Source organism: Ruditapes philippinarum, unplaced genomic scaffold (assembly GCF_026571515.1).
Source record: "Ruditapes philippinarum isolate M1 unplaced genomic scaffold, ASM2657151v2 ctg741_1_1_1_1, whole genome shotgun sequence".
Classification (NCBI taxonomy): Eukaryota; Metazoa; Mollusca; class Bivalvia; order Venerida; family Veneridae; genus Ruditapes; species Ruditapes philippinarum.
Window position 1 is genome coordinate 109,559 of NW_026867313.1, and position 236,739 is coordinate 346,297.

Consider the following 236,739-nt stretch of genomic DNA (forward strand, 5'->3'; position numbering starts at 1 on the left):
CGTAAGTGAAAAGAAAAGATACCCTTTGTGACATGTCAGTTACACCATAGTTTGTAAAGCAAATGTCCATTCCGTAAGCGAAAACTCCATTTCGTGGCCGAAACTCCATTTCGCAGAGGCCAGACTATTTTCAGAAATATGACTATTAAATAGGAAAATAATAATATAAATTGGTTCAATCTGTAGTTTTATGTCATATGTTAAACATAAATTAGTAAAAATAATATTACTTATCACGGTTAAACAAACAAATATCCATTTCGTAGGCGGTAAGTTCATTTCGCGAAATGGAGTCCATTTCGTATTCTATTACAACCCGGTTAATTAGGACTAATCTCTCAATTGTAGCTAAGAAATTATATTTGGAATCAACCTGTTATTTTACTAGTCTAACTAATTACAGTAACTACTTCAAGTTGAGATATTACACAATTTGATGTATCAGCAATATCTCATTTTTACAAAGAACAAAATTATCTAAAAATCTAGCTAGCTTTGGGCACCAAAATAGTTTGACTATCTATTTCGATCATGCTATAAAAAAATGGCGTCATAATTGTTGATAAAAGAATGGTATATAAGGTGCCAAATAGTTTATAACTTGAAAAAAACATGTGGAATAATATCTGTAAATTATATATCATATAATTTTTTGGGGGGTGTGCACACTATTGTCACACTCAGTGAGTCAAAGAACTTCCCATAAATGTTTAAATTTGAATTCAAGAAGATACCTGCAGGTGAATTCTAAGAAAAAAATATATAGCAAGACATTAAGTGTGCATTTGTGATAAGAACAAATTGATGCCCAGTATATATGATTTATGAATGAAAGCCTATTCAAAACACTGTACAGAAAGCTTTGTAGCTTGTAATATAAGCCACTGTCATTTTAATATTAAATTGTGTATGATCATGTACATACCATACCTGTTGGCAGAGATGATACAATTAATACAGCAGCTGTTGCAAAAAATAATGGCATGATATGAATCTAGATATTAATTTCTGCTATTTATATTGGGACTAAGTTTCCTATTATTTGGTTTGACCTTTTTCTTGAAATTTGATACAACAAAGTGCAATCAGCATTGAATGTTAATAAATATAATAAGATAATAAATAACAGACAAATTATATGAACAATGCTTTGTTTGGTTAAAAGGTGTGTTTTCACTCTTAAATTGTAGTTTCTGAATCTAAATTACTGAAGACATTGTTTGCAATACATGTAGTTGTGATGGGAGATATTTGCCACATTCAGTGAACATTTTCTTAAGGGGGGGGGGGGGGGGGAGTAAATCTTTAGGAAAACAACATAATGGTCTGATGATGTATGGTTTGAGAAATTATTCTTAAAATATTTTCATTTACTTTTTTACCATACGGTGTCTCCCTTTACAAATTACCATTTTCCTAAATAATTTTTTTCTCTGTTTAAATTCTGGAAAGCCCCCATCCCCTTACTCTGCTTATTATTAATCAACTGCAGCAAAGGGGGCTTAACATATTTTCGATGTGATACGGGACTCCTTCTTTTTCTGGCTTTGGAGTTCCTGGACTCCAATTTTGAAAGTCCTAGTGAGAACCCTGAACATATATTTGATGTTTTTTTGTCTAATCTCAACCAATTGTTTGTTAGCAAGGTGCTATTGTCTTCTTTAAAGAATTTCAGTTTGCACCATTAACAGTATTTCATTGGCCAATGAAAAGAGGATTTGATAGGCAGGTGAACTTAAACATGCTTTAAAATTGCCTCTGTTTTTATAAGTCTAAGGCTATTAAAATAATATGGGGCTAAATAATTGCTGCTGAAGCATGAATTATAATTTTTATACAACAATATTTGAAAGTGTTGATAGCTAAAGGGTACATAGATATTGTAGATACAGCATTATCTTTAAATCAAGACATCTATCATTTAAACTACCCCAGTGGTTTACTGGTTATCATGGAATATCACCCCATAATTACCCTGCTAGCCAGTGTATGGCGAGAGGATGTAAACCAGACATTGGTTAATAGGTGAGTTTTAGAAATGGGTTATATACAATATTGTTTTCTCAAAACGCTCATTAACACCTATATGTTGCCAAAACATATTTCTCTGGTATTTCTAGTATTGATGCTAATTCAGTGTCTGCATCTGTTTTTCGAATATGAAGCACAAAACATGAAAGACATGAATATTTATGGGTATGGAGCACCCTGCTGCGTGGATAGTATATAAACTCTGCTGAGATTGATTCAAGTTACTGTTTCTAAATCATCCTTATTTTTTATGCTACTTGTTCACAGTACTTTAATATTGTGTGCCAAATTCATGCAAGGTATAATTATTAGAGGGAAAGTGATTGTATATTCCTAAGTGCAATACAGTCAGATCTGTGCTAAAATATCACATTTTTTATAAGTGAGTTGTTGGTTTATACAGAATTTATTTTAGTTTTGTGTAGGAAGCTATAATCTTAAAGTCACTCTTTTATATCTGTTCCTGGAACCAACCAGTACTGAGCATAGTGTAAAGTTTCTTGCTCAAGGAAACAACAACTTGCTTCTGATGGGGTTTGAACCAATGCAGCTAGCTATTATTAATTTACTTGTCTGACATGTTAACCTTTTGGCCATTCCACCACTTTAATGAATTGTTACTCTGTACATACTTGCAGTCTGACATTAAGTTATCAGAAATAAATGCTTTTAAATTATTTTTATAACTTCACCATGACAAGTGTTTTATTAACTTACAGAAATTTAAATCACTTTATTTCCTAATTTTTAATTTTTCAGTGTAATTTGCAAGATAACTTTAGTATTATATTTATAAATTATAGACTGAAAAAATATCAAACAATTAAAACTTATCAAATAATCTCAAACTCTTATGTATATATGAAAGAAAAAGAATAAAAACAAAATCTTTTTTTCGAAGAGAAAAACATGTAACATAATAACATGAAGTGAAATATTTGTAACAGAATAAGAAAAAAAAGGAAACAGAGAATGTAAATAGCTTTGCATTTGATACATAATGATATGAAAAATATTTTTGTCAAGTTACATGGAGTGCACCTATTATTTCTTCCAGAAATGCTGTATATACAATAAGAAATTATAATATTATATATCCTAAAAAGATAAAGGTCTATATTTATACATACTGTACAGATTTGGTTTATACATAATACAGAATTTATTTTAGTTTGATTGTGTAGGAAGCTATAAGCTTATAGACACACTTTCGAATCCGTTCCTGGAACTAACCAGTACTGAGCAATGAGTGTAAAGTTTCTTCCTCAAGGAAACAATGACTTGCCCCTGACAGGGTTTGAACTCATGCGGATAGCTATCATGAGATTACAAGTATGACGTGTTAACCACTCTGCCATGCTGCCAATCACCAGTACAGATTTAATATATAACACACACACCAGTACAGATTTAATAATTATTTAATAATAAAGTGTTTTCTTGAAAAAAAAGAATGGTGAAAGCTTTCATTTACATGTATATAAATAATCCATTTTAATTAGGATGTAATTTAAAAATCTTAAAAAGGGGAGATCCAGAGCATTCTAAATAAATAGAAAAAAATAGACAGTTGCAAAGTATGTTTTATTGAGCCTGTCCTTAGGACACAAGAAACATCTCTCAGGCCGTCTTGCCACTTGGCTTTAGGCAGAATTCAATGCTCAACACTTAGATTATTTAAATCAACAGGTGAAAAAAAAACCTGAGATGAAGTACAGGGCAACTCTATAGTTTGTGCATAGAATTATGAAATGTATCTTCATATAAAAGTAAGCATATTATATTTGATATTTGAGATTGATTTTACACATGTTTTTAGGAGGCAGATGATGGCATATCCCAGTTCTTTTTATTTATGATGAATACACCTGGTGTAAATAACAAAAAAAGTATTGTAGTTTTTAACATGACAGTTTTAAAATGTTACTGTTATTTAAAAAGTGTTTTATCAATTTAAAATAGAGAGCACCCATAGTGACCTTGTGGTTAAGGTAATACCTCTCATCCTGGGAATTGTGGGTTTAAGTCTTAACTAAAGTCATGACTACCTACACATGGTTATATTAATGGCAGGGTTTAACTAGCCTGGGATTCAGGCGTTGATAATTTTTTTCTTATTCATAACATACGCCCTATTTCGTACTCCTTCGTATTTTTGATAATGTCAATGTGTTGAACAGAAGCACATAAAAAAAATCAGCAGACCGGAACTTAGGCTAGCGTTTTACCACAGAAATTTTCTTTTTACCCAGTATCTTGTCCAACATTGTTACAATCACCCCAGATTCATTGGTATTACTTAAATGTCAGCTTGTTCATAAGATAAAATTGCTCACAGAGGCAATTGAGTTAATTTCTACCTCAGTAAAGTAAAGCTAAAACAGTCATAAATTGGTATGAACCCCAGTATAATTGTACATAACATGATCAACTTGAATAATTTTGCATCATTCTTTTCATGTGCTATAATCCATGATGTTTTTTTTTAATTTTGAATAAAAATGGATGAATATGTCACAGATCAGTGATTTTTCTACTTATATAACAGACTCCGAAAAAAGGCCTCTTCCCAATTGAAATTTTCTTTAAAATCATGCAGTTTTCCCAAAAATATGAACTTAAACCAGCTTTTTTACTTCCCAAATCAGCAATTTTAGAGATATTTTTTCCCAAAATCAAGAGGCTAAGGCCTCTTCCCAATTAAGTGAGAAAAATCACTGCAGATATTGAATTCGTATATTATTAAAGATAATGAAAATAGATGACACCCAAAAGCCTCATGGATATATATTGATCGTAACTGGCAAACTTGTAACTTGAAGATATAAATTTATATGGTTTATATATGCTGTCACTCGGAGGGGCTTTATTTATGCTGGGACATCAGAAATAGTTCATATTATGTCCCAGATTTATGTTAATTAAGCATATTACATTTTGTTAGGGTAAATTTTATGTGTCATTGTGTAAAGTCTACATCAATACTTTCTCACTTATGTTAACCCACAATAAATTTAAATTAACTTCCTTATTAAAGTATTTAAACATTCAGTACTTCAAACAATAAACTTGAAGAAGGTCATTTTGTCAAGTATGTGTAATTATATTTTTAAGTTTTGTTACATTGCTAAATGAATGTCCTACAGTAATGCTTCTAGAACAAATATGCATGGATATATTCCCTGCTATTTGATATGAAATTTTTGATGATATGAAATTTTCTTTAACTTTGGGTACAACAAAATACAATATTACATTTCATAGTTCATTATTACAATGTATAATCCTTAAGATACTAAGTTAAATTGTGTATAATATACAATAAAATATCATTAAACTAATATTTTCTATTAAGTCTCTAGATAGGCATTAATTAGCTCCCAATAAATAAAGCTGAACTAAAAAAAACAACAACAAATGTTATTACTGAGAATGAGTGTTAGCACTAAGAACAAATTTCAGCATGAAGTATGAATTTCAGCACTAATAATGAATCTCAGCACTAATAATGAATCTCAGCACTAAAAACAAATATCAGCACTAAGAGATAATGTTAACACTAAAAACAAATATTAGCATTAAGTTAGCTTTCAGAAGGAATTTTAGCACTAATTTTAAGCACTGGGAAAGAATTTCAACACTAAATATGAATGTCAGCTCTAAGTACTTGTACAAATGTCAGCACTAACAATGAACGTTAGCCGAAAGAACAAATAAAAGCACTAAGAATGAATGTATGTATTAAGAAGGAATGTTAGCACTAAGAAAGAATTTCTGCACTAAGATGGAATGGAATGTTAGCACTAGCAAGAAATGTCTGCATTAGGAAGGAATGTTATTACAAAGAAGAAATGTTGGCACTAAAATGAATGTAAGCACTATTAGAGGGAATGTGAGCACTAAGATCAATATGTTAGCTCCAAATACAAATGTCAGCAATAAAAACAAAATGTCAGCACTAAGAATAAATCTCTTATGAACCATTCAGATATGGCATGGCTCTCTTGATTTTTTTCGAACTATGTTTATTCCAGTTTCAAACATGTACGATACATTAGCTGCTAAATAAGTTAAGTTATAGTAATATTGCACCTGTGTACTTAAAATTGGCATTTTAAGTGTTGTAAATTTTGTGTTATGTGATTAAGAACTTCCTTGTATGAAATATTCTACCATATTTGGCAATGGAATTTTTCTTCCTAGTGGTCGTAATCCATTGCCTGTGTCTAAATGCTTATAGTGTGTCAAGGAAGTTTACTTATAACATAGTTATGTATAAAAATGTTTTCCTATATCTGTTCATCTACAGCTTGGTGTTAAAGGGTCTTAACTCCTACTTTATTTCATATGAGTTACGACGCTTTCGCACCAAGCCCTCAATATAGTTGTACAAAGTGACAGGTGCTCCAATTCATTTCAGGCAGTAAGGCAAGAAAACAAATAGTTTTGAGTCTTTTAAAGTGTCTAGGTGAAAAACATTTTTATACTGATAATGTATTATGTATTGATTTAGCTAGTCCATTAAGATAATGTAGATATGAGTGTAAAACAAATCTAAAGATGTTGTCCGATCAAATGAAAATTTGCTATTTAAGAACATAGATATTTCTTAAATTCTAGCTACAATTCATATTGATGGTGACCATTTACAGTACAATTGAACTTCTTTCAGTGAGGATCTGAAATGGACAACAATCACTGTCTCAATTTGTTTTGATCCCTTTGTTACAAAAATAAAATCATAATTTGATTTGTAGCATCAAGTAACTCTGATCTATATGATAAATATAAAATGGCTTGTGTGGTAAATAGCAGTGTAATGCTGGAATTTCCAGGTTTTGAGGATACAATGAGTTGTAAATTTTTCTCTGACATATAAGGGAGACAATCTTTGAAAAGAGATTTTTAAGTGGTATTTTGAGTGATGTCCCTTTATTTAATATCAAATGTCAATAAAGTCTGTAACCAAATGAATGAACTGGAAGATTTAATGTCATAAAATCATAAACCAAATACTAGTAATTATTGAAAAGTAATTAGATTTGTATCTTTCACATTTCATTATGAAATAGTTAAATGGATTTGCTGATTTTTTTTTAAAGTGGCAGGGTGTCAAGAGATAAAACTAAGGGGAGTAACTTGTGTCTGACTGTTTAGGCTTTTCCAAGAGAAACAACTGGGTTTTAAGACTTATATGCCTCCTTGGCCTGATTAGTTTTGGACATTACCTATAAATTGGTTTTGGACTTTACCTATATTTAACCTATAACTTACTTTTAATATTTAAGTAGTTCCTGCAGTTTTCGTATGTGTTAAAAAATTTAATTGCTTTCAGTGATAAATGGTTGTAAATGATAGTACAATATTAGATCAGTTTTATCCCTATTGTTTTTTTTACTAAATATTAACCCTTACCATGCTTTACATATTAATTGGACCTGTACATCTTTCAATTTGGACAAAACCATACATCATAATTCATTTTTAGGGGAAATTTCAAAATATATACTGACTGAATCGCACTAACAATTCAGACTGAACTGGTCCCATGGGTATAATCTGTTGCTGAGGCTCAGGGTTAATCAGTACAGAAACTGTCCCTTATGCATAATAATAGTAGATGCAAACAAAATATCAATGAAGCATGAATGGAATTAATACAACACACCATGACTGTTCTCATGGGGTAAAAAGTAAACTATTACAAATTTTTTCAAGAATTTTTTCACACGCAAAATCTCTTCCTAAGGCACTAGGAGAGATGTTGTTCTTTGATAAGACATGGTATATAAAAGTTGTTTGTTCAAAGAATTGTCTGCATAATCTGAAGTCATGAATTTAACAAATTTTAATCAGTTACAAACAATTATTTCTTTCAGTTAATTTCAATTGCATGGTAAAAGATGTTTTAGTAAACAATTTGTATTAATTACAATTACTTTGAGGCGATCAGAAGACAAATTTTGTTATAGCTTTCTCTTGATTAGGATTTAAAAGACCCATTGCTAGCATTTTTATATTTCAAAAACTTCTTTATTTTTGTTGTCCTGTTACAGTTTCCAATATTTTACTCATTGGCCATATAACTTGTCCAATCTTCTGCCTCTTTTGCAATTTGTCAACTAGTACACTAGTAGTGATTTAGTATTTTGTATGGAAGAGTCAAAATACTTCTTTTTTTACATTAATATGCTACCTTTATAACAAATTATATTATTATTATATTCATAGCTATTTTCTTTACGTTACAAGAATCATGCACATTAATATTACAACCTTATAAAACAGAACTGATGACTGTCCTTTCTACAGCAGGAAATATTTGTTCATTTTTAAACCTTAATGGGCCTTTAAATCACAGAATGTTTTACTCGTTTTATGAAAAAGAACTAAATTAGCAAGCTAAGGAATAAAGTCAGCAGCTGAATTAACTCTTAGTTTCCTGCTGAAACTCTTCAGTGTCCCTGTTTTGAACGATCATCCAATATCAATTTTAGGGAGGTCAAGATGAAATAGAGTTGATCAGTCAACAGTATAAAGCCTTGTCGGTCTGCACAGTAATGCAGGCTGGCCTGATTGTATACTGGACTCAGGTACTGCTTATCACTTGGTTCAACACTGCACTGTTAGTAAGTGGTTACTATATAGAGTATATAATGTATATCTACATCTGCAATCCAAAGAAGTTGCAGATATATTTTCTGGCTTTCTTTATTTTTCTGTATTTAAAGACAAAAAATCACTTTCAGAAGTGTTCTTAATTGATACTTTGACATTTACCTAAGAAATAAATTTCATCAAGTCCCCAACAAAAGGAGGTAATTTTGCAGTTAACTAATTAAGGTAGGCCCAGACGAAAAATGATACTGAGCAGTAATTGCCTTCTTGCGCCATATGAGGTGACAAAATAATGGTAGAATAAATTCTGGAAGCCTAGAACTAACATTGCCTTCATTTCCGTTATGTTTTTTTGCGGACAGTATTTCAGGAATCAATTTCTTCAAGCTTTCTCAAGTTCTGCTGTCGCTTTCAAGAACAAGCAAGAGCTCTTTGGTCGTGAAAGATATTATGAAAGTTTTAATGCGCTCTAAAGTTTCATATTCATAACAGTGCAGGAGTCTCAAATTGATTTAAAAATCATACTTTACAGTGTTGTATATAAATGCATAAAATACCGGTAGTTATTTAGGAGTAGTTTTTTATCAGGATTGGCCGAGAGCTGCATGTATTATTTATCAAGACAGAAAGGAAAAAGGGATTGTGCGGAGATGACTTCAAGATATACATGTACATGAAGATTCTTGTAGTACTAGAGGCAATGCAATATAGCTCTATTCAACAAAACATGATTTACATACGATATTCAGTCTTGACCCAGATAGAGGGAAAAAAGTAACTTTGCCTGGCAGTGACATCCAGTGGTCATTTATTAGTGAAGAAGTGAGATATTTGTATAGCTTTAGTTGACAAGTCTGACAAAAGCTGGAGTTATTTGATATAATTGTGTTGTATTACATATACCATACATGTGTGCATGTGGTGAAAATATTGTTTTTATATCATATTTAGAGTGTTTATACAGTGGGATTGATTTATATCATTATTCTTTGTCAATAATCCTTTCTGAAGAGGTGCTATTTCACTACTGTTTTCATAATTCTCGGACTGGTTTAAATATAGTGTGTTTAAGGAATTTAAGTACATTGTCAATTAACTTAGCCACACAATATTTGCATATAATAAGAAATTTCAATGTGTGTTAGAAAATAAGTGAACAAAGGAATTATAATCAATTTCCAATGTGTCAAGAGAGAATTAACTGTTCCAGTGCATACAAAAGTGGGTTAATTGACAAAACAAGACAAAAATGGGAGCACATGTGTTGAAAAGTTTGCTTTTCACAGTCCACTGGTTTTCCTATACTTGTGTTATCATCTATTAATATTCATGGACACATCCTAGGCTCAATTTACAGGTGTTAACTTTCATTATTTTAAGACTAGTGATTGTGTTGCTACTTTAGTGGTGGAAAGGAATTGTTCTTTCAGTGGATTTTAAATTAACCTTTGCTCACAGTTGGCACTAAAACATAATCTGATATTACACTGTTTTTTTAACAGTTTGAGTCTAGACTTTAAAAGTTAAACGTTATTGTACCACAGTGTTTGAATTTTATCAGTTTTAACTCTTCCTTTACAAATTGCGATGAATTTTTGCTTGGTTGGAGATATATTTCATTTTCTCTCTTTTCTCGGATAATGACAACAAATTATTGTGTAAACATAGGATTTTTTAGTGGGTGAAAATTGGATAACAATGGCATCCCCACTGGGTGACAGGGTGACATTTGCTCGCTCATCTTTACGAAGATCAAAGAGGCGTCAACACACAGGCTTTGGACAAAGTAAGCTTTTTTTTCATCCGATTAAATATTACTTTATCTTGTGTGTAAAGGAAACCCTTGTGTCATATTTGTAGTGATTGATAATGTACCGATATTTTAAGTTTAAAAAGATTGCGTAAATGTTTATGGTGAAGATAAAATACATTGACAAGACAGAAAACCAGTTTATTACCTGTTTAAGATTGAAATGTCATTGGTTTTTTTTTTACATACTTGGAATTCGTAATTGCCTTATGATTTTATCAAATATCATACAGCCCTTCAAATATCAAGGCAAGTTCATTGTTTTCGAATGAACAGACTAAAGTCACTTGCTCGTGAAGCGAAAAATTGTAGTATTATGAAATATATATTAAAAACTGGTTTTCATATGGGTTATAAAATTGATATTAAGTTTTGATAATGACATAATTATACTTGTTTACATTATGTATCATATTAGTTTCGGGTTTAAACATAACATATGTAACTTAAGGTTTAAATATGAGTTATGACAAAGCGATTTTTATTATTATGTAAATGAAGAAACTTAAAATATATTGGCAGGGATTGCATAGTCATTTTGCATCTACTGTTGGACTTATGTTTGACGTAATTAGGCTAGTATTTAGCATTTGTTTAGCACAATAACACCCAGACCAACAAATTGTGGGCCAGGGCTTTATATTATATAGATGATGGCCGCCCTTCCTAAAGACCGACATCTATTTTTTGTTAATTGGTCTTGCAGTCGAAATATTTTGACTAAATAACAACTGTCTAAGTTGGCTACATTTACCCTTATTTTCTTTCAGGGGGAGAATGTATTTTGTTCACAATTCACAATCAATTGTAAAGTCAGATAGAAATTATTTAAGGATTCATTGGAAGACTGTTTTAGATGGACTAGGTTTAATAACAAGGTTCAAGATCAAGATAGAAATAGTTTATGAGAACTTACCATGATTTAAAAGTACAGTCGACTCCAGTTATAACGAACTCAATGGGACATTAAAATATCGTTAGTTATATCCGAAGTTGGCTAAAAGCGAAGTAGCAGCCACTTGCTGACTTGTTTGGATGGGGAAATTTGCCTTGAAAAAGCCATACCCTTCACTGGTTACCGGTGTAACCGGTATTTTACTGCGCAGCGGTTATTTAATGCGGGGCATTTTATTGAGCTATATATCATGTACATGGTACATATATTTATTCATGTATTAATTGTCTTTAAAGTTCTTACCATTTGTTTTCTTTGTTTATATCGTTTGGCTAATATTGCAAACACAAAAAACGATTATTTGGCAATTATCGGATATTTACAGCAATCAACTGAGGGTGTGAAATACAAATTTTCCGTAACAAGTAGGAAATTATGTTGTGAGAACATTTTATCAAAATCTTTATTCCCTGAAGCCATAACTAACCTGTGCAATCATTTGATTGTTTAATTATTGGATAGCGTTATTCATGTACTGATCCTAATCAAGCGCATCCCGATATTTCAAGTATAACAGTGTGTTATAACCGAGGAAATTTAAATGTTTTCTGTCATTTGGGGCTTGAAAAAAATGGTTCGTTATAGCCAAAAATTCGTTATGAGCGAGTATGTATTAAGCCATGTGATCTAATATAAAATAAAGAAGGAATCGGCTGGGGATGTCAGATTTAGTTCGCTATTAACGATAATTCGTTACAAGCGAGTTGGTTATAAGTGGAGTCGATTGTAGTAATAATCACTGTCGGGGACCAGTCACGGCCTCAGTATATAAAGGGGCTGCCTCTCAACATAGGGATTATTGGTTTAAGCTCTGCCGGGGTCACAATCTTATTTCTTCATATTTAAAGACATGTGCCACTACTGGTTATCTTTCAGGACATCAACTTTATTCAGGAATGGTTTTCAAATAAGCCGCAGCTTTTATTTACAGTACAATATACAAGCTTAAATTAACTGATGCTTAATCTTACAAAAGCCATAGAACAACAAAGTCAATTAATGTTGTTTAAAGTTTTAAGTTTGCCTTGTTATAATGGTCAAGTGAGAAGTTGACCACTCTTACATAACGAGACAAAGAATGGAAATTGGAGAGAATTTATGATATTTATGATAGCTTCCTTGTGTAATGTCTCTGAGATATTCTGCTTGCAGATCTCCAGAATATTCAATTATCTTTCTATCATTCTATCTGGATTATGAGAGGTTAATAATGGTAGTACATATGTACAAGATAAACAAACAACCTGTTTGTTTTTATCATTTCATCTTAGTTCTGTCTCTATGATGTCTTGGCATGGTCAACAATAAATTACCCGGCAGCTTATATTCACCACGGCAGCTTATATTCACCACGTAATCCTTTTTCCCTGCTTTAATGGTCTTTGCCTGCTTTCAGTTAGGGACTGTGCATTGTTTAATTAATTACATGTACCTTACCTTGTTAAAGTACATGTCATAGATTACATGTAGCAGCATTTTGAATATGAAATAGTCCTTTTAAAATTTTACGGGAATTTAATATCAAAATACATAAACTAAGATACCAACAGTATAGTCTTAGTCAAACTGCTCGGATGTACTGGCTTATGACCTTGCAGGCATTGAAAAATATTTTCAGCAGAACGAGTAGCTTCTATATCATTTTTTTCTACTTGTTCTGCATTGAGTTCTCTTAAATTCTACTAGTACTTGTGGAATTTTCGATCTCTGATGTCCGACCAATATTTATATTGATGGCAAGGGCTTTTCAAGCAGGACTAATGTTAACGTAAGGGTTATTTAGTCAAAAAATGTAATGTATTAATTTGACCAGATGGTTCTGTTCTTTTTAGTTGACATAAGATATGAATGTAGCATTACTTGTCATAAAGGTGTCACATAAATAATATAAGATGGTTTGCCTGTATCTAATTTTAGGACCAAGAATTTACTTTAGTCAAGATTGTAAAAGGATGAAATTTATTTGCGCAGAAAATGTCACATGTTGTTGAATAGACTGGTTATTTTTGGTGCATATGTCATTATTGACCTTTGACTTCTGACTACATTGTACATGTATTGTATTCAGACCATTTATTGTCATTTTGTCCCTTTTGTCATGAAGAGGTCATTTAAAGTTTAATAACATGATTCTGATTGATTCATTTAGCATGGTTATTAAAATGCATGTACTGCATGATCATGAAGTCTCTCATTGTAAACAATAATGATGTCCTTAAGCTACCAGAATAGTAACAGCCCATGAGTCAAGTGGCCCAGCCCGGGCAACCTCGTCCCTTTCAATTTGACCAGATGATTTTTGAAATTAACCCTTTACCTACTTAATTTATGTAATGGAATTGCCCTGCATTGAATTTTGAACAGTCCATTTGAAAATTAAGGTAATTCAATATCAAAACATAAAAATTCAGCTACCAACAGTACAGATCGAGCCTTGTCAGAATGCACAGTCTCATTATGTACAGGCTCACCTGGCTCTATACTGGTGGTAAAGGCTTTCTGCTGTCAAGCAGGCTTAAAGGGTTAAATTTGAAATAGTTAATTATAATAACTTTATTAATAACTAAAATTATCTTAAGAAGGACAACACAGACATGAGTATTGAAAAAAAATTAGTAGTCTGACCAGATGGTTGGTTGCAATTTTAGAATAAACAAAGTCATATCACGAAAAGTTGTGTATACAAATGAGGCAAGATTTAACTTAGGGGGTGGTGGAATCAATGAAATAGGGAAAAAGGCAATGCAGTCAGTCTATAGCAAAAGAAAAAGAAAGAGAACCTTAAAAAAAAGAAAGGAAAGTTGAAACCTTGGGGACTAATGAAATTAATTTTAAAGATGTAGGGGAAGTTAAAACAGACTGAATTTGAAATTACAGGAAAACTTAATATCTTTGTTACATAAAAATCAGCGGATATCAGTGACATAACTGTCTGGAAAAGAGGAGATTATATGGTGATATAGAACTTATATATATTGAGAAAGATGCCCATTAAGTATTGTTTTAATATTGATTTCTCAATACTTTGTGATAATTAATTTTATCTCTGAGATTTATTGTCACATCATACATAGAAATCACACACGCAAAGAAAATCACATAGTTTAGTTTCTGTGTAAAATCTGTAAATATTTTAAAGTGAAGTTTTAGTGTCATTGAATAATTTCATACCTTGATCAAACATGCATTTTCATTCTGACATTGTCACGCATGTTTTAATTTTGATTTTATATTGCGTAACTAGCTAAATTATCATTTTGTGGTCTGCTTTGAGCATTTATATAGTTTTACCATATTATTTCTAAAAAGAAAAACAGGTAGCTAAAGTAAAGTAGCTTAATTCACACAGATAGTAAAAACGTTATGTTGTCCGGCTGTCATGGTTGCAGGAAGGGCCTTGCTGTGGTGTTGCTGACATAATGGACTAATTGTTTACATATGAAATTTTATTTAAGTTCAGTAAAATCCATATATTTTGCTTAGATAGTTGATATATTATAATTGACGGTGCAATATTATTCTTTTTAAATCCACAACTGTAGAGGGCCATTTGTGATGTTTTAATCAACTTTGTTTATCCACCAAAATGGTGTTAATGATGAGAAAATTTATAAATTTTTAATATATTAACATATTCATTCTTCACATATTTTGTCAATCAAGTCCTAAATTCTATTTTATTCTAGAACATGGTACAAGTGTTAAATTGTTAATGGTACAACATGTTTTTGCAACTGTAATCTCAAAAACCATATTGCTTCAACAGGGCCCATCATTATATAGTGATGACAGATAGATAAGGAATCTTAAATTTCACTAGGAAAAAAACCTTGATAATTTTTGATACAGCTACCAAGAAAAATTCCCACAATTATTTGGGGGATTGTTTTTAGATAGCTTGGATATGATTGTGACATTTAATCAAGACCTAGCATGAGAAATATGTGTTCAGCCGATTCCCCCCCCCCCCCTCGTAAAAAAATTATGAAAAAAAAAGGCAGTGGGTTAAATAGCTTTTAACAAATGGCTTGGTATAATGTTTTTAACCATCTCAGGATTTCGCAAGGTTGAAAAGCATGTTTCTCTGAACTGTCATTTATCAGCGATGTAGGACTTTTCTTAGTTTTTGTTCTAGAATTAATTCAAATAGTTTCAATATTAAATGTCATCTGTAAATTTAGAGTAGACAGTTCCAAGCACTGGCATGTCCATCCTACAAATGTGGTTGGCAAACTCATATAACTGATTTTTATATTCCACTTTTTTCAACTGTCATATAGATTATTGTAACACGGGTATTATAATACATGTATAATATTAACATGTTCATGTATAAAATTTCTACTTTAGTTTAATTATGGTAGATGATGTTAAGTATTTACAGAATATATACCATGGGTAACCAATGATGTTCTTTTATAATCTACTAAAGTGAAATCAAGTTTGGGTTTTGTGAAATCTATTTTGGTTTTGGTAAGATTTCTACAAGTAAAAGAATTCCTTGCAGTGTTAATATATTTTGTTAGATTTCTAGATTACATACAATGCTGAAATAATGAAATTAATACAAACAGTTCAATAGATTGGTTCAGTGATAGTACACAAAATCAGTCTGTTTTAATCTGTTCTATTCATCTCTGTTGATTCCATACATTATTATCTGTACTATAATTGAACTAATCTTAATCGAATTTGACAGAAACATTATTTCATCTATCTTAAATGTTTGTATCATTGTTATTTCCCCTTTTATTGATTAATTTTACAATTTCCTAATTATGATTTTCCTATTTTTAAGTATGACTTTTTGAAGAATAGGGAAAGCTATTATCCGGATCACACTTTAGTTAAGTTTTTGCATGTGCAAGTTATGGTACCTTTCAAACAATTGAAGGGATAGATTGAAAACTTCACACCATCATACTCTGATATCTTACATGATGGGCACAGGTCCTATAACCCTGAGTTACCTTTTACCAAGTTATGCCCCTTTCCTTACTGTCAAGCACTGACAAAAGTCTAGCATGCTGTCTTATGGACAGCTCTTGGTTAAATTTGTTTTTACTTCAGAAGCCGTTATATTCCTACATTTCATGTTCAAGTTGTTATAAAAACAACTTTGTATTATCTACCAAAAATGATGGCAGAATTAGCTAACTTTGTATTGTCTACCAAAATTGATGGCAGAATTAGGGAATAACAAGGGGCTGTAACTCTGTGTTGTTGTTTTTTTTTCAATGTAGGGCAATTATTGTCAAAAGCTCTGAAGATTATGCCTGAAAATAGGGGTGATATTCTTTAAAATGAAGTGAACTGATTGTCTGACAGCTTTCATAAGAATTAATCTTTGGTAGGGGTTATTTACATGGTAAAATGAAATCTTTGTTAAGCTTGCAAAGAGATTGCCTCTTAGCAGCAGGAGTTTCTTCATTACATCCTTTTCCTTGCAGAGTTTTTTTTCCATTTCTGTTCAGTCTGATGAAAGTTATTTCCTGGAATATAATTATGTTGGTATTGTGCTACCTTATAGCTGTAGTAATCAATACAAATACATGTAAAAAAAGCCTTTGCAGGTATAATTCTCTGATAATAATGCTGTAAGTAGGATATGGTAATTGAAAGCACGTCAAGATACAACTGTAAATAAGCAGAAGAATTGATCAATAACTAATTGTATACAGATAATTAGCAATTTAATGGTATTTTTTATGCATTGTTAATACTACTTTGAAAAATGTCAATGAAAAGGGTTTGTCAGTTTATAACATGAGTTTTGTTAGTAATAGCCAATAATTTAACCAACGAATGCTGGCTGTGACAATGATTTACCAATGCCAACATTATACCGCCCAACCCTTAATCTGCTGATTTTATGTAATGGGGTTTACCCAGCTTTGAATTTGGACCAGTTTATTTAATGCTTAAGGGATTTCAACATCAAAATTTGAGCTCACAAAAGTGTAGATTGTGCCTGGTAAGACTGCCTAAAATGTCCACCCAGAGTTGTCCTCTCTAGAGGCAGCAAAGGTTAAGTCACTCTCAGTTAGCTAAATATAGATCTGGCTGGCACATCAGTGAGCTCAACACTTTTGCTTGCGGGAGCTGACTAACTTTTAAAGAAGCTGCTGTTGTTTTTATTTCATCTCTGTAAATGAAGATGTTAATTTACTTTCCTGTTCCATTGTCTCCTTTAGGTCATTGATTTTATGTCAAAACCGTCCCAGAACTTGGTAATTGGTACCCCAATCATGATTTGTACTGATTTCGATAAAATCCACACTGAACTTAACTCAAAACTATCATTAAATTGGAATAAACGCCAGATTTGGATGTTAAAACCATGTGATTGAGTATCAAAAATGAAGTTACGATAGAATAAATGTCCTCGATGAAAAGTATATATCACCCTAGAGAAACCATTTCTAGAAATCAGATGACTTAACAAGGCAAGAAAATTACAGGTTTTAAAGTTTTACTAGAGACAGAAGCCTATCTTATTTTAATACTGTATGTTTTCTTTCTTGCCAGGTAAGAGACTTATTTTGTTGTTAAATATGTTTCATCCCAATAGTTGAATTTAATTCAAGATTTTTGTGAAGAAGGTATAACACAGTAAGGTAAGTCATAATTAAATGCACACACTTTGGAGTGAAAATATTATATCATATATGCACATACATTTTAGTGAAAAAAAAATGTTAAATTCATACACAGTCTAGAAAGACCCACAACAAGCTGCCTGGTACTAAGTCCATCCCTTATCACCTGAGATAGAGCAGCTGAATTTTTAATGGGACACAAGAGCATTCAGGATTGATGGGGTTTTAATGTCTAATGTCAGGAAAAGGAAGCATCCAACCGGTTTGAAGAAAGTTAATGTCTATACATGTATATAAACCAGTACAAAGAATATATATTCACCTTATACTGCACAATCTCATACACCAGTACTGTTGTAAGTAACCCACCAGCTTCCTCTTCGGAATAAGGAAGACCTGTATTACTGTCAAGCCCTTATCTAAAATTATAGGACTCCCAGAGAACAATCTGAGTCAGAATATCAATTTCTCATCAATTTCCCTGCATTTTGAGTGAGACAAATATCCCAGTTAGTAATTTTGATTGAAAATAGAATAGATACAGGAGTGTGGGAGTATGTTGCAGGGATTTCAAATGTCTGGTGCATTACAAATAAAAAATTGCATGTGACCCTAAAATATCTCCTAATACAATTAAATATTTGGCATACTCACACACCACCCCTTATGTTCTTACAAATTCATACATGTGTACATTTACAAAAATTTAATGACTTAGCAATAGAAATTAAGTTTCGGAACGACAAACAAGAAAATGAAACAACAACTGATATGAATTATATAATGCAGTATAAAATTAAATTTCTTCTGTGTAAAAGTTCAGGTTACCAAAGGTATTGTCTAAAATAATTTCCTTCTGAATATGTCTTTGTCATCATTTATCCAAACAAAAGATGGATTGGTTTCTCATTGACAGCTTTATTTAAACAAAGGTCTCCGACTCTTGCAGTTTATTGTATACTCAATCAGTTTCATGCTGCTGCAATTTGGGATAATATTTAAATAAAGAGATTGGTTCCCAGCTTTTCAGCAATAATACTGTCACTCAGCAGTAGCTTAAGACTGGCAACCACACAGCTTCTCTATTATTAGATTGGAACCTTTAATTTTACTTTAAAAGAAAGTAAATTGCAAGAAAGAACTGTTAAGTTGTAACCAGTCGATAGAAACAGTCATGTTTTGGTGTCTTTAATATTAATCTCCCTTCAAATGATTTAAGAGTTAATGCCCTTGTTACATAAATACAATTTATTGAAGAAGAAAATGTTTTATCTAAGGAACTTAAATTTAGTAATTTTACTTAAGAGTAGGGGAATCAAATTTACGACACTTGGATTTGTAATTGGATAATTTATAGTGTTACCACTCGACCATTGTACCCCCACTTTTAATAGTTCAGAAATAGTTCTTGTTTCTTTTCTAATTTAGGCGTGGTAATCAAATTAAGAATGGTTTAAGAAGAATTTGTAATAAAATACAAGATCTATATTCTTTTATCAGGCCCGTCGTCACGATTTTGTGATTGGTGCGGCCAATTTGGTTGGTTTTAGCCAGAACCTAGGGGGGTACGGGGGCATGTTCCCCCGAAATTTTTTTATTCTAGGATGCTCTCAGGGCCGTTTTCCCGTATATTTGGCACAGTTTACAGCCTGTCGCTAGTATATGTTATAGTTATATGTCAACGATTTTTTTTACAGATTTAAGTGCGTCGTAAGTTTTAAGGGTGAAATTTAAGGTTCGCATAACGGACAGATAGGTGTACATAAAAGATGAATACCTGTAATTGATATTTGGCAAATGAAAAAAATAAACAATAACTGATGTTGTTTTAATTCTTTAGATGCATTTTTATCTGATAATTACAAATAAACAATTACAAGAAATATTACAGCACCACTTTTTGTTTAGGGGTAACTTGTTCACAGTAATCTTACACAACAGAGTCTTATTTTATGTAAATTTTCCAAAAACACATCACCGTCGTTACTGGTGGTAATGAGCTCATCGGCAATTACACGTAAGTTGAGTAAATCTGCAGTCCTGTACTTATGAATATGTAACACCATTACTTTGATTGTTCAAGCGTACATTAAATTGTACATCTCGGGTATGTCTTTATTCTTCTGAGCGCTGAGAATGTCCTTTCACTGGTAGCATTAGTAGCAGGCATTACTTACAAATCTTTAACAACACAACAACCTCAGAGAACAGTGCTCGTTCTAGCACCAACTGTTCTGACACAAATTTCAAAACGTCGGGTAGAGTAACAGTACTATTTTCTGATTTGTCAAAATGTGAACGTAGCAGCTGAAGCTGCACCTCTAAGATGTCTCGGTTAATATCCTTACCATAGAAATCACAAACGAAAAACAAGTTCTCTAGTGTACTCGGTCTTCAAAGGCTGTGTGGCCTTAATAAGTAAATCCTCCACGTTCTGAAGTACGCGATATCCCGGTTGGTCAAATATCTCTTTAACACTGACCAAGGCAATATCGATTGCTTCAAAGTACTTAGGCCAGATCACGTCCTGCACTGTAACGGGGTGGTAGCCAACACCGTGCCCCATCTCGAATCGTGTGGGCGCCTTTCTCTTCCGGGGAACTTTTTGATCGTTAACATCGACGCGATCACTCTCACTTTGAACTTTAATCCAAAAAGAATCAAAACTGTTGTCTGACCTGTCTATCAAGCTATCTAGAGTCCGTTTTGCTAGCCGCTGGCCCTCGGATGCTGACAATGAAACTTGTTGAAGAGATTTGCTGAGGTTGTCTGCCAATGCTAGGATGTCGTGTGCGAGCATTACACCGAAAAAGTACTTGAACGTCCTCATCTGAGCAGAAACACCAGGTATTCGTACCCTGGTCTCGGAGTCCTTAGCGTTACACTCGTCCCATAGGTCCTGTAGTACAGTGTAGTTATCAATCACACTTTTGAGACTAGCTGCACGGACTGTCCAGCGAGTAGGGCACAGAGTTCTAAAACCCGGCGTCTCAGGTGCTAGATCTTGCTTAAGTTTCTCGAAGAGACTGTCACTTATAGAAGAATACTTAAGAAACTTAGAAATTGCTTATCAGCGATGCTTTTTTTTTTTTTTTTTTACTCATTTTTGGCCAAAACATTGGTCCGGCCAAGGCCGGACCGGCCGGACCATCGACGACGGCCTTGTTTATTCAAGTATCTTCCAGTCAGATTTTGCTCTGCAATTTTTTTTAAAGTTGATACAATGTATTGATTTGCAAGGTGAGATTTGCAAAATAAAAGGGAGGTAATTAAGATATTACAATATTACCTTACTACTTTTGAAGGACATGGCAGTAATGTGCTGTTTGAAATAGTTTGAACTTATAGAATAAATGGCATTTATCAGTTGCATAGTGTGCTTGGTATTTAACAAAATTTGAATAATATTTCTGCTAAGCACTTAAAACATTTTTTTTTGTGATTGCCCTTTCAAAGTCATAAAGTCATAGGTCATCAAGAGACAGCTTTTTGTGAAGTACTTTGTACAGTCTAAAGATTTCAATAGCTTATTTCAAACATAGCATAGCAGAAAAATATTTGTACATTACAAAAATCACCTCTTGTTTCTCCTTATTTGGTGTTTGCTATCAATGTATTCCATAGTTATTTCCCTTTATAGGGTTTTAAATGTATACTTTTGTTTTTTTCAGTAATCACCTTATTTACTGAAAGGCTTTCTCTAGATTTCTTATTTTACTGTTTATGTATACAGTATTGGCCAGAAAAACTCATTTTGTTTTCCATTTTCGTTTTAATGGCTTTCGTTAAGCTATAGAGGGAATGGGAAAAAGCCTTAATGCAAAAAGCTTTTAGATTTAGCAATCTTTCTGTGGAGAAAGATAATAGTTTCCCTTTAAATGACACAGCCAGTTAATGAAGGTGCTTTAGACAGCCGCTGTTGTGAGAAATAATTCTTTGCTTTGATTATTATTCTTTGGTTTCTTTCTAAATAGCTCTTTTGTCTGGTTATTAAAAGTTTGGTTTGTTTAAATTGTACCAAAGGCTTAATGAGTGTGGATCGTTGACTAGAATTTTTTTTTTGAAAAGTTATTTGAAAAGTTGTGTTTGTGATTATTCATTATTAAAGCTGCTGAGGTTTAGCACTCATCTCTAGTACTCATCTCACAAACTCAAGTGTTGCAGCCTGTACGAAAATTCTGAGCCAATTCTGTACAGACTCTGTACCAACTCTGGTTGTTATAGAGGCAGATTTTCATTTTTCTGTACAGAGTTGACACCGACACAGAATTGGACACAGAATCTGCCTAAGAAATAGGTGATTTTCTGTGCAGAATAAAACAGAATCAAAAATTTTTCTGTACAGAAAAATTTTCACACAGATATTTCGCTCTTAGTTATTTTTACAAGACAGAATTTCAATACTTAGAAAAAAAATTGAGGCAGAATTTACATAGACACACATAATTTTAACACTTAGATAAATCTTGAGACAGAATTTACTTTTCTAGCCAGAATTTCACTCTGAGTTAATCTCAGAGTAGTAGATAGATATTCTGTAATATCAGGTGTAACCCCCATGTAACCCCTGTTGGTCAATTCAAATCTCTCAGACTGCCACACGAGGTTTTAATACACAAAGTGTCTTGAAACACACATTGGCAAAGATTAAAACATTAGCAAAGATGAATATGTTTTGTTTAGTTTATTTTTCTAATGATAAGTAAACAAGTTAGTTGTTGTGAAGAGCAATCATGTAGAGACTTGAAATTCTCAGATTTAGGGGCCAAAGAGGAATTATGATGGAATTATAATCAAAACCAGAGGTAAGATTTTTCAATGTTTTCTTTGAATTTTTCTTTGAATTATTTGATTATACCTTCCACTATAGATAAAAGAAATTATTTATACATCTTTTAATAGTCTATGAATCATCTATATTAGTTAAATTTACTCTTATTTGAGACAGACCACTATGGTCTAATGAGTATAAAATTAATGCACTGAGGTCAAAGCTGGGCCAGTGAAATTATTAGTTCATAAATTGCTTTTTGATCAGTTGATAGCTCAAGATCTTTTTTTTTTAATTTCTTGCTCTATTATGCAATAACTAGTTTAGCTTTTGGTTTTGCTATTCTATAATTCAATTCATTTAGTTTAAATTAATCAATTCAAAACTCCCGGAAATTGTGTAGAATGTATGACCAGCAACTGTTGCTATGGTCAGTGCTTATCAGCAATTCTATTTTTAGAATATTGGCCACTTGTAAATCTCTCTTATTTTAAGTTATGTTACAATTTACATAACTGTGTAGATTTGTAACACAAGCTTTGGTCAGGGATGATATATGTAAACAGTTTTATTAGTCAGTGGCTTTGATGTTACTTGGTGCAAAAAAACTTAAGGTATATAGGTATACAATTTTAACTGTTTTTATATACACATTGAAATATTTTACAAATTTTGCATATCATTTAATAATAGAATGAACATAATTCAAATTCCTTTTTTTTACTCTAGATTATGTCAGGATGTGTGTGTGGTGCAAAGACAGAGACATGCCAATTCCTGATGACAGCGCCCTCAACAAGGCTATTACTCATTGGAGAGTCTGAGCCCTACTCCAGGAAAGAAATGAATAAAAGTTGTTAATTGAAATTAATAAATAAGAAATGTTCAAAAGGAAAATAGATTTTGTTTTTAGCCAAAAAAAAAACGAAAATCTGTACAGAATATTTTCTATACAGAATTTTTTCTGTGCAGAATTCCCTTTCAGATATTTCCTATGGACAGGGTTAATTCTGTACAGAATATGAAGAAGCCCAGATTTTTTTCTGCCCACATTTTTTTTTCCTGCCCAGATTTTTTTCTGCCCAGAAAATTATCGGCTTAATTTAAATATTTCAGAAAAAATCTGTACAGATTTCGTTCTTTATCCTTATTGCTAAAATCTATTAATAGAATTCTGGTTCAACTTTGTTTCATTTGATTAGATTTTTTTCTGTACAGACTCTGTACAGAGTTTTCTAAATAAAGTCTGTACAGATTCTGTCTGCATTCTGCCCAGACTTTTTCGTACAGGTGTGTGGCCTTAGTCAGGTTAACACGTCGGACTAGTAATCTGAGGATTGCTGGCCGCGTGGGTTCAAACCTTGTCGGCGACATGCTGTTGTTTCCTTTAGCAAGAAACTTTACACTCATTGCTTCGTACTGGTTGGTTCAAGGATTCAAATTGCTGATTGCTTTTTTCCAATCCTGGTTAAACGGCCAGAAAGTTGCTGTCACAGTCTTTACATGATTGGTGTGACTTAAAGAGCTCAAAAAATAAGCAACATATAAATAGATGATAAATCTAAATCTAAGGTCTCACTGTTTTTTTCCCCACATATATGTAGGCGTGACAATTGTCTGAATAAATGATTTTCACAAAAAGTATAAAAACTTCAGTTACATTAAGTCTGCTGGCTGAAAATTTGTAAAGGTTATTCTAGAAAAAGTGCCTGAAATATCATTGAAAAGTGGCACTTAACCCCAATAGAACCTGGTAGCATCTTGCAGTTAAAAAAATGTGTAACAGTTTATATTAACTGTCAGTACAGAAAAAGAAAGTTTGTTATTTTTATAAAAGCAGACATGTTGAGTTAACAAATGTACAATTATGTCATTATGCTTCGGGGCATGAATGTTAATATGACTGCCAAAAAGTAAATTTTGTAATTCTTTTTGATGTTACATATTAAATAGAGCTGTATTTTAGTGTGAAATAGCCTCAAATAGGGCTAAATTAATATGAATTTACACGATTGATTGAAGTTAGTGATAGGCGTTTTCTTTTATCCCTAGCCTGAGCTAGTGGCAACTGATTCTTCCCATGCAACCAGCGCAGACCAAGATCTGCTGGCACAATTCTGTGCCGTCTGGTCATGGTCTGCACTGTTCGCTATTTAGTACCTATGATATTTTAAAATTTTCCCTAATTATGATGAATAGTTTTGTCCAGATTGAAAGATAGACAAGTCCATTTATGATATTTAGGGTTATCAAGGTTAAATATCATGATATTAAGTGTAATTATCTGTTCTTTGATAAAAGACAACAAATTGATAATGAGTATTTATGTATAACATAAATCAAACATTTTTGATTCTGAAAAGATTGAATATTTGCCATTTAAAAAATGATTTTGTAATGATTTATTATTGAAGTGCGAAATCAGAATTTTGTTTATTGAGACACTGTCTCTTAAATTTCTTGAGATTAAATTAAAGTATTGATTATTCCAACTTCTCATGTTTCTTAAAAGAATGAAAAGTTTTTTTTAATGGCAAAAATGAGTTAAGACATTATAGTTTACTGTATATATTTCTAACTATAACCTGCTAAATTTCAACGTAATTTCTATAATGAACTTGTTCTGTTTTGAATTTGAAGCTCAACATAATTAATGAGGAAAATTTTAATATAAAAATGCTAAAGTTGAACTGCCAGCGGTGCAGTGTGCAGACACCACTGATTATAAAATCTTGCCAGTAATCTTGCCAGTCATCTTGCCAGTCAAATTGAGTAAATTAAAAACTTATTTATTTATATACATGTGTATACATGTCAGTGACTGGAGGAAAATAATTGAATGCAGCATTATTATCAGATTTTGACCATTAGTACTGTTATATTCTCATCATTATTTACAAAAACATTAAAGTTACTACTTTATGAAACTTTGTGGACTGACAAAAGAAATATTACCAATGTATTATACTCACGCTCTCACTGCAGGTTACATGTTGAAACAATATCAGAATTTAGTTATCCATATTTTGAAATACTAATTTGTGATTTTCCGGACATTATTTACCAGTATAATAGAATTCTGAAACAATTGTTTATGTCCATTCCTTATTATTTTAGGCAAAAAAACAGCAAAAAATGTTTTGTCATGATTTTTGTCACGTAAATATAATATTTTTAGAATGAATGGGACTTTCATTAAGCTTTGAATAGACTCTCTTGAACTGGTACTAAATTTAAGGAAACAATGTGAAGTATGAGGAAATATATGTGAAACCATTATTCTATTTACAAGAAAAACTGCTCAAACCACTATGGATTTTCAATTTTTTCTGCACAGGAAATTTGTATTTCTGAAATTTGGTAAATATTTTTTGCTTTTCCTTTTTGCTTTCTTAATTTCAGGTTTAATTAAAATTACAAGTGAATATAGAAATGTAAGATGCTAGAATTTTCAATATAAATGTATTTATGCAATTTCAGTAATTCAATGATCTTTGATACAATTATTGTAAATTGACCACTTTGGTCTGCTGAAAGGATTTATAGTAGCAAAATAAGAAAGTGTGTTGAAATAATTGAGATATTTGGATGCTCACCTGTATGGAAATGGTCTTGCCTATAATGAGTTGGGTATGGTAATTAGACATGCTAATGATAAGAACAGCCAGTTTAGTTATACTTTGATCTGTCTTTATTGATTGAATGAACACACTTCTTCCATCATAGATGAAATGCTTACCACAAACAGTACTGTGAATTTTAATGCTCATTTGCTCTGAAGTCATGATAATGTGTATAGAAAGGTATTTTATAGTTTTGATATATTTATAAGATTTGATGTTAAAATGAGCTAAACTATTCCTTTCGATTTGTTTGATCAATGTGATGGATTGTTTCCCTTGTGGCTGAAGGGTTGCCTTTAATGGTTAGGGCATCAGAGTTGCAGCCACCTTTAATCCCTGAGTGATCATGAGAGGCAACTTGAAATGAATAACTGAATAATTGGAGTAAATGCATCTCTTAGCTCCAGGTGGTGAGGTGGGGTGGTTTTTACCCCTGATGTTGCTTTGAAGATTGTGACACTCCAGGTTAGCCAAAATCATCTTTCCTGTTTCTGCACCATATGATCTAAAATGTGTTGGTGCCATAAAACCAAACAAACAAGTGGTGGATTGTATTTTGGAAATCAAAGTTACTGCCAAGAGATATATTTAACAATATGGGGGCATTTAATGGAGTTTACCATTTGTTACTTTTCTCCTTTACCATAGGTTTGAGAATTAAAAGAGTTTCCACTTGCTGGGATGACATCTGGCTGGTCCAAATTATAAGCTTGGATTTCTTAGTCCATGATTTAAATTTATCATTGTTATTTAATGGGCTTAATTTTAAAAATAAGGAGAGTTATAATATATTGACAGGCTTGAAGAATCTCCTCAACTTCTTCATGCAATATTGCTCAAGTCAATAAATGGTGGAGGTTGCCTGTCTTCCACAAGCTATTGGGAATATCAGAGAGATCGCTTGTGGCACAAATGGGACTCTTACTTGTTTCAGGCTCAAGGCTCACATGATTCTTATCCTAAACTGTTGAGCAAAGGGTAGCAATACGTAGCATAGACTTAAATTTTCCATCACTTGTTTTACTTTGTTGGTAAATATCAAAAGAATGGTTCATTCCGCAGATACCTTTAATATGTTATATAGTATATATCATGATTAAATACTTTATGAAGGAAGTGCAACTGTAATGAAATATTTTGAGAGTAAATGTATATGTCACTGTGACAGTATATGTCCAAGTTGAAATAATTCAGATCATATTAAATAAAGGTATATAATCTTCATAATCTTCAATTCAGATATTTATTGTTGTATCTACAGGTAGTTTAAAAGAAGCAGTCCTATATTTTATATTCAGGTCAGCCATCTTGATATATAAACTGGTTTTATTACTTTTCAAGTGGGTTAATTCAGTTTTTTTCCCTATCTGAAATTGTGTATTGACATTGATATACTCTCAAGTGGGAAATGTTACAGGAACTCTGGGAAATATAATGCCAAATTATGGTTTCTGCTTGAGGTTTAAGTCATACTATCTCTGTAACCAAAAATACCAGCTTTATAAATGATGGAGTTAGAATAGCATTTACTTACCATACCAGCATTATGAAGGTTGATGTTTAGTCATAAGTAAGATTCATGCCAAAAATCTGTATTGAACTTAAGTATATAAATTGATTTTTTTTCACACACTGAGTCTGTTCAGATTGCTTGCATTTATTAAGAGTTTGGTGCATACTGTTACTAAATTGACTAAAATATTGATGCTATAAAATATGCATAGGACTCCATCTCAAGTTGTTCATATCAACTATAGAAAATTATTTCTGCATGCCAATGTTGAATTTGTATTGTACTCCTGTTTCAGAGAACATCCTTCCATGATGATGATTTGTATCAGCCAAATCCCCAACTGTCCCCCACCCAACACTCACATGCCCCCTCCCAAATGGACACTATGATTATTTCACCCTTACTCTGCTGAATTTGTGTTAAATGGACTTGCCCTGCTTTGAATAAAAATTTTTTTGAACAGTTCATTGTAAATTTGAGGGGTGTTTTTTTTTTTTTATCAAAATGGTAAAATTAAGAAGCCAACAGTCAGATTTGTAAAGACAGTCATGTCATTGCAGCTGCTTGGCTTGGCAATTTTATTGTAAATCTTTAACATTTAGTATCTAAGTTTCTGCCAATGCTGTTGAATTAGGTAGAAACTTTATAAACCTAATAAAAAAAAAAAAAGAGATTATTAGTAAAATTACTGTATGATTTTAACATGAATCAGGAAATGTATCAGGAAGATGAAACAAATTGCTTGATTTATATTGGGGTTGAAATGATGACGTGTTGGCTATAAATGTATATAGTTAATCTGTAAACAGTTTGTGTTGAAAGTCTGCCACTGTTTACTATGTCAGGTCATTATAGAATAATTTGGCTTAGTGTTTGGGGAACAGCTGTTTTGGTGGTCAAATATCTAATGGTTAATGAACCAAAATATTTCAGCGATTTTTCTTTGAAATTCTTTGAATGTTATTGGAATTATTACAGATCTGTAAAGCCACCTGTACATAGAGCCAGGCTAGCTGAATGTTGTCCGTACTTTCTGACCAGTCTCTCTATAGTGTTGGTTGCAATATATAAGTATTTTGATATTGATATCACTATTTTAAGATATGGACTCTTCCAAATTTAAAAGCACATTATGCCTCAGAAATGAATAAATTTTACATTCTTAAAAAAGGGCAAAACATTAATTTCATAACCTTTAAAAAATGGTTTTAGGGCATGTTGCATGCTAAGTATGATCCGAAGAGAGTAGCGCTGAACATGAAATTATTTCTCATAAAGGTAGCAAAATGTTAAAACAAAGTATTATTTTGACTTCCATCAGATATACATAATCACGATATCTATACTAATTGCAAAAATCAACAGAAGCCGAAGATCGTTCGGGTAATATATTGGCCAACATGTAATTTTTTGGAAATTTTAACAGGAAAACAAAGTAAGTTTTTTGTGAAATAAAAATTAAAGCATAATTCATGGCAGAATGGGCCTTTAAGTCAAGACAAATTTATGAGAAGAGAATGTTAAATTGAAATTTTTCCACTTGCATCCAAATTTTTTCCACTTGCATCAAACTTTGCTGGCATTTGAAGAAATACACAACCAACCTTTTCTAAAGGTTTCTTGATTTACTTTTTTTGCATATTTTCAACTGCAATGAAATATCATATTTCTATATAAGTGTTATAAATATGTTGCTTTTTCAACTTTTCTTTCTAAATATTTGACAATTCAGCATAATACAAATATGTGTGACAAGGGAAACAACTTTAAATAAGTGAACAAAATAAATTAGTCAGAGTTACTTCCCTTCAATAATAGTGTTACATTGCCATTCTTAAACAGGGGAAAGCAGTATGTGAAGAAAATGAATAGTTTTGGAAGAGTTTTTTTGCCTTACTTAAATATTCGGATTGATCACATGGAAAGATTTTATGTTTTCTTAAGTAATAGATTGATTAACTTAATTTAACTTGTGTTTTTGTTTGTTTTTTTTTCCACTTTAGTTTGAAGGAAGTCTGTTTTAGACATGCCCTTCAATATCCTTATCATCTTGAATCAGGAAAAAAGTAACTTCTACAGAACTATACATCAAAGGTTGAGCGAGATAAGTCAATGATCAGAAAAATTGGTAGCATCCTGTAGGCACCATTATCTATATTGAGTCAATAAAAAAAACCATTTAGTTTTCAGTTAAATTACCATACTTTTTCTTGTAAATGTTCAGTCAATGTAAACAGTCATAAGTTATTTTTGGAACTTCATATAAATTATATTAATTTTGACCAACTTACTTTTGCTATAGATTGTAGCATAGTTATGAAAAGCTATAGGAAAAGTTTTGTCTGTTGTGACAATTAAACTTGCTCTAATTTTTCCAGCAGGCTGACGTAACATCAGTGGTTCCATTCAGGTGCCCGTTTGTGCCTGAAATAATGCACGGAAGGGCACCTGTCAGGACTTCCTCCACCAGTAAAGGTGGACTAGCCATATGACCTATACTGTGTCAGTTCCACGTTAAATCCAAACACAAACAAACAAATTTACCCTGTTAACTAAAGGAGTTACAAACTAGCCTTGATTTAAGTTATCAAAGGAAAGTGTTATAAAGAAATCCTAATTTGCTCTGTCAACTAAAAGAGAAAGTTATTATCATGTTACAAAAATGTTATTGATATAATTATGGTATCTCAAAATGAAAATGAGGCTATAGTGTGTGTTTTTTAGCTCACCTGTCACAAAGTGACAGGGTGAGCTTTTGTGATCGCTTTTCGTCCGTCGTCCGTCCGTCCGTAAACTTTTGCTTAAAATGACATCTCCTCATAAACCACTGAGCCAATTTCATCCAAACTTCACAGGAATGTTCCTTTGGTGGTCACCTTTAAAAATTGTTAAAAGAATTTAATTCCATGCAGAACTCTGGTTGCCATGGCAACCAAAAGAAAAAACTTTAAATATCTTCTTTTAAAAAACCGTAAGAGCTAGAGCTTAGATATTTGGCATGAAACATCTTCTAGTGAGTGTCTACCAAGTTTGTTCAAATAAAAGCCCTGGGGTCAAAATTGGCCCCGCCCCAGGGGGGCATTGATTTTCCCTATATGCATATAGTAAAAACTTAAAAAATCTTCTTTTAAAGAACCCAAAGAGCTAGAGCTAAGATATTTAGCATGAAACATCTTCTAATGAGTGTCTACCAAGTTTGTTCAAATAAAAGCCCTGGGGTCAAAATTGGCCCCGCCCCTGGGGGTCATTGATTTTCCCTATATGCATATAGTAAAAACTTAAAAAATCTTCTTTTAAAGAACCGTAAGAGCTAGAGCTTAGATATTTGGCATGAAACATCTTCTAGTGAATGTCTACCAAGTTTGTTCAAATAAAAGCCCTGGGGTCAAAATTGGCCCTGCCCCAGGGGGTCATTGATTTTCCCTATATGCATATAGTAAAAACTTAAAAAATCTTCTTTTAAAGAACCCAAAGAGCTAGAGCTAAGATATTAAGCATGAAACATCTTCTAGTGAGTGTCTACCAAGTTTGTTCAAATTAAAGCCCTGGGGTCAAAATTGGCCCTGCCCCGGGGGTCATTGATTTTCCCTATATGCATATAGTAAAAACTTAAAAAAATCTTCTATTAAAGAACCATAAGAGCTAGAGCTTAGATATTTAGCATAAAACATCTTCTAGTGAATGTCTACCAAGTTTGTTCAAATAAAAGCCCTGGGGTCAAAATTGACCCCGCCCCAGGGGGGTCATAGATTTTCCCTATATGCATATAGTAAAAACTTAAAAAATCTTCTTTTAAAGAACCCAAAGAGCTAGAGCTAAGATATTTAGCATGAAACATCTTCTAATGAGTGTCTACCAAGTTTGTTCAAATAAAAGCCCTGGGGTCAAAATTGGCCCCGCCCAGGGGGTCATTGATTTTCCCTATATGCATATAGTAAAAACTTAAAAAATCTTCTTTTAAAGAACTCAAAGAGCTAGAGCTAAGATATTTAGCATGAAACATGTTCTAATGGGTGTCTACCAAGTATGTTCAAATAAAAGCCCTGGGGTCAAAACTGGCCCCGCCCGGGGGGTCATTGATTTTCCTTATATGTGTATAGCAAAAACTTAAAAATCTTCTTTGGAAAAACCCGAATAGCTAGAGTTTAGATATTAAGCATGAAACATCTTTAAGTAAATATCTACAAAGTTTGTTAAAATAAACGCCCGGGGGTCAAAACTGGCCCTGCCCCAGGGGTGTCATTGTTTTTAACTATATGTGTATAGTAAAAACTTTAAAAATCTTCTTTTAAAAAAAGCCAATGAGCTAGAACTTAGATGTTTAGCATGAAACATCTTCTTATGGGTGTCTACCAAGTCTGTTCAAATAAACAAATAAAAGCCCTTGGGTAAAAATTGGCCCGGGGGTGGGGGGGGCCTATATACAGGTGAGCGACTTCAGGGCCATCATGGCCCTCTTGTAGGTTTATTTATACTTTGCGCCTGAATTAATCATATGTCCGAGATTAAAGCATCCTTGCCGCATCACTGTAGTAGTCTCATCGAGGACGTCTTTTTCATGCCAAATCTACCTGGAGCCCGTTCTTCATTCAATGTTGGTGAAGGAGTCGACAATACTGCCAAGACATCAGCTTTACGACCAGCAATAACAAAAACGACCCTTGTTAGCGCCACCCTCCAGAGTCAGTCACAACAGGTCAACCAATCACCTCTGGTACTTGAGATGACTTGACCTTGGCTTGCCATGTGCCTTCTCCACGACATGCACGCCTCTGGAGGGATTTGGAGAAGAATTAGGCTATATGGGGTGTGATATGGATTTTATATGATCTTCTTTTACTCTGGAAATGAAAAAGAGGTTATATGGGGTGTGATAATATGGATTTGATATGAAATTTTTGCACCCTGGAACTTAAAACGAGGGCAAATTGATAAAATTGGATCCAATGATATTTCATTGATTTCATTGGAACATTATGTGGTGAAAATGCTTAAAGTGCATTGGATATATTTTATAGGGTGTGAAATAAATATATATATTATGACTTGTATAATATATATAAAATTATGTATAATATATATGTACATGAATATTTTGGAAACTTGATGTGGAAAATAAAAGAAAAACTGGCTAAAAGATGAGATGAAGTTATTAGAGATATTACTGCACATCAAGCTGTCTAAAGCTAAGATTAGAGATCTTTGATAAATTTGTTTTTACAGGGGAATGAGTCATGTAGTTTCAAAATTGTATTCCCCGATATTTCTGCTGGCAATACATTTTTGTTAGTGAACTTTATGCATTAAAGGACAAAATTGAATTGTTTTGTACCCGTAAAAACTATTCTACTTTTAAAACAGCAATAAAATCATTGAAATTAGAAAAGATATTATTTCGTTGAAATGAAAATATACTGCTTTTAAACAGCAATTAATGTCTGACAGCTAGCCAGACACAAAAAAAACATCACTAAAAGGCACTGTGTCAGTAGCAGCAAAACAAAATGGCAATAAAGGGCAATGCCAAGTAGCAAGAAAACAAATAAATTTAGCAATAATAGGGCACTCACAGTATCAGCAGCAATGAAACAAAACAACAGTAAAGGGCTTTATGTCAGTAGCCACAAAAAATAGCTGGATAGTGCTGCCTTACTTATTGACAACAATATAGAGGCACTGAAACATGCAGTGAGCTTTAAATGAAAGGCAAAAGTTCATGGTTGATTGATCACTTGTGCACTTCTTGTCCTATTCATCAACTGTCATTCCCGGTAGCATGATTTTTTTATCTTTTTTTTCTTTTCTTTTTTGAAGAAAATATTGATTTTTAGTGGTTCTGCCATCAGAAAAATAAACAGATGTGCACTGATGACCTAATGTTTTAAGCTCTACATTTTCTCGACCTGTGATGAAATTTTCTAAATTTTTGTTTTGTTTTGAAATTTGTTGGCTAAACATGTTTGTTATGTAATGAAATTTGACTGAACTAAAATGCATAATATTCCATGACTTTTGTAACCCATCTTACAGAAAACTAAATTAGTTTTTGTTGTAGATTTTTGACTTCTGGTTATTCTCACTTCACAGTGCTTGATTAGCAAGTAGCTGTGCTTGATTCACATTTCAGAGAAAAGGAGAGAGAAATCCATATTAAATGAATAGCAATTACTGTAATCAAGTTGCAAGACAATGAAAACTGCTGGTCAATTTTCGGTAGAACAATGTTCTGAACGAAACCCCATTGGTGAAAGGTCAATACCAAATATGGCACAATTGATCTGTTCTCACTTATTAATTCCTTTGCAAGACATTTTAGCTCTGGCATATTAAAGGTCTGAGGTAGATTTATGGACAGATAATTTGATATTCCTTTTCCAGTAACATGGTCTGAAAAAAGCGCGGCAGTCCTTTCAGCAATGTTGATTTAAAGAAGGAAGTGGAGATAGAATAATATTTTTGTGTTTGCTGAAATGCAAGTGGTGTGTTTACTATGTATTTAACCGACCTGATTGAATTCCTATGGTCAATATTTTTCTTTTCTTTTGGTCAATATTTTCATACAGCAAGGCCTTTAATGTCCATTGTGTTTATCACATTCTTTTGTTGATTTTCTATCATAGAAATGTTAAAAGCTAAATTATTTGGCTTAGTTAAAAGGAGAACATTTTGACCTATTACAAACATTTATATTTCTGCCTAATAGTGTACACAATTTTTTGTGAAAGGGTTTAAAAATGAAAAAGTAAATTCAAATTAAAGATATATTTAAACCATTAGGTTTATATTTTCATAGGTTATATGGCCTAAATATATTGATTAAAAAACATACATAACCCAAGCCATGAAATTATATAATATGTTAGTAGTCTAGAATCTTGTAAGGAATTGTTGTACTGCAAATATGTCTGCATGTATATATATATCTGCCATAATCTGGTATGAAAGACATCTGCATGAATATGAATCTGCCCTATTCTGGTTAGACACAAGTCTGCATAAAACATCTGCATGGATATAAGTCAGCCCTAATCTGGTTTGTAAGACACCTGCATGGATATGAGTCAGCCCTAACCTGGTATGTAAGACATCTGCATGGATATGAGTCTGCCCTAATCTGGTTTGTAAGACATCTGCATGGATATGAGTCTGCTCTTATCTGGTATGTAAGACATCTGCATGGATATAAGTCTGCTCTTATCTGGTATGTAAGACATCTGTATGGATATAAGTCTGCTCTTATCTGGTATGTAAGACATCTGCATGGATATGAGAGTCAGCTCTTATCTGGTATGTAAGACATCTGCATAGATATGAGTCTGCCCTAATCTGGTTTGTAAGACATCTGCATGGATATAAGTCAGTCCTAACCTGGTATGTAAGACATCTGCATAGATATGAGTCTGCTCTTATCTGGTATGCAAGACATCTGTATGGATATGATTCTGCCCTAATCTGGTATGTAAGACACCTGCATGGATATGAGTCAGCCCTAATCTGGTTTGTAAGACATCTGCATGGATATGAGTCTGCTCTTATTTGGGTATGTAAGACATCTGCATGGATATGAGTCGGCCCTAATCTGGTATGTAAGACATCTGCATGGATATGAGTCAGCCCTAATCTTATATGTAAGACACCTGCATGGATATGAGTCAGCCCTAATCTGGTTTGTAAGACATCTGCATGGATATGAGTCAGCCCTAATCTGGTTTGTAAGACATCTGCATGGATATGAGTCTGCTCTTATCTGGTATGTAAGACATCTGCATGGATATGAGTCAGCCCTAATCTGGTATGTAAGACATCTGCATGGATATGAGTCTGCTCTAATCTGGTATGTAAGACATCTGCAGGGATATAAGTCTGCTCTTATCTGGTATGTAAGAACATCTGCATGGATATGAGTCAGCCCTAATCTGGTATGTAAGACATCTGCATGGATATAAGTCAGTCCTAACCTTGTTTGTAAGACATCTGCATGGATATGACAGTCAGTCCTAACCTGGTTTGTAAGACATCTGCATGGATATGAGTCTGCTCTTATCTGGTATGTAAGACATCTGCATGGATATGAGTCAGCCCTAATCTGGTATGTAAGACATCTGCAGGGATATAAGACATCTGCATGGATATAAGTCTGCCCTAATCTGGTATGTAAGACATCTACATGGATATGAGTCGGCCCTAATCTGGTATGTAAGACATCTGCATGGATATAAGTCTGTCCTAACCTGGTTTGTAAGACATCTGCATGGATATGAGTCTGCTCTTATCTGGTATGTAAGACATCTGCATGGATATAAGTCTGCTCTTATCTGGTATGTAAGACATCTGCATGGATATGAGTCGGCCCTAATCTGGTATGTAAGACATCTGCATGGATATGAGTCAGCCCTAATCTGGTATGTAAGACATCTGCATGGATATGAGTCAGCCCTAATCTGGTATGTAAGACATCTGCAGGGATATAAGTCAGTCCTAACCTGGTTTGTAAGACATCTGCATGGATATGAGTCTGCTCTTATCTGGTATGTAAGACATCTGCATGGATATAAGTCGGCCCTAATCTGGTATGTAAGACATCTGCATGGATATAAGTCTGCTCTTATCTGGTATGTAAGACATCTGCATGGATATGAGTCGGCCCTAATCTGGTATGTAAGACATCTGCATGGATATGAGTCAGCCCTAATCTGGTTTGTAAGACATCTGCATGGATATGAGTCTGCTCTTATCTGGTATGTAAGACATCTGCATGGATATAAGTCTGCCCTAATCTGGTATGTAAGACATCTACATGGATATAAGTCTGCTCTTATCTGGTATGTAAGACATCTGCATGGATATAAGTCTGCCCTAATCTGGTATGTAAGACATCTGCATGGATATAAGTCTGCTCTTATCTGGTATGTAAGACATCTGCATGGATATAAGTCTGCCCTAATCTGGTATGTAAGACATCTGTATGGATATAAGTCTGCCCTAATCTGGTATGTAAGACATCTGTATGGATATAAGTCTGCCCTAATCTGGTATGTAAGACATCTGCATGGATATAAGTCTGCTCTTATCTGGTATGCTAAGACATCTGCATGGATATGAGTCTGCCCTAATCTGGTATGTAAGACATCTGTATGGATATAAGTCTGCTCTTATCTGGTATGTAAGACATCTGCATGGATATGAGTCAGCCCTAATCTGGTATGTAAGACATCTGTATGGATATAAGTCTGCCCTAATCTGGTATGTAAGACATCTGCATGGATATAAGTCTGCTCTTATCTGGTATGTAAGACATCTGCATGGATATGAGTCTGCCCTAATCTGGTATGTAAGACATCTACATGGATATAAGTCTGCTCTTATCTGGTATGTAATACATCTGCATAGATATGAGTCTGCCCTTATCTGGTATGTAAGACATCTGCATGGATATAAGTCTGCCCTAATCTGGTATGTAAGACATTCTGCATGGATATGAGTCTGCTCTTATCTGGTATGTAAGACATCTGCATGGATATGACAGTCAGCCCTAATCTGGTATGTAAGACATCTGCATGGATATGAGTCAGCCCTAATCTGGTATGTAAACATCTGCATGGATATGAGTCTGCCCTAATCTGGTTTGTAAGACATCTGCATGGATATAAGTCTGCTCTTATCTGGTATGTAAGACATCTGCATGGATATGAGTCAGCCCTAATCTGGTATGTAAGACATCTGCATGGATATGAGTCTGCTCTTATCTGGTATGTAAGACATCTGCATGGGTATGACAGTCAGCCCTAATCTGGTATGTAAGACATCTGCATGGATATGAGTCAGCCCTAATCTGGTATGTAAGACATCTGCATGGATATGAGTCTGCTCTTATCTGGTATGTAAGACATCTGCATGGATATGAGTCAGCCCTTATCTGGTATGTAAGACATCTGCATGGATATAAGTCTGCTCTTATCTGGTATGTAAGACATCTGCATGGATATGAGTCAGCCCTTATCTGGTATGTAAGACATCTGCATGGATATAAGTCAGTCCTAATCTGGTATGTAAGACATCTGCATGGATATGAGGCTTGCACTGGTTCTGCAACCCATACAGCATTATAGATTAAATATGGACTTACATCCATCTTTCAATCTGGAGAAAACCTGATTCATTATTTTTTGGTGAAAACAAGTACTGACTTAATAATGAATAGTGCTGTTCATTATAAGCTGGCATGAAATTGTGCCATCTAATCTTCGTATGCACTTAGGTTGCATGAGTATAATAATTTGCAGCCAGTAGTCTAAGGGTTAATGCTATTGTAAAAGGAACTGATTCAGCTATATTTCCTCATGGCAAACAATAACATTATAATTAAGGTTAACATGTTTCTTCAATTAGATCTGATAATTGAATTGATTAATTCTCTATAGGAGAGATACAATACATAATGCACAGAGAAGAAAATCATAATGCTTGTGTGATGTTGTCCTAGTTTCGGTTACAATACAAACAATATGTACTGTTGCGAACTGAAGTATTGATTCATTCATGAAAATGATTAACAATTCCTGGTTTATTGAATATAAATGCTGAATCAGAAATACATGATACATGAATTATTGTAGCTTGTGTTTTATTTGCTTTTAAAAATCATGATTTTTTGGAATTTTAGAAAAAAAAATGTGTGATAATGTATGTTTAAAAGTGCATAGTGTGAATTAAGGAATTATGTAATTATATGGAAATTATTTAAATAATCTTTAAAATTAATTGGTGATAACACTCTGTCAAAGTGCATAGTTTTAGGGATTTTGCAATTATTATATGGAAATGTTTTAATCATCTTTAAAGTTAATATAATTGATTTAGAATTTGAGGGATTTTTTTGTCATGAAGAAAAGTGGAAGGAGATTTTATCTTTTGTTAGTTTGACTGTCATAGTTATAGTGCCACTGATGTGAAAGAAAAATGTGTGAAAAGTTCATTTTTATGGATCTCTTTTTATTTCATTAATTCTGTTACACACAGATTAAGGTGCCTGTTAATTAAGAAACATCTGTTACAGGAAAATTCTTTCTCATCTTAAGGATTCCTTTGTTAGCCCTTGATTATTGTATTTTATTGGTATGGAACACAGCTGTTATGCAAGTATAAGAAATTTTGAACAAAGTCTTTGTGTATAATTGTATAGATAATGTTAGTTTTATTTTTTTGTCATCGCATTGCATGTTGGGATAGATGAGGATTTTAGTGGGTGTTTGTTTGTTTTTCTTTATGAGGGAATTACCAATGAAAGTATGGCATAGAAAATTTCTGCAGAATTTAATCGCTGTGTCAACATAGCGTTTTAAAAAAAAACAATTTTTTGAAAAAAAAAGTCAAAAACTTAAAATTTAACCAGAAGTGGGGACAGCTTTTAAATATATGAAATGGACAGTATTTTTACCTGTCGGAAGATTTACAGTATGTTTGCAGAAGAAAGTCTTTTATACTTGAGACTCACATATAGTTTATAATAACTTTGGTTTTAACTGGAAATGCTGAGTGGTTAAGGTTGTTGACTTCAAACTACTTGCACCACTGTAGGTTTGAGCCTCGCCAGAATCTTTGGATTTTTCATGTGAGAAAGCTAGCCAGCTAGCTTTCAGAATGTCTGTGGTTCTACTCAATTGCCGGTTTGTACCTGAAATAATGTACAGAGGGAAACCTGACGTCTTCCTTCACCATGCAGTATTGAGTTAAATTGTTCAAAGTAATTTGACAAAAATGACCATTAAAGTACATGTACATATATATAAATACCCACCAACAAACCCCATAAAAAAGAAGAAAGAAAAAAATACTATAGTTTCTTTGACTCTTGATATATTTACTGCCCTATTTTTAGTGTTGTGGAAATTAAAAATAATTTAATGTGGCATGAAAAGTGTTGCTGACTCCAAATAACATTGTTAAAAGGAAATAAAAATAAATGTAGTGGAAATGAAAATGATGTGTTTTAGCTATTGATGACAGGTTTTATTGTTTGAGAGGTTATAAATGAAATATGTATTAATTGTTTGAAACATATGAATGTACTGGGCTTCATTGTGCTCTTCTTGATCAAAAGACAAAACATTTTAAAGTTTGAATGGTTGAAGTATATGTTTATATTTCCCTCTTGACTGAAGTAATATTCTTTTTATTTCATGACTCATAAGAATTTATTTTTTTTGCTAGAATATTTCACTTAGTTTATAATTGGCTTTGGCCGACATTGGTCTCAGTGTATTATTTGGTCACACTTTCATTTGCAACTTAATTTGTGATTCTAAGTATCCTATATTGAAACTTACACTCAGTCATGTCTTTCGGATGTCATAAGATCATTAACCAAGCAGGATCCGTAACTTTAGTATTGAATTATTCCCCTTTGTGAATTCTGATAAAGGTTACAGCGATTAATTACTTGAATCTTGGAGGAATTAGAGGAAGAAGGTTGTAGGAGGTGACAATGACTACTAGATCACCCCGAGTTGGGACATGACTTTAAACTAACTCTTTCACCTGCTGAAACCTAGCCCCGTGCCAGCCAGTGCATATATGTGCAGTCTGACCTGGCTGACTATACTGGTGACTGACACACTTCAAAATTTCATCTTGATACCCCAAAATTGGTAATGGACAGTTCCAAAAATGGAGGCTTGACAAGTCTGTTTAAGACATTCGGCAGGTTAAGGGTAAAATAATGATTTAGTACTGTTGATTTTTTGGTTTCATTGGTTTTTTGGATAAACAATGCAACACCATATTATTGTTTCTTGGGGACTTGTTGTCATGGAATATATATATCATACGATGACAAAATTTCACGAAAATACTCCCTGGGGAAGTGCTCATGTATCAAAGTGTACAGGACACTGTGTTTATATATTTATATTTGCTGAATTCATGTCAGCAGTTTTGTTGCCCAGTGGTTTTATGATTTTACTATACAATAGTACTTGAGTTTGATTAAATTCTTTTACTATCAGATGGCTGATATTTAAGTTAAGTTTCACTCATTATGGGTTAATGTTTATTATCAATAACATATTTATGTCACTTTTTTGTAAGAAGAGAACCTTGAAGGACCTTTGGTGTTATAAAAATAAGACAGGTTCAGGAAACAGGAAGCTACTAAATTTTAAATGTATATTGTTTTGTGAAAATTGATGATATTGTTTGGTTGGATTTCTTTTAAGTCACTGGGACATTGTTATGGTCATACAATCACTTTAAGAATGGAAGTCAGTTTCTAGTTAGGTACTCTTATCAAGAAATCACCTTAAGTACTGTGACCTTGATTGGAACCACTAAGTTTGGTAAGCTAGCATATAAAGCCGCAAAGGAAAGATAAAAACTACTGTTTACCTGAAAAATCCTTTGCCACAGCTGCCAAGGGATTATACCCGAGGTTTCTTGTTATTTTAGGCAGACACTTAAACCACATCCCTAATGGTTTACTAAACAATTATGACTGTTGTATGTTAAATAGCTGAAAATAGAACTGTCTAGATCGTATTGTATGGTGTAGAAAATATGAGAATATAACAGCCAGACTTTGTATGTATAAGGTAACGTCAGAAATAGGAAAAGCATTGATTTCTACTACTATTTCTCATGTCTGATTGCCTGTCCAGCTATAAAACCAGATAAATGACTGGCTATTTTAAGCGGAAACATGTCCTACTGTTATTACTCAGAATCAGCTTGTTTCATAAATATCATATTATAATTTTGTTAAGTTTGTGGCTAAGTGAGTAAATTGTTTCAAAGTATTAGTTGCTAAATCAAGCCTGTCTGAGTATGATATATAACTTAATTTTTTTTTTCTTGTGGTCTTGCGTGTTTATATAATCAAAAATCATAGGTTTTCAATTATTCCAGTTTAATTATTCAAGTTTAATTAAGGTTTCCAAGTTAAATTATTCTTTCTTTACTGTCTGCTAATCTTACTGCCATTGTGGGTTTGAACTTAAAGTCTTTGAATATCAAAATCTTTGCTTTGTGTTTGAGCTACTAAAGGTATTACACTGTGTACAAGATGATGCCTCTTGTGGTGAAGTTGTATATATGTATATAGTCTTACTTAAGTGTAGAATTAAATAAATCTTTGCCAATAAAATTTTGTGACCGTATATAATTACAATATGACCAATACATGTTTAGGACAAGGCGGGTCAGCATAACCTTGAAGTCTGACCTGAAGGTCTGTTAAACTGTTCGCTACTCAATGTAAATATTTTGGTACAGAATTAAACTTCAGAATCATTTCTAATCAAACTACTTGAATGAAAATGAACAAATTAAAAGCAAAGCCAAATGATTATACAAATTCAGAAATTTAAAGTTTAAAGTATATATTTATATAAATCAAATTAGAATTTTATAAAACATTATTTCAAACTTGAACTGACTGTTCGGAATAACTGCCATATGCAAAGTACTTGATTGATAAGATTATTTCTCCATAAAGAAGATATAAAATTTATGTGACCCTCAAAGCTTGATGTAGTATGACATTTTAAATGCATAAATTTTGGATATAAATATTAGGAATTATGTCAATTGACATGTATATTTGCATAGATGCATGAACCCGTCAAGATGCTCATTAATATTCATTAATTGCCCACTACTTAAAGTCATTATTGTCCCAAGTTATGTAACTTCCCCGCATTTATATATCAAAAAAATTTCTTATAATCATTGTTTTTATGTTATTACCATGAAAACGAACATCCGTTGTTTGATTAATTGCGGATAGCAAAATCACAAACAAAAATATTTGACTTTCCGTTGAAGCTGACAGATACTGCAAGTGTTAAAGTGGAGTTTACGGCTATGGACATTGGTCATCAATATCAAAATAAATGATAAAAAGTACAGTGTTTAAAAGCTGTTGTGGACAATTGACCTTCTATCAATTTGTGTTGACAATGCAAGTTTTATAAACTCCCGAAGTGGACCGTCACATAAAACCGTGGGATTTTATTGTATGATTTTACAGGCAATTTACAACTTGTACTTTTAATCAAAAAGAGAAGAATGTGGCTTCATGCCTGACCATTTATGGTTCTAATTATCGACTAGTGCGGAGCACAGAATAAGTTAGCCGGTTGTTTTGATCTTTTTTTTTCACCGCAGGTTTCCTTCTTTCTGTACGGAGGTAAAAGTTAATGGTTAAACATGGATTTAATAGCTTTGTCATGGATTTATTATAACCATTCTGTTGTCTGGGAATGGGCTTGTCTGTGTATATTCTGAATTGGGATAAACTAGATGAAATTAGATGCATACTGTCAGACGGGCATGTGATTTCCTAAAAATGTAGAAAAATTTAAAATCATAGCAATTCCTGGTAAAGAAGGAGTATCAGTTATTTCTCCGCAGTAATGAATATAGTGAAATATTGTTTGAATTTAACTGGATTTAATGTGTTGGATTATACCTAACATTTGAAGGAGTTTTGTTGTTCTATTTGATATAAACATGTATATATTGTATGGGAAATGTAGTTGATTATCTAACTCTAAATGATTGGACAGCTTTTTGTTAATTTAGTATTTTTCAGGTTTTTATTTTTGGAGTTTTTGTTGTTGTTTTTTGAAAGTTGGTTTTCATTCTGTCATTAAATGGTAATTTGATGCTGTGATTTGTTCAGAATAGTTAAGTAAATCAGTGGAGGTTTTTTCCTGTGACACTTGACAGAGATAGCAGATGGTCATTTAATGTTCTTGTCATGTAAATTGAGGTCATTAAATACTGGACATTAAGTTAGACACTATCATTAATTTGACTTTTAAACATTTTGATTATAAAGTGGAAGAATGCCCTGTTGAAATTGCTTATTTTTGTTTAACATTTTACAGTTTTGTAGACTATTATACATCATTATCAAATTTTATATTGCAGACATTTAAGTTTTTAATTAGTATAAATAATATACCAATTGTAAAATAACAAAGATAACTTGTATTTTTATTAAGTATCTATCCAGGTATTAATTGTGTTATTTAATGTATGACCAATATCTTGATCTACCTATACAAGATTCTGACCCATTAATCAAACAGATTTCAAAATTTGTTCATATATATACCTCACAAAACTACTGACCAAGACTAGTCTCTGACTCTACAATGATGTATGGAAGTAACATTATGATGGCTCTATTGTTGTAGTTGTTTATATGGGCATTTAGAATTTATTCAGTTTAAGTGAGGTTATAGGTATTCTATCTTGTTAAATTATTCATGGAATATTGAGGGGAAAATATGAGAAATAAGTAATTATGATTGATAAGCCTCAGACCGTATAATAACAATATTATTTTAAGCTGACATCCCCCATTCAATGAGCCAGACTTGTGGCTGGGGCATTAGTATTATGTTTTACTTGAATCCGGTAATCTCTGTGACTCTGATGGCATATGGAAACTGAATTCTATGTTTCTGGTGGTACCAGGCTTTATGATGGCCCTCTGGTTGTGTTGATACATTGGTATGAACCATGGCTTTATACAAATATTTTGAATAATTGATATGGCATACAACAGATTCTGTTGTTAATGGTGTTTTTGTTCCTATCCTGGCAGTTATATTATGAGTTTGATGGTGTATTAGCAGTGGTAATATATAAGTCTGGTTAGAAATAATTGCAGATTTAATTAGAAATATATTTCATAAAGACATATGAGTTTTTAAAAGATTTGTAATTAAATAATACCAATATCTCATAAGTTTTCAGTGTGAAGTTAAGCACATGTTTTCCGTGGAATTACATCATGTTGCTTTTATGAACTTGAAAGGTTACTATGGCATCATATTAAATTGTCATGGCTGTTTGAAAATAGTTTCCTAAATGTTGAAGTGAAATTGATTAGTTTTCTGCATTGTCCCTAAGCATCAGTGTGAGGGAATTATGTAACAATTTCAGAGCAAAAAATGTGATAATGAAATACATGTATGTGACAGTATAAAGGTGAATCATATTTGTGTAGTAGAAAATATGTAAGTAGCCAGACAGATTTAGAGCTTTGCTTGAATAGTTGGAATGGAACGACAATAGAAAAGTATTCTGAGTGTATCTGCTTCTTAAATTGGTCAGGCTGCACAAATATTTTTGCAACTTGTGACATTGTATGAGCATGATATTCTGCATCAACATCTATCAGTAAAGTAATTAACTGATGAGCCTTATCTTGTTGCATAACTTTCTTTCATCAAAAATTGGTACACCAAATGCTACCATTATGGAAGAGTATGTCACATCAAGAACCTGTACATTTGAAGGCAAGTCAGACATCTGTTTCCCATGCTAACTATGCTTGATAAAAAAAAAATTCAGACAAATTCATTTTTAAAAAAAAAAGTTGTTGAAGCTTGCATAGCTCTTTTTTTTAACTGATATCTTAAAATATTAAAAGGGCTTTAATTACCCATAAGTGGATGTTTGTTCATAATGCTGGTATAAGGTCATCTGTACAATCAAATCTGTTAGGAAAATGCTGGGAACTATTTAAGCTGTACAACTGAGCTCTTTGTCCATCAGGAATAATTTCTTGCAGATATTTACTTTAATATGTATATTATCTGGTATGTTTGATAAAGATTTTGTATAACTTCTGCATGTTATGATATGGTACAGGTGTATGGTATCAGTGTAAGATAATGTAATAATGTAATAGGGTAATAGTTTATATTAAATGTAATAAATGAGGGGGCTTATCAGCTGATTGCTTTACTGATAGGTGTTGATGCAGAAAATCACTTCAGATTATGATATCCTGATTCACTGATAGTTTCAGACATGAATATTATTTTTGAGAATGTTGAGTCATAATTTAAGTGATCCATTAAATGTTTCTAAAGAGGCCATTCTTGAAGTTATTTCAAGTGCTGTCGCATATATAATCTTGTTGATGGTGTGTGAGTATTGAATGCTATTCCTTGTCGCGTCATTCTTGATGTGAGGAATGGAAACTGTCCCTATCCAACAATAAAGTCCCCTCTCAAAAATCTGGACAGGATCAGTTGTATGAAAAAATGGAAAGCAAACTCTTTTTTGAACTCAAGCAATTCTTCAAAGAATGGAAAGCAAACTTGCTTTAAACTCTCCTTTCAAAATGGAAAATCCATTTCCACTCAAATTTAGACTACTTATTTAGCAAGTCCTGTCAAAAACGGACCACTGACTTGTTGAAGAAACAGGCCTTTTCTCAAGAACTGACTTCTCAAAATTTAAGAAAAGTAAAGGTCTCTCCTCAAAAATAGTGAACACTCCCACAGAAGAGAAAGTGCAGTTTCCCCCCTCAAAAATAGAGGAGTGACTTCCTCTCATTATATATTAAAGAAGTAAGCTAGGAATTTCAAAGAATACAAAACTGGGCCTTACACACATAACAAGTAATCATGCAAGATATTCATGAAATCATGTCCAAAAATAAGAAAAATTTCCAAATGATATAATATTTATAACATAGTATTAAATGATAAATGATCAAACACATGTGAAAAGAGTGTTGTTAGTATACCCTTTCAATAGTGTAGAGATATCTGAAGAGTTGATACAGATCTTTACCAATCCTCATTTGTTACTTTTTATAGCCAGAAAGGGTATAAGAAGAGGAGCTATTAAAAGGAAATGATGTTACAAATGGTGTCTTTACTGATAGTTCTAGACATTTATGTATGATGTTATCTGGGAAACATCATAGAACCTCTAGCTGTAGAAGTTATTGATGTTGTGCTGAATAGTGTTAAACTCTATAAAGGCAAGTGGCAGGACAGCTTTAGCTATTATTTAAGTTTGTCTATTTTGGTTCTCTATAAAAGTTATGAAAGCCTTCTATAGACTTTAAGTAGGTTGATCTCTTAAGTTTTGTTTTCAAATCTATTTTTAGAAAAGTGACTTATAGAGCAGTCTGGAAATGGATTTATATCATTGGTCAATTTTAAACCTGTGTTCTTAATCAGCCAATCAAAATGCTTTGGTGTGAGACTGGTCTACCATTTGAGTATAGCGATCTGAAATTCTTGATTAAAGAAAAGTGGAGAATCTGGATATGATGTTGAAGTTGATTTTAAGACTCTGGGTCTCAAATTTAGCTATGGAAATAAAATAAAGCTGAGTACAGAGAATATTAAAACTGCAGTTTCTTTTAACATAACGGTAGTATATGTTAATAATTAATTCAGGGTGTTTTCTTTAAGATTAAACATTTTGAATTAAAAGAGAAATACTGGAAGGATTAGCATTGTGAAGAGAAATCAAAGTGAATATATTTAACACTTGGCTATTTTATTCGTCTTTGAAGTCTCAATTTCTTTACATGGTGTGTATGAATATTCTGGTTTTCAGGTATTTCAACGAAACAAAACATACATTTTTGCCCCTTCATCATTTTTCAACACAGGGTTATGATACTGTTAATTGCAGATCAGATTTTATCTTTTTATACTTTTTTTTACAGTTGATTATATTTCGCTGGTAATCTAAATTTTGTTTGCATGCATAGGGATCTTTGGAGATGATGTGGGGGAGATAATTTAGGCGTATATCTTGATATGGGAGATGAGGAAATGATAATTTCTTTCCGAGTGAGTAAGTTTACAGAATTATTCAATGAACCTAAGAGCTGTGTGGATTTTGAAGTGAGATAGTGTAAAATTGTAGTGGACTGTGGCCAGGTTCATGTGAAACACTTGATTGGAACATTATAGTAAGGCATGTGCAGTATAAAATGTGAATACTAGTAACTGGAAAGTTTATTTATTGTTTTGTTGTTGTTTTGGTGTAGTTTCATGTGTATTATTGAGAAGATTATTAATGTTTATTTACCAAACAGGGATTGTTTCTGTGTGATTGTAATTTCAAGGAAATAGGATATTTTTTTATTTCGGAAAATAATTTAATATCAGGATTTTCAGACTTGAATAGAATATTGATATAACAGGAAAGAGGTTATAAGGTATTAGTGATATAAGATAGTGATGTAATTTAGTGATGTTATTTAGTGTGAACGGAGAAAATTTATAATAACTTGGAATACCTATTGTGAAAATACTATTAAGGCTGATATTCAATTGGAATTTACTTGGAAAGTAGTGTAACATATTAACATATGAATAATAATAGCTGAAAAGTACATAAATTTGTAAATCAGCGTTCATTTATTTTTGTGTCATGTGTACTTTTAGCTTGAGATTAAAGGTTGACAGGGCAGTGTGTTAATGGTTAGTGATACTGTCAAATATTCAATAAAATTCTCAACATCACAGTGAGTAAATGGTACTCACTGTATCATTTATTGTGAGTCTATATAATTCATATGTATGGGTTATTACAAACACAAGCATCTGATCACTGATTTATTGTAACCTTGTATCTTTTCTTGCAAGCACAAGAAGTAGATGCTAAAATGATCCGATGAAACATTTCTTAATTGGCAAAAAAAGAGTCTGATAACTGACATTATTATAATATTCTTTCATTGCAATTAGTATATATCCTTGAACCTTTCATTCATGCTTTAATGCAGGCAAGATTGGAAAATTTATGCTCCTAACATGGACTCAAATGGCTTAGATTTGCAATTTCATGTCAAGTTTTTGTATTAATTTACTTATCAAAAGGGGGTTAAAAGGGTCATAGGACTACATTATCAGTGTCACTTCATACTTGAAATGTTACATGCTCCAAATAAATCCTATTGTTATAATTAACTTACAGTAATTAGATCATTTTAGTGCACTGTTTTCAAAAGCTGGGGATTAATTTCAGATTAGTGTAATAACATAGATAGAAAAGCTCCTTAAAATATGATATTTAATGTCAAAATATTTTTGTATATACATTGTATACATGTAGTTCTTGCTTTTGTTTGATTATTTACTGGCTTACTTATTGTTGAATGTGGAATTTACGCTTGGATTTTTGTTGCATTGTAGTGAACAATTTTACATGTTGGAAAGTTAACAACCTATCTTTGCTAAAAAGGAATATTTTGGATTGCTTTACAAAGTATTTTGTGGAAGTATAAACTTTAATTTTGTGCATATATTGAATGCACACAAGTCTTGAAGAAAAAGTTTATTGAACTTTAAATAGATTTATAAATTTGTTCTGGGATCTGATGGGTCTCATTATGTGCTTGTTGTAATATAATTACATATGCAAGGAGTTTTTTTACTATGTATAACAGTATTAATAGGTTTTTGTTAACTGTGTATGCAATCTGACTGTAATTAGAGGTTTGTGTTAACTGTGTATGCAATCTGACTATATTGAGGTTTTTGTTTACTGTGTATGTAATCTGATTGTATTGAGAGGTTTTTATTAACTGTGTATGCAATCTGATTGTATTGAGAGGTTTTTGATAACTGTGTATGTAATCTGATTGTATTGAGAGGTTTTTATTAACTGTGTATGCAATCTGACTGTATTGAGAGGTTTTTGATAACTGTGTATGCAATCTGACGATATTGATAGGTTTTTGTTAACTGTGTATGCATTCTGACTGTATTGAGAGGTTTTTGTTAGCTGTGTATGCAATCTGACTGCATTCAGAGGTTCTGTTAACTGTGTATGCAATCTGACGATATTGATAGGTTTTTGTTAACTGTGTATGCAATCTGACTGTATTGAGAGGTTTTTGTTAGCTGTGTATGCAATCTGACTGCATTCAGAGGTTCTGTTAACTGTGTATGCAATCTGACGATATTGATAGGTTTTTGTTAACTGTGTATGCATTCTGACTGTATTGAGAGGTTTTTGTTAGCTGTGTATGCAATCTGACTGCATTCAGAGGTTCTGTTAACTGTGTATGCAATCTGACGATATTGATAGGTTTTTGTTTACTGTGTATGCATTCTGACTATATTGAGAGGTTTTAGTTAACTGTGTATGCAATCTGACTGCATTCAGAGGTTCTGTTAACTGTGTGTGCAATTTGATGTATTGAGAGGTTTTAGTTAACAATGTATGCGTTTCGATTGCATTGAGAGGTTTGTGTTAACTGTGTATGCAATCTGACTGTGTTGGGAGGTTTTTGAATACTGTGTATGCAATCAGACTGTATTGAGAGGTTATTGTTAACTGTGTATGCAATCAGACTGTATTGAGAGGTTATTGTTAACTGTGTATGCAATCTGACTGCACTCAGAGGTGCTGATAACTGTGTGTGCAGTTTGACTGTATTGAGAGGTTTTGCATTCTGACTGCATTAAGAGGTTTTTGTTGACTGTATATGCAATCTGACTGCATTGAGAGGTTTTTGTTGAAACTGACTTTATTGAGAAGTTTTTGTTAGCTGTGTATGCAGATATTTTTGTTAGGTATGAAGGTTTTCCTGAAGCTGCTTGTATTTAGAGGTTTGTAAGGCTATGTTTGTATAATGTAAATGACTTCATATCAAAATATAATTGCAGCAACATGCAGAAGTCAAGCAAGTGGCATGGTTTTGTAATATAAAGTAACATGCTACACCATGCCACTAATTTGATGAAGAAATCCTATGTCGCATAATTCTACATTTTAAGTTTTGTCTTTCATATTGTATATGACATTGTATTATAGCATCTTTCAGATGTTGATTTCATGTGTGATTAAATATCGCTTGGAAAAAAAATAAGTGCTAGCAATATTAGAATTTCATGCTAGAAGTTAATGTTGATTGGCTTTGTAGATGGAAGCAGCTGTTGTCATCTGAGCTTGTAAACAGTCATGTAGGGGAGATAATCCTGTGTTGATCAATAATATGATAACAAGATAAGCTTGAGATAACTGAGCAATTCAGTGCCAAACTTGCCAATCTTTATCTCCAAACATGAATCTCAAATATCAGCCACTTATTGATCCCATACCAACCATTGTTTCTCTTTTGCCTAAAAGTTTGGAAAGCTTTTGTACTTTAGTATTATTTCACTAATTACACTCCATAATTTATTTTAATGGATTCTGGAATGTCATTAATTAAGGGGCTTGTAATGTCAATGACAGTGATATCAGTATTAAGTTTATATGTCTGACTGTTTCATACTGTGTGGTCTGTATGGAGCTATATTATAGAGGCAAGAGGCTTATAGTCGAGCACAATTTAATGTTGAGTTTAAGCATTGACTGAGATTCTGAGAAAAGGAAGATGTTTTAAGGGAAACTCAAGGGGATAATATCACGAATTGTGGGCATATAGTACTGATGTTGAAATTTTGGAAAAGATTCAGAGTTTCCAGCTGTAGAGGAGAGGGTTAGGAGGTATCCCTTTATATAGGTCTTAAACTATAATAATGATAGAATATGTTTTATCTGCCCTAAGAATAGATTCTAGTCCATAGGGCTTGGCAGGATTATATGATAGGTGCATTATAACCCACTAGAAAGTTGAGAACATTAAATGGTGAATATTTAACAGAGGACAGTCATAGAATAAATTCCTTCCAACACATTGTTTACCTGCCGCTAACGATTTGTAGATTAAACATCATCCCAAGGAAATTTTCTCCAAGCAAAGCAAATTAACAATAAGGTTTTGCATTATGTCAGCATGATATTATCACAATCGGCGAGTCACTGTCTCTGCTAATATTGCTTTCTGGCCGCTTCAAGAGGATATTGATCTCTAGGCTTAATAAATTTCTCAAACTCCTATAGGTTTCATTCTGTTGAAAATACGTAATCCTAGTTATATTAGATTCCATATTTGTTGTTCATTGAACAATTTGATTATATTGTTTGACATAGAGACGTGTGTCTAAGTAATTAGATGGCTGTCCATTTTTACTAGCCATTTCCGAATTTAATGTTAGTGAGTACAGTTAGGAAATAAGTGACCACAATAGGTTTATCAACCTATTAAAATATGGTAGGTTTCATAAGTGGTACTTTGAAGTCATAGGTCATATTTGCTTCTGACTTATAAATTTGGTCACTTATGAATGTTGAATATTTGCATATTCTTATACAGACGTCAGAAGAGAAAAAATTATTGTTTTTTTTTTTTGTTGCGTCTACACTTCAAGGTCTATAGTGTGCATGGTTGGTTTATTGTGTTCGCGCTAAGCCTGTGCTTTTATTTTTATTCATGATGTTTTTTGGAATTGTGAAAACATTTGATGCTAAATGTATTCATACCAGGGTTAGATGGGTATCTTGCAAATGTTCTGTCACCAGTTAAACGGGTATCTTCGCCATAATACCTTGGTAGGTATATATGTGTTTATATATTGGAGGTAACTATTTATATGTTGGATGGCACTCATGTTTACTTTTTCTTTTCCTGAAAAAAAGGAGAGTTACACCTTTCTGTTCTAAAAATGACTGACTGATGTACGATTCTTCCGAACATAAAGTAAGCTTGATTATTCACTCATTGATACGCGTTGTACTTTTTAGGTGTGAACGACTTGTACTTAAAAAAACTCTCCTAAGCAAATTACTGAAGTTATTATCCGGCATGTTTTTTCCGTATTAGCTGCATCATGTTGTCTTTTTAAACGCTACAACTTTTAATTCTTGGCTTTGGCAGTTAGGCTTGGTAAATTAATTTATCTATCCTTTAAAAAAATGCTATCAATGTATTCCATTCTTGACATGTAAAAATTAACACATCTGTATCACCATTTTCTCTGTTGTATTTCCCAAGAAGAAGATGCTGACTGTGGCTAAAGCATGATTTGCAACATCAGAAAACTGTAATATTTGTCGGTTTATATCTCATTTTTGTTTTTTTTTGTTTTCCCATTGTTTTACTATCTATGCTATAGGTTTTTCTTTCCCATATCATATTGTCTATAATTTCCTTTGAGTTATAGTGAATAATTGAATCTAATCCATTAGTAATGACAGTCGTAACTCTAGACTATTATTCGATATTTGTTGGTGCGTTAATAGAGATTGCACTCCTTGTATTTGAATTATTATGGCGTTCTCCATTATATGGATGATGTTGAAAGAGGTCATTTTTTCCTATTTTTACTGTCATGGTAACTCTTTGAAGGATGTGCGTGTTTTCTGAGAAAACAATATATGCATTTAATCATGTTGAATAATGGCTGCTTTTTAAAGGATTCGCTTTTGGTTACTGATTTGGAAAAGGTTATTTTGGGCGAATTAATATTATATATCGAAGTGTGCTATTGGATTAAGATAGATTTAGCATTATCTTTGTTTAGTTGAGATAAGAAAAATATGTGTAATTATATTGTCTTAGACTGTGAATTACTATATTTATAACTCCATGTATATTTAATGTATGTAATTTCAAGATATCAAGATTACAAGATCGGCAGTTTGTGATATTTTCTTTTTAATGCTCGATAGATTTAATTCAGGGCATTTTGCGTCTGCTTTGCGTTGATGTTCACAGATATATTTCAATAAATGATTTCTTTGGTTAGTATATCCACTTGACTATTTTTCTTAATATAGACAGTAAGTTCTGGATCGTTAATGTATAAAGGGAGATAAATAGATAACAAGAAAATCATTAAAGCAAGTTAGACAACTAGTGACAAGCTTATTTCTCATAGGGACAATTCAGATCACCAGGGTAAAGAAGTATTATGGTTGTGGATTGTGCTGATTTTGTCAGTTTCCATAAACTTTGTGTAAATATGGATATATGTCAGGTCTCCTGTATTTGTAAAAGTCGTAGAATCAATTAATAGGGAATTTTTGGACAATCACCGAGGCTCGGGTTTAAGTAAAGATTTCTTCAATGATTATAATGCAATTGCATGGGGTAACAGGTAATATATTAAGTGTATGGAATGAGTTTGTAGTATGTGTATAGTATGGGGAAGAATGACAGTGTTGATAATGTGCAGTGTTTATATTCTATTTTTATTAGTAACATCTAATTTCATTAAAATTCCGTATGGTTCATAAGTGAAGTATAGATCAGATTGAATACTGATTGATTAGGTTAATCATTGATTTATTGCAAAGTTGACACTGGATTGTTCATGGGGGCAGTCTGTAGGCATCAAAATGAGTTCTCAAGATCATTTTAAGGCATAAGTAAAAACTCTCTTTATTTCGTGATAAAACCTAGAAATGAACCACAGTCATTATTGATTATTAAAAATCATGTCATAGTAATAAATGACAATGACAAGAATTGTGATTAGTGAATATGAGGTTAATTCAGAAAGGAATTAAAGTTCCACTTTGATTGGAAATTTAATGTTACATTCTCTCAGCTTGGTTGTTGTTGTTGTTATTTGGTTAAAGTTGAGGGATAGATAAGGGTATGGACTGTTTTTTTTGGCAGTGAATCACAAGAATTGTAGCTGAATAGCAAAGTTTAGTATGAAAAATGAATACCTAAAATGATATGTTTTGAAATAGATTAAAATAACCTGTACATTTTCTTTGCCTAATATTTGCAAAAGTAGGTGGCGTTACTCTAATTAAATAGCCTTTGCTAATTTAGTAGTTCTAATTGAGTAGTGTTAACTGTCAAATATCGTTGTATTTTGTCCTCTCGGATGTCTGATACTGATATAAGATTTCAATTTAACTGCAGGGCAGGAAAATCACTTACTCTTTTTATGTTGAATATTACGCTTTTGTTGAGTTGGGGAATGGTATAGATTTGATTCACGAACTGTACTTTTGACAATTCACAATTGTTTTTCTTATTGTTGAATCTTATTGCAAATTAACTAATTTTTGAAAATCCTTGCAATGAAGGCTATTGCATAATACGCTAAATATTTCTTTAATTATCTATAGAGTTTCATGAGTAGGTATTAATGTTTGCGACTATCAACAATAAACTTATGAAAGTAATTTGCTTGTTGTGAGAAAACATTTTATTCTTTTAAGGTCTTAAACATGATATATTCGGTGAAATGATAGGTCATTTTATATAATATTAACGTTTTGTTAAGTGTATTAACTATTAATGTATCGATTGTTATTGCCAAAAGCTCAATCACTTTGGATTATATCGGTGGTCAATTTGGTGGTGGAAGGAATTCAGTATTGCTCTTTACCGTTGTCTGATTTCAAATAATGATATGTCATCATTTTCATAGCATGAGATCATGTGGTGCATCATATAGTAGATTTCTATTGTAGATAACGAGTAAACCTGTTCATCGCTATATGGAATATATATTTAATTATCTAAGCTCACTTGGAGTTTGTTTCTCTTGTTATGAATATTGTCGCTTTTTAAGTTGTAGTACTAAAAGAATATAGCCTATTCAAACAGAAAGAATTGACTATTCTTAACATTTAAATATTAATTGTAAACAATTGTGTTCCATGAGGAAATTTAGCTATACGTAAAAAAAATGAACAGACAATGATTAATGCCTATAGGAAAGGTACACAATATCAATTGAAAGTAACTAATTCTATTATTAATATTTGCTTCGCGTATTTTTTAGTTACCAAAAAACATATTACAATTAGAAACGCCTTGGCATATGTTAAAAGAACTAATAATTCTGAAACTGAGATTATTGTTAATCTCACAGACGCGAGAAGCTGTAATTCTTGCACATGTTTTGTTTTTCAAAAAGATCTTAGATTGTCTGTATACTCAATGCAATTGTTATGTCTCTCTTGTTGACATTAGAATTGAACCCATAACTATGCTATGGTCTATAGGCTGAAGCGTTGATTATAATGTTCATGGGATAAATCCTATAGTATAGGACTCATTGTTCCCTTAATATTTCGATACTCAATGCTATGAAGACAATGTGTTTCGTGCATTGTTAAAAAAAAATTCTTGTTGAGATTTATCAGATGTGCAGGCAGGAATATTATGAAAAAAATAGTCAATCGGCATTCTTTAACTTTTTTACTTGTGCTGTTGGTCAATAACTGATATATAACTGGAATTGTATATATGAACCTGATTAAATTAAAATGAAAGTTAGATAATATACGCATGCATCGTGACACCTAGGTTCCTGTGTACCTGCTCGTTACGCATAGCTGTACAGCAACACCATGCGACTGATATCGTTACAGACGGACCTTTGCCGATATTTTGGTATATGGTTGCATACGATCTTTTCTACGTGTCAAAGTACAATTCGTTCCTACGGAACTTTTATTGCATCTTATTATGAATATAATCTATAGTAATAGAATTATTTGTACATAATTATGACAACTTTATGTTGTGAATATTATGCATGCTAATCTTATTATTACAAAATAAAAAACATTATCTCGCTTAGAATTAATCTTCTGAAATATGTTAATATATAATTTATTATGAGGGTAATCTTTTACTATTACATGCCGACTGTTATTGGCTGATTCATAATTGGTTGTTCCCTGTTCATGATTAAATCCAGCGTTATTCTCTACAATTTATAATGGCGTCTGTTGGCAAATAATATATTAATTGCGAACTGTAGTCAATTTTAGCATCGTAGTTGATCAGCGTAATATTTCCTGCGCAGATCACTTGATTGTGAGAGAACACAAGCGTCTAAGCCGAAGTGAGCGCATTTCTATCATATTGTTAATTATTTTTTGTTATTCTGGAAATGAGTATGCGCGCAAAGTGTTGAATGACACACTAGTGATCTGGTTCTAAATGAGTTGACCATCCATGTAAGCGTTCACTTATTGATTGTAGCCTGCGTCAGACAAAAACGCAACAATAATGGTGTTATTGCGACATAGCATGAGTCAAAACTAGCTCGCATCCTTTGATTTTTTTTCCTTTTTATTTTTCGCGGCTCATGCTGGATCTGGATCGCAATGAATGGTTCGCTTATGACCCATTCTGTTTTGGTTTTTGTCGTGTACACTGGCTCATATTTGTTCTATTATGATATTGCATTTAGTGCCTGAGAAACATATGTATATTACTGTAGTTTTTTTTTCCTGGATCTGCCTCTCTATCTTTAATCAAGTCATAACTTTAACCCATAGTAATATTTCGTAATGTAGGTGTACTCTTGAATAATTTTGTACACAAGATTAGCAAGCATATATTATCGAATAGATCTTAGTTGGAAATCTTGACTTCCACCTTTGACATCGGAGATGCTCAGCCTCATATTGTCACCTTTTTCAACTTATCGTATATTCATTTGACTTTTAAGGTAATTTCTCCTATTAATTAGAAGGACTTAATCCATATTTTTGCTGTATAAGTTTTATGGTGGTGGTTCTCTAGATGTAAAGTTTTTGACATTTCCCTATCCTTATTATTCTTGCTTTCATATTTCTTTGGATGCCTAGATATAGTGTGTGCAATGTTGAGCATATAAGGATACCCCTTGTCATTATCTGTAACTGGCGATGACATGTGTTGATTTTCTGGAAAAATGAGTCGGAAAAAGACGTTGGATACTCTATTAGTTAGCTATTGCCTACGAAAGAATAAATCGTTTCTAGCGGGATTCAAACTTTTGTTATTTTAACCCACTATACTGGGGTATAGCTGTATTTAAAGTATAGACTTAAAAGCTGTACCTCAAAGCTCAGTCTCAACTGAGGCTTCCTCACACTCTTATTATATGAAAAATATCTAAATCTAAAATACATGTATCACTCATAAAAGTAACTAAGAAACAAAATAAATAGTTATATTAATAGACTGAATGAACCTAATGTATATTGATTCTTTGTCGTTTAACTTCCTATGAATACCATCACATTAAGAGTGACTATTTCACATTAGTGACTGCTTTAGATAATAAATTACAGATTCTTCAGTAGACCGCAAACAGTGTTGAATGTTTCTGACCATGATGATGAATTACTTATCAGCGTGGGAAGCTGGGCCGTCTGTAATTGTTTAGTAATTGGATTTATGACTTCGGGGAGTCTGGCTTTGGTCAGGCAGTACTTACTACAGAAAGTTAACAAGTAGAGATTTTGATGCTAAAGCATCAAGTCGCCGGATAGAAATATGATTGTATTATCATAAATAAAAGAAAATATCAGTTTAATGGCTCGAGTATAAAGAAAACAGGAACAATAAGTTGAGTAATGTTTATTCATAAACAAGTTTTCATGTACTTGCCACAATTATATCTTTCTTTGATATAAACTTTGTAAAAAGAGTTTATTCAATAAATTTATGTTATGTTATAATAAAACATCATATTTGAAGCAAACTTGCTTAGCAATTTTGTCAAGAAACTGTTATCATTATTAAATAAGCAAGTATTGTTTGGCAATATTTACCCGAGACTCAATAATTTCCGGGAGCTGTTTCGTTTGCTTACATAACTTATTATGATTAATGTTAACGATTTTATTGTAAGTATAATTACATGTATAATTATATCAATTAATACTGATCGATGGCCTAGTGGTAAGTATGACGAAGTTGTAACCTACATGTAGTAGGCGCAAGTTCGAATCTTGGACAAATCCTGTGTGTAGTTTTCATAAATTGATTTTTTATTATATCTTTTAACTTTATGAAACATAAGTTGATAAATCGTGTGTTTCATTTCTAGCACCTTTTTATTTTATAATTTTGATAAATGATCAAGTTTTGCAAAATACAAAAAAGTATTATAAAAGAAAACATAAAAAATTACTTTATCGAACCTACAGTCTTCAATTTGAAACTAACTTAAAATCTAACACCTTGTCATCGAAGCTTGTAAATCATGTGATATGATTATAATTCTACTTGTAATTCTACTTTATATATAATACCGTTGTACCATACATTTGAACTCCGTATGGTTTACTTCAGATTCCGATAGTTACCCGATCATCGAATATTTGCAAAGTGACTATGCAAATATATATGCTTAATTATTGCATAAAACAATGCAATTCTACTGTAAAAGTGGTGTCTGCATAAAAAAAAATCAATATTCCTGTCGTTGCATACAATCTAGTTAACGTTTAATTGCCTTTCAGTGCGATAAACTATCAACACAAAGATAGTTTATTAGTTTTCTCTGTGTATCCAATAGGATTCCGGCCCCTACTTACTTTGATTTGCACTTTTATCAGCTGCCAACCATTCATAAGTTACCTGTATTTCTGTCTTATCAGCAATTTGTTACTATTAATAGATCTTATAACACTAACATACAACGTGTAGTCACGTGATTCTGGGAGAAGCTGTTTATAATAAATAAGATAAAAAATAGAATAGGTCTCATAACATACAAACAACCAGATAATTCAAAAGTGTCATTTCAAATATCATGCATGATTTATAAATTATAAAATAGCAACGCTTGACACTTTGAAAAAAAGGAAAAACATCCCTAAATTCAATGACTGATCCATAGGGATACGTCATTATTTCATTTTATAAAAATTGTAATGTTGCTTATTACGATATCAATATTTGAATATTTCATTTCATTGAGCAACATTATTGTATGTTTGAATTTTTGAGATTACTGAAAACAATTGTAGTCTTTAATTGTTCAGTAATTGTTATGCTTTTATTTACAGAAATTAATACCTTCTCCTACCATAGGTATAATATTAAACTGTTACAAATATAGTCGCCGGTTTCTACCGGCGACTAATAAACTCACAAATGTTTATACCTGGCTATAAATGTTTACTGAAAACAAATTGGTCATAAAATATTTATGATCATTAAGAAAGTTTCCTTTATTTACATGTTGCATTATGATATTAATGTGTATACCATGTTACTAAAAATAGAACAATTAATTGATTATTGGAGTACATAGGTGATGATATGTCTTAAACAGTAATTGCACTGGGCTAGAAATACTTGTATGCTAATTAATGTGCACAACACAAAGGCTGTCTGAATTATGTCTGGATCACTTACCTTTTCTCCAGTGATTATTAATTAGATTTTATAGGTCTGCTTGATTTTATTCTGATGGAAACATATTGTTGCTCTGCTTGATTTTAATTTGGGGTGATTTTTTGTTTGTTCTTTGTAATGCACATGTTTATATTTAGCATCTAAGTTTAGAACAAACATTTATATATATATGATTAGGATTTATATTATTGTAAATTAGCTAAATTTTGATGGGTTATATTACAACATTGTGTACAATTTTCGTAAGTGCAGATGGGCGTTTTGATCATGGGACGGAAAACAATTGAATTGTCTTACAGTACAATTTGTTATAAGTGGCAAACCTACATTCAAAGAGATAAAGAATACTTAGTGATCAGAACACTAAAATTTAGAGTTTTTAACCATATATCAAATTAATGCTTGAATCTGACTGTAGCCTGGCTATAAAAGATAAAGTTAATTTCATTTTTCTGGATTTGAAACAGAAACACCATGTCATTATCATTAACCCAGATCTTTAAACAGGAAGTTATGTTATTTATCTCCACAATTATAGATCAGAGTCAGAGATTGTTTTCAGTTTATTTATTGTTGTAAAATTACACTAGCCATTAACTTGAACAATTATGAAAATGTTTATGACAGTTTATGATATGTGAACTTAAAGATGACTGCCATCTTGAAAAACTTATTAATATACATGTATGTAACTTCTGCCCCTCACTGCTGTAGGTTCAAATGCCACAAGGGACCTTGGATTCTTTCATGTGAGAAAGCTATCCAGGTAGCTTATGCACCATTGTTGGTTCTACTATAAGGTGCCAGCTCATGCTTGAGACAATGCATTGAGGGGCACCAGAGGTCTAAATCCTTCACCGGTAAAGCTGGAGAGTTGCCATTATAATGTAAATGACTCCTACATTTAGTGCAGTGTAATCCCCCACTTTTATACAGATATTTGACTAACACTTTCAATTAAAGACTAAGTCTACAAATGGGTTTGTGTTAAAATCTTCATGTTTTATTATTGCACTTAAAATTCTGGAGACAAAATGTCAAAACACTTCTACGTCAAGAAATGCTGGCTGGTTGTTTTGTGGCATTGTTTAAGGTGTGTGTATGTACTAATTACCATTTATTTAAGCAGGTTGAAATATCTTTTAAAAGTGTTGGTAGGGGGAATCACACATAAAAAACAATAGCTCGGTCAATATATTCATTTTAACTACCAGTGTAATTTTAATTGAAAATGGGAACTGTAACTTGTAATGTTAAAGAAAATAAGTAGCTGTTGGGATGACCTCCAGTAAAATTGCCATCACAACCAGCAGTGAAATAATTGGCTATAAGAAACCAACTAATGTATAATAAGGACCAAAATTACAAAAAAAACATCATTAAAAACAACAATAAGATAGGCAATTATAATAATCAACAAATCAAACAACAGAGTATCAGTACTTAATAACCAAAAATAGAATGAATCAGGATATAATGATTAATTAACAATAGAATAGCCAAAAATAGAATAAAGTACTTTAATAAAGTCACATTAAATTCTGTTGAAAATTGAATATTTCTAAGAAAAACAATTAACATAGGATCGCCAAAAATAGAATAAAGTACTTTAATATACCAGTCACATTCAATTCTGTTGAAAATTAAATACCGGTAGTACTAAGTAAGGCATAGATTAATATGAATCATTCTTTTCAAATGAATATAAATACAAATTATCAAGTCCTTCCCATGTCTAGAATTTATTTATTTTACCTACCTCATGTAGATGTTTACCAAAATAAACCACAGGGTAGTAAAGAGATCATGACTGTTGATAGAAGGCCAAATTTTCTACACTCCGTTACTCATTGATCGACCCTCACCCAATATTATGTGTATGTCTCAGTCATTGAGTGAGTGTTGTCAGAACAGAGTGTGTTTCAGTGGGGGGAAAATACAATCATGGATTAATTTTCAGTGTGTAAATGATGGATTCTTTACTTAAATCTAACCGTTCGGAGTCTAGGCGGAAAAACAGATATTTTGGTAAATCTTTTAAGTGTTCCATATATTATTTCCGCTTTTATTTAAACGTTAGTTTGTAGTGCTTTAAAGATTACAGTCTCTGTCTATTCTGAGTACATTTACTTCCCATTAGGCAGTAAAACAGTTAACATAAACAGTAAATTAAATGAATCTTTTATTTGTTTATATATTTATAACCAAAATGTTATGTTGCTGTTCTCGGACACATTACATGGGCTTAAAAGTAATAAAAGATGACCGTTTAAACATTCCTATTACAGTGGTCATAAAAATAAATATATATCGGTTGTAAAACTCCTGCTTTACATAAAATATACGCGAACATTGTACTTTGTATGATTTGTCTTATTGATAAACACCCATACAAAACAAAAACCCTTTAATGAGGCTCATGGTAAGTGGCAATCCTTTATCGTATTTTTGGCATAATAATATATGAAACAGCAGTTTTATCGCATTTTGCTCTTTTGTTATCTTAGAATGATTTGAGGTTTTGAGGCGATATCGAAGGAATGACTGCGAATTGATTACTCATCATTCAATCTTGACAGCAGCCTATGTCAAGTTTAAAACTACTCTTGTTCGATGGAGTGTGATATGCCATGAAAATAATCTCCCATAATTCCATAATCAATATTTTTCTTTTGTTGCTAAATGTATTTGTAAATCGTATGCACGTTTAAGTGAAATATGCATTTTCAGTGAAATATGCGTGTTGATTCAATGATACAGTATCTTGAATCATATAGCTGAGAAATATGTTAATTGGGTCAATGAAATTGTCACATATTGTGAGAATGAAAACAGGGGATGCTTTTTGATGGTGTTTGAAGATAGGCAGCTGTTTCCTATGTTAATATTGAACAGTTGATTTTTTTATGCCGGATTGATGCTGGGTAAAAAATGTTAATGGCATGATGATGAGCAATGGGGTATATTTGGTCCCATGTACTCGTTTGAAGTTTTTAGCTCGACTATTCGAAGAATATGAGAGCTATTGTAGTCGCCCCGGCGTCGGCGTCGGCGTCGGCGTCAGCGTCGGCGTCTGCGTTGGTTAAAGTTTTTTGTAAAGTCAAATATCTCAATTATTACTTGAGATATTCAATTGAAACTTACAATACTTATTTATAGTAACAAGGTACATCAGAATTGACAAGTTGGATAACTCTGCCTACAATATTGACAGAATTATGCCCCTTTTTAACTTAGAAATTTTGGTTAAAGTTTTTTGTAAAGTCAAATATCTCAATTATTGCTTGAGATATTCAATTGAAACTTACAATACTTATTTATAGTAACAAGGTACATCAGATTGACAAGTTGGATAACTCTGCCTACAATATTGACAGAATAATGCCCCTTTTTAACTTAGAAATTTTGGTTAAAGATTTTTGTAAAGTCAAATATCTCAATTATTGCTTGAGATATTCAATTGAAACTTACAATACTTATTTATAGTAACAATGTACATCAGATTGACAAGTTGGATAACTCTGCCTACCATATTGACAGAATAATGCCCCTTTGGAACTTAGAAATTTTGGTTAAAGTTTTTTTGTAAAGTCAAATATCTCAATTATTGCTTGAGATATTCAATTGAAATTTAAAATGTTTATTTATAGTAACAATGTACATCAGTTTGCAAAATTGCATAAGTCTGTCTACAATATTTGCAGAATTATTTGCCCCTTTGAAACTTAGAAATTTTGATTAAAGGTTAACAGTCTTCAAAGATATTTACTTGAAACTTTACACATGCACTTAAGGTCATAATTGGAGGGTCATAATTGTATGTCACTGACCAAGTTCCATAACTCTATCTTGCATTAAGGCTGATTCATATCCCCTTTTCTACTTAGTCTCTTGGTTAATGTTTACATGCAAGTTTTACATATCTCAATAACTATTAAAGATATTTATTTAAAACTTCACATATGCATTTAGGGTCATAATTGTAGGTCACTGACAAAGATCCATAATTCTATCTTGCATTTAGGCTGATTTTTCTCCCCTTTTTCAACTTAGAAATTCATGGTAAAGTTTTGCTTGTAAGCTGTTATCTCAATAACTACTGAAGGGTTTGTGCCTTTTTTGGGACAATTTTATGCATTCATAATAATAAAGCAGTGATTTACTTGATAAAACATCTTTATAACAAGCCTTTGTACCTTTTCTGTCAAATTTATGTATTCATAGGTAATTAGTATTATTATACTCAATATAAAACCCTTGTGACATTACCTTCCGAATAGTCAAGCCAATTCTGTATAATTAGACTCTCTCTAATGCCTATAACATGAATTTATAAAAAAAAATTAGCCCTTTTGTGAACTTAAAAAATTTAACAATATCAAGCTCTTTTACTATCAAGCACTTAGAATAGTCGAGCATGCTGTCCTACAGACAGCTCTTGTTATTTAATGTCATTGCCATTCACATTTAAAAGTGATCGTTCAAAGAACTTGGGTGTTATATTTATAGATGTATCAATTCATTGTATAAACATTCATTAGTTGCTTTTCAGCTTCCTACAAAATAATATATTATTTTCTAAACCAAAAAATATATTTCCAAACATGTCAGGTCAGCATGTCCAAGATATTATTTAAGCTCAAAGTGGTGTGTAATTTCCACAGAGTATTAGCCTAAGGGATACAGTTTGACTCAAAAGTAGGTCACTGTGCAGCTGTGCATAGAGTAATATGATGATGGTGCTAAGCAAAGGGCTTGCGTTTTAAGCCATACTGCATACTCCAGGGGCTCTTTGAACACTTCCTTGTTTTCTTTGGCCATTTTTCTCATTCAGCCTAGACACAGGCTTTCTAGTAACAGACAAAGAAGAAGTAATAGAGTTATGTACCAAAGTACTAACATCAGGCAGTTTTCACCTGCTCAACACTGTTAGCCTTCCAAATTCATGAAGTTCAACAGGTTACGGGTTGTAAGAAAGAATACTAAAAGATACTACATACATACATTTGTAATTGTCATGACTCATAGATTATAATTGTAAAGGTACATCATGACATTTTAATAAATTCCTTTCATAATTCTTCACAATTTTTCATGGATATTGGGGAATTCATGAGTTCTATTTTAGATACTAAAGGTAACAGACGTAAGACGTCTGCATGTTATCTGTATTATCATTCGCAGCATCCGTTGGCAAAGTAGTCTCACCATGTTTCTTTAAAGTGCCGAAAATAAGGCACGAAAAAAAACAAAGCAAGGTAAAACATTAAGTACGAATTGTAAGATTAAATAAAGCATCCTGGATTAAATTGATGTTTTTTCACAGTTGTTTAAGTGCAGTTCTTCGAGACTTAATCATCACTAGATTCTTGTAAAAACTTTTTACTGTGTCTTATGTACATGTGAAATTGCTTTTCTGAGATGGCTAGGTCTCGAAATAGATTGAAAAATTTCTGAAAAGGGAAAGAGCAAAAAAAAAATAATTTCATAAATTTAAATTGCAGAGTCTGTCTGTTAGACAGCCTATAAAATTGCTTTATCTCTAACTTTTATAAACACTTGCATATGTCATAATTTAAATTTATGCGTGGGTATGACATCTTGAGTTAGTAACTGAGAATATTCTCATTCTGAAAGGGAGGTAGGAAAAATAAATACAAAATTAAGTAGTATATAATTATGATTCACAGTCCTTAATTAGTAAATAAATAGTGATCAGGATACTACAGGGTGATTGAATTAATGGTAAATTCCTGTATGCATGTAATAGATCAAACAGTTAAGATTGTTATCTTTACTGTAAACAGTTAGTTTATTGTCAAATCAAATGGCTACTGGGTCGCCTCTACTTTTAATTGTATCTATTTTCAAAAGCCGGGCCTAATTGATATGCAGGAAATGTTACTTAAATGTAAGTTTTAGAAGGAAATGTCTATGTTTATCTATCAAATTGCCTACAAATGACAGGTTTTTACACATTAACGCTGAAATTTAAGTCTACAATATACAACAATTATCTAACAATTTAACACAGTGTATACAATTACAACTGCATTATGCTAAACACCACAAAAAAAGATAATCTTCATTTGAATTCATTCTTTATCTCAATTTTTTGACGACTGTATAAGTGCAGAATATTATAATGCTCGGGATTATGCATGTAGGAAATTAAAGTTAAAAATGAAAATGAAAGAGAAAAACACATGCAAATGAGTCATTAGCCTAAATTTATTTTGTTTTAAGTTATTTTTAAATGACTTCTCTTAAATTTACATTATTTTCTGCAGTTTGATCAAAAAGTATTTAAAGTAAACAAAATTTAGAATGCTTTATTTTGTGGGGTGCATTTTTTTCTCAGTTTCAAGACATGTAAAATTTAATCTTTGACTTTTTAAATGACAAAACACATTACTTGATTGTTAAGGACAAAGACATTTCATATTCTAAAAGCAAGGCTGGTGTAAGCTTGCCATGTCTGGGTCAGACAAGTTTCAGAATATGCCATTTTTTTGGGCATTTGATTGCCATATATCGATTACAAATTAGTGTTAGAAAAACTGAACTTGTATCAAACTGAATTTTGTACACTAAATATTTTGTCAACGTTATTTTGTCAATGTCAGTCCCTGTTCTGTAATGACATTGTTGGTGTTATTGTTACGTCTGTTTACATTTACAAACCAAACTTTTCTCTTGATGTCTCACAGTTCTCTAGTTTCTGCAGTAACATCTTGGTAAAGTAAAGTAGCAGATGTTATAACCGACTTTCAAACATCCTGCTGACACATTATTCTTTTGTGTAAAAAATTCTGTGCTGAGATTTTTATGCCGTTTTGACTGCCATTTTGACTGCCGTGTATCAGCCTCCACATCTGGGCTGATATCTGTATCAGTTATTTTGATATATTAATATGTCAGTAATAAAGAAAGCCATTCTGGAAGACATTTTTATAATATTTGTACAGAACAATTTAGATCAGGATCATTTTCATGTAGAGTTTGCTTTGAATTGTTTTATATTCACAAGGAATGTTCTTCAAAATAATTATATAAGCTGCATTTAGTAGAGATATTAGTTAATGTAAAAGCATGCAGCTTTATATAACATAGATGTCATACACTAAAAATCTATAATGGGGATAACATAATCTCACAATTTCAAATTTTCATGAGATTTTTCTGGGAATGCAAAATCTTGTAAATAACTTGTAAAAATGTTTAAAAGAAATGTATTAGGAAGATGTAATTATTATCAGTAATGGATGGAAATGTTAACACATTTGGTAGATAACTTTGCCATATATAAACGAGATGAACAAAATCGACCAAAACCAAGGGCGTATAATTTTCGCACAAGGAATTGTGGGTCTTGACGGGAAAATCTATTTTTAGAGCTGCTTTATAATCCTTCTTTAATAAAAGTCTCTGATGTTAGATCTCAGGTGTATTTGTGGGCGGTGGAGTAGGAGGGGGTACTAAAATATCATTCTGCCACCCCAATTAAGTTGTTTATTAAAATATAATCAAATGGCCTAGATCCTAAACTTAGTCTTAGTATAATCCCCAACCAATTATATTATTTGTCCTTCAATATTGACTAAATGAAGAATTGACCTGAAATTGATAAAAAAAACACTAAAAAAGTACTAACTGGAGCAGGTTACAATTGATTTGTCAGCTGAATGTGTACAAAGTTTATTTAAATCAAACACCTTCAAAACACCAAAATTATTCTGTTTTCTATTTTAAAAAGTTTAATATGTTTTTAGAAAAGTACATCTATGTTCATAACTTTTCACATTATTGAAAACACCCATTAATATTAATATTTACAATGTAGGCTTAGATAAATACATTTTGAGATGACCTCTATTTTGGATTATCCATCATTTGGGTAAATACATTTTGAGATGCCCCCATGTCATATTTATCACTTACTGTGAGTTAGATAAATTTTGAAATGACCCCTAATGGGATAAAAATTATGTCTTGTTGTCATTATTAATGTCAACAAGTTCAGTGTGACCAACAGAGGTATGTAGGGCTTCCCTCTTTGATCTACAGAGCAGTTCAAACCAATTTAATAAATAAACTATGTCATTAATAACATGATTTATAAACTCTGTGTAGTTTAGAAGCATGATTCAAACAATAAGCATCAAGAAGGTGTTTAAAAGTGGAGTGAAATTGCAATAAATTGTCACTTAAACTATTCATCTACCGTTTAAAAGTGATGAATCACGAGTTATGACATTTCAAAGTGTTACATATAAAAATATATAAATGTACTAAAATATCACGTGATTTCCTTATAGAAAAACTTCAGTAATGGCCTTTGGGCACATTAACTAGCCATTTATTTTTCTTACTGTTGACAGATGAAAACTTGAGAGAAAAAAAATGATCAAATTTTCTATAATTATCAATGAAAATTTACTTTGATTTAACCTAATAAAGTCCATGACTTGTCAGAATGAACTTTAAGGCTGGTCAGATTTTGCAAAATTGTAAGTATATAGGTCAAACATTGGTATTATATTGGTATATTTCATTGTAGTTAAATATATCTGTCTTAACATTTATAAGTCAAACAATATCATTGTTTTAGTGTAACATAAAACCTTTTTAAATGTAGTTACTCTTATCAGGCTAAATATCTTAAATGGACTTGTCCATCTTTCAATCTGGACAAAACTATTTGTTAATTTAATAAAAATATTCAACATATTTTCTGACTGAATAGCAAACAGCACAGACATAGATCGTGGTGGCACATTTTAAAGGGGATGCTTGCAGGATAGAATTAATTGCTTCCTGTGGGCAAAGGGTTAATGCTGTCGCTTATTATTTATTTACATTGTGTATAATACCATGCACATTATATTATCATAATTATCTGACCATTATTATTATTTGTCAAGGCTGTGGTGGTCATTCATACACAGTTAGCAGCTCTATCTGGCCATATAGGCCTAGGCCTGTAGTTGTAACATTATATCAAAGAAACTGTCAAAACTAACTGGAATACAATCTAAAAATTTGAATAGAATTCATATAGAATTCTTTATTCTGTGTCATTACTAAATGCATTTCCAGCTATCTGGATCAACTAAAGTTTATTTCAGAGAGGATAAAAGAGGCCCTGAAATATGGGCCTAGACAGCAGTTTAAGGCTTTCTAAAACTTGATTTGGAACACACTCTTGTTTAGAAGCTCTAGACAAAATATCTAATTCTCCCCGTTTTTATATTTTCAGATATTAGACAACAACTTTCCGAACAATTAAAATGTCTCGAGTCTCGGCTAGAATCTCAGATGGCCATGGTTCAAGAGGTGCAGGAATTTTACCGCCGGAAAGCCGACCTGGAGGCAGAATACTCCAGAAACTTGGAAAAACTCGTAAAAAGTACCTGGGCTAAACATAAACAAGAAAAACAAAAGTAAGTTGTGTACTAGTCTAACTTTTCCCTGCTATTAAGCTCTATTTTAAAAGAATTGACCTGTTGATAATTTTAGGAATTTTAAGCCCAAGATGGTTATTATTCAGGCGTCGGCAGTATTGAGACATTTAATGAATAAGCTGAGTGATCAAATATTCATATATGTATCGAAGTGAAATTAAATACTTTTATTTATTAGCATTGGATACTCACAGTATTTAAGTGCTGTAGTTTGCCAAAGTTATATAAACCTTTGATGGATGCGCACCTCCTCCAGAAGGATTTTCTATAGCAAGTACAAAAGGTTGCATAATACCAGTTTATTTAAAAATTAACTTCAAACTTAACTTACTGATGCCTGGGTTGTATAATACACACACCTCCAATCTTGGCTCACAAAAATATGTCTGTTAATCAGGTATCTTAGTGTTCAAATCACAAAAGTTGTATTATTGGTTGAAGGTCAAGTAAATAAGGGGCATATGAGTCCATGATATTGTTGTTGTATTAAATGATCAGCCTATCAGTGTAGTCTGACCAGATTTTTATGTCGTGTTGGCTTTTATCACAATTCAGAACTGTTCGGGGAGAAGGTATGTAAGCGGCTGGATAGCTCTGTAGGTAGAACTGCGGAATGGTATTCTGAGGGTCTCGGGTTCGAGTCCCAGTCAGGCTGCACATTTTTCTCACCCTGTGACATTTGGCGCCCTGTGACACTTTCATATTACTTATTATTATAACTGCGAAGTTAATCAACCCGAAAAAGACTTTAGTTCATCAGAATTGAAGACAAAGATGAAAAGCAAAACAGGAAAACTTAGATTACATTCTGAAGTATTTGCAAAGAAAGTGAATTAGAATTTTTTTTAAAAATAATACAAAGATCAAAGTCAAAAGTCTTAAGTCAAGCAGGCAAAAATATCTGTCGTAGAATGTGAAGTGGTTTTTACGCCTATTACACCAAAGTGCTCCAGTACTTATAGACAATTACACCACCAAGTTACAAAACTTAACCTATTCAGGATGGAGCAGTGTGGGAACAGGAAGAGGAAAAAAGACAGAATCATGTTGGACTAACATTTATTTATGAATGAAATCACATGGCTTATGGATGACTTGTATATTCATTATTCTATTGCATTATGACTTGTATATTTATTATTCTATTGCATTATGACTTGTATATTTATTATTCTATTGCATTTTTCCTGGTCAGTTTTACATATGCTTTAAAATACATTTATGTATTTTAGCCCATAAGTCAATTAAAATCCAAAATGCCCCACCCCCATACCCATTGGGGCAATCGTGTGGTAAATCCCCCACTTAAGTCCCTGCACTGCATGATATATCTCCCACTATTTTCATCCTGAAATGCATTGATGCTGTAGTGCTGGTGAACATTGATTTTACCCCTGATATCCCCTGGGAGAAGATGGTTCAGGAAAGGGGGTGGGAGAGGGGGCAATTGACCTAGCACTCTGTCTAGGCCTGTCTTCATATCCATACAGTATGACCATTTCATTCCCAGTTGGCAGCTCCTCCTTATAGGATTTTCAAAATTTTAGGTATTGTTCATACAAATCCAATACCTTTTTATCAAGAAAGTAATAGTGTGGTACCCTCTGTATTGATCTAAGTTATGGAAGTTTTTAGTTTTCATTATTACTGATTGTTAACTGACAACAGGTTTATGACTGTATCACTGGGAAAATCTAACAAATACAGGTATAATTATATGAATATAAAAATCCTGACCAATGCATCATATATTACTAATCAATCCTGAGATACATTATTTACCAAAGCAATTTAACCTCTAAACTGTTAACCTATAGCTCAGTTTTCAGCTTGTCTGTTAGTTCAAAGAAAAGTCTTTAGTTATTGTGATCACTCGGTTGTTGTTGTCATGCAAAAAAGTCAGCACTTAACTTTGAATACAAATGTACTTACTTATCAATACAAGGTGCAGTTGTAAAACAAGGGCCATTATTCTTTGATGTTATACACCCATTTTAAACAAAATCACTATAATTTATTGTGAGTCTCTATACATTGAATTGAATTGAATATGCACCTGTTACTCCCGCAAGCTAACTTAATTTAACTTGTATCATTTCTTGAAATCACAGGAAGTAAGATGCATTTACTCACCAGGCACAATCATTATTGGCAAAAAAATTAAATGTCAAAATGACCCCTTTGTGAAAAGAAAAGATTTGATGAAACAAGATGGATGTAAATTGTTGAAAAAGTATTTAATATTTGTCTTTCACTGCTCATTGTGTCTAAATATTTCAAGGGCTGACATCTCTAAACCTATTAATAATCTCTACAGCAACATTAACAGCTGTCAACTCTATTCAATGTTCATGTGGTATATACCACAAGCACTTGAGCATTGCTTAATCCTTTAAAGTATTGTAAACCCCAAAGAGTATTTTAGGGTATAAAAAAAGTCCTGTGAATTTGTTTTTAAATGATGTTCTAATTTTCCAATATGAACTTTTTACTAAGTTCGGTGCCTGTAGAATATTAATAATGAAGTCAGTCATTGAACCAGTCCAGCTTGCATGTCCCTGCATTCTGACTTTAATGGGGAAACTTGCTGTGAAACCAAAAGTGATTATAAGCCTATATGCCACCAGTATAGAGTCAGCCTAGCCTTCACATCTGTGCAGTCTTGTAACTGTTGGTAACTCAATTTGTGTATTCACTTAACTTCAAATGGACTGCAGGGCAAATCCATTTTGCTGCAGCTCTATATCAAAGAATTGTGTTTTGATACTGAAATTTACTTGTACCTATGAAATGTACTGTACTTATGAAATGTACCAAATCCATCAATTAAGGACAGGTTGGGTTAATTTGAAAATCCAGGACAAAATGCATTAGTTTATTTCCTTGCTGCTATAATTTAATTGGTTTGAAAGTCTCTATCTTTAAAACAGTAAACTCCAGTTAGGCGAAGCTATAATTAAATCAGTCACCTGCCACCAGATCTTGTCTTTGTTATTTATAGAAAACCAAACCTCTATTGCCAGTAATGATGTTAACAGTTGATGCAGATGAAAAACCGAATTACATCTGACTGAAGTAGATCCTTCAAATATGATGAATTATATTGTTCAAAGGAGAATCTCTGTGTGTATGAATTAAGTGAGTTGTGAATGTGTGCATAATTTGAGGGTTGGTTAATAAATTAGATAGTGAACAAAATTCATAATGCATAAGTGATATCACATAATTTATGCAGTTAATTTTCAGTTTTACCTTCATTGTTCTGATGATGTTACAACAAAGCTTTGAAGAATATAATATTAAAATCATGTATTTCATAAAAAAATTCACTTTAAATCCTTTTGATACTGTAAGATAACATAGTTGCAAAGCAGTAGCCACCATTCATTGTATGGTAGGTCTAATACATTTAAAGCAGTCTGACCATGAGCTTAACTGTTGGCTGAAGAAACCCTCAGATATCCCTAAAATTGATACTGAACTGTTTAAAATTAGAAATTAGCCCTTATCTTGTAAAAGCCTTGATGACCTTGTCAGACAAAACCATCATCATTTTTAGGGAAAATATCATGTCATTATAAAATGGTAAAACAGTGGTGGCCATAGGATGACTCCTTGTACTGTATGGATGTTGCAGTTGATTTTGGTCAGCACTGGTCGCTTGGGCTAATTTAGTCCCTGTGAGTCAGAAGTCCATTAAAGAGAGTTGTTGGCAGATTAAGGGTTATTACATCATGTTGTATCTATTCTATTTATACATACAATGTTTGTAACAGAATTAAGCCAATATATCAAATAGTGCTGGTTTATTGTACAATATAGCGGCACTAATGGGATAAAGATTAATACACCAAAACATTATGATGGGAAAAATTAGGGGGGAGAAACATCACATGGAGAGAAAAATTACTGGAAACAGATGTGAATGAGGAAACAGTATTACAGAAATAGTTCATACTTGTGTAATAATGCATGGTAGAGTAGGGCAAGGTTCCAAATCTAATTTGTCTTTGTAAATGAAAATATTATTGTCTTTATGCTATAATAGAATTCTGTAATAAAAGATAGTATGTGGGCTCAGACAAATTATATAAATAATGACTTCAAGAAGTAAGTGTTGACTCTCTTATACTAGAGCCAGGTCAGCTGCTGGCACATCTGTGTCACACAGGCGTTGGGCACATTTGCCATGCCAATAATGGTCAAATTATCATAAAATAATCACCCCTCGATTATCAAGTACAAAATGCTATCCAGCACCCGTTTACTATATAAAATATATAGAGGATATTGAATGAGAGTAGTTTAATAATAAATTTATTGAAGGAGTTGAATAAAATCATATTATCACATAAACCGCGGCGCAGGAGTATAATTAAGCCATTTAATAAAAACGATATTACACTAGTGTAATAACACTTTGACCTGACGTCATTTGCGCTATATAGAAACATAGCGTTAAAGCGCGCTAATGTTAGCGTTACACTATCGGCGCGTCATTGAAAAATTACTCATTTTAGCACTTAACTGTTCTTATTTTATATATGTGATAAATAGAATATTATATTCGTGTAGATTTAAAGGGAGACACAGGCAAAATTTTCATTTCTTGGTTTTGAATTTTTCATTCATTATTCTATAAATGCCATCAAAATGAATATATTAGACAGTCAAAGGAACAAAACTTTTCTCCATATAAAGAATAAAATGGTGGTTTCCTAACTTGACCCGCGTGGGTCAGGTTAGAGCGCTAGCATTTCACAATAGTTGTGAAAGTGAACTCTGGAAACGTTAAAAACATGTCAAATGAATGACTTAGGCTTGTTTCAATCATACAATATCCACAATATTTGTTATTGTAACTGCAAGGGTTTGTTCAAGTCACTTGACTTGTTTAAAAACTATTTGGTAATTCTATTGGCGTCTAAATTTTGTACAACATATATAGATATATTTATGCTTTGAACCCAAAATATATAGAATTTAAACAGAAAATTCATACTGAAAATTCAAGAAAAGTCATTTTAGCGTGATTTGAGTACATTAGATCATTTAAATATTTTTGTCATTATTTTGCCTGAATATCCCTTTAATACTTAATTTATTGAACTCGTCGAATAAAACAATATTATGCTCGCCAGAGGCTCGCATAATATGATTTTATTCAACTCGTTCAATAAATTTAGTATTAAACTACACTCATTCAATATCCTCTATTTATGCAAGCCTCTGGCGAGCATAGTATTGTTGTTTTCAACGAGTTCAATAAATTTTGTATTGAATCTACACGAATATAATATTCTTTTTATCACATATACAAAATAAGAACAGTAAATTGTTTAAATGAGTAATTTTTCAACGACGCGTCTATAGTGTAACGCTAACATTTAATAGCGGGCTTTAATGCTATTTTTATATATAGCGCAATTTTTAGAAATGTTAGGGTAAAAAAAGGACCTTATAAAATGCTGTATGACAAAAAGTTATCACAACAAATTGTGCGCCAGGGCTTTTTATTATATAGACAATGATCGCCCTTCATTAAGACCAACATCTATGTAATATCAGTTTGTAAAATCTGTCAAGGCCGTCAAAATATTGAGAATAGTCAAAAAGCATATTTATGGTCAATAAACATTGTGAAAAAGAACAACAACAAAACAATACCATGCTCTTTGGAAAATTTGGAACACATATCAGGTTTTGAGGACAGGCTGAAGTCTGTTAATCTTTAATGCAGAATTTTATATTTTTGCTAACATGAATGTTTCTCATTTTTCTAACCATAAATGTTACAAGACAATCTGAGGCTATGGAAGGTTGTTAACTTTACCAATAAAATTCAGGAACTTGTTTATTTCAGACGAGAACATTGGGACAAATTCAGCACTTTCAATTGTTGGTCACAATTATTGGAAATAACACGTAAACAGAGTCATGACCATGGAATACTCGCAGAAATTTGCGGCTCCCATGTGTTCAACCGATTATCAGAGATACAAGAAAACTCTCAACGAATATTTAAAAAGGTAATAATTATAGGCTCAATGGCCCTTTTTGGTCAAAATTATTTCAAGATTATTTATAAGTTTAATTATCAGCTTTAACCCTGTAGCATTTTGGTATCTTACTCTCTTATTATGAATTCAAGTCAGCTCAGGATCGATTGCGAAACAATTTAATCACTTGAGTCCTCTTTCTATAACCAACCTGTACTGGTGTCATATGAAGAAACATGGTCGTGACCCGAGTAGGTCTTGAACCCATGATCCCTGGGTTCAGAGGCAGACACCTTAACCACTAGGCGTGACAATTGTTAAAAAATGACTTGGGAGGAGTAGGGAAAATTACAGATTTGTGTAAAATCTGAAATAGTAGTTTTGTCTTGTTTCAGGCATACTTTGACACAAGTGAATTATAGAAACCAATTGACAATATATTAAAATGAGAATATATATATAACATATATTGTTACCTCAATAAATTTTCCCTAGCAACTAAATTCTCTTCAGAGATCAATGTTTAACCAAAACTGAATTAATTCGACAGACTTTCAGGGAATATAATCGCATTGGAAATGTCTGTCAGGTATTGATCAGTGCCTTGTAGGATATTTTTTTCTGTATGTTTTATATGGATATTGTGATGAATTAAATTTTCTATTGACAGAAAGGTTTTTTTTTCAAATATCTGTATAAAAATACTTTATATTTTTTCTGAATTTTATTTATTTGCATTTAAAAATTGTTTAAAACAAAATAATGTCAATTAAAATAAGATGAAGCAAAGGGTTAAATTTTTGGGTACTTACATTTTATTAAGCCTGGTATAGGGAAAACCCTATTATTTAAAATAAAACCAAAATTGTGAGAATGGTTTACTATAGGCCAGTCAGTTATGATTATATTCCATTTTATAAATTTTCTTCTGTTGGCTGAAGGCTCATGTTTGGTCATCATGATTGTTTTCTGTTTTCAGTGTAGAGAGATAGGGTCAGAAAGCCATGAAGATATGCTCAAAATTCTGTATGAACTACAAAAGGTAAATATATCCAAAGTTTGTTTATGATCTACAAAAAATAAAGGTGCTTAAAAAACCTATATAATCTACAAAAGGTTAATATAAGCAAATTTCCTAATTAAAGCAAAAGGTAAATGTGCTCAAAATTTGTAAATAACTTCAAAAGGTAAATGTGTACAAAATCTCCTAATTTACTACTTAAGGTAAATGTGTCCAAAATCTCCTTTAGAAGTCAAAAAGGTAAATGTGTCAAAATTTCCTTATGAACTACAAAAGGTAAATGTGTCAAAATTTCCTTATGAACTACAAAAGGTAAATGTGTCAAAATTTCCTTATGAACTACAAAAGGTAAATGTGGTCCAAAATCTCCTTATGAACTACAAAAGGTAAATGTGGTCCAAAATCTCCTTATGAACTACAAAAGGTAAATGTGTCCAAAATCTCCTTATTAACTACAAAAGAAATGTGGTCCAAAATCTCCTTATGAACTACAAAAGGTAAATGTGTTCAAAATCTCCTAATTAACTACTTAAGGTAAATGTGTCCAAAATCTCCATATGAACTCCAAAAGGTAAATGATTGTGTCCAAAATTTATTTATGAACTACAGAAGGTTAATCTGTCCAAAATCTCCTAATTAACTACCTAAGTTAAATGTGTCCACAATTATTTTAAATTTGTATGTATCAAATGTAGGTACACCCTAAATTTTTAATGAAATGCAAAATGATCAATAAATACAAAAGAAAATATACTTCAGTATACTGCAAACCTAAGTTTCACATGCCGAATGTTCTTAATGAAAGAAAAAATGTTTCATTTAGTTTATAAACTACAGATGGTGAATGTAAATGTTGAATGGCAAGAAAAAAAAATCTTGAAAAAGTATTTTGATTTCTATATAGAACTTTGTAATACAAGTGTTCAAGTCCTCGTGTTATATCATCAATAGAAACTGGGAAGGCTTTGTGGGGAACCTTGTTTTTAAAATGTAAGATCAAACAGTAGATTATATCCACCTCCTGTATGATTTGCTCGCTGTATAAACATCATAGTCCCTTTTGATGTGGTTTTGTCAGAAACTTTCATATATTCTTGTGTTGTTATGTAATTCTAATGTTGTTGTTTATGTGTACATGTGTATATAACAATGTCTTGTCAAAAAATCATTTCCTGATGAAGTCAGCTTTAAAACAGATGGAACTTTTCTTTAGATAAATAAAAGCTATATCATAGAATGAGTGCTATATTTAGAGTCGTATATAATTTACATGTTAAAAAGGAAGGAAAAATTAACTGTTAAAATAGCTTGTCCAGAATGATTTGCTGTTACAGATGTCAGGTTGGTTGATTTGAGTCCATGTTTTTCTTGCCACATAGCCTTCATGGCCGTTTGGTTAAAGTTGCTGACATGAAACCACCTGCCCCACTAACCATTCAAGTCCTGTCCAGGTTTTTTTATTCTTTCATGTTAGGAGGGTTATCCAACTAACTTACAGAAGGTTGGTGGTTCTACTGTAGTGCCAGCTTATGCCTGACATATTGTAGATAGGAGCACCTTAAGTGTACTTCAACCAGAAAAGCAGGACAAGTTGATACATGACCTCTACAGTGTAGACCAGCAATAATTGTCCTTGTACTTGGAACTGAGAATGATTGAATATTAAATGTTTTGTTTAAGCTCTAGTAGCCACAGTAATAAGTACAATTCAAAAGTTTTTCAAAATTCAAAGACGTTTAAGTCCTATAAGTGAAATCAAATTGAAAACAAAATGTTCTTGTAAATTTTGTTACATTTCATTTTAATGCTAAGATTTTGTGTTTTTATAGAGAAATAAATTATTTGATGAGTCATATGTTATGTTCTCTGGGAAATAAGCAACCTTCTCTTGAAATATTCTAAAGGATCTGTGAGTGACAAAAAATCTTGTCATGTTTATTCATCAAAGTATTGAAATAAAGATGTTCTGGAAAGATTTAAGAATTTTCATGCCCAGTTGTGTATGCGAAGTAGCAAAAAGTGCATCGCAACGATTTTGTTTGATTTTTGTTCCTTTCTTCATGTTCTTATCAGGTAGCTGCAATATAAACACACACAATGATTTATGTACGTAAATTCCTGAGAATATTTTAGCCTAGTCCTTGATCTAAATTTGAAAATTCCAAAGTCTGTATTTCTAAATGAAAGTTATTTCAAAGTTTATTATGATAATGATAATTTTGGTTTGCTTATAAACTGGGATATACAATAAAATGAATGTACATGTACTTGCTGCTGAGTGAATATTGGACTTTATTTATTTAATAAAGAATAAGGTGTTGTGGTCATCTACTGCAACAAAAGAAAATGAAAACAAAAGAATTGATCCCTTAAATAAGAAAAAGAAAATGAAATTCACTACGGAAACCTTTTAAAAAAAAGCAAACTGTTCCCGGTTTTATTTTTGGAAAAGTTTTTATTGACATTAATTTGGTTTTTAAAAAAATTAAGCTACTTTCACAAAATCCCCCATGGGGATATTATTTTTATTTTAAAACAATTATCATGGGTGAAATTTTGAAATTTGAAACATTCCCCCGGGAAATGTTTGTAAATGTTTAAAATTTGGCCCCCTTTATCCCCAAACCCCCTTTTTTTAAAGCCAAAAATATTTGGGGCTGACATTTCTACATGTTTTATTTTAAAAGGCCCGATGGGACAAAACATCAATATCAGATGGGGGGAGTAAGGCAAGCTAAAAAAGGCCCCTGAAAAAGGGCCCAGTCCAAAAAAGGCGAAAGGTGGAAACAACACTCCCCGGGGGGAAAAACCTTGTCGGGAAGCCGAAAATTTTAAAAAGATTGAAAAAATTTAAAAAGGGTGAAAGGGAAATGTCAATTTAAAAATCAAAAGTTAAGGAATAGTTAATCTAGTAACCCCGGCCGACGCGGTTTTATTCCAATTTTGGGAGCCGTTTGGTTATCAAAATTTTAGGGGGAAAAATCAAGGGTGTAAAAATTTAAAGTTAAATGCGGGCAAAAGTAGAAAAATTTCCCTATGAGGGGGAATGTTTTTTGGCATGTAGATTGTATGAACTCTGTCCAGTGTATAAATAGATGATGTTCCATTTTAAGAAATACGGTTATCAACCTATAAAACTGATTCCCTAGAATAATATTAGTAATAGTAATATTTACTCACAATTACCTCATACTTCTTCCTTAAAAAGTAATTTATTTTGTCAAGATAAATAGCAGCTATACTATATTAGTATTTTATTTTATACAGAATATATTTTGAACTTTACCAATGTCTATTTGTGTGCATTTGAAATGTGATATAATTGACCATTTGTTATTCCTAAGAAAATAAATGAGTTCTCATGTGATTTTATGATGCTGCATGAAATGTCAGAGCAATGACTCAGCATAATATTACTCCCTAATGTCTACTAAAGTCTATAAAGGCATATCTTATAACATCCACTGAAAACTATATTGGTGTCCTAAATGTCATCTACAAGCAATCATATTGACATGATTAATGTCATCTACAAGCAATCATATTGACATGATTAATGTCATCTACAAGCAATCATATTGACATGATTAATGTCATCCAATCATATTGACATGATTAATGTCATCTACAAGTAATCATATTGACATGATTAATGTCATCTACAAGCAATCATATTGACATGATTAATGTCATCTACAAGCAATCATATTGACATGATTAATGTCATCTACAAGTGATCATATTGACATGATTAATGTCATCTACAAGTGATCATATTGACATGATTAATTTCATCTGCTTGTGATGAAATTGACATGCTAAATGTCATCCATATAGAGGCCACAGCCAGCCGCCTTTAACCTTAGCCATGCTCCTGTACTGCTGGCTGCATAAGACCATTATTTAATAAGCAATTCAAAACAGTGCATGTGCAAATCACAAAGGTTAACAAAAAGAAGACTAAGGACAGCAGAAGTTCACAGCTGGTTCTCTTCTGTGCGTTTTTATATAGCATCTAAAGTAAAAATTGATTTTAAGAATGTTTTTCTGCACTTGTATATTTTTGTTTGTCTGTAACAGGATAATGTGTACTGAGAATGAACTCTGTTAAAGCTAAGAGGTTTATTCTAGGTAAATCTGTTTATATGTTTAAACCAAGAGACTTTATGGAGTGGAAAACAAAATTAATTAAGCAGAATGTTTTTTGTTTATGCTTTTATTTTTGAAGAGCCAAGACGGTTGTCTGCTGTTTGTCTTTCATACAGTATCATAAAAATTACTTTAAACATCCAGGACAATTCTAGACGAGGATCTTGTAGATCTAGCTCAATTCATGGAACAGCCATTGTTATTTGAAAATGTTTTATACATGTTCAAGTGAGGGTGATCAGAAAAAATATTCAGAAACAGCAAACTGAAGCTGGTGCAGTTCTGTGTATCTTTAGGATATAACAAAATGATACTGGTATTGGCTGGATCACCACTGGTGATGGATGACCTGATCTATGCCTGCTATTCCAGGGGATCAACAGGGGACGTGGCTAGGCTATACAGCCCTGTATGTCTGCAAAAACTGGGAACTAAGTACTAAATTATACTGGAACTTGCTTTGAGTTGTTATCAAAGCAATTTTATCATAATTGAAGATACTTCTCTTAAAGTGAGAGGGGTAGGCGGGGTAAGCTGGGGGTAGTGGGGAAGGCCAGAAGGGGTTCTTAATAATGTCAGGAATATAATATTGCAATTCAAGAAAAATGTACATGTTTGAAGGCTATATCCTTTTGTTCTAGTCTTGAGTAGTTTCATTTATGCAATACCTGAATTGTATATGTACACATGTATTTAATAGAAAAATTCTTACAGTTCATTCTTTAACATGTTTTCTGTACTTGTCTATTTTTATTTTTTACAGAAACAAGATAAATACTCCGTGAACAAATTAAAAGCATTGCATGCTAGGAATGAATATTTGTTGAATATAGAGGTCGCCAATGCAGCTATAAATAAATACTTCTCAGACGATGTCTCTGATTTAATGGATGTAAGTATTTTAATGTGTTTTAACATAGGCTTTATGTATTACTTGTGTTATAGTCAAACCTGTCCTGAAACAAAGACTACACCACCAAAATGATGGTCATGTAATAAAAAGAACTTGATATTGATGATTATCATTTTAAGTTCCAATTTGAATAACAACAGTACAGTTTAAAGTACCCGCTAATTGTAAACCCGCCCCAGGGAATACTGGAAGGGGGGGGGGGACATTTGACTTAGATTTTTCAACTATTTGTAAAGCCCTTCCCTGTGTGGACTGTTAATTAGTTAACTGCACTTTGTGCACTCACAGAGTTGGAATATTTCCCAATAGTTTTAGTGCATTAACAAAATCACCTCATTGACTCATTGGTTTGGTCACTCTGCAGCAGACATTTGAATATTTTGCTGATTAAGATCAGTCTTCTCATAGTCAGTATCCCCTTAATGAATAATCAGCTGTTCCAGATGTCAAAATTAGACTGTTTAATAAAATGTTAAACTTATGTTACAAAAAATCAGCAATGCCAAAATATAAAATCTCTAGAAAATATTTGCAGGAATTTGAAAATTGTTTATTTTATCTCGAAAATTGTTAGGCATTTCAAGGAAAGTTTGCAGTTTTACTCCTTGTTTTATTTTCGTTTTTATCAAAAACTAAAATAAGAAAAGATAATCTGCAGATATAAGTTGATGCTGAACATATTGCTGTTTTGTGATCTTGTGATTTTCTTGAGCATGAATTTATTCAACATGTTTCTTACTTAGAGATACAGTAATACAGTAAAACCCCTATAAAGCAACACCCTTGGAGAGGCCAAGATTTTGGTTGTTGTTGAGAGGTGTTTGATCTAGAGAGGTTACATTTATTTGTGAACTTGTACTATTGGAAAAAATTGAACTTTTGTTGTACAGAGGTAGTTGTTCTACAGAGGGCCACTGTATGGAGGTTTCACTGTATTTAGTATAAACCAGTCTGCCTTTACAAGAGAGGTATATTGATGCAGGGGAATTCTTTTAATTACTTATTAACACCTGTCATATGCATAACTGTATTGTGTGAATGTTCCTCTGCAGCAGGTGTGATTGTTAACATACTTAACATAAATATGTGTATTTTATAACAAGATAGGGATGGTGCAAAAATTCCTCTGAGGGTTGATCCTGAAAATTCTCATTGGTCTTTTGAAGTGGCTATTTATTAAAAACATTATCATGGAAATTTAATATGTCTGTAAATCTTTTGACTCAATGACTGAAGTGTTTTCAGAATTTTAAGAAGAATGGTTTGTTTAATGCACAAACTAATTGAAGAAATATGTTTATCATTTGATGCAAATATAAACAGTCACAAATTATTGATAAATGAGAAATTTGTTGGAATAATTCTTATAAATTCACTTATGATAATGACAATCCTAATATGAAATATAAATATTTTAATATTTTTTTCAGTGATGGATTTGGTTATCAAAATTTCTATAACGGGGAAACGGTGATGATTTTTCAACGCTCACGTAACATCGTAACTCGCACACGGCAGCATAATTCATTAAATGAGTCATATCTAAAATGGACCCGTTAACAAAAAAACAAGTTTCCCTTGAGCTAAATAACCAAAGCATTTTTTCAAAAAATTTAAATTAGTTTCGGGGGGACTACTTCTTTTATTAAATTTTTTAAAAGATAAATTTAAATTTTTAGGGGCGCTGTTTTGGGCCGGGATGATTTGAAAAACAAAATTTTGTCCCACCCCGGGGGGAAATCCCAAAAAGGGGCTTTGTTTTATGTGAGGGAAAATTTTGAAACAAAAAACAAACATATAAATATCAAGTTTTAGCAGTACTTTGTGTTAAATTAGACCCTTTTATAGGCTTATAGGTATGAAACTATTATAATCTAGCAGTTGTATGTTTTTGAAAAATCAGCAGTTTATGGTAGAAAAACCAACATACTTAGGGTTGATCATTTGAACTCTCAATTTAAAGAAACTATCATAGCTTTTTTCTTTCACCTAAAAGTTAATTGATTTTGCAAAGGGCTGTTTTTATTATTTTCCTACAGACAATACTGTAGGCACCAGTAAGCTATCGAGCAAGCTTGTTAAAGGTGGATAACTCTTATCAAGTGCAAGCCTGAACCTGAAAAAATGCTCAGAGGAAAATCAGTTTTCACATCCACCATTAAAGCATGTAAACATGTAGTTCATTTTTAAAAAAGGTTGATAAATGTAATTTTACTGTATTACAGGTTCGACAAATCAGTGCTCAGAAACCCGTACAGGATCAGTTATTACAGAGTTATAAATCCTCACAGAAAGTTCTAGAACAGCTCAAACTGGATAATGATGAGGTAACATAATAACATGTGTCCTGAAAATGGGTTTTCCCTGCTTTGGATATTGTTAAAAATTTTAAGTTAAGATTTTTACAAAATAAGCTACAAACAGTATATATCGGTAGCCTTAACAGACTTCACAGAATGTGCAGGTTGGCTTGGCTCATTACTGTCAGCAGACTCATTTAGAAGTCGCAGGGTCAAGGTCAAGGTTACCAAGGTTAAGGCCACACCTGAGGGGCACAGCACCCGAGTTTGTTCATGCTCAAAACGTTTCTATTATTTCTATTAATTATTCTGAGATAAAGTTGTGTAACACTTTTGAAGAATAACTTTATATTTATTTAATGATACTGGTTTTATTCATGTATGATTTTTTCCAGTAAACTGGCTTTCATCTTTATATAACAATGTTACTTTATTATCAGTAAGGTCATTTACGTACAGCTTAATGATCTGAGCTTCATTTGTATTTTGTTTTTATTCAGACATGGAAATCCCTTGAGGCTACAGAGAAGTCCCTTACAGAATTGATTAATAGGAAAGATATAGATGTAACCAGTTTGTTTACCGACGAAAACACGCCACCTAGGTCTCCACATGAGAGCGACAAGAAACGAGCACAGAGGCTCGAGACAGAAGGATATTATCTACATGTAAGATTATGATTATGATATAAATTTTCCATAAAGTTCCATTATAATCATGGTCATGATGAAATTTTTCTTAAGTCTTTGTCGTGAGGTTTATACAATTTTATATAGTGAATGGATTCTTTGAAGCATTTTTAGCTCGACTATACGAAGTATATGGAGAGCTGTCCTACTCGCCCCGGCGTCCGCGTCCAGATTTCAGGTTTAAGTTTTGGTGCAGTAAAATATTTTTCACTATAACTTTGTCATTTCTTAAGGTATCAACTTCAAACTTCAAATATATGTTCCTTATCATCAACCACATCTTATGTGACAAGGTTCATAACTCTAGCACCAATATTTTCAGATTTATCTCCCCTTGAACTTAAAATTTTCCTAAAAAAATACTATTTTTACTGTTACTTCTTTATTTGTTGAGGGATCAACCTCATACTTCAAATATATGTACGTTATCATCATCCCCATCTTATGTGACAAGGTTCATAACTCTAGCACCAATATTTTCAGATTTATCTCCCCTTGATCTTAGAATTTTCCAAAAAAACAAACTATTTTTTACTGTTACTTCTTTATTTGTCAAGGGATGAACCTCATACTTCAAATATATGTACGTTATCATCATCCCCATCTTATGTGACAAGGTTCGTAACTCTAGCACCAATATTTTCAGATTTATCTCCCCTTGAACTTAGAATTTTCCTCAAAAAATACTATTTTTAGCTCGACTATTCGATAAGAATAAGTAGAGCTATTGCAGTCACCCGAGCGTCGGCGTCGGCGTAACCACTTATGTTAAAGTTTTTGTAATAGTTCAAATATTTTCAAAGTCCATTGACATATGGCTTTGAAACTTTGCACACTTGTTCACCATCATGACCCCAACCTGTAGACAGGAGGAGGTAACTCTATCAAGCATTTTGACAGAATTATGCCCCTTTTTCGACTTAGAATTTACGTTAAAGTTTTTGTAATAGTTCAAATATTTTCAAAGTCCATTGACATATGGCTTTGAAACTTTGCACACTTGTTCACCATCATGACCCCAACCTGTAGACAGGAGGAGGTAACTCTATCAAGTATTTTGACAGAATTATGCCACTTTTTTACTTAGAATTTACATCAAAGTTTGTGTACCATCTCAAATCTTTCCAAAGTCCATTGACATATGGCATAGTTGTTCACCATCATGATCCCAATCTGTAGACAGAAGGAGGTAACTCTATCAAGCATTTTGACAGAATTATGCCCCTTTTTCGACTTAGAATTTACGTTAAAGTTTTTGTAATAGTTCAAATATTTTCAAAGTCCATAGACATATGGCTTTGAAACTTTGCACACTTGTTCAACATCATGACCCCAACCTGTAGACAGCAGGAGGTAACTCTATTAAGCATTTTGACAGAATTATGCCCCTTTTTCGACTTAGAATTTACGTTAAAGTTTTTGTAATAGTTCAAATATTTTCAAAGTCCATTGACATATGGCTTTGAAACTTTGCACACTTGTTCAACATCATGACCCCAACCTGTAAACAGGAGGAGGTAACTCTATCAAGCATTTTGACAGAATTATGCCCCTTTTTCGACTTAGAATTTACGTTAAAGTTTTTGTAATAGTTCAAATATTTTCAAAGTCCATTGACATATGGCTTTGAAACTTTGCACACTTGTTCACCATCATGACCCCAACCTGTAAACAGGAGGAGGTAACTGTATCAGGCATTTTTTTTACTATCAAGCACTAAGAATAGTCGAGCATGCTGTCCTACCGACAGCTCTTGTTTACTGTTACTTCTTTATTTGTTAAGGGATCAACCTCAAACTTCAAATACTTATTCCTTATCATCAATTACATTTTATGTGACAATGTTCATAACTCTTGAAGCAATATTTACAGATTTATCTCTCTTTGAACTTAGGATTTTCTTTAAGAAATATTATAACTTCTTTACTTTTTAAGGTATCTACTTCAAACTTCAAATATATATTTCTTATCATTACACACATGTTGTGTGACAAGGTTCATAACTCTTGTGTGACTATTTCTAGAATTATTCCCCTTGATCTTGGAATTTATGTTAACAAATGTTTTTTTACTATAACTTAATACATAATTATACATAATTGATTTTTCTTTCATAGTTTTGTCCTCCTTACTGCGTCCAGTATTTTATTAGTCGAGCTTCGCTGTCTCCTGTGACAGCTCTTGATAAGCCTCCACTTGAGGGGGAGGAGGGGATATAGATTAGCCCTTTTCCATCTGTCCAGCTGTCTGTACATAGACTAACAAAACAGGGTCATTTGGACACATTTCTTGTTAAAGTCTAGGATCCTAGCACAGCTTTGACTACCGGTATATCTTAAACAGAAGTCACAATTTGACCAGACTTTTACTATGTGGGTTTATGTTCTAAAAAAAAAAGTTGCATAAAATTTTATGCCTGTCTTCACAGCTGGTGCTTTCATATGAGAATGCTATACAACTAAAAAAGATTTTTTGTACGCCCTGAATCTTTTATGGTAGATTGAGAGACCTATAGAGGAGACATAATTATCAACAAAATATTGTGTACTTATCTTGGCTTAAATTAAAAATCAAATTGAAGAAATAAATACATGTAATTAGGCTTTCAAATTAACAATACTGGTGTATACTAAAGTATTCTTTTCTTGTTTTACAGAAATTTAGGTCATATACATTGAGTAACAATCGTATAGCCAGGTTACAGGCCAAGTATAGTGCCATACAGAAGGCTTTAGGTGAAGATATGTCATCATCTGGTGTTAGAATCAGGTAAATAAATCATTCTTTTACAAAGTAATACTCATCCTCTTAGTGCAGTAATGAGTTAAGTCTTTCTAAATTTAATAGGAGTTAACCAGTTATTGCACTTAGCAAAAAAATTCTGTATATAAGTCGATTATCATACATTAGCACTATAAAATTAATATGATTCCTGAATCCAGTATATAAATCACTCTTCAATTATATTTTAATACACCATTCTTTTATCATATATTTCCCTTGTTAAAGTGATGAATCCAGTAAAAATAAAATCATTATTGTATATAACCGCTGTCAAAATTTTGTTTTGAATAGTGGAAGTATATGTATATTTTGTTTCAAATTCAGCTCTGTTCTTTATTACAAAAGATATTTATTTTTTTCATGTTGTGTTTAATATAAAGGAATATACATGTATATGTGCAGTATTAGTGTAAATGTTGTCTCGTCAGAAATGTTGTTTGTTACTATAAAGACAACAGGTGCTTGTTTTTCTCTTTCATGTAACATCAGCTGATTATTATAGGGAATTATCTGAAGGTTAATTAAAACCCTTAGCCTGCTGGCGGCTACTGCATCTGCCCATGTGACCAGTGCAGACCAAGATCTATTTGCATATCTGCAATCTTATTATGGTCTGCACTGTTTGCTATTCAATCTGTACATATATTGAAATTTTCCCTAAAAATGATGAATGGTTTGGTCCAGATTGAATAATGGACAAGTCCATTTAAGATATTTAGCTTGGTAAGGATTAATGTCACATGTTTTGTTGAGGAGAAGACTGCTGCAGGTAGGATCTGTAGATGTTACAAGTATCATTAAAAAACAAGCATCTGTTGATTTGGTTCTAGCATAAGAAATGTCCAAAATGAATAAGATGGTAACATAAGTCTTTTAATATGACCTGTTCTAGCTCGCTTATGAAAGATCAGTGGTTCTATTCATTGGCTTGCTTGTATCTTAAACAATGAACCTGAAGCTTTTCGCCATGAGTTTAAAGGCTAACAAGTCAATGTTGACCATTACTGTACAGGTAAAACCAACAAAAGAAAAACTGAGAAGTAAACAAATCTTAAAACCCATACAAAAAATAAGAACAAATAAACAAAAACTATTGGCCTTGTTTGTTCAAGGAAGTGTCCTACTCACTATATGCTTCAAAATTTTGATTTCAAAGTTCTAAAGCTTTTTTTCTTGCCTTTCCTTTTAAATATTAATATTGAAGGCCATGTCCGGTTATGCTTGAACTGTACAAATTCCTTTGAACAATTTGTTACTCTTTGAGAGTGCAACAGTATTAAAAGGGGGTTGGTTATCCTTGAAATTTATTGACAATGGCAGTTTTATGCTAGATTATTATTGTATTGTGTTATCATTTCAACTTTTCATAAACATAGATAATTTATTATCCCAGTTATAATGAATATATCATGTATTAATGAATATCTTGTGGAAAAATTGTGAAGTTTTAAAGAGAAATGAAGTCTTATGGAAATTCATTTTAATGTCCTTTCATATAAACAAATATTTTGGTAAAGTGAAATAAGTCTATGTTTTATGTTTACTGTAAATTTTGTGTAACTTCATATCCAACCCTTTAAACAAAACCTCAAAAATGTTTGGTACATAAAATTGAATATTTTTTTTTAAAGATCAGTCCCTCTAACATGTAGTAATGTTGGTGATGATTGTGGCCAGGGCCAGCCCACCCAGGCTACTTACAGTTGGTTGCTTATTTTTGATAATAATAATGTAACAATTAATAATGGAATATTCCAAATTCAAAACAGGACATGTCTATTATATTTAGAGGGGTAAAAGGTTAAGATATGCTATATATAGAGAATTGGTGGTTATTGGTGTGTGTGTGTGTATATATAGAAATATTGCTCAATAATGAACTGCAGCACATGTTAGAGTACAATATCCACATTCAGTTGCTCCCTGAGTCAGTAATTGTGCAGTGTTTGACACTGTTACACACTGTTATTGATTTTATCATTTAGGAATTTGAGGGCTGGTAACAAAGTTCAGTAGGGTGATAATTTATTATTTTGAATATTTTGAACGACTATAGAAACTTGGGAGGAAAAATTGGCAGGAAAAATGTTTTAAATACGTTTTTTATTTAAATACGTTTACAGACCATTGCCCATTGCTTCACTGTCATCAATGTTTTTCTTCAAGTTTTTGTTAAAGACTGTATCATGTTTAACTATCATGATGTATATATATATATATAAATGAATTATAGGGATAGCCATGCATCTGTGGGTAGGTCAGGGTTGTATTTTTTTGTCTGTACTATGGCAAAAAAACCTAATTGATAACTTTATTATAAGTATAATAAGTATTATTCCTGTAAGGTAGGGCCTTCAAACCTGGACCTTTCCTACCTGTGGTTTACATCTACATTTAGACATATCTTGAGGAGTCTGGAGTATGACTTTAATCTCTGAATGACTTTGATCTTCGGGGTCAAATTTGACCTTCAGGGTCAAACTGTCAAAATTCAAGAAAAATTCTTCAAATCTTTGTTAACTAATAATTGACGAATATTAATCACAGCATTCTTGCTTTAAGAATAATTGGAATTATATAATGCTACATTTAAGTGTTATTTAATGTGCTACTTTCAGAAAAGGCTCGGAACAACGAGTTTTGTTCGAGCTTTGTGCAAGACTACACCTTCACAGGTAGTTATTGTCAAGGTCGTCTCGCAAAATTGTTGTAACTCGAGTTCCGACTTGTGACGTTACGCTAGTTTTGTGTAACACCTTACAGTATGACTGCATTAAAAGACAAAACAACACATTTATTTTTAGCTCCTCTCTTGACAGTTATAATCAGTTTCTGCTCACTATAGATATTAAATAAAATGTGTACACTAGTTCATAAACTTGTCTTTATAAACATCACATGCATGTTGGGAATGATTGTAACGATAGTTCACTAAATTTATCCTTTTTTATTATTTTTTCATTGACGTTTTTTTTTTCTGTTCGTATTCTATAATGTATAAAGGCTATACATGTATTTCACACCAGTAAGCATGAAAAAAAAAGTTAGTTCTGTATAATTTATCTGATGTGAAAGATTTATCCTTGTATAATGTGATTTTTTTTCATGAATAGGACTTGATTATACTTGTTTGTATCACCATAACCAACTTGACAATGAAAAAAGTTTAGTCGTTTGAAGTGCATGATGAAATATATTAATATGTATATCAGTAGAGCAAACTATAACAAAATATGTGGCATGCAGAGATTTTTTTTTTCATTTTTTGAGAAGAAAAAAAATGCGCATTGAATTCCCAACCAATGGATATTGTAGCTTTTACGTAGCAATTGCATTTTGGGATATGACGCTTAAAATGAACCCTCACTGTTAGGAATCCATGTCCAGCGTTAATCTTAAGTTTAAAAGTTGAGTTGTTTTTTTTGGTCAAATTCAGGAAAATCCTTGTAAAGATTGAATTAAAGAATTTTGTAAAGATTGAATTAAGGAATTTGTTAATTCAGTTTAAAATGATCAAAGTGGAATTGATTTAATTTATGTTAATTAATGCAGTAGACATTTGATAAGGTGTCAAGATTAAGAAATATCAATGAAAAACATAACTTTGTAAAAACAATTCGAAAGAAACATATGAAGTTGTTGAAAGAGTTTAGATATTGTGACAAAAATAATCATTATTGTGGTAAAAAATGAAGAAAAAAATATTTTGTATTATTTTTAGACCCCCATCTCTACCTCCAAAACCAAAGAAAAGGAGGATCGGTAGAAACCCTCAAATAGGTCAACCAAAACTTTTTGGTGGCAACCTTGAAGAGTATATAGAGGTAAGAACATTGCTATTGATCAAAGGTACATGTAGCTGGCATATACCTTTAGTAAAGAGCCAGGTCAGCCTGCTAATCCATGTGGTCTGATTAGACCAAAAGAGAAAGTTTGTATCTGTAGTGCAATACAGTACATGGTTATGTCTTCTGCCAGAAAATGGGATGGTATTATTAGAGAAGCAAAAGTTTCATCAACTTGAGAAATCCGAAGTTTATACTATCAGAAGCAACTATTTATTACTATGGTGTGTATTTAACAGTCTAGTTATAAATAGATATTAGAGTTATTGAGACAAAGGTGTACAATTAAAAAGTATTCAATTTCATAGACGTTTACTAACTTTAACAGAAGAAGTTTAGTTTTCATGTGTAAAAAAAAATCACAAAAATATTATGTCAAAGTGTACATGTTATGTCTATATATTATGTCAAAGTGTACATGTTATGTCTATATATTACAGGCAACCGGACATGAGATACCCACGGTGATCAAGAGTTGTATACGAGTGTTAAATCTTTATGGCATGCACCATCAGGGTATTTTCCGAATTCCCGGCTCACAGGTCGAAATCAATGACCTTAAGAATGCATTTGAAAAAGGTTGGTGTCTTTCGTTATTATTAATGAATGAATAAAAGGTGTTCTTGTATTCTTGAAAGAGATGTAATACATGTATTAAAAAGTTGACATCTGATGTTTTCGTTACTTTCCTATCTTATCATATTAATCTTGTATTTAGTCAGTTATCCAAATAGCTTACTGAAGATTGGGGGTTCTACTCAGGTGCCCTCTTGTGCCTGAAATAATGCATAAATGGGTGAGTACCGGTACATAAGTTTTCCCCGACCAGTAAGCTAAAAAGGCGTTTACATTATGACTTAAAACCTAACAAAAAAAAATCTTGTTATTAGTCTTTGTGTTTTAATAAACAGCTTTTCTTAAATGTTTATGATATATAAATTTAAATCATTTGAATTTAATAATGTTGATTGTGTACAACAAAGTTTTCTTTTGTTTTTATATGTAAAAAATATTAAAGATTTTGTTGTAAAAAATGATTATTATTATCTGTAGGTGACGACCCATTAGCCGATGAAGAGGATGCCTGTGAGAAGATAAACTCCGCAGCAGGCGTGCTAAAAATGTTTTTCCGCGAGCTTAAACCGCCATTGTTTCCTCTACCATTATTTGATGAGCTTATAGCCTGCAGTAGTGAGTAGTCATATATCATATCGGCTGTTTAAATCTTACATAGAATAACCAGTATATTTTTTATGTGACAAGAAAAGTTTTTAATTTAATTTTACTATTTTGTCCAGCACTGCTGTTTAAAGCGGCCTTCAGTTTTCCTAAAGGTAAAATTCAATGTATGTTATTTTTAGATAAATTGTTTCATATAATTGTCAAATTAAAAGAATTGAGGTGGAAAATGACTTTTGCTGGCTGCAGATAAAATACATAAACAATAAGGAAATCCCTTGATACCTCTAATCAACTGGTCCACTCTCTATATGTAAATTAGTTGAGCGGTCAATTCGTTTCCAGAACTTCTATTTTTAAGAAAGGAACATACCTTACACTATAAATAACTCTAGGGACGCTGTTTTGAGGAAGGCTTAACAGAGATGCGATGCACTTCTTCAGAGATGAAATTACTGAAATACAGAATTGTTTTTTCAACAACAACAAAAAAAAGGCTGAAGGTCACTTTTAAATGATAATGAAAAGTCTGCAGTTACTTGCATAAAAAATCCAGGTTAATGCCTTGAGAATCAAAGAGCACGCTTCAGAGAATTGCTCTCCAGTGTATTATCGTAAATTAGTGCTAAATCAATACAACAGAAAATATAAATTTTGAAATACTATCGTATTTTTGCTACTTTACACCAATGTTACAGAACAAGATTGGATTATTTGTTTGTCATAATGACAGTTTGTTTTGTGTTTATAATATATATAATTATATGAAATTACTGTAAAAATTATGCCAAAACATGGAATCTAAAATGTGAAAATCAAAAAAAAAAATAAATAAATTCCAGTATATCATTGTTATTAGTAATTTTCAATACTATGGCATACAAAATATATGTTAATTTTATATCACTACTGGGTATTATGTTATGTTTTCAGTGCTAGATGAACAAGCTAAGATTGACAAGATAAAAGAATTGTTGCTGTCATTACCACGACCTATTATTATAGTGATGCGATACCTCTTCTCATTCCTTAATCAGTAAGTCTTTAATAGCATCTAAACAAATTTGGCATTTTTGTTCCGGACTATTTACTTTTAGCCTGACAAGGGCGCTGATTCGGAATATTCACCTTTAGCCTGACAAGGGCAATGATTATAGCTTTTGTAGGGGCTTCCATGGCTGAGTGGTTTAGGTTATTAACTTCAAACCATTTGCCCCTCACTGCTTTGGGTTCAAGTCCTGACAGGCACTTTGGATTCTTTCATGTGAGGAAGTCATCCAGCTAGCCTATGAAAGGTTGGTGGTTCTATTCAGGTGCACAGAGGTGTACCTGAAGTATTCCTCCACCAGTTAAGCTGGAAAGTCAACAATATGACCTATAATGACTGTGTTAGTGCGATGTAAAACCCAACCAAAAATAAAAAGGTAACCCTTAGTCTACTGGCAGATGCTCATTCTACCTATGCCACATCTGTGCTGTTTGATCATGGATTGCACTGTCTGCCTTTTTGGCATTGAAATTAGTGTTTCATTCTGTTTATTTGAGTAATCTTTGTGTATTTTAGTAAATCTTGAGTAAACTTTATTTCAGTTTATCCAAGTTAAATGTGTATATTTCAGTTTATCCAAGTTAACTGTGTATATTTCAGTTTTTCCGAGATAACTGTATATTTCAGTTTATCCAAGTTAACTTTGTATTTTTCAGCTTAGTCGATTTTATGTATTTCTGTTTATCTGAGTAAACTTAATGTATTACAGTTTATCTGAGTAAATTTTGTATATGTCAGTTTATCTCATTAAGTTTTGTATATTTCAGTTTATCTGAGTAAACTTAGAGTTTTCAGTTTATTTACTTCAAATTTTATTCAAAGGTACCTTGTATATTTCAGTTTATCCATCATCACATTTCATATGTGTAAATGTTGTATATTTCAGTTTATCTGAGTATTCTGATGAGAACATGATGGACCCGTATAATCTTGCCATATGTTTTGGGCCCACGTTGATCCCAATACCTCCAGACAGGGACCAGGTCACGTTCCAGACCAACGTTAATGAAGTCATTAAAACTATCATTCGTAACCAGGATGAAATATTCCCTAACGACGCGGGAGAGGTGTATGAGAAATGTATAGTGGATATGGGGTGAGATGATCTTTTTGGCAATTTTCATGATTTTGTAGGGAGATAATTATACATATTTACTCAAAAGATAGAACTGTAAATTGTGTCAGATTTGAAACTAAATTAATTTAAAACTAATGCTAATGTTGTGAGAAAGTAGCAAAAATCACCACAGTGGATAAGCAAAGTCATTGTAACAATTCTTTTAAGTCTATTGAATCTAATGTGTATTATGTCCTGATTACAAGCAATAGCTGTACCATTCTTAGTAGATGATATATGTACTCTCTGTGCTCCATATCATGAAATGAGCCGCGTCACGACAAAACCAACATAATATGTTTGCGACCAGCATGGATCCAGACCAGCCAGCCTGCGTATCCGCGCAGTCTGATCAGGATCCATGCTGTTAGCTTACAGACCCTATAACAAGTAAACACACTGATAGCAAACAGCATGGATCCTGATCAGACTGCGCAAATGCGCAGACTGGTCTGGATCCATGCTGGTCGCAAACCCATTATGTTGGTTTTGTCGTGACACGGCTCAAATATTAAATTGTTTTGTGCTATAGGCATTGTTTTTACATGCTTCATGCCTTACTTTTTGAATTGAATTTCAACTTGTACCTTTCTTGCAAAAAAAGAACGTTGACTGGTTTATCCAATATGATTATTTAAAATTAGATCATAGATCAATGTTGTAGATACAATATATGATATGCATGTATTTATGCGATTTAAAGTATACATTATATATGAATATATGATTTAAAATTTACAGACAAGATTCGTTAGATGGAATGGAGGATGAGGAAGGAGAAAGTTCAATGCAGAGTGATGATGATGATGAAGGTAAAACATTCTTTAACAGATTAGATATGACCTTTAACAATTTGAAAAAAAAAGGCGGTTTTTTAATGATATAATATCATAGGAAGTTATATGTTGATTTACTGAATATTTTGTCCTCCACATATAATTCTTTAGGCATAAGTGATTTGTAAACTATTATTTTCTGAAACTAACAAAATTGAATGTTTGTTAAATGGATTTTTGTATATAAATCTTTTTTTTTCCACATAACTAAGTCAATGAATTAGTCTTAATATTATGTAAGTTGGCAAGAATTTGTAGATTTCAATTTTCAGCTGAGCTTTGTTAGTGCTACTTTTGTGTTTTCTTGTTGGTGATGAAGAAGGAGCTAAATAATAAAAGATATATTGCAAAAGGCAGTCTACTCAGTTTTGAGATATACATGTATTGTTAATGTTCAATAAACATTTTTAATGTTTGATAAATATATTTTTATGTCTCTATTATAAAATTCAAAATTATTCTTATCATAAGTTTTTAAAGCTTGATAAAACAAACCAGTCAAAGACTTAGCATCTAATTGGTTGATTTTGAATTTATTCTTTAAATTGACCAATGGTAGAGAATGTCAATTTTAGACTGGTTTGTGAACTTTCTTTCTTAATGTTAGGAATGTGTTTTAATGCAGAATATAACAATATTGTTTATATATGATTACATTAGATTCAATCATGGGTAAGATTTGAACTATGCTACTTTGTCTTGTTAACCCAGTTATGTGAAAATAAAGGCAATCTCAAGCTTTGTGACAAACTCCTCGTGAAACTTTATATACTCTTACTTAATCCCTATGTTGCCTTCCTTCTTGCTACGTGTCAGTATTATGACATTGATATTTTTATAGTGTTCTCTCTTTTTTATTACAAGTTTTTTTTGGGTTTTTTTTTAGGCAATTTTATAGCATTGTTTTGAAGTCATCTTGTCTTTGCTACTCATTGAACAGTTTTGTGTTTTTCTATTTTTGTTTGGTTTTGAACTTGATGTTTTATGCTGTCACAGTCATGTGTCGATAAAAACATTTACGGGTCATTTAAAATATTTTAATATTGAACGTTTCTCAGTGGTTATGGCTTTAGACTTACTTGCGCCTCGTTGCTTTGGATTTGAACTTTGTTTAGTATTAAAGCCTTTACTCGGAGGAAGCTATCCAGCTAGCTTACATAAGGACAAGGTTGTACGCTGGTGCCTACCATTATCTGAAATGATGTACCTTACGGGATGGGGGGAGTGACCATGGGAGTCTGACACTTCAAGCAAAGCAAAAAAAAAAGAAAAAAGAAACCTACAAAAAAGCCATAATGTTTATATGACTTATAACCAGACTGGAAAACAAGTATAAAAGATAATATTATGTATTGGTGTACAAGTGTGCTTTCAGTGTTTGTTGGGATGGGAATATATAGTCTAGCATTTTTGAATACAATTTTATCCAAGAGATATATATGTGTAGGTATTTATACATTAATCGAGAAAGGCATTGGACCAAGAGCTGCATTAACTTATGATTGTCCTCTCTGTATATTTATCTTGCCAAAAAATGAAATACATGAAGTAACTAGATGGTTTTTTTTCTCTTTATTCATTGAGGAAAAAAACAATAATCTTGTTAAAGAATTGTAGCTTTAAAGACAATGTTTTGTGAAAAGTATTGGTGTTTCTATGTAAGCAAAGATGTAATATTACAAATTTTTTGTAATAACGCAGCTGTACCCTATTAAGGTGACAACAGACACTTTCCGTGGTACTCACATAAATGTCATTTAAACCAACTTATTTTAGTAATAATTGTTATTTATTTAATCTTTGTGCATTAAATGTCGTTGATCAACATAAAAAATAACATATTTGAAAAAAATGCCTTTGTAAATGATTGATTTTTAATAAAAATCCTAAAATTTTAAATCGTCATATCAAAGTCATTTTTTACTTTTTTGTCATCAAACTTTTGGAAAATAAACATACCTATAATATCTGGGGAACCGTGTCTCAAATTTTTTCTATCTTTTCTCAAAAAAATATTACGTAACGTCAAATATTTTATGCGACTTTTTTCACCATACATATTACGTAATTAAAGATAATTAAGTCGCTGATTGAGCAAACAAAAATCCCTGACACGGTTCCCTCCGTAAATAAATTCCCTTTCATGTGCTTTAAACCGCATGTTAATTGCTTGATTATTAAAAAAGTTATGCCGATTCAAAGTAAGTCCGACCCGCATCAAACGAAGTGTCATAAATCGGCTGTTCTCTCTCGGACCCCTACGTTTCACGCTAAATAATTGCATAATACACAAATATCGCACCAGAGAGGGTCACAAGTTGCGCTAACATACTCTAACAACATTTTATGACCCAGTGACATCTGACCAATTAAAAAGTTGCGGATTAATATCAGTTTATAACAGAAATTTCTTCAAATCTTAACGTGATTTACTGTCGGTCGCACATGTCACGTGACTTTCGGTAAAATTTGAGGCACTCGGTGGGGGGAAATGGAACGTATTTGCGCACCGCTAGCGGGGTATTTAATTGTTTCACTTTTGAAGATTATTATTATTATCATCAGCATTATTATTATATTATACCAGTGTCACTCTGTCTGTGTATTCGTGTATGAAATTCCGTTAAAATATAAATTAAAATAACAAAAAACTGAGCTTCTGATGGTCTTTTAAAGTCCATGGTAAATGTAAAAATAAAAACGAGATATTATATATTTCTTCCTCCAAATTGAAATAAATGCTTGACATATTATAATAGAAATAAAAGGTATCACTCGATCATTATGATCTAACCTTTATGACTTCTTTTATCATGAAAATCATCTATGCACGGCATAGATATCCAGTTTCTACTGGGATATACAATAAATTCCATACTTTGTCCCAGGTTTATTAGTACTGTGTTCGATTTACTGGCGAACAATTTATTCAGAGCATTCACTGATAGTATATATTAATATCTTTTTTTATTGATTCATAGAGAAATGATCATCCTTAAACAATCTAAAATGGTGACACCTTACCACAAGTCATACAGGCGTTCACATAAAAAATGTTGTCTGTTTTTGTTGTTGTTTTACTTGACATTGTTAGAAAACGAGGTTGAATGTAAAGCAAGCCGATGAATCCGTACAAAAGTCCATAAACTCAATGTAATATCTATCAGATTAACGGGACAGACAAATTATTTTCACACATTATGGATATTTTAGCAACTATATTTTAAATCAACCCGTGGTCGTGCGATTTGCCGCTATGCTTAATTATTTATGTTTCATACATTATGTTACGTACATTGGCCGACAATTTCTTATTTTATAAAAATGCTTAATAAAAGGTAGACGATATTCATAAAAGATGTACGGTATTTGTACGATACATGAATTACGAGTAGTATGGACCAGTATGGACGGGTAATTCACGGATATATGGAACTACCGATTTCCCTCATTGATGCCTCAACAGGGGGCGGAGCGTTATCGATAATTGACAAGTTACGCGAATAGCAGATAAAAATGGTACAGGTACCGTTTTAAAACGTTTAAAAACACATTTTTTGGACTAACTGCTTCCAAAATTAAATCACGAATGTGTTCAGAAAAGGTTGATAAATCTACTAAGCAAAGAATCTCATTTTAGGTATTTTCAGTAATAATTGACTCCGTTGTCACCTTAATGGAGCTTTGGGATGGTTTTTGGGGGATATCCTGTCTAAAAATGTGATATTAGTTGTTTTTTTATTCAAACCTACAACTTATAAACGTTCCTTTGTACAAAATACCATTCAGCTTTTTTATAGTATCGGAAAATATTTGACCACAGCAATACATGTATACCACCAGTAGAAGGACATTTGGTTCATAGGACATTTTGCTCCCCATACATTTATTTCAATAATAATGTGTGTATTGCATCATTACTTGAAACATAAGCTTAAAATTGCATTTGACATACATTTAGCAAATGACTAAACTTGGGGGTTTACATTTCCACTGAAATGCAAATGTCCAATGATGTATTTTTAGAATGTGGGGGAAAAGTGGGGGGAGGCAAATGTCCTGGTGGGCAAATGCCCTAGATTCTTTAATACCAGTGAACTTGAGGTTGCCTTATATAAGAAGATTACCTCTTACCCAAGAATGTTTTGTCTCTAATGTTCAGTGTTTTAATTATTTTTCTTCTAGTCAGAAGTTGTAAAGATGATGCTTTTTCAGTTGTAGATTATGCTAATGCTTTAGACTAATTTGTAAAAAGAAAATAATTTATATCTTAACGTGAAATGTTTTCTGATTTATGTCAAAGGCGCAGTTGTTCAAACTAAGTACTGTACTAATTTAGTGATGGAGTCGTACTTTAATATCTTAAGCTTTGAACAACTGGGTCAGAATGTTTAATAGTTTACCATTTTATCGTAGAAATTTTGTTTTTCCTGTTGGATCATTTTCATTTAGACTATCAGGCATGCATTTTTTAGCTCACCTGGGCACACAGTGCTCAGACATGAGCTCTTGTGATGGCATGATGTCCATAATCGTGCAAGAGTAATTGTCCAAAATTTCTGTAAACAACATCCAATCTTAAACCATTGGGTAGAAATTTACTAACTTTACAGGAGTGATCTTTAGGTGGTTCTCTGAAAAACTTCTATAAATGGTTCTTGTGTGATGCATAAGTAGGTCATGAGATTTCTGTAAGAAACAAAAAGGCCTAGAGTTTAAATACATTTTATGTCATAATTATGGGTCATTGTCTGGTGGGCTTTCACAAAACTCATGTAGATCAAAACAATTGAGTCAAACATAGATATATTCTGGGAGTAATTTTGATTTATAATACATTGAATTAAAATATTTATTCATAGACTAACATTGAATTTAAAATCATCAAATCTTCTGAAACTTATGTTGCCCTGACCTGTTGAAGATTTCATCAAATTTTCCATTTACTCTGGTGAGCATTTAAGGCCATTTGGCCCTTTAATTCAGTTTTAGTGTGGACATTGTTCCTGTAAGAATGGATTTCTTTGATTTTTTTTTAACTGATTTACTGATTTTTCATTATGAAAAAAAAGAAAAAAAAAAGAAAAGAATTTATTTTTAATAATTTAACTTCTTTATCTTGATTTGAAGTGATTGAGGCAGTTTAGTTTACAGAGAATAGAGACCGGTCTTTTAATGGTTGATTTCAAACACATGTATGAAATTAACCAATATGAGACCTTGGTTTTTGGACTGGCCTCCAATATATCGTAGTGTAATATATGTTCTATGTATGGTATTGTAAATGTGAAGGTTAGAAAAGGCATTGTATATGGGTGTAAGGAAATTTTCTCTGATATTGTCCATTATTGATTGAACTAAACAATAGGATTGACTGTACTGCATTTATATATTGATAAGTTAACATTTACTTCCATGTATATTCTGCTACAATAGAAAGTAAAACCATTGTTTAGAGTTAGTGAACTTTACAGGAACTTTTATTTTGAAATTCCATATCAATGACCCTTCTGAAGATACATGTACTTGTTATGCTTTTTGAAACATTTCAGCCATAAATATCAATATTATAATATCATAATTGTCTTGAGTGGAAAATTTCATATTGAATTGATACTGTTTATACAAAATACATAGGGGTTCTAGTTCTACCCAGGTGCCCACTTGTACATATTATCATGTATGAAGGGGAATTGATCTGGAATGTTTGTGCTCATGTACATTGCTAAATTTGAAATTTCACAAAAGTGAAACACTTCACATCGCTGTAATAGCTATCAATAAACATTTTGATTCCATGGGTAAATGTTATGTTGTTTCTTTGACATAGCAAATTTTACTGACTCTTTCTTATATCTGTCATTTAGATACCGAAGTATACGAGGCAACTGCACTCTATGACTTTAGAGGTCGAACAGAAAGAGAACTGTCATTTAAGAAGGGAGATAATCTAGTTCTGTATACAAAGGCATCAACGGAGTGGTGGGAAGGGGCATTTGCTGGAAAGGAAGGTCTTATTCCGACGAATTATGTTGCCATAAAGCATCAGTAAGTACCAGATGGTTATTTTAATGATTTATAAACCTATAATATTAGATCAACTGACTTTTATTTCATACAGTCTTGTAAGTTTTTGATTATTTGGTTACTTTTCTCTATGAATATAAAAGAGGAAGAAAAAATAGTAACATTTTAAGTCATGGTTTGTTTAGAAAATTTGGGAACTTTTATATGACATTAATATTTATTGTACAAAAAAATTCACAATTTTGTTGAACACATTGATTTTAAGGAATAGATTTTTGACATGCTCATTGAAAATTACTGACAAGACTCAAATGATTATTTATATGTAGAGAGAATGGGAATTATTTGCATGAGTTTATTTTCAAAGACTTTTGCAGAGTATATCACAAAAAAATGAAATGTAATACAATGTGTAAATTATTTCACCGTAAAATATGAGCTAAAATTGATGAAACTATTAATATTTTGGTTGATTTTTTTCTTCCAGACCGGAGGACAAGAAAAGTATTTCATCTGAAGACACAAAGAGTACTTCTTCATCCTCCTTGCTTTCACTCACATCGAAATCCACAGACCATTTGTCGACACAATCAGCACCGTGCTTGAAGCCTCCCATCCTCGAGACGGAGATAAAAGATTCTGAAAATGAGAAGCATGAACAAACTATTATTGTCGGTAATGTCACAAGCACTGGTCATGTTATGAGCCAGTCAATGTACACGGAAAGTACTCGCATATCTGATAGTCGATCAAGTGTCAGAAGCGACACGGGGCCGAGATCAAATCTTGGCCAAGGTGTTGAAATTTTGAAACGGCAAGTGTCGAGTCCTGACCGACAGACTGAGTCATCAAATCGCTCAAGTGCAACTGACGATATAACAAGTATGGATACAGTTTTGGCCGAGATTATGTCAGATGTAAGGTCGTTGGAACTACAACAATCATCTGATAAAAGGATGAGTTTACCTGTACAGAAGTCGAAAGCGGCTTCGAAACATACTCCAGATTTGGTGCTCGATCTCCCTGAGGGGTCAAATTCTTCTTCACCACAAGATGGGAGTGATAGAGACAGCCCAATTAGTGCTGCAGAAACATTTGCGAAATCAAATCAAGGTACATTGAAGAAAGCGTCATCAATGCCACGGAATATTTCAAGTTCCGAGGTATACTCGAGTGACATTCAGAGGACTTCAGATTCAAATCTTATTAAAACAGCTCCCATGATGTCAACATTTCAAAACTTCAAAAAAGAGGAAATTATGTCAACATCTGTTCCATCAACGGGCCGGAAGTTTAGCTTAGAGGAGCATCATATAAAATCAATGCAGACTCCTCACATGCATTCATTTTCTCCCCCAATTGCGGAAAAACCTAAACCTCCAATTAAAGCAAAACCTCCGGTCATGAAGAAACCGACAACTAGGTCACCGGATCTCTCAAGAAGATTAGAAACCGACTTGGACAATGTTCCAGCAAAATCCTCGTCCCCGTCAAGTTTTAAGTAAACTTTGAAAGTTTACTGCGTTCTTTAGTAATGTTCAGTTCAGCATTTATTTATGTTAGAAGCATTTTCTTATTCAGATGCATAATAGAATTTTTTCTCCCGTTATTTTAGTGAAAATGTGTCTTAATTTTGTTTTCTAAAATTAAAAGCTATGAGGTACAGATTTTTGAATTAAGACTTTAATAAGCAAGCACTCGATAATGTTTAATAAAAACAAAACAGCAATTTTAAACTTGTCATGTAAAAGTTGTTTTTATTCCATTTCTAAAAGATAGAAGATTGAAATTTTCAAATATGAGTCGGCCATCTTGTTTTTGCAACAACCAGTTAAAAATATAGAGATTATATTTGAATAGTGATTGCTTTATTGGTATTTATTTTTAACTTTTCATTTGTACCCTGTTTAACAGCTATGTTAGTTATTTTCCTCCAGGAGTTTGATACGATTTGATCTAGTCAAAATGTTACGTTAACGTTAAATTGTTCACATTAGAGGACAGTAAATAGTTCATATGTGCAATATGTTATATAGAAAAGCACGCTAGAATTATGTACAAATAGTTTAATGATGAATTTAGGACTGGAATTAGGTAATACTGATTTAAGTCATAAAATTGCCATATTCTGTGCTGGTATTAAATCTGCCAGGAGAAAGTTGATAATTTATAACAAGATCTTATGTATGGTCCCTGAAGACATTCATTTTGTCTTTAACCTGTACTTGTTTTTGTGTTCTTAATGAAAATATTTCTACAGCCGTATTAATTGTTCTGTGAAGTGTTGATTCACATTTTTTGAAAAAAGGGAGGAGCTTCAGAATCAAAACTCCGCCTTCCCATGGATTGTTATGTAAGCTACACCCCTTTAAAACTGTACTCAATAGGTTTTTAAGGGACATTAAAAAAGCTTCCATTAAAATTATGTAGCTCTTAACCTACTGAACTTATTTAATGTATGTGCTCAACATTGTATTTGGAACTGTCCATTTAAAGTTTAAGGGATTTTAAATATCAAAATGCAAAAATTGAGTTATCAACAGTAAAGAGCTTGGTCAGAAGGTCTGGATGCTTTGTGCAGACTGGCCAGGCTCTAAAATGGTGGCAAAGTTCAGGCAGTTTTAAGGATTAGAGAGAATGGTTTAGTTTTTTGAATACTGCAATTTGTTTTGTAAAAATACATATGTGTTCTAGAAATTATTTGCATTTTTGTATCTTTCATATGCTCACCTCATTATTAAACTTCAAATGAAAAATAAAAAAGCAGATATAAAATTTTCATTTTTTTTGTAATTTAATGTTAGAAACATGCCATGTCTTTTGTTCATTTGTGAATATTTCATTTGCATAATGAAAGCATAATTAACTTTCACCCCTGATAAATTTATGTAATGGACTTTCATACACCTTTAAGAGCCTGTTTTTAGGCTTTTACCATAAAAAGCATAGAAAAGATTGTTTGAGTATGTGTGTAAAAGTATTGCCAAAATAACACATAACTTATGTTGACTAGGTTCTATATTTAACCCAGTTCTAAAAATAGACATGAAGCAAAGTGATATGCTAAAGTGTTGCTTTAAAATTCCAATTGTGTAGGAAGTTATAAGCTTATAGACAGTTTCTCAAATCAAAATAGATTTGTTTTCTGTTAAAGGGATCTGATCAGATATATATTTTTCAATGTCTTCCATTTTATTGCAAAATCACTGTTGTATTGTAAATTGTGTAATTTTCATCATAAATTTTACTATATTGTATATTTTACTTGTATTGAAATAATACTTAATGAAAAAAAAAATCAAAGTATAAGATGTGCAAACTATTTTGAAAAAAAATCAAAGTATAAAATGTGCAAACTATTTACAGATAAAGTAAAAAAATATGGTTGCAAAAGATTGGAATATTATTAATACGTAGCTTCAAATTAGCAGAAAGATATTTCTTAAACCTTTGTGTCACAGTTTTGAAAATACATGTATTTGGATACAATATGGATTGTTTGGATACAATATGGATAAGATATGTGTACATGAAACTTACTCAATTTACAATATACCTTATTAACCCATTACTTCATATACACGCCTTTTAACGCCTTTTTCACCCCCCCCCCCCTTTTTGTTGTCTCAAATGATGAAAAAATGCCTTATTTAGGCCCCAAACACTTGTTTTTGTTTGAGAAATGTTGTTAAAAAAAATGACCCTTTTTTCGGCGCGGCCCCCCAACCAAAAGATACATCAGGGGGTTGCCAGAAGGGGGATGTGCCCCCTTCTGTTTGGGGGGGTTTGAAGGGGGGCGGAGTCCCCCTCATCGCCAAGAAAATTTTGGACTTGTGAGAGGCTGTAAATGACCCCAGATTGATCATAAGGTAACGTGTAACCAACGCTGAAAAGCATTTGACTCTATCTCAATCCATTGAGAAGTTGCAGCACTTTGAAATCAATTTTGATGGAAAAAATCAACGCAAAATAGTGATTTTTGGCAATTTTGAGATGTCCCCTCGTTGCCATGGTAACAGAAAATTTAAGCCTGAGCATGTTGTTGCAAGGACAATGGTCCAGTCAACATTTGTGCCAAGTTTGATTAGTGTTGAAGCAGTTTTTATAGTATTATAGCAATTTGAACTTGTAAAGGGAGACTTTTCAATGAAAACAGCCATTTTTCACAAAATGCTCATGAAGTAATGGGTTAAATACTGTTGTACCTTTCAGTATTTCATAGATGTATTTATTTTATTTCTTACTCAACCATTATTTTTATCAATATTATTTAATGTCAGAATGTCAAGTATATAGTTTACAATATCAATACATGTTATATTATCTGCACAAAGAAGTTGTATGTATTTTAGTCTGTCATTGAATAAAATAGATAACATCCAATATCTGTATATCCCAGTTTTTATCAAAATATGGAAAACAGGGTAAAGATCTGCATACCTTTATTATTTTTATAATGCTTCAGAAATACTTAGTTTAGATTCAAGTTTATAAAACTATAATTCATGATACTTTCACATCACAATTCCATGTATAGTCTGTTCCAACACCAACTTTTCATTTACATTGCATATTCATGTATATGCAAAATCATTATTTTGTATTTTCATGTGTATGCATAAATATGCATAATCATTTATATTGCATATCCATGTTTATGCATAATCATTTCCTTTGCATATTCATGTATATTCATTATAATTTATATTGCATATTAATGTATATGTAAAATTATCAATATTCAAAATCATTCATTTGCATATTAATTTTTTGCATAATTAGGTATATGCATATTCATATAAATTGCATATTCATAATTATATATTGCATATTCATTTACATGCATAATTGTTCATATGCATTACTAAAGATTTTGCATACAATCATTTATTTTTCGTATTGTTTTATGATCATATTAATATATATGATATTGCATATCCATTTTTACGCTTAATTCTTAAATTTGCATTTTGGGAACTACTTTAATTTTATAATTATTGTTTAAACACTTGAAAAATTAGAGGCTGTTGTGCAGCACCATTGTAGATTTATTTCAATGTCCCTGAATAGATTTAGGTGTTTTAGTCATGTTATCATTAAATGTATAATCAAAAAGCTTATTTGGAATTAACAGAAGCAGTGTTAGAAATATTCATCATTACTTAATGTTAACTTGTTCATAAGTGACACAAACATTTACTATAAAATTAATGATACTGTTTATTCTATTCAAATGTTATGAATATTCTGTACTATATAAGTATCATTTTGAAGCAGTTCTAAACAGATGATTATCGTTTTCTGTGCATGAATGTGTTTTATGAATTAATTTATGCATTGCATAGATATGTCATCGTATAACAATTGATAACTTGTATATTTGTGTATTATAAAAATATCATGTTCTGTACATGAATGTCAGTAAGTGTCAAGTTGTTAACTGTACATGAATATTGGTAAGTGCATGTTGTGTACTGTACATGAATGTCAGTTAGTGTAAAATGTTATTTACTGTACATGAAATGTCAGTACTAAGTTTACATGTTATTTACTGTACATGAATCATATCAGTTAGTGTACATGACATTGCATGTAAATGAATCTCAGTAAAGTGTACAGGTTGTTTACTATACATGAATATAAGTAAGTGTACATTTTGTGTTATACTTTACATAAATGTCAGAAAATGTACATGTTATGTCATGTACTTTAATTTCATTTACAGAACATAATATATTACAAACATAAAATGATACCTCATGTACAAGTAAACATTTTCATGTTTTGAACATGATTTTTCCACTAAAGCCATTTTTTGTGTGGCAAATTTCTATTAATATAAATTAGAATGCTTTGATACAGATAGAGAAAGTAGCAAACATCTCCTATTGTTTCGTTTAAAATAAAATTCTAAACTGTACATCAACTTTTCCAAACTTTGGGCTCATAATAAGTCTAAAGAAGTATTTTAACGTGTCAGTGCACAGAAAATGTTGTATTAAAACTTGTTCACTAGTTAACCCCCCTTGAATTTGAGCAGTTCATAGTTAAACCCCTTGAATAAAATAAGTTCATTGAATAAAATAAGTTCATAGTTAACCCCCTTAAACACTAGCATTTCATAGTTAACCCCCTTGAATACTAGCAGTTCATAGTTATCCCCCTTGAATATTAGCTGTCATGTAACTAGATAATGCCATAGTAAAGAGCAGAACCAACTGCCACATCTGTGCAACCCTTGAATTTGAGCAGTTCATAGTTAAACCCCTTGAATAAAATAAGTTCATTGAATAAAATAAGTTCATAGTTAACCCCCTTAAACACTAGCATTTCATAGTTAACCCCCTTGAATACTAGCAGTTCATAGTTATCCCCCTTGAATATTAGCTGTCATGTAACTAGATAATGCCATAGTAAAGAGCAGAACCAACTGCCACATCTGTGCAACCTGTCCTAAGATTGTACACTGATGGCTCCTTAATTAATTAATTAATTAATTAATTAATTAATCAATCAATTAATTAATTAATTTAAATTTAACTCAATAACATATTGACTCCCTATGAAATAACAATGGACAGTTCCTAATTCAAAGCCAGATGAGTCTATTTCACAAATTTAGCAGTGGAAGCATTAAAAACTGATTATGTAACAAGAGTATAATGTTATACTAAAAATAAACAGCCATGTGGAAATGTATAATATGTATGTGTGTTGATTGATGTAGATAGTGTAAATAGAATGTTTTTATATAAGAAAAAGTGCAATCTCAAAAGTTAAATAATTTTATGTGTCTTGTTTTTGTGTCTCTTGGAAATTCTTGTTTTAAATTAAAAGACTATTAGCTGCTATACACTTGTTATATAATGAATTGTTTTCTCCATGATTTTTCATTTTGAACGTAAACTTCTTCCGATTTTCATAGAAAGTTGGATACGCAAAATCTCTGAAGATTTGTTAATATTTTTATGGTATGTTTAATAATAAACCACTTTCTGATTTTTGTATAACAGGTTTTATTATAAAAAAAAATTTGTATAAAATAAAGGCTCTATCAAGATTTGACATTTAAACCTTAAGTTAATAAATGTAGCATTTTTATGCCACCGCAGCATCTGCGATGCGGTGGCATATAGCGATTCACCTGTGTGTGTGTTTGTTTGTGTGTGTGTGTGTTATATAGATTATATAGTGAACTTAAAAAATCTTCTTGTGAAAAACCACTTGTCCAATTTCAACCAAACTTGGCAGGATTGATCCTTGGGTGAAGGGCTTCCAAAGTTGTTCAAAGAATTTCATTCCATGCAGAAATCTGGTTGCCATGGCAACCAATAGGAATTATAAGAATAAATTTAAAAAATCTTCTTGTAAAGACCCAAAAGGCCTAGAGCTTAGATATTTTGCATAAGGCATTGTCTGATAGACCTCTACCAAGATTGTTCAAATTATAACCCTGGGGTCAAAATCGGCCCCGCCCCGGGGGTCATTGATTTTCACTATATGTACATATAGTAAAAACTTAAAATAACTTCTTGTAAAGACCCAAAAGGCCTAGAGCTTAGATATTTTGTATAAGGCATTGTCTGGTAGACCTCTATCAAGATTATTCAAATTATAACCCTGGGGTCAAAATCGGCCCCGCCCCGGGGGTCATTGATTTTCACTATATGTACATATAGTAAAACTTAAAATAACTTCTTGTAAAGACCCAAAAGGCCTAGAGCTTAGATATTTTGTATAAGGCATTCTCTGGTAGACCTCTACCAAGATTATTCAAATTATAACCCTTGGGTCAAAATCGGCCCCGCCCCGGGGGTCATTGATTTTCACTATATGTACATATAGTAAAAACTTAAAATAACTTCTTGTAAAGACCCAAAAGGCCTAGAGCTTAGATATTTTGCATAAGGCATTGTCTGATAGACCCTTACCAAGATTGTTCAAATTATAGCCCTGGGGTCAAAATCGGCCCCGCCCCGGGGGTCATTGATTTTCACTATATGTACATACCGGTATAGTAAAAACTTAAAATACCTTCTTGTAAAGACCCAAAAGGCCTAGAGCTTAGATATTTTGCATAAGGCATTGTCTGGTAGACCTCTACTCAGATTGTTCAAATTATAGCCCTGGGGTCAAAATCGTCCCTGCCCCGGGGGTCATTGGTTTTCCTTATATGTATATAGTAAAAACTTTATAGTAAAAAAATTTCTTCTAGCAAATGCTAGAGGTTAGATATTTTGCATGAAACATTGTGAAGTGAACTTCTAGCAAGATTGTTCAAATTATAGCCCTGGGGTCAAAATTGCCCCTGCCCCGGGGTCATTGATTTTCAATATATACATATAGTAAAAAGTAAAAAAATCTTATTGTCTTAAGGTACAAGGCTTAGAGCTTGAATATTTGTTAAATGATATCATCTATAGGTACTCTACCAAAGTTGTTCAAATTTTGCGTCTTGTGTCAAAATTAGCCCCGCCCCATGGGCCATAGGTTTTCCTTATGTGTATATAGTAAAAACTTAAAAAATCATCTTCTCTAAATTTACAAAGGCTAGAGTTAAGATATTTGGCATGAAACATTATGTAGTGAACCTCTAGCAAGATTGTACACATTATAGCCCAGGGGTCAAAATTGGCCCCACCCCCAGGAGTCATTGATTTTCACTATGTACATATAGTAAAAAAAAAAAAGAAATATTTTTGTCTGAAGGTACAAGGCATAGAGCTTTGATGTTTGCTCTATAATATATTCTATGGGTTCTCTACTAAAGTTGTTTTAATTATGCCCCTAGTGTTAAAATTGGCCCTGCCCAGGGGCAGTGATTCTCATTATGTTCACATAGTAAAAACAGAAAATAAAACAAATCTTTTCTGAATAGGAGAAAGCTACAGCTTAGATATTTGACTTGAAATGTTGTTTGGTGGACCTGTATCAAGATTGTTTTGAATTAAACCCTTGGGTCCAAAATTTTGCCTTGCCCAAGGGGACAGTGACCTACTTTCTTGTCCTTTGATGTACAGCAATGAAATTTTGACCATGTGCACAGTTTTAGTTGTAAAATTGAACTTTGATATCAGGTGAACTAGATTTTGATGATGTGACCTTCTTTCTTGTCCTTTGATGTACAGCTATGAAATTTGAACCATGTGTACAGATTAAGATGTTAAGTGAACTTTGATTTCAGCTGACCTAGATTTTGACAAAGTGTCTTACTATGTTGTCCTTTGATGTAGTCATGAAATTTAGGCTGTGTGAAATATGACCTTCACCACCAAATTCACTAGACTCAAGTGCATTGATATATTCCTACTCTGATCTTTTATTGAGTTTAAACAACAGATTTAACCACTAATCTGATAATAAGAATTAGATAGGTCAGGGATCTATGCATTATGACAATCTTCAAAATTGTATAGAAACAAAGAAAATCTGTTCCGACACTACTATTTAGTGTTGTATTAATGCGGTGGCATAGCATTTTTCTCAAATGCAATCTTGTTGTGTATAAAATTATGGAAACAAGTTTTATACCAGTCTTTTTAAGCTTTTTATACATCATACACTGTTGGTAAAATATGATGTTTTAGATGATATTTATTATATTTTTACAGTTGTTAATCGATAGAACAGTTATTTCTGTATAAAATACACAAATGTGTAACTTTCATACCAGCTTAGTTCATGTTTTTTAACAAAATACAAACCATAAAATCTCTATATATATCGTTTTAAGTAAGGTAGTACAAATGAGCCGCGTCATGACAAAACCAACATAATGGGTTTGCGACCAGCATGGATCCAGACCAGCTTGTGCATCCGCGCAGTCTGATCAGGATCCATGCTGTCGCTATCAGTTTCTCTACTTGTTATAGGGTTGGTAAGCGAACAGCATGGATCCTGATCAGACTGCGCGGATGCGCAGGCTGATCAAGGTCCATGCTGGTCGCAAACCCATTATGTTGGTTTTGTCGTGACGCCGCTCAAATTATTATGTATACTAATGCTCATAACTTATGAAAATAATATTTTCATTGCATACAGTATAGTATACAAGTTCTGGAGGGTATCATGCTGCTTCTTGTATGTAATACAAAGTAATTATTTTATAATCTTAAAGTAATCATACTAAAGTAAAGTAATATTTTGGTAATATAAAGTGATATGAGGTAATCATTTGGTAATTTTAAGTGATATGAGATAACTAATTGGTAATTTTAAGTGATATGAGATAATTAATTGGTAATTTTAAGTGATATGAGATAATAATTTGCTATTTCAAGAGCTACAAGGCAATTATTTGATACATTTATGTGATACAATCCATTTAAGTAATACAAGGTAGTTATATGTTACATGAAAATATCGTTTCATAAATTTAAATGATATGAAGTAATTATTTCATACATTTAAGTGATATGAGGTGAATTATTTTGAGAACATACATCAGTTTAGCTTATTGGGTAAGTCTACATGATTTAAGGTTTGTACAATGTTAAGCAGTACCATTAATTAAATGTTCATGTATAAAATTTGTTTTGCACAGCATGTATATAATCATTAGAGAATACAGAAAGAATGATTGTAGATATTTACTCTAGATAATGTTACTCTTCACTATGATAAACATGCTACATTCTCATATATGTACATGGAGAATAAAAAATACAAACAGAATGTCAAATATTACAACACTTCGTTTGTTCTTTCTTAAGTTAACCATAACTGAAAGTGTTTAGCCTTTGCCACCAGTATAGAGCAAGGCAAAAATCTGGAGAAAGTGTGAGCTTCTGAAGCATTAATCATAACAAAATTACATGAAAATTGCACTCGTTTTGATCTAAGTGTGTACATGAGGGATTATGAAAGACTACAACATCTCCCTAGCACCAACTGGAGCAGTACTCGGAGCAGGACTCAATTTTCAACACTTAATAGCGCTGGAATCAATAATCCCGCAGGACCAGAAAAATATAATAACACTGAAGTGAAGTACGGGGCAACTTTTTACAAACACCACACAGCACGTGACACCTGCTGTTGTGCGAGATCCATGCAATCTGACCAGACTCTAAACTGTTGGCTGCTCAATTTTTAGCATGACTATAAGAATCTTACACCGGCTGCCGGTACAGACCGGAATATCTAGCTCGAGGGTGACTGTTTACGGCCGTAATGAGGCTCTGCCGAGTTTCCGCTAAACAATTACGCAAGAGCTAGATATTCCCGTCTGTACCGACAGCCGGTGTTTGATTCTTTTTTTTTTGCATATTGCATATCAATTCTTTTCTGAACAGAAATTACGAAAATTGATATTCTCATTTCGCACTTTTTTCTAATAGTAGCGTATGAAAGTACAACTTCATTCATGAAGGTTAAGTGACGTCATCCTAAGAACGCAATTCATTCATAAAAGGCGCGCAGCAATGACATCATTTAAAGCACGCCACTTGTCTTACATGGGGGGTGTAAGACAGGGTTTTCTAGCACCGGTGTAAACGGTAGATAATCCTGTCTGATATGCAAGAATAACATATCTATATAATAGGGAGAGCTATCCTTGTCACTACCGCATTGTTGCTGCCTTCTGTCTTAAACTTTTAAGTTTTTCATACTATCCAACTTATTTCCTATATCCCTTGAGGCATATTGCTATAAATCTCTGAATACATTGGTGACCATCATCCCCATCTCCTGGCAAGTACTCCTAATAGTTGAGTGCATAGTCTTTGGGAAAGCTCTTGTATTTTGTTATTGAAATCATTTAAGACTTTAAATGGACTGATCCAAATTGGGACAAATCCATTATACAAAATCAGCAGGTTAGTCAATATATTCATGAGTGTGACGAACAGACAATGCAGGGACTATATGCTGTATTTAAGGTAATCAAGGCAGATGTGATTTTATACACATTATATAAACAAAACGGGGGTCAACCTGCTCTGTTGAATTTGTCCTGCAGTTGCATGGAAGATGAGATAGGGTCTGTTCCTATAAGCACCAGTATCAAACAGTATACAAGAGCTGTCACATATCATTAATTATAATAGGAAAGGCAATGTATAAATTAACATTGAAAGAAGTATAATTATGATCAATAGTATCTCTACAACTTTTCATTAAATGCTTTATAACACTGTCCCTTATTTAACAAAAGCTTTCTTCAGCAAGTAAGCAAGATATAGGAAAGACATGAAATCTCTAATAAACAGACAGACAAAGGCATAACATAATACTTTCCTGTATGGAATATGAAAGAAAGTTATAATAAAATAAAAGGGAAGCCATAATGGGAAATATGAACATAAATAATGAGAAAGCAACTGAAAATAAAACATTTTGTTTAATAAAACAACCTTTTATATACAAAGTGTACATGTTTACACTACAATAATAATTAGATCTCCATCTCATATATGGTGCTAAATTTACAAATGTGCTACACAAATATGGCAACAATAGGAATATACAAGTATTAAATATTGCAAGAACAACAACTCTGTTGGGAAATACAAGAATAAGCTCCCCTTGCACTTTTGTCTTTAAATAACAAAACAATTTTTTTTTATTTCAAGGGAGTATTTTGACTGAGCTATAGGAAAACTAGAAATGCTAAATGAGACTTTCACATTATGTCATCCTTGAAATTTACTTTACAATCTTTAACCTTGAGCCTGCTGGCGGCAACTTGTACTTGTGCCGACAGTGCAGTCCAAGATCAGCCAGCACCTATGTGTCACCTGATCACGGTCTGCACTGTTTGCTATTCAGACTGTACCTATTTTGAAATTTTACTTTAAAACAAAGAATGTTTTTTATCCAATTGAAATATGGACAAGTCTATTTAAGATATTTATGCCTGGTAAGCGTTAAATGTAACAGTGAACATGTAAAAAAAAATGACATGCGCTGTTCACTTTTTACTAAAAGATGATATTCTTACAAGCTAAAACATACACACAAAATCTGCTGTGAAAATACATGTATTGCACAATAAAAAGAACAACAAGTTTAATGTTACACAGTATAGGTACATGTATAAGATACATGTTTGATAAAATCAAATAATTTCAATATCCTATACATAAAAAGGCCAATATTTTTTTCTTTTCCAATTACAACAGTGAAACACTGAAAGCTTGGTGTGAAAGGTCACAATTTGTATACAAATAATGCAAAGGGTCACAATTTGTATACAAATAATGCAAAGGGTCACAATTTGTATACAAATAATGAAGATATACCTGCTAAGCATGAGAAATGTCAATATACTTGTGGTCAATGTTTTTTTTTTCAATATTAACATAAGGCCTCAACCAGAGTGGCCAAATTCAACCTAGTTTATAAGTGGACAATGTCAGCTAAAATGATCAAAATCAACCAAATAAGTGGAAAATGTCAACTTTGGTGACCTGGGTCAATTTTTTTAGTTAAGCCTATGTCAATAAAAATAAGAGGAAGATGTCAACCAAATACGAGTCTTTGATAATTTAACACAGTGTCAATTTGAGTGGGACAATGTCAATAGTATATGTGGTTAATATTTAACAAATACCAGGTCAATTCCTTGTCAATGTATTGTGAAATAAGTGGTATTAACATAAAGTTTCTGAAAATAAGTAGGTCTCTTATTTTTTTTAATGCCAAAGAAATGTATCATCAAAGTAAATATTTTCTTATTTTTCAATGTTAGATGAAACACAAAAGTCGTCTTCGTCAACAAGTGATAAAATTATTTGCCTCGTCATGTACTACTACTTATTATACATCGGGGAAAAACTTCAATAAGCATTAGATCGCTTCCAGACTAATCCTTTTTTGTACTGATTGAAATGTCATGTATGTAAATATGTCCTTATGTGACAAATAAAGTATGTTTAAACCTAATGAAAAAAAAAGTTTTTGTTCCAACATATTTTCATCATAAAACTGTCCGAAAAACCTAAATGATATTTATCACTAACTGTGTCTTGCTATTGTTTTTCTCGTCTTAATTCACTTTATAATAAATAAAATTCATTTATAATAAACAAACATTACTCAAATTATGTTACTAAGTTCTTGCACTAAATATCGTACAATAATGTGTATTTCGGCGGAAACAACTTAACTTCATGCTAAAATTTTATCTAGGGTTTTTTTTTTATTGCAAAACAGTGGTAACCTACTAGGAAAAACGTTCACACCACTTCACACAGAAATATCAGGTTGAACCCTATTTGAAGTCAAAGCTTTATTTTACATGATATGACACAAGTACTGGTTAAAGTTGAAAGTCAGCTTAAATAAAAATGCTACTGAATATCTATGAAATGTAGAAGGAATTAAAAATTACCTACTATTTCATAGTAAACAAATGGGCTGTATATTTAAATAAGCATAATAAGCATCAAAACTCCAAACCGGTGTTAAAAAGCCCATAAACACTGCTCAGACAAATATTTTTTCTTTTATCTTTATAATGTAAACAATCATGTTTTGTATAACAGTATCTGGGAATCACAGACTCCCCAGAATCTGGTTTAAGCATCCCCTCTTACAATACCACAATATAAAATATGAGTAAAGATCACAAGTTAATCCAAATATTCAGTCTATTGTTTCAGATATTTAACTAATTAACAACTAACTTGTACATATTTTTATATATAATTTATACAAAAAAAAATATATCATAAACTGCAAAAACTACTTATCCATGCAAAGTTCCAGTAATATCTACACATTGGAAAGAAGTTATTGAAATTATTCTTTAAAAAGACAGTTTAAGTCAACAGATTCAAGATCAGGGGTCGATATTATCACTAGCCAGGCAGTAAGACTGGAAGAATACATGCATCTCTTGGGCTTAAAAAAAAACCCATTTTACAGTGCAAATTGCTCAGTAAGCCCAACTTTTGACCCAAATATTTATAACTGAAAGTTAAATCTCATTCTTTGATAGATAAATTAATAAATGAACTCTAACATTCAACCAAATCTTACAAAAGTGCAAAAAATTTAAAATAGAATAAATATAACATTGCTCTTTATCCTGTAACAGAGAAAATAAGTCACACCTGCTCACAAAAATGTAAGTAAAAAGCACAAGATGAAATATTTCAAACCAGTGAAATATAAAATAATATCTAGGTCATGATGTAACTTTATATCACTAACTATTAACACAATTCTGTATTGCTTAAAGTGGCATGCCTCCAGATGAGTAAAAAACAACAAACAAACAAAAACACAATCTGAAGAAAAAAGAAAAATTGATAAGTAGTTTAAGACATGTTTTAAATAATATTAACAATCACTGCAAAATTATAATTGTATTACATAAAAATATGAAAGAATTTATTTTTACCACCAAAATGTTACACCTTGATAAAGTAAGAGAAATTTTTGTATATTTTGACAACTTCTGGGCATTTCTATGTGTAGTAAGTGCCTTTGGCTCGGCTACATTTCTTATTTTATACTCTTGCCAACAAAACAAATTTTAAGTTTTCATAAAAATTGAAATAAAATCTGGAGGCATGGTACTTTAATGTTGATGTTTTTTCTCTCTTTAACTATACTACTATGGTTTGTCATGGTAGTTTAAGTTTAGCTGTTGTCTAAATGAGCCGTGTCACGACAAAACCAACATAATGGCATCAGCGCAGTCTGATCAGGATCCATGCTGTTCGCTATCAGTTTCTTTACTTGTAATAGAGTTGATAAGCGAACAGCATGGATCCTGATCAGACTGCCCTGACGCAGGCTGGTCTGGATCCATGCTGTTCGCTATCAGTTTCTCTACTTGTAATAGAGTTGATAAGCGAACAGCATGAATCCTGATCAGACTGCGCGGATGCCCAGGCTGGTCTGGATCCATGCTGGTCGCAAACGCATCATAATGGTTTTGTCATGACACGGCTCAAATATCTCTTACTTAACATATCAGAAGACTATAAAATTTACCAAAATATCAACAAAATCTTGGACAGGACACATTGTCAGATTTTTTTTTCATATACATGTATAATAAAACTATAAAGATGATAAAAACAAAATAATGGTTTATATTTAAAATGAACACTGATTTAAATGATTTAAAATAATGCATCTTGTATCACAGTCTTTGTTCTGCATTACCGTGACAACAAATTTCTTGGTAATGACACAGTAACCACCCTTTGTATCATGATTGACATCAAAAAAAGCCTATAAAGAGCTGCTACCAGTTCACTGCTTTGCTTTTTTAAGCCAAATAATAATAACACTATTATTTGATGTAACATTACAATAGTTATTATATTTCTATTTTTCAAAGTTCACAAACGTTTTTTTGTTTTGTTTTTTATTTCAAATTTTATTGAGATGCCATGGTTTCATGTCGGCATCACCTTTTTTTCATACTTTATGTATATAGAGATTTCCAGCGATGCATAGTAAAATCATAGTAAATGCATTGTAAAATATCAACCGTAAAAACTTTGGCTCCAAATCCCCTTGTCTGTACCAGTATATCTGGAAAGAAATAATGTAATGATAAATTGCATGAAATTAACGAAAAATAGACATATACTCCATTACTATTTATAGAATGGTATTTTTTTATGGATTTAACCATGTTCAATTTATGTAACAACCATCCTGCTTTAAATTCTTTACCTTCTTATTTTGAAATGATTTCAGTATCAACATTTCCTAATACAAGCAACAAAAAAGTTGAGTGAGACTAAAAACAGGATTGGCGCACCAAACTAAATACCGTATTCCGGTATATACCGGGCAAGGCGCTTGAATCGTAAAATGCCAAAATCTTGCTTTTTTACGCAACGGAATGAACTTTAATAGGTCTAATTCATCTTTTCACACTGATTTATGTATGATAATGCATGAAAAATGTAAAAATCAGCGAAAAAAACGATATTTGTCTATTTTGTGATCATGATTTCTGCAAGCGTCTAGAGGTACTGCTCCAATCCTGTATTGAGCTAAATCCAAAAAAGTTAGTCAGTTCAGACATGGCTGGTGTGCTGACATGTAGCCCGGCTTCTTTCAAGAGTGGCATAGTGCATTAAAAATAAGTATAATCAAAAAGGAAAAGCTGTGTATAATAATGAAGTGTAATTACATGTATTACTATTTAAACCATTTTTTTGAAACTTATAAAATATGAAATAACTAACCAATAATAAATGCGCCAGACCTACAAACAACATGACCACTGCAAAGAATACATTGACACCATTCGGTGGGAACTTAGGGAAAATAAACGCACTGACTAATGTCACCTGAAATACAAATTAATAATTCAGTAATTATCTTTTAACCCTTAACAGGCCGAAACTAAAGGTGATTAACCTTTGCCACCAATAAAGAGCCACAACATTAAGGCCCCCACGGTTACACGTTTAAACGGATTTGTTTCGATTTTCAATCGTAAACGGTTACAATATGTTTTACCGTTTAATTGAAATGACAATATTGTCTTACAAAGTATCTTAATCATTGCCCGTTATAATGGATTTTATCTTTTCTAATTGGTTTATTCCAAAGTAAAAAATGGGTGTTTACAACACAGTATATATCACCATGCAATAACTGCTCATGACATAATGCATTTTTGGTAAAGTTGATTTTCCTTTGATCTTTCAAATAGCCAAATTGGGATACAATGCAGAAAATGTGTGCCGACTCAATAGTAATGAGCCCTGAACATTATTTACTTGTACTTGTATTTAAAATAGAAAGTAAGTCATCTTTTGGCGACTCGAATACATGGTGTAGTATAGTACATAGAAGTACCACCGTTTAAACGGTATCGTTTCGTTTCTTAGCAATCGAGTAAACGTTTTCAAAAAATTGTAAACGTGGGAGCCCTACACAACAGTTTGCTAAACTGTGTAGTCTGACATGGCTCTATACTGTTGGTAGCTCAATTTTGGTTTTATGATATTGGTGTTACGATATTGAAATCCCTTTAACTTTCAATCGACTATTCTAATTTCAAAGCTGGGAAAATCAGGAAGACAGCAGGTTAAGATTTAAGTAAAATTAAACTTATAACAAACATAGCATACATCAGAAAACAATCAGACAGATTTGGTTTTTCAAAATGATATGTGATGAGAGTGGTATCACAATGTTTAAAGTGTATGCCATTCATATTCATAATCGATTGTACACATATAAACTGTATGTTAAAAACAAAAATTAAGTAACCCACTTCTTCTTAATACTTACTGCTACAAGAATCCCAGTAAATGTTGCCACCACAAGGTTACAAATTCTGTCCTGAAGAAGAAATAAGAGTATGTCTTGATTACTTGTGTGACATATTATAATAAACAATTATATGTTGTAACTATTATTCGAGACTGAATGTTAGTTACTTAGATACCCTTTGCTTTTCTAAAAAACAAGCATAAAAATAATTACAATGAATATTGTCTGAAAAAAAGAAGTTATGTTAAGGTTTAAGACAAAATTAATAACAAGATGTCTATCTGATTTTACAGATCAATAATGTAGTGATTAACAGGTATACATAGGCATGACCATTGGTATAAGCAGACGCTTTAATCTGTTGGAAGCTGAACTTTGCTCATAGACAAGGAAGGTAATGTGAAGTGCTGCACTAGATTTGCACTGTAATAGGCTTGATCTTGATATGTATACGGTGTGACGTCATAGACATATTGGTTACACCGGTCATTGCAATTATCAAGCGGCTTAGGGCAACATGATACCCTCTCTAATGATTTTTGCGAATGAACTGGATGTGTCCTTTAGGGTGTTTTCATTATTATTTAAAATGTCTGGAGGTAAAGAGTTCCATTCTTTCACAGTATTTGGGGAAAAACTATACTTTAACTCATCAGTATGCTACTGGATACGTAGGAAATGTTGACTATGTTGGTTCTTGGTAGATTTTTTACTACGTTGTAAAATGTTTATGTTTATATGTGCTTGTTTGTTTACACCTTTATTCATTAATATGAGTCTATTTTGTTGTCTTTGATCTTTAAGGGATGGTCAATTTAGTTCTTTCAAAAGTGTTGACATAATACCAGGATCATAGTTATAATTTGATGTTATAAATCTAACTGCTCTCTTTTGAACACTTTCTAATTTTTCTTGTAGATAAAGTTGATGCGGGTCCCAAGCTGCACTACAATTTTCTAAAACTGGTCTAATAAGTCCTTTATATGCTTGTAATTTTACTTCTAGCGGACGAGTTGATAGATTTCTTTTCAAAAGTCCAAGAGTTTTGTATGCTTTGTTACAGATTTCTTCCACATGTTTTCCCCAGTGCAAGTTACTTCTTATATGAACACCAAGATATTTAATAGATTGTAGAAATTCCAGTTTGTCCTTTGTAATGTATAGTTGTAGGAAATTATTTTCCTTTTTCTAGTTAGAGTCATCATGTTGCATTTTACCAGTTGAAACCTCATACCCCAAGTAGTTTCCCACTGCCCTAACTTGTTAATGTCCTCTTGTAAAATTTCACAGTCCTTTCAAACAAAGAGGGGGTTCTTAGTTAGGGAAATAATTGTAAATATGGGCCACTTCCATCAGCCTTGATCCTTAGATGTGACGTAGTAGAATAAGAGAAGTTGCCTAGTTTTTTTTAATGTAACTCAATGATAATTGGCAGGGTATTTCAATAATGGAACAATCTCAAATTTTCGGCTTATGAATAATCGTCGAGGTGTTCCGATTGAAAATGTAAGCAGTGCATGAAACCGGATGACACCTTTAAAACAAAAATGTATAATAAGAAGGTGACGAAATTTTTTTTATCTTACTTCCCCATTCATAGGCTTTCCCTACTTTCATTAAATATATGACCAACTCCACTAACTAACTCGACTAACATGTATACCTGCGGGTGAGTTTCCCCAAACAAGGGTCGCGAAGCTGGATCGTCATAGTCTTTCCTTGATGCCATATTTACCTCATCTGAAAGCTAGCTTGGTATATCAAATTTTCCGTTTTAACTTTCAGTTTCAAATGCCCGACTGACTCAGTCGGTGTTATTTTTTTTTCCTAATTCAATGTATTTGATTTTTATGTATGTAATATCAGCTGCATTTACGTTTTCTACATTAAATTAGATCTACTTAAATATTTTATAATGAACAAATAAGTTTAACTCTACAGATATTTTAATTAAACAGAACAAAACTCAATGTTTTGGAAAAACTTGTGATTTTGACAGCCTCGATCCTAATGCGGAAGCTAAAGCAATTACGAATGAGGTTTTTATCATATTGTTGTCGGCTTATACTAATATCTTATACTTAACGAATCCCAACTTAACATAACTTAATTATCTTGTATTACGATATATATAAGGCATTTATTAAAAATTAATGACTTTAATCACACATTTACATCATGAAATGTGTAGCCTAAATTAATCCTCGGACTTTAAATACAGATTATATATCTCTGTGCCTGGGACAAAAGCCCAGTGGTAATAATACTCTGGGAAATTTAGGATTTTAAGTCTCAGGTAAAAGCAAACATTTAAACAATTCCACGGTGTAACTCATAAAGGGTTTTTGGCTGTAGGCTATCTTTGAAATATATTTGTGTTTCATCTGGGACATACGTCATTTTAAGTCCCATATATATGTTTCATACGTAAAACTAATTTTAGTGTAGTAAAATAACATAAATAAAACTTTACGCTTCGATCACCAATGTACGTCGAAAATCTACACTTTGTTTACCTTCATAAGATTACTGTAATATCAAACATTCTTAAACCATATTAAAACTTATTCTGAAAAACTGATTTAAAGCAGACGACTTTTTACATACCTTACATAGGCTCTTTGATTGTCGTTCAACTTGCGTTCTATTTGATCTTCTTATTGTTCCTAGAAATTCTTTGCTAAAAGCTCCGTCATCGTCTGTTCGAGGCATTTTAAAAAAAATATTTATATTTGATTCAAGTTGACGACTAACCGAGTGTTTGAAAAATTGAAATACAGAATAATATACTAAAACATGCGTGGGCGTGTAAAATAATCTGTGTACGCTAAGGCTAGAGACATATATAGTATTTCAACGTCTCTGCTAAGACCACAGATTAGCCATTATTTGTGGGTGTTTTTTTTATTAAAAATAAGAAATTATTTTTTATTTTCATGCAAAAGTTCTGCTGATTTTGAAAAGAATAATATAAATACAGGTCCTTGGTATTTCAGGAACACACCGGCTATCAAAGTGTCCGTGCATTGCATTCCAGCCTCTAACCACCGGGGTTTAACGTAGACTTACCAAACCCATTTTAAAGGCCCTGTCATTTAGATAATAAAGTCACCGTTAAATGTCCCCGCACTGAGTCTCATCCTCTATTTTTCACCCTCTATTTTTTTGTACTAACATATCCTACGCATTGACCAGTCAGTTCGGGGACTCACGCAAAGTAAAAAACATGGTTTTTTTTCACCCACTATCCCCCGTTTAGCTGTGGGTACGGGGACCGGTATGCATAACACGATTGTACCGGTAGTTTACACGAATCTTTCGTGCAGTGTATGCAAACCAACGTGACTGAAGAATAGATGCTGCACATGACTATTTGAAAGTAGGCTGCCTAATTCACATCCTTAACAAAAACGAACATTTAGTATCAGGTTAGAGAGCACTCCATCCCCGATGAAGGGACTATCGGGGACTGTAAACCCTGGTGAAGGCCCGGTCCTACGCGAACAGTCGGGAAAGTCCCTGCCCCCACATCGCGCTGGAGCTGGGACATTTGACTGGTGCTGGGACATTTGACTGGTGCTTTAGTGTATCATCCTTAGATTTCATAAAGTTCCAAAATTATGATCTCTATGGCTATAAAGTGACATAATGAAAATATTCATTGGCACTGACGGATTCTGTCACTAGTTTAAGTTATCATAATTACGTTTATATGTGGCATTTTCTGTCATTTCTATTCTAAAAGCTTGAAAATGTGAACTAAAATTAATGTGCACTAACTGAAAATTATTGCATTTCAATGTTACATTATCATTACCCATTTTATATATCAAACGATTTTGTCGTTTTCCCGGAATTTTTACATTGGCTTGCTTGTTGAACTCTCCGACTCTTTTTTTTCCACAACACTTTTTTTTGCGTGTACGTCTTGCAAATCTTTAGCTCATTTCCTCATCCTATTTTTGCAGAATAATAATTTTTATTGTGAAAACTAGTCCAAAAATGAAAAGCGTTGCAAGACTTTTCTCTCTCAAATTCGGCTAATGATTGCATATAAAATTGATTTTCAATTTGATTCCGAGTATACTTCTTTCTTATCATTTGCAGATTTTTCCCTTTTAAGTGATTTAATTGATTTGTAAGATTTTCAAATTTCATGTTTTTATGCTCAATGGAGTTCTTTTAATGCCATCTTAAATGCTTGCAGCTAATTGGGTCATCAATAAAAAAATCAGGGCCTTTAATACCCTGAGAAAAAATGATCAAAGTAATAAACAAAGAAACACAGCTATCACAGATTTTTTTATTATTCAACTTGTTTTTTAAACACAAATTTCACAGTTTAACAATACAGTAACAATAACACTTATGGTACCTCAAAAAAGATACAAGAATTATAATACATAATATCATATTAAACAAGCATTTGATAGTATTGCGGGCAATACAGTAGTCCCCTACCGGTCCCTCAAAAAGTTCTTTAATTGTCATACACTCCTGTGTATTGCCATTTATAATGAATTTGAGGATGAAGTCTGTATTTGAAAATATCGACCACAAAACATAATAAAATAAGTTTGTTTATATCACAGTAATGTGTTAAGTTTCCATGCTTAGTAAGGAAATTATGTTTATACAACCTTGTCATATTATTACGATGTGGGATTTTAAAGTAAATCCTATAAGGAATGAAGAAGTTGGAGGGAAAATACCAGTTTCTCGAAAAAAATCTAAGTTCAAGGGGGACATAATTCTGGAAATAGTCTTGCTAGAGTATTTAACCTTCTCAAAAATGTCGAGTGATAATAAGAAACATATATATGAAGTTTGAAGTAGATACATTAGGAAATAAAGAAGTTATTTAAAAAAGACAACATTTTTTTCCCCTAAAAAATCTAAGTTCAAGGGAGGTAATATTAATATTTTTTGTGCTAGAGTTATAAACCTTGTCACATATGATGTGGTTGATGACCAGGAACTTATATTTAAAGTTTGAAGTAAACACCTTAAGAAATAAAGAACATATAGTGAAAAAGCTGAAAAATTTAAATCAGAAATCTTGAAATTCAGGCTATTTGTTGCCATAGCAACCAGAATTTTCAACATAGGAAGAAAATAAAAAGATGTGCATAATCTCCAGACTGCCATCTACCCATATTTCAAGTTTCGTAAAAATATTTTCAGTACTTTTTGAGTTATCACTGGATCCAGTTTATGTGTTAAATTTGCCATATTTTCAGACTATTTGTTGCCATAGCAACCAGAATTTTCAACATAGGAAGAAAAAAAAAAGACGTGCATAATCTCCATACTGCCATCTATCCATATATCAAGTTTCATAAAAATATTTTCAGTACTTTTTGCGTTATCGCGGGATCCAGTTTTGTGGACGGACGGACTGACGGACTGACAGACAGACAGACGGACAGACAGACAGACGGACAGACGGACGGAGGGTAAACCTAAAGTCCCCTCCGGTTAAAACGGTAGGGGACTAATAAACTAAGCAAGTCATTGCATATTAATGTGAAGGATCCCCACGTGCTAATGAATACAGAACAATAGTTTCATTTTTTTCTTTTATCAATCAATAAAAATCAAACATGATGAAAACAAGAGTACTGACAACAGATATGGATGCTCCCTGGTGTTGCCTTGACGACAGCAGAAAAATCTATTTTTAGCCACAGTGACCTTGACCCTATCAAACTGAAATTCCAACCGATGATAAAGGAATGCACTAACACAACAATAATGTAATATAACAATTAATAAATAATGGTGATCTGAGGAAAGGTCAAATAAATGTGATGGAAAAAAGGTCAAACTGTCAACTATACATGTATATTCCATTTGGAAGCATAAAAATTACGAAAAATTCAAGTTACAATACAAAACATAGTTTCAAAACAATGTTGAAAATGACATTAATATTAACATTAAATATTTCCTGTTATAAAAAATAAACAATAATGCAGTGTTGAGAATCACATGCACAATAAAATGTCAACACATACCAGTAATACAGAAAATGGTGCATATAAAATATAATTCTCCTTTGAAATTTTTCAAAATACTGCCTAAGTGAACGAAATTTTTTCACTTATTAATGTTAGTTTGTTTGTTCTGTTGGTTTCAATCCCTATTTTAACCTTTTTTTGCTCTTATCTTGGGGGTTGGTTCACCTATCCGACACTGGATAACTAACCAGTTATTTCTGATCAGCAGTTAGAGACCAATGACCTCAGGTTTATGTTCATCAAATCTTTCATATACACAAAATGTATATTTGAATAAATTTGTAAAACAAAAGCACTTTGAGTTTCAGATCAATTTCACTATTTTTATGAATAACTTACTAAACAATACCAATTGACTGTCTATACATTCATTTCTATCTAAATGACTAGATAAATTATTCATAATTTATGCCGAGTTACATTTTTCAAGATGAAAAGAAAACCAGTCTTGTAATGAAGTCACAAGTTATCTACTCCATTGTATACTCTACTCATATGATGTCACAAGCTGTATGATGTCACAAGCTGTATACTCTACTCCTATGATGTCACAAGCTGTATGATGTCACAAGCTGTATACTCTACTCCTATGATGTCACAAGCTGTATGATGTCACAAGCTGTATACTCTACTCCTATGATGTCACAAGCTGTATGATGTCACAAGCTGTATACTCTACTCCTATGATGTCATCTAATGATGTCACAAGCTGTATACTCTACTCATATGATGTCACAAGCTGTATGATGTCACAAGCTGTATACTCTACTCCTATGATGTCACAAGCTGTATGATGTCACAAGCTGTATACTCTACTCCTATGATGTCATCTAATGATGTCACAAGCTGTATACTCCTATGATGTCATCTGTACAAGCTCAGTCTCTACATCAGATGCTGATCCCATCAGGCTTATACTGTCTGAGTTCAACATAGGATCTAAAATGTAATTTTCTTACTTAATAATTTATTGAACACAATCTAGAGATTTATGGTAGTACAAGGTATAAGGCTTGAGCTGATGGTTGTGGGTCTTATGGTGGAAGGTATGATGTTGGTGGTGGGGGTATTGGACTGTTGCTCTGGTGATTGGGGTATGGGGATAGTGATGAAGGTATGTGACTGGTAATATGTTGTGGAATGGGTAATGAGGGGCTGGTGGTATGTGGATAGTGATGAGGTATGTGGGGCTTGTGATGAGGGGTGTGGGACTGGTGATTAGGGATGTGGGACTGGTGATGTGGGTTGTTGGGCTTGTGATGAGGGGTGCAGGACTGAGGATATCTTTAAATGTTTTACAAAAAATATAACAAGTTAATGCTTATACATACAAGTACAGGGTCTGCATAGCTTTTCACAAGATTGGATTTATTAAACTATTGCCCATAGATTTGCGTATAGTCTACAGACTATAGATTTGTTTGAGGTCTACGGGTCATAGATTTATGTAATGTCTAAGGACCTTAGATTTGTATTATAAGCTATACAGACCATAGATTTGCATAACAAGCTATACAGACAAGACCATAGATTTGCTTCTTTCATATATCATCATATGCAGAAGTAGGCACTACTGTGATCATAGCATCAGATATAAAACTTTATTTTCCAAGAAACTGCTTTTTACAAAACTTAACTTTTTATCATACGGAGATATATGCGAACATAAAATACATTTATAAGCCATGTTCCTACCTGAGAATGATGTCATCAGTTGACCATTGTTACTGACTGACTGAGAATATGATTCCTGTTTAATATCGATGACTACATCACCTGGACTAGATATCACTGCCTCTTCAAGGCCCTGAAATAGTCATATGCATAATTTATTATTATGTATATTACACCTAGCAGAAAACATTATGATTCAAAGTAGGAATTTATGATAAATTTACTTTAGTCATATATGCTTTGATGTTCACATAAAATGTATATAGCTAAATCTCACACTAAGCAAAATATGGAAACTCTGAAATAAACTAGAAATGTGTCCATAGGACACGGATGCCCCCACACGCCACTGTTCTGTCAATCTTATGACTCTAGGTCAAATATTTTTTGGACTACATGTGCCACAAGTTGAAAACTAAAAATCAACAAAGGGTCATAATTCTGTTAAATTTGGTCGCAGCAAAAAGTCCTTCCTTTACTACCATCTACACATTAAGGTTGTTCATCCCTGGAAGTTTAAGCAAAATCTGCCATCCGGTTTAAGAGGAGTTGCGTTCACAAAATTTCATAGTACATATTATATAGTGAAAAAATCAACAAAGGGCCATATTTCTGTTAAATTTGGTCGCAGCAAAAAGTCCTTCCTTTCCTACCATCTACACATCAAGGTTGTTCATCCCTGGAAGTTTAAGCAAAATCTGCCATCCTGTTTAAGAGGAGTTGCATTCACAAGATTTTGGGACGGACGGACGGACAAGTGCAACGCTATATGCTTCCACTTTGTGGGGGCATAAAAACCTGAACTTTTTAAAGCTTCTTTAATGAACTTTTCAAATTCCAGCTGGCCTCACTCCATCCTTAGAATATGCTAAACTAAACCAGATAAACAATCAAACACCATAAAACATGCACAAATTCTTTTTGACAAATTCCTCAAGTACTAACATCTACAGTGAAACCTTTGTTTGAGACCATTGGTCAGGAGACACTGTCTCCTTAAAAACTCAAAATTTATCCTTTTATAGTGTCAGCTTGTACTATGCATTTATCCTGTGACTCAAAGCAAAAGATCAAATATAGTTCTTTACAGAGTGGTCATCACGAACAGGTTTGATTGTACAACAATTCTTACATGAGAAGGGAATGTTGAATCAACAGCTAGGGACACAGGTGTGGATATCACATGCTCTTCAGTGAGACTCTCCAAATCTGCAACAAAATCATTATAAATCACATGTATCATAGAATGAATGACATGAACAATTAACAGGTGCCGTTAATATATAACTGTGAAACTATTTATGAGTATTGTATCTACTTTCCAACTCATAAGACAAGGTCACAAGGTCTACATTTTATATTCTTAAATTATTAGTTAATCTTATGTAAACAAAGAGGGTCTTAAGTCTTCAATATATTTCATAACAACCCACTAGCCATTATTATTCCCTTCCTGTACAGTACAAATGCATTCACTTTACAATTCTTTGTTCCTCACAAAATCCCTGACACTGGAAATTTCCCTCATTATTTATGCAGCAAACAATCTTAAGTATTGGAATGTAAATCAACATTTTGAAAATTTGCTATTCTCAAAATATTTGCGCAAACAGTAAATTTATCCACAGTATTTACTCCCTCTTATTGCTGACATATTTAAACAGATAAATATACAAGAGCTGTCCGTAAGACAGCGCGCTCGACTTTTTTATTGCTTGCCAATAAAAAAAGTTTTTGCAGTAAAAGGCAATACAAGAATCTCTGTATTTTTAAAGTGAACTAGTTGTTTGATACCCTTGAATATTACAGCAATGTTTATATGACATAATTTATGGTAAAGTGAACAAGTGGATAGGAATGAATTTTTTTAGATTTTTTAAGTTTTTTAGTGCTTGCCTATAATACAAAACATTGACAGTTAAGGGCCATAATTCAAATAAAATCTTTGACAGAATTACCTTCTCCTGGACATGTTTGGGAATCATGATTGTAAACAAGTATTCCAACTTTCAAATTAATATCTCAAACAGTTCAGTCAAAAAAGTGGACTGGTACTAAAAACTTAACCAAGATTCTAAGTCGATAAAAGGCCTTAATTTTTAAAACAAATCCTTGACAGAGTTACCTTCTCTTGCGTACAGATGGGGGTAATGATGTGAAATAGCATTAAAAGTTTCAAAGGCAATATCTCAAAGGGTTAAGGCAATAAGTGGATTTTACCCATATTCAATGTATTTTCTAAGTCAAAAAGGGGCATAATTCTGTTCAAAAACCTTGACAGAGTTATGTCCTCTTGTCTGTTGATGAAGGTCGTGATGGTAAACAAGTATGGTCAGTTTCAAAGCAATACCTCCAATGGTTTTGAAATAAAGTGAGGTGGTACAAAAAACTTTAACCAAGCTCAATACACTTTCTAAGTCAAAAAAGGGCCATAATTCTGTCAAAAACCTTGACAGAGTTATGTACTCTTGTCTGTAGATGGAGGTTATGATGGTGAACAAGTATGGTAAGTTTCAAAGCCATACTTGTAATACTTCTGAAATAAAGTGGGGTGGTACGAAAAACTTAACCAAGGTGTGACGCCAACGCTAACGCCGACGCCGACGCCGGGGCGAGTAGGATAGCTCCCCTTTTCATAGAAAAGTCGAGCTAACAAAACTATTGTCAAAACTTAGTATTATTTCAAATCATGCCCCATTCATTAAGGAAAAGTTCAGCTAAGAGCTAGCACACTAACCCTGCTGACTGTGACTTATTGTTTCTGGAAGCTGTATAGTTGTACCAAGATCTGTTGTTTCTAGAGCAGTCTCGCTAAGATCTGAGGCAGACGGCACACGTATAACAACACGAGACTGACTTGTTAACTCTAGATCAGTGTTTGACACCTGAAAGGAGGAAAAGAATATATAAATGCTATTAAACATTATTCATTTTGTGTATGATATTTTAATCAGAAGATTAAGTGAAGTTTTGCCTATTAATCAAAAAAGTTTCAGTTTTAAACTACATCAGAAATTAGTAGAAACTAATATCAACAAAGGAGAAAATGTAAGTATGGTGGATACTAATAAATGTGTTCTTACAAAACACAAATGCATCAGAAAGAATCCGTCTTTGAATTCCTGACTCCAGCTAACAGCAAATAAACACAATGCTTTAAAAGATCACGCAAATAATTCAATTTTTTGATACACTTGTCAAAACTTGATTTATCATAGTCAAGGCATGTGTGTACAGTTATCATAAGCAAAATTTCCCATTCCTTACAAAAGTGATCCTTAGTCAGTTTACATTTAAAGGGATACTCGGGAAAATTAATGACAAAAATATCAAAATTACCTCATGTACTCAAATCATGCTTAAATGTCATTTGTAAAAGTCCCCACATGAATTTCTGTATAAATTCTATATATTTTGGGTTTGAAACATAAATATATCTATATATGTTGGTTGAATGAAATTAAGCCGCCCACAGAATCACCAAGTAGGTTTAAAACTAATCATGTGACTTGAACAAACCATGGAAGTTACAATAATAGATATTGTGGATATTGTATGATATAAACAAACCTAATTCATTCATATGACATGTTCTTTCAGGTTTCCAGAGTTCACTGTGACAACTAATGTGAAATGTTAAGGCTCTAACCTGACCTACGTGTGTCAAGTTAGGAAACCACAATTTTATTCTTTATAAGGAGAAAAGTTTTGTTCCTGTGGCTGCCTTATGTATTTATTTTGAGGACATTTACAGATTAATGAATGAAAAATTCAAAACGAAGAAATGAATTATTTGCCTGTGTCTCCCTTTCTCTCTTATTTTATGTGAGATTAAAATTTGTGGTGTTTTTTTTCTTTTCTTTTGAAACAACCAATACACTGTGACACCCTATGAAAATGTGTGTGACAACAGACAATTTTCTTCTAAATCCTCAAAAAAAATACAATGTAACTTCAAATTTTGAAAATCATCAAAGTTATGAAGTACAAATATATCATTAGTACTGCAATAGTAGAATCAAATGGTGTACATGTACACATCCATTCCCGGATGAAAAGATATAAGGTAAAGGAATAGAATATAAAAATTATTGAGAATTGCTTTTTTCAAGAGGTCAAAACTGACTTTTTGAAATTTGATATCACGTAAAAGTGCTGCATAAATCCAAAAATACTGTCCAGTAATAAGCTGTTCATTTTTGAGCTTTCTGAGTCATAAAAAACATCAAGGTCCGTTAATATTCACCTCCGAGGATGGTACAGTCTGCACAATAATATGCTCAGACAATGAAGTCTGTAAAGATTGGGTAACTCCAGACTGAGTTATAATAAACGATCCGCCATTGTTGGGGAGTTCTTGGAGAACTTCGTATGCTACACTCGAGTCATCTATATCATCAATACTGCTTGTGTCTACTGTAGTTAATCCTGCAATAAAACATAATTATTCAAGTCTTACTCATGTCCTCTTTAAAATGTTTATAGAGCCCTAACATCTTTATGTTCGATACAAATTAATATCATGGCATGGCCTTTCACATTCACATTGAAAACTTTTAGGCTCAAATTATATAAACAAAATTTATAAAACTTATACAATATAAATACATGTATTTAAGTCTACATTACTGGTAAGACTTTTTCATCTAATGCCATGATATATATATGAATTTCTGTATCTCTGGTTGTGTTTTAAGTATCACTAACACTGTAAAGGTCATATGACAACTTTCTACCTTTACTGGGGAAGAAGATCTCAGGCACCCCTCTATGCATTATTTCAAGAACAAATTGGAATCTGAGTAAAATCATCAGTGTTCTGTGAACAGATTAGAAAGCTCCCTCACATAAAAATATCTGTAATCTCTGAACTAAACTCGAACCCGGAACCGTGACAGTTAAATGATTAAAGTCTGGGACATAAACCACTCGCCCGCAGAGGTCCTTACATGCATAATGACATTTAAACAGACATTTACCATTAACTGCTATAGGAACATACTGAACTGACTGTCCTGGGGACGATACAATCTTCCTAGTTCTAGCTGTACTGCTTGTAGCATTACGTATACGTACATAATGTAGGTAAAATGTTTTCATGCTCTGTAATAATTCTGAAACAACAAACATAATTGTTTTACATTTCAGAAATAAAGTTAAATACTTTTCTATAATTTGTAAGGTACAAGTTCATGCATTTTGCATAAACAGTATTATGTTCCTTGGCAACTTTTCAGTCTCTTAAAAAAAAGTACTTCCCCTTTTTTGCATAAAGTGAAGCACAAGCTGGTCCTTGAGTAGAACTACTGACTATCAATATACCATTTTGACTTTTTATTCATCAAAACTATGACAGCGGTCAGAGTAATGAAATAAATTTTAAAAGTATAAGTGCCAAAGTGATTGTTTTTCTGACACACACAAAAACAAGAGCCACCGCCAGGCGGGGGCAACGCTCGACTTTTTACTTTCTCTAAAAGCAAACAAAGAAATGTTTGAACAAAATATTAACGTTTCCTTTTTTATAAAAAAAATCATTCTGTTTTGTCACATTAGTTTTGTCTATATATTTTATTATTATATAAATTTACTAATTTATATATATATAAATAGAGACACCCAATTCAAGGTCACATGGTGGTGTCACCTAGTCAAGTCTCGTGGTGGTGTCACATGGTGGAGTCACGTTGTAGAGTCACGTGGTGGAGTCACGTGGTGATGTCACGTGGTGGAGTCCAGTGGTGGAGTCACGTGGAAGTCACGCGGTAGTCACGTGGTGGAGTCACGTGGTGAAGTCACGTGGTGGAGTCACGTTGTGGAGTCACATGGTGGAGTCACGTGGTGGAGTCACATGGTGGAGTCACGTTGTGAAGTCACGTGGTGGAGTCACGTGGTGGTGTCATGTGGAAGTCATGTAGTAGTCACGTGGTGGAGTCACGTGGTGGAGTCACATGGTGGAGTTAGTGGTGTAGTCACATGGTGAAGTCACGTGTTGGAGTTAGTGTTGCAGTCACGTGGTGGAGTCACGTGGTGGAGTCACGTTGTGAAGTCATGTGGTGGAGTCCAGTGGTGGAGTCACTAGTGTAGTCACGCGGTGTAGTCACGCGGTGTAGTCACGCGGTGGAGTCACGTTGTGAAGTCACGTGGTGGTGTCATGTGGTAGTCACGTGGTTGAGTCATGTGATGGAGTCACATGGTGGTGTCACGTGGTGGAGTTAGTGGTGTAGTCACGTGGTGGAGACACATGGTGGAGTCACGTTGTGAAGTCATGTGGTGGAGTCACGTGGTGAAGTCACGATAAACAAAAAGGTCTTGTCTTTAAGTATGTTCTGTTATAATATGAAGTTAATCCCTTCAATAATAGCAAAGTAACAGCCAGTTACAGCCAAAACAAAGTCAATGTCATTCATGAGTGAAGGTCAAGGTCTGTCAGGTTATTTTTAAGGGTTATCCTTGAAGATTATTATGTTCAAGTTTGAAGACAATCCATTCAAAAATAACAAAGTTACAGCCAATAATAGCCAAAAACATGAAAATTTCAATAATTTGACCTTCAAAGTCAAGGTCATTTATGAGTGAAGGTCAAGGTCTGTCGGGTTATTTTTAAGGGTTATCCTTGAAGATTATTATGTTCAAGTTTGAAGACAATCCATTCAAAAATAACAAAGTTACAGCCAATAATAGCCAAAAACATGAAAATTTCAATAATTTGACCTTCAAAGTCAAGGTCATTTATGAGTGAAGGTCAAGGTCTGTCAGTTTATTTTTAAGGGTTATCCTTGAAGATTATTATGTTTAAGTTTGAAGACAATCCATTCAAAAATAACAAAGTTACAGCCAATAATAGCCAAAAACATGAAAATTTCAATAATTTGACCTTCAAAGTCAAGGTCATTTATGAGTGAAGGTCAAGGTCTGTCGGGTTATTTTTAAGGGATATCCTTGAAGATTATTATGTTTAAGTTTGAAGACAATCCATTCAAAAATAACAAAGTTACAGCCAATAACAGCATGAACAAGCAAAATTTGGACTTTTAACCTTGAAGGTCAAGGTCATTTATGGATGAAGGTCAAGGTTAGTGTGGTCTACTGAAAGGTCTTGTCCCAAGAGTTGTTGTGGCCAAGTATGAAGACAATACACCAAGAAATAAAAAAGTTATGATCCAGGTACAAGTTTGCGGACGGCAACGGCAACGCCGCCGCGACTATAACAATACTTCTACTTTAAAAAAAAAAAAAAAAAAGGCGAGCTAAAAACTGTAACAATATATTGAATGATCTGGCTGATAACATAATTGTTTGTCGAATTTAGGCAAGACAATAAAGTGAATATTGCTCTACCACTGACCAATTTTGTATCAGTGATTTCAAGGTCCCAATCAGATTCAAAAGTTTAAGATTGGTTTAATATTTTAAGTTAAAGATCCATAGTTTTATCATTAAAATTGTGAAAAAATAAATGCACAGTCTGCTCAGCTTACCATTGAAAGGTAGTATCTGGTAGTCTGGAATATGTCTCTTCAAAGACCACCATTTCCCTCTCAACCACTGTGGAGATCTTACACTAAAAATCAGATCAGATATACATGCATCAGGTCTTCATTCAATAAGTTTTATGAAAATTTAATTAACCAATGTACTGGGTCAATTCATTTTACAAAAGTAAAAGCTTTAAGTTAAATACCCAGGTCATAACTTTGGTCATTTCAATAATAATGGACTCAACACAGGTTGTATAAAATTTTGTTGGAACCATTGATAAGTATTCTTGAATGACCACTTGATATCAACATTTTTAGATTGTATTTTATAATATTTTCAATGTTCTCCAGTCAAATGACTTTGAAACATGAACGAGAATAGGGTTGGGATCAAGGAAAAGGTGGAATTTGGAATAACCATCAATTTTGCAAGACATTAAATTACAGACTCGGAGAAAGATGTAAACAAAATATATCTTAGAATTATAACATATCAATTTGAGGCCCTCAGATAGTTAATAATGTCTCTTTCTACAACAACCTTCAAGATAATAATCACTGACAAATTAAGTTTCATAATTTAAGCTTTTACCTTTCCCAGTTGCTTGCTAAATCATCCCAATCTATTTCTGAATCATCTGTTACTTCCATTGCTGCTATTCTGTAAATGATTTGTTATAATTATATTAACTGTCCTGGCAATATAAATCACAAATGGATCATCAAAATAAAATCACATTGGAACAATGTCAAAATTAAAACAAATAGCAGCAAAGTCAAAATAAAATCATCTCCTTTAAACAATACATCATAATGATTATAATTAATATATGTAAATTATTGTCAGAATACGCATATTTTTTTTATACATTTTATAAGAAATGTGTTTGTTTGACTGTCAAGAATTTACGTGATTTTCAACATATGTTTTGTCATATCTTGGCGGTCAGTCCGCCTGACTGGCTTTCCTTGATAACTAACCAGTATATACCAATTTCTCCACAATATTTTCACAAAGTTACCTTATAATGAGATTCATATCTTCCTCTCGTGTCCACTCTTTACCCCCTTTCATCTTCCAGTTCATGTAATTCAGCCACTTTGTCCTACATTGTTTCTCTGACCGAGTTATCACTTTTTCTGAAACTAGAGCCCATGATAACCCATGGACTATATCTTCACCTGAAATGTAATATTACACGTTAACAAGTCCTTAAATGTGTGTCAACATTCCATTTAAATCACAAAGACATGAAGAGAAAGAGTGGTAATTTACTTTTCAAAAGAAAAAAACTGAATCAAAAGTGCCACAAACATAGCATTTGAGTTAAATACTTTTTAAAATAAACTATTAAGGCCCTTTATTTTGTTCTTGCCAATAACCATAAAATCAAAACCAAGAACAGCCTTTAACAATTTTGAGGGTCCTTGTTTACATCTGTTAAAGATTGATTATAACACTATTAGAAAAGGGGACATTGATTATATTTTTGACAGTAAGCGTTTAAGTGTAGCACTAACATAACTTTTTATGCTCTCAAAACCTTATGGCTATTGACACTGTGTATAGACAGTGCTCTAGAAATTTGCAAGAACCTACCTGGTCGTCCACCAGAGAGATCATAAACAGCCTGCGTGAGACGTTTCTCTTCCTCTGGCAGCCATTTCCCTGAGTTACATGTCTCCTTCATTAATCTACACTTGTCTTTAACGGAGGAAGCACTCCGACCCAAAGCCTGTCCAATTGTTGCCCAATCATTACCATGCTTGGCTCGCAACCTATAAACCAAGAAGTTCATTATTGCCAATAATGTAATCAGCTGTGTATACATCAGTAACAAGAGCGATCAGTGATCACATGTGTCGCCTCATGATGGCCAATTTCATGTTGGGACAAGTTTTGTGACAGACGGACAGACAGTTCACAACTAGACTTGGTACTGATCATTCCTGTAAAGTTTGTATAAAATTGCACCAGTAGTTTATGACGAGTAGTCCAGACAAGCTTTGTGTATCTGGCAACACACAGAAAAAAACACCTTTTTATCAAAGGGCCATAACTCGACCAAAAATCATTCAACCGGAAAACCTGTGCAATATGTGCAAGTACTTGAGCTACAGATCAACCCTGTAAAGTTTCATTGAAATTGCATAAGTGGTATAAGAGAAGTAGTCCGGACAAACTTTAAAAATAAAAATTATTAAAGGGTCAGAACTCTGACAAAAATCATTGAACCGGAAAATGCTGACAATATGCACAACTAGACTTGGTACTGATCATTCCTGTAAAGTTTGGATGAAATTGCACCAGTAGTTTATGAGGAGTAGTCCAAACAAGTTTTGTGACGGACGGACAGACAGACGGACGACGGAGAAGTTATCCCTATATGTCGCCACTACTCCGTAGAGGCGACACAAAAAAAGAACGAGCACAAAGTTTAATTTGAAGAGAAAAGTTTATTTTATGATAAGTCTAAAACTCTAAATTCAAAACAGCAAGTCATTTGGCTACTTTCCAGCCTTTCTGGAGGTAGACACTTTTTTAAGGCATAAGCTGACACATTAATAGAACTACCAACTTTCTTGCCTGGAGATTTGTATTGAATTTGTAAGTTTTTAAAAACAACAACATTTAAATATTAATCTCTATGCACATTGCATAATTTGAGTATAAAAGAGCAGTTTTATTTAAGAAATTGACAAAAATATCAATCATGGTCTGCACTCTTCATAATTTGAAATATACCCAACCAAAAATGATGAATGGTTTTGTCAAGACTGAAAGTCGAACTTGTCTATTTAAGATATTTAGCGTGGTAAGGTATATAAACACTTACTCTTTCAACTTGACTTTTTCATCATAACTGTATTTGCCCATGTGATTTTTCTGGTCATACATACGGGTAACTCTTCTATACACAGAAAATAGAGGCCGCTGCAGACCTTTTGCTATGGTGCGGTAAAATTGCTTCCGATCATCTTTGGTCATCTCAAATATGATTTCAGTGGGATCCCCAATATTGTGACTCTGGAAAAAACATACAGGACATGCTTATCATAATGTGACATGGACCATTTCAAATAATTTGCTGCAATATCATGAAAGCTGTATTTTATTTACTTTTATTACATATATGATTGGATTTTCTGGTGTGCAATATGGTGCTGGTAAAATGTCATTTTAATCACCTTGGTTTAAATTGAGGCCCTGCTTTGAATAAGATCATGCTGCTGCTGTTATATTTAATGTGTAAATTTGTAAGCTATTGTAAGAATTTTGTGTTATAGAAAATATTTCATTATAACTTTTCAGTCTATAATAATTGTGTAAAATCCCTTGCACCAACACACATTTAGGTCATATGACACTGGAACAGGAAAGATAATTTTGGTTGACCTTGGATGATACAAATTTTAAGCAACACCAGGGGTCAAAACAACCCTGGAGCTAAGATATGCATAGACTATGTAACAAGACATCACAATAAATATTCAAAGCATGTTGCATAATTAAGATGCTATAAAAACAAGTTATGCCACTGTCTACTATGTAATTTTACCAATGTGAAATACCAAAAGGCTATCTTTGCTGAAATTAATAATGCTTGGGAATGAGTAATCAATACATACCCTGCAATATTCAGAAATGTTTAACTGTAAAAGCTCTATTTCATCTTTAGACCACTGTCCCTGTTTCCATGTTGCACCTGAATCATAAATCATACTAGATATATATACAAATACTTAAATTACCTGTCCATGAAACAAACAACCAAGTCATGACGACAGACTTGTACCACCAATAAAGAAGCAGAAAAGTCTGCACATTGACCAAATTTTCCAATCTTTATGGTTACCTCCATATTTAATGCAGGTCAAAAGTGCATTTTATCAATTTAAGAGGGTATGAAATATTTCAAACATGTAAGAAATTAATCAACTGATCACCAAAGCTTCAATATATTTTTTAAAATTATGATGACTTGAGCTTTTGTTACTTCATCACTGAATACAGTAAATGAGCTTTTAGAGATATAGGTATATGAACATAAGATTACCAGAGCTTTGCAAGATGTATTTATCATCCCTAGTGGTGAACCACGCCTGTGAAATGTCCGACTTTAGTAACTGGTTCCGTTTCTCCTGGTTCCTGGCAGCTGCTGTCTCACTGGTCAGCTCCTCCTAATAATACAGTAATTATAATAAAAGTTCACTTTGGTCATCGTTACATGCACTGCCAGTAACAACAGTTTGCCAAAATGTTTTAAAATCTGTCCATAAAGTACAAATTTATAGACCAAACAAAGTTCTGACGAAGGACACATGCTACAAAAGCTATATGCCTACCTATTCTGGGGGGAATTATAATAAAAACAGAATGAAAATTGGAAGTTAGGACCAAACTCTCATTTTCTTATTTTGGAAAAAGCAAGCTATTTTTGTTATAAACTCCGAACTTATTTCCTTACTTTATGTAACAGCGTACACAATGCCAAACATAAAGAGATCTCAATAAAACAGAAACTATGATATATTACACATAACAAAGCTCAACTAGGTCAAGTTAAAAAGAGAAATACATTACACAGCAATCATCTAGGTTTAAAATTTTACGGCTCTTAAGAAATATATGCATAAAAGATCAACTTTATACTCAGTTTTTTGCTCTTATAGGTTTCAGTTACACTAAATGCAATCAAAAGAACAATCCTGTTTGCACAAATTTCTTGGCATATTGCAGAGTATTCTCTTCTGTTTTTCTCTTTTCTATTTATGGTTGTTTGTTAAAAACACTTGGCTTTCTCATAAACGAATAATTTGAAAGCCCTTCTACATTTATTCACTGCAGCAGACGTCAAACCATAGACATTACACCAACTAATCATGTAAAATTCTAAGCTTACCTGCTTAGCCTGATATTGATGTTCACTAAATTGTTTCGCTGTTGTCTCTGGTCCAGTTTCTTCTACCGGATCAGCTGAGTTAAATAATAAACATTTGAGCCGTGTTACGACAAAACCAACGTAATGCGTTTGCGACCAGTATTGATCCAGACCAGCCTGCATCTGCGCAGTCTGATCAGGATACATGCTGTTCGCTATCAGTTTCTCTACTTGCAATAGGGTTTGTAAGCGAACAGCATGGATCCTGATTAGACTGCACGAATGCGCAGGCTGGTTTGGATCCATGCTGGTCGCAGATGCATTACTTTGGTTTTGTCTTGACGCGACTCATTTCATATCATAATCGTTTCAAATATTCTTGTAATGGCTGTGTTTATAATATTCATACATAATTTACTTTCTTTTTTCATCTACACTGTTTATATTTACTTAATTGTAATAGTATTTGAAACAGAAAACATGATATAATTTGAGATTCAACTTCCAATATTTCAATGTATATATTACAAAATTTTAAGCAAAATCTACAACTGTATTTTATCATATGCAAAAATATCTAATTCTTTTGCAAATCAGAAAGTTTTCTGCCAAGTCTCTCCTATCACTATTTTTGGGGCGTTCCCATTCCAGTGATTACATATTTTCCCCTACTTTTGAAGAAAATTCCCCTCAAATTTTTTTAAAAAGAATATGTAAAACTTTAACATCATGAGTATTATTGTTAACAGGCAAAATAACCTTCTTCTCTTCAAAATGCCACAAAATTCCCCTTCCAAAGGCCCAGGCCCCAGTCCCCTATAATAAGGGCCATGCCTTATAAGTTGTACACTTACTAATTCTGTAAAATACAGTGAATTTCAACTAGATAAACAAAATGGATTGAAAATCCCTGTCCTACAGATACATAAAATCTACTAAAGTCATTTAAATATAACGAGTGCCAAAAACTAGATACTGACCTGCAACTGTCAAAATGTATGACTGCCCATCTTCTCCCAGCATGCGGTATCTTTTATATGCTGGTTCCCCATCTTGGGTCTCTACTTCCGGTAATGGTGCCAATGTTCCTATACCTAATGTAGCTGTAAAAATATAAGAGATATTATCTTAACTGTTAACGTTTAGAAAGCTTATGATTGACCTTTGCTATCAGTATACAACGTATATGCAGGCCAGCCTTATAGCCTTTATTATGATTATCCATACTATTTGACCAGGTTCTATACAGTGGCAGCTCAATTTATTATTTTGTTGTTGACATCCCTAAAATTTATAATTTATAACTGCAATTGGGGCATAACTTAAAATACAGCATTAGTATAAAAATCTTCCAAGACATAAAAAAAAGATAAATAGTTGCAGCATGTACTGAATATTTGCATTCTGGATGTTAATTCATTTTTATACACTCCTGCTGCTGCACTTTAATGAATCATTAAAATTTAAATCAAAGAAAATAATTGAGCATATATAATAAATTCCTTATATGTTTATTTGTCTTTATGGCGCATCAACTCAGTGTAGGTCATATGGCGCCGAAACAGGAAAGATGATTTTGGCTAACCTCAGTCAGGTGTTACAAACTTCAAAGCAACACCTGGGTTTAATACAGTATCACCTGCTGGAGATAAGAGATGCACAGGCTCCAGTTATTCGTTATTTAGTTGCCTCTTATAATCAAGCAGAGTTAAACAGTGGCTGCAAATGCAATCTAATGGCTCAACCATTAAAGGCAACCTCTCAGCCATAAGGGGCTTTATTCAATATAAAAAGTATTTGACTGGTCATATGGTCATGTACAGACTGTAGTTTTCTATATAATATATCTGTCTATTTTGAGATGATTCTGTCATGCAATATTAACACTACAATCAAATTCATAACTTAACTAAAACATTCATTTGAAATTTGCCTACCATTTCCAGAGGGTGTAACAATAACAAACTGTTTTCCATCTTCACTATCACCCACAATATCAGTTGATTCAAGAGATATCAAACTACTAGGATCAACTTCACTCACTATAAATTAAAAGATTCACATAAAATAAATCACATATATCAAAATCTGAACATACATGTATGACAAAACAATTATATTATTTTGTAAAATCATCATTATCAATCAGTGCTCTCCATAATCACCAGCCAGATATCAATTATTCTCAGAATTACAACCACCTACTTTTCCTATGACATGTTCGATAAACATAAGAACTGTAAAATCACTTAGGAATATATAACTACCGATGTCTCTTAAATTTCACTTGCCACTTAGAACTTTAAGAAGAACACCGGATGCATAGCATTATAATGTAACTGGACTAAAAACAAGAGGGCCATGATGGCCCTGAGGTCGCTCACCTGTATATAGGCCCCCCTAACCCCCACCCCCAATGTTGCAGGGCCAATTTAACCCAAGGGCTTTTATTTGCACAAACTTGGTAGACACCCATAAGAAAATGTTTCATGCTAAACATCTAAGCTCTAGCTCATTGGGCTTTTTAAAAGAAGATTTTATTTAAGTTTTTACTATACACATACAGTTAAAAACAATGACACCCCTGGGGCCGGGCCAGTTTTGACCCCAGGGCTTTTATTTGAACAAACTTTGTAGACACTTACTAGAAGATGTTTCATGCTTAATATCTAAACTCTAGCTATTTGGGTTTTTTCAAAGAAGATTTTAAGTTTTTGCTATACACATATAAAGAAAATCAATGACCCCCGGGGCGGGGCCAATTTTGACCCCAGGTCTTTTATTTGAACAAACTTTGTAGACACTCACTAAAAGATGTTTCATGCTTAATATCTTAACTCTAGCTATTTAGGTTTTTTCAAAGGAGATTTTTTAAGTTTTTGCTATACACATATAAGGAAAATCAATGACCCCCCGAGGCGGTGCCAATTTTGACCCCAGGGCTTTTATTTGAACAAACTTGGTAGACACCTATTAGAACATGTTTGATGCTAAATATCTTAACCATAGCTCTTTGAGTTCTTTGAAAGAAGATTTTTTAAGTTTTTACTATATGCATATAGGGAAAATCAATGACCCCCCGGGGCGGGCCAATTTAGACCCCGTGGCTTTTATTTGAACAAACTTGGTAGACACTTTTTAGAACATGTTTCATGCTAAATATCTTAGCTCTAACTCTTTTGGTTCTTTAAAAGAAGATTTTTTAAGTTTTTACTATATGCATATAGGGAAAATCAATGACCGCCTGGGGCGGGCCAATTTTGACCCCAGGGCTTTTATTTGAACAAACTTGGTAGACACCTATTAGAACATGTTTGATGCTCAATATCTTAGCCATAGCTCTTTGAGTTCTTTAAAAGAAGATTTTTTTAAGTTTTTACTAAATGCATATAGGGAAAATCAATGACCCCCGGGGCGGGGCCAATTTTGACCCCAGGGCTTTTATTTGAACAAACTTGGTAGACACCCATTAGAACATGTTTCATGCTAAATATCTTAGCTCTAGCTCTTTGAGTTCTTTAAAAGAAGATTTTTTAAGTTTTTACTATATGCATATAGGGAAAATCAATGACCCCCCGGGGCGGGGCCAATTTTGACCCTGGGGCTTTTATTGAACAAACTTGGTAGACTCTTATTAGAACATGTTTCATGCCAAATATCTTAGCTCTAACTCTTTGAGTTCTTTGAAAGAAGATTTTTTAAGTTTTTATTATATGCATATAGGGAAAATCAATGACCCCCCGGGGCGGGGCCAATTTAGACCCCGTGGCTTTTATTTGAACAAACTTGGTAGACACTTTTTAGAACATGTTTCATGCTAAATATCTTAGCTCTAACTCTTTTGGTTCTTTAAAAGAAGATTTTTTAAGTTTTTACTATATGCATATAGGGAAAATCAATGACCCCCTGGGGCGGGCCAATTTTGACCCCAGGGCTTTTATTTGAACAAACTTGGTAGACACCTATTAGAACATGTTTGATGCTCAATATCTTAGCCATAGCTCTTTGAGTTCTTTAAAAGAAGATTTTTTTAAGTTTTTACTAAATGCATATAGGGAAAATCAATGACCCCCTGGGGGGGCCAATTTTGACCCCAGGGCTTTTATTTGAACGAACTTGGTAGACACCTATTAGAACATGTTTGATGCTCAATATCTTAGCCATAGCTCTTTGAGTTCTTTAAAAGAAGATTTTTAAAGTTTTTACTATATGCATATAGGGAAAATCAATGACCCCCCGGGCCGAGGCCAATTTTGACCCCAGGGCTTTTATTTGAACAAACTTGGTAGACACCTATTAGAACATGTTTGATGCTCAATATCTTAGCCATAGCTCTTTGAGTTCTTTAAAAGAAGATTTTTTTAAGTTTTTACTAAATGCATATAGGGAAAATCAATGACCCCCCGGGGCGGGGCCAATTTTGACCCCAGGGCTTTTATTTGAACAAACTTGGTAGACACCCATTAGAACATGTTTCATGCTAAATATCTTAGCTCTAGCTCTTTGAGTTCTTTAAAAGAAGATTTTTTAAGTTTTTACTATATGCATATAGGGAAAATCAATGACCCCCCGGGGCGGGGCCAATTTTGACCCTGGGGCTTTTATTGAACAAACTTGGTAGACTCTTATTAGAACATGTTTCATGCCAAATATCTTAGCTCTAACTCTTTGAGTTCTTTGAAAGAAGATTTTTTAAGTTTTTATTATATGCATATAGGGAAAATCAATGACCCCCCGGGGCGGGGCCAATTTTAGACCCCGTGGCTTTTATTTGAACAAACTTGGTAGACACTTTTTAGAACATGTTTCATGCTAAATATCTTAGCTCTAACTCTTTTGGTTCTTTAAAAGAAGATTTTTTAAGTTTTTACTATATGCATATAGGGAAAATCAATGACCGCCTGGGGCGGGCCAATTTTGACCCCAGGGCTTTTATTTGAACAAACTTGGTAGACACCTATTAGAACATGTTTGATGCTCAATATCTTAGCCATAGCTCTTTGAGTTCTTTAAAAGAAGATTTTTTTAAGTTTTTACTAAATGCATATAGGGAAAATCAATGACCCCCTGGGGGGGCCAATTTTGACCCCAGGGCTTTTATTTGAACAAACTTGGTAGACACCTATTAGAACATGTTTGATGCTCAATATCTTAGCCATAGCTCTTTGAGTTCTTTAAAAGAAGATTTTTAAAGTTTTTACTATATGCATATAGGGAAAATCAATGACCCCCCGGGCCGGGGCCAATTTTGACCCCAGGGCTTTTATTTGAACAAACTTGGTAGACACCCATTAGAACATGTTTCATGCTCAATATCTTAGCCATAGCTCTTTGAGTTCTTTAAAAGAAGATTTTTTTAAGTTTTTACTATATGCATATAGGGAAAATCAATGACCCCCCGGGGCGGGGCCAATTTTGACCCTGGGGCTTTTATTTGAACAAACTTGGTAAACTCTTATTAGAACATGTTTCATGCTAAATATCTTAGCTCTAGCTCTTTTGGTTCTTTAAAAGAAGATTTTTTAAGTTTTTACTATATGCATATAGGGAAAATCAATGACCCCCTGGGGCGGGGCCAATTTTGACCCCAGGGCTTTTATTTGAACAAACTTGGTAGACACCTATTAGAACATGTTTGATGCTCAATATCTTAGCCATAGCTCTTTGAGTTCTTTAAAAGAAGATTATTAAGTTTTTACTATATGCATATAGGGAAAATCAATGACCCCCCGGGGCGGGGCCAATTTTGACCCCAGGGCTTTTATTTGAACAAACTTGGTAGACACCCATTATAACATGTTTCATGCTAAATATCTTAGCTCTAGCTCTTTGGGTTCTTTAAAAGAAGATTTTTTAAGTTTTTACTATATGCATATAGGGAAAATCAATGACCCCCCGGGGCGGGGCCAATTTTGACCCCAGGGCTTTTATTTGAACAAACTAGGTAGACACTCACTAGAAGATGTTCATGCCAAATATCTAAGCTCTAGCTCTTTTTAAAAGAAGATATTTAAAGTTTTTTCTTTCGGTTGCCATGGCAACCAGAGTTCTGCATGGAATTAAATTCTTTGAACAATTTTTAAAGGTGACCACCAAAGGAACATTCCTGTGAAGTTTGGATGAAATTGGCTTAGTGGTTTATGAGGAGATGTCATTTAAAGTAAAAGTTTACGGACGGACGACGGATGGACGGACGGACGGACGCCGGACGAAAAGCGATCACAAAAGCTCACCCTGTCAAATTGTGACAGGTGAGCTAAAAAATGGAAAAAAATGTAGCCAAATTTTTTTCACTTTAGATTGCAATATAAGATTCTTTTGCAACTTTTAACTATAGTATTCTCAGAACAGTTACAATAAACTTGTGTCAATATTGATCATTAAAAGATTAATTACAAGTTAATAAAAAAATTTATGTAAGATTCTCCATGTATTTTTAAATATAAACAGCAGGAAAGGAAATAATCTAAACATATCCATACAATATGATAAAAGTAAACATAAATAAATCAAAACAATTCAATCCAGATGATGAGAGGGTTTTTTTTCTCTCCAATATTAAATACTGAGAAATTAATGAATATAATACCTTCTAATAATTCCTTTTCCTTAACATTTCGACAAAATTAAAAATTCCTTATCTAAATGACTTAAAAATAATTATACCTGTCAAAGTTTCATTCTGAGAAAGAGTTTCCTGTCCAGATGAAAGGCCTTCTTTTATTACCTGTACAGTAACAGGTGGTGTTGTGAGAGATTCTGAGCTGATATTGGTACTGTCCTCCTCTCCATCATTCATTCTTTAAATGTAAAAACATAAATCAGTCACTGCTGTAAAGTGTTTATATGATGAAAGACATAAAATTGATAAAAATAACTATTGATGGAAATATCTGCCAATTAGAGTTACAGTAAAACTTGTGACATGGTCACAGGATTATCTTCAAGTAAATAACTGTGCACATAAAAAGTCAATTCTGTTTATGATAAATTTACAGGAGTATTAATTTTATAATCTTATTCATTACTGCCCTAAAATGTTCTTCATACACTTTCAACATAAGATTGTCTCGTCCCTTGATTCTATAATTAAATTATTCTTCAATTCTATTTTCATGTAAACCACTTATAATGGGTTAAATCTTCTTGTGATTTTATGCACAAACATGTTGTAATTCAACCAAGGGGTTTCATAGTAGCATTACATTTGAACCTGCTGACACATAATTTTAGTACTTTTATTATTAAAAGAGGCTCTTATTCTTAACCAAACTGCACACAAATATTACCTAGCATAAACCTCAGTTATTATTGAGATCAGGGACACAAAAAGTGGTATAAAATTTCTCTGGAGGGGTTTAATTAATTTCCTAGAAGCAGATGCTCTTCCTCTGAGTCTGAAGACTATTTTTAAATAGATAATATGCAGATAATTGAAAAAATCCTAAAAAAATTTCATCAAGTAATGTCAAGTCATATGCATACAACATTTGCAAAGCCAGTTGGCACAAACTCTTATACTCTCCACATTGATTAGCTGACTGAGGTGATAAAAAACATAATATGAGCTAAGTTAACCTGTTAACATGGTAAAGAAACAGACAAAAACCTACAAGGAAACATGGCAACGCCATTTTGAATTTATAAACAACGATATACTATTATAAATATAAATGATGTAAAATTAAACAAACGAAAACTTGTCAACTATACTCAAACTCAAATTTTTGACATTCGGGTTGTCATTACATTTAAAAACACGTGGGTATCACAGCAAGCTTTGTTTTCGTCCGGGCGATTTTAAAAGAGCCAGGATGGAATGGTTGTCGCGGAAGAATAAAAATTTACGATAAAACACGTTTCATAAATTTACTGATCATTTAATTAAGTATTTGTATCAAATGTATGTATCATATAACTAACATTTGAATAATTGTGTTTATTTTTTTATCTAATATTTGACAATTTATATTTCAAAACAATTATACTAGAACTTAATTTTTGGCGAAAGTAGTGATCGTGCGATAAAATTGTCACGTGATGAAAGATGGCCGCGCCCTTGAGTTCACTCCGTCATGGACTGTCAAGAAAATTTTTAAGATCAGCACAAAAGACTCGGGTATGACAAGTCTTTTCAGTTGTCTGAATTGTGAAATTATCCGTTTTATTACCTAAAGGATTCTGCATTAAATGTATACAGTCGTTACTTTGCGGATTAAATCTTAGAAAAGTTTTTGTCCAAATTTGTAATCTGTGTTATTGAAACGCTTATTGTATGATGAGTGGTTTTCAAGCCAACACATGAATGGGCTTTACATTGAAAGTATTGTTAATGGATAATTGATAACCGTAATTTTGAATTTCATTATTTAATTTGAAAAAGGCAAAGCCTCAAAGCGAGCTCGATTTACTTTTACCGTGAAATAGTAATATGAAATTAGGCAAAGCCTAGATGAACGGGGAAGTCAGTTAAAAATAATTTATTTTTCCGTTTTAAAGGTGTCATTCGGTATTTCATGCACCACTTCCGTTTTCACTCGGAACCCTCGATGATTATTTATAATCCGAAAAGTTGCGATTGTCCGTTATTGGAATACCTCACCTTATATCATTGAGTTACATTGAAAATGGCGGCGCCCAGCTAGAACTGGCCCTGAAAATTTCATTGATAGGTATAGAATTCTATATATTTTTTTATTGTTTTTTATTTGATTTCCTTTTAAATATACACATGTAGTCTATAGCCGGGCAAGCCAAAGCCCGGGCCAGCTTTGACTTCCCTGTATAAAATAATTGTTCATTTTTATTTTACATTTTCGGTTTTAAAATTGTCATTCCGTACTTTATACACATACTGCTGCCATTTATTCAGGTTCCCATATAAGTGCGCAGGACACCAGTCTTCGCTTCCTTTTTCAATCAGAATACCTTGGCTTTTATCGTTCTATTGTAATTCGAAAAGTTGCGATGTGTCAATTCGGTACTTCGGACGAAAGTTTTCAAAACCATCACTATCTAGCAGGTACTTGCGTTACTGTAAAGCTCAATTTGCAAGCAGGCCCTTCGGGCTAGCACTTCAAGCTCACTAATATGAAAGAGGCAAGCTCGATTTCCTTTTACCGTGAAATAATCTAAAATAATTGTTCATTTTTATTTTACAGTTTCCGTTTAAAAATTGTCATTCGGTATTTTATACACTGCTTCCGTTTATTCTGGTTCCTCCTTTCTATTATGGTTCCCATATTAGTGCGCAGGACACCAGTCTACGCTTCCGTTTTCAGAGTACATCAGCTTTTATCGTTATCTTGTAATTCGAAAAGTTGCGATGTGTCAATTCGGTACTTTGGACAAAAGTTTTCAAAACCATCACCTAGCAGCTACTCGCATTACCGTAAAGCTCGCTTTGTGAGCAGGCCCTTTGGGCCAGCTCGTCAAGCTCACTATTAGATTCAAGCTTAATTTTTTATTTTCAGGAAAAGTGTTGAATCACCGTGTTCGACGCATTGATCTAATTAGTTAGTATGCAAAAAAAAAAAAAAGAAGATAAGATACAGATATATACTACTCAAAATTTGCTAAGAAGCACTTTTTCTACACTGCATTACTTTTGTGTATTTGTAATTAATGTGAATTTGATTAAAAGGAATTAATTTAAATATAATTAGTTAGGAATTGATTTTTATGAAAATAATGACAATGGAAGTGTTCCTTGATGTGTGCCTGTTGCAGAGAGTCAGTGTGCTGGACAAAAATCAACATTTTGGAGATCACATAGTGGAATAAAAAAAATCTTGCAAATCAGGAAATGGTTGGAGTATGGTGTTTAATACCAAGTATTGTGTCCGCGGGCATTAATTACGGCCTGGCATTGCCACCGCATGCTGCTGATGAGCCTGAGGACCTTGTGATGAGGAATCTGTGCCCATTCCTCTATGATTGCATATCTTAGCTCCTGAACTGAACTGTTGTTGGTTGGACGTGAAGAAATGGCTTTCTGCAGCATATCTCAATTGTATTTAAATCAGGGACCTCGCTGGCCAATCCATGAGATTGGAGTTGCCTCCACAAGATATCCGTTTGTGATGTGGGCTCTGTGTGCACGGGCGTTCTCATCCATAAGAATGAAATCAGGGCTGACTGCGCCAGCGTACATGTGTATATGGACGTCTAAGATGTCATTGACATACCTTACAGCTGTCAGTTTACTGTTTTCAATGATGTGTGGGTCTGTTTTCCCATGAGCGCTTATTCCCGCCTTCACCATGACTGAACCCCCGCCAAAACGGTCGTGTTCTGCAACACATGCTGGAGCCAAGGGTTCATTTGGACTTCTCCAAACCCTAGCCCATCTGTCCGTGAAGTCCACACAAAACCTTGACTCATCAGTGAAGAGGCCCGGGGTCCGATCATAAACTGTCCATGTGACATGAGTCTGCAACCATTGCAAACGCTCTTCAATATGGCGCTGCGTCAAAGGAATGTGAATTGCTGGCCTCCGTGACCTCAACCCTGAGCATTATGCAACCTGTTTCTAACAGTTTGTGTGCTTACACGCACACCAGTTGCATTCTGGAAGTTGTTACATAAGGTTGTAGTGTTCGAGAACCATTGGCGCCTGGCCTGAAGGACAATAAATTAGTCATGGGCTTGAGTCGTTGAACGTTCCCGACCTCCAGCATGGCCCTGCAAGACATTTCCACTGAGTCATTTGGAATCGGTTCCACATTCTGGAGACAACAACTCTTGGATACTCCAAGGACATGGGCAACATGCCTTTGTGAACGGCTAGCCTTCAACATTCCAATGCCCCTGTTCATCTCATCTTCACTAAGATGACGTCGAACTTGTCGATTTGCCATAGTTTGTTAATTTCGAACACAGTTTTACAATAAAATAAGAGAAGTCTTGCTGCTTGTACACGATTAAGTGAAAGCACAAGGCCATAAAACACAAAATTTCCATGGTTTGCTTTTCCACGTGCTTATCGTGCAAGGTGTACATGACAAATCAATAACTTAAGTACACGATTATGAGGTCCTCATACAGGTGTATCTTTAGCGGAAATATGATTTTGATATGATGATAATAGGACTGAAATATGCAATGTCAAAAAGGTTAACCTTGGCAAATTTTGAGAAGTATATTTAGTAAAGATATGCAACTCACTGGTTATTTTTCAGCACTCATCTTAATGTGAATTCCATAACTTAAACATTCTTTCACCAAACTTCAAAATCTTGGTTCCAAATGGTAGTGAAGTGAAATAAAGCTGTCATTACAATGATTTCAAGAAATAAGTAGATATTGAAACTTGAAGTCACTGCAAGTGTGAAACAACAGAAATGTGACTGCTGTGTTTTTGTGAAAATAACCTGACTGAATGGCAGTTATTCGAAATGAATGAAGAAATTTTTGTATTGCGCATTTAATTATGATAAAATTAAATTATTATTTGCAATAACTGTTCAATCAACTCATCATTATTCATATGAAATTTTTATGAACCTTTATTTCCGATATGTCAAATAATGAAAGTAACTGTTGCAGCAGATTGCTCCCTGTTATTTTCCAATGGATTATTTTCATTGGTCTGCAGTTTTCTCACGGCCAATGAAAATACTTTATACGAAAATAAAAGGGAGCAATCAGTTGCAACAGTTACTATCATTACCATTGAGAATTTGACTTATCGGAAAAAAAGTTTGTTATAGTTTCATATGATGCCAGATGATTAGTTGTCTATTTATTTCTTGAAGTCATTGAAATGACACTTTATTTCCTTTAAGAGTAATCAAGTCCCTACCATTTTGTACCAAGATCTTGAAATTTTGTGAAAAATGAGTGGCGAGTTGCATACAGTTACGAAATAATATGTATCCTTTTTTTTTGGCATAGTGACCAGTCAATGCTCCATTACCTGTTTGTTTAACTTTAAATGAGGTCGACAAAAGGTCAGAAGGTCTAGATCTGACATTAGATTAATATTGATTTTATTTAGCTTACAGATCCCTCGCTTTGGTTTCCAGTGTTCACATGAATATATTACAAAAAGAATGTTTACATTTCTAATAATGCCAGATCAGGCAGAAATTATAAAAAATGTAAAATCCAAGAAATCTCTTGTATGATCTGCACTGTAATCATAATATAAATAGCCAATCAAAACCAGAATATAATTTTGAATGTTGTGTTTTTTGTGTAATAGCTCTGTTATCTTTTGGAAATGTTACTATATATTTAAATTAACTTTGAATTAAGCAAACTCCGTAACAAGGCATGTTTGTTACTAAATATTTAAATTAACTTTGAATTAAACAAACTCTGTAACAAGGCATGTTGACTATCTTCAAACAAGGCAGAATATATTGTGACAGAAATTTCAGTATTTCAGGGTCAAATTTTCTTTATTGAGCTTCCTCTGATCATCAGGTGCTTGGCTTCTGTAACCTGCTTAACTTGCTGAATTTCTTAAATGGACTTGTCCAGCTTCCATTATAATAGTTTGGAACTGTTCATTGTGAATTTTAGTGTCTTGTTAAGTTCAAACCAATAATTAAATCAACCAATAGCATGAAGTCTAAATCTAATCAGACTGTATGGATGTACAAATAACCTTTTGACTCTGGACTTATTTACATTTTTCTATTGCAGGTGCTGTCAAGTTGCCTTCAGAAAAGATGGCTTCATCTACAAGAATACCAGAGTAAGACTTTGATGAAAGACCATGATATTGAGGTGCAGCATTTTGAAGTTGTTGACAATGCCGACGCTGCCAAGTCAGTGCCTTCCAGACTCAGTGGGTGTTATTTTCTTTATTGCTTATAATCTTTTAGAAGTTGGCAAAGATAATGTCAATCACATGCCGCATATATAGAGCTATTATTAATTAAGATGAATAATACTAACATTCACAGTCCTGTTTATTCACAGAGTATCATAAGTGCATGTTTAAAGAAATACAAGTTCTTGTTGGGAGATATTCTGTAGCTGAGCTATCAGAACATAAAACTGGAATTAAGCATTCAGATATTACATGCTTATTGAGCTGAGAAATTATACATATACATGCATATGATTTACAAAATGGAGGTAAATGCTCTAGTAAGTGTTTGAGTTGAATATTATAAAAAAAATTGAGTAAATCTCTGTAAATTTCTAGTTTTCAAATTTTTCTTGCTTAAGAAGATGGAAAGAAACTGTGATTGTTCATTTGTGAAGTTTTGTTTCATCTTGGTTAATTTGTATTGGTGTTGAAAAGTAACATTAACTTTACCTTTGTATAAAACATAGTATTTGAATTCGGTATATATTGAGTTGTTATTTTTTTTTTACTTGTATAGATGCTTCTGAATATGTGATAAAAGCTCAAATTTTGGCTGGAGGAAGAGGGAAAGGTACATTCTCTAATGGATTTAAAGGAGGTGTGCAGCTTACCAAAGAGTATGTATAAAAATTTAGTGATAATTTGCTCATGATTTAACTAGATTTCAAGTTTTACATTCATCAGAAAGGGCTTAGCGAAGCAAAATAATGTGGAAAAAAATATGAAGTCCTTTCATTTGTAAGAAATTGCTGATTTTATTTATGCTTGCATACTTTTGGGCATTACTGTATTATTTATAAGTCATCTAGTCCCAGCTGTAGAATGCAAAGTAGATACCCATCATGTACACTGGATGGCTTCTGTTGATTTTTAATCGGTCATGACAAAGATCAATATAGAAAATATACTAATGGTACAATATGTAGTTTTGTACACCATTGTATACTTTCACTATTTTAGAGATTATGCTCCAGATAGTTGTTTAGTAACAATAAAGTTGTTTCTCTTTCATTGTTTCTTTAATACAGTGTTTTATCTTTCTCGTTTCAAAATAAAGAAAATCAGTTTATGTCTTTAATATCTTTACTTTTATTTGGATTAAAATATGTACTTAGTTCCGATTCCCCTGAAGTATGAAACAGAATTTAAAAAATCTGTATATTTCTTTGGTAGAGGTATAAATAAGGTCTCTTCTACAAGGCTGCACTTAAGTGATATAACTTGATATCTAACTAATATATTATACATGTCTATGTCCTGTAAAATGGTGGCGAAAGTTTGCATTACTTGTGTACAAGAAATTTGTTTATTTTAGCCCAAGCAAAGTTTCAGAGCTGGTCTCGAACATGGTGGGTCACAAACTTGTCACAAAACAAACACACGGAGATGGTGTTCTCGTACAGAAAGTCATGGTCGCGGAGGCTCTTGATATTGCGCGTGAAACATATTTTGCCATACTTTTAGACAGACAGTATAATGGACCAGTCATTGTAGGAAGTAGTCAGGGTGGAGTGGACATAGAAGAAGTAGCTGTAAAAACTCCAGAAGCCATATTTCATGTATGTAATGTAGTAAAAATGTTAAAAATGCTAAAATGTATTCTCAGTATTAATTTTGAATGTTGTTATATTACGAAGGCACTGTATAATATAAAACGTATTACAGGCAACTTGCTACTAACTTAGCATTTTTATTACGGTACCCAATTTGTGGATATGGGGGGGGGGGGTCAAATGGATATGGCCTTTCCGAGTTTCCGTCATTTGTGCTGTTAAAGTTCAATTTTCCTCAAGAGTTTCTATTTTTTTTTGTGTAAATACTGAGTTATTTTTCACTAAAATTTAAGGGAATTCAATCCCTTCCCTTGCCTGTGGAAAAAAACCCTGCTAGTCCTGTTGGTATTACTATGTATTCTCATATGTCATCAGGGTACTGGTTAGTTCTAGAAAAGGGGACTTGGAGTGGTTCAAAGAAGTTACATATTTTCTTCACTATCAAAGTTATAAACAAGTAAACTTAAATGTATGGACAGAAATGAATAAGTCACCAATTGGTTTCATGATGGTTGATCCATTCTTCAGGTTGTCATATAAATGTAGACCCTGGTATATAGATGTGTTGGCTTACATGTATTTTCACAGAATTGATTTCATTTCTTTGGCACATAAGGTGAATCGAATTTGCTTGAAAATGTTGCTGAACAAGAATCTTTCATGTGAAGAAGCTATCCAGCAATCTTTTGGATCCTAGATCGTTGTACTTGGCTGCTTGCTTTAGCCCTCTAGCACCTCAGGTTTTCCTCCTTTAGAACACCTTGCATGTCGCCATATGACCATTACATTGTCTGGCTGTGTCTGTGTGGCATTTGAATTCATAAAAAAAGAAGAACAGCAGAGTACTTTTTACTGACATCAATGATATTCTGATTTATTTTTATGTAGGAACCAGTTGATATCATGGAGGGTTTAAGTAAGGAAACAGCAGACAAGATAGCTGAAAAGCTTGGATTTAAAGGGAAACAACATGCTCTGGTAAGATCCTGATTTGTTTCTGCCATCAAACATAGTTTACTAGTACCTACTGTGAATGATCGGTAAAGACTGTTTTGATGTACATTTAAACACAAAAGTTGATGTTTTAAGAATGATTTCAAAGGTAAAAATCTTGAAAGTTGTGGTCACACAACATATTTAAGTTACAGCACAACCTCTGCCAAGCAACACCTTGTGTGAGACCAAGATTTGGTTTTAATATAGAGGGGTAACTGTAGTTGTGAAGAGTTAGTTGCTCTACACAGGGCCTCTCTGCTGAGATTACACTGTAGTAGGTTTTGAAATGATTATCAATATTTGACAATGAGTGTATTCACTTAATTTTGTGGGCATTAAATTTTGTGATTATGTCACACCGAACATTTTGTGGGTTGTTAAATTTGTAGACTGTTTATTTAAGGTAAAATGTAAAAAATTAGATGCAAAATAATCTTACAGTAGATTAATTGAAATTTCATCGGATCTTAAATTCGTGGATTGACTTATCCACGAAAACCATGAAAATTAATAAACTAAAAATCATAACAATTTTGCATAAGTTATGAAGTTCTTAAGGTGACTTACATTTATTACAATTATGGGCTCAAATCTTGCTTAGTTACCTTAAAGGTTTTATGTAAGTAAGCTGTCCAGGTTCACAAAGGATCAGTTGTTAAGTTTTTGTTTGCAACCCTGCATAAAAAAACAACTTGTCCTAGAATCAGTATTGCTGTAGTATTTGTAGATCGTATCTTAAAATCTGTGTTTAAAATTAAAAAAAAAAAACCCATTGATTGCCTCAACTCTTGAGTATTGTGTACATGACATGCTCTAAGCTAACATTTATGTTCATGTTTTAATAGAGGCATCGGACCAAGTGTTAAAACTTAAATCCAGCATTGAAAATAAAAAAAAATCCGCAATGATTGCCTCAAGTCTTGATCATTGTTTACATGACGTGCTCTAAGCTAACATTTATGTTCATGTATTAATATAGGCATCAGACCAAGTGTTAAAACTTTATAAGATGTTTATTGATGTTGATGCCACTCAGATCGAGATCAACCCATTTGTGGAAACACCAGACGGACGAGGTAAATCAATTGATTATTTTCATCATAATATTGGGTTTAATATTTTCATTATTTTACAAAGAAGAATTTTACATAGTTATGCCATTTGGTTGAGCTCACTGTAAAGAACATAAAAACATTAATTGGATTTTATTGAAAGCTATAAGCTTATTGAAACATTTTGAATCTATTCCTGAAACAAACCTGTTCTAAGGAATGAGCTTAAAGTTTCTTTTTCCGGAAACAAAGGCTTTCCCGTGGCGGGGTTTGAACCCACCCGACCAGCAATTCTTAGATTACTAGTTTGACAAGCTAACCACTCAGCCATGCCACTACTGTCTGTAAAGTTGTCCTTCATTCATTAATCATGTTTTGATTTTCAGTTGTTTGTTTTGATGCAAAGATGAACTTTGATGATAACGCTGAGTACAGACAGAAAGAAATATTTGACATGGATGATTTATCAGAAATGGATCCCAGGGAGGTTGAGGCCACAGAGCATCACCTGAATTATATAGGACTTGAGGGAAATATAGGATGTCTAGGTTAGCCTATTAAATGAAAGGACTTAGGGAAAAGAAGAAAATCTGACAGATTTACTCATGCTTAGGGGAAAAGATCTAATTACAAGATTTGTTACTGCAGATGGTTCTAAAAATCTAATTACAAGATTTGTTACTGCAGATGGTCTAAAAATCTAATTACAAGATTTGTTACTGCAGATGGTTCTAAAAATCTAATTACAAGATTTGTTACTGCAGATGGACTAAAAATCTAATTACAAGATTTGTTACTGCAGATGGTCTAAAAATCTAATTACAAGATTTGTTACTGCAGATGGTTCTAAAAATCTAATTACAAGATTTGTTACTGCAGATGGTCTAAAAATCTAATTACAAGATTTGTTACTGAAGATGGTCTAAAAATCTAATTACAAGATTTGTTACTGCAGATGGTTCTAAAAATCTAATTACAAGATTTGTTACTGCAGATGGTCTAAAAATCTAATTACAAGATTTGTTACTGCAGATGGTCTAAAAATCTAATTACAAGATTTGTTACTGCAGATGGTTCTAAAAATCTAATTACAAGATTTGTTACTGCAGATGGACTAAAAATCTAATTACAAGATTTGTTACTGCAGATGGTCTAAAAATCTAATTACAAGATTTGTTACTGCAGATGGTTCTAAAAATCTAATTACAAGATTTGTTACTGCAGATGGTTCTAAAAATCTAATTACAAGAGTTGTTACTGCAGATGGTTCTAAAAATCTAATTACAAGATTTGTTACTGCAGATGGTTCTAAAAATCTAATTACAAGATTTGGTACTGCAGATGGTCTAAAAATCTAATTACAAGATTTGTTACTGCAGATGGTTCTAAAAATCTAATTACAAGATTTGTTACTGCAGATGGTTCTAAAAATCTAATTACAAGATTTGTTACTGCAGATGGTTCTAAAAATCTAATTACAAGATTTGTTACTGCAGATGGTCTAAAAATCTAATTACAAGATTTGTTACTGCAGGTGGTCTATGTGCAAGACCTTCTACAGTCCTCCAGGGATCTCAGCCTAACTTTTACAGAACTGTCATCATCTAATGCGTAGTAAAATGACATTAAAATTTCCCCATGTGACGATTGGTTGAGATGCAGTCACATGACAGTCAAATAAAAAGTGACATTGACCAGACTCTTATGTGTTATTCATGTAAACAAATGCTGAATTTAAACATCTATTATTAGAAATCATTCTTTAATAACTTTACAGGATATAGTATAAGTTACTGGTTGACCAATCAAATACAAATGTTAAGTAAAAAAAAAAATATATATTGTAATTACAGATTCCAACAGCGTTTTAATGTTTATTAAAATACAAATGTTGAAAGAAAAAGATGTTTTGCTTTGCATTTTCTCCAAAGAAATTCTGGTATTTGCTTGCAGTAAATGGTGCTGGATTAGCCATGGCTACGATGGACATTATCAAGTTGTTTGGAGGGGAACCAGCCAACTTCCTGGATGTTGGAGGCGGAGTTACAGAACAGCAAGTGTATAACGCATTCCATATTCTAACTGCTGATGCTCATGTAAGAGTTCTTACCTTCTTCAGGGTTGTTATCATATTGACAGTTCAGTAGTTAACATTAGGAGAAACCAGAAGCCATAAATAAAAGCTGTATGTTCTATTTCACTATCCAGCCTTAAAAATATACATTTAACCCTTACCACGCTGAATATCTAATATGGATTTGCTCATTTTACATTCTGGACAAAACCATTCATCATTTTTTTGGGGGAAAAATTTAAAAATAAGTAGTGAATGAATAGCTTAAAGTGCAGACCATGATCAGATGAGGATTAAAGTTAAACTGGAGAAGTAAGATATTTACCAAAATTATAATGCTAGTTTAATGTTGAATAAATTTCTTTTTTTAAAGGTTAAAGCGATATTGATAAATGTTTTTGGTGGTATAGTGAATTGTGAGACGATGGCTAATGGGATAATAAAGGCCTACACAGAAGCTCATATGACTGTTCCCATGGTTGTAAGACTTGAAGGTAAGTTGTCCAACCTTTACTGTGCTCAGTGTGTGAAATAGACTTGCACTGCTTTGATTTTGGAACTGTTTAAAAGTTTAAAGCAGCTTGCCTCCAGATTTATGCTAATTTTCATGAAAAATTTGAAAACAAATGTATTTAAAAGTAAAATATTGTGAAGTGAACAAAGAAAGTAAGTTACACATTGCAGACAGCATTTAAAATCCAGGTAAATTTCTAAAAAACAAAATTATGCAAAAATAGACCTTACTGTAATAGTCACGCAGTAGAAATTTGGTGTTACTGCAAATTTAGTCTATACATGTATTTGCACATAACATATATAAATAATTACTTAAATCTTTTTACTTTTCTGAAACTGGTAGTACATTTTTAGCTCGACTATTCGATAAGAATAAGTAGAGCTATTGCAGTCACCCGAGCGTCGGCGTCCGCTTATGTTAACCACTTATGTTAAAGTTTTTGTAATAGTTCAAATATTTTCAAAGTCCATAGACATATGGCTTTGAAACTTTGCACACTTGTTCACCATCATGACCCCAACCTGTAGACAGGAGGAGGTAACTCTATCAAGCATTTTGACAGAATAATGCCCCTTTTTCGACTTAGAATTTACGTTAAAGTTTTTGTAATAGTTCAAATATTTTCAAAGTCCATTGACATATGGCTTTGAAACTTTGCACACTTGTTCAACATCATGACCCCAACCTGTAAACAGGAGGAGGTAACTCTATCAAGCATTTTGACAGAATTATGCCCCTTTTTGACTTAGAATTTACGTTAAAGTTTTTGTAATAGTTCAAATATTTTCAAAGTCCATTGACATATGGCTTTGAAACTGTGCACACTTGTTCACCATCATGACCCCAACCTGTAAACAGGAGGAGGTAACTCTATCAAGCATTTTGACAGAATTATGCCCCTTTTTTCGACTTAGAATTTACGTTAAAGTTTTTGTAATAGTTCAAATATTTTCAAAGTCCATTGACATATGGCTTTGAAACTTTGCACACTTGTTCACCATCATGACCCCAACCTGTAAACAGGAGGAGGTAACTCTATCAAGCATTTTGACAGAATTATGCCCCTTTTTCGACTTAGAATTTACGTTAAAGTTTTTGTAATAGTTCAAATATTTTCAAAGTCCATTGACATATGGCTTTGAAACTTTGCACACTTGTTCACCATCATGACCCCAACCTGTAAACAGGAGGAGGTAACTCTATCAAGCATTTTGACAGAATTATGCCCTTTTTCGACTTAGAATTTACGTTAAAGTTTTTGTAATAGTTCAAATATTTTCAAAGTCCATTGACATATGGCTTTGAAACTTTGCACACTTGTTCACCATCATGACCCCAACCTGTAAACAGGAGGAGGTAACTCTATCAAGCATTTTTTTTACTATCAAGCACTAAGAATAGTCGAGCGTTGCTGTCCTACCGACAGCTCTTGTTCTTTAGTTTGTTTTCCTTGTATATTTTTTATGTTTCATTTGTATAATGTACTACATCAGCAAGTCATTATGATGACCAAAGAGAATTTGAAACTAAGCAGCTAACATAGATTTTGATGTAACTGTACATTATCTTCAAGTCATTATTGTTTCTTAGATACAGAATATTGTTTCTTAGATAAGAAACTTGCTTCCATGTCTTTCTCTATAATTCATTGCTCTTTGCCATTTTCATTTCTCAAAGCACTTTCATTTATTGACATTTGATATGTTGATACCATCTATGTACCACTATTCTCTGATGTGGTTTCAAGGTCAGTTAGGTTATGGTCACTGATACAAATAATAGAATTTTCTACTTTTTCTTAAAACATTGCCTAGCTTACGAAGATTTTTTTGTTTCGACTTTGAAATACAAAATGCAAAATTACAAATAAAAATTTGTAAAATACATTGGCGATTTTATCATTTATTCTAGGTCAGAATGCTGCATCTGCTTTACAAATTTTGAAGGACAGTGGTTTGGACATTACAACCGCATCGGATATGGCAGACGCTGCCCAAAAAGTTGTCTCTTTGCTACCAAAGTCTTGATGTACTGTTCTATAAATAGAAAATCTTAAATGAAACATTTTATAGAAGCTAGTGTACAATCATTGACCAAATTATAATTGCTATTTTTTTGCCAGATTTAGTTGTGATACTGATTATGTTGAGGGTAATTAATTTGTTTTGAGTGATAATAGAATATGTTACATCGAGAAAGAGAATTTTTTCAAGAATAAGAATGAAACTATTATTGTTTTAGAATGGAGAAATTTTTGCGAGAGGGGGCAGGGAATTATATTTTCAAATCTATTGGGATTCTATATAAAGCTATGTATTAAGATTGGAGATCAGCTTTGCCATTGGTCAAATTTTCTTACGTTGGTGAGATGTTTTTAGGGTGGCAGTATTTCACCTAGTGCCATTTTCATAACTTTTGATCTAGCTCAGACTTCAACATCATAAAATTCATGAAAAGGTTGATGATCATAGAATGACCACCTTGCTCAGGGATCTTTAGCTAGCTGATTTCATCAATACTTGTGTCACTGGCTTGGTTGACTCTCCAGTGTTCCTTGTTTTCCATCTTTACATTGGTATCAATGCTTTTTTCCCCTTATTTTATCTTACCTATTCCTTAAAACTTATTCCTGATTTCCGATTATCTTTTGCTAGCATTCTGCTGGAGGGCATATTAATTATTAAAAAGAGCACATTATTTATAGAAAATTTTATTAAGTCAATTTATCAAACAAGATAAATATTGAAAATTTTGGTGATAATGTTCGTGGATTATATTTGTTTCAATAGTCATATATATTATATATAATTAAGTGTTCAGCCATTGTTGTTCGAGGTTTTCCTATAGATCTCAGATCAAACATTATCATTCTTTAAATTAACCCTTTACCTGCTGAATTTCTTGAATAAACTTGTTCAGCTTCAGTTTCTGGAACCATCCATTATCCGTGCTGGGTATATGAAGAAAAAAATTGAAAATCAGTCCACAGTATAGAGCCTGGTCAGACTGCATGGTTGTGCAGGCTTGCTGGGCTACATACATGTGACTAAGGCTCATCACTTTTGGTTCAAGCAGGGTGAGGGCTACTATTAAGACAAACCATTAGCCGAGAAAACAGTTTTGTAATATACTTGTATATGTAAATTTGATTCTTCAGTTTATTTGTGGTTATCCCCCTTTATTAATCAGTTTATTTGTTGTTATCCCCCTTTATTAACTTTTTTATGCCACCGCAGCATCTGCGATGCGGTGGCATATAGCAATTCACCTGTGTGTGTGTGTGTTTGTTTGTGTGTGTGTGTGTTATATAGATTATATAGTGAATTTAAAAAATCTTCTTGTGAAAAACCACAAGTCCAATTTAAACCAAACTTGGCAGGATTGATCCTTGGGTGAAGGGCTTCCAAAGTTGTTCAAAGAATTTCATTCCATGCAGAAATCTGGTTGCCATGGCAACCGAAAGGAATTATAAGAATAAATTTAAAAAATCTTCTTGTAAAGACCCAAAAGGCCTAGAGCTTAGATATTTTGCATAAGGCATTGTCTGGTAGACCTCTACCAAGATTGTTCAAATTATAGCCCTGGGGTCAAAATCGGCCCCGCCCAAGGGGTCATTGATTTTCACTATATGTACATATAGTAAAAACTAAAAATACCTTCTTGTAAAGACTCAAAAGGCCTAGAGCTTAGATATTTTGATTAAGGCATTGTCTGGTAGACCTCTACCCAGATTGTTCAAATTATAGCTCTGGGGTCAAATTGGGCCCCGCCCCGGGGGTCATTGATTTTCACTGTATGTACATATAGAAAAACTTAAAATACCTTCTTGTAAAGACCCAAAAGGGCTAGAGCTTATATATTTTGCATAAGGCATTGTCTGGTAGACCCTTACCAAGATTGTTGAAATTATAGCCCTGGGGTCAAAATCGGCCCCGCCCCAGGGGTCATTGATTTTCACTATATGTACATATAGTTAAAACTTAAAATACCTTCTTATAAGGACCCAAAAGGCCTAAAGCTTAGATATTTTGCATAAGGCATTGTCTGGTAGTCCTCTACCCAGATTGTTCAAATTATAGCCCTGGGGTCAAAATCGACCACGCCCCGGGGGTCATTGGTTATCCTTATATGTATATAGTAAAAACTTACAGTAAAAACTTTTTAAAAAATCTTCTAGTAATTGACAAATGCTAGAGGTAAGATATTTTGCATGAAACATTGTGTAGTGAAGCTCTAGCAAGATTGTTCAAATTATTGGCCCCACCCCTAGGGGTCATTGATTTTCACTATGAACATAGAGTAAGAAATTAAAAAATCTTCTTATCTGAAGGTACAAGGCTTAAAGCTTTGATATTTGGTATATAATATCATATTTGGGTCCTCTACTAAAGTTGTTTTAATTATGCCCCTAGTGTTGAAATTGCCCTGCCCCAGAGGCGCTAGATTTCCTTATATGTATAAAGTAAAAACTTGAAAAATCTTCTTCTCTGAATTGACAAAGGCTAGAGTTTAAATATATGGCATGAGACTTTGCGAAGTGAACCTCTACCAAGGTTGTTCAAATTTTAGCCCTGGGGTCAAAATTGGTTCTGCCCCGGGGGTCATTGATTTACATTATGTACATCTAGTAAAAAAATAAAAAAATATTTTTGTCTGAAGGTACAAGGCATAGAGCTTTCATGTTTGCTATATAATATCATCTATAGGTCCTCTACCAAAGTTATTCAAATTTTTCCCCTGGTGTCAAAACTGGCCCTGCCCGGGGGGCATGATTCTCATAGTAAAAACAGAAAATAAAACAAATGTTTTCTGAATGGGAGAAAGCTTCAGCTTAGATATTGGACTTAAAATGTTGTTTGGTGGACCTGTATTAAGATTGTTTTGAATTAAACCCTTGGGTCAAAATTTTGCCTTGACCAAGGGGACAGTGACCTACTTTCTTGTCCTTTGATGTACAGCAATGAAATTTTGACCATGTGCACAGTTTTAGTTGTAAAATTGTACTTTGATATCAGGTGACCTAGATTTTGATAATGTGACCTACTTTCTTGTGCTTTGATCTACAGCTATGAAATTTGAACCATGTGCACAGATTAAGATGTAAAGTGGACTTTGATATCAGCTTACCTAGATTTTGACAAAGTGTCTTACTGTGTTGTCCTTTGATGAAGTCATGAAATTTAGGCTGTGTGAAATATGACCTTCACCACCAAATTCACTAGAATCAAGTGCATTGATATATTCCTGCTCTGATCTTTTATTTGATTAACAATAGATTTAATCACTAATCTGATAATAAGAATTAGATAGGTCAGGGATCTATGCATTATGACAATCTTCAATTGTATAGAAACAAAAAAAAAAATATGTTCCTACACTACTATTTAGTGTTGTATTAATGCGGTGGCATAGCATTTTTCTCAAATGCAATCTTGTTTTAAAACCTTTTAATTTATAGCTAATCAACTTTTGTTAGATAATAGCTTGTGTAAGCAGAACTTTCATCAGTTAACAAACAACATTGTGTACATTTCCCTTATCTGGAAATATCATTAACGAAATGTTGAATTAAGGCCAAATTCTGTCTTCTTTAATCTATATGTTTGAATGATATTAGACTGTTATTATCTTTGATTTATGTTTGATTTAACATTAACCAATTGATGTAAATCTAATCAGTGCTTAACTGGCTTAAGTCAACATAATACAATATCCAAGATTTTATGTTATGGTACTTTTGTAATTTTGTTTTTAGCTCACCTGTCACAAAGTGACAGGGTGAGCTTTTGTGATCGCTTTTCGTCCGGCGTCCGTCCGTCCGTCCGTCGTCCGTCCGTCGTCCGTCCGTCGTCCGTCCGTAAACTTTTACTTTAAATGACATCTCCTCATAAACCACTAAGCCAATTTCATCCAAACTTCACAGGAATGTTCCTTTGGTGGTCACCTTTAAAAATTGTTCAAAGAATTTAATTCCATGCAGAACTCTGGTTGCCATGGCAACCGAAAGAAAAAACTTTAAATATCTTCTTTTAAAAAACCATAAGAGCTAGAGCTTAGATATTTGGCATGAAACATCTTCTAGTGAGTGTCTACCAAGTTTGTTCAAATAAAAGCCCTGGGGTCAAAATTGGCCCCGCCCCGGGGGGTCATTGATTTTCCCTATATGCATATAGTAAAAACTTAAAAAATCTTCTTTTAAAGAACCCAAAGAGCTAGAGCTAAGATATTTAGCATGAAACATGTTCTAATAGGTGTCTACCAAGTTTGTTCAAATAAAAGCCCTGGGGTCAAAATTGGCCCCGTCCCGGGGGGTCATTGATTTTCCTATATGCATATAGTAAAAACTTAAAAAATCTTCTTTTAAAGAACTCAAAGAGCTAGAGCTTAGATATTTGGCATGAAACATCTTCTAGTGAGTGTCTACCAAGCTTGTTCAAATAAAAGCCCTGGGGTCAAAATTGGCCCGGCCCCAGGGGGTCATTGATTTCCCTATATGCATATAGTAAAAACTTAAAAAATCTTCTTTTAAAGAACCCAAAGAGCTAGAGCTAAGATATTTAGCATGAAACATGTTCTAATGGGTGTCTATCAAGTTTGTTCAAATAAAAGCCCTGGGGTCATAATTGGCCCCGCCCCCGGGGGTCATTGATTTTCCCTATATGCATATAGTAAAAACCTAAAAAAATCTTCTTTTAAAGAACTCAAAGAGCTATGGCTAAGATATTGAGCATCAAACATGTTCTAATAGGTGTCTACCAAGTTTGTTCAAATAAAAGCTCTGGGGTCAAAATTGGCACTGCCCCCGGGGTCATTGATTTTCCTTATATGTGTATAGCAAAAACTTAAAAATCTTCTTTGAAAAAACCCAAATAGCTAGAGTTAAGATATTAAGCATGAAACATCTTTTAGTGAGTGTCTACAAAGTTTGTTCAAATAAAAGACCTGGGGTCAAAATTGGCCCCGCCCCGGGGGTCATTGATTTTCTTTATATGTGTTTAGCAAAAACTTTAAATCTTTTCTTTGAAAAAACCCAAATAGCTAGAGTTTAGATATTAAGCATGAAACATCTTCTAGTAAGTGTCTACAAAGTTTGTTTCAAATAAAAGCCCTGGGGTCAAAAACTGGCCCGGCCCCAGGGGTGTCATTGTTTTTAACTATATGTGTATAGTAAAAACTTTTAAAAAATCTTCTTTTAAAAAGCCCAATGAGCTAGAGCTTAGATGTTTAGCATGAAACATCTTCTTATGGGTGTCTACCAAGTTTGTGCAAATAAAAGCCCTTGGGTTAAATTGGCCCTGCAACGTTGGGGGGTGGGGGTTTGGGGGGCCTATATACAGGTGAGCGACCTCAGGGCCATCATGGCCCTCTTGTTTATAGACTTGAGAGTAAGTAGTCATATCAAATTGATAATGATTCACCCAAATCTGATTTGCTTCCACTCTAATATTTTACCGCAGATTAGTGATCATTAACCCATCTGTAATAGTGATCATTAAAATGGGGTAAAATACTTATTAGGGGGTGAGTTGACTCGGAAGATGAGTGATTTGTCAGTGTTGGGAAATCATGTTATAATTCCCACAATAAGGACAGAAATAAGCCATAATTTTAGAGCCTGATTGCTCACAATATGAGCAAATTTTCTCAGACTCTACTACTCCATTAAAATCCCCAAAGAAATTCAAAAACATTTCAAAACTCAATGCTGGACATCACCCAAGAAACACAGAGTTAAAATGTCTGTTTGTTAAGTATGGTATGAAATATTTTTTTTTCCTTAGGGGTTGGATGGGTGTTATCATGTGTACTATAAAAACATTAATTTTAGAAAATAATAATATACATTTTATGATTTATATTATCTATGCAACAGTAAAATCTTGTCAGGCCAGCTTATCTGAACATGTTCTATACTGCTGGCAGCTCAAATTTTGTAATTTGATATTTTTTCATACCTCTTACTCACAATGGACTGTTCCCAAATTCAAATCAGGACTATTCCATTATAGACACACAGCATGGAAAGAGTTTTAAAAGTATTTTCTGGAGGACTGTACATGTAGCATGACCAAATATTTTACAGAAATTGTTTTGTTTTTAGGGGAAAAATTTGGGCCCTAAGAAAATTAAGCACAAATGTTACGTTTTCGAGTTACTCTGGAATCATTTCAACAATTTGTATTTGGAAAATAATTTTTGTTTTGTTTTGTTTATCATTAAAGATTTTTTAAATGATAAACATGTAGTTTATTACCGTTCGATACACTTTATATCTTACTTTCAGTACCAGTATAGGATTTTTGTTGTAAAATCTAAGTCATTTATATCATATAGGATTTGGATAAATTTACTATTGATTGTGATATATATGTAAATATGGTATAATGAAATGAACATAGGATAATAAAATTGGAATATTAAGTATTTATTGTTTTTGTTTCTTTATTCCTATACAATTGGCTGGTGTTTTTCAAGTTACACTTCAAGTTACATTCTTTAGGGAATGACAGTAGAAATTATGATAGATCTATTCGTTCTATAGAAGAAAAGGAATTGATATATAAACTAAAAATATACAACCAGAAGACTGTTTAATTTGACATGTATTTATTAATTGATATATACAACTTCAAATGAAGACTTTGAAATGAGAGGAATAAATTAAAATTAAAGATAATTTACAATGTGTACAAAGTTTATATAGAGTCATTGTTCTCTAAGATATTGAAAGCAGACTATTTGCAAAACAGATTTTGAAGGCTTTCATTTGCAAAGCCTTCATTCATTTTCTTATACAGAATTTAACGAAATACTTTAACAATATATTTACATTTAAATTCATAACAACATTATTCATAGTCACTATTTTTGTCAGTTTCATTGTAAACTCTGACCATATGCGGATGTTCCCATGCCAGATTGATATAAAAATGGATACTGGAATGAATGTCTGTTTGTCTGCGACATTTGCTGTGGAGAAGTTTTTAGACCGTATCCAGAAGCAGACGACACTGCTGTGGGTGCCATTGAAATGGCGGGAAAATGTTGACTTTGCAAACCGGCTCCTTGATTGGTGGCTTGAAGTCGAGACTGAGTCTGATTGGTTGGGAATTGACATGGAAGCTGCTGGTTGTTGTTTGGACTCAGTGAATTTTGCATCCAAGGGTAGTTGAAGTATCCTGGCATTGCCTGAGATGGTGATGACGTCATCATGTGACCGGTTGGCATGAATCCATAGGGCGTAACTGGTGACATCATTGGTGACATTGGTAGGAATGGCTGTGGGAAGTTGTTTGCGTCGTTGACACGCCTGCGCCATCTTGCTCTCTTGTTTTGGAACCAGATCTATTAAAAAGTAAAGAAATCATGTTTAGGATTATATATATATAAACCAAGTATTTGGTACTGATTTGCATTGTCCCATTGAAAAAGTCGGCAAGTATCGATAACAAACTTTAAACAATGAAATGATAATTGAATATAAAGCAGATTAAGATAAGTTTGTTTATTATATGAGCTTATTGTTATCCTCATTAAAAAAAGTTTGCTTATTGTATTTGTCAACAAGAAAAAAGATCCAAATTAGCGGTATATAGATTGACATTTTAAAGGGTTAAGATCGCCTTAAGTAGCAAAAGTCACGAAACTATGGAAATGAAAGACTTAAACTTTATTTTTACCTTAATTTTGTTCTCAGGAATGCCCAAGTCTTTTCCAATAGTCTCCATGTGCTCTGAATCGGGGTATGGATTCTCGTGGAAAATTTTCAACAGCGTCTGCACCTGTTCATTTGTATAATTAGTGCGCGCCTTTTTCTTCGGCTGCTCTTCGTTGTTTTCCGGGCTGGTGATAGGGTCAGCCGTAGATCCAGGTGAGGAGTTTGTGGAGCCAGACGGTGATGACCTTGACCCAACTGATTGCGGAGATGAGGATCCCTGCGTGGAGATAGACATATCTGTGGTGTTTGGTAGGTCATTGGTCCTGAACTGGTCCTGACTGTCGTTCTCAACATCGACGACATTGTCCTCTGAAAATAACAGAAAATGAATACATTTTTTAAATATCCTCAAATTGAAAAATAACCGTTTACATTTTGCGCACAAAACGTCTAAATTACAATAATTGTGTAAAAATAATTAAATGGTGGTCCAAGTGAACGTTGTTTGAAATAATGTTTTAGAAACACTAGTAACGTAATTATGGACAAATAATTTTGCCACATGTCCCTTTAAGATTTTCTCGCAAAAAGCTTTTTCAATACAATTAAAGACATTATTGCTCTGGTAGACTGCATAATGATGACCCTTATCTGCAACAGTCAAATATTTCCCAGTTATCTCCCTTTTACAAATGGAAAATATGAAGCGCATATATAATGAAAAAAATAAATAAAAAATAAGTAAATAAAAAAATAAGTAAATAAAAAAATGAGTAAATAAAAAATAATAAAATAAAAACCTACCTTCATGTGTTTTTGAAGACTTGTTTTCATTTAGAATCTTGTGCCTAAATGATAAAAAGTGTGAAGTGCTGTAAGGCGAAAAATGTGACGCCCTGGTTGCCGTACTTGGAAGTTGGTTTCTCGTCTGCTGAACTGAATTTCCGAGCATGCGCGTGATGTTATGTGTTACACTGCCAGATCCGGGTAACACCGGGGAGATGCTGAGTGGCTTCAGAGGCTGGTTCTCTTTTTCAGGCGTGTTTGAAGTCGGAAACATGGACATCGGTTGTACGACAGCAGACGACTTCCGGGAATAAATATCATCCAGGGACGAGAAACCAAATGATGATGGTACATGTTGTTGGCGATTTCCAACTGATTGTAGAATCTGAAATATAAACAGAAGGTTATCCACATATTTTCCACGCATTGAATACTTTGACATGTCTTGGAAGCTTTTTTTTTTAATTTACACCAACGTACTCCGGTGCTATGCAATATGGTACAGGTTTTTTGTTAACTTTTTGATAATGTTATAAGTACTGATTGAAGATATATCAGTAGTATATTACCAAAGCAGCCTTTCTGTCTGAATATTACCTTTTTTCTTACCGTAGTTTGTGCAGAAACATGTTTTTGTTTTCTATAGTTTTTTTTTCGCAAAAATCCTTTTATATTATTTAGCACCCCCTCTATTTTTTCGTCATTTTTCCAAACGACTCATCAAAATTTTACAATTGACTCAACAAAACTTTATCTTGTTTAAAATATAATATCATTTTTCTTAAAGTGATTCACGTTTATGCTCTTTAAAATTATTTAAAAATGTGTACTAACACAACAACATATGTATATTATATTGTAATGTATGCTATGTAAAAGTATTAATTGAAAATGTAAAATGAATGTATTATGTAAAAAAGACACTATAAAAACACGTGCTTAAAAAACAGCAACAAAAAACGTCATTTATAACACTTTTCAGGCGATAATCTACGGACTAATATGCAAATTATTAATACGATTTCAGTTATAAAATTAATATAATTCCTTAATTTAGTCGATTCTTTCATAAATTACTCGGGATGAAAAGATGCTTGTATATAAAAGTGTTTTAAATATTCTTTTTCAGTTTTTCATCGAGTGGTATGAACATGAATACATTTTACATTTCACAATTAAAGTGGCGTTTGTCATAAGTCAGATATGATATCTTCTTCATGTCTCACTTGTTAAAAAATCTGTTTATTATGTACTTTTTCACTTTTTTGACTTAATCTTAAGATTTATCCGTTAATTTTGTGTAATGCCTAAATTTTGGGCAAGATATCAGTGGAAATTTAAGAAGATATGTTTCACTGCAGCAGACATAGATAACAGATTTTATCTACATCTCTGACTACAGTGATAAATATTTAATTTTTGCAATGTAACTACGGAAAATGAAAATACGCAATTTTATTTACGCATTTAATATTTTTCAATATTTCATTTATAACAATTATAAATTTGAATATTCACGGTATTTTACTGTTTTTTATCCTTCAAGTAATATGATTAAACTGTAGGCGTGTAGAATTTTAAAATTTGTGCTCTCTAAGTTACAAAAATAAAGTTGTTACTTAATCTTACAAGTAATGAAAAATAGAAAAAAGCTCTAAGTTAAAAGGAAGCTAAATAATTAGATCATTAATTAAAAAAGTACTTACATTTTCATGCATGATTCCAAGCCGTTTGTCCTTCTTAGCTTACTTTGTTAATCGTTTTGTATTGTTTGTGCACAGTTGTAGAGCAATTTGATACAGCTTGGAGTAAAATTGTCCTTTTATACAGAAAATATAACTCCGAAATTGACACGACTCAAACTTGGAACTTGTTTGATTCATCCGTGCCAGCAATAGTCGGCAAACAATTTTGCAAACATACATGTTTAACTGATGAATTTAGCTCACACGATTCGACAATCAAAAGATTAAGTGGTCATCGATAAAAGATCAATTATTCACACATTGATCCGCAATCGTTCACTTGATAGTATTTGATCTGTTTCTATAGAAAACTAATTACCCGTGGCAAACAATTCTAAGTACGTAATGACAGACACGAATTCTCGCGTTGACCGTGAAACAATCTAAATCACGTGACTAATTAAGTAACAATGGCTGACACTTTGACGATGTTTGGATGAAATTAATCAAATTTGATGCACAGATCATCAAAAATGAATTGATAAATGATTGAGATTGGCGTATAAGTGCAATTTTGACACGACTAAGTAATATTTCTTGTATCTCAAACATTAAATGATTTGAAATTATTAAGATCAATAATCAAATTGGTAACTGTTTTTCATTTTTATTTGACACGATCGTTGCTTTCTTTCTGTACTATGTCTGAAAAAAGCAAAAATATCCAGTTTCCTACTGCGAGCAAAGTTAAATATATAAATATTTTTTTTAGAAAACGATATTTCTTTCGATAATAAAAGTAAATAAAAAATTAATTTATATTTATATTTATTTTTGACATATGATTTGCCAAACTATGTGTATATTCATAAATATTTCCTTATATCTATTAGGCTTTAATTGAATTAGTTCTACTCAAAGAATGGCTATGTACAATGTAATGTTTACCTTTTATGTTGTAATGTATGTAATTGTGCACAGATTAGACTATAATAAATAAAATAAAATAAAATAAATAAATAAATAAATAAATAAATAAATAAATAAATAAATAAATAAATAAATAAATAAATAAATAAATAAATAAATAAATAAATAAATAAATAAATTTAATAAAGGAAGGCAGGAACGGACAAACGAACGAACGGACGGAGGGACGGACGCGGACGTACAAACGAACGAACAAATATAGATGAACTATCTTTGCTTTTGCCCTGTTGACAATTGGTATAATTATATTAAATAAGCGTTTTGTATGGAAGTCAAAATACTACTTTGCTTACATTTTGCTACCTTTCCAACACACTTCCGCAAATTCAGCGCTATATACTTTCTTTAGTTATTAAACATTTAACATGCTCTAAATCAACAATTAAAACATAAATTAACACATGTTTGACATTTCTCAAAAATTTGATAAATAAATAGTTCTGAGACATAATGTGCCTTTAAAGCTGCGGTCTCACTTACTCCCGGCAGAGCCCAGGACCGTTCTGGTAAGTTACCGGGATGATCCGGGACGATCCGGGATGAAATTATTGTTGCAGTCACACTAACCCCGGCAGCACTACGGTAATTCCCAACTAACCACCAGGATGCGCTCCGGATCATCAGTGAAGCTACGGTTCATGCCGGTGCTTACCCGGTCGTTCCCGGATGACGCCGGAAGAGCCCCGGTCGATCCAGGCAGAGCCCCGGCAGAGCCCAGGACGATCCAGGCAGAGCCCCGGTAGAACCCCGGTGGATTGAAAACGCGCGAAAATGATTACATTGATACATATTTTTTATTTAATATAATATCTATTGTTCCAGAATAGTAATTCATAATGATTTTCTGAAAAAATCCTTATACAAGACTGGATAGAAGGGAAATGGGAAGGGTTTTAATATAAACAAGAGCAATCATCGCAAATTGTTGTGATTCTTTTTAAATGAACCTGGCTCTGCCGGGTCCCGGAGTCGAATGCCGGATGTTCCCGGATCATCCCGGACGTTGCCGGCAGAGTTACGGATGTACCCCGGTTGTTCCCGGTCGTACCCCGGTCGTTCCCAGATCACCCCGGACGTCTGCCGGGGCTCTGCCGGGATGTCAGTAAGACTGTAGCTTAAGATGCATAACATTCCGCGTCATATTGAATTACAAACATATAAAGGGCAAGTACATGGTTAAAAGAATTATATTTGTCTTCGTGAAAATATCTCGTAATCCTGTTTTAACATTACTAAAATTATATATTGGTCAAAGCCCTTTTCACAATAAGAAAAGGCAAATATATTTCCTATCTTTGATTTGAAAAAAGAATGGTGGGAAATGAAAGCTTTTTTCGTGTAGCTGTATATGTTTTATTTTATTATTATTGAGATTTCGACATATTATCTTATTCTAGCAGCGACTTAACATGTATCAGACCAGAGTTGTTTTTTATAGGTAGAACGGATATTCGTGCAAAGTGCATTGCCATCATTTTTGAATGAATGACACTGCAAGTTTTGGAATATAAGATTGTTTTATATGAATATTCTTTTACATGATGCTTCAAACGACAGATGCCTCCTTGTAGCATACTTATTATAACCATTCAATTTGAATTTCGTCACGTGAGAAAGCTATCCTGCTAGCCTCACACCGTACAATCAAATGGGCAGACAACCGTTCAAACCGTCAACAGCCGTACTACATTGTAGTATATACATGTCGGTGTAAAAAATACAATTGACGGACGGTAAGTACTTATCTATTTTTAACATATCCCAACTGTGCTCGAGTAAATCTATGTTATGGATTCATAGTCAACATCCAAAGGAGCATGCCAACAAATTTCTGGCCCTGTGCAAGCTTTACTTTACGTGAATTTTGACTGAAAATATCCACACTTTCCGATGAGATGCGGCATTTTTTTTAAAAAGTCACATAAACTTACATTTGCTCATGATGATAATAATACGATTCGTAAACGTCAACATTTAGTCATTAAATATTCCAAACCATACCTTCATAAATGCTTTTCTTTTAAAAAATATAGGGTATTTACGTTCGAATGTCTTCAAAATTTGAGTAACGTCATCAACCGTTCGCCTCTTTTCAATGATAACATCGACATTCACTCATCAGCAAGAATGAATAACGCTGAAAACCGTTAAAGGAAACAGTTTTCAAGGCTTTTGTGCTACAGTAACTAGGAAAGTGTAAAACTTTTTTGTGCATTTAAAATGCTCATTTATTTAGCCCAGTTGATCGTACGGTGTGAGCCTTCTTCATGTACCCGCTCATGTCTGAAATAATAAACGGGACGGAAACTGAAATTTTCCTCCACCAGTAAAGCAGGAAGGTCGCCATATTACCATTACAGTGAATGTTTGACTTGGAAAAAAAGAAACAAAAGAAAAAAAATCGGTTATAAAAATAATAAATATTCCATAATCATACAAAAGAAATATGTCGCATTGTACTGATATGTTTGCATCTTCTCAAATGTAACTATGAATATTCATGAACAAAAGCGATTTCAACGTCCCTGCTGTAAATTAATGTAATTTACTAGAGTTATTTTAGAAACTTCAGATAAAATATTGAGTTATGTTGTACCGTATACAGTTTACGACTTATATAGCTCACGCGTGAACTGTATAAGTTGACAGTAACACCGTATACATCATATACCGAATACAGCTTACCGCTAGCTGTATACGTTAAGATACGTTAAGATGCTGCATATCACCGTATATGGCTTATTTGTGTAAGATGACTAAGATGGTGATTTTCTTCACTTTTCTGTCCAGTCTACGGCCACGACTGTACTATTGTCTGAATAGCCAATGGCCAGGTATCACAATTCACCAGAACACAATTGAATATGCATAATTATAACTACCGAAAGCATAATTATTATATTTATATGTCAAACTGGTATCAAGGAGACAAGTATACACCCACGTGACTAGAGTGGATAAGAGACAACAATGACTACAAGCACTACATAAACGCCGACGGCAACGACTATGACTGCGACCTAGATCACGACTGCGACTTTAACGACGACAAGTTCAGCTTCGACCACGATTCTAATGAATACGACTTTGACGACTGCCATTGCTACAACTTCTACGACTACAAGTTTGTCCGTTTGTCCATGACTACGCCTTCGCCGACGATTACGGCCATTACCACGATTACGAATTATACGACTATAAATACGGCTACGACCGCGAAGATAACGACTAATGTGATGTTTACGACTTATTGATACAAGAACAGCTACGATGATTACGAAAGCTACGCTTTCTACGCCAACGACTATGGCTAAGACTACAGAAACGACTGACTAAGACTACAGAAACGAACACGAATACTAATTCAAAGACTACGGACGACTTCGAGCACGGCTCCGAGTATTAAATCTTTTATGACTACAAGTCTTTTATCTACGACGAGATTGGTTTTCAACCAACGTACACTCATCACACGTAAGCTGTACACATCGTCAGCTGTAAACGGTGCAGCAGATTCTCCGGAAACTTAACACATGAAGAAATATGGTCGGAATAGCAGGCCTCGAAAACACCAGTTTTGGGTTTAAAAGCACAAACATCAAAACCTACGTAATATCAATGTTGTTACAATGGAAACCAACGCCTCTGAACTATAGCACATTAATTCTTATTGCAAATCTATTTCATACAATATACAAAACACTCTACTTGGCTATAAACTTACAAAGTTAAAAAAGCAATAACAATAAGAAATTGTAAACGATATACAATTTGTCAATATATACCATCATGAATATGTAAGATATTTAGTATAATAAATATTAACATATCAACTATTTATTTAGCAGTCGTTTTGGCTTTGTGGCAAAATAAATACACAGGTAAATATGCACCACATGTTTGCTGTATGTTTGGTACCCCATATGTTTTCCTTATGTAAAACATATGTGTTTCATGTGTTTTGAAAAACATGAAAAATATGTGTCAACAAACATATAATGTTAAACTCATGGTTATCACATGTTTTTCATATGAATAAGTTTTCATATGTTAAATGTATGTAAACTTTCATGTGTTTTTCACATGATAAATTTATATATGATCATATATTCTGCAAAATTTACACTTTAAACAGTCTTAGTTAGATTTTACATGATTGTACATAAATTCTTAAAAGATTCTTGGTTCATGCATCTATGTACAACTTGTAAATGTAGTAAATCTATCACTTCCAATACTTCTTATTATGTTGAAAAAAAAAACAACAACAACAATAAAACACCTTTATGAAAATGATGAAAATAAATAAATGGGGGGGGGGGGATAACTGATTAAATTTTACATTAAGGGGAAGAAACAGTTTATGGAAGAATCGTCAGGATGATGAATTGGTTAGGGGGAGAATGGTCTTATATAGTCTGTCATTCATTTTTGTTCATGATTTTTTCTCTCTTTGTATATGCTAGTGTTTATTAAGTGAAATTTTAACAATCAAGAACCCAAAACGAAGTGACCGGGAGTTACATTGTTAAAATGTTCACTCAATAAAAATTCACACTTTGTGTTTGAAGATCCTGTATGTTGAATCATTTAAGTGAAATTATATATATGTATATAATTATGCTTATAAAACAATTTTTAAATATCGAAAAATATGTAAAATATGAACTGCAAATATGTGTACATATTATATATAATCATTAAATTAGTGCTCGCCATTTTTTTTAAGCCAGTCACCGACGAGGATTATTCAAATTTTCAGGTTTCAAATCTTAATAGAACAGATTTTATATAAACTGGACGTTTTATATTATAAAACGCAAGTGGGCGGAGCACTAAGCTGGTTAGAGTGCATATCGGATGTTCTTCGTAAATAAGAAAGCTACAGTCGCTTCGCAAGCTCCGCTCCTTTTTAGCTTTCTTATTTACGAAGAACACCCAATATGCACTCTAACCTATACATATATGCATTCATTTCTTATTGAAAAAAATGACTTAGACTTTTTAGAAAATAAACTTTTATTACCTCCCTTTATTTACATGATGTAAAATTCGGTAATATCTTTATAAATAATGCTTTTTTGGAACTTACAAAATTGATAAATCTTAATTTGAGCATCATATTTATGATATAAAACCATAAAAAATTGTGTTACAGGATATTTAAGATTGATCAATATTTATCATATTTCAATAGTTGTACTTCACACAACTCGTGTCAATTAAACTTTCCAATATTATTGTAGCAACGTAATGTAAACATACGAAATATAACACAATGATTGAATGATACCAGATACATATTGTTATATGATACGTTTATATAAATCAGTTTTAAAACTTATATTTTTTCATTGAAATATTAAATCGGATTGCTACAGGTTTTCTAAATAGTGAGTTGAGAATATAAACTAACTTGAATAAAACAATAGAGAATCATTGTTAAACAAAATGGCGGACGGTAGAGAGGACGATGAAGTTCCTGGTCGTGTCGAGGACATTTTGTGTAAACAGCGTGTCAAGGAAATTATGTGTCAACCATGCTTAAGTAAGGATAAGAAAAATGTGGCTGACAAGTTTTGTTCAACGTGTAATGAATTTCAGTGTATTGATTGTTCAGGTGTGCATAACGTGCTTGACATCTTTATAAGTCATAAATTGTTAAACGCAAATGTAGCACATGTAATCAGATGTGATCAACACACAAAGGTTTTAGATTTTTTCTGTGAAGATGAGAACAAGCTTTGTTGCAGTACTTGTGCCATTGTTGATCATAGTAAATGTCACGGTGTTGTTGAAGTTGAGAAAATTGCCGGGAAAATGATGTCACCGAGTTCTAGTTTAGAGGAGATATTGCAGGGAGCCATAGAATGTGTTGAAGCTATTGCAAGACATACTGTCACTTCAAAGGATCGACTTGCTCAAGACGTTGAAGAAATACAAGCAAAAATTAAGAAAATGCGAGATGAAGTAGTGAAAATGTTTGACGAATTGGAAGTTAACATTGTTAAGAGAGCTAAATCTTTACAGAAAGAAACATTAGGTAACCTTGAAAAGAAGCAATCACAAATCGAGAAACATTTGGCTTATGTTACAGGCTATCTAGAAACGCTTCATAGCATTTACAAAAATAGGACTCCAACGCAGAAATTTATAGCAGAACAGAAAATGGAAAATGAAGTCAATGTTGTATGCAGAAATGTCAATGAGGAATGTCAGAACTTCAAGACGGTGACCATTTCTTTTGATTTTGATGGACAATTAACTCTGCCACCACGATCAATTACTGACTTTGTTCCTGGACAGCTGACATTGAAATACCACGAACGGGAAAATGTGAATGCTGTAAATAAGGTGACGACATTAACTCAAGTTTCTTCTATTGAGTTAAAGAAGACGGGAGATGACACCGAGAAAACATTCGTTACAGGAATAAACTTTCTACCCGATGGTAGACTAGTTGTTATGGATCATTTCAATAAGAAATTGATAGTTTACAATGAAAATTTGGAAAAAGTAGGATCATATCAGTTATCTTATAGGCCTCTGTCAGTTGTCGCTGTATCTGAGGATGAAGTAGCGATAACAAGTGGCAGTGAATATATAATAGAATTTCTACGTGTTAGTAAAGCTAATGAAATAAGTTCAAGTAGAAAATGTAAAGTTAGAAAGAAATATGATTCTATATGTTTAAAAGATAATAGCCAATTTGTCGTAGGGGCTATTGATTACCAAATACCTGTTGAAATAATAACATTAGCAGGAGAGCCAAATGCTTTTAGTATCAATTTTCCTAACAAGGCATATCCTGAAGAAACAAGCAGATGTACTTACATAAGGAACGGTGATAAAGTGGTGTTTACAGATAGATACGAGCATACTGTCTACATATATGATATCAAGACAAACACGAGAGTCGTGGTGAAGGATGATCAGATAAAGCAACCATTTGGTGTAGCAGTTGGCCCCTATGATACTATCCTGGTTTGTAGCATGAGAACAAATTCCATTGTACAGATATCACAAACAGGTCAGATCTTGTCATCACACAAGATAGATATGGAATTCCCACACACAGTTTGTGTTTCACGTGATAAAGCATTTCTTGTTGTTACAAATTCCAGTTTTGGAAACGTGAAAATGCAGAAATTCAAAATATCATTATGATAACGCAATCTTCTGTATCTCATATGTCGTAGGGTTCCTCTTTCCTAATAAAGGAGGGGCTGTTTCGACCTGTAATGGCACGGAAACAAATAAAACAATTTACTTAGGATGAAAGAAAACGCAACACAGCTACTTCGTGGCGCAAACCAATGGAAGTGTATTCAATGTGCAAAATACAAAATGCAACACGCATGTCATTTCAATAATTGAATGAATACATTACGAGTAATAAATAACAACCAAAATTACCTGTAATGGCACGGAAACAAATAAAACAATTTACTTAGGATGAAAGAAAACGCAACACAGCTACTTCGTGGAGCAAACCAATGGAAGTGTATTCAATGTGCGCATGCGTGCCTTCCAATCCGGGTGAGTAAATGTTAGGAGGCCCGTCCAGAAGAAATTAGTTGTTATGAATTATATAGAATGACATTAAGTGTTACATGTTGCAATGAATGAAAAGGATGAATGAAAATGAGAAAAATATGGGGGATGAATAGGACAAATATATAGGACATATATGATATAACAAAATGACAAACGTACAGGGAATATATAACGACACAATATATAAGACATACATACAAACAATAAATTATACATGTCGGTATATTACCCTCGTGACACATAGTACAAACCATGATTCACATTATAAGGTGAAAATGATCGGTAGTTTCAAGAATGACCAAGAGAGTGTATACATGTATTTATATCAATCGATGTAAAAAATCTGGAAACAAAGTGATCCCCCGGAAGCATTAATCACTACAAAATTACAAGAGAATTGCAGACTCGGTTTGATTGAGTCTGTACATGAGGGATAATGAAAAGATGCAACATCCCTCACGCCCCCTAGTACTGATAAGTCCAATGTCAAAATGTAACTTTCATTACTACACCAACATTCGAAACCAATGTGTTGATAAGGTGTATAATCAAGAATAATTGTGTTTATCTTATGCATATCGAGAACAACTAATGAGTGAAAACAATTCAATAATGATTATTTTAATTTACTTCTGATTTCATTTTGGATACATCGAACTTAATATTGAAAATTAAACCATTCATTGACATTAAACTTGTATTATGATAATTAACCCATGTTCTGAGTTAACGTTATCTTGTATATCTACCATTGTTCGAATAATTGGGTAATTTTGTGGTCATCTGTTTACATCCCACCAGAAAATACTAAATATTTCAACAAAAATATAAATGACTTGTTTTACACAGAGTATAAAAAATTCTGTACCAATTCTAAACATGTAGTTACATTTGGTGACTTCAATGCTAGAACTGGTAATGTTGATGATATATTGCAAGTTGATGAAAAACTGTTTGATATTATAGATATTGAATATAACAGTATATTAATTTTGATGTAGATATTTTAAACGTGTTGAGGAAAAATGATTTTTCTGTAGCACGTATTTCAATGGATGAAGTTGCTAATCGTTTAGGAAGAGATCTTGTAGATTTTTGTAAATCGAATGAAACAGTGATTTTAAACGGAAGGTCGTTTACAGATAAAAATGTAGGTAGGTTTACTTGTAAAAACTCTTCAATTGTTGATTATGTTATAGCTTCAGCATACGCACTAAAACTATTTAACGGTTTTACTATAGACGAATTTAACGCATTATACTCTGATGTGCACTGTCCAATCAATTTCAATTTATCACATATTGTTGAAAATAATTTAAGGCAGACTTATTCTTCCAATGAGAAAATTAAAGGTTGGACTCAATCCAAAGCAAATGTATTTCGTGACAATATTAACAGTAATAAAGTTGATGATATGTTAAGAGAAATCGAAAACTGCGAAGAAATTGATAAAGATTTTATTAACAGTATTTTTCGAAACATTGAAAATACACTCCTTGTATCTGCAAAGAAAACATTTGGTATACAAAAAATGAAAACAAATATTTCAGATGGCTGTAGACAGCCTTGGTTTGATAATGATTGCAGAAATGCTAGAACGTTATATCATAGATGTAAGCGAAAATACCAATGGACAAAAAATGAACGTAACATGTCTGATTTATATAATTCTAGTAAAAATTATAAGTATATTATGAGAAAAAGTATTGTCAATTTTAAAAGGGAGCAGAGAAAAAAAAACGAAGCATGAAATACTCATCGCCTAAAGAATATTGGAATTATGTTAATAGTATAAGTAAGAAAAAACAAATGACTGATATTGATGTTTCAGCATTTTATGATTTTATAGACAGCTTAATACAGGTACTGTAGATGCAAATGACAACCCAGAAACAGATTTTCCAAATATCAATTTTGATAATGGGCTTAATGATAGCATAACAATCTCTGAGATACAAAGAGCAATAGATAAACTTAAGAATGGTAAGGCGGCTGGTCTGGATCAAGTTACTAAGGAATATATTAAGGGAAGCAGTACTTTACTTATACCACTATATCACAAATTGTTTAACTGTATTCTAAACACTGTTTTTTTGCCAGATTCTTGGTTGACAGGATGTATTGTACCAATCTATAAAAATAAAGGTAATGTTGAAATGCCTGAAAACTATAGACTTATTACATTGCTTAGCTGTATAGGGAAATTATTTACAAGTATACTAAATGAAAGAGTGACAAAATATTAAGAACGTTATAATTTATTAAATTCAAACCAAGCTGGATTTAGGAAGCATCATTCAACTGTTGATAATATTTTTATTCTCCACATGTTAACAGATTACCTTAAACATAAGAAAACAAACATTTTTTGTGCTTTTATTGACTTTCAAAAAGCCTTTGACTCTGTGTGGAGAGCAGGCGTTTGGTGTAAACTTGTCAAATATAATATTTCTGGAATGATTTTAAATGTAATAAAGAATATGTACAGTGAAATCAAGTCATGTGTATCTGTAAATGGCAAATTTTCAAATTGTTTTGGTTGTTATAGGGGCTTAAGACAAGGAGAAAATTTGTCACCGGTAATTTTTTCTCTGTACCTAAATGACTTAGAAAATTACATGTTATGTAATAACGATGTTTCAGTTATACTAGAAGATAATAACATTGAAATATTTTTGAAACTAGTTGTTTTGTAATATGCTGACGATGCCATTCTTTTTTGCTAAAACAGAACAAGACATTATATCTGTGTTGAACACCTTTTCTAATTATTGTCAAACCTGGAAATTAAATATAAACTTTGATAAAACAAAAGTAATGGTATTTGGTGATAAAAGAAATAGAAACAGGAATATTACGGTAGATAATCACGTTTTAGAGATCGTAGACACGTTTAAATATCTTGGTGTTGTTTTTTTCTAAGAACAGACAATTTGCGGTTGCAAAGAAACATATTGTTGATCAAGCAAGACGGGCAATGTTTGGTTTATATAAGAAAATAAGAAATCTAGATTTACCTATTGATTGTCAGTTAAAGTTATTCGATCATACAATTGTACCAATTTTAACTTATGGGTGTGAAGTTTGGGGTAATGGTGACTTGTCGCTTATAGAAAAAGTGCATACAGATTTCCTTAAATATGTATTACGTGTTAAGAAAAGTACACCGCATGTTATGGTTTATGGCGAACTTGGGCGATTTCCATTATCAATTACTATTAAGAAACGAATTGCTGGTTATTGGTATGATTTAGTTAACAGTAATTCAATACAAAAATTATCGTCAAATATTTATAAGCTTGTATATGAAGATTTTGTAAGAAATGGTAAGGAATACAAATGGTTATTGAATGTTAAGAGTATTTTTGACGAAACAGGTATGAGTTATATTTGGTTAAATCAGAATTTTAGTGGTTCTAAATGCTTATTGTTAAAAACCATTGATATATCAATGTGTAACCAATATGTACAAAAATTTCGTAGAGATGTCGCCTCAATGCCAAAATGTTTAAATTATAGAATGTACAAAACTGATCATTGCTTTGAACCGTACCTTTGTTTACTGTCAGACAAATATTTAAAAACATTTGTTAATTTTCGATTGTGTAACAATCCCCTCCCTATAGAAAGAGGAAGGTGGTTAGGTATTGTTAGAAATGAAAGAAAATATATGAATTCCATTACATTTTTTCATGTAGTTATTTTGAAAATAAACGAAAACGACTTTTACCACAAGTTAACCAACAAAACAAAAATATGTTTACGTTTAAAAAATTAATGAATGAAACAGATCCACAAAAATTAAGCAACTTAGTTAAATATGTTTATGTTATACTTGAATACTTTAAGAACCCACCTGGCTAGTCATATTGTTTTGTTGTTGTTTTTTTTTTATTTATAATCTATAAATATTTTTCTATTTTGCAAAATTTAGCTTGTACACAATGAAAAAGTTACATTGTATGTTATGAAATATTGTAGTTATAAACACTTTTTTTAAAAACTACAGTAGTTCATTTAATTTGTATACACAACCTGATTACACATTTAGTAATTTTGTTTATATATTATTGTACACCTCTAATCATATGTAAATATACTGAGTGTATCAATAAAACTTGAAAACTTGAAAATCAATCGATCAATATCCTTTCTGTTAAGTTCAAATGCTTTCGTTCCATATGAAATTGATTTTTTCTAATCGCTTATAAACTTATGGTCTAATATTTTTCATACGTCATATTTGTACCTATTAGTTATGGTATACTATCCATCATAATGCCTGTCAACATTATTTAGGCGACACTTGAGTCCTCTGATTATTCTGTGATCAAGAAGTATCGTTAACTTAGCATAAAATTATATAACAAATGTAGATATATTACTATATCATGCCCTCATTATGTTTAATCAAGGTAAATAAAGATATATATCCGGAGTCATATATCATTTAGAAATCTATTTCCCTTTCATTGATTTTTTCATATATATTTCTCTCGCAAATATTCTACGTAACATGAAGAAAAGTAACAAGTATGTTATATGCTGAATATACTATTGATATTGAGTACCTGTGCACGGACGATCCATGGCAATTCTGGGATCATATAAATAAATCTTGGTCCAAAAAGTTTTATACCTATGGAAGGCTATGATGCAGACGGGAATGTGATTAAAAACTGTCATTTTGTTTTCAATAAATGGTCAAGTGAATTTGTAAGTCTTTCTAAATGTAACGAAACCGATGAAAATTTTGACAATGAATTTTACGAGCAGAATTTAGACGGGACGAGTTTCTTAGAAGATCGACCCCCTTTCTGTAAGAAAAAATCCGCTCTTGAATTTCCCTATACAACTGAAATAGAAAAAATCGTTAAAGTGCGAAAAATGGGAAAAGTGCGGGGTACGATAAATTACCCTATGAATGTTTAAAGTTTCCCATCATAATCGATTTTTGTTATCATTGTTTAGTTTATACTTTGAAACAGGAACTATCCCAGGTATATGGCGAAAAGCATTGCCCCGATACCATAGGACAATACCAGAAACAAACGTGCACAAATAAACTATAGCTGTCCGTTGTAAGCAAATTGTATTCAGCGTTATTAAATAACTGATTAATGGATTGTCTATGACTACGCCTTCGCCGACGATTACGGCCATTATCACGACTACGTATTATACGACTACAAATACGGCAACGACCGCGAAGATAACGACGAATGTGACTTTTACGACTTATTGATTCTAGAACAGCTGCGATGATTACGAAAGCTACGCTTTCTACGACAACGATTATGGCTAAGACTACAGAAACGACTGACTAAGACTACAGAAACGAACACGAGTACTAATTCAAAGAGTACGGACAACTTCGAGCACGGCTCTGAGTATTAAATCTTTTATGACTACAAGTCTTTTATCTACTACGAGATAGGTTTTCAACCAACGTACACACCTCACACGTAAGCTGTACACATCGTTAGCTGTAAACGGTGCAGCAGAGTCTCCGGAAACTTAACACATGAAGAAATATGGTCGGAATAGCAGGCCTCGAAAACACCATTTTTGGGTTTAAAAGCACAAACATCAAAACCTACGAAATATCGATGTTGTTACAACGGAAAGCAAAACCTTTGACGTGTAGCAAATTAATTCTTATTGCAAGTTTATTTCATAAAATATAAACTACACTTTACTTGGCTATAAACTTACAAAGTTATGAAGCAATAACAATAAGAAATTGTAAAGGATATACAATATTGTTAATATACCATCAAAATAATGTAAGATATTTAGTAGAATAAATATTAACATAGCAACTATTTGTTAAGCTGTCGTTTTGGCTTTGTGGAAAAATAAATATATTTATTAAGCCATATTTATCACAATAATTCGCTCATTTGTTGACATAAAAATTTAAAATTTCTTCAGAGTTGACCATCTGCAAAATATTTTTTGAAATATTTCATTCTTTTATCTTTGTATACCGGTCATATGACTAGAAAATGATATTCGGCGTCTATAACTTCTTTTGAACAGTGTTTGCACACACTATTTTCCCTCGAAGTGCCATCATATCTCTCAGTTTCGTTAGCAAGGAAATGTGATGATACTCTACATGGATTAGTAATTTCGGTAATGTAACAAACAGAACAGTCGGTTGATATTACTGTTTACACGTTCCTTACAATACAAATCTGATGTTATAATTTATGTTATAACAAATTTGACATTTTAATACTTAGATATTCTCGTACAATGGCGCTTTGTGTGACGAAGCATTGTCATGCAACAACCTTACACCACGAAGGCCAGTCGCTGGTGGACGGTTTTTGGAATATTTCTTTCATTTATGAAGGACCTTGCCTTTGTAAAACTTGTTTGGAGATTTTCTACCCGAGCAAGTTTTTGCTGTTTTGTAAGGAGATGAGGTATCCATCTGGCACTTATTCTTCTCATATTTAAATCATGTCTGAGAATTGTATGAGCGGCTCCTACAGAGATACCAACGCATTCAGCTATATATACCTAGGTGTAAATCTTGCATCAGTAGCAATCAAATCTTACTTTTTAACCATTTTTAGCGGGGTTGCAGTTCAGACGGCATACATGAGGCGCATCGTTTACTGAATCCTCAGCACTTTTAAATTTCTTACATCAGCGTGTGACAGATGAAAGAGAAATTTCATTATTCCCATAAACACAAATATCATTAAATATGTCTACCGTCTGTATACCAAGAATACAGCGGTTCTTGATATAGGACCGTATTTGGTCAGTGAAATTAGACCTTTTCCCAACCATTTTAGCTTTAGTACACACGAGTAGATAGCGTTAATCGAGCTATTGTCAAAGCTAAAATAAACTGATTTACATTGAGAGCTTGCACAACTATCTATGCGATACATGTACATAGTTCGTGCAAAACGTGGTTAAAAAGCGAGATATTGGCTTACTTGCATTCATATTTGAACACCACTCGTATTATACTTAATGACAGAGGTTAAATGTAAATGTGGTAACACCTTAACTTACTATCATTGATACTATGAAATCAGTCTAAAAATATACATATCAATAATTATTATGTTTCAATAGTTGTACTTCACCCACTTTGAGTCAATTTACCTTCCGCGTTTCCAATATTATTGTAGCAACGTAATGTAAACATACGAAAGATAACACAGGGATAGAAAGATACCAGATACATATTGTTATGTGAACGTGTATATAAATCAGTTTTAAAATTTATAATTTTGCATTGAAATATTAAATCGGATTGATACAGTTTTGCTAAATAGTGAGTTGAGAATATAAACTAACTTGAATTCAAAAATAGAGAATCATTGTAAACAAAATGGCGGACGGTGGAGAGGACGATGAAGTTCCTGGGCGTGTCGAGGACATTTTGTGTAAACGACGTGATAAGGAAATTATGTGTCAACCGTGTTTAAGTAAAGATAAGAAAATTGTGGCTGACAAGTTTTGTTCAACGTGTAATGAATTCCAGTGTATTGATTGTTCAGGTGTGCATAACGTGCTTGCCATCTTTAAAAGTCAAAAACTGCTAAACGCAAATGTAGCACATGTAATCAGATGTGATCAACACACAAAGGTTTTAGATTATTTCTGTGAAGATGAGAACAAGCTTTGTTGCAGAACTTGCGCCATTGTTGATCATCGTGCATGTAAAAGCATTGCTGAGGTCGGGAAAATTATCGGGAAAATGACGTCATCAAGTTCTGATTTAGATGATATATTGCAGGAAGCCAAAGACAATGCAGAAGATATTGCAAGAGACATTATTACTTCAAAAGATCAACTTGTTCAAGACGTTCAAGAAATACATGCAAAAATAAGGGAAATGCGAGATGAAGTAATGAGAATGTTTGTCGAGTTAGAAGTTGCAATTGTTAAGAGAGCCAAAACTCTTCAAAAAGAAACATTAGATAATCTTGAAAAGAAACAGTTACAAATCGAGAAACATTTGCATAGAGTTACAGCGTATCTAGAAACGGTTCAAAGCATTTTCGAAACTGGAACTCCAACTCAGAAATTTATAGCAGAACAGAAGATGGGTAATGAAGTCAATTTTGTATGCAGAAATGTTAATGAGGAATGTCAGAACTTCCAAACGATGACCATTTCATTTGACTTTGACGAACAATTAAATCTACCACCAAAATCAATTACTGACTTTGTTCCTGGACATCTCACATTGAAATATCATTCACGGGAAATTGTGAATGCTGTTAATAAGGTGATGACATTAACTCCAGGTTCTTCCATTGGGTTAAAGAAGACGGGAGATGACTTCGAACAACCATTCTTTTCAGGAATAGACTTTCTATCCGATGGTAGACTAGTTGCTGTGGATAATAACAATAAGAAATTCTTAGTTTACAACGAAAAGTTTGAAAATGTAGGATCATATCAGTTATCTTTTTATCCACTGTCCGTTGTTGCTGTATCTGAGGATGAAGTAGCGATAACAAGTGGCAACGAATACATAATAGACTTCTTACGTGTTAGTAAAGCTAATGAAATAAGGTGAAGTAGAAAATGTTATGTAACAAATAGATATGATTCTATATGTTTAAAAGACAATAGCCAATTAATAGTAGGAACTATTGATTACCAAATACCTGTAGGAATAATATCATTGGCAGGAGACCCATACGTTTTTAGTATCAAATTTCCGAACAAGGCATATCCTGTAGGCACAAGCACTTGTACTTACATACGGAACAGTGATAAAGTGGTGCTAACAGATAGATACGAGCACATTGTCTACATATATGACGTAAAGGCAAACACGAGAGTAGTTGTGAAGGATGATCTCAGATACAGAAACCATGTGGTGTAGCAGTTGGTCCATCTGATACTATCCTGGTTTGTAGTGAAGGAACAAACTCCATTGGGCAGATATCACTAACAGGACAGCTCTTATCATCACACAAGATAGAAAAGAGTGTGTGTCTCACGTGATAAATCATTTCTTGTTGTTATAAATTCCTGTAAAGGCAACAAGAAAATGCAGAAATATAAAATATCACTTCGATGACGCAATCATCTGTATCTTATAGTACATACACGAGTCACACTATAAGGTGAAAAATAATGATAGTTTTAGGGTGACCAAGACAGTGCATACATGTATATATAGTCATTCAATGTAAAATCCATGTCAAAATGTGACTTTCATAACTACACAAACATTAAACACCAATGTGTTGATAAGTTATACAATCAAGAACGATTGTGTTATTCTTATACATATCGAAAACATCTAATGAGTGAAAACAAATCAGTAATGATTATTTTAATTATTTATTTCATTTTGTATACACCGTTCTTTACACTGAAAATTAAACCATTCATTGATCCTAATTAAACTTTTATATATAGCACTGTTACACGCGCATTTTCGGTGTTAACGTTATTTTATTTATCTTTAATTTTTCGAGTAATGCTGATATTATTATTGTGTGTTCACTTGGAAATCAGTTGATCAATATCCTTTCTTTTAGTTTCGAATGTGTTCTTTCCATATGAAATTGTTTTGCAGTGACTTATAATGTAATGGTCTAATATTATTGAAACACGTTTAAGTTTGATTCAATTATCATAATCCATATTTTTCCATACGTATTTGTACCTATTCACTATGGTATATTATCAGTTATAACGCCTGGTCGACACTTGAGTCGCATGATTAATCCTTAATAAAACATGCCAAATCAAGAAGTATTTGGTCATTTTAAATTTTAGCATAGACTTATATAGGAAATGTAAATATTTTCACATTTATATATTGTTCAAGATCACGCTGAGAATCACAGACTACGTCGAACTTGTTAAGGAAAAAGGGAAACAAAACACATGATGCGAAGGAAATGCCATAAGCTTATATTATATACACTCTGGATTTTGGTAATATGACCCATATCCATGGAATGATGTTTTGTTAAAAAAATGGGGAAAGTGCATGACTGAAAGTTTGCAGTGATTAAATGAATGCAAACAATCTTTGCTAAGATGGCATCTTCAAACATTTAAGTGCTATATATAGCAGTAAAGGAGTCCTTATTTTCAATGATTTTAGAATTTTTTATTCAATATCATTTATTTTGTAACTTTTAATTGGGATTTTTTCCCCTCTGGATTTAGAAAATTATATATTATTTTGACCGAAAGATTACCGAAAGGATCTAATTGAAAAACAAAACCGCCTGGATTCCCGAAAGAATCTGACTGAAAGGCAGAATCTGCCTGTACAAAGTACAAAAAAGATGCAATGAAATGATGTAATTACATAAGGGAAAAAGAATGACTACATCAAACTTAAAAAAACGTGATTAAGTAATACAGCAACTATCAAACTCTTTAAAGACCTAGATCTTGGTAAACTGTAAAAGAGGTGGTGAGTTGATAGAACGGCTTTGTACTTTAGAAAACTGGCGACGAAACCACGTGCGCAAAAATTAACAAGATATGATTTATCTGCTTATATTTTGGTTAAGAAATATAACATGACAAAATGCAATCAATATTTTTATCTGTAGCATGAAATTATATTAGAAATTGAGTTCTATTTGCAATTTATTTAAATTTTTAGATGCCATATATATTTCTTTTGCAAATATTCAACATGAAGGAAAGAAACAAGTTTGTTATATATTGCATAGGTCCAAATGCCCTCCAATACATATTGACATACCTTTAATACACCTAAGTCGGTCGTAGGCTGTCTAAGCTCAATAGGGAGAGGATGTAATAAATAATTAGGGAGTCGCTGGTTCGATTCTAGGGCAAGGCGAAATTTGTGCATGCCCATTGATTTCGGACATTGAGTCTAGTGGTCAGATTGTTGTATTGTAACATGGCCAGCAATTGGCCGCAGAAAGTGCTGGGAAAACAATAAGATTCAATAAGACATCAAGTGATTTAATGAAAATATATTATTTAAGAAACTAACACTGCGTTGCTTTCTTAAGAATATAAACTGTTTCAAAGGTCTCTAAGGTGATTTTTCTCATTTGGATATTTGCATTTGTAAAAGTATATAACGTACAGTCCGATTAGTAAGAAGTTTCAGTGAAAAGAGGAATAATCATCTTTTGGGATATTATGCGAAACATTTGGACGGTCACCCATTTAAAACAAGATCATTTAATGTGTCTGGCATTCTTCTATACAAATCACATCTTAAGCATGAATACTCAATATTAAGTAGGTTTATGTTTTCCTTTAGATTTGTTATAATGTAAATCTATGGAATGATTAATACAATAGTCGGTTATATACATGTATAAGTATTGAGCACGCACCAGTCACTCGAAACCGCACCCCACTGCGGGAAATGGTAGGGTTTATCTTTACAAATGTTCGAATCCCTGAAAAAGCCATATCCCACGGAAACAGCCGGATGGTAAAATCTCTTAAATTGTAACCCAGCCTTTTTTTGTGCCAAAACTCCACCTCGTTGACACACCATAGTACGTTCAAACGGATGATGAAACAACGGTCCATTTCTGGAAGCTGAAGATGTGGAAGTTGTAATTGACTGATCCCTTTTTACAATAAGCAAAGGCAAATGTTTTTCCTATCTTTAAATTGAAAAAAAAAGAATAATGGGAAATGAAAGCATTTTTCGTGTAGCTGTATATGTTTTTTTATTATTGAGATTTCGACTTTTTATCCTATTTTAGCTATCAGACTAGAGCTGATTTTGTTGGTAGAACGGATATTCATGCAAAGTGTACTGCCATCATTTTACTTTTGAATGACACTGCAAGATTTGGAATATAAGTTTGTTTTTTATATGAATATTCTTTTACAGGATACATTAAATGGCAGATGCCTCCTTGTAGAATACTTAAAAACCATTCAATTTAAATGGGTTCCGTCATGCGAAAAAAGCTTATTCTACTCGCTTATCGGACCTCAGGTACCCGCTATTGCCTGAACTAATGCACGGAACGGAAACTGAAGTTTTCCGCCACAAGTAGAGCTGGAAGGTCGCCACATTATCATTACAGTGAATGTTTGACTGAAAAAAGAAACAAAAGAGAAAAAAATCGGTTATAAAAATAAAAAATATTCCATAATGATTCAAAAGAAATATGTCGCAATTTTTAAACATACAAGTACTCGTATTTTGCATCTTCTCAAATGTAACTATGAACGTTCATGAACGATTTCAACGTCCCATGCTGTAAATTAATGTTATTTTCTAAGTTTATTTTTGAAATTTCAGATTAAAAGATTGAGAAATGTTTTGCACTATACACGTTTTTGTATACGTATAAATACCGTATACAGCTTATACCGAACACAGCTGATCGCTAGCTGTATACGTCAAGATGCCTGCATATCACCGTATATGGCTCATTTGTGTAAAGTGACTAAGATGGTGATTTTCTTCACTTTTCCGCCCGGTCTACGGCCACGACTGTACTATTGTCTGAATAGCCAACGGCCAGTTATCACCATTCACCAGAACACCATTGAATAGGCATAAGTTTTATTCTAACACGAAAGCATATGTTTCCATGTCAAAGCATTCTATCAAACTGGTATCAAAGAGACAAGTACACCCATGTCACTACAGGGATGAGAGACAACAATGACTACACGCACTACATAAACGCCGACTACAACGACTATGACTACGACCTAGATCACGACTAGGACTTTAACGACGACAAGTTCAGCTTCGACCACGATCTGCAATTCTAATGAATACGATTTTGTCGACGACTAACACTTCTACAAGTGCTACGACTTCAAGTTTGTCCACGACTACGACCGCGCCGACGATTACGGCCATTACCACGACTACAAATACGGTTACGACCACTATGATAACGAATATGTGACTTACGACCATTTATACAAGAACAGCTATAATGAATTTTCAAAGCTACGCTTTCTACCAAGACTACAGGAACGACTGACTAAAACTACAGAAACGACCCCGATACGAACTTCAAAGAATACAGCAAAAAGTACGGGTACGACTTCGACCCACCGCTACGACTACTAAGTCTTTTAAAGCTACAAGTCATAATATCTGCGACGACCACGACTTCTATGATTCCGAATTCGACTAAGAATACACCGACTGCTACGACTACGACCACAGCTACAACGACAACGACCATGGATTACAAGTACGACTTTTACGAATACAGTTACATCAGCATCCAAGAGCCTTTTTTATCGAAGCAAAGCATTATTTTGTAATTGATAAAACAAGCTGTTTTTGTTCTGGTCAAAGTAAACATAGCCTAAAGTTTGATCTACTACCATGAAAATCATAAGGGGTTATATTCTGGCGATGATTAATATCCCTTCCAAATAAGAAAGTTATAGGATTATAATTATGGTTTTTTTTTGATTTTACACTAGGCGTGAGCTACAAAATGACTAATTCGAAAGTTGTTGCACATATCCAACGTTTACTTTTTAAGCAAGCTGTATAAGTTGTCAAGTAACGAATACTGCCAACCGTAAAGTACGAAATACGTTTTCAACCAACGTATACAACTCACGCTTACGCTATATACGTCGTAAGCTACATAACGGTGTAACGGAGCCACTCTTGCGTTCGTCCTGGAACTTACCAGTACTGGTGTAACATGAAGAAACATGGTCGTGAAAATAAGCAGTGTTCGAACGCACCATCATTGGGTTTAAGAGCAGACACATTCCACATTCAAAACCTAAGAAGTAGCAAGGCTGTTGCGATTGCAACAACACAATCTGAACATAGTCAAAATATAATGACAAGCAAAAGCTAGATTCTGAGATATGTCTGTTCTGCTTATGGAGGGAGATATTGCCCATACACAAAATAGCACAATATCTCATCGCGTTGTACACACAATTTGTTGGATTACATCTGAAGTCTAGCAAATTAAATTCTTATTGCAACTTATTTCATACAATATACAATACACTTTACTTAGCTATAAACTTACAAAGTTCTTAGCTATAACAATCGACACAAATATATGAGAAATAGTTTGCACTGGGTATACAATATTGTCAATATACAATAGTGTAAGATATTTAGTAGAATAAAAAAATAACGTGTCAACTATTAATATTTGTTAAGCGGTCGTTTTGTGACTAAATATATTTGGTCAAATTTATAACATTAATTCTCACATTTGTACAGCCGTATTCTGTATAAAAAGGAAAATATCTTTGAACATTCTTTTCCTGATTTATGCAATTTTTCCAAATTTTATAATAATCTATTTCAAAATGGTATCAGTTTTGTCGCTGAAAAAATTGACAAAAACAATACAAGATATTTTACAAGTTAACATAAAGTTCCTACAATATGAAGGACTTTTAATATCTCTAATAAATTCAAGAGTTAAACTTGAAATCAATACTGAAACTTTTAACACTTTTAAACCAATAATTCCTGAGCTAATTCATGTTATAACACAAAACATAAAGGGGTGCCATTTTATTTATGAAATACTTTTGAAAAAATAATAAAAGTTCCGGAATCTCAAAATAAATGGAAACATGAACTATCACTACCGGAACATTCGAATGAAATCGAACAAACGCATTTAAACTAAGATTGGAAAAAAAGATGATAATACTAGAAGTTATTGTAGAGACATTTAAATGTCAATATGTTAATCAATTAGCAGACTTGAAAAAACTAAATGTTAACTGACCAAAACAAAACGGATTATACGTTAAATTTTATATATTTATACTTGCAGGCACAATAACCAAAGTTTCAATATACAAACATTTCATCCTACTTTAGTTTTTCATTATAATGTACAAAAGTAAATCCAATACTCTTCATGTAAGTGTGTGTGTAACTGAGATAAATATAGTAGATGGGCTCTCTACTAAAAAAGTGTCATATAGAACACCCTCTTATATTCTTTTTTCAAATTTAATGTAATAAATATATTGTTGGTGACACATCATTCGGAAAAGTTTCGGGCCACTTGTAAATTAGAACATGTTTCACTTCTGTTATGATAGATATCATTTTTATTTACTATGTAGAATTGGATAATCTGAATAAACAAGTTTATATGAACATACATATTTAGCTACAAATCAGTAAAGTTAATTATTATATTAATAAATCTATGTACTAAGATGAATAGAATTATGATAAAAAGATCATTTATTCTACTTACTTTTTAAACAAATAAATGTAAGTACTGCATCTGTATACTTAAACATTATTGTATACTATAGATATTAAGATAGTGGGAAATGTGCTCTTTCCCACCTGTAAATAGGGCTCATCGTTAAGTCAGGGGTACTCCTGACTCCCAACCACCACTGGAGGTCTAGGGTCGTGAGTGCACCTGGTACGGCCTTGGGCGCGTGTTATAGCAGGAAGACCGTATGGGAGCTTCTAGGCCCCAGGTCGTGCTCTGGTTGAGTCCAGGTCAACGTAGGAGTCGGCGTAGACTATCAATTCCAGCTGATCTTTATATCCCTTGTGTAAAAAATATTATCCACATCAGTTGTATGTGTATATTTATGTATGTGTATGTATGTATGTATGTATGTATGTATGTATGTATGTATGTATGTATGTATGTATGTATGTATGTATGTATGTATGTATGTATGTATGTATGTATGTATGTATGTATGTATGTATGTATGTATGTATGTATGTATGTATGTATGTATGTATGTATGTATGTATGTATTTTTTTAATAAACAGGGTTCCCTATTTGTTGAACCGAAGCGGAAAAAATCTCTCATTTGTTGACATCAAAATTTGAAATTTCTTCAGAGTTGACCATTTGCAAAAATATCTTTTAAAAATAGTACATTATTTTATCTCTGTGTACCGGACATACGAGTAGAAAGTGATATTCAGAGTCTATAACTCCTTTTGAACAGTATTTGCACACTTTATTACATGTTTTGCAGTAGATTACTGAATTATAACGGTTAATTATATTCTGATAATTTCACAGTAATGATTACCAAATATAATTTCACAGTAGCCGAACTATATTTGGCGTAAAAAATAAAATATTTATCATTAATGAATGTTTTTTTCAGCGGAAATGTAGTCAATCATAATAACAAATGTACGTGATAAACTGTAGTTCGTAAATATTTACGAACGTTGTGCTGAAAAACATCTAAAATCTAAAAATAATCATGGAATTATATTTTGCTTCAACATTGTGACGTCATTATTTGATGACGTCATGAAGATAAGAGCATGACGTTACGCGGCAAAAATCAGTAAAATGGTGTAAAAAAATCGTTAAAAAATCATGAAATAAACAGAAAATTTGTTTGTTTTACATGTAAGATCAAATAATATTTCACTCGTGAACCCCAGCTATTATATTTTCACTCGTGGCTACGCCACTCGTGGAAAATATTGCATCTGGTGTTCACTCGGTGAAATATTTTTTTCGATCTTACACTGAAACAAACAAATATCCTCTATCTATTTTCCTTCGGAGTACCATCATATCTCTCAGTTTCGTTAGCAAGGAAATGTGATGATACTCTACATGGATTAGGAATTTCGGTAATGTAACAAACAAGCAGTCGATTAATATTACTGTTTACAAGTTCCTTACAGTACACATCTGATGTAATAATTCATGTTATAAAAAAATTGTCATTTTAATACTTAAATATTCTAGTACAATGGCCGCTTTGTGTGACGAAGCATTGTCATGCAACAACCTTACACCACGGAGACCAGTTGCGTGTCGACGGTTTTTGCAATATTTCTTTAATTTATGAGGGACCTTGCCTTTGTAAAACTTGCCATTTATAGATTTATCATTTGGTACTGCAATTTGAATAGCAGGGCATTGACTGGTAAAGAAAATTACATGCATGACCTTTCTGACGCCCATGGTGTGTTTTATGCTATGCAAGGTCTTTGACTTCCTTTGGTTGCCTATATTTTTGTATGTATCTTTCGCTTGGGCTTATAAAAGTGACCCCATGTCTCATAGCCAGTGATGATATTTGCAAAAGATCGATTGTTGTATCTAGGGAACTGTTTCAACAATTGTTTGGAGATTCCTAGCCGAGCAAGTTCTTGCTCTTTTGTAAGGTGACGGGGTATTCATCCGGCACTTAGTCTTTTCATTTTTAAATCACGTCTGGGAATTGTACGAGTGGCTCTTAAAGAGATAGCAACGCATTTAGGTATATACCAAGTTGTAAATCTTGCATCAGTAGCAATCAAATCCTTTACTTTTTCAACTTTTTTGTCAGGCGTGCATGAGGTGCATCTTTTACTGACTCCGCACCATTTTTAAATTTCTTACGCCCCCGTGTGACAGTTGAAAAAAGAAAGTTCATTGTTCCCATAAACAGGACATATTTCGTTAAATATGTCTTTCACCTGTATACTAAGACAACAGCGTATCTTGATATAGGACCGTATTTGGTCAGTGAATGGAGACCTTTTCCCAACTATTTTAGCTTTAGTATACACGAGTAGATAGCGTTAATCAAGCTATTGTAAAGCTAGACTGAATTGATTTACACATGTATTTTATCAATTGAAAGCTTACACAACCATCTATGCGATAAATGTACATAGTTCGTGCAAAACGTGGTTAAACTTAAGCGAGATATTGGCCTAGTTGCATTCATATTTGAATACCCCTCATATTATACTTAATGATAGAGGCTAAATGTAAATGAGGTAATCACTTTAACTTACTATCATTGATACTATGAAATACGTCTAAAGAGTAAACCGAAAAAATATATACATATCAATAATTATAATATATCAAAAGTATTACATTCATAATTGGAACTGTACTGTTAATCAAGAGTCATGCCAAAATAGTTCTTGTAGAAACAAATTAAGATTATATAAAACATTTAAGAGTAACTTGAAACAGAAAATTATTGTAAGTTAGTTTTGAACAGATCACATAGGGGTGTTTTGGCTAAATTTCTCAATGGCACAGCTCCAATAGGTATATAGTTAGGGCGCTACAATGGTTGGCCAGTGAAACAACGATTGTACTCCAACTACCAAACTATTGAAGAGGATGAAAAGTGGGTATTATTATATTTCCCTCTATATGATCCCATACGTAAAGACTTGATACGAGAAGCGCAAATGCTAAACTATGGTTTTGATATCCTCGCAGACATTGATAAAGTAAGATATATTCTCTCAAATGCAGATATTGTATTTTAACTGCCAAAACCTGTTTTAACATACTGAATAGACGATAACTTATCTTATACAACTGTTATTATTTGAAATACCTTTTGGTGTTTTTAGATTTACATGTACTATCTAGAATATACCCTTGCTCATAATCTTCTAAACTGCATTTGATTAAATATAGATACAATATTAAATTCTATATGGAATATTTAAGGTACTTTGTTACCCCAGTATTTGGTAGATTCATTTTATCACATGTTCATAACCCTGGTTTAAATTAGCAAGGATATTTTAGATTTTTAGAATTTTACATGTAAGTAGTAAGTCAACTTTTTAGTTTCTTGTAAATCTTATAGATTTGCAATGTGCATTTATATTGTATTTTATATGATTTTAAGCGAGACTTTGATAAACTAATAAATTATCAAAAATAGTTGTAAAGCACATAATTCGTGTCAATTTAACTTCCGCGTTTTCAATATTATTGTAGCAACGCACTGTAAACATACGAAAGATAACGCAGGGATAGAATGATACCAGATACGTATTGTTACATGGAACGTTTATATAAACCAGTTTTAAAACTTATATTTTTGCATTGAAATATTAAATCGGATTGGTACAGTTTTGCTAAATAGTCAATTGAGAATATAAACTAACTTGAATTAAAAAATAGACAATCATTGTTGAACATAATGGCGGACGGTGGAGAGGACGATGAAGTTCCTGGGCGTGTCAAGGACACTTTGTGTAAACGCCGTGTCAAAGAAATTATGTGTCAACCATGTTTAAGTAAAGATAAGAAAATTGTGGCTGACAAATTTTGTTCAACGTGTAATGAATTCCAGTGTATTGATTGTTCAGGTGTGCATAACGTGCTAGCAATCTTTACAAGTCATAAACTGCTAAATGCAAATGTAGCACATGTAATCAGATGTGATCAACACCAAAAGGTTTTAGATTATTTCTGTGAAGATGAGAACAAGCTTTGTTGCAGAACTTGCGCCATTGTTGATCATCGTGCATGTAAAAGCATTGCTGAGGTCGAGAAAATTACCGGGGAAATAACGTCATCAAGTTCTAATTTAGATGATATATTGCAGGAAGCCAAATACAATGCAGAAGATATTGCAAGAGACATTATCACTTCAAAAGATCAACTTGTTCAAGACGTTCAAGAAATACAAGCAAAAATAAGAGAAATGCGAGATGATGTAATGAGTATGTTTGACGAGTTAGAAGTTGCAATTGTTAAGAGAGCCAAAACTCTTCAAGAAGAAACATTAGATAATCTTGAAAAGAAGAAGTTACAAATCGAGAAATATTTGCATAAAGTTACAGCGTATCTAGAAACGGTTCAAAGCATTTTCAAAACTGGAACTCCAACTCAGAAATTTATAGCAGAACAGAGGATGGATAATGAAGTCAATTTTGTATGCAGAAATGTCAATGAGGAATGTCAGAACTTCCAAACGATGACCATTTCATTTGATTTTGACGAACAATTAAATCTACCACCAAAATCAATTACTGACTTTGTTCCTGGACAGCTCACATTGAAATATCATCCTCGGGAAATTGTGAATGCTGTAAATCAGGTGATGACATTAACTCCAGGTTCTTCCATTGAGTTAAAGAAGACTGGAGATGACTTCGAACAACCATTCTATTCAGGAATAGACTTTCTATCCGATGGTAGAATTGTTGCTGTGGATAATAACAATAAGAAATTGATAGTTTACAATGAAAAGTTGGAAAAAGTAGGATCATATCAGTTATCTTATCATCCATTGTCCGTTGTTGCTGTGTCTGAGGATGAAGTAGCGATAACAAGTGGAAGGGAATGTATAATAGACTTCTTACGTGTCAGTAAAGTTAATGAAATAAGATCAAGTAGAAAATATAATGTAACAACGAAATATGATTCTATATGTTTAAACCATAATAGCCAATTTGTCGTAGGGACTTTTGATTACCAAATACCTGTTGAAATAATATCATTGGCAGGAGAACCATACGTTTTTAGTATCAACTTTCCGAAAAAGGCATATACTGAAGACACAAGCACTTGCACTTACATACAGAACAGTGATAAAGTGGTGCTTACAGATAGAAACGAGCATACTGTCTACATATATGACGTCAAGACAAACACGAGAGTTGTGGTGAAGGATAAGCCGATAAAGGAACCATGTGGTGTAGCAGTTGGTCCATCTGATACTATCCTGATTTGTAGTAATGGAACAGACTCCATTGTAGAATTGTCACAAACTGGTCAGATCTTATCATCACACAAGATAGGTATGATATTTCCGTCTAAAATATGTGTCTCACGAGATAAGTCAATTCTTGTTGTTACAAATTCCTGTTTAGGAAACATGAAAATGCAGAAATTTAAAATATCACTATAATTACGCAATCTTTTGTTTCTCACGATCGCAACTTTTCGGCCATTTCCGCTAGTCTTCGGATAAGGACCTCAAACACAATAGAGTGAATACACAGAACGGATACAGTAATTCGGTGTAATCATCGCTAAGAAGCTTAATATAAAAACAAATAGTAATTAAATGCCGGGAGTTGTTGACACATTTATTTTCATTATACCAAGTAAAAGTCCACCTTAAATAAGTGAATTTATAGATACAAAAGCAAACAATATATTATATATATATTATTATGGTTGTAGAAACCGAAAGTACAGAATGCCAACTTGTTGATATTAAGTCGGATTTTTTTAAAATTGTAAATCTAAAACGGTTGTCAGGCATATTTTCAATCATAAATGTACCGAAACAGACGTTATTTTCCTTTGGACATTCGTTTTACATTATAGAAGTTTCTGTTTACATCTGAAATTCTGGAAACAAAGTGATCCGTTGGAAGCATTTATCACAACAAAATAACATAAGAATTGCAGACTCGGTTTGATTGAGTCTGTACATGAGGGATAATGAATAAGTGCAACACGTGGTAGAACTACTTTCAATCCGTATTAACTCCGAGGTCATTATAGTTAATAGCCGAGGACGTTCCGTAAGGCATACACAATTTACATTAGAAGGTGAAAATAATCGGTAGTTTCAAGTGTGATCAAGACAATGCATACATGTATATATAGTGATTCGATGTACGTAAGTCTCATGTCAAAATGTGACTTTCATAAGTACACAAAGTTTCAAAACCAAAGTGTGAAGAAGTTGTATAATCGAGATCAATTGTGTTAATCGTATACATGTACATATCGAGATTATCTTATGAGTGAAAAAATAATAATGATTATTTGTGTTATTTGTATTTTGGATACATCGTATTTAAAGTTGAAAATTAAACCACTCTTTTGACATGCATCAAACTGTTGTGTAGCACTGCAAATGTAATAATTAACACGTTCTGTGTCAACGTTATTTTATTTCATATCTACCATTGTTCGAATAGTTGTGTACTGTAAATAAATCATCAATATCCATTCTGTTAGTTTCATATGTTTTCTTTATGGAATTGTTGTTGTGCAATTGCTTATAAACTAATGGTCTAATATTTTTTCATAAGTCATATTTGTACCTTTAAGGTATGGTATACTATCCATTATAACGCATGGCAACATTATTTAGGCGACACTTGAGTCGTAAGATTATTCTATGAACAAGAAGTATTGTTAACTGTAGCATGAAATTATTTAACAAATGTAGATATTTTAATTATCATGTTCTTATTGTGTTTAATCAAGGTAAATAAAGATATATATCCGAAGTTATATATTATTTTGAGTTCTACTTGCCTTTCATTGATTTTTTCATATGTACTTCTCTCTTAAATATTCTACATGAAGAAAAGAACAAATATGCTATATGTTGAATATATGATTGATATTGAATGCCTGTGCACGGACGACCCAGGGTAATTCTGGGATCATATAAAAAATCTTGATCCAAAAAGGTCTATACCTATGAAAGGTTATGATGCAGAAAGAAATGTGATTAAAGACTGTGATTTTGTTTTTTTAATAAATTGTCAAGTGATTTTGAAAGTCTTTATAACCAATGAAAATTTTGACAAGGCATTTTACGAGCAGATTATAAACGGGACGAGTTTCTAAGTAGACCGATTGTTTGCCCCCCTTTCTGTAAAAAAAACCGCTCTTGAATTTCCCTATACAACTGAAATAGAAAAAATCGTTAAAAGTGCGAAAAATGGGAAAAGTGCGGGGTACGATAAATTACCTTATGAAGTTTTAAAGTTTCCCATCATAATCGATTTTTGTTATCATTGTTTAGTTTTTACTTTGAAACAGGAACTATCCCAAGTATATGGCGAAAAGCATTAATTGCCCCGATACCATATGACAATACCAAAGACAAACGTGCACCACTAAACTATAATTTTCCGTTGTTAGCAAATTGTATTCAACGTTATTAAATAACAGATTAAAATATACTTCGAAGAGCAAAATTTATATTCTGATGAACAAAACGGTTTCTGTTCTAAAAGGTAATGTGTGGAACATGTATATACAGCTTGCATCATTATTACAGAAAGCAAGTGACTTTGTTAAAAGAAGTATACTTTTATACAAACTTCTGTCATATATCTTATGTCTTCCTTAACGAAAGTAGAGCGGTCGCATTTGGCGCAATTAAGATGTGGTATTATTCTGCTCAAACTGGAAACCGTATGATACGTTGGATTACGCGTTGATGAAAGAATACGCACTCCTTGTACTGACAATGTTATTGAGGATGAAACTAACTTTTTATTGAAATGCTCTAGGTACAACGTTTTACGTGTTAATCTCATTATCAAATGTAAAGAGAATAGCTGTGACTTTGACAATATGTCTGATATTAAAAAAACTAAAATACTTGATAAAATATCAATATGTTAGTGCTGCAAAGTTTATTGTTGAAAGTATGAAAAGAAGAAAGTTGCATCTTTAAAAATGAACTGGTGGTATTACATAATGACAATTTACTTGCATGTATTTAATCATGTAAATTATTATATGAACCATCTCCAGAATAATTTGAAAATAACAAGAAATAAAACTATATCTTAACATTGTATACAATTTCTGGCCTTAAAATTTTGATATGCTTTGGGAGTCGTCGGTTCGATTCTAGGACAAGGTGAAGTTTTTGCATGCCCATTCATTTTGGACATTGGGTCTAGTGGTCAGATTATTGTATTGTAACATGGCCAGTAATTGACCGCAAAAAACTGCAGGGAAAACAATAAGATTCAATGTGACATCAGGTGATTGAATGAAAATTTAGTGCTTACAAGAATAAAGATTATTTAAGAAACTAACACTGTATTGTTTTCTTAAGAAAATGAATTGTTATATAAGTATCTAGGATGATTTCTCATTTGGATATATGCATTTTAAAAAGAATATGTCAGTCCTGTGATTAGCAGAAGATTTCAGTGAATAGTGGGATAACATCTTTAGTTACATTTTGCGAAAAACTTGGTCGGTCAACCTTGTATAACAAAATCATTTTAAATTAATGTTACAGGTATATCAATCGTCTAGAAAAATTCGTCTATGGGAAAAACTTGTACAGTAGTCTGACCTAGTGCTCTTTTATCTCTCGAGATATAACCGAATATTTGTTGAAATGGGCGTAAAAATTGAACCAAACAAATTGAAATGTACATGCGCTTATCCCCTGATATATACATGTGCTGATAATTCGAAAGTAGCTAATACTACTGTTCCGTGAGCCCTCGATCGTTTTCATCAAAAATCACTAGCAACTTCCAGAAAAGTATTGCTTTTATTCACTTACTTTACGAAAAATTATTTATTTTATAAAAATGAGCATTTCTATAACAAGATATGAACTTATCCATTTCAAATGACATTGTAAAGTGACAATATTAAATGTACAGTGACCCAACCATCTCACCTCATTTACAAAATGTAGCACGGTCAGACGGAAGATGAAACATCGGCCTGTAATTGACTGGTCCTGTAGTATTTATCAGTATAAAGCGCATGTCCGAACCAAAACAAATAAATTCGTGAATGTATAACAGTTTAAAACAGGTTTAGATATGATTTTTTTGCAGATTTACATATCAGTTTTTTGCGTATATGTTGAGCAAATGTGCATGCCATTATTAAACGCATGTGGACATGAGTCTATTTAAAGCATGTGTACATATAATTATTGAGCGCATGTACATGTCATTAGTATCTGCATGTACATATAATCATTAAACGTTCGTAAATATTTGGATTAAATAAATCATATTTATATATTTGTATATAAGTATGTAAGAATTGCATGTACATGTCGATATTAAACGCATGCACATATATGTATCGAACTCGCGTTAGTGTTGGAAAATAAGCTTTCTAATGAAGATGATTCTACGCAAGATAAGTAACAGATTACTTGTATGGTTACAAATATCTATATAATAATGATATGATACTAGTCTATGATAAAACACGAGCAAAAATTCTTATCAACAGTTCTGTTTAGGAAACAATCTTTAAAAATAAATGTTAAAGTGTTGCATTCATGATCGCCACCGTATCAACAGACATATTTCTAAATTCCAAATTTCACCATGTTAATGTATAAAATTTACTCAAATATACTACATGTCTAACCTCGCTACAGCCGAGTCTACGGCATTTTTAATTGTGCCGTTTGGAAGCGACTTCAAAGATGTGAAAGCAAGACATACGTATCGACAGTAAATGTAAATGTCACTAACCAGGAAATGTAAAACATTGATTATCTAGAATATGTTTAGAATGAAAATACATGTATACATATGATAAGAACAATATTACTGAAATATAAACATTTGTGGTACATTCTTGTAAGAATGAAGACGTAGAACGTAATCCGTTTTAATTTTTCTTTGAAAATATACATACAATAAGAACAGTACTACTAAAATATGAACGGTTGTGGTGCTTTAATGTAAAATGAATACGTATAACGTTATAAGTTGTGTGATGATAATAGTGATGATCTGTTAGCAAATATATTATGAGGATTGGATATCATCTGAAATAATGATTCCATGACATTTCATCGAAAGCCATCTCATCGAAAATGAAAGTTAGTCGAATCCGACATTTGAATTAGAGTTGGACAATACTAGTATCATATATCAATTTAAATATTGTTCTGTGTAACATTATTCACTTACAACATTTTGTGTCACTCACTTGTATCTCTTGATAAAAACCTTTCTGTTATCCTACATATTTCTGTTAACGTTAACCTTTATTCTTGTAGGGTTTTTAACGTTTATTTAACGCAAAATGAATTGTAAATATAGGTCGCTACGTAATAAATTATGATTTATGTTTTAAGTCAAACATTAAATATGAAAATGTATGTTGTCAGTTGTGAATGTTAATGCTATATGTCCCTTCTGACAATCATAAATAAATCTATTTTAAGAGCAAGTATCGAATTCTGATATTTATCCCGCTTTAATAATTTCTAAAATATCTAAAAGTATACAGTATAATGAAATAAATTAAATTAATCACTTAACGTAGTTTATAACTTTAGATTTACTATCCATTGATACTATGAACTTTATCGAATAGCGCAAAATGAAAAATATACATGTATTATCATATCTTATTTCATAAGTTATACATGTACTTCAAACAATTCATCTACATTTCACTTCAGCGTTTTTATAGTAGCTGATTTGTGTCATGTCGTATGAGCATGTTTTCGGGGCGAAAATGTGATAAAACGGAACTACTTTTTTGCGTTGCGGGACGAAAATTGCAGTTTTGGCGTGTTTTCGCCTAACGATCTTTCGCCCCGCCACATGAAAACACGCCACATTCTATGTATCATGTATGGTACAAAAAAAAATCAGCGACGCGAAAACGCGACAAAACATAACTTAATCGCGTTTTCGCGAGGCGGTCTGTGAAAACAGGCCACATTCTATCTGTCGCGATTTTACCTTTAATTTAATTGTCGAGTCTTTTCCTGGCGGGTCGATAAATTGAACCAGTCTAGATAATAGACAGTTTTATAAAAAAAAATTCAAGCACGAAATTGGTTAGTGTTTAATAGTATGCGCCGTTCTTTAACAATTAAATGTAATGTTTACTAATAAACACTAAAATAGAAAAAAACCAGAATCCCTAAAGAACGTTCAAAACGGCAATATTGAAAATTTTGATTGAGCCTGTTCCTGAACGTTAGTGGAAAATGCAAGAAATCCGTTCAAGGCCGCTAGCACCGGTTTAAGCAGAATTGAACATTTAAACATGAAAATAGTGATTTTTTTTATTTAGAAACATTCGAAGATGCATTCATACGGCGGTCGTCATGGAACATTCAATTTAACACTTCCGTGCCATTCCATGAAAAGCGGCGTATGGTCCCAAAATTAATTTGAAACATATTGATTAGTGGTTGGATTATGGTAAATTCTAGCACCACTAGGTATGGTCGATATAATTAGATGATACTTTGTCTAAGTAAGTGTGAAGACCCGAACTCTCTATATTATATAATATGCAAAAACTGTGATGCAATTAGCGGGCGCTGTGGTCTAGTATTTAGCATAGCTCAATCGATTAGAGCGCGAGACTTGTAATAGCAAATTCAAATTCAAATATCTTTATTCACCCAGGTATTGATAAAATACATAAGGGGTTTACAAAATAAAATTTTACAATATATATGTTCCGGTTGTAAAGTCCTGAAAAGAAAATGCAGTATTAATAGTCGTTTAGTTATTATTAAACAGAAATATAAAGAATAATGTACATTTTTAATGTTTAAAAGAAAGAAATGGGGGTTCAAGTGAGGACATTGCGACATTGCCAGTTGCAGGTTCTATTTCCCTTCCTCTTCTCTAACTAAAAAAAACAAACAATTTGATATAGGTGTTATTGAAAATAATAATATGTTCATCTTCGGCTTCTTTATTTTCCATTTTTTGTTATTTGTTTGTTTATTTTACTTTACATATCGTAGAGAAAAATACCATCAAGGAATGTTGTTGTTTTTTTCGGGGTTACACCTACTCCGAAGTAGTAACTATTCGCCCGGATCGCTACAACATCATTATAAGGTAAAGTAACATCACAATGATGTTTAAATTTTACTTTGTTATGGACGATTTCTGTTTCAGAGGACTATGACAATAAAATGTAGACTGGATGTTGCTATGGCAACAGCTACATTCCAAATACAACAACAGAGCAATAATTTGTGAAAAGTTAGACAATTTCCTAAATAAGATGAATAACGTTATGAAAAATATGTAATTAAATTCATATCTTAATTATCTTGTTTGTGTAAATAATGAATAATAATCATTCAAAATATCATAAAATTTTTCCATTCTCCTTTAGGCGTTATAGAAAAGGATAATTGGAATATCCAAATGAAAATCGTCATAATTTTTGTCAAACTAATTAAAAATAAGACACATAGGATGTGAATAATTACACGTTTGTTAACATTTAGATATATTTTCCTTAGATTATATACATGTACGAGGGTTGTCCAAAAAATTCGTGCACTTTAGTTATTGTCGTAAGAGTAATTGATAAAAAGACATGGATTATATATCACTTGAAGGGGAAATTTATATCTAATAAGAAAACAAAAGAATAAGCGGTGTACCCGGCATGTCGAGAAAACGAATCATCATACAGTTACCTTGGTAACGTAATACCGGCGCACGACAAAAATTGGGTTAGTTTATTACTTTGATGCATTACAGTATCCTTAAAACACTACATATAAACGTCAAAATTCATGGAAAAGTGTGTGTACGTATTCCTGACGTCACTAGAAAATATGACGTCAATTGCTCTTTTGTAACGGTCGTATACAAACCTTTCTGTGTGGTTGTTAATACTGTCATTACGTGAAAATGTCAGTCGCTAAACGTCTGGAAATGCGAACGATCATTAAATTTTGCGTAATTATTGGTAAAACAAAAAGAGATACCTACAAAGAACTTAAAAGGGCATGCGGGACCAGTTCAGTGTCACGAAAGGCTGGTTTTTAAATGGCATAAACGCTTTGTAGAGGGGCGAGAGTCGGTAGACGATTACAACCGGTCAGGCAGACGTCCGTCCGTAAGGCCGGCGCATGTGACAAGGGTTATCCAATATATTCGTGCACTGGTGGAATATGTTACATGTACGTTGCATAAGAACAATAAAAACTACAAAATACTTTGCATCAATCATTCCTCTATTGACAGTAAAACAAATTATGACATGAAAAGCAAATGCCACTTTACAAGCAACAAAAAATTAATACAATCACAGTAATGAACTAACCCAATTTTTTGTCGTGCGCCGGTATTACGTTACTAAGGTAACTGTATGACAATTCATTTTCATAACATGCCAGTTACACGGCTTTATCTTTTGTTTTCTTATTTGAGACAGATTTCCCCTACAAGCTTCAAGTGATATATAATTCATGTTTTTTTTATCAATAACTCTCACGACAATAACTGCAGTGCACGAATTTTTTGGACAACCCTCGTATTAAAGTTTTCATTGCGAGTCTGATATTCAGCATACGTCACTATATCGATTAACAGTAAACAGTAAAATGCAATGTCGCATCTTTCTGGGCGGGCGCCATATGAAAATACGACACAAATTATTTTTCAAATGTTTTTGTTTTCGCTGGGGCGGCAAAAAATAAAACACAAATTAATAGAATATAACCGACACATAGAATGTGGCGCGTTTTCGCGTGACGGGGCTAATGGTCGCCACGCAAAATCCCGATAAAGTTATGATTTGTCGCGTTTTCGCGTGGCGGGTTTCCGTGTTGGTAATATGATATATAGAATGCGGCGTGTTTTCATGTGGCGAGGCAAAAGGTAGCAAAGGCGAAAATAGGCCAAAATTGTAATTTTCGCCCCGCTACGCGAAAAAAGTATTTTCGTGTTTTCGCATTTTTGCCCTGAAAACATGCTCATACGATATGACACAAATCAGCCACCATACATTTCAGAATATCTATTGTAGCAATGTACTGTAAACATACGGTAGATAACACATGGATAGATACTAGATGAAATGCTGATATGAATCAGTTTTAAAACCTAATTTTTTTGCATCGAAATATACAATCGGACACAGTAACAGTTTCGCTAAATTGTGAGTTGAGAATATAAACTTACTTAATTAGGAAATCGAGAATCATTGTTAATCTAAATGGCGGATTGTGGAAGTAATATACGAGAGGATGATGAAGTTCCTGGGCGTGTCGAAGAAACTTTGTGTCAAATGCGTGTCAAAGAAATTATGTGTCAACCATGTTTAAGTAAGGATAAGAAAAATGTGGCTGACAAGTTTTGTTCAACATGCAACGAATTCCAGTGTAATGATTGTTCAGATGTGCATAACGTGCTTGCAGTCTTTAAAAGTCATAAATTGCTAAACGCAAATGTAGCTCATGTAATCAGATGTGATGAACATCAAAAGGTTATAGATTTATTCTGTGAAGCTGAGAACAAGCTTTGTTGCAGTACTTGCGCCATTGTTGATCATAGTAAATGTCACAGTGTTGTTGAGGTTGAGAAACTTGCAGGGAAAATGACGTCATCAAGTTCTAGTTTAGAAGAGATATTGAAGGAAGCTAAAGAAAATGCTGAAAATATTGCAAGAGATATTATCTCTTCAAAGGATCAACTTGTTCAAGACGTTGAAGAAATACAAGCGATAATTAGGGAAATGCGAGATGAAGTAGTGAAAATGTTTGAAGAATTGGAAGTTTCCATTGTTAAGAGAGCTAAAACCCTCCAGAAAGAAAAAAATAGGTGACCTTGAAAAGAAGCAATCACAAAACAAAAGGCACTTTGCTAATGTTACAGCGTATCTAGAAGCGATTCATAGCATTTACAAAAGTGGAACTCCAACGCAGAAATTTATAGCAGAACAGAAGATAGAAAAAGATGCAAATGTTATATGCAGAGATGTCAATGAGGAATGTCAGAACTTCCAGACGATGACCATTTCATTTGATTTGACGAACAATAAAAATCTGCACCGGAATCTATAAGTGACTTTGTTCCTGGGCAGCTCACATTAAAATATCATGAACTGGTAAATGTGAATGGTGTAAATAAGGTGAAGATATTAACTCAAGTTTCTTCTTTTGATTTAAAGAAGACGGACGATTACATCGAGGAACCATTTATTACAGGATTAGACTTTCTACCCGATGGTAGACTAGTTGCTGTGGATAATAACAATATGAAATTGATAGTTTACGATGAGAAACTTGAGGTATTAGGATCATATCAATTATCTTATGGGCCACTAGCCATTGTTTCTGTATCTGAGGATGAAGTAGCGATAACAAGTGGCGACACATATATGATAGACCTTCTACGTGTTGGTAAAGCTAATGAGATAAGTTCAAGAAGAAAATATCGTGTAACCACGAAATATGATTCTATATGTTTAAAGGATAATAGCCAATTTGTTGTAGGGACTTTTGATTACCAAATACCCGTTGAAATAATATCATTGGCAGGAGAACCAGATGCTTTAAGTATAAACTTTCCGAACAAGGCATATCAGGCAGACACGAGCGTTTGTACTTACATACAGAACATTAATAAACTCGTGCTTACAGATATCTACAAGCATACTATCTACATATATGATATCATGACAAACACGAGAGTAGTTGTAAAAGATGATCATATACAGACACCATGTGGTGTAGCAGTTGGTCCCTCTGATACTATCCTGGTTTGTAGTTATGGAACAGACTCCATTGTACAGATATCACAAACAGGTCAGATCTTGTCATCACACAAGATAGATATGAAATATCCGTATAGAGTTTTGTGTTTCACTTGATAAAGCATTTCTTGTTGTTACAAATTCCTGTTCAGGAAACCCGAAAATGCAGAAAGTTAAGATGTCATTTTAATAACGCAATAATCAGTATCTTATAGTACATACATGATTCACAATGGTGAAAATGATGATCGTTTCAGGATGACCAAGACTGTGCATACATATATAGTCATTGGATATGAGTCCCATATTAAAATGTGACTTTTATAACTACACTAACATTCAAAACCAATTTGTTGATAAGTTATACAATCAAGAACAATTGTATGAATCTTACATCTAATGAGTGAAACAGTTCAATGATGATTATTTCTATTATTTATTTCATTTTGATACATCGTACTTAACACTGAAAACAAACCATTCATTTGACAATAATCAAACTTCTATGTAGCACTGCAAATATGACAATTAACGCATGATCTGTGTCAATGTTATCTTATTCACTTATTCAGCTACAAGTGTTCAAATAATTGTGTAATTGTGTGTTCATCTGTAAAGTCAATTGATCAATATCATTTCTATTAGTTTCACCTGCTTCTTTCTATATGAAATTGCTTTTTTGAAATTACTTATAAACTTATACTCAAATATTTTGAATCACGTTAAGTTTGAATCAATCATCACAGCCCATACTTTTCATACGTCATATTTGTACCTATTCGAGTTGTTGTGTAATCTATCATAACGGCATGGCAACATTATTTGTATATGCCAAGGCAAGAACTACATGTTATTTTGGATGAGTTTTATGTCGCACCAACCAGTATAGGTCATATGGCAACTTTCCAGCTTTACTTGTGGCGGAAGACGCCAGGTGAATCTCTGTACATTATTTCAGGCACAAACGGGCACCTGAGTGGGACCACCGATGTTCCGTAAGCAAGCTGAAGTATTGTTAATTTTAGCATGAAATTATTTAGGAAATGTATATATTTTACTAAATCATCTCACAATGTTAAATCAAGACAAATAAAGATATATATCCGGAAAAATATATTATTTTGAGTTCTAATTGCAATTTATTGATATGTTTTGATTTCATATATATTTCTCTAGCAAATATTCTACATGAAGAGAAAAAGAAATGTGTTATATATTCTAATCATCCAAATACCCTCAATTTATATATATTTAAATATTGACACACATTTATTTTAAAAATCTTGGACGTTCATTTGTGCAAGTTTAACTTTTTTATACACCATAGTCGGTTCTTGGCTGTCTTATCTCAATAAGGAAAGGATCGAATAAGTTGTCAGTGAGTCGCTGGTTCGATTCTAGGGCAAGGCGAAATGTGTGCATGCCCATGGATTTTGGACATTGAGTCTAGTGATCAGATTATTGTATTGTAACATGGCCAGCAATTTGGCCGCAGAAAGTGCTGGGAAAACCCTAAGATTCAATGGGATATCGTTGAATGAAAATGTATCCTTTACAAGTATAAATATTATTTATGAAAATAACACTGCGTTGCTTTCTAAAGAAACTTAACTATTTCAAAGGTTTCTAGGATGAATTCTCATTTTGGATATTTGCATTTGTAAAAGTATATAACAATCCGATTAGCAAGAAGTTTCAGTGAAAAGAGGAGTAATTATCTTTTGGGACATTATGCGAAACAGTTGGACGGTCAACCATTTAAAACAAGATCATTTAAATAGTCCGGCATGTTATTCTTCTATAAAAATCACATCTTAAGCATGATATTCAATTTTAATTAGGTTAAGGTTTTCCTTTAGATTTATTATAATGTATGTCTATGAAATGATTTATACAATAGTCTATGTAAGTATGAGCACAGTCACTCGAACCGCACCCCACTGCGGGAAATGGTAGGGTTTATCTTTACAAATGACCGAATCCCTGAAAATAATCTCCATATCCCACGAACGAACAGGCCGGATGGTAAAATCTCTTAAATTGTAACCCAGCCTTTTTGTGCCAAAACTCCAACCTCGTTGACACACCATAGTACGTTCAGACGGATGATGAAACAACGGTCCATTTCCGGAAGCTGAAGATGTGGAAGTTGTAATTGACTGATCCCTTTTTACAATAAGCAAAAGCAAATGTTTTTCCTATCTTTAAATTGAAAAAAAAAAGAATGATGGGAAATGAAAGCATTTTTCGTGTAGCTGTATATGTTTTTTTATTATTGAGATTTCGACTTTTTATCCTATTTTAGCTATCAGACTAGAGCTGTTTTTATTGGTAGAACGGATATTCATGCAAAGTGTACTGCCATCATTTTACTTTTGAATGACACTGCAAGTTTTGGAATATAAGTTTGTTTTTATATGAATATTCTTTTACAGGATACATTAAACGGCAGATGCCTCCTTGTAGAATACTTAAAACCATTCAATTTAAATGGGTTCCGTCATGCGAGAAAGCTATTCTACTCGCTTACCGGACCTCAGGTACCCGCTATTGCCTGAAATAATGCACGGAACGGAAACTGAAGTTTTCCGCCACAAGTAGAGCTGGAAGGTCGCCACATTATCATTACAGTGAATGTTTGACTGAAAAAAGAAACAAAAGAGAAAAAAATCGGTTATAAAAATAAAAAATATTCCATAATGATACAGAAGAAATATGTCGCATTTTTAAACATACAAGTACTCGTATGTTTGCATCTTCTCAAATGTAACTATGAACGTTCATGAACGATTTCAACGTCCATGCTGTAAATTAATGTTATTTTCTAAGTTATTTTGAAAATTTCAGATTAAAAGATTGAGAAATGTTGCACTATACACGTTGTATACGTATAATACCGTATACAGCTTATACCGAACACAGCTGATCGCTAGCTGTATACGTCAAGATGCTGCATATCACCGTATATGGCTCATTTGTGTAAAGTGACTAAGATGGTGATTTTCTTCCCTTTTCCGCCCGGTCTACGGCCACGACTGTACTATTGTCTGAATAGCCAACGGCCAGTTATCACCATTCACCAGAACACCATTGAATAGGCATAAGTTTTATTCTAACACGAAAGCATATGTTTCCATGTCAAAGCATTCTATCAAACTGGTATCAAAGAGACAAGTACACCCATGTAACTACAGGGATGAGAGACAACAATGACTTCACGCACTACATAAACGCCGACGACAACGACTATGACTACGACCTAGATCACGACTAGGACTTTAACGACGACAAGTTCAGCTTCGACCACGATCTGCAATTCTAATGAATACGATTTTGTCGACGACTAACACTTCTACAAGTGCTACGACTTCAAGTTTGTCCACGACTACGACCTCGCCGACGATTACGGCCATTACCACGACTACAAATACGGTTACGACCACTATGATAACGAATAATGTGACTTACGACCCATTTATACAAGAACAGCTATAATGAATTTCAAAGCTACGCTTTCTACCAAGACTACAGGAACGACTGACTAAAACTACAGAAACGACCCCGAATACGAACTTCAAAGAATACAGCAAAAAGTACGGGTACGGCTTCGACCACCGCTACGACTACTAAGTCTTCTAAAGCTACAAGTCATAATATCTGCGACGACCACGACTTCTATGATTCCGAATTCGACTAAGAATACACCGACTGCTACGACTACGACCACAGCTACAACGACTACGACCATGGATTACAAGTACGACTTTTACGAATACAGTTACATCAGCATCCAAGAGCCTTTTTTTATCGAAGCAAAGTATTATTTTGTAATTGATAAAACAAGCTGTTTTTGTTCTGGTCAAAGTGAACATGGCCTAAAGTTTGATCTACTACCATGAAAATCATAAGGGGTTATATTCTGGCGATGATTAATATCCCTTCCAAATAAGAAAGTTATAGGATAATAATTATAGGGTTTTTTTTAAATTTTACAATAGGCGTGAGCTACAAAATGACTTATTCGAAAGTTGTTGCACATATCCAACGTTTACTTTTTAAGCAAGCTGTATAAGTTGTCAAGTAACGAATACTGCCAACCGTAAAGTACGAAATACGTTTTCAACCAACGTATACAACTCACGCTTACGCTATTTACGTCGTAAGCTACATAACGGTGTAACGGAGCCACTCTTGAGTTCGTCCTGGAACTTACCAGTACTGGTGTAACATGAAGAAACATGGTCGTGAAAATAAGCAGTGTTCGAACGCACCATCATTGGGTTTAAGAGCAGACACATTCCACATTCAAAACCTAAGAAGTAGCAAGGCTGTTGCGATTGCAACAACACAATCTGAACATAGTCAAAATATAATGACACGCAAAAGCTAGATTCTGAGATATGTCTGTTCTGCTTATGGAGGGGAGATATTGCCCATACACAAAATAGCACAATATCTCATCGCGTTGTACACACAATTTGTTGGATTACATCTGAAGTCTAGCAAATTAAATTCTTATTGTAACTTATTTCATACAATATACAATACACTTTGCTTAGCTATAAACTTACAAAGTTCTTAGCTATAACAATCGACACAAATATATGAGAAATAGTTTGCACAGGGTATACAATATTGTCAATATACAATAGTGTAAGATATTTAGTAGAATAAAAAAATAACGTGTCAACTATTAGTATTTGTTAAGCGGTCGTTTTGTGACTAAATATATTTGGTCAAATTTATAACATTAATTCTCACATTTGTACAGCCGTTTTCTGTATAAAAAAGGAAAAATGATTTTGAACATTCTTGATTTATGCAATTTTTCCAAATTTGATAAAAATCTATTTCAAAATGGTATCAGTTTTGTTGCTGAAAAAATTGACAAATACAATACAAGATATTTTACAAGCCTGCAATACGAAGGACTTTTAAGATCCCTAATAAATTCAAGAGTTAAACTGAAATCAATACTGAAACTTTTAACACTTTTAAACCAATAATTCCTGAGCCAATTCATGTTATCACACAAAACATAAAGGGGTGCCATTTTATTTTTGAAATACATGTAAAAAAAATAAAAAAAATTCTGGAATCTCAAAATAAATGGAAACATGAACTATCACTACCGGAACATTCGAATGGAATCGAACAAACGCATTTAAACTAAGATTGGAATAAAAGATGATAATACTAGAAGTTATTGTAGAGACATTTAAATGTCAATATGTTAATCAATTAGCAGACTTGAAAAAACTTTCATTAAAACTAAATGTTAACTGACCAAAACAAAACGGATAATACGTTAAATTTTATATATTTATACTTGCAGGCACAATAACCAAAGTTTCAATATACGAACATTTCATCCTACTTTAGTTTTTCATTATATTGTAAAAAAATGAATCCAATACTCTTCTTGTAACTGTGTAACTGGGATAAATTTAATAGTAGATGGGCTCCTTTCCAAAAAAAAGTGTCATATAGAACGCCCTCTTATATTCTTTTTTTCAAATTTAATGTAATAAATATATTGTTGGTGACACAGCATTCGGAAAACTGTCGGGCCACTTGTAAATTAGAACATGTTTCACTTCTGTTTTGATAGATATCATTTTTATTTACTATGTAGAATTGGATAATCTAAATAATCAAGTTTATATGAACATACATATTTAGCTACAAATCAGTAAAATTAATTATTATAATAAGTAAATCTATGTACTAAGATGAATAGAATTATCATAAAAAGATTATTTATTCTACTTACTTTTTAAACAATTAAATGTAAGTACTGCATCTGTATACTTAAACATTATTGTATACTATAGATATTAAGATAGTGGGAACTGTGACCTTTCCCACCTGTAAATAGGGCTCATCGTGAAGTCGGGGGTACTCCTGACTCCCAACCACCACTGGAGGCGTGCTCTGGTTGAGTCCAGGTCAACGTAGGAGTCGGCGTAGACTATCAATTCCAGCTGATCTTTATATTTATATCCCTTGTGTAAAAAATGTTATCCACATTAGTTGTATGTGTATATTTATGTATGTATGTATATATGTATGTATGTATGTATGTATGTATGTATGTATGTATGTATGTATGTATGTATGTATGTATGTATGTATGTATGTATGTATGTATGTATGTATGTATGTATGTATGTATGTATGTATGTATGTATGTATGTACATGTATGTATGTATGTATGTATGTATGTATGTATGTATGTGTGTATGTATGCATGTATGTATGTATGTATGTATGTATGTATGTATGTATGTATGTATGTATGTATTTTCTTTAATAAACAGGGTTCTATATTTGTTGAACCGAAGCGGAAAAAATCTCTCATTTGTTGACATCAAAATTAAAAATTTCTTCATTCTTCAGAGTTGACCATTTGCAAAAATATCTTTTAAAAATAGTTCATTATTTTATCTCTGTATACCGGACATACGAGTAGAAAATGATATTCTGCGTCTATAACTCCTTTTGAACAGTATTTGCACATTCTATTTTCCCTCGGAGTATCATCATAATATTATCTCCCAGTTTCTATAGCAAGGGAATGTGATGATACTCTACATGGATTAGGAATTTCGGTAATGCAACAAACAAAACAGTCGATTGATATTACTGTTTACAAGTTCCTTACATTACACATCTGATGTAATAATTTATGTTATAACAAATTTGTCATTTTAATACTTAAATATTCTAGTACAGTGGTCGCTTTGTGTGACGAAGCATTGTCATGCAACAACCTTACACAAAGGAGACCAGTTGCGTGTCGACGGTTTTTTGCAATATTTCTTTAATTTATTAAGGACCTTATCTTTGTAAAACTTGCCATTTACAGATTTACAATTTGAATAGCAGGACCTTGACTGGTAAATGAAATTACATGCATGACCTTTTTAACGCTCATGGTGTGTTTTATGCTATTTCGTTTTATCATATGTTCACAACTCGGGTTTAATTAGCCAGGGTATTATCACCGTGCCTATTCAGTTACGCCGGAATGTGAAAATAACGCACGATTCGTGCAATAAGTAACGCAGAATTGTGCAATAAATGGCGGATAACTGACAGGATTTCAAACGTAGTAAGTAAACTGACCAATATATTTTTTACTTAACCGAAGTGAAAAAAAAAAATGAATAGCCGCATACGGCTTCGGAGACATTACTCTTTATCCCTCATCAAGATTATTTCCACAAAATTGTTTACTTTTCAAGATCATTCGTGAAAATGATGGCTTCACCTCCGTTTTGAGCGAGATTTTGGCTTTTTGTCGGCGCTTATAAGTACAACAATGCATATTTTACCGTATAATTTCAATTTTCGGTAGGCAAGTGACATTTACTTAACCTCTGGTAATATAGAAAATTGAAATAAGCTGATAAAATGTGATTTAATTCGTTTTTATGAGGTAAGGCCGATGTACGTCAATAGTGCTTCACGGTAACGCCGGAAAATGCGATTTTTTCATATATAGTACTGAACTGTTACACTGATTTAACGCCATTAATCGGCGAGTATCAGCACTTTTCAAATATTTTTTTTGTGGGGGAACTTTTATTCATTTTATACAGAATTCATTTTAGATTGATTGGGTAGAAAATAAAGACACAGTCTCGAATCCGTCCCTGAAACCACAGAGCTATAAGCTTCGTAATATAATCAATTTTTGTTGAAGTGAGTACGAATTAAGCAATGCAAGCAATGAAAAATGTCTTACTCAAGGAAACAACGGGGTAGCAACAAAGTATCAATTTCTCGATACCTATTGAGATGGTAGTTATGAAAATGGGCTTTGTTAAATTATAGAATTTTTCATTGTTTTCCCTCATTAATTATTAATTTTTTGACATAGTAAACACAAGAGGAAGTCCACTTTTAGACCTTCATGGCATGGATAGATAAAATCTTCCACAAACACATCTCTAGTAGCTCTCCATATACAAGTACATTGAGTTAAGAAACCAAAATATATTCAACCTATCTTTAGTCTATGTCACCCTTTACCTGGTAAATTTATGAAATGGTTTTGCTCAGCTGTGAACTTGGAACAGTTCATTCAAAGTCTTAGATATTAGTATAAGATATTTAATGTATTTGTGCAAATGAGTTACCTGAGTGAGCAAATGGTCACTCTGTATGGATGTGACCTGGCTCTGTACTGGTGGGTTCCTTTTTGGGCATTTGTCCTGTTAGTCCATAGTAATGCCCAGCAAAACTCTTACGGTAGATTATATGTTTTTTCCCCTACAAGTTAAAATAATAAGAAACCCCAAAGTAGGGGGAAATTTTTACCCCAAGGGTTATAATTTATTAGACTTTAGCAGAGGACATTTAGGTAATGCTTTTACAAGTTTTGGGCATTATAGTTTCTAAGTAAAACATCTTTTGAATAAAAGTCACTTCTTTATATAAGAGGAAAAAAAAATCCATTTTCACAGAAGTTCACCAGGCAAAGTGCTCCAGCAAAATATTTGTTTTTGTTAGGTTTCATATCACGTCAACACAATAAAGGACATATGGAGACTTTCAAGCTTTATTGGTGCATTGTTTCAGGCATAAAATATACAAACACTTCTTCTCTTGATTGTTTTCTATTATTTTTATATTCAATTTATTTGCAATGGAAATTTATTGTTCTTATTTTCTAATAAGATTAGACGTGGGCAACATGTTTGCAAATAATAATTTATTTCAGGCAACAATTGTCAAGTTTGGCAAGATCTAATTATTATATATTTCTTAATAAGTTACGAAGAAAATACATTGACTAAGTCGCAAATAACTTGATTATATTCGCCGATAAAAGGCGTGTAAACCTGAATAACAGTTCAGCGCCGTATATGAAAAAAATATCACATTTTCCGGCGTTACCGCGAAGCACAATTCTTGTACATCGGCGTTAGATCATAAAAACGACTTGAATCACATTTTATCAGCTTATTTCAATTTTCTATGCCACAAAAGCTCAGTTAATGTCACTTGCATACCGAAAATCGAAATTATACGTCATAATGCATTGTTGTACTTATAAGAGCCGACAAAAAGCCAAAATCTTGCTCAAAACGGTGGTCAAACCATCATTTTCACGAATGATCTTGAAAAGTAAACAATTTCGTGGAAATACTCTTGATGAGGGATAAAGAGTAATGTTTTTGCAGCCGTATGCGGTTATTCATCTTTTTCAGTTCGGTTAAGTAAAAAATATATTGGCCAGTTTACTTACTACGTTGGAAATCCTGTCAGTTATCATGTATTATGTCATTTATTGCAAAATTCTGCGTTACTTATTGCACGAATCGTGTTTTATTTTCACATTCCAGCGTTACTGGATATACACGGTGATTATGGATTTTTAAATTTTTACATGTAAATAGTAAGTCAACTTTTTAGTTTCTTGTAAATCTTTTAGATTTGTAATGTGCATTTATATTGAATTTTATATGATTTTAGCGAGACTTTGATAAACTTTTAATATTAAAACGCACATTTTGTGTTAATTTAACTTCCGCATTTCCAATATTACTGTAGCAACTTACTGTAAACATACGAAAGATAACACAAGGATAGAATAATGCCAGATACATATTGCTATATGAAACGTTTATACTAATCAGTTTTAAAACATATATTTTTTGTATTGAAATATTAAATCGGATTGATACAGTTTTGCTAAATAGTGAGTTGAGAATATAAACTAACTTGAATTCAAAAATAGAGAATCATTTTTAAACAAAATGGCGGATGGTGGAGAGAACAATGAAGTTCCTGGGCGTGTCGATGACATTTTGTGTAAACGGCGTGATAAAGAAATTATGTGTCAACCGTGTTTATGTAAGGATAAGAAAACTGTGGCTGACAAGTTTTGTTCAACGTGTAATGAATTCCTGTGTATTGACTTTTCAGGTGTGCATAACATGCTTGACATCTTTACAAGTCATAAATTGCTAAATGCAAATGTAGCACATCTAATCAGATGTGATCAACATCAAAAGGTTTTAGATTTTTTCTGTGAAGATGAGAACAAGTTTTGTTGCAGTACTTGCGCCATTGTTGATCATAGTAAATGTCACAGTGTTGTTGAGGTTGAGAAAATTGCCGGGAAATGGCGTCACCGAGTTCTAGGTTAGAAGAGAAATTGCAGGAAGCCAAAGACAATGCTGAATATATTGCAAGACATATTATCACTTCAAAGGATCAACTTGCTCAAGACGTTGAAGAAATACAAGCAATAATTAAGAAAATGCGAGATGAAGTAGTGAAAATGTTTAACGAATTGGAAGTTTCCATTGGTAAGAGAGCTAAATCTCTTCAGAAAGAAAAAATAGGTGACCTTGAAAAGAAGAAATCACAAATCGAGAAACATTTGGCTAAAGTTACAGCATTTCTAGAAACGGTTCATAGCATTTACAAAAATGGAACTCCAGAACAAACATTTATAGCAGAACAGAAGATGGAATCTGAAGTAAATGTTGTATGCAGAAATGTCAATGAGGAATATCAGAACTTCCAGACGATGACCATGTCATTTGATTTTGACGAACAATTGACACTACCACCACAATCTATTAATGACTTTGTTCCTGGACAGCTCACTTTAAAATACCATCAACAGGAAATTGTGAATGCTGTAAATAAGGTGATGACATTAACTCCAGTTTCTCCCACTGAGTTAAAGAAAATGGGAGATGACACCGAGAAAACATTCGTTTCAGGATTAGACGTTCTAGACGATGGTAGACTAGTTGTTACAAATCATTTCAATAGGAAATTCTTAGTTTACAATGAAAATTTAGAAAAAGTAGGATCATATCAGTTATCTTATAATCCTCTGTCCGTTGTCGCTGTATCTGAGGATGAAGTAGCGATAACAAGTGGCAAATAATATATAATAGAATTTCTACGTGTTAGTAAAGCTAATGAAATAAGTTCAAGTAGAAAATGTAAAGTAACAAAGAAATATGATTCTATATGTTTAAAAGATAATAGCCTATTTGTCGTAGGGACTATTGATTACCAAATACCCGTTGAAATAATAACATTGGCAGGAGAGCCAAATGCTTTTAGTATCAAACAAAGCATATCCTGCAGACACAAGCAATTGTACTTACATAAGGAACAGAGATAAACTCGTGCTTACAGATAGATACGAGCATACAGTCTTCATATATGATATAAAGTCAAACACGAGAGTCGTGGTGAAGGATGATCAGATAAAGGAACCATTTGGAGTAGCAGTTGGCCACTGTGATACTATCCTGGTTTGTAGCAGGAGAACCATTGTACAGATATCACAAACAGGTCAGATCTTGCCATCACACAAGATAGATACTCGTATGATATATCCGTTTAGAGCTTGTGTTTCACGCGATAAATCACTTCTTGTTGTTACAGATTCCAGTTTTGGAAACGTGAAAATGCAGAAATTTAAAATATCATTATGATAACACAATCTTCTGTATCTCATAGTACAAACCATGATTCACATTATAAGGTGAAAATGATCGGTAGTTTCAAGGATGGCCAAGAGAGTGCATAGATGTATATATATATCAATCGATGTAAGTCCCATATCAAAATGTAACTTTCATTTCAAAACCAATGTGTTGATAAGTTATATAATCAATAACAATTGTGTTAATGTTATGCCTATCGAAAACAACTAATGAGTGAAAACAATTCAATGATGATTATTTTAATTTACCAATTGCTTATAAACTGATGGTCTAATATTTTCCATATTTGTACCTACTAGTATTAGTTATGGTATACTATCCATCATAACGCCTGCCAACATTATTCAGGCGACACTTGAGTCGTATGATTATTTTATGATCAAGAAGTATTGTTAACTGCAGCATGAAATTATATAACAAATGTATTTTACTATATCATGTTCTCATTATGTTAAATCAAGATAAATAAAGATATATATCTGGAGTCATTATATTATTTAGAGTTCTATTTGTCTTTCATTGATTTTTTCATATATATTTCTCTCGCAAATATTCTACATGAAGTGTTATAATTTATGCTGAATATATTATTGATATTGAGTGCCCGTGCACGGACGATCCAGGGTAATTCTGGGATCATATCAAAAATCTGGTCCAAAACGTTCTATACATATGGAAGGCTATGAGGCAGACGGGAATATGATTAATGACTATGATTTTGTTTTCAATACATGTAAATGGTCAAGTGAATTTGAAAGTCTTTATAAATGTAACGAAACCAATGAAAATTTTGACAAGGAATTTTACGAGCAGATTTTAAACGGGACGAGTTTCTTAAAAGATCGATTGTTTGACCCCCTTTCTGTAAAATTGAATTCCCTATACAACTGAAATAGAAAAAATCGTTAAAAGTGCGTAAAATGGGAAAAGTACAGGGTACGATAAATTACCTTATGAAATTTTAAAGTTTCCCATTATAATCGATTTTTGTTATCATTGTTTTGTTTATACTTTGAAACAGGAATTATCCCAAGTATATGGCGAAAAGCATTAATTGCCCCTATACCATATGACAATACCAAAGACAAACGAGCACCACTAAACTATAGCTGTCCCTTGTTAGCAAATTGTATTCAGCGTTATTAAATAACAGATTACTACATACTTCGAAGAGCAAAATTTATTTTCTGATGAACAAAACGGTTTTTGTTCTAGAAGGTAATGTGTGGAACATGTATATACAGAAAGCAAGTGACATTCTTAATAGAAGTATACTTTCATACAAACTTCATGTATCTTATGTCTTCCTTAACTAAAGTAGAGCGGTCTCATTTAGCGCAATTAAGATCAGGTAATATTCCGCTCAAACTGGAAACCGTAGGATACGTTGGATTACGCGTTGATGAAAGAATACGCACTCTTGTACTGACAATGTTGTTGAGGATGAAACTTACTTTTTATTGAAATGCTCTAGGTACAACGTTTTACGTGTTAATCTCATTATCAAATGTAAAGGGAGTAGCAGTGACTTTGACAATATGTCTGATATTCTAAAACTAAAATATTTGATAAAATATCAATATGTTAGTGCTGCAAAATTTATTGTTGAACGTATGAAAAGAAGAAGGTTATATCTTTAAAATGAACTGATGTTATTACATAATGGCAATTTACTTGCGTGTATTTAATAATGTAAATTATTATATGAACCATCTCAAGAATGATTTGAAAATAACAAGAAATAAAACTATATCTTAACATTGTATACAATTTCTGGCCTTGAAATTTTGATATGCTTTGCTTGTAAATACAATACTTCGTATATGAAATTTTCATTAATCTTTTTCTATGTTTTACATGTTTCCTATTGAACTATTTATAAGTCATATCTATGTATTGTATAATGTTTAAAGTGACTTATAGACCAAACGTGGCTGGGTGTTGTAATTTGTTATATGTATGTTTCTAATATTGCACACAACACAATATCACGCTAATAAATTTGCTGACGTACTAACTTACTATAGCAAAGGTTCAAATACCCTCCATTTATATATACTAACATACATTTAAATTTGAAAATTCTTAGACGGTTATTTGTGCAAGTCTTTAGTTGCAGGTCGTCTAACCTCAATAGGAAGAGGATCTAACAAATTATCAGGGAGGCGCTGGTTCGATTCTAGGGCAAGGCGAAGTTTTTGCATGCCCATTCATTTTGGACATTGGGTCTAGTGGTCAGATTATTGTATTGTAACATGGCCAGTAATTGACCGCAAAAAAAAAAACTGCAGAAAAAACAATAAGATTCAATGTGACATCAGGTGATTGAATAAAAATGTAATGCTTACAAGTATGAAGTTTATTTAAGAAACTAACACTGCATTGTTTTCTTAAGAAAATGAATTGTTTTATAAGTCTATAGGATGATTTCTCATTTGGATCTATGCATTTTAAAAAGTATGTCAGTCCTGTGATCAGCAGAAGATTTCAGCGAAAAGTGGGATAAAGATCTTTAGTTACATTTTGCGAAAATTTGGTCGGTCAACCTTGTATAACAAAATCATTTTAAATTAATGTTACAAGTATATCATTCGTTTAGAAAAAAATCGTATATGGGAAAACTAATACAGTAGTCTGACCTAGTGCTCTTTTATCTTTCGAGATATAACCGTAATATTGTGCGTTTTTTCACAATAAATTATCAATTTTATGTACAAAAAGAACGCCAAAATAAAAAGGGGTCAAAATGGGACCATGCTACGCGGAAATCTCTCGTACAGTTTGCTTTGGTTAGGGTTTTTGACATTATATTGCTGTTGAGACACCGATTAAATTGCTTCGAAATTTCTGCACACTTTATTTTTAAGTACGTTGCGTTTATTTAAGTACATTGCTTTCATTTTACCCAGGCTAACTGTGCATAATGTCAGTAAGTGTAAAATTGTCCTCTTAAAGGGCTTCTTTTCACACAACACTTAATGAAATTTTCAAAAGGTGCTAATATTACCCAAATAAAACTGTCCAAACTTACACAAAACGAATCCGCAAAGGAATCACACAAATGGTGTTTTAACAGTTGATAAGAGAAAATGACGATATAACGCAAATTTAAACACATTATATACAGAAAGATTAATCATATACATAAAAATTTAACCGCCGCAAGTCACATGGAAATCACACGGAAGTTTTTCCTGGGTTGTTGTTTTAATCCTTATATTTCTAAAAAGTAGACCGTCCAAATTGTTAGAGAATCGAATCGGCAACAAAATCAGATAAATTGTGTTTAAACAATTGGCCTAAGATTTTTTACGAACATTTATACAATTGATATACAGAAAGAACAAAACTTCGGTCCAAAGAAAGAACCATTCCAGTCGAAGATCTCACGGGTGTTTTACTTGGGCTAGAGCTTTTAGTAAATAAGACCGTTTAAAGTTGTACAAAATCGAGCCCCTAACGAAATCAGACAAATGGTGTTTAAACATTTGACCTCAGAAATTTTGTTTAGAAAAATTATACACTTTATAAAAAGATAGGATAAGTAAGAAGAAAATTACACGTCAACACCAGGGATGTTTATGTTATTTTGTTATCTACCGGTTTCGACCTACCGTGAGGTCTTCATCAGGATAAATTTTGACAGAAATTTGGAGTCCAGTGCTTTCTGATTATTGAAAAGTTCCATAAATAAAAAATACACAAATAAATTGTTCTTTTGTGTCACTATTACTATTTCTATGTTATGCACTTTTTTAATGTAAATATATGTTGGCATCAGTAGTTTTAATGTACAGTCTAGTATAGAGGTTACCATGTACATTCTTAACTATCTAACATAAAAAATGAGATTCTTTCATGGCTGGCGATTTCATATGTAATTTTGATAAAGGAGTGAAAATCGTTCAAGTGGGCCAAGAAGGAATACAATTCCTCACAACGATGTGACCAAATGGTAAAAATGTCATCAATATATCTGCACCATATGAGTGGTTCTATTTGTTGAGTGGCGAGAAATCTCTCTTCTAAGTACGCCATGGATAAAATAGCATAATTCTGGGTATCAAAGTCAATATGTGCTTCTTCCCACTTTATTTGTGAAGTTGAGCTGATAACTGGTACTTGTGGTATGAATGATTTAAGGATGGATTTTGTTCTTATGTACTTTTCTAAGCATAAAATATTATATTGTGTTCCGGTCTTTTGAACAGGAAGTTTCTTTGAGAATTTAAATCTTGAGACTTTCGGTTCGTCAATTTTGCGCTGTTTCTGACCTTCCGTTGTTTGTCTTATCTTCGGATTTGATTTAGACATTTCCTGTTCCGGAAGTGTTGTTATGGACGTTGATGCCGAAAGTAAAAGTAATTCGGTTTCTGATTGGTCGGATTGTGTGAGTAAATACATCTGGTTTCGTTTTCGTTGCAATTTCCCTTTCCAAGGGCTCCGATGCTGCATTTTGTGATGGATCCAAAAAACTGGATACATGGCGGGTGTAAAAATTAATATGCCCCGGCCCACATCACGTATTTGCCTAGATGGTAATCCTGGTGAAGACGGATCCCGCTAAAGGGATACTAATTTCCAAAGGTAATATCAAGATAGGATAAGTAAGAAGAAAATTACACGTCAACACCAGGGATGTTTATGTTATTTTATTATCTACCGGTTTCGACCTACCGTGAGGTCTTCATCAGGATAAATTTTGACAGAAATTTGGGCCTGAAGTATTAAAATGTATAGGATGGCAAGTCACATGACTGACCAAAAATAGTAACAAAAAATCTAAAAATAGAATAAGATTTGGCTCAGTGCCAGAATGTTGTTAAGTCCATGTGTAATAGTTAAATTAGTAAAAATTTCATAGTTTTACAGAGTCCAGTGCTTTCTTATTATTGAAAAGTTCCATAAATAAAAAATACACAAATAAATTGTTCTTTTGTGTCACTATTAGTATTACTATTTCTATGTTGTGCACTTTATAAAAAGGAAGAACAAAACTTGGTCCTAACAAAGAACCTCGCCACACGGAGATCGCACGGATGTTTTACTTTAGCTAGGGCTTTTAGCCTAATGTTTCTGTAAAATAAGCCCTCCAAATTTGTACAAAACCGAATCCGCAACGAATTAGAAGAATTGCTTTTAGCGGATTGCCAAGAATTTTGATATTTTTACGAAAATTTAGACATTTTATTTGCAGAATTCGCCGAGCCAAAATATGACCATGTTATGTCGAAATATCTCGTACAATTTGCTTTGGTTAGGCTTTTTGAACTTATATTGCTGTTTTATAGAGACTCCGAATAAATTGATCAGATACTACTTCACATATTTACGAAGCGCTCATTTTACCAAGGCTAAATGTGCATTATGACAGTACGTAAGTGTAATAAAAATATATGCTCTTAAGCGGCTCTTTTCACACACCACTTAATGAAAAGTATGCTCTAATTCAATTCTTTCAACCGAGCATAAATCATTTACAAGCTTAAGCCCTTCAACTTACATATACTAAATTACAACAAAACAAGTAAACAATTTATATGCAATTGTTCCAGCGTCGAATTTTAAAGTACGGGACAACTTACGCTATTTACTATAACGGAACTGAATTACAGTCCTAGATTTTGAGAAACGCTGAGGATCGAATTGATATCCTCAGACACATAACCGTCCTTCGCATGCTCACTTTTCCATCTCCCGTGCTTTTTAAAAAGTCTATCACATACATTGTTAACAGCGCTGGCGATAGCGCCACCGCGTCTTAAACTGTGAGTCCCATATTCATAAGGGTTTAAGCCTACTTCGACAAGCATCTCACGTAACAGTTCCCTAACTCGAGTATAAGATAAGCAACCTTCCTTCTTAAATCTAAAAGAGTTAGATTTCTTACATGAAGATAAAGCTCGAAAAACATGCTCTTCACTATCGTTTGGTAAATCAGCCTTTGAAAAATAAAGTTGTAATGTTTTATATGGACATGTAACACCAGTTGATTTTGAAATAACAACTGACGAACCACGACTTAACTGGTCAGTTTAACTAGACCGAATGTACAAACTAAAGTAATCATCATTGAATGTAACATCAGTACATCTTAAATTTAACAGTTCTCCGATCCTCAAAAATCCTGAAAACCCTATGATTACAATTGCAAGCGATCTTAAATGATATAAAGAACAGTTATCTTTGTCATGTAATAAAAACATATCTCCAATAATTTCTGCAGAAATAGGTTTTTTCTTTTGAACTGAGGAAATTACCAGGACTTTAGGCAAACGCTGTTCATAAAATCGAAAAATAGATACACGTGAAAATTACGTACAACAAAAATAATAATAACATAATAACATAAATACAATGATAGCAAAATATAAAAAAAAATTACTGAAACAATAAAACTATTGCTTTTCAAGCATTTTTTTTGTGCTGCAGATAAGCATATGTCCTGACCCTTCCGGTCATACTTGGACCCTTCCGGCCATATTTAGGCCCTTCCGGCCAGACTTTGGTCCTTCCGACCGTTTACCCATGAAACTATATAGTCCTTCCGGTAATACTTGATTACAAATTAACGTGATCATTATTTTTATAATCTGGTATCAAGTTTAACTGCCAAAACACAGATCCCTTAAACTTTCTAGAACCAAAAAGAGATCTTCTGTTTTTGCCATGAACGTATATTTTTCTGTCACAAAATTCTTAGACATCCTTTACATAGTTTTTCCATGTAAAACTGTTATCTTCAAATAATAAAGGCAAGTAACCAGCAGACTGCCACCTTGGTACAATCAGGACACCCATAGCTTTACACTCTATCACGTGTTTAATTGTTTTGCAGACTAAACTGATGGGCGGCACTAACCAATTATTTAGCCCCTCCCAGTTCTGAGTGAAAGCATCGATCGCCTCATATTCGGGGTTCCAAAATTTAGAATTAAATCTCATTGTCTTTCTGTTCTCACTATCAGCAAATCTGTCTATTGTATAGGGACCCCACAAACCACTAATAAAGTTGAAAAAGTCTAACGAAACACCCCAGTCATCTGCATCTATTAACCTGGATAACCTATCAGCAGTTACATTTTGGTCACGCGGTATCCATACTACAGACAAACGTATGGAACTCTCCCTACTTAAGTTGAATATGGAAATAACTGCAAGATCCCGCTACCGGCGCGAACGATTGATTCGCAATTCTTACAGTCTGTGAACCACTGTACTGTTTTATTACGTAAGAATTTGGAAAGAGATTTTAATTCTATACACTTAAGCTCCCGCCATGATTGTAGAACCCTGTCAGTCCAAGCCCTATAAAAATAGACTGATCTAAATACGGGGAATAAGCTGCACATGCGACGTCACTTGCGTACACGTGAACCTGATACAGACTAAGCTGATTGCACTGAAACATATTACGCTTATTCAAAGCGTCTATGTTTCGTAACCAAAACATAAGATCTCTAAATTCGGCACTATCAAAAGACATTTTGAAAACTGAATCCCATTTAATACACCTATTTATCTGTGCGTGAAGCGCCCTTGTCATTAAACGTGCTAAATCACCAAGAACGTAGTGCATTGATGCAATCATACCTGTGACCTTAGCAACCTTACGGGCGGTAACTTTTGCTTGTTTGTTTGTGAGATCGGTTATTTCCCCTTTTAATGCAGTAACTCTACTTTCTGTTACAGACAGAAGGCCAGACTTGAGGTTAAAAATGTGACCTAGCCAAGATATTGTTTGAACTGGAATCCATATACTTTTTTCAGAATTTTCTAAAAATCCCGACTTTCTTAATGTTAACTTTACAAAATCTGAGTTTTCCATAGCTTTGTTATAACAGTCCGCTACAGACCAACCATCATCTAAATATACTATGATTTTAATTTTGTTCGTACGCCAATATTTAACTAACTCTCTCAGAACCTTGGTAAAAATAAAACCCGCAGTCGCTAAACCAAAAGGTAAAACAGAAAAGACAAAGTATCTAAGCTTTCCGTTACTAGGCAAGGAAAACCCCAAAAATGACTGACATTTGGAAGCTATATCTATATGGTGGTAGCCAGAAGTTAAGTCAAATTTAAACATAAATCCGTTATTTTCGACATAGTCTAAGCCCAGTTTTATATCATCAAATCGCATCTTTTCTTTCCATATGTACTTGTTTACGTGTCTTAGATCAAGAATTAATCTTTTCTTTCCTGACCTATTGATTGACACAGTAAGAGGGTTAACTACCAACGGTTTAAAGGGCACCTCTATAACCCGACCAGACATGACAAGCTCTGTTACAGCCTCAAAAACGAAAGGCATGTTATCTAAAGCGGACTTATTGTTTTTTAAATGCACAGACTCAGGAGTATGTATGAAAGGAATATCATATCCGTTCAAAATAACTTTGATTGTTTTATTACAACCTATATCATTCCAAAACGTCGCATGTGATTTTAAACGACCTTTTAGTAATATTGGGCATGAAAGTAGACTCAATATAATCAAAATAGTTCTTGTGCTCATAGTACGTACTGATAAATGAATTGTATGAAAAGTCACACTTAACTTATAAACACGTGATATCTGCCAGCTCCTGTTCATTGCTTCTTGGCGTTGATTGTATCTAACACGGCTCTGGTGACGTCATCGCGCACCTGCTGGTTGTAGAAATCGTGGGGACAGTTGGCTCTGAAGTGTCCGAATTTCCCGCAGGAAAAACATCGATCTGTTGGTCGAGCTCCGGAGACACCCTGTTGTCTAGAATAGAGGCCCTGGAATGGTGTTGGGGGACGAAAATTGGAGCTGGGTTGCTGAATGTTACCACCAACGCTATTTGGAGGAATAGATGTGTACGGAGCAAACCGGTTGCCATTTGTGAACCTTCTGTTCGCTTTCTTAGCTTCATTGCGCTGTTTGATAATGGACGCAGCTGCTTTCTCAGCCTTTTTCATTCTCTTTGAATGTTCATCATCGCTGGCTATATAGTCTTGCTCGTTTTCGTGTACAGTCAACCAACCACTAAGTGACTTGTCTGCCAGTTTTATAAGTTTATTGCGACGTTCAATCTTTTTCTTAGCAGTCTCACCCAACTCGAGCGCCTCACTATGTTCCCCTGACTCAATCAATCCGCTAATTTGAACGATGCAATCCCTGATTCCCTTTGTTTTTCAAAACAGTGGCTTTGTGAGTTTTTGCAACACTTCCTTTGCATATCTCTTTCTTAAGATCTGCAAACTTATCATCAAAATACGGTTTTATCTCATCTAAACTGTCCGAGTTCATATTTGAATTTAAGTGAAAAGTTAAGATAAAACTCGTCTGAATAGCTTAAAAGCAAATCCTCGAATGATTATTTTACACACCTATAGTATACCATATACATGTATCATATTTTTCACGTGCACATCCCCGCCAAACAACAATCATAACCCCGCTCAACCATGTACGCGGTAAGTTGCCTGGCAACGTGTGTAAATACATTTACAAAAGTTGCACGATCACTGCTTCGTGATCATTCAAATCATATAGACCATAGCTTCAGTAGAGTTCTGTCACCATAATGTGAATGTTCAAATGAAGATCTTGCAACCCAGACGTATCACAGACATTTTCCTTGTGTAAGGGCTTAGGGGCTTATATCACCGAAATTACACTGTCCAAACGTATAAAAAAAAACGAATCCGCAACGGACTCATTAACAGCTGAATCGAGAAAATGGTGTTTTTACGCCAATTCAAACACATTGTGCACAGAAAGAACTAACCGCCGGTTAAAAAAACGACCAAATCACGTGGAAATCTCACGAAAGTTTTTTTGGGCTATTGATTTGAGCCTTATATTTCTGTATAGAAGACACTCGAAATTTGTACACTATCGGATCCGCAAAGAAATCAGACAAATCGTTTTTAAACAGTTCAACTAAGCGTATAAGGTTTCTTTAAGAAAAATTTCTACACTTGATATTCAGAAAGAACAATTGCATGTGATGAAAAACGACCATGCCACGCGGAATTCTCACGGATGTTTTACTAAGGCTAGGGTTTAAAGTTTAATAATTCTGTAAAGAAGACCCTTTAAACATGTACAAAATTGACAAAATGTTGCTTAAGCAGTTGGCATAAGAATGTGTTTTTTTACGTAAATTGTAACACATTATATATAGAAAGAACAAATATGCGTTCCAAACAAAAGACCGTGCCATGCGAAGAATTCCTTTTTACTTTTGTTACAAATCTGCAAATATTTGGAATAGAATACCATTTAAATTCCAATCTTCTAATTCTCTGACATCTTTTAAAAATAAAGTATTAAAAAACAAATCTTGCAGATCAAATAAATGTCCTCATAACTCTTAATTTTATTTATATTTATTTAATATCGAAAAGGAGATATCAAGTTTGTTATTGGACACAACTTTAATTGAGAAATGGAAAAGTTGCTACTGTTTGATTTTTTTAATGTTTTTTTTATACATTGTTTAGAAGGCAACATTTAAAATAAAGATATGTTATTTGTGTTTTCGATGGTGTATCTCCATGTGTTACATTCTTTAAACAAAGATATTATTATTTATACATGTACAAAATCGACAAAATGTTGCTGAAGCATTTGGCATAAGAATGTGTTTTTTACGTAAATTTAAACACATTATATATAGAAAGAACAAATATGTGATCCAAACAAAAGACCGTTCCACGCGAAGAATTCCCGGCTAGATCTTTGAGTCTTATTGAGTCAATTGACCAAGGAATATACTAGGTTTTTTAACGAAATCTTATGTACTTTATATACAGAATGAACAAATCGCAGGTCATAAAAACGGGCATACCACACGGATATATCACGGATGTTTTACTTGGGCCTGCTATTTTGTACAGTAGACCCTCCGAATTTATACAAATTTAAACCGCAACGAAATCAGTGTTTAAAAAGGTGGCCTAAGAATATTGTGTTTTCAGAAAAATCATACACTTTATATACAGAAAGAACAAATCTTCATTCAATCAAAGGACCTAGCGCCAAGCGGAGATCTGACGGCTTGGGCTGGGGATTTAAGCCTAATTTTTTTGTAACGTGGACCCTTCAAATTTGTATAAACTCGAATCCGCAACGAAATTAGTGGTATCGCGTTTAAGCAGATGAACTTAATATTTTCTTTTTTTTGTTTGTTTTTGTTTGTTTATTTTTTTTACGAAAATGTATACACTTTATATACAGAAAGAATAAATCCTTGGTTCAAAGTACCATGCCAAGGGGAGATTTCACGGATGTTTTACTTGGGCTAGAGTTTTGAGTCTTATATATTGTAATGAAGATCCTTTAAATTTGTACAAAATCGAATCCGCAATGAAATTAGACAATTTGAATTTAAGCAGTTGACCTAGGAATAATGTCCTTTTACGAAAACTTATACACTTTACATACAAAGAGAACAAATAGCCGGTCATAAAAACACCATGCACGCGGATAACTCACGGATGTTTAACTTGGGCTAGGGCTTTCAGCCTAACATTTCTTAAAGGTAAATTCTCACTTTAAAAGATCAACCTTTAGAAAACGTAAACAAAATTCCAGTAAAGATTAGTGAAATGCCAAATGAAGTTATGAGAATGTTTGACGATTATGAATTTTCCGTCGTTAAGAGAGCTGAAGCTCCTCAAAAAGAAACATTAGTTAACATTATTAAAAAGCGAGAACTATTTGGCTCATGCTACATGGATTTCAGAATTAGTTATTATATTTAACATTTTTCGTATTTTTGCACGGTATGTATATGGTCAGTTCGTATTTTATTAACCATAACATAAAAACACCATGCTCGATTTGCAGTACACAATTTGTATATTTTATTCTTGAAAACAGATACGTTTTAACGTTTTAACTGATGGAATAGAACTTTTAAAAAAAACCTTTTCTGTCACGATTGAAGAGTCAGGCAAGCAAAAGAAAAACATTGATATTCTGAAATTGTTAACAGTCAATTTCCCATGGATCAGATACAAAGGTAGTAGAAGAACGTTACTTTGCCACAAACGAACACTGTCGCACCAAAACCCGGGACAATTGCGATAGTGTATGGAGGAACCAATGTTTTAGGAATTGAGTCTCTATACAGTTGTTTTTTAGTATTTTGATTTTGAAATCCCTTCATTATTGTTTATCTGTTCTACATTTACAGCATGGCAAACTCATTACTTAAATTAAGTGGTTATATATGTTAATAAAAACAACCTTTAATAAAATTAAGTTATTGATTTATATATTTATGTCAGTTATCAGTTTCCGATAACATTATCTAGTAGACAATTATATCACGTGGTTATTCTTTAATTAAATAAATGGTGTATGCCAAAAGATAAAGATATTAATTATAAACATATCAGTATTGTAAACTTGACATGAAATTATGTAAGAAATAAAAACATTTTCAAATTATGACTTCATTTTTGTGCTCTCTTAATGTTTAATTCAGACAAAGAAAAATATCTATCCAGATAATTATATACAATTATTATACAAAGTATTTGACATGAAGGCTGATTTCATAGTTGTATTGTTTATACATGTACATGCACAATGTATGTTGTTTCGCAATTATCTAATGCCGGTATAGTTCCTTTTAGCGGTTTTCGCCTCCCATTTAGACTCATTCGGGGAATTGTATTTCAAACAATGATACTTTTTTTAATTAAGAGCTGCAAAGATTATTTAAATAAACATCTCAGATATATATACATGTGTAATCAAGGTGAAAGAACTAAAAGAACTTGGGTGGATGTCTTTCAATCAACGATGTAATTTTCATAATGGCATTCTTGTTTATAGAGCTTATGATTACCTAGCGCCTTCTGAAACCTGTTTTTTTACTATTTTCCTTTTTACTTTTGTTACAAATCTGCAAGGATTTGGAATAGAATACCATTTAAATTCCAATTTTCTAATTCTCTGACATCTTTTAAAAATAAAGTATTAAAAAACAAATCTTACAGATCAAATAAATGTCCTCATAACTCTAAATTTTATTTATATTTATTTAATATCGAAAAGGAGATGTCAAGTTTGTTATTGGACAAAATTTTAATTGAGAAATGGAAAAGTTGCTACTGTTTGATTTTTTAATGTTTTTTTTTATACATTGTTTAGAAGGCAACATTTAAAATAAAGATACGTTATTTGTGTTTTCGATGGTGTATCTCCATGTCTTACATTCTTTAAATAAAGATATTATTATTTATCTCTTGTGGAATAAGTATTAGTAAAATTATTTAATTAATTGAAATTTAATTTATTGAAATATAGCTTAATTTTCATTCAAATTGCATGTGTTTTGTAATGAGTTCGACATACCATGTGATTCTTACCTTTTTCTTCAATATCATGGTCAATTTTAAACTTCATGATCAATATTAACATTAATACGAAAATATATCAAAACTATCGCCGTTTTACTCCATTTTCAAAATATCTCCCTATTCAAATGCGTCGTGCTTCAGATGTGAGAACCAGTTTGAAATCAGTCGGAAACATGCCGGTGTTCACAACAATTGAATACGGCAAAGCTGAGAGAAATGTTTGATTTAGATACTTTCCGGAAAGATATGAATAAGCTTTGTTGCATAACTTGCATATATAGGTAATGTTACAGTTTTGGTGAGCTTTGGAAAATCTATAAATGGTCATTTCAGCTCATACCTCGCCATTGCCGCCTGGCCTCTGTGAGACCCAGACTCGATTGCGCTGACGGGTTGGGGGGTCTTACCGTGTATCCGCTAGTAAAGGTGTGTCCGGCGACAAATTTCTGATATTTTGCGCAAATTAAGCCGAAAATCGGAATGAAAATAAATTTTTCTTTTCAGTTCAAATCTCGTCATTTCCGGCCGACCCTTGTGAGCAACATTATCAGTTCCACAGAACCCCATATGATTGAAGGTTAAGGGTGTGACCATGTGACCGCTGGTATATGTGTGTCTGTCGGGAATATTCTGATATCTTGCGAACATTTAACCGAAAATCGGAATGTAAATTAATCATTTCAGCTTATATCTTAACATTTCCAACTGACCCCTCATTTCCGCAAAACCCTTTATGATAGAATGTTAGAGGGATGGTCTGACCGTGTGTCCACTGGTATAGGTGTTTGCGGCGGCAATATTCTTGTATTTTGCAGATGTTGAAACGAAAAATTAAAAATGGTCATTCCAGCTCACATCTCGCCATTTCAGACTTGCCCCTGTGAGTCCCAATTTCAAATTCGCAAAAAACACACACACGCACACACACACACGCACGCACGCACACACGCACACACACACACACACAAACCCGCATTTGATTGGACGGTTAAGGGGTTTGTTTCTCCGCTTGTATTATAGGTCTGAAATGCTCTTGTATAATGCCGACGTTGAACCGAAAATCGAAGTATAAATGGTAATTTCACTCTTTATTGTCATTTCAGGATTGCTTGCCCTGTGAGTGCTAGTCTCAAATCTGCAGAAACACATATGATTTTAAAGTTAGAGATCTCCGCAGGTATAGGTGTACGTCGGGAATACTCGGGTATTTTGCAGACGTCGAACTAAAAATCGAACTGTTAATTATTATTTCGACTCATGAATACGAGTCTCGCAATTTCAGGCTTGCCCCTGTGAGCGCCAGTCTCAAATCCAGAGAGACTTATATGAATGGATGATTAACGGGTCTGACCGTTTCTTCGCTGGTATAGGTATGACCGTTGAGAATACTCGGGTGTTTCCGAGGTTGAGGAATACTAAGGTATTCTGTGGACTATAAGCTTAGTAAAAATTGTAATATTCGCTCAAATTTCATCGTCTTTGCTGGCTCTTGTGATCCACAGACTCAGTTCCACAGAAACCCATAAAATTGCATGATCCGACTGTATCTGCTGTCAAACCGGTCATTTAAGATCAAATGCTGCCAATTCTGAATCATATCAGAGTTCTAGACTCAATTCTGCAGAACACAATATGGTGGCATGCTTAGGGTTTCGACTATGTATCTGTTGGTATATGCGTCAGGAAAACTCTGATATTTTGTTGATGTTACATCAAAAATTGAAAAAAATTCATTGAACTCAAATCTTAAAATATTTGGCTGGCTCAACGCTCTATTACACAGTAAGGTATTAGTTGTATGTTTAATGAGTCTGAACCGGTGTCTGTTGGTTAAATCTGTGAGAATGTCTGGTATTTTAATGACTTTTATCCGAAAATCAACTGCAATGGTTATTTCATCTCAAATCCCGAAATTTCCGTCTTTAGTTTAGGTGTTCTCCTATAGAAATGTATATAGGGGTAT

At 32.9% G+C, this 236,739-nt stretch overlaps 9 protein-coding genes and 3 long non-coding RNA genes across 13 annotated transcripts; 9 read left to right on the forward strand and 3 right to left on the reverse strand.

Moving 5' to 3' along the window:
- Positions 1-9,731: 9,731 nt before the first annotated feature.
- LOC132735677 (SLIT-ROBO Rho GTPase-activating protein 1-like) lies at positions 9,732-102,773 on the forward strand. The gene is made up of 17 exons (XM_060722658.1): positions 9,732-10,435; positions 68,957-69,140; positions 75,025-75,190; positions 76,140-76,202; positions 81,031-81,222; positions 83,469-83,570; positions 84,044-84,211; positions 86,889-87,001; positions 89,635-89,691; positions 90,738-90,840; positions 91,302-91,440; positions 91,915-92,052; positions 92,974-93,076; positions 93,975-94,184; positions 94,947-95,017; positions 100,909-101,089; positions 101,556-102,773. The coding sequence occupies exons 1-17, from the start codon at positions 10,348-10,350 to the stop codon at positions 102,571-102,573; spliced, it is 3,096 nt and encodes a 1,031-aa protein (XP_060578641.1). The 5' UTR covers positions 9,732-10,347; the 3' UTR covers positions 102,574-102,773.
- Positions 62,691-64,088, forward strand: LOC132735680 (uncharacterized). Its single transcript, XR_009626485.1, has 2 exons — positions 62,691-62,863; positions 63,028-64,088. It is a non-coding gene; the product is annotated as an uncharacterized LOC132735680 (long non-coding RNA).
- On the forward strand, positions 84,827-85,999 carry LOC132735676 (uncharacterized). Its single transcript, XR_009626484.1, has 2 exons — positions 84,827-85,271; positions 85,422-85,999. It is a non-coding gene; the product is annotated as an uncharacterized LOC132735676 (long non-coding RNA).
- Positions 102,774-107,309: 4,536 nt separating the features above from the next.
- LOC132735675 (uncharacterized) lies at positions 107,310-111,757 on the forward strand. The gene is made up of 2 exons (XR_009626483.1): positions 107,310-111,234; positions 111,297-111,757. It is a non-coding gene; the product is annotated as an uncharacterized LOC132735675 (long non-coding RNA).
- A 1,635-nt stretch (positions 111,758-113,392) lies between these two features.
- Positions 113,393-121,295, reverse strand: LOC132735667 (transmembrane protein 243-like). The gene is made up of 4 exons (XM_060722645.1): positions 120,933-121,295; positions 119,288-119,338; positions 118,231-118,335; positions 113,393-117,565 (listed from the first exon to the last, which is right to left on the reverse strand). Exons 1-4 carry the CDS (start codon positions 120,996-120,998, stop codon positions 117,449-117,451), a joined length of 339 nt encoding a protein of 112 aa, XP_060578628.1. The 5' UTR covers positions 120,999-121,295; the 3' UTR covers positions 113,393-117,448.
- Positions 121,296-124,770: 3,475 nt separating this feature from the next.
- On the reverse strand, positions 124,771-147,210 carry LOC132735681 (cyclin-D-binding Myb-like transcription factor 1). Of its 2 annotated transcripts, none has more exons than XM_060722663.1 (18): positions 147,077-147,210; positions 145,994-146,127; positions 141,265-141,369; positions 140,308-140,430; positions 139,349-139,422; positions 138,503-138,626; positions 138,075-138,151; positions 137,282-137,472; positions 136,045-136,223; positions 135,467-135,626; positions 135,037-135,105; positions 134,445-134,527; positions 131,943-132,077; positions 131,210-131,391; positions 129,701-129,848; positions 128,096-128,172; positions 126,985-127,096; positions 124,771-126,228 (listed from the first exon to the last, which is right to left on the reverse strand). In XM_060722663.1, exons 2-18 carry the CDS (start codon positions 146,124-146,126, stop codon positions 126,146-126,148), a joined length of 2,055 nt encoding a protein of 684 aa, XP_060578646.1. In that variant the 5' UTR covers position 146,127; positions 147,077-147,210; the 3' UTR covers positions 124,771-126,145. The 2 variants fall into 2 exon arrangements, with proteins under 2 accessions (XP_060578646.1, XP_060578647.1); XM_060722664.1 differs by having other exon boundaries at positions 147,041-147,137.
- Positions 147,211-147,327: 117 nt separating this feature from the next.
- LOC132735682 (succinate--CoA ligase [GDP-forming] subunit beta, mitochondrial-like) lies at positions 147,328-161,562 on the forward strand. Its single transcript, XM_060722665.1, has 10 exons — positions 147,328-147,446; positions 151,979-152,123; positions 152,668-152,767; positions 153,466-153,709; positions 154,592-154,681; positions 155,679-155,775; positions 156,138-156,299; positions 157,705-157,847; positions 158,199-158,319; positions 160,254-161,562. The coding sequence occupies exons 1-10, from the start codon at positions 147,375-147,377 to the stop codon at positions 160,367-160,369; spliced, it is 1,290 nt and encodes a 429-aa protein (XP_060578648.1). The 5' UTR covers positions 147,328-147,374; the 3' UTR covers positions 160,370-161,562.
- A 5,392-nt stretch (positions 161,563-166,954) lies between these two features.
- Positions 166,955-171,025, reverse strand: LOC132735685 (homeobox protein DLL-1-like). Its single transcript, XM_060722667.1, has 4 exons — positions 170,493-171,025; positions 168,805-169,171; positions 168,023-168,369; positions 166,955-167,687 (listed from the first exon to the last, which is right to left on the reverse strand). The coding sequence occupies exons 1-4, from the start codon at positions 170,502-170,504 to the stop codon at positions 167,220-167,222; spliced, it is 1,194 nt and encodes a 397-aa protein (XP_060578650.1). The 5' UTR covers positions 170,505-171,025; the 3' UTR covers positions 166,955-167,219.
- A 5,887-nt stretch (positions 171,026-176,912) lies between these two features.
- Positions 176,913-179,858, forward strand: LOC132735686 (uncharacterized). The gene has a single exon (XM_060722668.1). It carries the CDS (start codon positions 176,913-176,915, stop codon positions 178,626-178,628), a length of 1,716 nt encoding a protein of 571 aa, XP_060578651.1. The 3' UTR covers positions 178,629-179,858.
- Positions 179,859-186,378: 6,520 nt separating this feature from the next.
- On the forward strand, positions 186,379-187,575 carry LOC132735687 (tripartite motif-containing protein 66-like). The gene has a single exon (XM_060722669.1). The coding sequence runs from the start codon at positions 186,379-186,381 to the stop codon at positions 187,573-187,575; it is 1,197 nt and encodes a 398-aa protein (XP_060578652.1).
- Positions 187,576-197,726: 10,151 nt separating this feature from the next.
- LOC132735688 (uncharacterized) lies at positions 197,727-200,941 on the forward strand. The gene is made up of 2 exons (XM_060722670.1): positions 197,727-199,602; positions 200,207-200,941. Exons 1-2 carry the CDS (start codon positions 197,902-197,904, stop codon positions 200,285-200,287), a joined length of 1,782 nt encoding a protein of 593 aa, XP_060578653.1. The 5' UTR covers positions 197,727-197,901; the 3' UTR covers positions 200,288-200,941.
- Positions 200,942-208,403: 7,462 nt separating this feature from the next.
- LOC132735689 (uncharacterized) lies at positions 208,404-210,059 on the forward strand. Its single transcript, XM_060722671.1, has 2 exons — positions 208,404-208,961; positions 209,358-210,059. Exons 1-2 carry the CDS (start codon positions 208,404-208,406, stop codon positions 210,057-210,059), a joined length of 1,260 nt encoding a protein of 419 aa, XP_060578654.1.
- The last annotated feature ends 26,680 nt before the right edge of the window (positions 210,060-236,739 follow it).

Excerpts from the sequence above, each read along its gene's own strand:
- LOC132735677 (XM_060722658.1), top strand. The coding sequence starts at position 10,348 with ATGGCATCCCCACTGGGTGACAGGGTGACATTTGCTCGCTCATCTTTA. Across the intron at positions 83,571-84,043 it reads TCAAACTGGATAATGATGAG|ACATGGAAATCCCTTGAGGC; the intron begins GTAACATAATAA and ends GTTTTTATTCAG. Across the intron at positions 91,441-91,914 it reads TAAGAATGCATTTGAAAAAG|GTGACGACCCATTAGCCGAT; the intron begins GTTGGTGTCTTT and ends TATTATCTGTAG.
- LOC132735667 (XM_060722645.1), bottom strand. The coding sequence starts at position 120,998 with ATGGCATCAAGGAAAGACTATGACGATCCAGCTTCGCGACCCTTGTTT. Across the intron at positions 119,339-120,932 it reads TTGGGGAAACTCACCCGCAG|GACAGAATTTGTAACCTTGT; the intron begins GTATACATGTTA and ends TTTCTTCTTCAG. Across the intron at positions 117,566-118,230 it reads GTCTGGCGCATTTATTATTG|ATATACTGGTACAGACAAGG; the intron begins GTTAGTTATTTC and ends ATTTCTTTCCAG.
- LOC132735681 (XM_060722663.1), bottom strand. The coding sequence starts at position 146,126 with ATGAATGATGGAGAGGAGGACAGTACCAATATCAGCTCAGAATCTCTC. Across the intron at positions 139,423-140,307 it reads ATACATTTTGACAGTTGCAG|CTGATCCGGTAGAAGAAACT; the intron begins GTCAGTATCTAG and ends TATTTAACTCAG. Across the intron at positions 134,528-135,036 it reads TTAGCAAGCAACTGGGAAAG|TGTAAGATCTCCACAGTGGT; the intron begins GTAAAAGCTTAA and ends TCTGATTTTTAG.
- LOC132735682 (XM_060722665.1), top strand. The coding sequence starts at position 147,375 with ATGGCCGCGCCCTTGAGTTCACTCCGTCATGGACTGTCAAGAAAATTT. Across the intron at positions 152,124-152,667 it reads GTCAGTGCCTTCCAGACTCA|ATGCTTCTGAATATGTGATA; the intron begins GTGGGTGTTATT and ends TTACTTGTATAG. Across the intron at positions 155,776-156,137 it reads GGAAACACCAGACGGACGAG|TTGTTTGTTTTGATGCAAAG; the intron begins GTAAATCAATTG and ends TTTGATTTTCAG.
- LOC132735685 (XM_060722667.1), bottom strand. Across the intron at positions 168,370-168,804 it reads GTCTTCAAAAACACATGAAG|AGGACAATGTCGTCGATGTT; the intron begins GTAGGTTTTTAT and ends TGTTATTTTCAG. Across the intron at positions 167,688-168,022 it reads TTCCTGAGAACAAAATTAAG|ATCTGGTTCCAAAACAAGAG; the intron begins GTAAAAATAAAG and ends ACTTTTTAATAG.
- LOC132735686 (XM_060722668.1), top strand. The coding sequence starts at position 176,913 with ATGGCGGACGGTAGAGAGGACGATGAAGTTCCTGGTCGTGTCGAGGAC.
- LOC132735687 (XM_060722669.1), top strand. The coding sequence starts at position 186,379 with ATGGCGGACGGTGGAGAGGACGATGAAGTTCCTGGGCGTGTCGAGGAC.
- LOC132735688 (XM_060722670.1), top strand. The coding sequence starts at position 197,902 with ATGGCGGACGGTGGAGAGGACGATGAAGTTCCTGGGCGTGTCAAGGAC. Across the intron at positions 199,603-200,206 it reads ACATGAAAATGCAGAAATTT|TCCGAGGTCATTATAGTTAA; the intron begins AAAATATCACTA and ends ATCCGTATTAAC.
- LOC132735689 (XM_060722671.1), top strand. The coding sequence starts at position 208,404 with ATGGCGGATTGTGGAAGTAATATACGAGAGGATGATGAAGTTCCTGGG. Across the intron at positions 208,962-209,357 it reads AAATGTTTGAAGAATTGGAA|AAGACGGACGATTACATCGA; the intron begins GTTTCCATTGTT and ends TTTGATTTAAAG.